Below are 275,003 nucleotides of genomic sequence, written 5' to 3'. Positions count from 1 at the left end.
CTTTCCACCCTAAATGCTTGCGCTGGTTTTCACGTGAATCTGTCCCCCCCACGCCTGCAGGTATTAAATCCTCCTGTGCTTTGAGTCCGTCCTTTTTTTTAGGCTGATACATGAAGGTTAAAGGGGCTGTTGAAAGTGGAGCTTTATGTTAATGCCTTTGTGTCTTGTTTTGCATGACATCTGCATCATACCTGGTTGCAGCTATAACCATTCCTGTGTTTCCTCACTCCTCTGCTTGAGGCCAAGCTTCCCCTGTTACCCCAAAGCTCCTCAGGTGTAGGATGTACACTCCTCTCCTCTCCTCTCCTCTCCTCTCCTCTCCTCTCCTCTCCTCTCCTCTCCTCTCCTCTCCTCTCCTCTCCTCTCCTCTCCTCTCCTCTCCTCTCCTCTCCTCTCCTCTCCTCTCCTCTCCTCTCCTCTCCTCTCCTCTCCTCTCCTCTCCTCTCCTCTCCTCTCCTCTCCTCTCCTCTCCTCTCCTCTCCTCTCCTCTCCTCTCCTCTCCTCTCCTCTCCTCTCCTCTCCTCTCCTCTCCTCTCCTCTCCTCCTGCCCAAGGTTTCTTCCCCAGGTCTTTGTTGGAAGAACGCGTTTCTTCCTGTGGTATTTGTTTGTGTGTCAGGCTGGGCTGACTCCCCCGGAGCAGCAGCAGCTGCTGCCCGGGCACTGCCCTGGGGAATGCTCCCAAGAGGGGGAGGGTGGCAGCAGGCCCTGTTTCCCAAAGCTGCTCCACACAAAGGATTTCAGGAGACTTGAAAATATTTAATATTCTTTTGCCAAGCCCCCTCTCCTTTAATCTGAGGTTTGTGTTGTATTTTAGGTAAATATTGCAATAGCTCAGTGTGCCCTGAGAGGTGTTTTCTCCTCATGAAGAAGGAAAGGATGTGCATGGAAAAATAAGAGCTTGGTGGAAAAATTGAGGTAATTGGAGTAGCTCTTGTGATTTTTGGTGTGCAAAGAGAGATTAGGAGTGTAATATCATTACAGACCATGTGTATCCAGCCCGAATCCATATCCTTCACTACCCACCATACCACTGGTTCTGCCCTGGGAGAGACTGGTGGTACCACACTACTGATGGCTTTTAGCCACTGGGACAAGAGGTAAAGATCATATTCCTGTGGCACAAGAATGCTTGGAGTTGCCCTAATATCTTCCTTTTGCTCTTCCAAGAGCATGTGAGCACTTGAACCCCCAGCACAGCCACACTGACACCACGTGCCCATGCTCCTTCCTCACAGAGTGGGCAAATTAAGCACCATGGACTTGCACACGTGCTGTTAAATTTTGTTGCCTTTTCAGTGCCCCTGCACCTCTGTGATTGTTTCCTGCACAATCTCCAAGACTTCTCCAATGCAAATAAGCCAGCACCATCCTCCCACTGTCTCCTGCACTGGGGAATGGTGGGACCACATCAGGTGACAGCAGCAGGGGAGAGCTGACTGGGTGCTGCATTTATACCATGTCCCATTTGCAAAAACGTGGGATTGGTGAGGTTGGAACAGACCTCCAAGATCATCAAACCCAAGTGTTAACCCAGCACTACCAAACCCACCACGAAACTATGTCCCCAACTGCCACATCTGCACATTTTTTGAACACTTCCAGGGAGGGTGATTTTACCACTTCCCTTGGCAAAAATGCCCCAAATTTGCCAATATGGGCAAAGAAATTCCTGGCTAGAAATAGCAAATCACTAGAAGTACTGAGCATTCTCATTTCAGCTCATCTTTCCACCTCTCCTCTACTTTATGTTCCTTGCAGTTGTAGGAGACTCTACATTTGATAAATTAAAATTATTTCCTTTGTGTCCTTGTCATGTGGGCAGTTGTGGAACACGTTGACAAAATCTTAATGGCCCAACTGCTTTTTTTTTCCCACTACTAAAGTATTGTAGAAATAGAGGTTCCAAAGCAATCCTGGACGTTCGTGATCTGTGATCTCTGCTCTCAGTGATCCCTGTTTTGTTTCCATGTTCTGTACAAGGTAGACTTGGCTCTCCATCACCAAACCCTGCTCTTCCCTAGGTTCAGCAGGAAGAAAGCCATTTTGCAGAGCTCTGCTTCTGCCCTTCACAGCATCTGTGTCCCTGGAAATCCCGAGACCATCAGCTTTGTGAACTGCATGGAGAGCAGCTGGCAGATGTCAGAGGAAAGGGTTAAAGGACCCACATTCCTGTCCCCACTGCCCTGACCAAAGGTCAGGGGTTCCTTAGGTGAAGGAAAGGAGGGAGGTGGTGCAGCCCTGACCAGGTCATTTGAGGAGTAAACCACATCTTAGGGGAGCTAATGAAGCAGCATTTGTCTCTCTCACAGGCTCATACTCCCGGCCTGTGCTGGGCAAGTCGGAATTCCTTCTCTAGTGGGAGTGAAGATGTCGATTGTATTTTTTCCATGATGTGTATTGAGGCATTTGCTAGGTTGTGGGAGTAAACACTTGGGGGAATTCTCCATGAGCTAGCAAGGGCAAGTCTCAAGCCTACTAAATATGGTGAGTGAAGATTACAAAAAAACCCTGGAGAATAAACCTCCCCCTTTCCACCCCATCTCCCCACCACCACCACCCCCGCGGATTTGTTCTCATTATCGTGTGCTGTGTCTCACTGCTGGCTGGGTAAACCTGCTGCCCTTTGTGGGACTAAACACACTGTGCTGATTTAGTTTTGTTTTTTGCACCCAAGGGCAGCGCTGGGGTGGTCCTTCATGGCTCCACCATGCATTGAGACACACAGGACCGTCCTGCTGGAGCAGAGACACCAGATACTCAATGGGGGGGAACAGCAGGAAATGCTCTCAGGTCTGTAAATACTTGAGGGGGTGAGAGATGATGGTCATGTACAAAATATTTGACCAGACACATCCCACTGACCTCCTTTGGTGCTGCTCTTGAAAAGGATTGGCCAGAGTCAAACAGTTGATCTTTAATGCTCCAAAAATACATTCCCTTTCAAAGCTTCTCAAGTGGAGAAGCGTCCAGGCTGTCAAATTCAGTCCCCCACTCCCAACTTCTTGCAACCTGAGTGAGCTCAGCTCTGGGGTGTCCATTTAGGTTCCCCCAAGGCTGTGGGTGACGATAAGGATGAAGGATGCTGGGGCCATGGCTCGGGGGGTGCAGAAGGGTGCAACAAGCTCTGTCCCCACCCTCCCCTGGCTGCTCCACCTCCACTGTCCTTGACTTGCTGGTCTAGCTCATCCTTCTCTGTTCCCTTCCCTGGAGTTGCCCAGCGGCAGCCAAACACTGATTCTTGTGGACCTCACTGGGAGCTTGGAACCAACCTGGGCCCCTCAAAGTCCCACCCCAAAACCACAGGCCATATGTGTGTTGACTGGAGCTCAAGGGATCCCTGTGCCCTGCTAACACCACTGTCCTCCTTCAATAAAAGATCTCTACTTTCCTTTCTCTCGGCTTGGGCTCTTCTCAGAGTTGTTTCCTGCTGTATTTTTCATCAGAGTGCTCTGGTACTTCATCCCTTCCCAGGTTTCCTCCTATCCCAGGTATGGATCAGGAGCAGCTCACTGCTGTGCTCTTTGGACAGTGCTCTTTAACCAGGTCTCCCCCTTCTGCAGCTTTTTGCTGACTGTTCACCTCTACATCTGGGAAATGTCAGTGCTTGGGCCAGGTTTTGTCCTAATGTCAACAGCAAAGTGTCAGCACGTTCAGAATAAATTTTGATTCTTCCTCCTGCACTATCACTCTCCCTTACTCCTGCAGCCGTTCCTGGTCATTATCAGGGATTCACAGCATTCCTTTAGAAACAGACAAACTCATTTTCAGGAGACAGAAGCAGGGACCCCCATGGTCCTACATCCTTCAAAGTCTGATTTGTCTCTCAGTCAAGCCCAACCTTCTTTACTACAATACCTACAAGCCCACTGTTTAAGAGAAATTTTGCTGAAATAGATCCCTCGGTTTGCAAAGATTTGGTTTTTTTCAGAACCCAAGGAAATTGCAGGGCTGCATGTGAGTCCTTCGCTCAGTGTGAACCATGAAAGCCAAGCGTGTCATGGAGCTGTGCTGGCAACAGGCAGAGGCAACATTTAAAATATATATATATATATAAATATATATATAACTCCTGGAGTTTGGGAAATGTGGTTTGGGGTTTCGGCAGGCAATTGCTGGTTCTCCTAACAACTCAGGCCACAGTCAGGGTTTAGCTGGGTTAAACACTGAGTCAAAATTTGCTCTAGTTGATGTGGAGCTTGGGATGACACTTCACTCTGGGAACGTTAACTATTCCCACCTCCACTCCCAACCTCCTCAACTCAAAGGGTGTGGAGAGCTTGTTTTTCTTTTGTTCCTGCCCTGATGCTTCCTTTTGATTTTACCTCCAGTGTCCTGAATTTGCTCAGACAGCTCCAATTTCAGGGTTCCCTGCAGGGCTGTGCTGGAGCTGAGCTGCAGGGTGTGGGGAGCAGCACATCTCTGGCTGCTTCCCATTCTAAAATAATAACAAGAAAAATCAGGAGTACTCTGGCAAAACATTCACAAAATGCTCTTAAATAAATAAGAAGCATTTTGCAAGATATTTGAATTTATATTAAATTGCTTGTCAGGAGGAGCGATGAGCCTGTCAATAATTAGTTTATATTTGGAGCTGTTCAAAGGCTGTTAATGGCATTTTGCACCCTTCTGTGAACACCCACCTGGTTCCTGAACACCTGGGTCATGCCAGTGGCCGTGCATCACACTGGTCAGCATCTTCCTGCTGTGATGCCCTCTCCTCCCGCCATTCCCAATGGGCAAGTGGCTCATTTAAGTGCCAAAGCCCTCTTGTTGTAAATGGCACATTTAGGTGATTGGTGTCCACCATGGGCACTTCATGGTGGTCTCCGTGCCCTTCCCTGGGTTTCTCCTGGCTCATCCCAGCTTTTCCCAGAGAAGCCTGGCTGGCTGATGTGACCCGTAGGCGAAATCCCAGTGCTGCCAAGCCCTGGGGAGAACTCGGCCGCTGTTCCCAGGCTTCAGTTCCCGCAGGATTTCCTATCTGGGCAGAGCCGGGGTCAGCAGGGAGGGGTCCGGCCAAGCACCCCGCAGCCCCCAGCCCTCGCCCTGCTGCAGGAAGCTCTGCCGGGAGTGCGGGGTGGAGTGGGGGAAAGGAGGGGAGAGGAGGAAAATGGGGAGTCACAGGGGGAACCGGCAGATAAGGCAGGGCTGGAAACGCTGGGCGGATGCAGCTCCGGGCCGGGGCTCGGACCTGCGCCCCGGTCACTTCCCTCGTGCCGCCCAGCCAGAGCTGTTACAGGAGCCCAGGGATGAAATTACAGCCAGGGAGATCCAGCACCTGAGCTGGCTCCAGCAGCACGTGGCCAAGAGGCAGCGGAAAATCCCTCCCGGAGCCAGGCGCAGTTTCCTCTTCTCCGGTCAGGCAGGGCAGAGCTCAGCATCGCCCGGGGCCGTGGCGGGGGGATCGCCCGGAGGGTCTGGGGGTCCAGGGCAGGCAGGGCCCCTGTCACCCAGTGTCTGGTGAGCCCTGGAGCCTGTTCCAACTGGAGCTGTGCCGGCAGGGCCAGTGCCCACAACCCAGGCTCAGGGGGGCTCCCAAGCAGAGGCAGAACCACTGCTGGCCCCAAAGCCCAGGAGAGCCCTTGTTCTCTGGGAAGTAGCACAGGGATGTGGGCAAAGAAGACAAAGAAGACAGATGCTTTCTTTATTTTCTTTCCCCCTGGATTTAATAGTTCCAACCCCCTCCAAAAATGTCTGTGCTCTCTTCTCAGCTCTTTTCCAAATCCAACCCACTCATTTTTATTATCCCTCCAGGAGTTTGTTCCCTGTGAAACATTATCTGCTCCCTCATTGTCACACCAGCCCTGAGCTCCACATTCTCCTGGACCCAGCATCAGTTTGAGCAGCCCCATTGTGATTCCCCTTTGCCTCATTCACATCCCACTCCATCCTTGCTTTTCCCAGAGAAAGCAGTGCTGGAGCTGCCAGTGTAACCTCCCCTAGCACCTGTAGCCACATCCTGACACCACATCCCTTCATTTCCAACCTCCAAGGGTATTTTGGGGTGAGGGGAGCAGAGCTGCCCCCAGAGATGGCTCTTGACCCCATCGGCGTCACACAAACACCCAGGTAGTGTGGGAACAATGTGATCCTGAAAACCCCTGACATCTCACAGACAGGACTGAGGGTTGTGGGGAGTTGGGGGACCTGGAGGGGTCCTGTCTGTGCCAGACTGGAACTCCAAACTCCAATCCCGCTCTTTTCCTAGCCCAGGCTTGGCTCCGTGAGCACCAGAGCAGTGTGGGTTGGGTTTAATCTGCAGAGAGATCTTCACACCTTCCTTTGCTCTTTTCCTCGCCAGCCCCTCCGCCTGCCAGTGCAGCACCTTAGTGGGGGCAGTGCCCATCTGCTGGCAATTGCGGGTTTTAAAAAAATGTTTTCCCTCCCTCCCTCCCTCTCCCTCATCCACCCTCTGCTCCTCCTCTTCTCACTCTTTGCTTTCTCCATGCGTTTCTTGCTGGTGCAGCATGGGTACAGCTCAGTGGGATGAGGGAGGACAGGGAGGTGCTGTGCCCAGTGCCAGTGAGTGCAGGTGACAGGGAGAGCAGGTCCCAGCCTTGCACACACGTGTGCAGTCCCTGCTGTGCTGCCTGGGGCTGGAGGTGTCCCTCCAACGGACGGGGTTATGGCAGCAGAGGCTGCCTGGGCTCTGCGGGGTTAGCAGGGGTACAGCCTGCATCCGTGCAGATGCAGCGTGTTTATTCTCACTAGATAGTTTGATGGCTTTATCTGATCACAGGTTTTCCTGAGGAAGGAAGGGTGAGTCTGAGTCACTTGAAAATGGGGGCCCTTCATCTCTGGGTATGACTGGTGGGGCCATGGATCTCAGCAGAGCCCCAGGGCAAGACAAGTGCCCAGTGCTGGGGTTGCTCCAGGTTCACTCTGTGGTTCTGCTGGGTGGGCAGTGTCATGGTCAGTAATGGGTGTAAATCCAGTATGAGCACCCATGGGTGTCAGAGAAAGCACCCAGGACTCAATACCACAAAGGGCAGAGCAAGATCATTTACTGTGTCTGTGGTGAGAAAGGAGGGAGCTGCTGACATGGTGCCCCCGGTGCAGAAAACACCATCACAAGCAAATTGAAAGCAAGAGATAAAATCTGGCAGCAATTGATAAATTCAAGGGAGAGACAGGTTCATGCCCTCCTGGAAGAAAACCCAGGTAATTAAACTCCCTTGTTCTGTTAATGCCTTCTGTGAGGAGCTGGAAGAACCAACCATGGGAGAGCCATGGCTACTGCTGGAGAGCTGGGAGGCAAAGGTGTGCTGGGAGAGTGCTGGGAGATGGGGACGCAGAGTGGGTGGAAACAGCTCCAGCTCCTTAAAACCAGGGAGCTGGGATGGGGGCTGCAGTAAGCTGGAGCTGTCCTCTGCTGCCCGACCCACCCACACACCAGCATCCTTCCCAGCTGCCTCTGTGCCTGAGAAAACAAATGGATTTTCCATAAAGTGCTCTCAGAGCACTCACACTTGGCATTTTGTGGAAACGGGGAGTTTCAAGCCTTCCTGAGCGCAGCCAGGCTCCGGAGAGAGGAGCGGAGCAGGCGATGCTGAGCTGCTGAATGCACACAGAGCCAGGCCCCTGGGGTCCAGAATTAATAGGACAGAGCAGGGGCTGTTCCCTGCATGTTTTATTTATGGGAATCAGGCCAGTGAAGTTCCCTCAGCTCACCGAAATAGTCACATCGCCTCTGCTTTGCACTGCCCACAGCCGTGACCTTGATAAATGGGTCAGTGCCCGGCCCCCTCTGGGTGCCTGGGGGGATGTTTGCTGCATGGGGGGTGGTTGGGCTCCCTCCTCAGACCCCAAAACTCAGCCTTGATGTGTCCAAGGGTGCTCTTGCCATGGGCAGGATGCCTGTACTGCCTGTGCTGCCTGCAGTGCTGGCTCTGCCTGCAGCAGGAGCAACCCGTGAGAAAGGACCCACGGGAACTCCACCGAAAATCCCCCAAACACCAAGTGAGCTCTGGGCACCCCCCTTCCGAGAACGGTGCATGCCCGGAGCCGTGTCCCCAGCACGGAGGTGACATCAGCCTCTTGCAGCAAACTGGGGCCCTGGGGCTGTGGCTGGTGGCAGAGATGGAGACCCCAAAACAGGAAGCAAAAGTGGGGCTCTGCTTAGTTTCTGTATTTTTTCTTAACCTGAGTTTTTTAGCCGTTTTCCGATGCCAGATCACAGTTGTAGCCTCACCATGCTCATCACCACGATGGCATCTCTACTAGTCCCATTTGGCAGCGTCGAGGCCACCAGAGCATCCCTGAAGTGGTACCCAGGAGGGAGGGATGCTGATCCCGGGATCCGATTGCTCGGGTGTGATTGCCAAAGGGCGTTATCAATGTCTGTGTTTGGTAACCATGGAGTGATGTGGCTTTTCCCAGGGCTTTTCCCGCTGGTGAGTCAGTGGCAGAGCTGGGAGCAGCCTGGTTGCTCTCCCCACCCTCGGCCCCAGCACAGCATCTCCCTCCCCACTTCCTTCCCTTGCCGATAATTAGCCCTTGGCTTTGCAGTTCCCGGTGATTTCTCCCAGTGTGGCATTTCCCCATTTGGGTGCTGGGAGGGAGATGTGAGCCCCACGCCCACTCCATTTCCCACCACGGGAAATGACAATGGGTGGCCCCAGGAGTGGGGAGCTTGGGAGGCGTTTCCCAAAAAATCCCATGGCCAAGAACAATCCAGGGCAAGGGACAGCGGTGCCCTTTGCCGGCAGGAAATCCTCCCCAGTGTTTAAAGCCCAGGGGGCCTGTGGAGCATCTCAGCAGCTCCAGGCTCAGTCCAGGGCAGCAATGGTGGGTGCAGGCAGGGAATCCTATGCCACATCCTGCTCCAGTGGGATCAGCAGTCGGGGGAAGCTGCACACCCACCCCATGTTTGTTGTGAAAGAAGGGCAGCTGCCAGCACAGCCGGTCCCTGGGGAGGGCGTGTGGGGACAGGGCTGTGTGGAGCCCATCAAGGACCTTTGTGTGGCTGCCACCGTCCAAGGCTGATAAAAAGGGTCCAGACGCTCTTCCTGCTGCTTCCAAACCCACGGCCCCACCCTGACCCTGACCTTTGCTGCTCCAGGTCCTTCACTTCCAGGTTCAGGGTCCCTTGTGGCTCCAGGACCCCAGGGCTTGGCTGAGGCTGGGGCAGGGTGGCAGGATGATATTTTGTTAATGGCTGACTCAGATCACTTGCCCTAGCCCCAATGTGTGGGTTTGCCATACAACCCCTTTTCCATCCCAAGGAGAGGTTTGCTGTCCTGCTTTGTGTGTGGAGTTTGCTTTTGGAAGGGCACAAACCTGGAAGCATTGCAGAGATGTCTGTCCACAGGGGAGGGATTTCTCCTTCTCTGCATATTCTCCCCCACTACCTCCCCAAGGATTCAAGAGGCTTTACCCAGAGGTCCGTGTCCTCCAGCAGCATCTCAGGGACTGGCAGTGAAATCAATAATAAAAATGATGCTCAGCTCCTGTACAGAGCATTACATCTTCAAAGCCCTTTGCTGGCATAAACTCATTAACGGCGAGGAATCGAATTCCTCATCACACAGGTCCCAGGGATGCAGATCTGGGGGCGATGGACCGGAACATATTTGTAATAAGAAATCGCTGCTGTCGGTGGCCCCGTGCAGGAGGGCCCTGAGGAGCTGGCAGAAGCAGATGGAGAAGGGAGGGCTGCAATGGAAACAGTGCCCAGGGCGGGCTGGCAGCATCCTGGCAGAGGAGCTGCTTCCCCTCCTCATGGCAGCCGGTGGGCTGGGGTCAGGGAGCTGGTCTCCTGTGCTCCCCACAGCCCCCCTGGGCCTCCCAATGCAAGGGGAAATGAATCCTGCATCTCTGCAGCTCTGCTTCTCTCTGGGAGCATCCCACCCCTGCTGAGCCCCTTTGTGTCATTCCCAGTGGAGCATCCCAGTCTTCTCCAGCCCTGGCTGTCTACCTTGGAAGACTTGTTTAACACAAGGCAGGATTAATGGAAAATTGGGGATGTTCATCCTGGTTGGACTGCAGGGATGGGGTGGGCAGGGGGACGGTGGGGAGGTGAGTGGGGGGCTGCAGTGCCAGTCTGTGCTGAATGGCTCAGTGCTGCCATACTGGCCTGGGGCACAGCGGGGGTTGGAGGGACAAGGTGACTCCCTGGAATACATCCAAACTGGCTTTTTTGAGCCACTGGGCAGCCCAGGCCAGCTCCCAGCCTGGCCAGGTCTCCTCCCAGCATGTCCCAACTGGGACAGCACCCACCTGTCTCTCACCCCATCCCCCACCTCCCTAGATTGGGACCCCCAGGGACCCCTGCACCCACTGCACTGCCCACTCAGCCCATCCCACATGCACAGGAGATGCCTGGGGAGAGACTTCATCCAGGGTATCCTGTGGGACTCGGGGCACACTCCCACCCGTGGCCATGGCCCCTTGCCCAGGGCAGGGTGGGGAACCACAGATTCTATTTCTGGGTTTCTCCCTGGGAGGTGCTCCAGCAGGGAGGACGGGAACACCCTGACCTGGTCCCCGAGGTCCTTGAGGTCCTGTCTTTGGAATCGGTCATACACACCCATGCCCAGGGGATGGCTGTGCTGGGAACAGGGAGGGGAGGGATGTCCTGTACCTCTCCACTTCCCTACCCCTTCTCCCTGTGGTCGGTACCCTCCCCATCCCTGGAGGGACCAAGCCCCTACCACACTGAGTGGGAGGCTCCTCGGTGCGGGGGACTGCGGGATGCAGGGGCACAGAGGGATGCGGGGACATGGAGGGATGCGGAGGCCGAGCTCATCCAGGGTTACCTTGGAAACGGCGCCCGAGTCACACATCCCTGTCACCACTGAGGGACTGAGCCACTGCGGTGGCGAGGCCAAACCCCACTCGCCGGCTCAGGGTGACAGCAGGGGTGCTGGGAAGTGCATTCCCCAATCCCTCTCGATGGCTGATGCCAGACGGGGGGAGAGGGGGCTGCAAAGGGGGCTGTGTCCTCCCCCTGGGCAGGGGGCATCGCCCAGCCCTGGGCAGAGAGAGAAGCCCCTGCAAGGGTGGCTGTCGGCCAGCGTTCCTCCTGGCAGCTGGATCCCTCCCCGGCAGCCGGATCCCTCCCTGGCGGCCGAATCCTTCCCTGACAGCCGGGCCCCTCCTGCAGGACAGGCACTCCCCGCAAAGATGGAGCTTTAAATAAATAACGAACTGCCGACATCTCCCGGCTCGGCTGGCAGCGCCACGCTGGGAACCCTCCCTGGCAGCCCCCGCACTCCGGAACACGACGGGAATGGGGACAGTGCTGCTGGGAGCTCGGCCCGGGGGGTGGTAATGATCGAGGGAAAAGGGCTGCGGGGCCCTGGGACGTCCCTGGCGGGGTCAGCGCTGGCTAATGGCTCTGCCAACCCTCTCCTTAAAGCTTCTTGTGATGGAGCACCACAGCCTTGCTTTGGGAATGGGATTTAATCACTGAGGGTCGGCTGGGGGAGAAGCTTGGGTGCTTCCTGGGACGCTGTGATGGATGCGGGGATGTGGCGATGCAGGAAAGATGCAGGAATGCGGGCAGGGTGTGGGGATGAGGGAGGGATGCGGGAATGCAGGCAGGGCGCAGGCGGGTCAGCGGGGATGTGACCCAGCGGTTTTTCCCTGATGGAAGATGCTTCCTTGCAAACCGGTTTGCAGGGTGGAGCGTTCCAGAAGGCGCTGCCGGCCGGGGGAGGCAGGCCGGGCGCGGGCAGAGCCCGCAGGCAGGGTTCAGGCAGAGGCCAGGCAGCGCAGGCAGCGCGGGGAGGGACCGGCCGGCGAGCCAGGGAGCCTGGCAGGGCAGCGCAGGCTGCAATTAGCCGAGGAGAGACGGCAGGATCCTGCCTCAATTAGAGCCTCCATCCCCGGCCGGCGGGCAGGGAACTGTGCCCATGGGCAGCACGTCCTGGCACCCCGTGCTGCCGGCACCCGGCATCGCCCCGCTCCGGCTGTGGAGGGGACACTGGGGGGGCGGCGGGCAGGGGGTGGTGTGGCCGTGCTGGGGGCTGCCAGAGGGGAGCGGGAACGGACTCTGCTCCCAAAGCAACTGAGAGGAAGGAAGAAGCAGCTAAAATAAGCAGGTGGGTGGACAGGGAGGAAATGATAGTGAGGCTGATAACGAATGGCTGGGGAAGGGGGACAAGAACCAAAAGGTCCCCAGGAAACGGGAACTGGTCCCTCTGAGAAGCAGAGGGAGGTCACGGCACAGGAGGGGGCCCTGCGCTCCCGGAGAGTGGGTGTGCAGGCAAGGAATGGACAGAATGCTTCAGCAACATGGGAAGTGCCAACGAGGAGTGCAGGCAGCCCCATCCCCCCATCCTGTTTTAGGCAGGGGGACAACAGGAGGCAGACGCAGGCAGAGGCACTCTGAGCATCCTCGGAGGGTGTGTGGGAACCCCTGGAGTGAAATGCCGGGAGGAGGAGAGCAACACAGAGCTCTGTGTGCAGACAGCTGCCACCTCCACTCCAGGCATGGCCGTGTGGGGTCATGGAGGTGGACAGAGACCAAACCAAGTGCCCAGCACTCTAGGAGTGGTTTGGGATGGACCCAAGGGGGTGCGGGGCAGGGAGTGGTGGCAAGCAAAGTGCTCCCTCAGCATGGCACTTCCCTGCCCTCCCTGCCTGCCAGCATCCCAGGGCTCCTGCAGCATCCTGGGGACTTCCACAGCATCCCATTTCCCCTCTGTATGGCACAGGTGGGAAGGATGGCATCAGGAAAGGTGTGAGGACATGGGGCTGGGGTTAAGACAAACCCAGGGATTTGGGCAGGGGGACTGAGGTGCTGGGGACAGTCCAGAGGGGCTGTAGCCATGCTGTATAATTATGGAATGGTTTGGGTTGGAAGGGGCCTAAAGCTCATCTCGTTCCAACCCTCTGCCATGGGCAGGGACACCTTCCACTAGGCCAGGTTGTTCCCAGCCCTGTCCGACCTTGGCCATGGGGAGCAGGCGAGGCAGTTGGCCGGAGAACAGGATGCTCAGGGCCGGGGCCATGGCTGCTGTCCTGGGAGTTTCCACAAGAACCACACACTGTTCACATCTGAGCCTTCTCCCCGTCCAGGGCAGCCGCTGCCGGGGGTTATTTCCTGCCCTTCGCGCTCTCCCCCCGCCGCCCCTGCCTGCCCCAGCCCGGCTGCTTCCTCTCGGCTGCCCCGGGGGCTTTCCATGCTGCCAGAAAATAAATCTCAGGCTATTTTTAACAGAGGGGAAAACGCCAAGGTCTCCTTCAGCCTGGGCTGCTGAGGAGCCGAGCACGGACGGGCACCCCCGGAGAGATGAAGGAGGGAGAGGAATGTGCGGGAAGGATGTGGGTAGGCAGGGCAGCATGACCCCACTTTCATCTCCCTGCCTTCGGGCGGGATTTTGGGGAAGGCAGGGAGAAGGGCGCCAGGAAGGGGGCACCAGCTGGGTGCTGTGGTGCCCCCTTGCCCCCCTTTGCAGAAGACAAACGGCCCCCACCACAGCGCCCCCAGCACCCTCATTAATGTCACCCATCATCTGTCTGCCTGTGCAGGCAGGGAGAGAGTGATGGGGGGGTCACCCCATGTGTGCTGCCACCACCTCAGCTGGGATGGGGTGACCAGGAGGTGTCCTGGAATGGGACACACATACACACACACACACACACACACACACACACACACACACACAGAGTGCCTACCCTGCATCGGGTCAGTGCCAGCAGCAAGAGAGCTGGGGACTCGGAGGGTCCCCTGGGGTCAGGGCTGGGCCAGTTGCTGTTTTTAACCCCTGTAAGTGCCTTAGGGAGGCTGCGAGCGGGATCAGATAGATAATGCTGGCGGGGGCAGAGGGGGGCTGCGGAACGGATGGAGCTGATGATAATGGGGGGGCAGGGATAGGCCACCCCACCCCGTTGCTCCCCGAGGGTGGCTGTCCCCGCTCCAGACTGGGACACTGCCATTCCCTGCCAGCTGTCCCCACTGTCACTCCGCACGCATCTTTCTGGCTGAAGCGACACGATCCAAGGACTCGCCCTTTCCTGGGACTCCAGGGACTAAGGATTTATTCCTTGCAAGGCTTCTGCTAAAATCTCTCCACCTGAGAGACTCCCACCAGCCCCAGCACACCCGGGGCTCCCATCGGAGTGGGAGGAGGTCTCCGCTCTCTTTCTCCAACCGGGAGATGTTGTGTAAAGCCCACAGCCAGCGGAAATGCGGGAAGAAAAGCAGGGAGAGAAAGAGCAGCCGTTTCCAAGCGCTGGGTGGGAGGAGAGCAGAAAACAGGAGGTGGAGGTGAAAATGTCAAACCTCCCAGGACTGGCTGTGCAGGCACAGAGTGCTCGCTGGTGGCTTTTGGTCCTTGTTCCTCAAAGAATCACTGAGACCACCTTTGCCTCTGGTCCCCAACGGGGTGGTGATACTGCAGCCACCTCCCTGCCAGTGCTGTGGCACCCAGGGCTCAGCCCGTGCTGCAGTTTTCAGGGAAAACCTGAGCTCTACATTCCCAGCCCAGGAACTGCTGACCACCTTTGATGCCACTTTCCTGTGACACAGGGGAAAAACCCCCGGGGCTGGCTGGGATTTGGGGTGCCTGGCCATGTCCCAGCATCACCCCAGACTGGGGGTTTCCAGTGCCAGGGATGTGGGGCAGTCCCCATGTCGTGGGACACCCACAGAACTCTGAGCTGGACTTCACCTGCCCCTGCCCCATCCAACCCACAGGGAAACCCCTGCTCTGTGCCCTAGGACAGCCTAGAACATCCCTGGGGACTTCACAGAATGGGCTGGATTGGAAGGGAATATCCCAAGCTCATCTTTAGGTACTGGAAGGGGCTCTAAGGTCTCCCCAGAGCCTTCTCTTTTTCAGGCTGAATGCCCACAGCTCTCTCAACCTGCCTCCAGAGGTGCTCCAGCTTTTGGAACATCTCTATAACTCCTCTGGACAGCACAAGCTCACTTCTCCCGCCTGTCCAGGTTCCTCTGGATACCATCCCTTCCCTCCAGCATGTCAACTGCACCACATGGCTTGTCCGGAAAGGGGAATAACCAGGATTTGGGGACCATCCCCACCATGGGGCTCACAGGATCACCTGGAGGGGCCTGACCCTGCTGCAGGGACGGTGCCGAGGGGCTCTGCCTGTGACCAGATGGCTCCGAGCAGCCCTAAGCTCTCCATAATGCCCCTAATTGTCCCCCGGCGCAGGAACGGGTGGCCCGGCCCAGCTGGTGCCTGTGTCCCCCTGCAGCCACGGCTCCGGGACCTCTGGCTATTTTTAATCCCAGGAAGCTATTTTTGAAGGGAGAGGCTATTTTCCCTGCCCGCGGCTAATCCTGTCTTGCTGTTCAACCTTACCCAGCTATTTGCCGGGGCCGCGCCATGGGCAGCTCCCTGCCCTGGACTGGGGGGGATCCAGAGGGATTTGGGGCAGGAGGGATGGGGGTGGGAAGTGCCGGCCGAGATGGGGTGGGCCTGCACCCCCTGCCCTGCTCTGCTGGGGCCGGGGCTGCTGGACACCCGGGCTTGATCTGGGCAAGGGCACCACGGTGCCACGGCGGGGAACGCGCCCCATTTGCGGACACGCACTGATCGTTCCCCCCAGCCCGCCCCGCGGGAGCCTGGAAGGCCATCAGAGGATGGGGATGCCAAAGGTGACGGGGCCGCGTGTCCCCTGGGCGTTGCGGGGACCGCCGGGTCCTGGGAGAGCCGGCGAACTGGGACTGAACTGGAAGCAGGTGTTGGGCACGTCCCGGCGGGGAGGAAGGGTGGGGGTGCGGGGCCGGGGGGAGCGGGGTGCACATCTGGCAGCGGAGGGGTGGCAGGAAGCGTCGCGCTGGCCCGGCCCCCCCGGGCTCGGCTGCCTCGGGGTCCCGGGGGGCCGCGCCGCTGCCAGATGTTGTGCAGCTGTCTCCGGCGCTTCCTCTCCCTCCATGCCCCGCATCCTCCGGGAAGCTCTTCCCCGCTCTTCCTCGGCAGGGAGAGCGGGGGAGACCTCCCCAGCCCCCCGCTCCTCCGGCCCCGGCTTCCTGAGCCGGCGGGTCTGTCCTCTCCAGCGTTGGGCTCTTTCACCCTTGGGCTCACCGCCCCCCACCCTCCTCCCACCTCTCCGCGGCCCCTCGCTCCTTTTCTTCTCCTGCCAGCTGCCCCTCAGCTCCCGATCCCGGGGGATCTCTCCCCTCTCTCGCCTCCCGATGCCTCCTGCGTTCCTGGCTCAGAGCTCGCCTTGCTCCCAGGGCAAAGGAAGGCAGGAGGCAGCAGCGTCGAGCATCACTTATCGCTTTTCTTCCCTTGCCTCTCCCAGCATTTCCTATTTTCCCGCAGAGCAGGGACCGCTCAGAGCCCGACCAGCCCCATCACCACGGGCAGGGAAAAGCCGGGAGAGCCGCAGGGAAGCGTGGCCGTGGGCTGCGGGAGCGTGGGCTGCGGAAGGCGAGGAGATGCTCGTAGCCGGCAGCTCACACCGACTGCGGGGCGCAGATAGGATTCAGGGATTAGAGCAGCTTAGGGAACAGGGCTCTTCCAAGCGGCAGATGGTGCTGGATGGATCCCAGGGCAGGGCGAGCGGGGTGGGAAACAGGTCCCAGAGCAACCCTGGGCAGGGTAGGGGAAATCAGGCAGAAGCGGGGAGGAGGAGGGTTTTTGCCCTGCCCGTTTCCGGGGCGCGAGGGAGGAACGGATCCTTGCCCCAGCTCCCAGGAATGGCAGCTGACGCCCAGAGCCGGTCGCAGCTGCAGTGACAGCAGCGTGGTTTTTGCACGCCATGTCCCCGGGAAGTTTCCCTAGTACCCCAGCCAGGCTGCGGGGTTCAAGGTCCCGGCTGTGGGACATGGCTCCGTCACCCACCGGGTCCTTCAGCTGCACATGTCCCTTGTCCCCATGTGTGCGAGTGTCCCCACAGGAGTGCACGCTCCCGAGTGTGCTCATCATTCTGGGGGTGCGTGGGAAACCCCAAGAGCAGAGGCTTCATCCCACATCCCTCCATGTCCCTTGCATCCCCCTGAGGTGTTCTTGGCCACATGAATGCCTTTTTGGGCTACCTAAAAATTAAGGGAATAAAAAATGGTTATATTCATTGAAGGACTTTCAGGTACATTTTGGGCAGACAAAGCCCCCCCAGGGGCTACACCCATAATGGATGATGGGTCATGGCATTTCACACTTTTATAAGTTTGATTCCTTTGCAAATTGGGGGTTAATCTTCCAATTACAGCTTCAAGTAATGAAGTAATTTACCCCAAGTTTGCCCCCTCAAACTCACTTTTGTTTACATTTCTCAGGGCCTGAGACAGTGAGGTGTCCTTGATTCCCAGGCCTAAAGAGGAATTGTTGTGTCTCACCAAAATGGGAAAGCAGTAGCTAACACTCTATATGGAGTTTAGAGTTGTACACTCAAGAATTGCAGGATTACAAATATATGAAAAATATAAAAGCTAAAATCCTAAGGCATCAACAGCAGTGCATGCTCTCGGGTGTGCACATCATTTGAGGGGTGCATGGGAAGCCCTGAGACCGGAGGCTTCACCCCACATCCCTCCATGTCCCCTGCATCCCCCTGAGATGTTCTTGGGCATGGGGATGGGTTTGTGGGCAGCAGGGTGCTGCCATGGGGCTGGAGTGGGACAGCCCCTCCTGCCTCATGATGCTGGTGGCTCCCTGAACTCTGCTGCAACTGTGGAGATGAGTAACTTCACCCCAAATGCTGCTGGGGGAATTCCCAGTGATGAGGGTGGAAACAAGAGATGACGAGGCAGGGCCCAGAGAGAAACCCCACAGTCGGGGCAGCACTGGTGCCTGACACAGAGTTCCTGGGTGCCCCCAGAAGCTGTTTCGGAGCTGAGAGCAGCCAAATGAGCCGGGATAACAAAGCAGAAATTAAGGGATCCATTTCCAGGCAGAGGGGTGTGATCTTCAAAAGTGGCCTCAGAGAAAAGTCTGACTTGCTCCAGCTGAGATTGCTTCCATGGCTCCTGAGGGCGTTTGTGGTGGGAACAGGGGGGCTTCAGCTGTCAGTGGGAAAGCTCAGCCACCAGTCAGGGAGTCACTGACATTTTCTGGGAAAGAGAAGGACATGAACAGGAACCCCTTGGGCACCCTGTGGGTGCAGCTTTCTGCTTGGGGTGGAGAGCTGAGAACAGGAAACCCCTGGGGATGACAGGACCCCAGCCCATCACAGACTGCTCCATGGGATGCACCCACATGGTCCGGGTGCTCACACCAACCCCCACACTGGCAGGGAGGTGGCAAAGTGGAGGAAGTTGGGGTGGCCCAGGAAAGGGGCTGGGCATCCAGAGGATGCTCCGGATCCATGTCTGATATCGGCCTCAGCAGCTGTGCCCACGTCCCCTCAGCTCATCCCCACTTGAGAGTCCCTGTACCTTCCCCAGCAGCCACGGTGGAGTCTCAGAAAGAGGAAGTGTCACCCCCGGCATCCCCCCCACCATCATCCGGGGCTATTTTGGGTCTGCAGGAAAGCGGAAGGCAGCACCGGGCCAGCAATGCCCTGTAGCACGCAGGGGCCAGTGGTGGATGAAAGAGGAACCCCAACATTGCTCTGCACCCCTGTTCCCACCTGTGGGATGAGGAAAGAGGATCTGTCTCACCTGAGGCATAAAAGGTTTTTGGGGGCCACAAAAGGGGGGCTTGGGCAGTTCCCAGGGTGATTGCAGGGATTCTCTAATGCATCCAGCTCCAAATTCCTGCCTTTGTGACCCAGGGGCAGGGTGCTGGTGCACATGCCATTTTTCAATGCTGGTTTTTGCTCTTAAACGTGTGTTTTGCCACCAGTGCCCAGGTAAATGTTAGTCTGTGTGGCCGCATGTGTGGGTGACCCAAGGAAAGGTCAGGGATATAACCATGAGTGGGGGTTGACTCTGATGGGGAGATATAGGTGGATGGATGGATGGATGGATGGATGGATGGATGGATGGAAGGAAGGAAGGAAGGAAGGAAGGAAGGAAGGAAGGAAGGAAGGAAGGAAGGAAGGAAGGACAAATGGATGGGCAGATGGACACAGGGATGGACAGACAGGGTCCTGTTGCACTCCCACTCTGCAGGAGGCCATCCAGCTGTGCTCCCTCCCCATTGCACCCCCCGGCTGGTGTTGTCCCCAGTGTCAGCCCGAGGGGTGGGACATGCCCGGGACCCAGTGGGAACAGGGGCACTGCCATGGGAGGAGAACAAACAGAGCCACAGGCTGGCCGTGGGCCATCACCGCTGCCTCTGGGCGGTGATATCTCTGCCGAGCAGAGGTAGCCCCACCGACTGCCCCTCCTGCTCGGGGGATGCTCCGTTAACACCTCGCGCCTGGGAATCGCGCCGGGCCGGGAATGGGCGATAGGGGCTGTATCCGCCTGGACAGGCTCGCTCCCCGCTCCTCCGGGGCGGATGCCACTGGCATACGGAGCAGGAGCCCGGCCCGCTCCGCTGGGCCCCTTCCAGCCGCGGGGAGGAGCGGCGGGAGAGCAGAGCCCGGCGGCTGTGCACGGGCAGGGAGGGAATCTAGGTCAGAGCTTGCTTTAAAAGGGGCACAGAGCCCAGAACGCGGCGGCTTCCAGCGAAGCCACGGAGCAGCGGCGCCTGCCCGAGCCCGGCGCAGACACCGGGAACTGGCAGCTGAGGAGTGTCGGTGCTCACCCGGCGCATCCTCATCCCTGGAGCTGCGGTGGCCGAGGACGCCCACGGGTGCAGCTTCTCGTGTGCCTGGCCGTTCACGCAATTCCTTGCTTTGCTGAGAAACTGTGGTTTGTTTCTGCCTTTACTACCCCTGTAGTTCAGGGCTGGAAAACAACGTGGTGCCTGGCGACAACGCGCTTTCCAGAGACACGTGTGCCTGGGCACAGGGAGATGCCACTCACATCCCAAACGAGACCGTCAAATGGCCCCCTCCTTCCCGTCCGCCTCCACGCGGTTGGAAGAGCGTCAGCGAAGGGAACTTGCCCCAGGCCTGACATTTCTGCATTCGCCAGCAAACGGCCAAAAGAAAAAAAAAAAAAAAAAAAAAAAAAGCCCCAACCAAGCAAAAATCCCGGTGGCAGCAAAAAGGGAACCGGGGAGACGTGGAGGGTGCAGAGCTGTGGCTGCCAGGGCAAAGAAATGCCTCCACAGACATTTTGCCCCCTAAATAACTGCCCAGCCCCGGCAGAGCCCCAGCAGATCCAAAACCACAAAAGGCATTTTGTTTTTTCCTTCTCTCCAAATTTAGGAGATTTTGCTCTGCACTTCTCAACACCCTTCAAGGTCTTGGCATTGGGGAATTATTAAGTTGGCACCACAATGCATTTAATTAAAAGCCAGTGCCTGAAGGTAGAGGGAAATCAGCTGCTAGAGCAGGGGATTTTTGGAGGGCAATCCCGTGAGGCACAGCCTGATCCTTGGCTGTTCAGGGAGGCTGGACTTGGCAGTGGGCTTTGTGCCTGGCAGAGCTGGCAGAGGCCACGACAGTCCCTGTGAGCTGCAGCCCTCCCTGCTCCTCCTGCCGCAGCCACCTCTCAGGGCCAGATTTTCAGGAACTCAGGCTCTGGTGATCTTGGAAAAATCCAGATTTTTCTCATGGGCTCAGCATTCGGCCACTCCCTGGATTTCCACTGAGCTCAGCATCGAAATGAGGTGTGCACCAAGGCTCCAAACTTCACAATAACCCCTCAAAAAAATCCCCCAATAAAAAGTTAAGCTATTAAAGTGCTCTCTGTGTTTCCAAGGCAAAGCAGGAAGATGGGGGTCATGTGCTGTGCTCCAGGAAGGGCATTTCCAGGAGCTCTTGTGGGTGCGAAGCCTCTGCTCGGGTGGCCAAGGTGCTGATGGAAAGGGCTCTGACAAATTCCATTTCCCCATCTATATTCACTTCCCTTTTCATGCCTCATCCTGGGGAACCCGAAGAGACAGGGAAATAGGCTCTGAAAATGCAACGAGGTGCCAACCCAGTGGGATTTTCAATGAAGGGGTTGCAAAAGAGTTGGAAGTGGAGCAGCCCAGGGCTTCCCTGTGCCCTGACACAGGTCTCAAACCCAGGTGAAATTGGAGGCTGTGCAGCCGGCCGGTTTGGGCTCCCACTCCACTCGCGGCCTCTCCAAAGGGAACTGCAGATTGTCACCACAGCCGAGCTCTGCCCGCAGCGGGCACGGGCCAGACCTCCCTCCCCTGCTACCGCTTCACCTTTGATGGCACTGCAGGTGGCACCGCGAGGGAATCCGGTTTGTGAGGCACATTTGGAGCGGGCAGTGGCCTGATGCCTGCAGCTGCACACCGGGAGCGGGCTGGGGGTGCCGGGAAGGCTCCGGGCACCGCAGCCACCGCCGGACCTAACGGGAGCCCCAAACCCCGAAGGCGGGATGAGGGGACGGGCAGCGCGGCTCGTTACCGTGCTGGATGATCAGCGCTAATTAACGAGCCCGGTGGGAGGCTGGGGCCGGGAACGAAGCACGGGGGTCCTACAGAGCGGCCGGGCCGTGGCAGGCTGGGAAGTCCCCGGTGCCCTGTGCTGGTAGCGCCCGGTGTCCCGGGCCGTGCCCGCTGTCCCGGTGCCCGCTGTCCCGGTGTCCCGGTGTGTCGGGCCGTGCCCGCTGCCCCCGTGCCCCGTGCCGCTGCTGCCCCCTGCCCTCCGCCCGCGCTCACGGCACCGCCCGGCCCCGCCCGGCCGCGCTGACCGCTCCATGACGTCACGCCCGTGTCCGGCGCCGCCGGGGTGTGACACACGTGTCACCGTCACCGTGGCGACGCGGCGGTGACGCGCTGTGCCCGCGACCCTCCCCGGAACGGGCGGGCGGCGCGCGCTGAGCGCGTCACCGGGGGCGGCGGCGGCGGCGGCGGCGGCGGCTGGACGGGCCCGGGGCGCCGCCATGGAGAGCGCGAACCAGGGTACGGGCCGGGGGCTGCGCTCCGGGCATGGGGCGCCTGGCGGCGGCGGGTCCCGGGCACGGGGGGAGCCCGGGGACGGCGGTGCGGGAGCTGCCGCTGCCGTCATGGGGGACGCGGCCCCGGGGATGGGGAGCGGCCCCGGGGGTCGCTCCTCGGCGCCGCTTCCCTGGCCGGGCCCCGTCCCCACCCACGGTGCCGGGCACCGGAGCTGTACGGCCGCGGAATGCCCGGTGCTGCCGCCGGTTCGGATCGATGCTGGTGCGGGAAACTCCAGCGGAGGTTTCTCTTCCCCTCGCCGGCGCAGCCCCTTCCCGCAGCTCTGCCGCCCCCCCGCCCTGCTTTGCATAACGCTCCTCGCCTGCCGCTTGCTTATTCAGTGCCCTCTGCTCCTTGTCTGCGACAGATATCAACCTTAACTCTCCCAACAAAGGTCTGCTGGCGGATGCCATGACAGATGTTCCCGTGGATAACGCGGCCCGGGGCGCTGCGCCCGAGGGATTGACTCTGGCCGAGGAGGAGGAACTGAGAGCCGAGCTCGCCAAGGTGAGGGGAGCCCGGTTTGGCAGCGTGTGCCCCCGTTGTGTTCTGCTGGGAAGGAACAAACAGGAGCCACAGGGGCAGGACTGCGTGTTTTGTTGTTGGGGTTTGTTTTTTTTTGGGTTTTTTTTTGGTTTTTAATTTTGCAGTGTTACCTTTGGGTCTCTCAGCTAATTGTTAAAATGCACAAAGCTGGCAGATACTTCAAACGCTGCGGTGTGTTGTTTGCTCTTTCCCAGAGCAGCCTCATTTAGAGCTCTAAGGAAATAAGTAGCTTTTGATGCCATGAGCACAGTGTAGGATTTTAGTTCCATGTGAAGTGAGAAAACACTTCAGGCAAATACTAAGTAAAAGAAAGCCATTTTTCTGTAGGAAACTGAAACCATGGAGCACTTAATGAGCTTTTCTTCCTACCTTTTTCCCTTACATATTTATTACACTTTACAGGCAACTCCTTCTGATGCCTATATGCTTTCAAATAGATGAGGGTTTGTAATGTAACTTCCTAAAGTTTGAGCACCTTTTGGGGTTTAAAGATCAGGTTATCATTTCTGTCTGAAACGTGGCTGAAGATAATTGCAGCTGTTTCTCCGTTGTCCTTTCCTTCCTGTGGGAATCATGTGGTGGTTCTTGGACTTGCTGGTTGTGGCAGGGGAGGACTTTGCTGCTCTGGGTGGTCATGCAGGGCTTGCTGAGCTGCAGCTAAGGTAGAAATGAACCCACGCTGCCTGGAGACAGCTCCAAAGTACTTTGAAAGTGTTGTAAGAAAAGATTACTTGAGGAAAAACTCTTTGCTTTAAAGACATCAGAGGAAAAGAAACATAAGATAAAATCATAGTTCATAAGGTTTGGTGACTGAATTGTGTCTCCTGTTGAAATTACAATACAAGGAATGGGTTCTATTCATCTCAGTGTCACTAAGTCACCAGTCCAGTGACTTGTATGGAGGTGAAGTCTCAGTGGTTCTTCCATTCCAACACGATTTATGTTGAGTTGAGTAATTAATCTGATGTTCTTCCCAATTTTTAAAATTAATGTTAATGAAACATTGCTAGTTTTGAGGGAGGTAAAAATCCGTTTTCATTTACAGTTTTTAACTAAACTCTGATTTGAGACAAACCTCTGCCTTTCTCTAAGGTTGAAGAAGAAATTGGTACTCTCAGACAAGTTCTGGCTGCCAAAGAGAGGCACTGTGGAGAGCTGAAGAGGAAGCTGGGTCTGACTCCCTTGGATGGGCTAAAGCAAAACCTGTCCAAAAGCTGGCATGATGTCCAAGTCTCCAACGCGTAAGTTTTTAACTGGGACTCTGTGTGACACTTCCCGGCAGGGTATTTCAGAACTCTTTTGGGTGGCTGAAGGCTTCTCTTCTGGTGGGTTTACGGAGTAAAAGACACCTAAAAAATCCTTTTTGTGCCTGCGTAAACTGGACTTTCATATGTGTGATCAGGATAAATTGTTGCTAGCTGCTCTTACCCATGGTGTTAGAATTCTGGATCACACTGGTTCAGTTTTCTTATTTCTGCCCGTTCTTTGAGGCACAGGCTACCTTGTTCTGAACTCAGGCTCAAAGAGAAGTGCAGGCAGTTTCACAGCTTGTGCCAGTTCAGAAGCATTCCCTGGGTTGTATAACCTGAATTAAAAGCCTGCACTTCCTAGGGAAAAAATCTGTTATATTAGTGGGCTTCACGAGAGTCATCTTGTCCTAAATATGTGAAGTGAGACTGTTCCTGAAAAGGTGTTAAGGGTATGGTCCCTGATGTGCTTGACAGTGCCAAAAGGAGGGTCCATAAGGTAAGTTTGTCCCTGCACTGGGTGTCAGGGGCTCTGGGTGCCCATGGAGGCATCACTCAGGTTAAGAAGTCTCCTGTAACTTAACTGGAGTTTGGAGTTACACTGCAGAGCAGATCGTTGAGCTGTTCATCTTGCTGTTTGTTCTTTTCCTCGTCCTCCCTTCTCTGTCCCTGCCCCATTTCTGTTACTCCTTTATCACTGGAATCTGTGTCATTGTCTTCTAAAAAAATGAATATTAAAGTTATATTCATTAACACTTTCTGTTTCTAGTTATGTGAAAACATCTGAGAAACTTGGAGAGTGGAATGACAAAGTGACACAGTCTGACTTGTGAGTGCCTCGGGCTCCTCAGCATCACCTCCCTGCTCCTTGCTGCCTTCCCTGATCTGTGCTGCTCCTTGTTCTCCCCGGCATCAGGGCTTGCTTGGGAGCTGGAGGCAGGCTGAAGCAGGACTGTTACTTCCAGCATGCCTGGGTTCCAGCTAGAAACATCTCTCAGTTGCAGGAGGAGATGAGTAAATGTTTCTGCTGTCATCTCTGTCATGGTCTTGCTATTGCAGAAGAAAAATTCCAATCAGTTACCAGACCACATTTTGTATATCTATTAAAAAAAGAAGGAGGGGACAAAAATTTAACCACAATTTCCCTTCAGCTGGTAATTGGTAGGTTAGTCTGTTGTTTCAGGTGTCTTACTAGTGAACCTCTAGTGTGAAACTATTCTCATCATGAATGTGGGAGGAATCTGTTGCCTTTCTGTATGGCCTCCTGGGAGAGGAGCGGCTGGAGGTGCTTCCCCATAGCTGGAATTAAGGGCTGTGCAATTTCCAGTGTGTTAATGAGCTTCTGAATATGCTGTGTTGGTGTGTGACCCTTTTCCCAGTGTCAGCACTAGAAATCCACGAATTTTACTCTTTGCTGTGGATCCAAGCAGGTGACAAATGCAGACAAAGAGCATCTGGCTACTTTTGCTTCTGGAATGTGTTCTTTATTTATATTAGAGCTCCGCTGATATTAGACACAAATCATTGATTCCTGCTGCATAGCTGAACCTAAGGAGCCCTTGAGTGCTTTCTGTGCTGAAGTTTCTCTCCCTTTGTCTTGTTTTGAAGGAGATTATTTAGCTAAGAGGAAAATGTGGATTGGGAGCATCACATCATTAGGCAAGGTGGCACTGATCTAATTGGGGCAAGTGAATTCTGGGTGATACATCCCCTCCTTTGAGCAGCTCTGTATTCTGTCTGAGGTGGGAGCAGCCACTTTCTGTAGTGTGTGTGTTCTGTACCTCCAGTGTTAGTTGTCACACCCCTTAAGGTACTGTTTTTATATAGAGAAACATGATTTCTACAGATCAGAAAAACACAATTTTAATTGTTTATCTGGTTCCTGCTGTATTGGTTATATACATCTTTGGGTGTGGCAGCTTGATTTTTTTTTGCCTTAAGAGTTCACTGCTCTGTGCTTTTAATACAGATCAGCAACAGAACATGTAGGAAGGGAGCAGAAGATGGAAAGTTTTTCATTTCCTGACACCTTTTGAACTTCAGAGTTTGTTTCTTTGTGCTCAGTGTTTGAACATGCTTAAACAAAAGAAACTGGGGCTTAGGTGTCTCCCTGCCTCTCAAACAGTTCTTTCTCTTCTGGCTGTACCAGAGAGGCTGAAACTGTTGTCAGAGAAATAAAACCTCTGATACTATAGGTGTAATGAGTCATTATAATGTGGAAAGTGTGAGAAGAAGCATCTGTAGCGAATCTTGGAGCTGTCTCTAACCTCAGTTGTGTTTGTAGATATCTTTCAGCCAGCAGCACACTGGAGGACTGGAATGAAAAATTAACTCAATCAGAAGCGTGAGTGTCTTAACCTTCAGCTTTAACAAATGCTTTCCTCAGCCAGTCTGCTGCCTCTAACTGTGCTGTGCCCCTGCTCCCAGTCCTCTACTTTCACTAGATCTACCTGGACATTTATCTTTCCTAGCTTTTACTTTTTTAACTCAATAAATGCCTCTGCTGGGAGAGGGAGCTTTTCCTCAGGTCAGTATCCAAGTGATACTCTGTAAATGCCTGCCTGGTCAGGAACTGGCCGAAACCCCTGGGTAGCTGAGACCTGTGTGCCACACATTACAGCTTCAGCTGAGAAGCTGTAAAATAGCTAGACTGGCTTTCTTGTTAGCCCAACAAGATCTGCAGGGAGCAGGAGCTTTGCTTTCTGCTGTGGTACCTGATGAGAACAGAACTGTCGTGTCCAGGGCAGTTTCCTGTCATGTTGGGGCAACAAATAGACTCAAACAGCTTAAACCTCACAGCTGTTCTGCTCCACTTGTTGAATGCAAATCTCTCTTAGATGTGCTTTTACTAAATGCCTGAAATTAAATTCTCATCTGTACTAAATTATGGAAGGATATTATGGAAGTTGGCCTTTGTCCTTCTCACTGTGCCTTTCCCACAGTATGTAGGGCAATCCCTTACAGTGCTGCAGGGGGAGGAGGTAGGTTTTGTCATTATTTTCTGAGCTGATTTAAACTGAGGAGGTTGGTCTTAGATGCGAGCCAGATCTTCCTGCTCTCTGGAGTGGGGATAAAATGCAGTCCTTAGAGCGGGCTGGTTATCAGCAGCATGTGTGAATGCACAGTTTTCTTCCTAACACGGGTGAAAGAGGAGCAGAGATAAAATGTAGGAGTAGCAGAAAAAAACCTCGAAGTATGCAGGTCCGCTTTCAACTGTGTTTTCAAGATTAAGAAGCTGTAAACTGTCACCATTTCACTTGCCAAATAGAATGACCTTGGGTTTTGTGCTTGCTGTCAGCGGCTGTCTCCAGCGGTGTTCAGAGTCCCTCCCTGGGTGTGTCTGCTGGAATAGAAAACTTCTGGTTATGTCTGTTTCCTTGCACTTCATAAGCACCAGAAATGTGGCGGAAATGTGCTTTTGTGGAGCACTTAGGGCCTGAAGAGCTGTGGCACCTCAGCTTTCCTGCTGGCTTTGGCACTGGACAGAGTGGTGCTGGCAAGGCAGAGACTGAAACGGAGATGTGAGGGGGTTGAAAGATTCCAGCAACGTTTCAGAAATCAATCAGAATTTCTCTTTCTCTGAAGTTCAGTGACTGCAAAAAGGCAAGTTCAAGAAGTCCAAGGGTGAGGTTTTGTTCATATGTTTTGGGGTTTTTTATGCAAGTGGATCATCTTTCCTGTTTCAGTGCTGCTCTGCTCTGTAACTAACAGGGCTCTTGAGTGAACTGGGAATGGACTTGACTCCTGACCTTAGGGTGCTTTTGTGTGCTGTGCAGTTTCCTGGTGTTTGCCATTCCTGGCCACAGACTTTCCCTCTGCAAACAGTACATGAACAGGGAAAACCCGCCCCAGTCTGTTCCTAGATTCAATTTCACTGTAACCAGAATGTGAGGTGACTTACACAGTTTGTGTCTTTAGCCAGACAGCTCAAATGGTGTTTGCTGGTTAAAAGCAAGTGAGAGGAAGCTGGTGTTAATGGATAAAGGAGGATTTGCGGGGGCAGATTTCATTCCTTCCTGTCAGAGTTTATAGGAGAGGGGTGCGGTGAAATGTTGCAATACCACAGGATGAACAGCACAAGGCAGAGATCATCCCTGCAGCTTCTGCTGCAGCCAGTTGCCTGTGAATAAAGCAGGGTATTAGCCAGGGCTTATATTTATTACTCCCAGATTTGGATTATTCCATTGTGCTTTGTGCTGGGGCTAAGGGAAGAAAGTGAGTGCTTGTGAATTTACACCCGTGGAAAACCAGGCTGTGGCACTTGCAGGAGAAGAGTTGCAACTTCTAGGTCAGGACTGGGTGTAGTTAAGTTGCATTAAAGCCTTGTATAAGCTGATCCCTGCCTGTCACAGCTGCAGCTCCACATGTGTGTCTGGTGGCAGTTCTGGGTTACAGAGCTGCTCATCTCCCTGTGCTTCCTTGGCTCTGCCTCTGGCAGCAGTGAGGTGTGTACGTGTGTGTGGGAGCTGTGGATGCAGGACTAGGCTGGCCATCTGATCCAGCTGCTGCTTTTTTGTGCTTCCAAGTTCATATTTAATCCAGATTGTTGCCCTGATCTAGATTGCTGTGCCAGCACAAGCAGTTGTGCTGGAAGAAGGAGCACACTCGGGCAGAAGCAGCAGCACCCAAGTGCTTGTTCTTCGGTTATATTAAAAACTCTGCTGTCAGATGTGGAAAACATGATTGGAAAATCTCTGGCCTTTATCTGCTGAAGCTGGGCATAATACCTGGAATTTTGCAGTGTGAATGGCACGATGGTGTGCTGTAAACCGTTCTTCAGTGCTGAGCTCTGAGTACCAAGCAGACCTAGAGTCAGCACTGCATACTTTGGTGAGCACGAGGTCTTCAATATTTGTTAGGCAGCTGTAAATCAAATCCCATGACAGGGCTCAGCCAGGGAGGAGCCTGGCTGCTGAAGGCAGGGATTGAAATCCTCCTCAAACACAGTGGTTGCAATAGGAAGGCAATCCCTATATGAGATCAAGCAGCCTTGGTGTTGATCAGTTCACTTCTAAACTGTGCTGAGGTGCAGAAAATTGTGCTGTGCAGAGGCAGTGTTGAGGCCTTGCTGTTGGGGCACATTCCCTTCTGGAGTTGTTGACTTCAAGAAAAATTGGTCTCAAAAATGTCTAGGTTATAGGAATTCTCTCTGAGAAGCAGAAGGAAGGAAAAGCAGATGCAGTTTTGCCCTGTTCTGCCTAAGTCTTATGTATATTGGTGATTCAGAAATACTTGGCTGTGATATTAAAAAAAATCAACCAACAAACCAGCATGTTGTAATTGGAATTGCTCAAATCCAGTTCTGGTGCTGTGGCGCTGTCCATGCACTTCTGCCTAGAGAGAAGGAGATGTGAGTAAGTCATCTGTCACCGTGGTGTTTGTGGCCAGGGGAGCTCAGGCGTGAGAGGGGATAGGCTGTTTATAATGTCTTTCTCCTAAATGTCCTCACCAGGCAAAAAAATAATCTGAAGCTGAAATACTTGGAATAAGAAAAGCTTAAAATGTTGAACTTGTTTTCCAGCCTGAGTCTTTTCTTTGTAGTCTGAAGAATGACATAAATCTCGATGTTAATCATCAACTGTAGAATAGTTTAGAGAGAATGAATTAATCAAAGTGACACAAAGAATCTTTGTTCCTGAGATTAGTCTCATCTGAAGGAAACAAAGATTCTCGAGTGTCTCCAGCTCAGGTATAAATTCAAATAATCAGCTGACAAATAAAAGCTGTCAGACTTCTTACCTATTGTGGTTAATGGTAACTGATAGGAAACTTCTTTACCAATTTATTTCTAAACTGCTGCTGTAGAGCTAATGCTGATTCCTGTATTTCTTTTCCGTATGGTGGTGATGGTCTTGCTTCTTGCCTCTTTCCTCCAAAACATAATGCCACAACAAGTGCTATGGCTTTCTCAAGGCTGGAAGGATAGTATGGGATAGGTTCCTGGATTTATTTTCTTCAGGACACAAAAAGATGGTTGCAGAGCAATTAGGCTACAGTGCTGTGGTGTTAGAGCTTCCATGTGGAAAATTGGTTTTGCTTTTTTTTTTTTTTTTTAGCAAATATTTGTTAGATTTAAGAACGTAATGGTCAAAAATATAAGGTGAGCATATGGAAAGGTTAATCCTACACTTGCTGCTTTTGTAAAACTTCAAGTATTTGAATATATGCAAATCTGGAAGTGGCTCTTTCAGTGAAGTCAGTGCAGCTCACTAACCCAGCTTCTTTCCTTTAATATGGGTTCCTTTTTCAAAATGGGGGGGACTCTTTTGGATCCAATCTATTAGCTCAATCTATGATTCTTGTTTTTCTCCTTGTAGTTATAAGAAGACCCAGGAAACCCTTTCCCAGGCTGGACAGAAGACTTCAGCAGCCCTTTCCAATGTAGGATCTGTTATCAGCAGGAAGCTTGGTGACATGAGGTAAGATTTCTGCTTTGCACTCCAGGCTTTGATCTTGGTTTCAAACAGGAATAGGACTTTAGACAATAACTAGGCTTTCTTCCATTTTTCTGCTTAGTTGGCAGCACGTTGCTGTTGATGGACTGCCACCTTCTGTGTGGTCCTGTGCATTGTAGTTTAGGACAGATTGAACTCTTATTGAAGACTTTCTGAGGGGATAAGCCTGTTCTAAGGCATTGAAGTTTGGTTTGGTTTAGGAGAACTGGACAAACGTTTTTAGCATCCTTCCCCCTTTTACCGTCATGCGGATTCACTGCAACTTTTATATCATATGTAAGAAATTAGAATTAAAATTTCCCTTTCCCATTTCTTACTGGGTTATGGAGGTGTGTTTTCTCAGTGTACTGCTTTGGATTAGAGAGGGGTCATCCCTCCTGTGCTCTGTTATGGTGAAAAACAAAAAGGGAAAATTCTGTTTGCTGCATTCCATGTGGTTTCAAGCCCCAGGTGTTGACATTCCATGGAGAAGGGCAGCATGTCTTCTAGGCACAGTTATGTCTTCTTGGTTAGAAACCATCAGTTGATTCAGAAGATTATGACAACATTAAAAATTTGTTCTGTGGTTGAGGTTTATCTCCATTCCTTAACCAGATGACCACTGAAATAATTGCAAATTTGTACCTCTCCAAACTGGCAAGAGGGACAGGTTCTCCTGGCTGAGGTTCTTGCTCTGTGAGTTTCTCAGCTGTACAAAGCTCAAGGTTAGAATTGGTGATTTACTTGCTTCTCAGAAGCTTAAGCTAAAGATTTCTTCCCCACTAGTGGTAATATCCACATTTTTCATGCAGAATCCCTTGACCATGTTTTTCTTGGATTTGAGAGCTAATTCTGGATGTGCAGCCTGTCTAGGTTACTAAGAAAGGATTTTTAGTGCTTGTATTTAACATGCTGTCTCAAACCTTGGATTGAATAGGTAGCTGTCATTCTTTGTAGGGAATTTCCTATTCCACTGTGGCTGGGAGTATCCGAGTGGTAAGAACTTGTTGGCCTCTGATCACATAGTACTGATTTATTCTGGTTCTGTCCTCAGTGAGTTAGTTACTGTGTTCCTGGGGGGTATTTTTTGGTGTTTTCAGTAGCTCTCATCTCTGAATTTGGCAGAGGACTAGCTGGCTTCCTACCCTTTCCAGCATTCAAGTTGTAACTTCTTTCCTGGAAACTCCCTACTCTGCTGGAAAAAGAGACTCATGTAATCACAGCAGATTACGGATACTGGCACAAGAAGTGGTGGGAACACGTTTTGCCAAACCGATAAGTGAATCTGGGGCCTGGTTTCTGCAATCTGGCCAGGCTATTGCAGCAAAGGAATGGGAACTGTGATTTTTTGGGACCACACGGGGAACTCCTGAACCAGGGTTGCCACAGGCAGCTGTTTTGGCAGGCTTGGTCCTGCCTGTTGCTTTTGAGTTGGGAGAATGCAGGTCATGCAGCTGCTGAAATGTTTGTGCCATCCCAGGAGCAGGTGATGGAGAGAGGGGATACTGGGATGCTCTCCTGGTGGCAGAGCTTGCCAGGCACAGTCACTGTCACAACTGGCCTTGTAATCAGCTGCCCAGGCATGAGCCAGGCCTTTGCAACAATGGTTTTTCCTCAGCTTCAACATCTGCATTCCTTTTCGTAGCTAATAACCTGGGTGAGGTGTTATGAAATAGAGGCCGCTTCTGCCTTACCACTGGGAGTCCCTGCCAAAGTTATTTCAGCAGGATATGTGTATGTGGCCCTGCGGGGGAACACAGTAATAATTTTTTTTTTAAGACTTTCAGTTTTTCTCTGCATATATAAACAGACTTCTATCTCCTGTGCTGCATCCAAGTCTTCCTATTTCTGATACTGAAGAAGGTTTAACTCTGAGCATAAGGTTTTGCAGGAACTGTCCCACTTTTCACCCTTGCCAGGTGAACTCTGGTGTTCTGATATGTGATCAGAGCTGACGAGGAGTGAAGTCTGTTGTATTGCTGTGATCACTGCTCTGAGCGAGTGGGATGATCTCTGTTCCCAGAGAATCTCTCTTACAGGCCTTGTAGCCTACACTGACCTCCATTACTGTACTCTGGTTTTTTTCCTTCTTGCACTACAAATTCACTTGTAAAGCGAGTTTATTTTCCAGCACTGGAAGTGTTGAGATAACAGAGGGGATTTCCTTGTTTAGTCAGCCTTCACCGGTTGATAAATGCAAGGAAGGCCTGATGAATGGGCACGGAGCCTCCGATGCACCAAGGGTGTGGGCCTGAGTCTATTAAAAATGCTTGCACCAAATTGTTTTTAAATACAAGTAACATGTTCAATCTTTAGACTTGCCATATTCTGGTGAAAATAATTTTGCTGTGTGGATTGTAACCTTGGGAAGTTAATGCTGTAACCGTGTGCTCGCTGCATTAGTGCTCTACTGGATGGCTCTGAGGGGAGGAAATGTACCTCAGTGGGTGGGATTTTTTCAAATCTTGGCCTGTTCAGATGTCTCTGTTATCTCCACCTACAGTTAAAAAGTAAATTGGCTTTTAGACATTCTGTTCCTGCATTTTACTGATTCCAGTAAACAGCAAAATTGGAAGTGGTTGTTTTTTTTTTGTTGTTGTTGTTGCTTTGTGGGTTTGTGTCCACCTGTGCACTTCATGGTGTCTGATGAAGTTTGCTGCTGTACATAATGCTACAAGCAAATTCATTATGAAATGTAAGCCTGAACCCAAAGTGCCTGCAGATTCTAGAATTTATGTAAATTTTCCATCCATATGGAAGGAGGAAAAGGGTTACTGCTTGGTCCAGGCCAAGATACTGAACAAGGAACCAGTGCTTGTGGTATTCCGTATGGAGCAGCATGGTGCATGGATGTGTTATCTGTGTTGTTTTCCTTTAAGCAAGAGTAAGTAGAAAGTTAATTTATTTCACATGCAAAGGCAGCATTTCAAGGCATCTGCCCTGCCAAAGAGCTGACTTGGATATATGGGGAAATGAAACCACAGAGTCCAACATCTTCGCTCTGGCTGTCAGGAAAAGCCCTTGTACTCGTTGCCAAGTACTTCACATCCAGCTTGCCATGACTGCTTCCTACTGCAGAGACAAAAATTATATTTAACTGGAATAAAACACTGCTCTGGCAGGAAAAGCTCCTTTAGAGCATCCTGGTAATCTTCCTAATAGAAGTGGGAAACCTCAGTCCATTGTTTCAGACTGCTTAGATGCTACTGCATTGCAAAACCCCATCCTAAAAATGGGTAACCAAGTTACAGGGTAAACATGATACAGTGCATTTGTTCTCTGAACTGTAACTTTGAGATTTGCAGGCTTGGCAAGATAACATGCAGGTATCCATTGCAGATTGCCCTTACTCAAGTCCTCAGCAGAAGTCTGAGCAATGCTGTCTTTGTGTGAGAGACCACAGAGGGAAATGGGGGAAGGAGGTATCTCTACCAGTATAGCTGGTGCTTGATAAAGCCTTCAGTTTAGAAAAATGCTTAAAAAGCATGTGAAAGCAATGGATGGGGGTAGGTAAAATGTTTTGGTTTGCTGCTGCACATCTACTCCTTCCCCTCCCCAGCTGGGTTTTAAGTTGATGTAGGTGCTGTTATTGCTCTTTGAGAAACATCTTAGATTGTCTGGAGTTAATGAAAAGCATTTTTTTTGTTTGCTCCTGTGATTTATTTTGAGAGGCTTCCTCCTGGGTAGTTGACTTTGCTGTCCCATGATTCTGTGACCGTGTCCCTGCATTTGGTTTTTAGCTCTGCTCAAGTTTCTGACCATTCCTTCCTTTTTCTCTCTGCTGCCCATGGCCTCTCCCAGGGCTCACTCCATCTCACATTCCCTTAGGTAAGATATTCTTCAAGGCTCTAAAAGAGCATTTGTTTCTGTGCCAGGCCCTTGCAGTCCTTAAAGGGGAAGCTGGTTATTTAAGCTTTGCCTAAACTTTTGACACAGATTGAGAAATCTACCACAAACGAATGCCCTGGGATTGACTTTTGTATCACAGTTCCAGTTAAACACTGGCTATCCTGTGTCTGGAAAACTAAACTTGGGGCTGCAGCTGTTAAATAAGGGGAGAGAGGGCTGGCTCCTACTACTTGGGTTGTCCACAGCAGCCTGTGTGTGGACAGTGAGTGCTTCAGACCCGGGGTTAGGCTGCTTTTGCACGGTGTCAAATTGTCATTAACTTTTTCCTCCTTGTCCCGAATGCTTCCGAGCAGCGGCTACTCCATCCGCCACTCGATAAGTATGCCAGCCATGAGGTAATGTAGCACCTGTGTCTCCTGAGTGGGGCTGGGGGGAGGACAGCTGCCTCCTTCACTGCTGGGGGGTTTGTTCTGACTTGGACAACCAGCTCCCTTCTCGAGCAGGCCCTTCTCTGAGCATGGATTAACCACAGCCTGCAGTTTGACTATTTAAAGGGTTTTTTAATATCTCTTAAGGTCATTAGCACCTGTCTTTTCTTGGACTGAATGCAGTGTTGCACCTGTACCAAGGTCTGGTTGAAGCTTGCAGCTTTCAGAGGTCCTTGAAAAGGGCAGGATTACAGTTCTGTCACAGTGTATGGCACAGCCACTGCTGATACCGAGGTGAATCCTAATGGGAACCCTCTCCTCAGCCTTCCCTTACTGTGCCTTAGGTGGTGACCTCCTTGCAGGAGAAATGACTGCCAGGGCTGGACAAGGCCCACAAGACTCTCTGTTCATCCTCTTTCCAAATCAACAGAGGTTGTTTTATGGCTGCAAATCTAAAGCAATTCCTTGGAACAAAAATAACTGAGATGAGGCGAGTCATCTCCCAGTGCTCCCGCAGCCTGGCCCGGGGGAGCAGCTCTATGAGTAATTGCCTGGTCTGGAAGCTCAGTACAGAGCACTCCCTGAAATCCTTCGCCAGTGAAGCAGCTTGTTGGGCTGTCAAACAACTGACCTGGTTTTCTTTGCTAGAAATATGAAATGCTCTGATTAATTTATTACACTGTGATTTTTGTGAGCATTTCCTGATGCAAATGATCACCCCTGTAGAAATAAAACTGCTGATAGGTGCAAGTACATGGCCCTTCCCCTTCCTTCCCATGGGATGTGATACAGGAAACTGAAGCCTTTGTTTCAAACCTTTCTCAGCTTTCCCTTTCCACTATTTAAAACAAAATGTTTTTAGTTGGAAGTTTTTTAAAGCTAAGAGCTGTTTTCTTCTCTGCTTAACTGTGCCTTGATTCCCCAGTGAACTAAGACTTGTTTCCCTCAACATTTTAGCTTGAGCAATTGAGTGGACTGCATGTGGTATAAATGTTTTCCTTCAGAGTTTGGATGTGGTGTTCTTGCCTGGTGTGCCTGAGAGATTTGTGCCAAAGGCTGTGAGGAGCTGGAAGTGTTCTGGGTGATGGTGTCATTGCAGGGGAATGGCCACAGAGCCCAGTCACACTGTGCCATTTGATATGGGTAAACACTAACTTGTCTTGATTTGTTGTTTTTTTCTCCCCTCTTCTTTCTTCAAGGAATTCTGCAACCTTCAAGTCCTTTGAAGATAGAGTTGGGACCATAAAGGTAACAGTCAGCTTTGTCTTGTAAACACAGAGTGTGAAGCCTTGTGCAGAAACTTTAATTTCTGCAATGTTTTTCTTGTAGACTAGTATTCGGGCAAATGGCCTCTCAGATATGTGAAGTCTTGGCTACAGTAGGTGACCTCGACAAGGGGGAATTGACTTGGTATTCCCAGTGCTGCTTTCTTGTTGTCCTCACTCTCTTCTCTCCTTCCAGTCCAGAGTGGTGGGCAGCAGGGAAAACAGCACTGACGGCCTCCACTCCCCCTCTGGAGCTGGGGACAAGCCTCCACAAGACAACGCTCCCTTCTAGACCTGGATGTGGCTTTGCACAGCTGTGCACAACTGGAAGAGCCCCCTCCCTCCCAAACCTTCACCACAGCAACAACATGCAAATCCAAGAAGGGGCTGAGAGCCAGTCTGGAGAGATCCATCCTTCATAGACACTGCTGCTGGATCCAAGTCAAATAAAGAGAATGCAAAGTTTTGTACACAAATAATATTTTACACTAAAGTTTGTAGATTAAATGTATCACTGCTGTCCTTTTGGGAGAGCGTGTAAGCTGGAGTTTCCTTAAAGTAGCTCAGAAATGCCACTGCTGCGGATGAAAACAGTTTTCCCTTGTCTGACATATCTTGGAGCAGATACATGGCCCTGAGCAGCATGAGGAGGGCAGTAACTGGAGAAGCCAAGTGCATGGGCACCTTAGCTTCAGCTTCTGGCTCTGTTCTCTGTGTGGGCTACTCTGGGAGCTCCCAGGCTTCTCCTGTTACTGTTTTCTCTGGCTCTCATTGGAGCTGTTGGGTTAAATGGTGTAAACAGTTGGGGTTTTTTTCTGGGCTCCTAAAAGGTAAACTTCACTTAGCAGCTGCCTCGTTGTTACACTAATGCTCTAGCTTTAACAAAACTAAGAATCTTTATTTTTAAATGCAATGAACTTTAAAGAAATAAAGCTTAAAAACAAGCAACAACAACAACAAAAAGCTTTGGCATATTAGGGCAATGCTCCCTTGGACTCTGAAGCTGAGTTGCAAGCCTTACATCACTTATGCTTTACTTGTTTATGATTTATTTTCTGTAGAGGAGACTGCAAGGGTTCTAAAGTTGGTTGTTGAGCACTGGAGTTTTGCATCATGCAGTCATAGCAGCATGTTTATAGAGCCAGTTCTTGTGTTAAATTCAGTGGTGCACTCTGTTTCCCGAGTGTATGAAACTTGCTTCTCCCTTCTCAGCTTATCCCTTCGTTCTTGGAGGAGGAATTTCTGAAGGCTGGAATATGGATACCATTGGAGGGACTCTGCTCTGCTCTCCGAGGGCTCCTCCAGCTGGTACATCTGGCTGTGACTGGATGGGTTTCTCAGTTGAAAGCCCCAGCTCTAATTTTGGTTTACAAAACTGGCAGAGAGTCATGGAGCTCACCCAGTCCCTCCAGGGGCTGGATATTTTTCTCTTTTGATGTCCGGCTTCATTGCTCAGGAGCTGACAAATTCCAAGTTTTCTCCTAGAGGCCTGATCTTATTCTAGGCAAGGTGCCTCCACGTAGAAATACCTAGAGTGAGCAATTCTGTGCCTTAGAGGCGAAGTGGGACTTACTCAGGTCTTTAAACTTATGTACATATCTGGGTAGTTTTAGTGGTTTATCACCTCGGAGGAACTGAACTGCCTCTGACCCTTTAGAGAAGCAAGTTTTGACACTGATTTGATTAATCTCCGTTTCCCCCACCCTTGCTCCCCTCCCTCTGCAGACCTGGGGATGTGGGATGAGATGTTAGTGGGCAGATGTACTAGGCCATTGGTGGAGTGTAGAGTGTCGTTCACAGGCACTCCTCGTTTGACTGGAACTGGCCTCCCTGTGAGGACCAGAGCCAGTGGAATGGGGACTGCAGGAGCTTGGGTATGGAACTGTTTCTCTTTAAGATAAAGACTGAGGAAACTTGTCAATAAAGAATTCCTTTGGGAGAAAATGGGGTGAATGTCTCTGTCTTGCTCTAACAGCACTGAAATCTCTTGAGTGCATGTTATGAACTCATCAGGTAAATACCAACTGCCTGCAGCAGCCTGAGGTGAGAGGCAAGTGAAATATTCCATCCTATCCCTCTGGCTTGTCTGCTGGCTCTGTGGATGCTCTCTCATGAAAGAATGTATTAAATAATATTTACAGTCTGATATTTCCTTTCCAAGATACTGGACAGTGTTCCCAAGCTGTTTCCTGGCCTGTGCCTGTGCTCTGGGCTGGGGAGCTACAAACTCCTCCGCTGGTGCTGCAGGTGAATTCCAAACTTCCTCACGCCATTTTCCTGAGCTGGGAGTGTGAGACTGCAGTCCAGCGGTAACCTTGGCAGTGGGAGCTGAGGCTGGGGAAATTTCTAATGTGGAAAAACTGCAGCTGTGGGGCTGGCGTGGCTTGACAGCGTGATACCCCAGGGAATCAGTTGCCTCCATGGAAGCTCTGGCAGTCAAACAGCGCAGCACAGGGGGAGTTGTGGATGGATGGCTGGAGCTGGGAGCTGCTTGTCTCCAAGTTTAAAAGGGCAGTGCAGAGCAGGCAAATAGGTTGTGGAGAGGCCAGCAGAGATCATCAGCTGTTTTCAGAGGAAGGATGCCCAGCTAGGCTTGAGGCATCTGCTTGGTGATGAGGATTTGGTTTTGGTTTTGTGGGGTTTGGGTGTTGGTTTTGAAGGTTGGGAGTATTTTTTCTACATCACTTCATGAGGTAAAACTACATTTTTCCAAGTGGGGTTCAGGACAGGGGTTGGTATGAGACCTGATCCTGGAGGAGAGACGTTGGTGGGAGCACTCAGGCTGGGGTGAGGGGAGGGCAGATGGCTCCATCCCACAAAGCAGATAAAGAGCAGAATCGACTGCAGAAAGCAGGAAGGAGCCACTTTCCCCTGCTGGCACCATGTCCCAAACCTCAGCCAAAACCACAGCAAGTGTTTCTTTAGGAATTTGACATTTATGGTCTGAGAGGGGTTGCACAACCACTCCAGCAGTGGGAGCCTGTGCTCATCCTGGCCGAGCGGGCAGTGTCCAGAGCCAAGTGCTGACCAGGGGCTGCCAGCCTGGGCCCACTTGCTGCACCCCTGTGGGTGCTGGGGTGGGCTCAGCATCTCTTCTTGGGTACAGACTCTGTGCAAGATCCAAGGTCAGTGCTGGGGAGCCCTGCAAATAGCTGATGTTTTGGACAGGGAAAGCTGGGCTGGGTAGGAGCTGGGCTGGGGATGGAGCTGGAGCAAGGAGAAGGTGTGGGTGTGTGATTCATGGTGATGACTCTGTTGGCAAATAGGATCCGTCATCATTCATCTCTTTAGAACGTGAGTCAGAAGCAGCAGACGGGAAAGGCCATTAGAGCCTCACTGAGAAGCCACACGCCAGCAGGGCCTTGTCATAGTGATGGGGGGATAACTGGAGGCAGTGTTCCTGAGGTCACCATTCCAGGATCACCTGCTCCGCGGTGCACTGGATGGGTGGAAGTTGTGCTTTTACCCAGCACTGGGAAATAGCCGTGTTTCCCAGGGAACAGACAGGAGTGCATGGGAGCATTCCCAGTTGAGCAACTGGGAAAAACAGACTCATAAGCTTAAAAACATCTCTTTTGCTTTAATTGTAAGCACTCGTTTTCGTGAAAGGGAGCTGGCTCTGCACTAAGCTCCTGAGGACCCCGAGGGCCGGTGTGAGGCTGGGTGGGTGGGATGGCAGGATGGGATTCTCAGAACAGAGGCGACGGGGAATGCAGTGCCCAAAGCATACCTAGAACTGAGGGTCGGTGTGCGGGCAGCGGGCGGGGTGCCCGCACAGCGACCTAAAGGCAGTGAACCCTCAGGCCTGCAGCACACGGGTGATGTCCTGGGGTGTTCCGTGTGCTGCTGCAGCCCAAGCCTCCAGCCCCTCCACTGTCCCGCCCTGACTGCAGCCCCTGTTACCTCTGCCCCCAGCCCCACAGATCCCCGTGTCACAGCCCTCAGTCCTCCCTGTGCCACGGTCACCAACTCCTGTGGGGAGCTGGAGCCCCAGGCCTCACTGATCCTTGTGCCGCAGCCGCCAATCCCACTGCAGATCCCGGTCCCCGTACCACAGCCACCGCTTCCTGTGATGGATGGCAGCCCCCGCCCCCTGTACCGCAGTCCCCGCTCCCACCGCAGCCCCGGCTCCGGTGTCACCGTCCTTGGCCGACCGCGGAGGCACTGCGTCAAATAGCACGAGCCAAACTCCCCAGCATCGCTCCCTGGTGGTCTAGTGGTTAGGATTCGGCGCTCTCACCGCCGCGGCCCGGGTTCGATTCCCGGTCAGGGAAGTTCCGTTTTTGCCGCGCTCTCCCGCTTTTCCCTCTTCCTTCCCCCGCCCCCTCCATTCCCGTCGGGATCCCCCGCGCGCTCCCGGCGCTGCGGCCGCGTGCCCGCGCGCGCGGCGGGGGCGCTGCGTGTCGGGGACGCGCATGCGCAGTGCGCCGGCGCCGCCCCCTCCCGTGGCCGGGTCCCGGTCGGTGTCTGGCGGCGGCGGCGGCGGCACCGGCGCTGAGGGCGGAGCGCGCGCGCCGCCGCGACCGGGCCCCCGCGCGAGGCCCCGAGGAGCCGCCCCCGCCCCGCGGGGCCGCCCCCTCCCGCCCGGGGCTGTGCGGCCCCCGCCCGCGGGCCGCAGGTGAGCGCGGCGGGGCCGGGCCGCGGGCGGAGGCCAAGATGGAGCTGGTGGCGGTGGCAGTGGCGGGGGGGGGCGCGGCGAGGCGAGGCGAGGCGAGAGGACCGGGGGAGGGTGGGTTGTGCCCGGGATGTGCCCGCCGGTATCTTCCTGCCCGCCGGCATCTCTCTGCCCCGGGGCATCGCCCGCCGAGCATCCCCGACCCAGGGACCCTCCGCACCGGGAGCCCCCGCCCTGGTCCCCGCTGGCGGTGCGGGGCCCGCGCTCCTCGGAGCAGGGGGGAAAAACCCCGAACAAAAGGCCTGGGAAGGTGAATTCCAAATGAAAGTCATCTGTGTGTGTGGGAGCCGTGAATCACTCCGGCTCGCTCCAGAAGCCGGGGTGATTTTCCCTTCTCTTCCCTTACATTATCCTGCTTAATTTTTATCGAAATAATTAGTAGCCGCTCGGCTGATGAGGTGCTTAATGAATGACGTACCGGCAGCGGGAAGCAAATCCAGCCTTTATAACGTGAAACTTGCAAAGGCAGCATATTTCTGTTTATTCGTGCAGTGTCTTCTGGCTCTCAAATTAAGAATTCCGGTCAGGTAATTCTGGACGTACGGAATGCAACTGGACCGAATGGAGACAGCGGATTCCCTGATAGTGCCTCGCTCCTGCTTTTGTGCTGTCTCAATACCTGACTGTTCCACACCACTGAATCAAAGCCTTGAGTTTATTAGTGGAGTGTGGGCACTGATGGAGCCGGTGCTCCCTGGGGAGCAAGGTGAAGGCCATCCTATCTGATGTAAGAGGGAAAAAACCAAAGGGTTTTATCTTTTCCAGGTTTGTTTTTATCGGGATGTTAATTTTCATGCACTGTGAGACATTGCTGTTGAGCTGTCTGTGCTGCGGTAAGGCTTAAAAAAAAAGGGGGGCATAAATTTGGTACATCATCTCAGACCGGTGTGAAATAATCTAATTCTCCCTGCTGATGTTTGCCTCGTGCCAGCTTATCGTCAGGAAAGGGAAATGATGTGTGTGTGCTTAAATACTGTGCTAGTTTGCTGCTTTTGAAGCAAAAACTTGCAGGCCGCAGTCACCCAGTGGCTGAGCAGTGGTGGTTCACCCATTTCTCTGGGTAAATTAAGCTCTCCAAAGTATGCAGAGCTGCAAGGATTTCCTTTGGAAATGCGTCAGGATTGGACCTATTTAAATTCTTGAATTGTAGCAGCCTCCTTGAAGTGGAATTTATTCTTTTGACTGCAATTTCATTAGAGACGTTTTCAGCTTCTCAGGCTTCTGTTGGTTTCAGGTTGCTTAGGATCAGTGTTTGCATTTTTTGTTTTCTTTTGATAGAATATGGTAAAATCCCAATCTGACTAAGGGATCCTGAGAAATAGATGCCAAATTCATTTGCTTTAATGAATAAGCTCTAATAAATCAAGTGTGCTGTACCGTGGGAGGCAGAAAAGAAGGGAAACAGTAGCTGGAGTGGAAGAGAAATTGACATTAATATATAGAGTGTAAGATGAAAAGAAGTTTATTTTTATTGAGCAGCTTCCTGTGGTTTTCTCGCCATGCTCTAAGGGCTTTGGAGAAATTCGTCATGTTGCTGGCAGTGCAGAATCTGCTTTGTGGAGAACTCGGGCTTTGGAGATGGGATTTTCAGCCAAACAGCTTTTTGTAAGCATAAATAAATACTTCTCTCCCTCCCTCATTTATTTCATCTTAGGGATTGTCCACAGCGTTTAAATGAAAAGGGAGATGCTGCAACATGTTCATGTTCCTCCTAAATTTTGGATGTGTTGCATTGATAAACTGCAGGCTGGAGGCTCAAGTGGAAGATTCCCCTCCTTCCCAGGGTGGCTGTGTGCTATATTTAACCATCTTTTATCAGTGGGTGCCTGAAAAAAGTAATGTTTTATTGCACATTTTGTCTCCTAGTGTAAACCGTAGTCGGTGGTGATTATTCCCAGGAAGTATAAACACTGTTTCAGTCTTTCCCAGTGCCCAGGGATCCTACTCTGTTGGTAGCCTGTCCCAGTCTGCAGTGGGTTGTAGGCAGTTGATTTGGTTTGTGGCTGAGGTGGCACCACCACCGACCTGGCTGCACCAGGGAAGTTGCCCAGGAGAGTGGATCCTGCCAGAGGCTTGTTTGCAGCAGGTGATGGGAACGGGGGTTGGAATGCAGCTGTGGTGTGGAGAAGCTTCTCACACCATTCTCACCGTGCCTCGTGAAGACATCCATGGAGTCACTGAGGGAGTTTGGGTCCTCGTACTTTGGAAAACATGGAGCAGTACCAGAGTGTGAATTAAGAACTTTAAGGCTGGAAGAAGTTCAGCGGAGGGCATGAAGATGTTCCCAGGGCTGGAGCAGCTCTGCTGTGGAGACAGACTGAGACAGTTGGGGTTGTACAGCATGGAGAAGAGAAGGCTCCAGGGAGACCTTAGAGCCCCTTCCAGTACCTAAGTGACTCCAGCCCCTGGAGTGACAGGACAAGAGGGAATGGCTTCAGTGACAGAGGACGGGTTTGGATTGGATACTTGGGAAGAATTCTTCCCTGTGAGGATGGCGAGGCCCTGGCACAGGATGCCCAGAGAAGGTGTGGCTGCTCCATCCCTGAAGTGTTCTAGGCCAGGCTGGATTGGAGCAGCCTGGTCTCATGCAAGGTGCTCCTGCCTGTGGCAGGGGAGTGGAACTAAATTATCTGCAAGGTCCCTTCCAAACCAAGGCAGTTTGGGATTCCAAGAGCCTGACACGAGTGTTGATGTGGAGACCCCTTGCCCTCACAGGTTCTGTGTTTGGCAGGTGGTGGTTGTCAGCACTGGTGCTGTTATTCATTTTAGTTCCTCTCATGGTGAGCTTCAAAAAGGATTTTTGTCTGTGTTAAACAGTGTGATAGGGAGTATGAATGGAAGCCTAACTGGATTACTTAAGAAATCATGTTTTAGGTTAAATATAAAAGTTGCTGTTCTGGCTCTATTTTTTGAAGTTATGAACTCAGTTGCCAGAATATCCTCTCTGGGAAAGCAGACTGAAGGCTGGAAGGGCCTTCAACAAATCCTGTCTGTCCGCTGAATGACTTGACCTAGAACAATAATGCTGTAACTGGCCTCTGATATTTGCCATATTTCCCACTTTTACCGGTTTGCCAGTTTGTAATCTTTTTAAAAGTATCGTTAATGTTAGTAACCAAATCAAAATATTTTTCAGTATGTCTGGAAATGGGTTGCCAGAACTTTTCTGCAGAGCTTATACCCAGACTGAGCACTCCAGTACTTTCCCAGAGCATGCAAGCTGTCATCTGCAGGCAACTTCACTGCTCTCCTGTCAAACCACAAACAGGGATTCATTTAAGGTAGTTTTAATACATTAACTGGTTGCTCTCGAGCTGTGCAAGTCCTCTTTGTTTGGCTTTGCCTCTGCCTGGGAAGATGAGGATCTTCTGTTGCTCTCCACTGGCCTGAGGAAGTTCTGTGAGGTGACCCCCCCCCCCCCTTCCGAGCAGGTGGCACAGAGCCCTGCCGTGAGCCTGTCCCCTGTCTCAGGTGTGGCCACCTGGGCCTTGGGGCAGTTGGGTCATGGCAGAATCCAGAGTGAGGGATGAGGAGCATCGCCAAATGTTCAGGACCAAAGCAAAGGGTTGTGCTGGTTTTTTTAACCTGAAGAAGTTGTTTTCCAGGTGCTCTGATAATTGAAGTAGAATTAAGCAGTACTGGTGCTCAGTGGTGATGGTGGTTGGTTAGCCAGTGGCTGCTTTCAATCTTGAAAGAAAAGGGTTTGAATGTTGTGATATCTTAGGATTTCCTTAGAAACTCAGTTGAAATATTGTCTTAATCAATAACAATATGCAAAGCACAGTTGTTGGAAAGTGCATGTTTTACCTTCAGAGGCACTTTGCTTCCTATTTCAGGCCATGCTTACTGATGATAGAAAGGCCTGTGTTCCAGAAAGTGCCTCAAAAGATTGCATAAATGTTTTTAATAAAGTAGTGGTAGCCAATAAAAAGGGTTACCTTTTTTTTTTCTGCATAGAATAGTTAATTCTAGTTAGTGGCATTAATTGTGGGGTTTTAATGCATTGGTGATACATTATTTTTTATTTGGGAAACATGAATAAGATTGTTTTAGTATATGTTAAAGTTTCTTATGTCCTGGCAACTCCTCCTAATTCCACTTATCTTGTATCTGCATTGCACTGAAATGTGCCTTTTTAGGGCCTTTTTCTGCCTCTTTCATTAATGGTGTAGTGTTTTCAGTGCCATTGTGTTGTAGGGCCAAATGCAGTAAAATTTAAGTGCCTCTTTCCTCTGGGTGCAAGCTTCTCATCTTCTTGTGCAAGTATTGAAAGGAGAAAATTGAAGGTTTGTGGTGCACAGGGGTGCAAACAGAACAGGTCCTCTAGGCCCAAGTTAAATTGGCAGCTGCCATCTCCTCTTTCATAATCTGCTCGAGGGTTTTGTAAATGAGAATAGAACTTCTCAATGAAAGATTGGGGCTCTTTATTGGTTTTTCTTTTTAGTATACTTCAGTGTCATCATGTAAACTTTGTTGGGCAAATGGTTGAGCAAACAAAAAACCTGGCAGCATTTGGTTATCTGTTACCAAAGCATCACTAAGGAACCTTTTTTCTGTTTTGTGACATAAGTCTGTGTTCATTAACTGGTATTTTTGTGGTGATGGCTTCTGACCAATGGATGATGCAAGTAAACAGTTCAGTGGATCTGGTTGCAATGACAGGCATTATCTAAGACCAGCAGAAAAGCATGAACCAGAGATCCACCAGCTCCCCACATTTCCCCCTCCTGCATTCAGGGCTTCCTCTTCCCTCTGAGAATATTTATTTATATATCTGTCCGGAACTGTTTTTAACAGCTTTCTCTAGGAGCACTTACACCATCCTGCTTCTGCTTTGGTCACAGGGAACTTCACAGTCCTTCCTTGGTTTCATCTGGGTCTTACTAAAGTTGTGTTCCATGTCAGGGATTCTGGAATCACTGCGACTTTAAGGAACAATCTGTAGAAAAAGTGAATGTACAGAACCTGGATTGCTCGTGTTTTGCAGTGGGGAAAGGAGAAGCCCAGAGTTCTCTGATGTCATTACAGACCTGTTACGCAGTTCCAAAAAGCAGAAACTCACAGAGGTCTTCTCTTTGCATTTCCCCTTTTATGTCTTTAATTTTTTGGCTGTACTTCAAATGAAAATATTCTTTTCCATTCCATCTGCCATTGCTTATTTTATATTCTAGCAGGTTTTTCTGTTGCTGTGCAGTTTTATTTATGTAGGCCTTTGCCTGGGTCAGTTGTCAAGAGAATTTTCTTTATGAATCTGCTTCTCATGTCTTGAGGATTTAGGGACATTTACTGGAAATGCATAATTAGGTTTGAAGCTGCTTGTAGAGAGGAGGGAAGCTTGGGATCCAAACTCCAGATATTGTGGGCAATTTCTAGTGGTAATATCTGCTGTAATCTTGAATGTGTCAGGTGCAGGAAATTCCTTCTACCAAGGCTAGGCCCTATCAAATGAGATATTTGTGATTTCAGGTTCCTTCCGGAGTTCCTGAGGGTAATCAATTAAATGGTTGTTGTTAAAAATATTTTAAGTAATGTCTTAACTTTTCTTCTCTGTAGTTTGAAGGTCATCATGGAAGCTGATGCTCTTGCCTCTGATAGAAGTGCAGGAGTGGGGATGAGCAGACAAAATGGGATGTGTGAGATCCTGTTCAGAGTCTGGACTGCAGTCTGCCTTTGGGAGACATGTGATATTGTGATAAAAGCAGGTGGAAGGGGAATGAAATTAATAAGTGTTCATGTGCTTTCACAAAGGCCATATGGGATCCCTGTGAAATCATCTGGACAGGGAATCGAAGCAGTGCTGGGTTTGGTATTTTTACGATCTGCTCTAGTCCATATCCACCAGGGCCTGGAGTTATCCCAGTGCAGTTCCAGGTCAGACTGGTGACAGTTTTGATCTGATACATTGGACCCATCTGATACACCTCACCTGACTTGATCTCTGTGCCATTCTGGGCAGGAGCCCTTGGTGGGTACAGTGAGCTGGGGAAGAGATTTGGAGTGGTTGGTGGGACCTTGGTTGGAGGTCCTGGATCCTACACCCTCCCTGGCATCTCCTCACCTGCTGTTCTTGAGGAGGAGGGAAGGGACCATGAAATCCACTGAAATCTGAGGTGACCTGTTTCTGGGAAGCTATAACCAGAAATATTCCTGTTTTAAATTGAATTTGAAAGCCAGATTCAGTTACTGTTCAGAGCAGTGAATATTTTCCAGGTCCATTCTGAGTTGCTGATCTTTGAGAACTTGAGGAATATTTTCCATGTGATGCCTACCGAGCTCTGTCACACAGGGACCCTGCTTTCTCCACGTGCACAGTTCTGAGGTGTGTCTTGAAGTTCTTTTGGTCTGAGTGGTGAGGGGAAAAATAGGGTCTGAAGCATGTCTTTTCTTTAGAAAACCTTTTATTGTTTTGAGGTTTGGTTTGACACATCACTGGCCAGTCAGTCCTTCTTCTGAGGGCACTAATGATAATGCTGGGAAATAACATTCTTGCTTGCGGTAGACCATGTTTATCACAAAATAAATGCATGTTCCATAGAAGTATTTTTGTCTGGACAGTAACTAGTGAAAAATTTTATTTTGCTTCATAAATTCTCACTTTTTCTTTTCCTATAAAGTTCTCCTCCCTCCCTCACTTCATTCTTGTTGCACTTTTAAGTTGTCGCAGCATTGGCCCTTCATGATTGACTTGAGAAAACCAGGCAGTCAGAATTAATCAGGAGGTGTTTGGAAGGTGCACAGGGTAATTTCCCAAGCCTACCTTACTGTTTCCGTGAGTGCTTTGGAAAACAGGGCCAGCAGCCAACATGACTTTGTTATTGGGCCTGGCGTGGAATATACGTTGGATGCAACATCCTGGATGATGAAAACCCAGCAGCTCCTATGGTTGTCCTGTAATGCACAACTCCTTACCCTGGTTTCCTGCAGCTTATCTTAAAACCACATTTCTTCCTGTGACTTGTTTTTTTGATGTTTTCTGTATAAAGGCCAGAGAGTCCCTCTTGCTGGTAAAAAGAATCTGTGACCACTTTCACTCTTCTTGCTGTTTTGAGGCTGTTTAAATGCATAGATGTATAAAACATTGTTTTTAAATAACCCTAAATGAGGAAAGGTGCTATTTTACAACTAATTTTGTTCCTGTTAAGGATCTCCAGGACTACATACCCTTGATTTGGGGAATAGATGTAGGAATGGACCTGGTTTAACATTGCACTGATGGCATCACATCAGGGGTACAGGCAAAGTGAGGAGATATGTCACGCTCCGGTGTTAGTGAAAATCAGAGGGAGGAATAAAAACATCAGTCAAAAACTATGCATAGGGTTTTCTGACTTTATTATCAGTTATTTAGGTGGAAAAAAGACTAAATGTGATAATTCCATACTTTGTGCTGAAACTGAAAGGCCTTGGGAATGGCAGTGATTAAATTATGCCCCAGTATAATAGTGGCCTTTTGGTTCTAAGCCCACTGAAATGTGACTCCTGTCTGAAAACCTAGTGAATAAAATCTATATGTGTTCTAATTCTTACCCAATTACAGTGTTAGAAAACTCAGTTACAAATAAAGTCTGAACATGGTTTTTCCTGAAGTGTCAGGTTTTCAAGCTAAGTCTGTGGTCTGAAATTCAAGCTGTGTCTTTTCTTATTAAATCACCAGTGAGTTAGTGGGAAATTCAGTAGGACAAATACATTCTTTGTTGCCTTATTATTTCTAAATTATGGACTGGCTTTTTTTTTTCTTTTCTTTTCTTTTTAAGCAGCCATGAAATACTGTTGCTAGACTGAGTGGTGGAACTGAGGACATCCTTCATCAGGCAGTCTGCAGATTAAATGAATGCAGAGTGAGAGAACAGGGGAAATAAATATCGTTACGGTTTGTGGGGGAGTAGTATAAAATAAATCTTTTTGTTGGTGAAACCACACTGTATGGTTAGAAAATACCAAAGAGTTTGTCTCCTGTAAGAGAATGCCAGTTAAAATTAAAGCTGTTTTTAATCCAGCCCTGTGATTTGTTAGGGTATCTGTAGCTGAAAGAGCTGACTCCAACGTGCAGGGGGTGTGCTGGGTATCATTCTGGGGATATTAGAGGAGTATTGTGACATTAGCATTGTATTCATAGGGATGAATTTGGGATCACTAGGAAATAAATTTGTTCTCTGCCCCAAGGTGCTTTCTCCTGTGGTTTACTGTGTGTTTGCCCCTGGACATGGGCTCTGGTTTAATTCACCTGAGAAGAAACAGAAATATTTGCAGTGAAGGCATCACCTCTGGCATCACCCAGCCTTCAAAAGGAATTTGGTCGTATTTTCCTGCCAAAACAACAAGTACAAGTTCTGAGTAATGCAAGCCATGCTGGCCAGTTCAGATTTTATCATGGAATTCTGTGGTTTTAACTCCTTTCGTGCTTCTGAATGTCCATGTGCTGGGGCTTTGAATGGGATAGATATGAAACTCATCTCGTTATGGCTTTTAGACCATTTTCTCTAACCCTGACACCACCCAGAGGGGAGAGATCTGTGGCATGAAGTGGAGAATGTCTTCCATGACATATACGTCTGTATATATCTGTATCCTGGAGAATGTCTCTGGGGTTATTGGTTTGTTTGGGTTTGTGCTCACCCCTCACAGTGATCAGAGGCGTTTTACCTACAGCCTGTACCCCACTTCTAATCAGAGCACCCCTTGCTCCTGGTGATGTTTTATTCATTTTGTTTTTGTTTGGGTTTTTTGTTGTTTTTTTCAAGACTAAAATATCTTTTACAACACCAATGGCTCTGTTTCTGTGAGGAAGTGAAATAATCAAATAGTCTCCTCCCCACCCTCCACAAAAAACTGGGGAAATCCAGTTGAGCAATTAGGAGAAGAGAGGTTCTTTAGATATAGCTAATATTTTAACTTTGCAGAAGAAATAATCTCTGGAACTAAAGCCTTTGGAACTTAACTGAGTGGATGCATGTGCTGCTTGAATAATTATGCGTCACCTTAGGCTGGAGGACCTGATTGGATACAAGAGGTAAAAGTGAATGGGGGGTGGGGGGAGAAGTTTACTTCCTGCCTGTATTATTAAATAAATTAAGCTTAATTTTTCAAATAAAACCTAATATCCTGTGAAATAGAAGGGCTCTGACAGAGGCAGTGATGTTGGGTTTCTTGTAATCATATAAAGACATTTTGGATTTTCTGTTCCTGAGCTGACTGGGTGGTTGTTTCTGGAAAATATAAATTCTATGTAAGTTCTGCTGTTCAGTTCTTCTTATTTTGCCTTTTTATTAATAACTTTTTAAGTGGAAAATTTGTGTGCTTGGTGGGAGACAACCATTAAAGGGCAGAGATTAATAATCTGAAAATCGGTGAAGTTTCTGAAAAGGAAAGCACCAGAGTGGATCATTTTAGATCAGGGTGAAGATAGAAGTAATGCCTTCAGTTGTTGCTATAAACTGGTCTTCTTCCTTTTTGCTTTTTTTTACTTATTAAAATAAAGTCTTCATTTCAAAGTCTTTAACAAAAACTGCTCATGATTGGAACTGCCAGGAGTGTTTATAGTGTTTATTTGATGACAAAGTAATTCTAACACCAAATTAGGTGTTAAATAATTTTGGTATATGTTTTGCAGTTTGTAAGGCCATACTTTTACAATATTTAAATTGTATGTATGGGGAAACCCTCATTTACCTTCTCATCTGCCTCACAATCGATAGGAAAAGAAAATAGGAATGAACTTTTTTCTCCTCCATCTCCTACTGCTGCTGCTGAGCACAGAGGGGAGCCACTTTTCCCTGCCCTTCCAAGTTAATTTCGGATAAATGTTTTTCTTGCCCTTTGCCAACTAAGTTGTAATTTGAAAGATGTGTTCCTTTCTGTTCCCTTTGTGTCTCAAACTGCTTATTTGGCTTTTTTTGCTGTACTTTGTAATCTACTTTGTTCCTTCTTTTTGACCAGGCAAAAGCCTCCTGTGCCGTAAAGAGGGGCTGCTTGGATCGACGTTGTCTCCTTAAATTCTCTTTTTGTAACAGTCTGTCAAGGGGTTCATGTTTTGACAACTGGTGTGATTTTCTCAGCCTTTTCTTACACAAGACAAATAGACTTCTCTTTTTCTTTTATTCCTATTTAAAAGCATTTAGTTGTCTTACCTACAGATGTGACATAATAGCGTCTCATTTTTATGTGAGTAGACCCATCTGTTCCAAGAGTTCTTTTATATTTTAAAGGTTAGGCTATATCGATATAGTCATTAACAGTATGAGGGGTTTTTTATTGATGTAGTTTATACAACCCACTTAGCAGAAATGGGGCTTTATGTCTTTGAAGAAGTTTAAGATATTTCTTCTCCACAAGAAGTGGCATCAGCATCGCTCTACCCACAGCAGGGAATGTTGTGGGTTGGCTGATTTGTTCTAGTGAACTTGCAGTGAGTAGTCACAGTGATTCAAATACTATTTATAGGGAGGAAAAATTGAGAGTAATAATGAACAAAGCAAACAGAGCTGCTGATTTTTCAGAGATTTTTAACTAACTGAGTAAGCAGGTGTGGAGTTTTTTATAGCCAAGTTTGTGATACTTGCACTCTGCACATAAAGCACTGTGATGTCATAAACAATAATTCAATATTGCTGAAAGATTAAATAGCAGCAATGAAATCCTAAGTAGGGAATCCACTAACCTCCCCCCCCCCCTCAGGTTTTTAGAGTAATTATTTTAATTGAGGAGAGAGGATAGAAAATGCAAATCCAATACTTCATATTTTATCCCCTAATATGGGAATCCACCTTTAGTAGGTCTGAATCTTACTCTTGTGTAGGGTACAAGGTCACAAGTCTTTATAACAGGTTGGTCAATCAGACTTAAATGGTTACATTTTAATCTGCTAAGCTCATTAGAGAAACAACACTGTGTCGCTGTAGTTAAGTTTGTCACAAGTTTGTCACAAATTTCAGTGTAACCTGTCTTGCAGTCGGCAGTGGTGGGTATTATGTCGGTTCAGACTTGAATTTAGCAGAAAAATGGTATTGTTCCAGATTCCAGTTATTTAAAAGCTGTGTGTTTCTGTTTTGTTTTTTTTTTAAGAACTCAAGAGAATTTAATGAAGTTTTTAGTGTCATAGTCTTTCAGTGTAGGAGACCTGTCCTCTGTTCCCAAGGCAGATGGATTTGGACACAGTAAAGTTCTTTTTTTCTGAGAGATGTATGCATTTACATTAATTCCCTGGATACTTTCCATCAGGGCTTATATGTTAAAACAGAATGTTTTTATGGATATGAGATCTCTCACATGATCTTTATCGAAAGGTCACAAACTGAATAGCAAAATTCAGCTGAAAGGCTTTTGTGCTGTGATATAAAAAAATAAGCAACGCCAAAACACACTCTTGGATGTTTTAATGAAATAAGAAATGTTAGTGCTCTGATTAATAGGTTAAAAATCTTTATCTCAAGACAGGGTGAAGAAGAATGCTTTAAAATAGTAGTGTCCTTCTGCAAGCACGTTAGCCAGATTCCATTCCCTTCAGCTTCTTCACATTGTTTTTCCAGTAATGATTCATTTTGCAAGTCATGTAAGCAAAAAGGGGTGTAAAAATAAAGACTTGGGTGTTTCTGTTTTGTGGCTTGATTTACTTCATTTTATTTGCCTTAATTGCAGCCTTATTTCTTTAAATACTTGCTAACCATGATACAGCTCCTGTACGTGGTGGAGATGGGTTATGGAGCAATGTATGCTGCAGATAATTCCCCCTTTCTGTTAACAGCATATGGAGCAGGATGAGGACAATTCTGTCAGTAGAATTATTCAGTAAAAAGGGTTCTTCTGCATCTCTCAGAGGAGGTTTCAGTTCTTAAGAAACACATATGCTTTTTGTCCAGTAGAGCTGAAAACATGTCTGATTGCTGGAAGGAGAAGGCAGTGTCTGTCTCTTAGTTAGAGGAGGAAAGGGTGATGAGCATGTTTATGGTTCCAGTATATGGGGAAGATACAACAGTACATAAATTGGATTCCAATTTGCAGGAGAAATAAGGCTGGAAGGGCTGGTTTTGCTATGAGCAAAATGGTTGCAAGAGCATGCAACCTCCCCAAGCGAATTTCTTCCTTCATGTTACAAAATTTAGCACAGTTTTAATGTGTGGCTGAATGCAGTTTGCATTCGTGTAGCTTTGCTTGTTTTTATCTCCATCACTCTTTAATCTTTTTTTCTTCTAATTTTCATACTCATTTCTGTATTTTCTGATTCTTAAACAGTTATATATTCCTCTCCCCAGACTTCTTTCTTGTGTGTGTTGCTGAACCGGGTGTCATGCACTCATGTGGATTTTGAATTCTCTCTTTCCTTTTCCAGCATCTGTCCTTTCATCTCTGGTTTTGTTTGGATTGTGAATATCATGTAGTAAGGAGGGGAGATATTTACAAGTAATTACAAGCAGGGTATTATGTAGAGCTTTGGGTCAGTGGATCTGGCCTGCTGAATAATGAGATTGGATGGGGAGATCAAAACATTCCTGAGTCACTAAATTGGAATTGCCAGTTGCAACAGAAAGTGAGGGAGCGAACCCCTGGTAAGTGCTGGGCTGGCTCAGTGCTGGCAGGGAGGAGGCACTGGGGAAGGGAGGATGCGAAGTAGCTGGCATGGGTTTCTCATATACTTTGATTTTTACAAGAAGCAGTTTCCTTGGGAATTTATTTTTGTCTTGTTTGGTTATTTTCAGCTGTAAATCAGGCTGCCTGCTTTAATGAAACTTGGTATTGGCATAGCTGTGAGACTGAAGGAAATATTGCTACTTGCATCCATATTAAGACAACACTTCACTGTGTGTTTTGAGTTTCTACATGGCTGGTTATTATATTTATAAGTGCTGTAAAAAATACTGACTTTTTCTGCTGATGGAGTTTTAATGAGACCTGGGCCAGGATCTTGTATTTGAACCCTCTATCCACACATCATTGTATGATATTTGTATCATTATATGCCCAATACTGACCTTAGCAGGGTAGCTCATTTTTTCAAAGTAAATTTGTCTCCAAATTACGTTTGTACTTTGCTTTTTTTCCCCCTGTTCTACTCATATTATTTCCATAAATTGAACATAGTTTGACTGTCAACATACTTGGATCTGGGCTTGCTGTCTGAATCAGAATCAGTGGCATAATTAAGAGGTGATCTTCATCTGGGTAGGAAGCCATAATTCTGGTTGCCAACACCATTAGCAATCTGCAGCTTTCTATAAATGCTTAAAGAATGTTCTTATGGATTACTTTTTGATGAAGAAACTTTGGGCAGAAAACCTGGGAGCTTCTATAGCTTCACAAAATAGGACATTTTTCCTTGGGGAGTTAGTCCACCTCCTAGTATTGCACAAGCTCTGAGTGGGAAAGTTTAACTCCCTGCCTTTCACTATTGAGGAAAAGTCCTTTGCTGGTTCCTATCAAAGGAACTAAACAGATCCATTAACAATAAGCTGATTATTGAGTTGTTGGTTGGTTCATTCATGCCCACTTAGGGATGTGTTGCAGGATCAAGCAGCTTCTTACAGATGGCACCAAGCAACTGCTGTGGGCAGCACTGCCAGCAGCTCCCTGGGTGCATTCCCTGCATCTCTGTTTGCCATGCTGGAACCTTCCAGCCCATGAAAGGCCTAATTATTAATTCAATGGGTAGTTTATTTCTCAAGTACATTCAGAGCTTGTTCTCTGAAAGCTGTTGAAAGGGTTTGTATGACAATTAAGTGATGACTTGCCAGGTAAAAGCTGCTCTGAAGTTCCACTCATGAGGTTTATTGTTCAGTCATGTAATGCATAAGTGACTTTGTGTTTGGTAATGTGGGTTGGATGTATCCTGTACCTGCTTAATCAGAAAGGTATTTTAATCTCTTGCAGTGATTTTCCCTGATCTTTTCCTTAGCACCAGGTAGCATTTCCCAGGCTGCTCTTGCCCTTTCGTTCTGTCATTTCCACGTGATGGCTGATCTGGAGCCTTGAGTGCTGAATGACCAAGTGTGTGCTGCTGGGTCATCTCAGGTTCTCTCCCTCTTTGTACACCAAAATGAGACTGGTTCTTTCCTTTGGGTGATCTGCTTCAGCATGAGGGAATGCAAATTGGATGACACCAGGGTTTTCTTGATGGAAATCTGTCCTGGCAAGAGGAGCTGGTGTTGCTTCCCAGAGCAGGCTGTGCCTGCTGCTCCAGTGCCAGAGCTTGGGGTCTGCTGTGATACCTAAGCTGCTTTACAGTCTCTCTCTAATAGCACAACAGATTACCAAGACTTGAAAAACATGCTTCTCGTGTTCTCAGTACACAAATATTCACAAAGGCGTGAGTTGAAAAAGTCCAGAGTCTTAAGCAGATAATGGTTATTAGAGTTTCTGTGCAACTGGGTAGGTGTGTGTCTTTCCCATGACAAAAGTTGGGGAAAAGAGACTGAAGCTCTGATTCAAACCATAGAGGCCTTGACTCTATGTTTCTAAATATTTGTCATTTATTTTGACAGTTTATCAGCTCTAAAGGCAAGTATTTACATTGTGGGGACTTACTTTGTACTTGCGGTACAAATATTTATAAATCACCTCTTTGTTTTTACTGTCCAATAATGTGATGATAATTTATCAGTGAATTCTCAACTTCAGAATTGGTGAACAACTAATTTGTTTTGTTTTGTCTTTAGGAGAATCAGTTTTAGAAGTGTGTGAAGGTTGTTATCACTTACCTTAGAATATTCAAAGTAGACACCAGGTGAGTTCTGGATTTTTTTATTTCTTGTAGCTTCTCATTTAAATGCAAAATATTGCTGAGGAAACAAAGTTTCCTATAAGAATCTCTTCCTACCTCAGGAAGCCAAGGCTATAACACCTCAATTTTTTTGTGGTAACACAACCTTGTGTATGCTTCTCTCATCTCCCCTTTAAAAATGGTGGGGTTTTTTCTCCCTTGAAAAATACCAGATTGTGAGGACAACTCTAAGGGACTCTGAGACAGATGGACAGGATGTGGAGGCCAGTGGTGCTTTTTCCTTTCTGTGACAAATCGATATTTACTGAAGTTCTTTCAGGCTTGGTGTTTTTATTTAGACTTTTACTGGTAAATATTGCCTGGGATAGAATAATTCAGTTCTAGATTAACACCTGTAGTTAATTTTCTGCGTTGGAAATCTTTGCAAAGCTGGAATCTTAGCTTTAACCAACATTATCTTTTACCACTTAGCAGCAATGCTTTGTGGAATCAAAATCTTTCCTAAAATACTCAAGTGCTTCCTAAAGTCGTATAATAAAGTATCAACTAGACATTATTTTTGTAAGAGCTGGCAAAACATTTCCAAGCTGGACTATAATCACCTTTTAATATGCTCTTAAAACTTAAATTGTAGAGGGCTTGACAGCATTCCTGATCGTTTGTGTTACAGACGTGTGCAGGGTTGGGCTGAGCTGGAACAGCAGCAGCCTCCTCCTGTCCTGCACTCCCAGCTCTTCCCGGAGTCTGTCTGGGTCATTCCTTCTGGTTCTTCTTTTCCCTTTTGCGGATTCCTCTATTCTCTGGTGATATTTTGGAAGGCTGGGAGGATGTTGTGTGCTGGTTTTAACCAAACTCCTTTGCAGACCATATCCATTAAGGTTAATAACCTCCCATTATCCTGTGTCTAGTGGGTAGCATTCACTGTGTCAGGAGGAGGTGGATTCGCTCCTTTACAGTGGGATTTCACTTTCTGGAACAGCTGTTTCCAACCAGACTCCCCACACTGTGTGCAGACAGTTCACTGTAATGCTGTAGACAGCACCTGTGTACAGGTCTGTGTGTTGGCATGTGCCTTCAGGGAGTGATTTTATTATTTAATTCTTAGGAATTTAATCTGATGAGTATACAGGCATTGAGAAAACTAGAATTCTAGAGACTGTGCCCCAGCATTCTGCTGTAATAATATCTTTAAACCTAACCTTGCTTGGTGTCCTGTGCCCTTCTTGATTTTGATCAGTGGAGCTGAACAGCCACAACTCCTTCATGGAGCAGCCTTTCTTCCAACAAGGAAATTCAAGGGACAGCAATGCCTGAGTGGTAGTTGAGTATTATAGTTTGTTCTTGAATAAATACTCAGTGCTTTGGCCCTGGAGGGAGATGAGAAGTACTGCTGTTAGCCTGCTTCCAGAGGCTAGTGACACCAACATATGTGGGTATTGTCCATGGAATTAGCCTTCCATCCCTTTATTTCAGGGTAGCCCTTCTTAGATCCAACAGTGGTGGTTCAGTGTTGTCCCAAGCATCTGCTGTCTGTGTGAGCAGTGTCAGTACCTCCACCCTCCATTCTGCCACACAGCTCAGGATGTTTTCTTGGAAAAATTTATCCCCCTCACTGCCAACTTCCACTGAAATACTTTGCAGCATCTTGCAGTGGATCAGATGGAGTTTAATTCCTCCTTCCCTGCTTCTGGCCACCACATCTGCTGTCACCCTTTTCAGTGCAGGCATTCTTTGGGATGTTCTGTGAGTATTTAATTCCCTAAACTGGCTGAGAACTATTGATTTTTTTTTTTCTTAGCTGTAATAACACATTTCCATTTTAATGAGTTAAATGCATCTTCCAAAAGGCTCAGCAGACCTGGCAGAAACTAAGGTATCACCAGTTTGATGAAACTTGATGGGATTCTTTTGGGAAGCTGAAAAGCAAATTAGTGTTTCTGAGGTTGAATTTTCCATGGATGTATTTAGAACATTAAGGCTGACTTCCATAAATAACCTGCCAGGTTTAATCTGAGTCTTTTCAGCGAGGTGGTGCTGAAAGCAGTTGCCTGTTGTGGTGGAGCTGACTGAGGCAGGATGTTGCGGTACCCAGATGGTTAAACACTCTGCTGCTTAATCCAGGAGATTACCTTTCTCCAGAGCCTTCCCAGAGAAACCTCTTCAGGGCATCCTGCTTGGTTAAAAAAGGGAGCAGATGGCTTGTTGCTGCTGAACACAACAGTTTTTAAAAATACAGGGCAGCTTTCAGGATTGTGAATTAGAGCCACGTGTGAAAACAGCAGGAGAAATGTTACCCGAGTTTAGGAAAACGTGGAACTTTAATAACTTGCACCTTTACTGTCTGTTTCATATTTAAAAAGCCAAAGGTTGCATTCCTAGTAATAATACTCCTCTGTTCCCTTAAGTAAAAAGCTTCCCAGATGAATTCCCATCACTGCCTTGTCCTCCACTCTTCTGCCAAGGCCAATGTGTCCATTTCATACCAGTTTGGAGAAATAAATGCCAACATCCCATTACACCAAGCTGTGGATCCCCGGCACTGTTCAGATGGAAGTAATTAAGGATGCAGCAGTGTGGAATTGTATCCCTGTGCCTGCAGACTGATAGATGCTGCCTGGGTCAAACTGAATTCATTTTTATTAAACAAATTTGCCCTAATTTAGCAGTGCAGATTTTGTTAAGCAGAACATGGTGTATGGCTGTGGTCTGCAGCATCTGTCACCAAGGCCACGTTGGATTGATGTTACAAGAAGCTTGTTATGCTTAAATGGAGCTGGAGCTTTTAGCAAAAATGTCCATAATGCCCTGGAAGCTCCTGTTTGAAGCAGTATCTTCTTCACAAAGGCTAAATCAACATGTAAAATTCCAATCAGGATGCTTTTTTTTCCCCCTGCCTGACTTCTCAGGTCCCTGTCCAAGAGCAGCAGTGACAGACACTCCTTGGCAGGGAGCTGCTGGCAGGGACTGGTGTGCAGGAGCTGCAGGGAGGTTCCTGGGAGGGTGGGAGGAAGTGGTGATGGGCACAGAGCAGGAGGAGCTGAGCAGGGAGCCTGGGAAGCAGCAGGAGCAGGCTGGTGTGATTAGGTAGATTATCAGAGACACGTCAGGATCATCAGTCTTTGACCTCAGCTCCTGGCCAGAGGGGGCTGGGAGGCTGCCTTTGGGAAAGGCTGGCCCAGAGGGTTGTGTCTGCTGTGTGCCTGGGTGGAGGATTTCTTTCCTGAAATATGGTTTTCCTTTCTCTCAATCCTGTTATGCCCAAATACGTGAGTTTGTGTTGTGTCTCGCAGCGCTCAGTACTTTTCCTCCCATACAGAAAGCTTTTGGTACTGAACAGTGTCCTTAAAAAGAAAATATTTTCTCTCCCTACCCACTCATTCACCTTCCAGATTTGGGGTGTAATTTGAATTTTTAGCCAAAGAATTGAAGTTTAGACAATTTATTAGTAATAGTAATAAATTTTAGCCTCCTATAGGAAGCTTTAAATTAAACTGGGTCGAATTGCCAAAGGCTTCTTGTAGGTGGTTAGATGAGAGGCTGAGCCAGTGTATTCCAGTTAAAACAACTGGACCTGGTGCCTGGTGTTAACTGGATGTAAAGTCAGAGGCGCCAAGTGAGGGAGAGAATCATCAGCAGGGTCGGAGCTGAGCAAGGCAGTGGTGATGTGTCTGTCCACATCCGTGTCACTTGGCCCCCCTGGTGTGGGTGTGACAATTCCCATGTGTTGGGAGAAGCAGAGGTGTGGTCACAGCTCCTCCCAGGCAGTGCAGGGGGTGAGGGCTGAGGGTGTTGCTTTCAGCCAGCCTTGTAAAAGCTGAGGTTATTAATTTGTTATACAAGACATAGGGTTAAATTAGAAAAGTCTGGTGCTTTAAATATCTTTTTCAAAGGCTGCATAATCTGCTGTGGGCTAATTGTAATGACATAATCCAAAAATAGCCAATAGTCTTTTCTTGGATGCTCATCCTGGCTGCAGTTCTGCAGCTAAAGAACAGCAAAGCTGATCTCCTCAGGATGGGAGGGGGCAGAACCACATCTGGTCCTGGCATGGCACAGGGGACTCCTCTGGGGTCTGTCACATTTGGATGTGGAGCAGGAGGTTAATCCATGTTCAAGTAGCATGATTTTAACTAGAATGCATGTTAAATGTTGGATCCACAACTTTAAATTATGAGAGAGGGAATCTCCTCTCTGGGCAGACATTCCCTCTTTCCTTTTAGAATGCACAGGCTTGGGTCACACTGGATTTGTCTAAGGATTCTGTTTGATCTGGTGTTGCTGATAAGATGGAGGACTGGGATTTGGGAGTTGTGGGGAAGGTTGGTTTTTTTGGTGGTTTTTTTTTTGAGGTTTTTTTTTTAATGTAATTTCTGAAATAGAAAACACAAATAAAGTCAGTTACTCCTGTGCCAGTGTGGTGTAAAAAGGCAGCCTCAACAGCAACTTCTCTGTTGCCATATTGTTTTCATGGGTATTATCACAAATATAGTATCTTAATATTAAGACTGAGAAAGGAGATGAAGTGATTTGAGAGATGTGTAATGCAGTACATAGCTACAGCTGCACCTCAGCTCTTGATTTGGGGTTTTTGGAAAGAAGAGTCGAGTATATACAGTGGGGATTCAGGGTGGCTGATGTGCCAACAATGTAATAGTTATTTTCACTGATAATTCACTGAATTTTCCAACTTTTTACCTTCCTGTGTAAAGAACCTTTTCAAAGCACATTTTATAAAAGCTGAGTTTTGACGCGTAGACTCCGTTTTTGAGGATGATTTGCTTCCAGAGGTCTGTTATTTCCTTTGCTTAAGCATTTCTTAATCTTTCTTTTTTTTGCAGGGGCCAGTTCTCTCCTCAGGTTAGCTCAAGATGGCAGACCAGAGGCAACGCTCGCTCTCTACCTCTGGGGAGTCGTTATACCACGTGCTGGGGCTGGACAAAAATGCCACTTCAGATGATATCAAAAAGTCTTACAGGTAAAGCTTTGAGTTGTACACCTGTCCCAGTAGCACAGACGGCTTCTATTCAGTGTTCAACAAATGGTCTGTTGATGTAGGAGCCTCAGTTGGTTTATTTAGACTTTTTGCAAGGAAAATATGTGGGAAAAACAGGTGAAAACGTGGTTGCTTCTTGCAGAACGGGGTGTGAAAACATGCCTAGGCTTTAAATGTTTCCATCTCATGTCTAGTAAGTTGAATTCTCAAATGTGCAGTCTTTGAAAGGTCCTTTCCTAAATTTGAGCAGAATTTTAAGACTGTCATCAGAGTTAAGCTCCTCCTGTTATGCAGCCTTGTCTCTGTCTTTGGGGCACCACAGAGGTGCAGAACTGCCCTGCTGTCCATCATTTTCACTTCTGGCACAGGGAGAGAGATTAAAGATACAAATGAGGATGAAAACAGAGCATCAGTGATTACTCTTTCCTGGAATTCTGTTCAAGATTTCTTATTCTTTGTGGAGTTATTCGTTTAAAAGAAGTTTTTTTTCTTTTTTTTGTATCTTTTTCTTAAGAGTTGGACACAAGAAATTCATATTAACCAAATAAAAACTACAAAAAAAGAATCTTGTGACATCTTCCTTTCCACATTCCCCATAAATCTGCTTAAAGGCAGTTGCTGCTGTGACCAGTGGCAATGTGTTTGGATTACACTAGGGGTCAGCATCATCTTTCCATTGAGATACTCATTGTCAAAATTGTTTTCCTTTGGTCTTTAACTTTTACCAAAGCTTTTTCCCTGCCAAAGTTACATACTGATGGCAACTACCTGGTGAAGTCTAGGAATAAACCAGATCCACAGGTACTCAAAATTTAGCTTTATCTTCCTAAAAGCTTTAAGTGGAAGTTTGAATAGTTTATCTTCAAGCAACTGGAAAATAATTTTACTTTTCTGGGGGAAATACTGTGCGTTTTTCCTTTGGAGGAACAGCCCCATGAGATCCTGGGGTGAAATGTAGCTGCTTCCCATTTATGTGAACCTTGAGCTCATCTTGTTTCCTCTGCTGCTCCTTTATCACGTTCAGTCTGAACATCCTTTGCTGGCCTGGGGATTCTGGGGTTTGTGTATGTGCAGGAAATGGGAAATAAAAATATTTAATTATTGCAGCCTGACTAAGCCCTTTCCAGGTTTATAAAACTTCCCTGTGATTTTTCAGCCCTCGCTGAGGCTGGGGCACAAGTGGCAGCCGTGGACATGATTTACTGGAGCAGCATCATGCACAGTGGAGTGTCCCAAGGGCACACTCAGGCTGGTTTTTAAACGCTCTGAGATACTTGCAGGCACATCCAAGTGCTTGCACATGTCTTTGTTTTATGTTTGTCTAAACATTTCCCCACTGCAAAGCTGACATGTAATTGTCTGCAGACTCCTCCTGTCTTATATACGTGACTTTGTGGTCATTTTCTCTAGGAGGACAAGTACCTTTTGTGGTGAGGGTGAACTGCCAGCATGTGGCTCTGTGTCATTTTTCTACTTTGGAGCACGTATTTTCTCTTCATAAGGAGGTGTTTAGCCAGTTATTTCTACTGATGTCTGTAAATAACCTGGGCCATGTGAGAACTAGCACATTTATCAATGCTTTATCTGATTTTTTTATTTTTGTTAGTTGTAAGAGATCTGGCCTGATTAGGGGAGGTACGTTGTGATTTCCTGATATCTCGAAACTCAGAGGTGTTTTCTATTCTAGCAAAACTTGAACTGAAAAGTACTTTGTTCCTCCACAGGAATTGGTGAATTAACCACAAGTGATTGTCTGTTCTATTTTTGTGTTCAGACACTGCAGAAGCAGCAGTTCAGACACACTTCAAGCAGCTGTGGCAACTTGCTTTTATTTGTTCTTTGGTGCTATACCTTAGACTTGTGGTGTGTCTTTGCTGTAGCAGGAGCAAAACTTACTGGTGGAAATTGCTGGAGCTGAGGATAAAAAAACCCCAAACCTATTTTTATTCAATGTCTCTTATTTTTTTTCCAGTGGATTTCTGAGGGTCAAATCCAACAGTCTGAAGTCAATCCTGTGAACTAAGCTAGACACTGCTGTAGCCTTTTATTATCATCTAAGGAGGAATCATCAGGGAAATTGAATCACAGATGAAGGAAAACAGTTGGAACTTGAAAGTCTCCCTTGAGTAGCAGGCTACGGAATTAGAAAAAAAAATAAATCAAAAAACAGGAAGCCAAACCCCAGGTTTTATTCTCTTTTTTCTTTCTGCAGGAAACTGGCATTGAAATATCATCCTGATAAAAACCCTGATAATCCAGAGGCAGCAGAAAAATTTAAAGAGATCAATAATGCCCACGCAATATTGACCGATGCCACAAAGCGGAACATTTACGATAAGTATGGGTCTCTGGGGCTCTATGTAGCAGAGCAGTTTGGTGAAGAAAATGTGAACACATACTTCGTGCTGTCCAGCTGGTGGGCAAAGGTAAATAAAAGGGCACAAGTGTTATTCTGGATTGGTATTGGAAACTCTTAGAGAGCTCCATTTGATAACTGTTCTTGGTTTTACCTTTGGAAATTGCTGAATTTCTGACATCGGGTTAATTAACCTTCTCTTACTGTGTTGTGATCTTGAGTTCAGAAGTGTTTTTCTAGGAACTTCCAGTGATACAGGTCTAATAAGCAAGACCTGGGTTAGTAATTGAAGTTCGGACTCTTCTAGTGGATGTAGAAGGGATGAGAATTTGGGGGGTGTTCTCTGGTAATATCTGGGCAGTAATTTTGCAGAATGAGTCCTGACTGTGAACTTGGGCTCACAGAAAATCTCCTTACATTTCATTGCATGGGTTCATTTTTCTACCCTTTGCCAGCATTACCTCCATGTCTTGATTCCCCTAAGGAAGACAATAATTATATCATCGTGCTGGTTTGCTATCCGTAAAATTATTTTTTTCAAACAATTGCACAGTGATCTATAGGAAGACTTTAATTTAGCCCATTGTCACTGTGATAAGCACCTGGCAGACCTGGCTTGGACCATGGAGACATCATGGAGCTGCTGTGCTCACATCCTGGGAGCATCAGTCCTCAGCCATGCCCACAGCCTTGGGCTGCTCCAAGTCCCTGCTGTAGGTACATCACGGCCTGTGCATCAGCTGGTACAGCTTAGTCTTTTCCAGGGTTATTTATGCAAGTTACAGCCTGTCCTCAACTGTTGTATCCCTGGATTTTAGTACAGATGTGCTTATTAGACCTGTACCTTCTTCCAGATGCAGCAAAATAGTCCACTTAACTTAAATTGTAGAAATTACTCAAGCAAACCAGGCTGGCAGCATTCACCTCAGTGTAAAATGTGGAGAACCATGGCCACTTTTGCACATAATTGGAGGTATTTCTCAGTGGTAAAGTACAAAGCTGTAGCTACTAAGTTCTGCCTCTGCACTGCTGTGGTTTTGCTCTCTGATTCTGTATCCAAGTCTCACAAACTCTGTGGTCATGGCACAGCCGACAGAGGTTATGACTATTTCTGTGTTTTCTGTCCTCTGCAGGCCTTGTTTGTGTTCTGTGGGCTCATCACAGGCTGCTACTGCTGCTGCTGTCTGTGCTGCTGCTGTAATTGTTGCTGTGGGAAGTGTAAACCGAAACCTCCTGAAGGCGAAGAGCAGGAATTCTACGTCTCTCCAGAGGACTTGGAGGCACAGTTGCAGTCAGATGAAAGGGGTAGGTGAAAACACTGTGAGCTGTCTAGGATGAATAGCAGTCCCTGCTGGAGTGCTCAGTGAGAAATCAGGTCCTGGGATGTGGATGATGAGCAGGGTATGTTTGTGCCACGAGTTACATGGGTGATGCTGACACCAGAGATAAAGTTGCTAAAAACACCCGGAGGGTCTTCACTGAACCAGCCTCAGGTGGCATCAGCTTCACAGCAGTCAGTGACCATCATTATGTTCCTTCCACATCCTGGGGCAACATATGGACCAGCCATGTAGGATTGCAGAAAGGGGCTCTTGTACCCAAAGGTTGGGGGTGTCAAGACAGCCTTAATTGCATCAGGGGTAGAGGAACTGCCATTACTACCCTTGTAGCTCTAATACAGTTTGTGAAGCTATTTCTGTAGGATTAAACCAATCATCGTAGAGCCTTGTGTATGCTCTGATGACATTTTTAATGGGCACTGCTGAATGGTGGGTGAGGATCAGATGCTTTTACAGGAAGAAGGAAATATAATAAACATTCCACATGTAGAGTTGAGGTGAATGCTGTTGTGTGCACACTGAAAATCAGGGAATTAATTAATATCATGCTCCTAAAGGAGTGTAAAATGGTTTTATCAGAGGGTTGTAGGGAGATGTGACTTGTGCTTACCAAAACCTACAGTGCTGTGTTTTTCTCTTGGTGTGCTAAGCCTTTTGTCTTCGCTTTTCAGAGGCCTCAGACGCACCTATTGTGATACAGCCAGCATCAGCCACAGAGACAACCCAGCTCACAGCTGACTCTCACCCCAGCTACCACACTGATGGATTTAATTAAGTTAAGGAAACACTGTCATTAGAATGGATTTAAAAAAAAAAAATACATGGCCAACTCAACACTAGAATCATGAACATTAGAAGTAGAGAACGGGGAGGGGGAGTAATTCTGCCACAGTAAGAAGGCAGCTTTCCAACCTGCCGAAAATATTTTGTAATCCCTTCAGCCTTTTGTCACCTTTCAGTGTCGTATCTCGACGATACGTGAAGTGCTGTAGCATGCAGTATTTAAAGCAGTTTAGCTACGGTCTTATTTGTTTCTTTTCTTTGTTTGTTTTTTTTTTTTTTCTTCTGTTTTGTTTTGGTTGTTTTTTTTTTTTTTTAGCATGTATGGAGTTATGTTAAATGTCTGTGGTGTAACGTATTGAGTTGTCACAATATCAGTGCGATGGAGACATTCTGCATTTTAAGCAGCAGTATTGGTCTAAAAATGAGATTTAGAAAGTGTCACAGAAGCCACAGTTCTTCTGTACAGCTGAGCTGTTGAAGACCTTTAGAAGTTGAGGATTTTCATTTGAGTGCAACAAACAAATTCTTTCATTCCTCCTTCTATTCCTTCATTATTATCTAAGCAAGTTTACAAAGCCAAGAACCAAAAAATGCCAGTCCTGTAGAGCTGGAGTCCTCTCTAATGCTGGTTTTCAGCTTAAATAAATCTACCTTGAAAAATAAAAAGGGAGAGTTGCCAATCTTTGAACAGTAAATTGAACAGCTCATTGTGTATGAGGCGATCTTCAGTGACAATGGAACCAAAACCAACTGGGAATGGGCTCCTGTGGTAGTGGCAGCGGGATTTAAACTCCAAGCACAATTCTGTTTTGATTTGAGTTCAGTTGTTTTCCTGTAATGCTAAAGACCAAATAGTGCAGCTTTGTTTCTGAATGCATGAGAATCTTAAAGTGAAACTGGTTAACTGGCTCTCACTGAGCAAATGAGTCAAATGCAGACAGTAGGCAACAGCAGAAATGTTTAAAAACAATTGGTGTTTAAAAATTTGTTCTGATAATTTGAGACTTTTAATAGGCAAATGGGGTATTATTACATGTCTTTTTTTAAAGCTTTTATAATACACTAACCCTTTAATTTTCTCATGAACATCTTTGTGGAGTACTTAAATGGATTTTTAAGAACAAACCACCTTTCTTTGTGTTTATATTGTATAATTTGCACATTGTTTTGCATTTAGATTTGTTTACACCAGTGTTTCTCTTTTCCTTGGAACAACTGTGTGGAAACCACTGAAAAGTTTCCTGTACTATTTTGAAACCAAATCAAGTCTGAATTTTGTTCTAGAAACTGTGGTTTACTGAGGTTTAACTGTTAAAAAGGCATTTTAGGCAGCTGCTGAATTGCTGGTGTATTTTGTTGTCAATAGTCCAGCTTTAGGTGATCCAGAGTCAGACCTAGAACAGCTCCAGACAACCCACACTTGGCACTTTCAGTGGGTAATTACGGCCTCCCTAATTTTGTTCATTACGGTTTTATATCACAATGCCTCTACTCCCCCTTATACCCCCATCTCCCTTATCTGTTTTTCCTCTCTGTGGAGGAGCTCTTGGCACCTTCCCCCTGATGCTGCTGTTCCCTCACCAGCTCCAGGTGGTGCTTTGGAGCAGGGTAAAGATCCATTGGTCTGCACAAAGACCACCAGGCAAGGGCAGGGACCCAGAGAACTATTCTGAATATATTTTCCTGCTGTGTTTGCATGAGCAACAAGGATGGAGCACGTGAATTCTGCCATGAAACCATGTTAAACGTGCTGGGTAGGAGAACATGTTCTCCCCACGGTCTCAGTGCTCAGTGAGAAGTGTTTGCACACCCAGACTTTGCTGTGGCTGTTGGTACAAGCACATATCTGCCTGCATGGGAGCTTGCTGCAGATCAGCATGATTTTAGTACCACATCTGGTCCCCAAAATTCCCTCAAAATCTGTTACTTTTAATGAATGGTTCAATTTCAGCAGCACACTCCTTAAGTCATTTCTTCTTTGCCCATAGTCCTTACAGACCTGAAATGTGGTGGTTTAGTGCAAGATACTTTTGACTTTCCTTGAATTGGATGGCCTTGAGGACATTTGTGTATGTATAATTTGGCTTGAGGTCCTTATTTAGTTAATGTCTTTCTTTGACCCCTTGGAACAAAAAGCCATTTTTAGGCTTAAACCCAAAATCATTTTGCCTGTCCCTGTAGATTTTGCCTGAAGTCTGTTCTTGGTGTAGAATTGCACTCTGGATTATGGTGGGGCATGTGCAGGCTTTGTCCTCTCCACGTTCACTGGTTAAAATTGCCTGTATCTACAAATTGTGTTCTTGGTTTAAAAAAAAAAAAAAAAAAAAAAAAAAAAAAAAAAAAAGTTTTATTGAGGTTTTTTGGCTTTGCAAATGAGCGTGACTAATTGGAGCAAGTCAGTGAATGAGGAGGGGGCTGTTCCCTGGGAAATGTTCCATTCCCTGTCCCTATGTTCATCTCAGTGGATAACACAGAGATGGTTGTTGAGTGTTGCTCTGCTGCAGAGCAGCTTTGCCTCCAGTGCTGGGGGCTGGTTGTCACTGTTAATTTGGAATAATACCCTTATTTCTTAACCTCTCTGGGCTGTTTCCACAGTAGTAGAGAGGCTGGTGGGAAGTTATGGCTCCTGGGAGGTGTGTGGCACACCTGGAGTCACTCCGCAGGCTCCTGACAAGGGAACTGAAATATGGGCAGCACATGAGGACCAGAGGCAGAACAGCTATCTGTGGGGAAAGATTACATCCAGGATAAGTTTGCAGTTTTAGTTCTTTGCTTAGCAAGGGATGAGTTTGGAGAGAGACTGCTTTCCTGTCGGTTCTGTCTGTGGGTGGTGTGCAAACAGGAAATTAGTCTGCTACGTGCCAGAGTGATGTTAGATGCTCCAAGGGAAACCGTTCCGAGATCTCAGTTACAGGGAATGATGGGAAAACATAATTCTAGAGGAATATTCATGTTTTTCGAAGCTGTTTCAAGTTTGCCCATGTTACTGCCTAATCTCTGAGTTTAGGATTGTTGTGTATTAGTGAAGTTCTTCTTGAATTATATAAGGAAGTGATTTAAACATTCCTTCTTTAAAGCCAAAACCGTGTCATGGCACATAAGTACATTAATGCCCACTTTTGCCCTCTTGGAGGAAAGGTACAAGAGTACCCCGGGCTCTAACACAAGTTGCACTTCATAATGGCCAAGTAGAATCGTAGCAAATGCAAAGTTCTATTGGGAATAATGGCTTAAAATCTGGTGGAGAAGCTCAGGCAGGAATTCTGAGCTTGAGCAAGGGGAGCTGCATCCCAGTGCTGCAGCCTGACCTGGCTTAGTGCTGAATGTTTCCCTCCAAAATCCAACCTGAGCACTGTCCATCTCTGTCCAGCGTGTTGCCAGAATTAAAACTTGAACTTGGATTTTATTTATTTATTTGTTTCTTTAAAGCTGTATCATTTGTACAAGTTGCCTGAGTCCTCCATTCCAGTTGTTCGGCCACCTCCACCCAGCTCCTCCAACCTCTCCAGCACTGATTTCCTTAGCACTTGTAGCTCCATTGGGGTGTATCCCATCTGGAGAGTTTGTGTTCAGGATACTTACTCATCCTTGTGTTGCATGGAGAGCCATTCCTAGCTCAGGTGAGGAGGGAAAGCTGCTGCCAAGAGTGCTCAGGTGCCAGCTGTCCTTCCTGGCACATGGAGCTGCTGGAAAAGGAGGTGCTGGATCTGTCCAGCCCATCCTCTCTAGGGATGGGAACATCCTGAACACACTGTACTGAAGGGGCATTGCACCCCTTAAATGCCAGTCTTATTTTGTTAGTGATTTTTGTAGGAAATTCTTAAATATTTATCTGTATATAAATTCATGTAAGACCTCAGTGGCGTCCCATAGGGTGTCGGTTTTTGCTGGTTCAATGCAGTGATATTTTAGAGCCATGTTCCCTTTTTAGTCTTCTTTTTAGATTTGTAATCTTTTTAAACTGCTTTAGATATTAGCACTCCTAGTGTTCTTAAAGTGGGATCCTCTTGGAGGCTTGGAGGGGCAGAACTGAGGAGGAGGGCTTGGGCATGGCACAGAAACACTCAATCCTGCAGCAGAGCTGCCGTCGGGGGAGTGCAGCTTCCTGTCAGCCTGTAAACACCTCACACAGGTGTAACCAGGGCAGGAGCCTGGCAGAAAGACTATTCCTGTCCCATCTGTGAGGCAGTTTAGTGGTGTGGGGGGACACCAGTGCACTCTGAGGGGTTCCAGAGCATTTGTACCACGCACGCTCCTTGAGAGAGGCACCTGCTTCTCTCAACTTCTTTGTGCCCTTCCTCTGGTGCCCTTTGATCTTTTTGCCAGTTCTGGATAATTTAGGCAATTCATGCTGCAGGTTTTTTTGTACCCAGTGCACCTGTATCTTGGCATCATGTTTAACAGGTCACTCTGGCAGGGTGGTCAGGGCGTTTTGCTGCCCCCACCTTGTGTCAGTAATTCCAAATGGTGTTTAAATGCATTAGTCTTGGAGCACAGAACCGTAACCCCCCAGTTATAGTTTGTAGTGTCAGGTCAATATAAACACATGCTTCAGCATCTGGTGCTGCTTCTCTGTATTCTAGTGGAGATCTTCTAGTTTGTAGTGTCTCATTGCACCAACAGCTGCTTAAAATCTCTCGAAAGAATCGTAGCCAGTGGCTCACCAGGTGGCAGGAAATTTGTCGGTGTTCAGCTCCCGCCAGATCCATGGTCCCCTCCACGAGCTGCCTTTGGAGGCTTTCTGGGACTGTCTGGGACTCAGCAAGACTGCACTTCCCGTGTTCTTCCAGGAGGACGCTTCCTTTACGAGGAGAAGCCGCGGGAGGGAAGCTGGCTGTCTGATGTTTGCACAAGCCAAATGCCACAAATCTGGAAGACGAACTTTCATTATGCCAATGTTACATGCACAGTTCATTTTGGTGTTAAAAGGATAGATGCTGGGAATTTCTGGTGGTTATATATATATATATGTATGTATATGTATAGAGGAAGCTCTTATATAAACTGGCTGTTCATTCCCGAGTGCCATTGTCTTCTCTGCTCCCTCTCCCAGCCCTGTGGGTGTTCTCTTGCAGTCTGTGAGCGGTTGCTTGTCAAACCATTCCAAAAATTGAACAATCTACTTGAATTCCATGAGCTGCCCCTTGTCCCAGCTCCTCAGGCTGGAACGGGGCTCTGCCTGCCCCAGCTTTCCTTAGGGGAGAAGGGGGACCCAGAGAGGGCACAGGGGCAGCTCTGGAGTGACAGGAACTTGTGCAGCTGGCATGTGGGGTGTTCAGATGTGGTTAATGTGCTCATCACTGAAGCTGTGATAGAACGCATAGATTTGGGTTTTTCCCCTAGTTTTCACCACATTGGACTCCCTGGAGTGGGGCTGGGTGAGCTCACAGAGCAAGGTCCACCCCGTGCTCAGGGCGTGGGCTGCAGCATCACGTGTGTGTATGTATGTATATATGCACATATGTATATATTTATACAACAGGTGTGCACCTTGGGTTTTTCTTTGGTGGTAAAAAGTGAGATTTGGCTCCAAGTAGTGCTCTGAACTCAGCCAGACAGGGGGAAGGTGTGAGTTTTGTGTGGCCACAATTGTGCTTCTTTGCTCTCAGCTGCAGGAAAACCCAAACCCGACCTGTGGGGTTGAGGGACTGGTGAGGACATTGTGAGGGAGCCTGTTGTATAAGTAAATGGGTCCTAGGAGTGGGAGAAGCAGCTCCTGCTCAGGGAGTTCCCACATGAGCAGCGTGGTGTTTGCACGGCCGGGCGCTGTCCCTCCCTTGCAGGTTGGTTCCATAAGGACTTGGAGTTACTGAAATTCCTACACCTGAAGCTGGCAGTGATCCATATGAAGGCACAATGGCTGTGGCTGATGCACATGTGAGTCCCACCGTGTCCCCTCTAGCCATGCTGGATAGAGTCACCACCACCCTCCTCCTCAGGCTGTTCTGCCAGGGGCTGTTCCTGACACAGCACACCAGGGGTTCCTGCTTCACGGCAGAAATGGGGGAATATTGGGGAGATTTTTACTGCTGACACTGCTGAAGTTCTGTTTGTGACCATCACGGTTGATGAACTCCAAGTTTGCTGATTCCAAACGCGCTGTTTCCTCGCTGGATGCTGAGCTGATCGCTGTCATTCCTTCCTCCCTCTCATCCCACCGTTGCCTGCCTTGCTGGGGCGGGGTGTGGATGGGTCGGTTGGTGTCACTGCTGACATCCCAGGCGGTTTATGTTCATTTTGCATGTGAGCAAGGCCCTGAACTGTGTAATTCCTCGTGGGGTTTGGTTTCCTGGCCCCTTTATGGAGCCAGAGGGAGCTGAGGATGCCGGGAGAGACGCGCCTGCATTTGTACTGCACTTCAACTCGGGCAGGGGTGGAGGAGAGGGGGAGCCCATCTTTAAAAAAGAAAAAAAAAGTAAAAAAACCAAACCAAACTCACCACAATCGAAGTATAAATGCATCTGAGAAGCAATTATAATATAGACATATATCTATTTTGTTATGTTACTAAAGGACCATACTTTGAGTTGTCTGTAAGTAGACGTGGCTGTCTGAACTTTGTGGATTGTAACACTCGATACTACTGAGCTCCTGTACATACCCGCGGCGACGGCAGAAAGAATTATTTTCTGTTTTAGCATGGTAATTTGTGTCTTGTATGTCCGAATATAAACTAAAATAAAGATTGCTAAGTTATCGGAAACCACTGTTGTAAAATAAATGTTTTCAATGCAGAAATGCCCATCAGGTTTTTCTTTCTTTATTTGCACGCTGGAACTCAGCAGAGCAGGGAGGGGCTGTGGGACAGGGTCGGGCTGGCTGGGAAGTGGGAGGTGGGAGAGGTCACCCATCCCTGGGATGGGCACTGGGTGCAGGATCCCTGGGGCAAGAACTTCAGCCACTCCCCTGTTGCCCTCCTGCACCCACCGTGGGGTGTGGGCTGGTTTTGAGCCTTAAAGTCCAAAGATCTTCATGTGAGCCTGGACCCTGGCAGGTATTTGGGGTGTAAATGCAGGTTAGAGTTGTTGGTGGGGTGGGTATTGTATGCAGGGCTGAGGGAGGCAACAGAGGCTGGCTCTGCAGTAAAAATACCTTTTTCTGGAGAAACTCAGGTTATTGACACTGGGTTTGCTCCTGGTGTTGCTGGTGAAGAGAACAAAGATGGGTGGAAGATGTGCTGAAGGTGCTATGAGATTGATCCAAGCCAAGGTGGGGACCAAGGCAGGACAAATCTGTCCTGCCCCCAGGCCCATGGTGACTGTGGGGCTGTCCCTGCTGCAGCCACCAGCGACAGTTGTGACCCTGGGATCGTTCATTTTGGAAAGGTGAGTTCCGCATTTGATGGAGGTGGGCACAAAATTGTATTTTAACTTGGGGTTGTCGGGTTGGACAGGGCTTTGAGCAACCTGATCTAGAGGGAGGTGTCCCTGCCCAGGAAAGGCAGGAGTGGGGTGCAGGGTCAGGCCAGATTGGGTTCAAAGCTGAGACCAAGCTCAACTCGGGCACGTGCTCCTCACCACTTCCCTGCACTCCTGTCTTGGCACGGTCTGATCTTTACTGGGATTTCTGTCCCAACCCCACAAGTCTCTGCTCCCTCACTGTGCCCTCTCTGATGTCCCCAGGGTGCCAGAGGTCCTGTCCAGCCCTATGCCCACCCCAGTCAGTCACCCAAGGCTGGGATGGGTTGGCCGAGCTGACCTGGGGGAAGGATGTTGACCCCTTCCCTGATCTGCAGAGTGCAGGCCCCTGGGACAATTTTCTTCCTTCCACCACGACTGTCAGTGCCTAGGAGCCTTCCCAAACCCAGTTCAGCCCCATCAAGCCTGGCAGTGGACTGTGCACACCTTGGGGTGGTTATAGCTGCTCCGAGCTCGGGGCTGTGATTGCAGGAGGGGGATTGAGGTGAGGGGTGCTCAATACCCCAGAGAGGACACAGCCTGGGGAGGGAGGGGACCTCTGGGGGGGCTGCAATGCTCTTGCTGCCAATGTTACACGGATGCTTATCTTCCTCCAAGAACCGGCAAGCTCAGGTGTCACTAAACCTTGTCCCAAATCTCCAGCTGTGACACAAAAAAGTGCAGACTTGCTGCAAAGTTGGGAAGCAGCAGCCTTTGGAGCCATTCAATGGGATACTGGAGAAGCCCTGGTTGGGTCTCAGGGTGCAGCTTCCAGCCGGGGTGGCACTACCTGCGTCATTCAGAGCTCTTTATGCAGATGTTTTTCACGCAAGAAAGCATCTGGGATTGCTCCGGTGTTTTTGGGGTGACCTGGTTCGGGTCCACAAGTTTATGACAGTGGGGAAGCATAAGAGCACAGCAGCAGGGCAGGTACGACTGTGACTTTAATGCACAACAGTGACATGCGGGACGCAGTGACAGGAACACTGCCAGGCAAGGTGGGGACTCCCTGGGCACGGCTGCAGCCCACAGCATCCCCCCCGTTCTCCGCTCTGCCGTGGTGTCTTGTTACAGGGTCGGTCTCCTTCATTCCCCCACCTCCAACGACCCTCCCTCATTTCCCTATACTCTGCAGCAAGAGCTTATTGCTGAGCGCCTTCTGGGCCAGTCTCTCCTCCCGGGACATTTCCAGGAATTCGCGCAGGAGGTGGAAGGTGAGATCCAACGAGTTGGGTTTTCCGTCTCGCCTCTTGCCGGTTTGCAGCGCCCGCCGGGCTCGGGCCGGGGTGGGCTCTGCCCCATGGAACTGGCACAGTCTTTGGGACAGGGGATCGGCGGCGGGGACCGGGGGTCTCGGGGCTCCCATCCAGGGCTCCCAGGTGAGTTGGGGCGCCAGGGTCAGCCTGCGGGACGGACCCCGCGGCCACTGCAGCGGGGAGCAGGTCTCCGAGGGCAGGAAGAGCAGGACGAGGACGGAGGCAGCTGAAATCATCCTGACCCGCATCGCAGCCACTCCGGGGCCAGAAGCCTGCAAGAGCAGCCCCCCCCCACCCCGGACCCCCACATCCCCCCCGCTGCGGTCAGGGGTCACTCGAGGGGCTTCACCCCTTTGGGGACCCCCACCCCAGGGATGAAATTCCCTGGGGATGAAGCCCCCCGGGACGGGATCCCCCACCCCCGCCGATGGGAATCCCACCCCCCATCCCTGGGACAGGACCCTTCTGAGGACAGGAAGTCCTGCGGGCTGGGATCTCCCACCCGGGGACGCGACGCCCCTTCTCCCGGGATGGGACCCCCCCCGGGCATGGGACACCCTCGGCAGCCAGGACGGGACCCCCCAGCACCTGGGACCCCCTGCGAGGGGACACCCGCCCCACCCGGGGATAGGACCCTCCTCTCGCCGGGACCGGACGCCGCCGGGCTCGGGAACCCCCTCCTTGTGCCGGGGCTCCCGGGGGGTGGTGGGGGCCGTCCCGGTCCCCGTGCGCGTCTCACCGCTCTCGGGCGCTCCGCTGGCTCCGCTCCTCCCGCTGGACGCGCCGCTCCGCGCCCCGCGCTATATAGGGGCGGTGGGAGCCACGTGATGGGAGCGGGGCAGGGATCTGTCCGCGGTGCTGAACGGGGGGAGACTCGGGGGGACCGGGGGGTGGGAGGGGACAGCCTGGGGAGCACGGCGGGGGGGAGAGCCCGGGGGAACACGGGGCTGTGTGGAGTGGGGGAGAGTCTGGGAGAGGGACACGGATTCGTGGGCATGTGAGTCCGGTGGGTACATGGGGTGGGGTGGGACGAGTGTTTTGGGGGCCCTGGGGATGTGTGGGGCGTGCAGTGGTGTGTGTGCCGGCGGGCACAAATGTCTTGAGGGGCGCTTCTCTCTGTGTTGCGGGTTTGGGGGTTCGAGAGGTGGGGGGAGCTGGGAGGGTGGGAGATGTGTGTGTGAGTTCATGAGTGTGCCCGACAGACCCTCTGTGTGTGACTGGGTGCCTGGGGGTGCAGCAGGAGCCGTCAGCCAAGCCCTACACTCCTGCATTACTCCGGGTGGTGTTTCCTGGCACCTGGGCCCTGGACATTCTCATCGAGCCCCCCGATTCTCTCGGGGCCAGGTGTGCCCATGGCAGAGGCGCACGCCGGGGCACACACTCGTGTGCAGGCTCGGGCCTGAACTGTGCCGCGTTTCGCGGCGCTGGGAAAGTTTTCTCGATGGCTCCTTTGGCAGTTTGGTGAACGCAACCACGGCTGCTTCCCGGCTCCTCCCAGTGCTCCCTCTCCTGCGATCACACAGATGAAAACTTCACTGCAGAAGCAAAATGCGCCTTTCCCTGCCTACCTGCAGGAGCCTCCATTGCCTGGCCCTCAGAGCTCAGCAATTACTTCCTTCACCTTGCAGAAGCACTGCTGTCTCTAAAATTAAAATTCCCTCCTGAGGAACACACTAAAGAGAAAGGGAAGAAACAAACCAGCCCAGGGGCAAGAACCCCTCCCATCCTCCATGGCAAGAACCGCATGAAAAACAAGAGCTTTGCAGAGTTCTGAGGGTCATTGGAAAGGGCTTGAGAGGTCTCTAGGGGTGACAAACCGTGGGGGGCCTAACGTCCCCAGCTGCAGAATAACTCCCAGCAGCAGCAGAGCAAGCACTGGGTGGGCAGGAAGGGGGAGCAGCTGCCTCCTGCTGGCTTTGTGAGGTTTTAAAGTCCTTTTCTTCACTGAATCATCGAGAGCCTCTCTCATTTCCAGTGTTTCACCCGAGCCTGGTTTTCTCCCTGTCCCCCATGCCTGACCCAATGCTGTCCCCTACTCCAATACCAGTGCTGAACGTGACCCTGCTGCACTGCCAGGAGGGCTGCCTGCAGCTCCCAGGTCATCCCCACACCTGCTGGCGGCTGAGGGCAAATGAGACCCTAAAATCCCATGAGGAGATGAAAGCAGCTCCGCCAGTGACTGGAGCTCACCATGGGGAATGGAGCTGCCTCCCCTGTGCTGTCTGGCTGCTCATGGGGACTCCCAGCATGGTTTTAAATCTTCTTGAAGCCGTGCTAGGATTTGGCGGGCCCAGCTCAGCGATTTTGGCCGTTCCCCTGCACGTGGGGCTGGCCTCTCTCTGAAAAACTCTTTCTACCACATCTCCTGGGACTGCTCTGCAGAAGCAGCACTTGGAGGGGCCAGGAACTGTGACAGGGAGAGATACAGCAGGGGAGGCTGGTGCCCAGAGCATCACTCAGGGGGCTTTGGGGGCCACCTTGTCTCAGAAGAGTGAGCCTGGGCCCTGGGCAGAGATTTCTGCTCCTGTACTGCCACTGGCACGGCCGGGACCAGGCACAGAGAGAGGCAGGTCAGTTCACCCCTTGCCCCTGTGGCCTGCATTGTAACTGGTAATGTTTTACACCGTTTATCTTTAGGATTAGTCATTTAATTGAAGGAAAGACAGTGATTCTGACAAGAATATCTTGGACTTGTGTTTTATTTAGGAAGCTCAACTTGAAAGATTAAACAAACCCTCTTTTTTTCCCCTGCTCCCTTCAGAAATTACTGACAAATCCAGCACTGATGGGCCCTGTGCACTGCCTGGGGATTCATTACCATCACTTTTAGGGCTGTCACTCTCTCCTCCTCTAGTCAGGAATGTGAGGAGCGACGTGTTAATGATGCTTTCAGGGATGCCAAACTCACCCCTGGGCTGCGCTCACTGCACACAGAGGCTCAGATCCGGGTGGGAGTCGGTTCCTAATTAGGTGCTTTTGATACTCGGAGCCTCCTGTCACATGAGCAGCAGCTCACACGCGGCAGCTGCTGCACCGCCGACCGTGGCAACTTCAGCACTAAGGTGTGGCCGAGCTTCCAGCAGCTTCTCCTGAGGAACAGGCGGGATTTGCCGGCCACTTTCCTCCCTTTGCTCCTTGGGGGCTGACACCCACTTTGGTCCATCCGCATCCTCACAAACAGCCTTGCCAGGGTGCAGACGAAGCTCTGGTGCCCCCCTGCTCCCTGCTGTGCTTCTCCATGTGCTGGGTGGAGGCAGCCTTGGGGTTGTTGGGGGTCGGTGCTGCCCGTCCTGCTCTGGAGAAGGCATCTCATGGGCTGACGAACCTGAGATTGACCCTGATGTTTCACCATTCTCAGGTTAGACAGTCCTTGAGGTGCCCCTCGCTGGGGCAGCTACCGAACCCCCGCCACGTGCCTTGTGCCTCACACCATCTACTTGCTCAGATCTCCCAACCTCTGAAAAATTTGGAGGAGACAACAAAGAAGCAGCCCCTTGGCTCTGTTTTTATGGTGGGGTTGTCTGTGGGACCCACCCAAACCTCCTCATGTTGCTCTGCATGCTCCCAGGGGATCAAGGAGTCACAGAACTACTTGGGTTGGAAAACCCCTCTAAGATCACCAAGCCCAACCATTCCCTCAGCATCACCAAACGCGTCACTAAACCTTGTCCCCATGTTCCACATCCACACTTCTTTTAAATCCCTTCAGGGGTGGCGACCCCACTGCTGCCCTGTGCAGCCTGTTCCAGTGCTGGACAAGGCTTTTGATGAAGAAGTCTTCCCTAATATCCAACGTAAGCCCTTCCCAGGTGCAATTTGAGGCTGTTTCCACTCATCCTGTCACTTTTTACCTGGGAGAAGAGACCACCCCACCTCGCTACACTCTCCTTTCAGGGAGCTGAAGGAAAAATGAACGTTAAAAACTTATCAGTCAAAATGAATGAACCTGGTATGAAATTGAAGGGAAGGGTTTCCCCACTGACAAGCTCCATGCAAGAAGGGAGCGAGCCTGGAAAGCTGTCACAAACATCACAGTGAATGGAATCTGTGATCTTTTTTCAGCCCCTTTCTGGATTTCTTACTCTGTTTGGGTCCAAACACCCTCCCACTTCTGTGGTGGGGACTGAGCCAGATGCATCTCTGAGTACTCCACACACAGCCAGGACTATTCAGTGGAGGGACTCTGGATTTCCTTCAGAGAAAAGGAAGAAAAATCTTTTTGGTAGGAGCAAGGGAATTGCGGAACCACTGCCCAGCTTTACCTTCTTCAATACCTCCGTTGGAAATCTGAGCAGCTTTGAGGGATTTTAAGGTTTGGACTACGGGCTTGCAAAGATGAAAAAGAAGAGGGAAAAGCCAGTTAGAATTAGTTTTTCCTAGCAAGGGGAAGTTTTAATAAGTTTGGTACAGAGAATAAACTATGGCAGAATCCTCTCAATTGGCCCCAAGAATAACAGTGGAAAATACTTCCAAAAATAATCAGGAATAATTTGCAGAAGGAAGAAAAAGAAGACGCAGGGCAGTGCCTGCCTTACCTGTGAATGCAGGACCGGCTCCCCTGCACCACTGCCAGCCCCAGCCCCTCTGGCCTGCTCTCCTCCCCCTGCCACCCCCATGCTGTCTTTTATGGCCTTTCTTGTCACCCGGCTGAGCCGAGCCGGGCCACAGCGAGCTGCCACGTTCTCTGCTGGCTTCCTGTTTGCTCATCGAGCGGCTGCGGTAAAATTTCCATTACACGCTGGACAGGCAGGGTGGTGGAGACAAGTGAGGCAAAAAATGAAACCCCAACACAATTCTGTGTTTTAGTGGTTCTCTCAACTCTTTTGAAAATGAGAAAGTGCTGTTAGATGGAGACAGAGGTGAGAAGGGGTGCCCTGGCTGTGGGAACTGCAGACCAACCTCCAGTCTCGGTCCAGCTGGGTTCTGGGTTCCCCCTCCCTGTCCCCAAGGGGATAGAGAAGTGCTGCTCCTCAGTTCAACAAGATCTTTCTTTCCACCCCCCACCCCCAAAAAATGTCTCCCAAATGCTGCCTCACTGAATGGAGCCACAAGACAAAGCTCTGTCCTGCTCTGACCAGAGGATGTGGGGTTGTCTGCATCCCCCTTCACTCTGTCTCAGCCAGCAGATCCTCCAGTGATGCACAACCCTGAGAGGAAAGACCTGGAGGAGAGCAATTTATTTCAATCTTTCATTTATCCTCAGTGTGTGCAGAAGAGCTGTTTCGGCTGTAAAATAGAGGAGGGCAAAGGGAAAGGAGGAAAACTGCCTGCCATGAAAATATGGAACCTGTCAAAGGATCCAGGCCCATTTTGAGCAGCGTCTCTTGGCCAGGAGGGGAAAGACCCCACGGCTGGAATGAGATGAGTTTTAAAGTCCCTTCCAACTCCTTGTGGGATTCTATGATTCAACAAACGTAAACTGAAGATTCACTGCAATGAGCAGGGACACCTTTCCACTATCCCAGGTTCCTTCAAGCTCTGCCCAGCCTGGCCATAAACATTTCCAGGTATGGGGCAGCTACATCTTCTCTAGGCAACCTGTGCCAGGGCTTTGCCACTCTGACAAGGAAGAATTTCTTCCCGATGTCCAATCTAACTAAACCTGCCCTCTGTCATTTTGGAGCCATTCTCACTTGTCCTGTAATCTCATGCCATTGTTCAAAGGCACTGAGGTCAGATAAAGTATTTTAAAAACCTTTGATATTTCTAAATGCCTCTGTGGTGAATGAGTTTGGCCAGGGATCAGTCTAGGCAGAAGATGGCTTAGATGAGTTTGTTTTAAGGTGCTGCCAAAAAGTTTCCAGTGACGCCGGGTAAACACCTTCATGCGTGGCCTGTCTGATATACTGGCCGATCACTGTGCACAGCACTGCTCGTTCAACAGCTTCAAAATACCCCATTTTTCACCACTGTCTTGATATTGACTTCTGAAAACCTGCCTCTGCTAACCGAGTATTTGATGCTAGCCCCGAGAAATCTCCATGAAAATTATAAACATAATCCACGTTTATAATGCATGGAAAATCAGCATTTTTTTAACAATTGGCCAAGACTGCGCCCTGCAGAGCCATGGGCTGGACATGCCAGGTCTTGAAGGTTTGGAGGGCTGTGGCACACTGCTCACCCAGAGCAGTCCAGGAGGTGACCCTGACAGCACAACCCACTCCTGCAATGAATGGCCAAGTTCTCAGATGAGGACTAGGACCAGCACACAGGTTTCAGCCCACAAGATCTGTGTCTTTCTGTACAAATAGGAATCAAATGGGTAACAAGTTCAAAAGGAAATTGAATTTTTTTTCTGAGCCATTGTTCCCTTGGCTCATTTCCAGCCTCATGAAGCCCACTAGAGGGGCAGCCCCCAGCACTGGAACTCTGCATACTTCAGGCAAGGAGACATTCCATCTATTTCAGAGAAAATCGAGCCCATCTGCTGCGGAAAGAGAAAACACAACCTGAAAGTCCTCGTCTCAGGTGTTCCTGCCTCGAAATGACTGTGGTTGCTCTTTGATGGTCAAGCAGGCATTGTTCGCCTTCTTTTTCTGTTGGCTTTTTTTTTTTTTTTTCTGTTGGCTTTTTTTTTTCTGTTGGCTTTTTTTTTTTTTTAACCGCTCGGATCTATTTTTAGTGCTGAGGGGATAGTGCTCAAGAGGCTCTGCCATGGGTCAGATCAGTGGGGGTTTGGGTCACTCTGGATGCCAGGCAGGAAGTGAAGCACAGCCAGTCCTGGTGGTCCTGCCATGGGCAGTGGGACCCCAGGGATGGTGGGGGGCTGCAGACACTGCTGAGAGCGGGGGTCCTACATAGGGGGTTTGGGATTGTGGTGATGGCAGGAGGATGAAGACACTGCCAGAAGCGGGGATCCTCCCATGGGAGGTGGAACCCCAGCGATAGTGGGGGCTGCAGCTAAACCCACGGGCACCTTGTGATAGCAATAAATCAAATACTTTTTTTTTTTTTTTTTTTTGGTTGGGTCTGATTTAATGGGACACCTGAAAGTGTGGTTTGCAATGAGAAAAAAAAAAAAAAAGATCTCTTTTCCTTTTTCAGTCCTTTTCTCCCGTGTCTCCATGTTGGGGAGGAGGCATTAGGGAGTGCCGTCATGTGCCACATGCTCCTGGCTGGGCTGGTCAACAGCAGGTGGGAGCTGGAGCAGTGCCTGTCCTAGTCAGGGTCTGCACAGCGCTGGGCTCAACCATGCTCAAACTCCACCACTTTTACCCTTTTCTCAGCTTGAAAACGTGGCGTGACCCAGGCGGGGTGGTTTGGGCTGGTGAAGAGACCTGCTGCATCCCCCACCCTGCAGTGACACAGCCTGGTGGCCGGGACTGCTCAGAAAGCCTTAGATCGATATCTTGGCAAAAAAAGAGTGGTTTTTGTTTTGTTCCACCACCCCAGCCCATGGCCAGCCTGGCCTCAGAGCCTCTTGCTGAGGGGGCAGTGAGGCACAGGCAGAGGGGAGGGAAGGAGCCGACTGCCGCCCACGCAGTGTTTCCGACGTGGTGTTTGCTACCAGCACTTTGTCACAAACAAAAGAAATTCTGTCTTGCAGCCCTGAAACTAAATTTGGTCTGATAGGGCTGGTAATGGCGGCGTGAGGGAGAGGAACGTGGCGGGCGGACAGGGCGGGTGAAGGATCCAAGATGGCGCTGTGGCGTGAGGGCAATGGCGGCAGTGGGGGTGGAAGTCACCAGAAACAGCATCTGAGGATGAATCAGCCATGGTTGCCTCAAGCAGGATCAGTGTGGGAGGAGAGAGCATGGCTCCATATATTCCAGTGGCAGGAGCAGCCCACAGGGTGGGAAGAGAGGTGATGGCTCCGTGTTTGCCAGTGACAGGAGTGGCTGCCCAGTGGGAGCTGCTGGCATGGGCACAGGGATCGTTTGCTGAAGCAAAATAATCACAGAAGCATAGAATCTGCTGGATTGACCCACAGAATATGCTGAAGGGACCCATCCGGATCATTGAGTCCAACTCCTGGCCATGCACAGGACACAAAGTCACACCATGTGCACAAGAGCCTTATCCAAACCCTTCTCAAATTTGGACAGGCTGGATAGTGCAGATTCTGAGTAAAAATGTGGCTCTTTTGGGGAAAGTGTGGACCTGAGGCAAAACAGGGATCTGCTAAGGAAAAATGGTGACTCTGCCACTGTCCTGGGCTGCGTGTTTCTATGTCTGAGCATCCTTTCAGTGAAGAAATTTTCCCTAATATCCATTCTAAACCTCCCCTGGCACAATTATTTCCCCTTGTCCTGTCGCATGTTACCTGAAGGCAGACACCACCAATGCTGGGGGAGAGGAGGTGCTTTGCCTCCCAGAGTAAGTGACGTGGATATCTTATCCCCGAAAGCATTCAAGGCTGGGTTGGATGGGGCTTGGAGCAACCTGGTCTAGTGAAGATGTCCCTGTCCATGTCACACACCTCCATGGACCCAGTGACCCACCGCTGCTGACCTGCTGCTCCAGCCTAAACCCCCCACACCTGCCTGTCCTCCCGTGTTCGTGCTCATGAGCTCTCCTTCCACCCACACAGGGAACTATTTTTAGCAGACACTGATCAAGCATCAGTGTTGGCTCTGAGCGTGGCTTTCAATGGAGGGCTCCTTCTTTCACCAAGTGCTGGCAGGAACTCGGGTGTGTGTTTTCTTTGAAATCTAGGCAAGAATTTGCACAATGTGCTGCAGAGCAGTGGTGGTTATTTTGGGCTCGTCACACCCAAGCCCACACTGAGTGATCACCAGGTGACTCTCCATTTTGGTGAGGGCTTGGCAGACCATCCCCCTCCCAATCCCGCGCTGCCAGCAGCACCTGCTTGCCTTGCCTGACCCCTCAGGAGCCGGCTCCAGGCCAGGGATACCCAGACAAGAGGTAGGTTTGCTCCTCTTGGGATGTTTATCTCCTGCACAAAGGTGTTGGGTTGATACTTTGAATCCTGCAGGAAAGGAAAATGCTCCGTGTTCAGCCCTGGAGGTCACAGCCTTCTCTGGCTGAACCCCCCTCATGTGGGGCCAGCTCCCCTTCCAGAGAGGTCACCCTGCTCTGTTCACTGTGTCCTGGGTCAGACAGGGGACCTGCTCTCACCATGTCTCGAGCAGCTCTGATTCAGCAAGAGCTGGGATTTTGGTGAGCTCTGTTTCACTTTGGCTGCTGAACTCGAAACAGACACATGGTGGTTCAGCTGAGGTTTGATATGATCCAAGCTGAACTTCACAGAACTGCCTCAGTTAGAAGATGTTATCCTTGTTATCCACAAGGATCATTGAGCCCAACTCCTGGCCCTGCACAGGACACCCCAACAGTCCCATCATGTGCGTGAGAGTGCTGTCCAAATATTCCTTGAGCTCTGGCAGCCTTGGGAATCTGACCACTGCCCTGCGGAGCTTGTTTCAGTGCCCAACTACCGTCTGGGAGAACCTTTTCCTAATATCCAACCCAAAACACCCCATGCATGACCCAGCTCCAGATGTTCCCTCAGGTCCCGTCCCTGGTCATACACAGAGACCAGTGCCTGCCCCTCCACCTCCCTCAGAAGGAAGCTGCAGACGCCGACATTTTCTCCCCTCAGCCTCCTCCAGCCTGAGCAAACCAAGTGACCTCAGCAGCTCCTTGTATGGCTTTCCCTTGTGTAGCCATCCTTGTGTAGCCATCCCTGTGTAGCTCCTTTGGAAGCTCTATAATAGCTTTGGTTTCCTTTCAGGCAGGAGGAACTGCCTCTACTCTGGCACCAAGTCTTTGGATTGAGGGTGTGGTATTCTTGATCTCCCACAACTGCTCATGGCATCTCCCCTCCCAGGACGGTAGTCTTGAATGGTCAAGAATCCTTCTAGGCACCCATGGAAAGTGACAGGAAAAGGAAATGCTCCGTTCAAGAAAACCAGAGAAAAAATTTATTATTGTCCTTTATAAAATATCTCCAATAAGTTATATAGGCAAATATTTAAATTAAAATAAATTAACTCCACTCTATGCTGGGACACGCGACTGTCCATAAAGTCAAACTAGGATTTATGTTTCTCTGAAAAAATATGCCTTAGATCTCCAATGTAAGATTTGAAAAAAATATCTATGCTTGGTGAGAGGAAGGAGAAATCTGCACTGGACAGAGGGGTTAAGGTGCGGTGCTGAAGCTGCCTGGTGCCAGTGGCACCTCCACATCCAGCTAAGTGCTCAGAGCATCCTCATCATCGCTCCAGTCAGGAGGAGCGTCCGTCCCGAAGTACCGATCACCAAAATTCCCTGTGGGGAGAGAGAGAGTCAGAGTGCAGCACTGTGGGAGCCTTGGGACCCATCCTCCTGCCTGTCCTCATCACAGCAGGCAAGGGGAGCTGAGCAGGTTTATCTGACAGCTTGAACAGCAGGAACACTTGAGTGGCAACAAAACTGGAGCAGCCCGTAGGCTGGTTTAACACCCGGTGGAAGGTGTTTCCTGGCACAGTAGAGGTGAAGACAGAACACAGTGAGCTTATTTTGGGTGAACTTGGGGAAGGTGGCATTTTAGGGAAGGAGGTGGGGCACAGGGCTGCTCCAACTGTCCCAGCCTGACTTCTCTGCCTGGGGCTGGAGGAGGCTCATGGCATGTGGAATGGCTCCTGTTGCTGACAAGGCGATGGCTGCCCCGCAGCCCTCAGAGTCAGCACGGTGATCCCGACACCCACCCGGCAGCAGGACCTAGGAGAGGCACTGGGGCTCTGGGTAATGTAAGGCCAGACCTAAACTGCTGCTGACAACCAGGGCTTCGTGTCCTCTCCCCACCAGAAGCACTAAAAATCCCCTCACCACAAGTCACTCCTACCAAGACACTCACCGATGCCGGGGATTATCCGAAAGAGGTCATTCACCTTCTTGTCCACAGCCGTGGTGATGATCTTCACCCGGGGGAACGCATAGGCAACCGAGTGGACACCCATCTCTGCCATGAGCAGGGAAAGCAGGAAGATCTTGTCCTCCGGGACATCATGATCCTACAGGAAACACAGGGAAAGCTCAGAGTGAGTTACCCCAGGGCCCTGACACCCTCCTTCCCGCAGAGGAGCCAGTTCCAGGCACATCCCCTCAGCATGGCTGTGGCTGGTGCTTTGCAGGTTGCTCCGGAGCCAACCCCCTGCCCAACCCATCCGTACCAGCAGCACCCTCACTGCCATCATGGCTGCAGCACCCGTGGAGACCGTGCAGTCCATCAGGATGACGTGGTCTTCGCTAATGTCCTTCGGCAGCCGCAGGTAGTGGAGCTGGGTGGAGGAAAGAGAGAGCAGCTCAGAGACTGCAGGCAAATGGAGCAACCTGAGCCCTTCACTTTGAGGACTGAAGGATCCCTGCTGCCTCCCTGTCCCTGGGACCCTGGCTGTCAGCTCAGAGCCAGCACAAACACTCAGCAGCAAACCACCCGTGTGCATGCACAAGCCCACTGGCAAAACCCACTTGAGCAGCTTTCAAAGCACTCAAGACCTGCCAAGACAAACTCGTGGGTCGCTGAAGGGCAGTCAGGAAACACCTGAGCCACACCCCCTCCCTTTGTGCGGGTTAACACCAGGAGATGTCCTCAGCGCCCCGGGCTTTACCTCCGGCTCGCCGGTGTTGCAGTTGGTCTGGATGAGGATGGTGCCGATGCGGACGTCCTTGCACACCGCGCGCAGCGCCGGCTCCATGGTCTCTCCCGCTCGCAGGATGGACACCCCGGTGATCTGCAGCACACAGCCACGGGGGGTGCATGGTTTAGGAGCTGCCTCCACCCCACACTGGAGTCTCAGCAGCAGGGGACTCTAACGGGCAACCCAAAAGCACATCCCTTCCAAGAGGGCTGCACCACTCCCAGTCCACCCTCAGTGAGAGGGCACTGTGACACTGCTGATGGCAAACTTGGTCACCGACCTGCCTTTCCTGGTGGTACAGGGTGTCATACTCATGATAGCAGGCACCAAACCCAGCCTGACGGCAGCCAGGGCTTCCAGTGCACCCCCACGGGGCAGGTCTCAGTAGTGCTTTGGCTTCCACTTACTTGCTTCCCGCTGTATGTCCTCCCTTCGTAGTCGTGTCCCTGAGGGGTCTGGACTGTGCAACTCTACAAAAAACATGTGAGAAGAGTTACCAGCGGCTCTGATGTGGCTCTCACAGGAGCCCTGGAGGCAGCCAGCTGTGGGGGCTAGACCCCTGGACACTAAGGTTGGACAAAGAGTTGTCACCCAGGGCCACAGCATTGCTCCACAGCCTTGGGGAGTCCTGGCGCCTTTTAATCCAAGGGCTGGAAGGACTGGTCCTTTCCCTGGCGGGGAAGGTTGGAGGAGCAGCACCAGGACTGTCCTGGCTCCCCAGCAGTTGAGGGTGAGGAATCAGAGGGGAAACCCAGCATCTACAGCCTTGAACTCACCTGGAATGGGAGCAGGGAGAGCGCATGCTCAATCAGCAACCGCATCAACCTTTTGGAGTAGAAAATGAACTCGTCTCTACTGGTCTCCTTGTTTCTAGAGGGGAGGGAAAGGCAACATCAGCTCTGGACCAAAATGTGTCCCAGGAGATGCTGGCAGATGTCTGGCAGTCCCTGCCCCTTCCTGGTTCTTGTTTGCACCATCTAAGCCTAAAACTGTGGTGTCTGTTTCACGGTAGAAAGCAGAACAATTCTTGGCAAGATCACTGCACAGTAACTGCACAGCTCCTCTATGCAGGGGCCACCACCATCTGCCCTGTCTCGTGTCTCCAAGCCATACAGACAGGCAAAAGTGGGATTGGGAAGCCCAAAGACAGGCCAGCCCATCCCAGCAGCATCTGAGCCCCATCCCACCCCAGGAGCCACAGCAGGGGCTTTACCTGATGATGGTGTGCATGCCCCTCACCTGAGGGGTGCTCTTCAGCACACTGAGGGTCTGAGGAAGGGGGTGGCACTGGTGGGCAGACGCCAGGGCAGCCCTGAAAACCAAATACATGGTCAGAAGGTCTGGGGAAGGTTGCCTGAGGGCTGGAGCACAGCACATGGCCAGAGCCATCCTCCCAGATGTCATCTCACACTGTAAACACACAGGCCATCCAGCTGAACTGCGTGAACAGCCAGCCCTGCCTGGTCCCTGCCACGGCAAAGGGACCTGCATCCACAAACCAGGGTCACTGGAGTTAGGGAGACCTTGCAGCCCAAGGATCTGCCCTTCCTCCTGGGCAACTGACCCAGGTTCATAGAATGGTTTGGGTTGGAAAGGACTTTAAAGACCATCTTGTTCCAGCTCTGTGCCATAGGCAGGGACCCCTTCCACTAGACCAGGTTAATCCAAGCCTCATCCAACCTGGCCTTGAACACTTCCAGGGATGGGACAGCCACAGCTTCTCTGAAGGCGGCTGGCCCATCTTGGTTTCCACTGTTTGGGAAGAAAGTAGAAAATAAAATCAAAACCTTCTCCTATCGCAGAGTCTTATCTGTTGATGGATCTTGGACTCATGGGGTGAGGAGGGGCTGTTGTGGTTGTCTGTGACCTACCAGTGCCAGATGTCACCAGGAATTGCAGAGGCAGCCAGGTTGGCAGCGCTGGCACATACCTGGAATGTGACTATTTTAGAGACCACCTGGCCCATTCCAAATTAAGAACAGCTTCAAGACTTAATGGCTGGACAGGACTGGCTCTGTGTGACTCATTCCATCTAACGAATAGGGCTGGGAGCTATTCTGGGATCAAGGGAACACCATTCACGGGGAAGTGCACAATGGAGCCCCATTAGTCACTTCTCCCTGTGAGTGTGGCAGTAATGAGAAGAAGGTCACATCTGGCTTCCACAAGGCTGGGCAGGATGGACAAGCAACTTTGTCTGGGAGGAGGGCTGGGGTTGGAAAGCCACACGTCAGATCACACACGTGCCAGCGCTGCATCCAGCAAAAAACACAGAGATGTTGGGGAGGCAGAGAAGAGAGCAAATGAAAGCACTGCATGATTAAGATTTCAAATCAAGCAGAAACCTGGATTAATGGCAGACAGAGGCACGCAAGCAGAGAGGAAGACAGAGAAGATGGATAGGCATGGAGGAGGGCAGAGCTTGAGGCCTCCATCCACATAGCCATCTCCTGGTCTTGGCCAACCAACACCAAACGAGACATTCCCAAGGCCTGTGGGTACTTAAGGGCTCCTTCTTGCTTCACCAGCTCCAGTCCTGTGTAGCAGCCAAGAGTCCCCACACAGGGAAGGCTCCAGAGAGCCAGGACAGCTGGCAGCTATGCAGAGAGCATGGATGGGCTGTGGTTCCCTCGTGGGCTTGCCCGCTGTGTGCAGACCCCATTGTTGGTTTGGGACAAGCAGCCCTCAAGGCCCCAGCCCTGCTGTCAGTGAAGCAAGCTCACTCTGTTAGTTGCTGTCCCGCAGGTTAGAAGCCCTCAGAGATGCTCCCATGCCAGGGCTGTGCTGCTGGCAGCACCCACAGCTCTGTCCCCACAGCCCTCCCTTCCCTCCTCCTGCCAGAGCTGGCCTGGGGACAGATCCTGGGGGCACAGCCCTGCCTAAACCCCTCTCAGCCCCTAGGATGCCAACACGTGGTGGGGAGGGCATGAGCCCTGCCTTGGGCAGATGCTGGTGCTGGCATGGGAGCTGCCAGCTCACCTGCTTTATCTCTGCCCCCAACACAGAGCCACGCACATGGCCTTGGATGGGTCTGCCCAGGTGACAAACTGCTGTAGCCTAAACCAGAGGAGCTGTTTGCGTCATCTCCCATCACCACAGCTCACGGAGGAGCACAGGACTGAGCTTGCCACTGGCATTTTCCCCTCCATCGCTGCCAGGTCCATGTCACAGCATCCCACCAAGCCAGTGGAATGGGCGGCCCCTCTCCTGTCATGATGTGACCTGACTCCTGCTCCCTGCCACTGATGCCAAGGGTTTTCCAACCTCCATGAGCAGTGGGAACACCTCCCCAGCATCCCGAGCTGTCAACAGACCCCCAAGAAATGCTGTTAGGATTCTGTCACCAAGTTTTCCACACCTTCCTTTGACACCCACACAGTATGGGGACTGGGAGGTCTGGATACCACCCTGCTTGGAAGCCACTCAGTGTTATGGGGGTCTTCCCATGGTGCTTTCTGGGAAAACAGGTCCCATTTTTGGGATGAAGCTTCTCTTTCAAGTACTCCCACCTCTGTCTGGCCCCCACAGCCCCAGCAAAGCAGGGCCCTATGAGCTGTCTGTCCCAAGATGCCCTGGCTGGGTTAGTGAGGCAGCTCACCCTGCACAGCCCTCGCCCACTCCCCGCCGTTAGTGTCACAACCAAAACACTGCCATAAGCATTTGTCTCCTCACATATCCCAGCGCAGCTTCCTCTGGTCACCCGGTGGGAGGGATGTTCAGGGGAGACAAGACAGGAGACACGAGAGTTTAAGAGGAGAGGGACAAACATGACATGAAACAGAGGAGAAAGCACTGTCATTAGTCAGAGGGGGGAAAAAATCCCCCAGTTGATCAATGGCTCTTGGTGCCTGGTGCCTGGGCCATCACTGTGCACACCCAAAACTCCTCCCTTGGTGACCAAGTCATGTCACCACTGCTCTCCACGGCACTGGCTCCACTCCTGGCTCCATGAGGGAAAAGAACTGTCTGCTTTGACTGGCCTGGAGACACAGCAGGGACACTGTCCCATCTCCGTCCTAGGTAGTGCCACACTGCAATGGTGGCTCTTGGGAGATTGGAGGAACATAGAACCATAGAATGCTAGAATGGTTTGGATGAAAAGGAACCTTAAAGATCAGGTCATTCCACCCTCCCACCTTCCACTAGCCCAGGTTGCTCCAACCTCCATTCAACCTGGATGGAGGTTGGAGCACTCAACACTTCCAGGGCTCATACTGAGCCCTCACCCAGGGCCCCATTGCAATCTCAGAGCAAGTGTAGGCACTCAAGGCCAAAAACCTTTGCCCAGCCTAAAAACCCTTCATCCAACCTGTCCCGCTCCCAGGCAAACTGCTTGTGGGCTCATAGGGGTGTTCCCCTTCTGCATGATGATGATCTGTTCAAGCCTTGGAGAACATGGAAAGCCAAGAGGATTGGAAATATGGAGAGGAAACTGGCTCTGAACAGAACATCACCTGCAGGGAAGACTTTCCTTCCCCTGGGCTCACCTGGACCTGCCCTGGGCTCACTACGACTGGAGAGGGAACTCAGCCCTTCCAGAAGTCATCCACCATATCACCCCTGCCCATCCTGGAGGGGAAGCAGGGAGCATGATGCCTCCTGTCCCTCCCTGCCAAGACAGGACTGTGACGGAACATCCAGACAGGCAGCCATGAGCACGTCAAGAAAACGTCTTATTTTGGAAACTTATTTTTTCCCCCTGAGAACAAAGGCTTTAAAGGGAAAAAAAAATGGAAAGAAGAAGAGAGAGAGAGAGAGAAAGGGGTGACCATCTCCCAGGAAGGCTTCAGGGAGCATCCTTGGCTCTTTGTGGAACATGCTATCGAGCAGGAAGCAGACAAGAGACATCCAGCTACAAAGGAGATGATGCAGTCAAGGCATTTCAAACACGTACACGGCTGCCTTTCAGGGCTGACATTTCAAACAAGGGCTATTAAACTGCGCCACGGGTTGGTATTTAAAGACACAATTGGCAAAGGGCACGCCAAGCTGATCAGGACCTTGGGGGTGGGGAATATTGATTGGAGAGGGGAATCAGTTGGAAAGAGCACTGGCTCCAGGAGCGGGGCTGGATGCTGAGAGCGTGGCAGGAGGGATGGAGAACAGGCTGGGCTGGGAGAACTGTGCCTCAGCACGGGCTGGCTGCTCCAGCTCCTGCGGCCAGGCTCCAGGAGGAATACCCACCTGGGAGTGCTGGTATGGAACCACATCTCCAGGAGGAGCACAGTCAAACATGGGGGAAGCTGGACAAGAAATATCCTAAGAATGCTAAGGTCCAACCTGTGCTCTGAGGGAATAACTGGGAAGGCAAGCATGGTCCTCAGAGCCAGTGGTTTCAGAACGAAAACAAGCCTTGCATGTCCAAGGAAGGCACCACTTTGCTTTAAACCCCCCAGAATTCACCCATCTGGGTGGGGAAAGGCACTCCCTACCTGTCCTAGCCAGTCACCTGGCCAGGAGAGGCAGCCCTGGAGCACAAGGACCACAGAGACGCCTCAGACTGGGCCAGATCTGAGCACTCAGGTTTCATCCTACCAGCACAAAGCCCTCCCTGTGTCCCCACCATGGCCAAACAGCAGTGACTTCAGAACAACCGTGACATTTAGATGAAGCCATTCCAGACAAGAGGATGGGGAATTGTTTGCCATGAAAAGCCCATATTTGCCAGGCACATCTCACTCGATGTGGCTCTCCACCCACCCCACTCCTCTTGCAGAGAGGCAGCAGGACTGGGGGAAACCACAGCAGCAGTAAAGCACTAGGGCTCCAGCAGTGGCAACAGATTTGGGTTTTTGCAGGAATTCTTTTCCAGATTTTCTGTCAAAGGCAAAAATGGAAGCCTTAAACAGAACATAAAACCACCTGTGGTTGTGGTGATCATGGAGGTGTTTCCAGAAGACAGAGTTAACTTACCAAACTTGCTATCATAAAAATTCTAATACTTTATGGATATATTAAATACCCATTTTTTAAGTGCAGAATAAGATCACTGAGCAACCCTTTGATTAAGGAGGAGAAAAGAAATTTTATGTGTGTATAAGTACCTATCCATCTCCATATACACATACATATTTGCACATATATTAGTCTTCTCTCTAATGTTATTCCTGCCATTTTTAATGCAACAGATTTCTCTTCATACTAAAGAGCATTTTCCCACCTGGACCTCCAGACACGGAGGGAAACTTACGTGTCTGTATGGAAATGTCAGGCCCCAGGGTGTTAAACAAGCAAAGGGAAATAAAACATCTACTTGTCTAGTCTAGGAAGTGACTGGCTGAGGCAGAAATAAGTAAGGTAGAGCCTTTTCCCTGTTCATCTCAGTTATTTTAAAAGCTCATTGTATGCCAAATGTAAATCTTAAGGTTACTTGAGTTGAGTATCTCCATGCAATGATGGAGATCTAAATGGAAACCCATCTTCAGTAATGCACTCCCTGTGCTCCCTACAAGAATACCTGAAAGCTTAGGTGGCTTCTTAATGGAAGCAAGAGAGCTGAAGTCCCATCTGGGGCCCCATGCTGAAGAGGTTAAGTAAATCAATATATATGTGATAGCATCCACCTGCAGATACCAAGAAATTAGAAATCCTGCTGCACTTAGGCAGCAGGATTTTCTTAGACCTCCAGAAATGGTTCTGCATTCTTCAGAAGCTGTGGGCAAGTTGGTACCTCTGGCCACGTGAAGCTGCTACACTCCCTTGGATGCCACCAGGCAGATCCCTGCATGCAGCGAGGGGCCCAGGGCTCCCACCACCCTCAAGATCACAGACTGGCTTGGGCTGGGAGAGACCTTAAAGACCATCCTATTCCAACCCTCTGCCATGGGCAGGGACACCTTCCCCTATTCCAGGGTGCTCCAAGCCACGTCCAACCTGGCCTTGAACACCTCCAGGGATAGGACAGCCACAGCTTCTCTGGGCAACCTGTGCCAGGGTCTCAGCACCCTCACAGGGAAGAATTTCTTCCCATTACCCAATCTAAATTTCTCCTCCTTTAGTTTAAAACTGTTCCCCCTCATCCTTTCACTATCTGCCCATTTAAAAAATCCCTCTCCACCCTTTTTTCAAGATGCTTTGACCAATCTAATAATTGATGATTAATCAACTAGATTAATTTGACTAATCTAATAATTTAACGATCTTTAATTATCAGGGATGGAGAGCGGCTCTGAAAATCGTTCATTTTAGAGGATGAAGAGAAATAAAAAAGAATCTCAGGATGCAAAGCCTCCCCTCCTGCAGAGACCTGGGATCCCCAGGTACCAACCTGGCCCTGTGCCAGCTTCAGGGGTCTGTGCTCAAGCTGGCAGTACCTTCCTGGGGAGCAACCCTGTCCCTGCCACCCCGAAGCCAAGGGCAAGGTGGCCTTTTGTCACCATGGAGGTGACAGGGCCGTGCACTACGCCAGCTGCCGGTCCCGCCGTGGGTCGGGGTGAGGCCAAGCAGTGCCTGGCATTGGAAATGCCTCAGCTGCACAGACAGGACAGAGTGAGGGCTCTTACCTGACACTGAGTTCACGCTGCGGCAGCAACACAAAGACACAACGCAACCGGTATTAAGCATTGTCAACACCAGGGTCGTTTCAAGATAAAAAAAAAGGAAAAATAGGAGTATTTTCCTGAATTCACATGCAGCCTTTTGCCCTTCTTCCCCTCCCCAGGTCAATGAAAGCCCTCCCCAAGCCAACCCCTTGCCTGGCTCACAGTGGCACCCTGGTGGTGCTGGGTTTGCTGTGATATTCCCTGGCTGGATCCCAGGAGCTGGGGGAAACAGCCATTCCCCTTTCCTGGACCCTGCCTCAGGACTGGGTGCCCTTCTCAGCCTGGCACTAGCAGAGATGCTGGGGCTTTGATCCTTCCTCCTGTGACCGAGGGTTTAGAAACTACCTTCCCAACCAGAGTTTAGTGCTGGGAATTCAGGCAGCCAGGTACTCCAGGAGGAGGAACCTGCCAAGACACCTTTGCCAAGAGCAGTCCCTCCTGAGCAGGCACGGGAAGCTGGATGTCAAGGCATGCCAGCTCCCATCCCAGGGCTGAGCAGCTCCTGCCACCTGGGAGCTCCAAAAGAGACTTGAAAGAATCAAGCCCTTTACCTTCCAGTGCATCTAACTCCAGGTCACATCCCCTGCACTTCCCAGGACATCACTCTGAGCACTTCCACGACTGAAACATCACCAAAGCTACAACAGTGGGGTGGGAGGAGACTGTGCTGCTCTGGGACAGCAACACAAAATGCCATCAATTCATCGCAGGGTCCCAAACCACTGGTCAGGACTGGCTCAGAACAAACAGGAGAAGACTTAAAGCCAGTGGTGGGGAAGTGATGGAGCACGTGCCTGGATCGGGGCTCAAACTTAACAAGACTTTGAGTTTTGAAACCCAGGAGCTGCACGCAGCACACAAGTGGAAAAGAGGGCTCCTGACTGGAAAGACTGTGCAGCAGTGTCTGCATGGGAGGGAAGAGGAGAAGCCCAAGAGCAGTGGAGTATTTGGGGCAACGCTGGCCTCAGGAGGGCAGGGGGACACATCCCTCAGATCACGGGAGGGTGGCTGGTTTGTCCCCTCATGACTTGCCGTCCCAGTGAGGGAAGGAAGCTGCTGCTGGACCACAGCTGGCAGAGGTGCCAGGACCAACCACAGCACAGGGAGACGGCAGTTTCCTTCACTGGACTGAGGGAGAGGGCTGGGAGGAGTTCACAGGAACTCCCACACCTGGAGCACAGGAGAAGCCAGGCCATTCCCACCTGGGCACCCAGAGCACCGCTCCCTGCCAGGCAAGGCTGTGAAGCCCCCTCACCACCCAAGGACCAGGCAGCTCTTACCTCTTCCAGCTGGCTGTGGACATGCTGAACAATCAGGTCAATGGCCACAGTGTTTCCACTCCCTGGAGTGACCCAAAAGCAAAAAAATCACAGAATCAGAATTGTAAAGGTTGGAAAAGCCCTCTAGGATCATTGAGTCCAACTATTAAAACAGCACTGCCAGGCCCACCACTAAACCATGTCCCCAAGTGCCACATCCACACACCTTTTTAATCTCTCCAGGGATGGTGACTCCACCACTGCCCTGGGAAGCCTATGCCAGGGCTTGACAGCCCTTTTGGTGAAGAAATTTTCCCTGACATTCAATCTGAACCTCCCCTGGTGCAACTTGAGGCCATTTCCTCTTGTCCTGCTACTTCATACCAGGGAAAGAAGAGTCACCCTGGTCAGGATCACGGGGTTTTTCCATGTTTCTTCTCTAAATTCCCCACTATGTTCAAAACCACACTGCTTCCCCAAACAGCCCTTTCCTTGCAGAGCAGGAAACATTCCTGCTTTTATTAAATCTTTATTCAATAATCTGTTACTGGATATCTCCAAGTCACTTTCAGCTCTTAAATCACTGTGCTGCAGGAGCTGGTAGGGCAGGAGACTGGCTGAGGAAAACGAACAGATTTTCCCATGCTCTTGGGCAGTGTTTGGAGACCTTCAGCTGGAAGGACCTTTGCTTTGGCATGGGACAGCCACTCTGTGTCCTTGCCAGCCAGAGAGAGCTCCAGGGACTCTGAGGCTACAAAAGGCATGCCAAGGGGAGCACAGGACTGCCACAACACAGCTCCCTCCACACCCTTCTGCTTGGCACCAGCCTCACATCCATGTGGCTTTTTCTGCTCTGCCTAAGGTTAGGGTTACACTTGGGGTGAGGGATCAGAAAACCACAAAGCCCAGAGCTGAGGGCAGAGGGTCGGGGTCTCTGAGGGGTCACTGAGGACAGCCCTGGGCAGGTACCTCGGGGGACAACGATGTCTGCCAGTCTCATGGTGGGCTGGATGTACTGGTCGAAGGCGGGCTTGACAAACTTGTTGTACTGCTTGATGACCCCCTCGATGTCCCGGCCGCGCTCGCTGATGTCCCTGCGCAGGCGGCGCACCAGGCGGATGTCCGAGTCCGTGTCCACGAATATCTTTAGGTCCAAGAGCTGAAAGAAGAGTGGAGGGGACAAATCCCACCTGGTCAGGTGTGGGACTCAACCCACCTTCCCTTGCTGCCCCAAGCGGGGCTGAGCCCAGCTCAGCACCCGTTTAACAGGGCCTGGCTCTGCTCTGGCCTGCACGGAGCTTTTCCCTGGAACCTGGCTGGTGCTGCTGTGAGCCCCTTGCTGCCACCGTGTCCCCTGAGACCTATTCTGCTCCAAACTCTGTCCCTACTGCTAACCAGCTCCAACACTTTGGCCGGATGTCATTTAAGAGGGAGAAGGAGACAAAAGGAGTTACTGTCCGTGACACACACCAAGCACTGGCTTCCTAATCAAAGAATCCTTGGATGGTTTGAATTGGAAGGAACTTTAAAGATCATCTTATTCCAAGCCTCTCCCACAGGGAGGGAATTAACGCTGGAAAGGAGCCCAGCAGAGCAGGGCAGCTCATGGCTCTGTCCTTAATTGCAAGAGGCAGGACTGGGGATGCTGAGTGGAGTCTCCTGAGGGATTCACCCAGCTGTCCACTGGAGGTCATCCTTGCTCCAGAAAAGTGCAACCCAAGTGCTCGCTGGGCAGGGGAGGAAACTTTTTAGACAGAGCTTGGGTGAGTCTGTGTATGGTTCACTGCCTGCTGCAGCATTTGTCAGGGCTGCAAAAATGCTCCGAGGGATGGAGACGGGCTGAGAGAGCTGGGGTTGTTCAGCCTGGAGAAGAGAAGGTTCTGGGGGGACCTTAGAGCTCCTTTCAGTATCCAAAGAAGCTTCAAGAGACCTGGAGAGGGACTTTGGACAAGGGCCTGGAGTGACAGAGCAAGGGAGTGTGGCTTCAAAAGGCCACAGGGAAGGGTTAGATGGGACACTGAGAGGAAATTTGTCCCTGTGAGGGTGGTGGGGCCCTGGCACAGGGTACCCAGGGAAGCTGTGGTTGCCCCAGCCTGGAAGTACTCCAGGCCAGGTTGGATGGGGCTTGGAGCAACCTGTTTTTGTGGAAGGTGTCCCTGCCCATGGCAAGGCGTGGAACAAGATGAGCTTTAAGGTCCTTTCCAACCTAAACCATTCTGTGATTCTATGATATATCCAAATAATCCCCAAGACAGCCTGACGTGCTGGATCATTCCATGCTGGGAACACCAGGCTCTGTGCAGTAGAAGTTCAGCAGACTTTGCCTCTGGCTGTGCAAGCTGCAGCATGCAGTGTGGAGGTGGGATATTTCTAGCTGTGTTTATGCACCAGCACTGCCAGGAACCAGGTCACCACTCAGCTCCCATTTCCTGGGCACAAATGGCTGAGATCGAGGTATTTGCTGAAACACTTGACCTCTGCCAGGGGCTCTTCCCCGGCTGCTGAGAGTCAAAGCCTATTTCCCTACTCAAAGAAGTGCTGCAGCATCTAGTGTAACCTGGAAGAGAAGGTCACCTCCCCGCTGCAGGACCTCAGGAGAGAGCATCCTCCCACCATCTCACCCCGGAACTGCTTAAAACCCTTCCTCACCTTCAGGAGCTCCTTGTCTGCGAATGCCATGATGCCTTCAAAGATAATCACGTTGGCACCATACAGGGTTTTCTGTGGAGTCATCATGGATGTGGTTAGGCACAGAACATCTGTTCAGAGGTTCCCTGTCCCAGAGAATCCCTCTGGGTTGTGACTGTGACAGCTCACCCAAAACATGCACCCTGAGCGAGGCACAGAGCAGAGGGTGACAGCACCAACCGGGCTGCCAAGGCCAGGGGCTGGAGGGGTCCAGTTGGCTCCCCCTCTGTCCTGCCTTGGCCATGCCCCACCTTGTCCCACCCCCCTCAGTGCCCCATGGTGTCCCATACCCATTCCTTCTTCCGGCTGTGGGTGGTGAAGTCATAGATGGGGATCTTGACACTCTTGCCTTGCTTCAGCTTCTTCAGGGTGGCGATGATGAGGTCAAAGTCAAAGGCGTCGGGGTGGTCAAAGTTGAAGTCATTGCTGGCTGCCTGCTCCTGCTGCTGCTTGGTCAGCACCTGCCACAGAGCAGAGCTTAGGGCACATGGCTGGGCACTTCCCTCCCCACTGCTGTGCCCAGTCACCTCTTCCCTGCCCCACAAGAGCCACTGGAAGGGAAAACCGCATGGCTGTCCCTAAATCTAGAACATGTTTCCTTACCAGGGGTTACCACACAATCCCAGATTGGTATGAGTTGGAAGGGACCTTAAAACTCACCTCATTTCAACCCTCTGCCATAGACAGGGACACCTTTCACTAGAACATGTTGCTCTAAGCCCTGTCCAACGTGGCCTTGAACACTTCCAGGAATGGTGCAATCACAGCTTCTCTGGGAAATGGCAGATTGAGAAGCCTGGCCAGGCCAACAGGGGTGCAGCCTCACCTTGTAGAAGGAGTCCATGGACAGCAGAACCACCCATGGGACATCAAGAGCTTCAATGATCATGGTGGCCACCGTGGTCTTCCCAGAGGCACTGCCTCCTCCCAGACCTGCCAGGGAAAAGGTGATGAAGCCACCAACCCCAGGCACAGCCCTTCCCACCACAGGCTGGAGCCCAGGTCCTGCACTGTTCCACTAAGCCAGAGGAGCCTCCAAAGAGGGAAGTCACAGGCACTCCAAGAGATTATCCTGGAAAATGTCAAATGGCATGTACTGGAACGGCCAGCAACATGCCCAGCAAAAGCTGGGAAACCCATTGTTAGATGGTTATGTAACACGGGAGTGCTGGCATGGGAACCAGTCCAGACTGAATCCCTAGGAACTCGTGACAGACCAGGCAACAGGAGCTGAGGGAACAAGAAGCAGAGTGTGGTCTCCTACAAGCCATCACCCCCATCACTGCACACTCTCGGGCTCAGCCCAGCCAGTCAATGCAGGACTAACCACAGGGACTCCCCCTGCTCCTGTCCAGGCTGGAGCCAACCTCAAATTTCCAAGGAGGTGGTGGGGCAGGACTCCCCACCAAGATCTCCTGGGGAGCCATGGGGCACCGATGCTGCCTGGGCAGCGCAGAGGTGACCCACCTATGACAAAGGCCTCCTTGGACTGTGTGCCATGCTCGTTGTACCAGGGTGGCCGGCCCGCCGTGTAGATGGTCCTTTTGCTGGTGCGCAGCAGCGGGGGCTCCGACTTGCACTGGCTGGTGGTCCGCTTGCGGGGGGGCTTGGTGGAGCCCACGGCGGGGTACAGCCGGTCCAGGGACTCAGCACTGCTGTTACTGGGTGGGGACAGGAAGGGGCACAATTACTGCTGCTGGGGAGGTGTTGTTGGGGGGCACGAAAAGAACTACACTCGCGCGTTAGGGATGTGAGATGAGAAAGAAAGGAAGTTTACTTGGGGATTTTGACTTATATAGTCTATAGAATTTGATCAAGGATTGGGGGACGAGAGTAACACCTCCCTGACCCCAGTGGTCAACTTAGAAGTTCATCAATTTGTCCGTCCCCCTGGAAGGGATGTATTATTTACCAAACATTAGTTTTTGTTTTTCTTACAATTCCTAAGAAAGCTCCAGTTCAAGAATAAAAACATCAGAAGGCTGAAAAATCAAGGTGACAGGGAGGGACACACGTGCCTGGTGTGTGCATGGAGCAGGGTCTTGGGGGATCCCATGTTGTACAGGTGAGGGATGCAATGGAAGGGTGGGACAGCCAAGCACAGCCCCGCTGCAGCACTGCCAGCAGCCACATCTCTGTGACCCACGGCCACAGACAACACCGAGGAATTCTCACACAGAAGCAATTTGAACCTGGAAAAGGCACCATGCAAACATCTCTCCCTAAAGTCCTGCTGTCTGAGGAATGTCAGCGTGGAATAAATCCCCCAGTGAACTCTCAAAGCATTGAGGGGTGTGCCACAGGGGGCAACAACCCACCCTGGTGTGCCAGGGGACCTTTCTTGGGGATAGCAGTCCATGGGCTAGAGCACAACCATCCTTATCCCTCAATCCCCAAACCCCTTCCTCTCCCCACTCTGAGTGCTCCACTCACACCCAAGGCCAACCTTTTGTCCTGAAGTCCCCAGGGACAAGCCTGCAAGCTGGGCAGAGCCAGGCAATGCTGGGCAGAGCCATCAGCTTTGCCTTGGGAGCTGAGAGAGAGCTCTGAGCTCACCCAAAGCCCTGGAGCTGCTGAACACTCTCCCTTCTCTTCCCTGCTGAAGAGGGAGAGGAACAAGGCACCCTCCAGAGCCCTTTCCAGCTTGGCAGGAGGACAGCTGTGGCCGGGAGGTGATAAGTGGCCTCTGGCCAGGAGATAAGTCGCAGCCGCTGCCTGGCCAGCTAAGGAACAGGGAGGATTATTTATGCCAGTGCCTGCTCCTCCCTGCTCCTGTTCTGCTGCCCCAGAGGGATGTCTGCTCCCTGGGGGAAAGTGCAAAGGGCTCTCCCTGCTCATGCTGCTTTTCTCCCCAGCCATGACTGGGCTGGAAGGGAAACCAAGAGATCTGGGCAGCACTGGCTCCAAGCTGTCACTGTTTGGTACAGCCCGGCCGAGCCAGCAGGGCTTTGCTGCTGCTCTGTTATGGCTTGCTCTTGGAAGGGCTTAAACTGCAGGGCTTTACAGATTTTGGGTTGATTTTAAGCTGTTTTGGTATGAAGATTAATTCCCTTCCCTCCCCCAGCCCTTTCTAGAACAATTTTAGACAAAGATCAAAATTTCAGAAGGGCCATCTGTGTGTGAAGTGACCCTGCATGTCAAACAAACCCCCTGGGCATGGCGGGATCCCCCTGGCAAACCCCCTGGGCATGGCAGGATGTCCACAGCTCACCATCCCTGCCCCCAGCACTGGCACATCCCTGGGGAGCAGACAAGGAGACCGGGATTTGCCTGCCTTTGCTGAACTCCTGCTAACAAAAGGCAGGCTGCAGCTCCTGCCCCTGTGAGAGCACCTCTCCCACTGATGTCCACCCTAAGCTGTGCACTCATGGAATTCCTCACAAGAGCTCAGGACACCAACACCCCATCCCTTGCCAGAGCCCATCAGCACATACAGCCAGTTCCAAGCACTGCCAGGCTCGGGCTCAACCAGGAGCCCAAAACACCCCAACTACAAGTCTTAAAAAGCAACCTCAGGAGATGACACCCATCGGGAAACCTTCTGGGGTGCCTTCCTGTGAAGAAATGGCTCCTTCCATGAGGAGAAGCAAACCCAGGTGGGATGTTTGGGTCTCCTCTCCCTCTGGCGACGCTGCAGCAGCCGCTACCCACCGGTGCTACTCCCAGAGGGGGGCTGACAGCAGCCGGTGGTGCTGGGGCATAAACAACGTCACTTTGGCTCGATAAAAGCAGAGGTGACATAAACAGTGTTGTTTACCACAGAAGAAAGCGGATCCTTTCATCCACATCCCAGCCCCTCTCCTGGGACCGCGGGTACTCCGGAGCCGTGCTGCTGGCGCCGTGCCAGGGGCTGCTCCGCTGCTTTTCCTCCGGGACCGCACGTCAGTCTCCAGGAGACAGACCAGCCTGTCAGCACGCTCTGCTCCTTGGGGTCACACAGCACTAAGCTCTGCTGTGCCAGCCTGCAGATCCTGACCCAGGCCACCATTCCCAAAGTGACTCTGAGCTGGACAAAGATCTGTTTTTTGGAGCTGAAGCAGAGCTGGAGCAAGGCTGAGCTCTGCTCCTACTGCCTCCAACCAGCATCAGCATCACCCAGATCCTGGCAGGGAGGAAGAGGCTTGGACTCCAACGGCTCCACCGGTGCCCAGAATTACAGCCACAGCCCCACCCTGCTTTCCCAAGTGCCATGTCTCCACTCTGCTCTCCAGGGTGCCTGCAGCACACCCAGGCTGTTGGGACAGAGGGGACATTGCTGCAGGATGCAGGGACCCTGGGAGAGGAGTGGAGCCATCCTCCCCCTGCACACTCTGGGATGCAGCAACTGAATCCCATCCCAAGAGCTGGTGTTCTGCCTTATCTCATCCAAGTAATTCTGGACCTTCACCAAAATTCTACACATTTTTATCAGTACCATCTAAACCTGTACCTCTACTCCTCATCTATGCCTCATCTACGCCTGTATCCTCTACGGGCAGATGATATTCTACACCTATCAAATCCACAATTCCCATGATTTATTTGGGAGAAGCATGGCTGTGGGGCTGCAGGGCTGTCCAGGAGTTCTCAAAGGTCATGCCTTTTCTCCTAATGTTACACTTCAAGATTTGTAGATGTTTTCCATGGCTGCCTTTGCCAGGAAGGGGCTCTTCTTGCTCCAAAGGGTCTGCTGATCTCAGCCAACTCCATTGGCCATTTCTCCCTACTCCTTTTCAGAAATTCCCTGCAGCAGTGCTGAAGGCCCCAGAGAATGGGACTCTGTTTAGAGCTGGAGTCAATGCCATTGCTCTGCCCAGAGGAGGGTCCTTGTCCCACATGGACCCTCCCCAGCAGAGCAAAGCCCTGGGGTGCCAAAGCCACACAAATAGGAAAGGAAACATCACCTGGGCTTGGTAACCCCTCTCCTGCGGAGCCTTCCTGGAGGGCTTGGCTGCCACCAGCTCTCTCCAGGCCATCCCCAGCTTTTGGGGATGCTATGCCTTCCCTGTGGCTACTGCATCCTTGCTGGAGTGTCCCAGAGGAAGCCTGGGGGGGGGGGGGGTCCTGCTCCTGGACTCTCCAGCTCTGCTGTTGTGCCAGCACAAATGGAGGAAGCATTTTGCTCCTGCTTAGTCCAAGCACGGATTTACTGAGGCGCAAGGGACATCCCTCTCCTTCCCCACTGTGCTCCCATTGCCATCCCTGTGCCCTGTGCTCTGGCTCTCTGCATCCCTTCAGAGACCCCCAGTCACCCTGGATCCATGCTGGGCTGGGAGGGCAGAGGCAGCAGGTCCCAAAAGCAGGTCCCACAGCAGCAAGGAAAGATGGCACAGCCCCAAACCCGAACTTGGCAGCAGACAGGAGAGCATGTCCTGGGCTCTGCGCCCCATAAACAACCCACAGACTGAGCCCCCAGCCCTGTGGACCCCCCAGCAGCCCCCCACAGCCTGCCAAGGTGCCTGACTGGCTGCAGTCATGTCCCGTGGGAAGTCGATCTCAGCCCCAAATTGGGACTGAGGGACAGGGACAGGAGCCACCGAGAGTTCACTCCAGCACACAAACAGAGGAAAACCAGAAAATCCCACCCAAAACCGAGGCAAAACTCACCCGCCATCTGGCCCAAGGGCCCAGCAGCCAGAGATGCGGACGCTGGAGAAGGCTGGGGGGCTGCTCATCTCCCCCTGCCGCCGACCCAGGGGTGATCCTGCACTGAGGGTGTCGCCCCCTGTCCCTGCCCACACTTCGGCTCCTGTCCCACAACCTCTGGCACTACCAGGGTGAGGGAAGGGCTATGCCAGCCGGGCTCCCAGGGTGATCCTTGGGGCACGGGGCCATGCATGGAGTGTCCCCCTGGAATGGGCACAGAGGCGTCCCGAGAGGCCGGGGTGAGGCAGAGCCCCAGCAGATCCCGCGGGCTGGAAGATGGAGGCAGGAGAAGGGAGCAGAGCAGGAGCAGCGTCTGTGCTGGGGAGCTGCGAGGCGGTCAGCAGCATAAGAGGATAGCTTAACCTCCAGATTACGTTCATTACCTGATATTAATAGCACTGGCTTGATTAAAGAAAAAGAGGGGGGTTGGGGGTGAGGTGACACCTCCTCTGACCGCCCCCAGCACAGGCAATAAACACCGGCCCCGGCGCCTTTGCTCCCGGGACTGGGGGTGCTCGGCTGTCCTGGACGTGTGGGCTCAGCGGGGAGGGCACCTGCAAACTGACATCCACATCCACCGGAGCTGGTGAGTTCCCAGGGACTTCTTGACACTGCTGGGGAGGGGGCTGCAGGAGGGGATGGCCCCAGGGCAGGGGGGACCCAGCCAGCACCCCTCATGCAGCTGGTGGAGCAGCTGGGGCTCAGGGCCAGGGGCTACTTTTTGGTCCAGGGCTCACAGCCCTCTCCCTTGGCTCCCGTTGGTGGGGGGTCTGGCTGAGGGTCCCCCTTGGTCACTCAGCTTCCCCAAGAGCTGCCCCCTCACCGTCCCCTCAGCCCTGGAGTAAACAAGTGGGTGAAACTCAACACCCCAGGGCTGTGGGTGGCTAAGAATAACATCCTGCTGGCTGCTGTGCCCGGCCACCCGCTCCCTCAGCACCCCCTGCCAGCTGCCCTTGCCCCCCCGGGCCAGCCGGCTCCTCTTCCAGCATCAGCCTCTCCAGGGAGGGCACGGAGCCTGGGCATTGAGGGAAGCCCAGGGAGCCAGGCAGTGCTGAAGGGTGGGACACGTGGCAAGGGTGGGAGATGTTTGGCACCATGGGAGGGGGGTCCAGGGCAGCCCTGGAGCAGAGACTGGGGCAGAGCAGCCCTCAGCCCACAGCCTCCGGCTGCCAAGGAAAGGAGGAGGTGGCACAGGACACACCGGAGGGCAGTCAGGTTCTGCCAGGGACACAGAGCATCCTGACAAAGTCCCACGGCCACCAAGTGAGACCCCAGTACAGCCCAGCACGGTGAGACAGGAGCCTGGCCTCTGCACACTCACTGCCGAGGGATTCCAGGGAGGGGGCTCCCTCCTGCTTAGCACCAACACCTGGAGATGGGGCCAGAAATGGAAAAAGACCCTTTCCTCCTCGTCCTCGAGCCATCAGGGTTATTCCCGAGGCAGGGGAAACACACTGCCTCCCAGAGTTGGCAAGAAACACCCCCTGCCCTTGCTCACCAATGAGACCTGCAGAGCATCATCTCAAAAGACAGAAACTTGATGGGAACCAGAGATGAGGGGCTGGTCCTGAGGCAGGGGACAGGGACAGGAGGGTTTTGGGGTAACCTGTCCCCAGCATGAGCTGCAGCTGCTGCCCGGACATCAGGGAAGTGAGCGATGATCAAAGGAACTTTTCCATCCCTGATCTCTGCCCGGACTCCCCTCTTGCTGCAAAAGCTCTCTCAGAAGTTTAAAAATAAAATTCTGTTCCGGAGCCACTTCTGTTCCTTCTCATTAAAGAAGCCAAAAAGCAAAGGGATGCGGGACACAGCATGAGGAGCCCTCGCCCAGGGATATTGTTCCTTATCGCATGCTCCTGCTGCCACTTTTCCTGCCTTTGTTAAATGTCCAGGCAACAGGAGCAAGTCTCCCGGCATCCCACCCGACATTCCCACTGGCTCCCAGGTGGGATACACCGCCTCCAAAGGCCAGCTGTGACTGAGCCTTCCTGCTGGCACGAATCTCCTCTGCTTCCCAAACCCCTTCCCAGCTTCTGAGCTCTCGCACAAGTTGAAGTTCCTGAGTTTTGGACTCTTTTCTTCCAGGTGATTTTTAAGCAAATCCCTCCTCTAATGGCAGACTTAAAATATGGAGAAAGAGGAAAGCAGGCATGAAGGCCTTCTGCTCCTTCTGGCGCTGGAAGCTCCTGGGTGGGTTTCCCCTGGGATTTAAGGATGGAAGCTGGACTGCTTCCTCATTAGGTCACAAATACTGTCACTGGATTGGCGTAAGAGCTGCAGGCACATGAAGCCCCCAGTGGAACAATGCCTGTTCCCAGGAGAGGGTCCTGTTCCCAGGTCCCATCCTGTGAGCAGCACCCACAGGAGGTTAAACCTGCTTACTCCATCACTGGACTTTCTTGGGCTGGATCTGTGTGAGCTGGCTCTTGGCAGGGCCTTCCCTGTCCTAGAAACCATCCCAAGGGATGGAGGAACACAGCCAAGGAATGGAGGAACATGTCCAAGGGATCAAGGAACCGCGGGATGGATGAACCTGCTTGAGGAATGAAGGAACCTGCCTGAGGGATGGAGGAGCCCAGACACGCGATGAATGACCCTGCCCAAGGGACAGAGGGACCCACACAAGAAATGGAGGGACCTGGCTGCCATCCCACTGTCACACGTGATGCCCAAGCCCATCTGGAACCCACGGAACATCACTCCTGGTTTACCCAGTCATGTACCAAGCTCTGTCCTGGCCAGAGCCACCTGGAGCTGGATGGTTCATCTCAGCAGCTCCACGCACAGGCGCTCCCTCCCAGCTCTATTATGGTCTCTGCTCCCTCACCACAAAAGGACAAACATTTCCCTCTGCAAAGCCAATTATCTGTTGCTATTTATACCGAATGGGAGCCACGGTGGAAGGGGCTCTGTTACACAACCCAGTTACTCATCCCTCGCTCAACCGGCACAACTCGGGGAGACTCCTTCCTCTCATCCTCATCCTCATCCTCATCCTCATCCTCATCCTCATCCTCCCTGCTATCCACCGCTGACAGGAAGGGCACAGGCAGCTGCCAGCAACGGGCTTAGCTGCTGGAACATGCAGGATGGGAACATGAGGGATGGGAACAGGCAGGATGCTCTGGCACTGACTCCAAGGTTGGTTGCTCGGCACTGTGGGTACCCTACAACCAGGGGATTCAGGGATGCTCCATCCCTATAAGCCTCGCCACATCCCCAGAGCACCAGTGATGCTCCAAATGCAATTCCTAGATATGTGATATTTGGGAACAGTCAGTCCCCTGAGGATTGCACAGGAAAAGGAGGTGGAAAATAGAGGGGAACATGAGTGTGTGTCGGGGGGGCAGGGCGCTGGGGGCAATCACCATGTATGGGGGTTTTGGGCGGAAAAGTTCAGGTGGTCCCACTCTTCATCTTGATGGAGTGGGTGCATGTGCGAGCAAGCTTGGAAAATGAGAGGCTGTGTTTTATCTGCTGGGATATCAACAGCAAAACCCATAAAATAAGGTAAACAAGTGAAAAGGTAACAACATGAAAGGGAAAGAAAAGGGACTAAAATAAACAAGGGACCAAGCGGGGGCGGGAAGAAACGGTTGGTGGGAAAAGCGAAGGGATTTCATGGAGCTCGGGGCTCGGGGAGGCCCCACTCGCGGAAGTGGCATCGTGGGGGGACGGGACGGGCACCGCAACCCCCCCGGAGCCGGCGGGAAACGGGAACCGGCGGCTCCGGGGCACCGCGGTGTCGGCCCCGTCCCGGAGGGATTATCCCGGGGAAAAGAAAGCGGGGTCTTACCTGTCGAGCTGTTCCACCGGAGCCCCCTCGGGCACCGGGGCCGCGGCCATGGTGCTGCGGGGAGAGGCGGGAGCGGGCGGGGAGCGGCGGGGGCGGCGCTGCCGCGGGGATCCCCGGGACTTGTAGTGCGGGGTGGGGAGGGAGCGGGAACGGCGGGAACCGGCTTCGGGGTGATTGGATGGCTGCCCTGGGGGGCACATGGCTGAAGGGGCACACAGGGCTGCTGTGGTCATGGGTAAAAGCTGTGCGGGGAGATGGGTCTATGTGGGCACGCCTGGGTGCTGCAGGGCACAAGGGGGGGTTGTGGGGTGCGGGTGGGTGTTTGGAGGTATAGGTGGGTGTTTTGGGCATGGGTGGGTGCTGCGGGGCTCAGAGTGATGCTGTGGGTACCTGTGGGCGCTATGGGGCGGCCGCGTATTAGCATCCCTGCCCAGGACGCTGAGGGGTGCAACACACAGCACCCCCCACCACCCTGCAGCTCGGGGGAAGCTCGATTTGGGTGATCCCGGGCTCCGACAATGTCTCTGGGTACTGGGGAAGGCTGGGAGGACCCCGGCCCCGTGGGGGTCCCGGGGAGCTGGGTGTGATCTGGTTTTACTCGGCACTCGGCTCCCATCACGGCCGGCTAGCCCCGGGGCTGAGGTTTATGGTACCACATGTTTGGGGGGGACAAGGCGAGCATCGCTCCCGGGGTCCCCACCCCTCTTTGGGGCGGCGATGGGGCCCGTGGGGAAAGGCTGCGTTCTCAGCCAGCAGCGAGATCAGTCTAAATCTGTCCCTGACTTGGGTTCGGTGCCAAAAAAGCCATTAGGGAGCAGAAGAGGATTTATTCCCACGCTGGGAGTGCCGGGGGGTGGCTCCGGGTCCCGCAGAGCTCCCCAGGGAGGAGAGGTCCTGGGCTGGATGTGGGCCCTGGGGCCAGGACACGCTGGATGCTGCTGATGGGATGGGTGGATTTGGTGGATTTGGATTTGGAGCAGCTTTAGGGGGATTTCTACCGTGGGAGTGGGGGGCAGCTGGGCTTTGGGCTTTGGGATCCTCCCGGCACCAGGAGTGCTGGCTGTGCCGAGTGCTGATGCAGCAAACATCACCAGTCCTCACCTTCCCCATCCCAGTTTTGGGGGCACCCCTGGGTTGGTGACCATATGCTCCATCCCCAGCAGCTGGGGGGAATCCTCTCAGCCACTGCCGGGAAGGACAAATCCAAACCCCCTGGATCCCATGTCCAACCCTCCCACCCAACTGCCCAATAACGGTGACGACGGTGCTAATAAAAAATCAATAACCATTTATTCGATACAGCTGTTTCATACATACAGTACAGGGAGCGCCTCGGCGCTGCTCGGAGCTGCTCGGACAGTACTCTCCAATTGAGGATTTGTCAATGATTAACAAAAGAACAGATCATCACAAATCGGGAGTTTATTATAAGATAGTTTACCGTTAAAACAATTTTATTTTTTGCAAATAAACACTTTTTAATATATATATTTATATATTTATATATATGGTTACAAGTGATAAATTGAAATTTTTTTTTTCCTTTTTTTTTTTTCTGTTTTAATTTTTTCCCCAAAATACACTTATGCACTAATAACTGGCATCGACGAGAAACATTCGGATATGCCGTGGGATGGGTGTCACGAGGAGAGAAAGAAAAGAACAAAATGCTCCCAGGGTTCCTGGGGGTGAGAGATGCTCCAGGCCTGGGCAGCTCCATCCACCATGGCTGGAGCTGGTGTGACACAGCCAACCTGGCCAGGGCGTGGTGTTGGTGCCGAGGGTTCCCCAGTTCCCCGCAATCCAAGCTTTCCATGAGGTCTTCCCACAGGCTTGCAGTCCATGCCTGCTCCCATGGAGGTTTAGCCCTTTCCTTGGAGACATGGGTGATGGGATGGTGGGGTTCCTCAAGAGTGGAGGTGCGGGACCACAGCATCACTGCACCCGGGGTGACAAAATCCCCAAATCCCGTGGGTGATGGGATGGAAGGGGACAGGACACCTCATCCCCCATCTGGTCCTGCAGCCTTTGCCTGTCCCTCTGGATCAAGGTGATTTTCCCTCCAGCACTGCCTTGCTGGGAGCACCTGAAGGGGAACAACCTACTGGCCCCCAGCAATGCCACTATGGTGTCACTTGGCCCTGCCTGCTCACCTGACATAGCACTGGCAGGTGCTGGTGATCCCAGCATTGCTCTGGAACCTTCCCTGGACAAGCAGAAGAGTAAAGGGTGTCTCATGGAGAAGGTAGGGGCAGGACATGTTCCTCTCCGAATGATGACTAGTGGGGAAAACCCCTTTTTGGGGAGAAAAAAACCCTGAAGATTTCACTTTCTCATTGAAATTCCCGCCTGACCATGATGCTGCCCTCACTGGGGCCTTGAGTGCTTTGAGGGTGACAGGGACAGCCCCAGAACCAGGACCGCTGCTCCCACTGCCTGCCCTGAGACCCCACATGGTCCCTGGGGTCCGCTCCAGGCTGGTGTCACTCTGTGAGGCCACTGGAGTTGTCTCTTCTCCTGCCAGACACTGTCATTATGGAAGCAGAAGTGGGTTTTGATCCAGACCCCATGATGACCCCCTGAGTCAGCCCTTTCCCATGTCTACCCCACCCTGAGCAGCTCCCAGGGCTCCCCCTCCGTGAAGCACAGCACTGCCTGTTAATTTAATCGATGAGAAGCCAATTAATTGCATGTTAATGAGAACAGAGTCCTAGGCCATGCCCAAGGGGAGACAGTGAGGATTGTGTGGTGACCATCCAAGCCAGCAGCCCAGGCTACCCAGATCTCTCTTTCCCTAGGCCAGGGCATGGAGCTTTCCTGGGGACTTCCCTCCATGGCAGGATATGATTCTGGGATCCAGAGGCTCCCTCTGCACCCTCCCAGAGATTTCAGTACCAGGCCCACAGCTCTGCCAGCACTCCCTTGCTGCTGCCTGTGAGCTGTTCCAAGCCGCCCTACAGCTCCCAAAGCTCTGCCCCTTCCCCAGGGAGGCGGGATCTACCCCAGTGACACCATCCAAACACAGATCCGATGAAGTGCAAGCAGCGACCAAGCTGAGCTGCAGTGACTAATTAAGCTTTCTCACTGATTGCCTCGAGGCCCGGCACAGCCAGCAATGCTCAGGCAGTTCCCTCAGCGGCTCGCTGGGCAATCCAGGTGCCTGACCCATGGACAGAGCAGGAGCCCTGGCTCCCTGAGAAGCCACCCTGGCTTCAACTACCACTGTCCCCCTCCCTGGCTGGAATAACCTGCCAGTGGAGGATGTTAATTATCACTGAGCCACTGCTCAGAACAGGGAATGGTACCGAGCCTCTGGCGGGCGACAAGCAGCGAAGGAAAGCGAGGACTGAAGTTTGAATTGATTAAAGCAAAAGCACAAGCTCCCCCTCTGATGCCTCTTTCCTGGCTCTGCATAGGGGAAAAATCGAATTAAGGTTTTCTGTTGTGTTACTGAGAGGAAACGTGCCCGTTTCCCAAGGACCGAGGTAGCCTGGTTTTGTCTGGAGACGGGCACATCCTGGTCCAGGGATGGCTCCCCCCGGGCTGGAGCGAGGTGTGATGACAGTGTTAGCACAGGAGCAAAGAAGAGCTCAGGGGAAGAGCACAAGCAGGGATGGCACCACAGGGACCTGCCACCCCGAGGCGGGTGGTCAGGGGCTCAGATGCATCTTTGGAAGCAGAGACTCCTCCTATGGTGGGTCCCAGCCCGAAAGGACAAGGGGAGTGTGAGGTGCCTGGGCAGCAACTGGGCTCATCCTACAGCAGGACCCATGATTGTCTCTCGATGCTGCCCCCGTCCCTGTTAAACACCTCCTGTGGCCACAGCTGGGGAAGCGAGACTCCATTCCTCCTTCCTGGGTGATCAGCACCTTCGGGATGGAGCACGGTGGGACCTTGAATCACCCTTGGATGTGCCCAGGCCAAGGGACAGCTCGTTGGTTGCCATCTCCCCGTGACCCTGGCACTGGCACCATGTCTCTGCCATCACAGCACTCCAGGCCCGGCAAACACAACCCAAGCACCGAGGCACAGCTCCCTCACTGCACCCCCTCCATGGCTGCACTGCCACTCTCCACGGTGCCCACAGCATTCCTACAACTTTCCAATAAACCCTCTAGCCTGAGCAGTCCCAGAGCAGCCCCTCTCCTGCTCACACCTCCCGCACCGCCAGCGTGTGTCACGCTCCCTGCTCCCTCCTCTGCCTGTGCCCCGCACCACGCACACACACCCTGACGCCCCACAGAGCCGCTCCCTGCCGAACACGTTCTCCCTCGTGCTGCAGGGAAAGAAAGCGCTGCCAACCCTCCCTCACCGCAGCAGCCTCTGCCCGACCGGGTCAAACATCTTTGGAAACATCACCCTGGAGCTGGGAGGCCGCCGGACAGGTGGGCAGCTCCCCGGCCCGGCACGGAGCCGCCGGGGGAGGGTCCCCGGCCACGGGACCCCGCTGCTATTGCACTTCTCTTTCGCTCAAGCGTCACCAGGTTGGCGCAGGGGAGGGGAATCACGGGCCGGGGGAGGCAGCGGGGCCCCACCGAGGGGTATGTACATGGGCAGGGGGTGGAGAACGTTCCAGCTTCCTTGATCCTGTTTGTTTTCCAGTGTGAAACAAGGTCCGTGATTTGTTTAAAGTGGTTAATTGGTATTTTCTGTCTTTTTTTTTTTTTTTTCCTTTCTTTTTGTAAAAAGAGGGTGAGAGGAGGGTGGGGCAAAGGGAGGTGGGATGGGGAGGAGGGGACATAAAACTGGGAGAGACCCCCACCCTGTTACCCTGGGCTGTAAACGAATCCTTGGAGACGAGTCTCTGAGCTGCTCATTTCTCGGGCATCTTGCTGGCTCCCCCCTTCCGCTGGCTCGGGGGCTTGAGGACGAGCTCGTCCCCCTCGGGGCTGCCCCGGGAGCCTTCCCAGTGCTCGAGGGTTTTCTTGTGATTAGTCTTTGCTGCCACGCTCTCTCTGCCCTTCGGGGACATTTCCGGAGGCCTCTCCTTGGGTTTTCTCCCCCTCTTCTTCCCGTTTGTGCTTTTCTTTTTCTCTTCTTTGCTGGAAGAAAGCTGTTCCCTGTTTTTCTTTTTCCGGCTGGCCTCTGAGGAGGTTCGGAACCAGTTCTGTGTCCGTGGGGTGACACGGGGGTTAGTGACAGTCCTGGGGACAGGCACTGGCACCGATACTGGCACCAGTACCGGCACACACAACCCGAGCCTGGCCCACCCCTAACCCCGCTGGCATCACCTCCCTGAGGTCAAACTGCTCAGTGCTGAGCTGCTGCACTGAGCCTGGGGACATCAGGGACACCAAGGGGGATAGGGAAGAACCCTCCAGGCTGATTGGGAGCTGTTACTCAGCTGTGTTCTTAACAGACATGGATGGATGGATGGATGGATGGATGGATGGATGGATGGATGGATGGAAAGGGACAGTCCAAGGATGCATGTGTTGGAGCAGGGACCAGCCCAGCCCAGCTCCAGCAGCTTCCTTACCTCCGAGTGAGCCTTGATGATGTGGTACTTGACGCCACTCTCGGAGCTGAACTCCTTCTGGCACAGGAGGCAGCGGTACTTGCCCACTGAGTGGTCCCCCTGCAAGACACAGCAGGCCCTGCAGAGCCCAAAGCGCCCCAAGGGGTGGCCCTCCCCTGGCCCTGACCCTCCTGTGACCTTAAAGTGACACAAAATAAACATTCATGTCTGAACCACCAGAACTCTGCCAGCCTCCGTGCGGAGCCAGGAGCTCACAGCCACATCCTCTTTCTGAGTTTCAGTCCGCGCCACTTGTGCTGCTGCCTGTGTGTCCCCAACATCACGCGGTGGGGCCATCGCCCTGTGTCCTCGCTGTCAGCAGATCTGTGATCCCCTGGGACTGAACCACCATCAAATTTATGTCCAACACTCACCTAATTTTCTTGTTCCATTGTCAAAGAGCCAGGGTGACTGCTGGATTCCTGTCACCAGCGCCCTGGTGGGATGACAGATCTCCTGGCTATGCTGCAGGTCACAGCACGTGGGAGATAATGTGCTCTCTATTGATGAGGGGGTTATGGATGGGCCCCTCTGGGCCATATATTTCCTCCCTGGGAATTTCTCCATAGCTGTAAATCTTGAGGTAGACAGGTCTCTCATTTCAGGAGAGGACAGGCCTGGCTTCAGGAATCCTTGTGCAAAATTGTCCTGGTGTATCAATCCCCACTGAGGATGGGGTGCTGCCTGGGAGCAGCCTTGCTAAGGTTTTATGTATTGCAACCAGTTCTGCAGGATTTTACAGTGGGAATCACAGACCAGTTCTGGAGGGGCTGTGATTTATTTATGCCAAATTTGTTGGCACATGTATTCAAAGTAAATCCTCTCCCCTAAGGGGGAGAATCCTGCTGATGGCAGTGTGGGGGTTGCAGAGCAACTCCCCATTGCTGACTCCCAATACCGGCCCCAGCTGTGCCAGATCCAGAGGGTGCAGCTCTGTGGTTCATGGAAATGTTCATGCAGATCCTGGCTGCTCCCCAAGCATGGAACCAACCAGAAATCAGCTCCATTTTCTCTCAGAGAAGGAGCTGTCCTAGTCTTCTGTGTTTGCTCTTTTATCCTGCACAAATCCAGCTTCTCCTGCCGGATCTCTGCAGCCCATTTTCTAAATGATCTCATTAAGGGCTGCTGTTCCAGCTAGCGCTGGAGGAGTGCGGGAGTTGGTGTTTTTAATAACCACGGGGTATGTATTGGAGCTGTCTCCTGGAAGCTCCATTCAATGGAAGCTGCAGCTGGAAATGTTTCAGGGTATAAAGATTTAGCAGCTCTTACTTGGTTCCAATTTGAGGGACCTACACAGAGCTCCTGATCCCTCCCCTGGGGCAGCTGCAGGGCACCGGAGCTCAGGGCTGCTCCATCCATCCACTGGGAGGGCACTGGGCTCTGCACAGACCAGCTGCCTCTTCCAGACTCAGCTTATCCCAGGAGGCATCACATCAGCATCCCTCCAGCTGAGCCTCCAGAGGGGCTGTAGGGCTGCCCAAATTGATGGAAGAAGACTCCCGATTCCCACTCGCCTCAGGAAACATTCAGTTTCCAGCACCCAGCTCCTTGGCTCTGAGCTGCTGTGGCTGATGTGTGGTTGTGTGACATGCTGGCCATGCTGCTCAGCCAGGGGCTTGTGGCTGCAGGGACCAGCTGGGCAGGGGCTGCTGTGGGACAGGAGGACAGGAGGACTTAGACTCACTGCTATGTCCCTGTGACACTTTGTGTGTCAGAGGTCTGGGCTTGCGTGAGAAGTCTGTGTTATGGGACCTTTTTCTTTATAACTGGGATGGCAGCTACATCCCCTTCATCCCATCTGCCCAGATCGAGCCTCTCTGCCTCCATCTGCCTGGTGACAACTCACTTGGAGCAGCACTGCCAGCCAGACCTCTAGCAGCCACCACCCTTTAACCTGTGTCTTTGTCCCTTGGCTTGTTCCTTCCAAACCAGCTTGGGGGGGAAGAGAAAACCTAACACCAAAGCCACCTCTGAGAAAAGGGTGTAAAAGGCAGGACCTACCTTGTTGCAGTTGGCCAGGTGAGCTTTCAGCCCCGAGACACTGGAGTAAATGGCTTCACAGCACTGCAGGAAAAAACAAAGCAGGGTTAGACACGATCCCCCTCATCCCCTGCCTTCCTCTGAGCCATGTCGAGGAGCCTGCAGAGCCAACACAGCCACCGGTCCAGGCCGAGCAGTGTGAGGTTAATGCTCTGCGAGGCGCCGAGGGCTCTGGTCACACGTTTCCCATTAGTGCTAATGGGAGTCATGTGGCCATATCCCTCTGCAACGGGCTGAAAAACGTTTGCCCTAAACGTCTCCGTGGAAAACCTACATTTGTGAGCTGTCAGGAGGTCCTGCTGGGCTACAGGAGTTCTTGGAGCCACAGCAGAGGCTTAACGGAGAGGAGAAATCACCCAGGCAGCAGCATGACCAGTTTCTGAGCAACGTCTTTTCCAAGTGCCTGTGTATGACATTAATTAGCCAGCCCGGCTCCCCTGGCCTCGTGGGAACTGCCTCCTTCAGAACTCCCATTAGCAAGGCTTTGTTTGGGACGATAAATCCAGGCTCAGCACCAGGGTGGGGTTCACCTCTCTGTCAGCTCAGGCCAAGGCTGTGTTTCACAGCAAGATGAGGCACACGCACCATGCCCTGAGGCCTGTGTTTGTCACAGGCCTTTGAAAAGATTGCCTTAAATCTATCTTTGCTTAACTCTGGGGAAAGCAGGTCCTCTGCATCAAAAGGCTGTGCAGGATGTGCAGCCTTCACCCCACTGGATCTTGGGAGCTTCCCAAAGGCAGCTCCAGAGCTCAAATTGGGCAATGCTGCACTGTCAGCCCAATGGTGGCCCTGTCCCCAAGCCTGATGGCTTGAGCACACAAGGAGGATCACAAAAGTGGGACATGCTTTAACCAGACACAGCAGCAAGCTCAGGGGAAGGAGGGGAAAGGAGGTGAAACGAGTGTCTGAGCATCACTGTGATCAGAGGCTCAATAAGAGCCATTTTTGACGGGTTTCTGCCCCAAAAAACTCCCCCTTCCTCCTGCAGATGGAGATCAGCCAGCCCACAGAAGAACAGACAATCCTTACGTTGTTAGGACAGTTGATGCGGCCCTTCTCCTTCACTTCATTCTTCCAGTTTTCCAGCAGCCTGGGATTGAGCTTTGGAAGCCCTGGTCGGGTGTAATTGAGCTGTGAACAATAGCAGTTGATGAGCAGAGCTGCACACCCCAGCCCGGTCCTCGGTCCTGCCTCTTCACATGGGTCTTGCCCTTGCTCCCAAGTGAATGGGAGCTGAAAACTACTTGGGAGGCTTCCCCCAGAGATGCCATTTTCCTCCCAGGCACTGCAGAGCAGGGAGGTGGCTCTGCCACTGCCCTGCCACTGGCGAGGAGTCCCTGGCAAACAGGAGAGGAGAGGCTCATTCTCCTGGGTCCATGCCCACAGGGCCAAGACTGGACCCGGCCTTTTTGGTGCATGGTGTAGGCACACCCCTTCTGCTGAGTTTTATAACCAGGGGAATAAACAACCCTGCACACTGGGCAGAGGGGCCAGGAGCCTCCATGGCTGCCTTCCACGGATGAATGGGCACAGCCCGTTAAACAATGAAAGGCTCTTGTGTCTCTGCCTCTCCTTCTGGCAGGGCTGCTCCTTCCAAGTGCTTTTAATTAGCGCTTTATTAGCGACTTTGAGGGTTAGCATAGCGGGCTGGCCTTCCCAACTCCAGTTCTGCATGTTCAGCACAAGCCAAGGCAGCTGTGGCGGCTCCAGGCATCTCCGGGCCTCCCAGCCACTGTGCCTGGCCCTACCTGCAGGGTTGGTCCTGGCCTGACACTGAGCCACTGTGCCAAGGTCTGCAGGGGACAGCGGGCTGCACAACCACACCAGCACAGCTCCCAGCCCAGCCTGGGGAGCTCTGCTACAGCCAGTGGATGTTGTTTGGGTCCTGAGCCCCAAGCTTGCCCTGGGTGGGAGCAGTGCTGGGTGAGCCCACAGATAGCGTGATGCACGTGCCACTCTCCATGGGCACATCTGAGCATGGGATGCAGCTGCATCCCTGCATCCATGCTGGATGGAGAGGATGCATGGCCAAAAGGTGCTTGCAGAGGTGCAAACCCGGGCCAAACAGTCCCCAGGGTCCTGGAGCTGGTGGTTTGGAGGCAGCAGGAAGCTGGCTGGATTTCTTTTCCAGCTGTGACTTTTCCTGAACATACTGATAAAGCTGCGAATCTGCCTTTGGCCAGCTCCCCCCAGCTGTTCCCAAACCTCCCCGCAAAGGGAAGCTTGGGATGTTGAAGGCTCAAATGCCAGCCCTTCCTTTCCACTCAAACTGAAGCGATCCATGTGGCCCTGCAGCCTTCCCCTTGGCACGTGGCAGGGCATGGCTGGGTCAGGGAGCACCGGGCTCCATGTGAGGGGCAGGGGCACAGGGCCTTGCGAAACGGCGCCGTGAGCACTGCTACGGATGTGGATGTGGAAAACTCCCCCGAGCCGCAGCGTGCTGCAATTCTGTCGTGCTTTGCGGCTGGGGGAGATGCCAGCAGAGCTCTTTGAAGCTCTGGGATGGTGCATCTACCAAGAGCTTGGTCCCAAATCCGGGGAAGGCAATGGCACCTCCAGGGGAGAACACAGGAGTCCCTTTTAGCCATCGATACTGAGAGCCAGGATGCCAAGCAGCCTCCATAATTAAAACCCAATCAATCCCATGAATGAGCAAACATTAACAGTAACCGCACACAGCCCCAGCAACAACCTCTCCCTCTGCATGTCCCCGGGGAGGAGGCGAGGGGGGATGTTCAGAGATGTGGACTCTGCTGCTCTGCTTTCCCACTCCAGAGAAAAATCCCTCCCTGCTCTCCTTCAACGGCCCTGCACAATAACATGCAAATCCCATGTTTTCCCAGAGCAGTGTGGTTCTGGGAATGTCAAAGTCATCTTTATGTCTCTATTAAGAGGGAGCCCCAGGCATGGAATATTTTATATTTCTTTTTCTTTTCCATTTATTTTCCTCAAACAGCCTGTAAGTGAAAATTTTCATGGCCAAATCATTAAACGACTACAACTGGTTTTGGCTACAGCCCATCCCTTCTGAACAGTTGAAGGATGCTGGGCTGGGAAGGTTTGTTTCCTTTGACTGATGGTTTTATTTAATTAACTTTCATATTTCAATCCTCTCTGCTCCCTAGACAGCTCTCCCCTTCCCCAAAATATATCACAGTAAATGAGAATCATGTGGGATGTCTCAGCCGACGAGCACCTCTGAAGCCTCACCCAGGTCCCCAGCGCAAGGCACCGTTCTCCCTTCATCCTGTGAAGTTGTGGATGATGCTGTGAAGGCAAAATGCACCCAGGGGTGCTGGCCAGGTCCCACAGAAGGCTCATACCATACCAGCTCTGCCAAGCAAGGGGAGGAAGGATGGACTCGGCCCCGCAGCTGGAGCTGGGATCTGGTTTGGCCCACAGTGCTGTGAGTCTGCAGGGCTCAGCCTGGCTCCTGCCTGGATCGCAGGGCCATTGTTTTGGGGGACAAACCCAAGCCAGCCTCTTCTGCTCTGGAATTTATCCTGGTTCCAGTATAAAACCTCAAGCCTGGAGACGACTTTTCCCCTTTAGCTTTATGACTGGCCTCCGGCTGCCCCTTGCTCCAGATCTCTGGCACCCCACAGCACCACAATCCACAGGGATGTGCAGACTCCACGGCTGCCCCTACTGACGCTGAGACACCGAGCCATGGGGAGGCAGATGGAGTTTCCATGTATCCCACAGTGGAGCTCTGCATCCCTCCCTGTGCAGCACAGCTCCTGCCTGGGCTGCAGGAGCCCATCACAACCTCCAGCACCTTGAAGCAAGGAACCCCACCTCAAGCTCTACCAAGAAAGCATCACACTCTGAAACAGTGGCACTTTCACAGCATTTTCTCCCCTTCTGCCTCTTAGATGCCTCTTCCCTCTGTTCAAGGAGGTTTTTTTCTCATCCCAGAGCCCACTGCCATGAGTTGGGAACCTGCAGACTCAAGGCTGCTCACGGGCAGGCGACAGTCCCGGCAAAGGCCAGAGGAGGGTCGGCATCATCTTCACGGACCTTCTGGAGAGGGGATCTTTCCCAGAAAAGCAGCAGGGGTGTGCCCTTCCCCATCTGACATCCCCAGCAAGCGGCTGTTGTGAAACACCCCATCTGTTTCAGCTTATCTAGAGGCAAATAAAGATCGGAGCGAGAAAATAAGACTCCAGTGTATATTTAGAAATGCTGGATTTGGTTAGCGGAGACCGAAGGCAGCGCAGGGCCTGGGATCAAGCAGCAATCGTTTATTCTGATGCCATTGCTTTGGTGTGAAGGAATCCATCCTCCCGGGGAAAGGCGAACGCATCCCACCACGGGCCACCAACGGGATCCAAACCCAGCATCCCTCTCCCCGGCTGGGACCGGCTGCCACGTGGCCACAGAGCAGGGGCTGCAGTGGGGCTGCTCCTGCCCTGAGGCTGAGAACCCCTGTATCCCATTGGCTTGATGAGGAGCTGTGCCTTCCCCTGGGAAAAGGTTTTGCTGCCTGGAAAAGGGAAGGAGAGGGGTGGCTTTCTTCGTCAGCTCCCTTGAAATCCACACTGATTGCTGGGACCATGGTAGGGAACTGGAGAGTTCAGGAATGGAGCTTGTCCTGTGCTGCAGCAAGTTTGGGTGTATCCATTCACCACGGGCTACAGACCAGAGCTAGGAAGCATCTGTCCCTCTGGAATCCTGGAAATCCCTAGGGCTTGCTGAAAAGGTGAAGGAGCAGCTGCAATCTGCTGCTGATCTCCGACATCCCACTGCTCTCCATGTCCAGTACAGGGTCTGCATGCCCAGCAGCACGCTCCCAATGGCTGGGCATGACTCAGGGGGAAGAGGAGGTGGTGGTGTGGTGGCTCTTCTGGGAATTCCGTCAGTTCCCACCAGTCCCAGTGCCCTGGCCAAGGTGAACTGGTGTTTATCTTCCTGCTGCTCCAGTGGCTATGGGCTGTCGGTTCTCTCAGGGAGGGCCACCACATGCACTCAGTGGGGTGGTGGCATGGGGACATGGGGATGCTGCTGGCTGCTCTGAGCCTCCCGTGTGGCACAAGGCTGTCCCACAGGCAGTTCTGAGGGCAGTTCTGTTTTGAGGCTGTAATGAGGTCAAATTGGGCACTTGCTGGGAGGTTTCTTTCTACACCCTGAACTGAACCAACTTGTAAAGGCAGAGCAGTCCTGAGCAATGCAAACCGTGGCTGAGCAGAGCAGCTCAGAGTGTGCTGAAGTCAGCAAGCTCCCACCAGCCTGCCTGGGCAGAACCTGCCTCCCACCTCCTCCCAGCATCGCTCGTCAAGAAAAAATGTCATAGACTGAACAGATTATAAAGTGTTGTCAAGGGAACGTGACAGTCACTGCAAGACGTACCCACAGGCACACGCACGGCTATGTACGGATTCACCCACTACACTGACTTCCACAAAATCCATGTGGGATTTCATGCAGGGCCTGAGGTCTCTTGATCCTCCAACTCAAGAGCCTTGTTTTGCCATCTGGGAGCTGATCCAATTCCCCCCTTTCCCATCTTTAAAATGCAAAACTGCTTCTGCCAGCCTCACAGCAATTCTTTGCTTTTTAGCATTGAGACGGGGCTCAGTTAAACAATCAGACTCTGAACACAAGAAATGTCTCATTAAAAAAACGCACCAGCACTTCACAGAGAAATTACGCCAGTGCTGAGACCTTTACGATGCCTTTGTCAGCCTGAGCATGTGCCCCTTGTCCAGGCCTGGGGTCCTGGCTGCTCCCTCAATTCCAAAAGAAAATACCCAAAGTCATGAGTAAAGGGAACAATTCCAAGAGGAAAGAGAAGAATGTAAGACCTGAGACAGAAGAGGGGAAAAGAGAGCAGCACACCTCTTCTCTCACAGTATCTGAAATGAAACAGCTACTTTGGGCTTGGCTTTTTAAAGTTATTAATGCATTACAGCTGAAGTCATCTAGAAACCAACAATGGCAACACCAAGCACTGGGGAAATAAAACATTTGCAAGCAGTTGTGGCCCCGAAATGCCCAGCTCTGCCCCAAGGTGGATGGCAGTGCTGCAGCTGGATCCCCTTCTGTGGCAGTGCCTCACTGGGATGCCAAGGGGGGTAAAGAAGCTGCTGGTTTGTTTCTGTGCTGGTTTTCCAGCTGCCCACCACATGCAGACCAGAGCTGAGCCAGGCTGAGCTTCTCTGGGTCCCTGCAGGACCATGGTGGCACTTCTGCTGGGCACACACAGGTGCCAGGACAGCATGGCACAGTCTGTGGAAGCAGGAAGGCATTTTGGTGCAGGCTCTGCTCTCTTGCCACCCCTTTTCCCTTTTTCCATCACTTCTCCAAGTGGGCTCTGAGACTTGTGCTGTTCTCATGGCTTGGGGTAGGTCCTCCTGGGCTGGGACTATTCACATTCTCCTGATGCCCTCTGATCCTCACTTCCATCTTTGCAACATGCCCAATATCTTGCTAGGGTGAATTTCAGAGCACTGGACAAGAGAAGCCCAGCTCTTCAGAGCAAGGAACAGGCCTGGGACCTAACTGCAGTCACCTGCTCAGGAAGCAGGCTGCAGCTCATGCAGAGACTTGAAGGAGAGCTCTGCATTGAGTCCTGGCAAACAAAAAGAACTCCTATTTTCCCTCTCTTTTTTCCCCTTTACACTGAAAAGGTTTATGCTTTACTGCTGCTTCATTCCTTTTACAGTCCAGAAGGAGCATACCTGGAGGGAATTTCAGCTTTAGTACACTCCCAGGAATAATCACTTCCTCCCACAGCCAGAAGGAAGGTTTGGTTTAACGTGTACTCACTCCAATGCCTACAAAAAGCTCAAGCCTGCCGGGGCCTTGTGCAAACCCCAGAGCACTGGGCCACGAGTGCACTGCCGCTGGAGCTTGCAGGGCTCAGTCTTGTCTCCCTTCTCTGCCTTCCTCTGCTCCCAGCAGCACTGCTCTGGGATGCTGCAGGCCTTTTACCTCCAGGAAAGCATCTCCCAGAAGTTTAGGAGATGTGGAAGGGAGGGAATTCTGCCTGGGGCATCTTTGCTCTCTGACAGTGCAAGGGAGATAGTTTCAGATCTGATCTGCTCTTTTCACATGCTCCTCTTGGCCGCCAGCCTCTACTTCCCTGCTCAGCACGGACCAGAAACGACCTCCTGCCCCAACACTCTCGGGGCCAGACCTTGATCTCTTCCCAATGCACCACCTCTTCCTCCAAAGGGCACAGCTGCCTGCTGCTGGGAGCCTCCAGACCACAGCAGCTCAGCCTGTGCTGGGTGGGCTCTTCAGCAATAAATCTGCCATCACAGCTAATTAATTTAAGGCACAGCAAGTGAGACATGTGAGCCCTCAACCAGCTGGGGCCAGGCTGGAGTCCTGGAATCTCCGCTTACAGCTGGAGCCAGGCTAGAATCCTGGGATCTATGTGTACAGCTAGTGCAAAACCAAAAGGAGAACGAAAGGCTGCTCACCCGCTTTGTTTCAGGCACCAGGTCATCCTTCATCCTCCGCTTGGTCCAGTCCCTGGCCAGCTCATCCTCTGCTATCTCCTGGAGGTGGAAGACGGCTACTTGCGCCGACGTCCGACGGATGCGGCCGCTCGGGGTCCTCTCAAAATCTTCTACAGGACCAGGCTCTGGCTTCACTTCTGGCTCATCCGGAGGCTGCAAGAGAGACAGAGTCAGGAAGGGCAAGACAAGAGAACAAGCAAGCTCTCGGGATGGGGATGCTGGGGTTTGGGCTGTGTGTTTCCAGACTTGCTTTGTGCCTCTGCACTGGGGCATGGGAGCAAGGGGAGCACCCGCCTCCCTCAGCCCAGCAGCAGCCATAGACTGTGTCCCTCCATGCTCCCACGTGTATAAATGTCTCCAGTTATTAGTTAGGGAGTGATTAGTGTTGGATGCACTGTCAGTAGGGATCAACAGAACAGAAAGGGATGCTCCCCAGGGACAGATCCTGCCACCACAGCACTGACAAGCAGCCTGTGCCTGTGAGGGAGCAGCCTGAGGTCTTTTTTTTTTTTTCCTGCAGAGCATGGATGCAGGGTGGGCTGGAGCACAGCCCCGTGGGCACTGGGGAAAGGGAATGCTGCTGACCACTCCCATAAAAAGCATTTCTGGAGGGGTGGAGGAGGGTGTACCCTGTTCCCCCCGACACTGCACGGTACAACAAACGTGCATGGTGATGTGAGGGAGAAAACAACACCGGCCCGACGCCTGCACCTGCCTTGCCTGGCCCGGCCCTGCCCGGCTCTGTCCTGCCCACGGACTCCACAGCTCTGCAGTCCCCCCCAGGGGGGGATGGCCCCACTCCTCGGATTGCGGAGGCGTCCGGGGGGCTCACCGAGGCCGTGTGTTCTGACCGCACATGATAGTCGTGGCCAGCCTTGGATTTGTACTTCTTGCCACAGTGTGGGCAGCTGAACACGGGCTTGTCGGCCTCGGCAAGCTGCTTGCCACACCGCTTCTGGTGGTACTGGTAGCCCATCAGGCTGGAGAAGTTGGCCACGCAACCCTATGGAGATGGGGAGAAGGAGAGGGTTTTTTAAGGAGGGCTGGGGCTTCACGTGGCCACACTAAAAAGATTGGGGGGCTGTTTCTCCAGGGAGGAACAGTCCTGAGAAGCCCACTGCGAAGAGCAGCTCTGCCAACCCATCCCGTCCAAGTGTTGGGGAATTTGACAGTTCCCAAAGAGCCAGGCACAGACATGACAGACAATGCCCTGAAGGGATGGGAGGAGCTGTCCCTGCCCTTGGCACTCCCTGCCCCAACACACAGACAAAGCTCTCTGGACAGACACACAGCAGGCAGCGGGAGGGGAAGGCACTGGGGAGGTGCTGCCTGCACGGACAGCAAAGCACCCGCGGGACAAACCTCTGCCACATGCCTCCGTTACCTGTTCGTGACTTGTCTGCAACCCGCTCAGCTCTGGTTTTGGTGTGGTTTGGTTTTACACTGTGCCCAGGACAGGCTGTGCCCCTTGCTGAGCTCAGGAGGCGGAACCTGCCCTCCAGCACTCCTCAGTCTGCCCTGTGCCCACCCTCCTGCCGGGCTGTCCTGTTGCTGGAGTGCACAGAGCGAGTGGGACAGGGATTGGGATGGCTGAGCTAAGGTGGAAATGTCGAGTACATGCCAAGGGATGCCTGGAGAGTACATGTCCCCTTCTGCATGGGACTCACACCTTCCACCTTTTCACAGAACGAGAAACAAGAATTGTTCTTGTACCTCATTGGGGCATTTCAGTTTTCCCATCTGCTTTAGCACTTTCCTCAGCCTTTCCCGCTCTTCCTGTTCACCAAGTCCAGCGATATCCACAGGAACAGGCTGGAAACAAGGAAGTAACAGAAGCGACAGAGTCAACCATTTACTCATGTCCTCTGTGCCAGGAGTGGATGGTAAAGCCCTGCCTTGCAGGGAGCTGCCCTGGGCTGGAGGAAACCTCTCATTAGGAGAGCTGGATCTCCCATGCTTCGTTGTTATGTGCTGGATCTGCTCATGCCTTTCTTGTGATTATACCTAAAGGGCCAGCTGAGAAACTCAGGAGCAGTTCCTGCACAGAGGATTCACCTGCAAGACTGAAGAGCAGGAGATTAAGGCACAGGTAAAAGACAAGTCACAACTGGTAAGCACAGGACACGTAGAAATGTAGTTATGCCTTGCCCTGGTATCTCAGAGATGTACAAAACCAGACTTTTAAAACAGCATCTAAACTAGTGCCTGCAAAATTTATTCATGATAAATTTTGTGGCTGCTTCTCCCATGCATGGTGGAGAGTTAAAGACCAGATTTTGAGATTCATGCAAGGCAGAACCCATCAGTCCCGGATTTGCAGGCACAGTTTCGGAGGCAGAGCTTTGCCACTCAAAATCCACCTCACCATACTCACTGGATCTTCCCCCACGTTGAGATCTGAAACCCTCTTTTATTTTTTCAGGCCTCTGCTCTACTTATCAGGATCAACATGAGCCTAACTCATGACCTGAGAAGGAAATGCTTTCCTTGACAGGAAGGGGGAAGGCCACCATTCGGGCTGAGCAGTGTGTGAAATGCTCCAAAGCTGGATCCCTCCTTTACAAAGATCCTGGACAGAGGACTTTTGATGGATGGCTTCATCACCTGTATGGAGAAAGGAGGCACAAGACAAGCACAGCCCAGCTCCCTTACCTTGCTGACGTGTTCAGCCATGGTGTGGTAATTCAGCCCGGCTTTGGACTTGAACTGCTTTTTGCAGTGCTGACACTTCAAGGCATCCTGCAGCTGAAGGAATTAAAGGCAAGTCACCAGACAGGCCACATCCTTCCAAGGGCTGCTGCTCAATAACCCAGTGGGTGGTTGTTGCTGCAGCAGTACCCAGTGGTGGGACCCAGCAGGCAACACAGCGTCCCTGCTTCCCATCCCAGGCCTTGCCTGCAGCTCACAGCTTTCTCTCTGTTGTCCTGGATAGTGTTATCAAACCCACATGCCCCAGTTTTTGGAAAACATTCAATTTTGGATTTAGATTTAAAGCTTCATTGGCTGAAAACATCTGGATCTGGTGTCTTACTCTTCCTGTTAAAGGGGTAGAGAGAGAAGCAGCTTTGATCTACCAATGGCCAGTGGACTGTGCTCTGCAGTCCTGTTAAGTAAGACAGATGCTGGCGTACAGTGCAATTTCTGGGTGCCTGGGCTGTGTGAAATTAAGGACACAATCACAAGGGGATATTTTCTGCCTCTTATTGCTCTGCTATTTGATCCAGCTTGACCTCCTGAATGTGTGAGGAGATGCATTAACTGCATACCCTGAGTTACAAGGGGTATTTGTACCCCTTGTACAAGATCTTGACTTTTGCTGGGGCAGGGACCGGAATTCACTGACTCAGGAGGTTCATGCTCTGGGCACCTAGAGACAGAGGATCTCGACAGGGAGCCAGTGCCTGGCCAGCCGTGGTCATTCCTTCTTCTCCTGCCAGATGATTGAAGGGAGAATGGGGAAGGTGAAGCAAGGCTGAGCTAAAAGCTGGAGAGGCAATGAAGATGGATCTGCAAATCTCTCCTCATTATGGAACTCCCGGAAAATGAAGAATAGACTCACTGCAGTAAGTTGGGAGTGACTCATGGTACCTGTGCTCCCATCAGTTAATCTTGTCCCAGACTCAAGCACTTGATCCTAACAAGGTGGATGCTAACAGCTCCTTGACTCATTATACGCCACTAGCAGATAATTGGGGATTTACTCCTCTGGTCAACACTTAAAAACATACCATGTCCACATTCCAACAAGCCTTCCTATCCTGGGATACCATGAGGTTATAACTGCCCTTGCCTCCTTCAGGCCCAAACATGTAGCAACCTTCTCCATCCCTTACTTCCTTTCCAAAACCAAAGGAAACAGGTGCAGACTGCCTAGTGACAAGCATGGAACAGAGAAACCAATTTCCATTTTTTAAATAAGAGTTTTGGGAGCCTACACATCCTTTTTCTGTTGTCCAGCTAAGGAATATATCAGTCATTAAAGAAGAGGGAGCGCCTCAACCACAGGGTGGCTTCTGATAGGGATCCCATGTGGCTGTAGCAGCAGAGTCTCACTAAGATTGTGCCATGGGTTCATCTCAGAGATGGAATGCTGAAAGTTCGACCTCTGGACACACACCTGGAGCTTGCCAGAGCAGCACAGCCAGCTCTGGCAAGGACTCTGCCTCTCAGGAAGTGAGACAGAACAGCCACTCCAAGGGCTGGAGCCCCAAATCTTTGGCTGAATATGGGGCTGGCGTATTTCCAGCAGGGTATACACCACTGACTGCTCCAGCAGAGCCCTGCTCAGCAGGTCATCTGGCTGTGCAGCCTGCACAGAGCCAGCTTGGCTTGGGAGATGCTCCAAAGTGGAGGAAATACGACCAGTGATGGCCAGGATCTTCACTCCTCTGAGGCCAGGAGGATAGTGAAGGCGGCAGGATTCTGCCCAGTGTTGCTGTAGGACAGGGTTTGGGAGGGAGAGCAGCCTCCCACTGCTGCACAAACAGCAAGCCAATGGCTGGGGAAGCATTTACAGAAAATGAATGTGGAATCAAAGCCTAGCCACATATTTTCAAATCAAGAGGCATCGATCCCACGTTGGCTTTCTGTGGCGACGGCTCCGCCAGGTGACGGATGAAGACGTAATCCTGCACTCTGATGGATGGTGGTGTGGCAGAGAGACAATTTTTCATTGCACCATTACTGAACTCCTGCATCCTGACAGCCTGCCTGAGCACATCCAGGCTCGGAGTCTCCCTGAGACACGCTCTCATGCAACCAGTTTATCTGGTCTGATACAAGGCACAGCACACACTGAAACTCCATAGCCAGGGCTCCACAGGAGGCCAGATTAGAGACAACCCCAACAATCTCTCCAGCCTTAGAGCTATTTGTTTAGCTACTAGAAATATCTACCTCTGTTGAGACACTGGGGCAAGGGGCCCAGACCACAAAGGGATTCAGAATTGCTCAGAATTAGTGTCCAAATCCCTCCGGGTCAATGCAAGTCGGTCATCCTCAGCTTGCTGGCTAACATGTGTTCTACCAAACACAGTCCAGGAAGGTTTTAGAGCACCACTGCACATTTATGAGAAGCATATGTACACATCCATTCCCCTCCAAAATCCATGTGTTTGACTGAATAACGCAAGGCCTTACTTTCTGGCAGACATCCATGTGCTTTTTGAGTCCCACAATAGTTTTCCTGGTTATAACACTGCAGGTTGGACAGGAAACTTCCCCCTTCTCGCTGATCTCCCGTTGCCACTGGTCCTCAGGGTTTGCTGGTGAGTGAGAGGAGAGAGGTGTTACACCCAACCTGTCTCGGCTGCCTGATTTGATAAGTTGAAAAGCAGTGAAGTGGGAAAGTTCCTGATGTTAAAAAAAGAGATACACTCTCCCAGGCAAAGCCAAAACTGGACACGAACCATGCAGCTCTCCCTGCCCCACTCTCTTGCAGCTGGCCAAGCAAACTGGGTCACTGGGCCATTTCACATGGAGCTACCAGACCTGGTGACTTGGGGAAAGACCCAGGTCTTTCCAACCACTCTGGCATCCTGCACACTGGGAGTTAAAAAAGATGATGATGCCCCCAGCCACCTGATCCTGCCCTGCTTGGAATAACTTCCCCCTGCCAAATGAAACAATTAGCGGGAGTGAAACAAAGGTGAGCGTCTCAGCTCCATCCGGACGTGTGCCTGGAAAGCTTCTCTGGCAATCCTCTTCCCGGCAGACACAGAGGAAGCTGGGGGACTGCTGGCTTCCAGGCATCTGTTTATTTGAATGGCTGGGACCAGCCTTTAAAAAACCTAAAATAAGAGATGTGTGGGGCCAAGAGCAGCTCCCAGGCCCAGAGTTCACGCCGTGATCTCAGCAGAGCAGTGCTGGCCTTCCAGCAAGGGAAGCCTGGGCTGAATAAAATCCGCCAAGTCTGTTTATTTGGATGCTCTTGCATGGCTGTGAGATCAGAGAGTCGTTTATTTGAATTTGAAAGCAGTGCAAGGCACTGCAGCTGTGTTTATCTTGCACATCCTGCGTTCCTCCTGCTGTCAGAGCTCTCAGGGAAAGCAAGCAACCTGTGCTGGGTGTAGGCTGCACCTCGAGGCTCAGGGAAGGCGTAATGACGCCCAGAGTTATGCACTGGTGTCATTCATGGGAATGATGTTAGAAAAACACCATCCTCACATGGGTCACGTGCTAACTCACAATGAAGCCAGGTGGAACTTGGCTCTCAACTCCCAGCACCTTCATCACGTTGACCTGGCAGTGAACTGAAGGTAAGGTGCCCTTCAGGATATCAATTGTGGAGGCACCAACATTTTAGCAGCAGTAGCTGTTCCCACATCTGTGTTATTTCTCAAAAGGGCAGGAGTTGTTTGCTCCTACCTCTGACTTTGTGCTGCTTCTCCTGACAAACCTGCCAGAAAACTCACCCAGTGAACAGCCTGCTGGGCCTGGAGGGGTGTGGGGACCAGGAGCTGCAGGTGAAGGTGGGGATGGTGGCATGGAGGTAGGGACCATGTGGGTTTGGGGTAGCGCACAGAAAAGCAGCTACACTGCACACAGAGCTGCTGCCCGTGCTTTGCCCCCACCAGCCTCACCTGCTGGTGGATGCACAGATGTTTCCTTCTTCACACCAACTCCTGGAGGTTTCTTTTTCAGCTCCTCCATGTTGGCATTTCCCTCCAGCTTCTTGGCTCGATGGGCTTTTGCTTTGTCCTCTGCTTTGACAAGACCTGTAAAGAAAGAGGATTTTTATTCAGTACTTGCTTTAATGCTTCCAGAGCACCTCACATTTAACAGGTAAAAAAAACTCTCCCTCTATGCCAGGGACACTGAGCTGGCTGCATGTCTGCCAAGGCTGTACATGTAGGCTCAGGTCCATAATTATGACAAGCAATATTCTAACAGCTTGTGGTGCTTTACAAACAGCATCATTTCCCCCAACACAAGTTTATGAACTATGGAAACTCCATGGCAAAGTGAGGTAGGATGCCTCCAGCCAGGCAGACAGGCTGGGGAGAAGCGAAATAGGGTGTTTTGCAAGAAACTGAAAGAGGGAATGGGAACAGCAAATTCAGTGTGTAAAAGGGATGTTCCTGCTGATGTTCCTTCACTGGAAATGCTGTTTTACTCCACTGGATCCAATCCCCCAAACGCACGTGCAGTTCAGCCCTGTGCCTGTGCTTCCACAGAAGGTGCTGGAGGCAATGAGGTGAGTACCAGGGTCAGATCCACACCTGTCCCACAGGGGTCCACATCCCTGTGAACTCTTGCAAACCTAGGCTCTGAATGGAGACAGCACCCCATGATATGCTGGGGCACCCTCATCGTTGGGAAGTGACTGCCACGTGGAACTTGGGGAGTGCAGGCAAACACCTGCCCCATCTTCACTTTCCACCTGAGGCACTGGGTCATGGGAACATCTTGTTCCCCAGGAACCCACAGCAGACGCTTCAGCCTCTGGAAGTGCCTCTGTGGGGAAGGTAAGGGAAGCAAGCCCAGACTTCCCAGGAGCCAGAGGAAAGGAAATCACGGAGACCACATCCAGCCGGCTCGTCAGTGTTCAATTCCTTCAAAGCCATTAGTGCCTCTCCCCCGAGTGCCTCATACTGGAAGGTGCTGCCTCCTGCAGTGCCTGGAAACCCGCATTCTATTTCTCTGGCTGAACGTATCTCATAGTCAGCCTGAATCCAGCTGCTCTCATTCCAGGGATGCTCCAGGATTTCCCCCTCCTTCCCAGCCCAGTTGGGTGTATTTATGGAGCATGACCAAAGTCCCACTTGCTCTTGCTTTGTCAGGCTGCGGCAGCCAATTCCTGGGCCTCCTCTCAGCAAACATCCCGGCAACATGTCTCCTCTCCCTTGGATTCACTCTCCTGAATGTGGGCGACCAGCCCTGGAGATGGAGGCTGAGGGATGGGTGCGTCACCAGCCTTTCTACGCAGCAGAACTCCTTCCCGACGCCACTGGAAACGCTGCGACATCCCAGGATGGTGGGATGGTGATGAGATGATGTTTCTCATATCTTGCTGGTGTCAGCAGCTCGTTACTCTTGTGTTACAGATGAACATACCCGGATCCTTTCCCCTCTTGCCTCATTTCCCAGCGCCAGGCTCCAGAACAGAGCAGACAAGGTTGTTATCAGTCCCAGCTCTGCCGCTGCTTCTCAACCCCTTTATGACTCTCTCATGGTAAAAGACGCCAGCTCCTCCAGTGTGAGGTCCTCAGGCTTCATCTGGCTCCACCACAGGGAGGGATCTTGGGGAAGGGGCTTCCCTGCAATGCCCCAAGGAGAAGGTACAACCCTACAGATGACCAGAGTTGTATTACCTTTGAGTCCAAATGTCCCCGAGATGGACGGCTGCTCCCCCGTAAACTTCTTAGGAGTTTTCTGTTTCCTTCCTGACTCAAAAGAGAGAAACAGAGAGAGAGATTTGGTCAAATAACTGTACTGTCAGGGGGATTCATCAGTCCTGAAGCATAGGCTGGGCACACACTCCATGTAAGGAGTGGGTCAAAGGCTGTCAAATGAAGGACCCACCCACTAAACACCAATAGACTGCTGCTTCCCACTCCACAAAACCAGGATAAATCTGTTATTCAAGATTAATTCAATGAGTGAAAGTGGTGGCTCTACCTAGTGCAAAAGCTAAGCAGTTCCCACGTGTGGCTGCGGTGGTTTGCTTTGGTCCTGTAAGCAGTGGAACCCCAAACCATGATGGGGACAACCACTGCCCTACACCAGCTCTGCAGTGGCTATGGACAGCTAGAAGTTCCTCACCCTGTCCCAATCCTTCAGGAAAAAGAGTTTGCCAGAACCATCCTGGTTTAACCTAACACACTCAGAGAGGACAGACAGGCTGACATAGCAGTTTGCTGTGCTGCCAGGAATTCAATCCATTTCCAATCCTATCACAGGAAAATCTCTAAGATCATCAAATCCAACCATCACACAGGTCCTTTAGAAATATTTCTACCACGGCTACAACTGAGTTTTAACTCTAAATGAAGTTGCAAGAAACCGGAGAGCAGGGCAAGTTACTAAGGTCCAGAAACAAGGCTTAGCTTGGATTCTCTGAATCTCTTGGATTCAGAGACTTGCAGCAGTGTTGGCTGCAGCAGAACCCCTCTCCGTGGGACACCTCTCTCTGGGCTCCCGAACCAGTGTAGCCCTGGGCTCTAATCTTACTGTGCTTCATCCTCTCAGGGTCTTCCTCCTGCAGCGAGGCCTGGCTGCCCCGCTGTTGCCCGCTGTCCTTGCCACTGGAGGACTTGGCCGTGGGGGTGGCAGCTGCCATGGCCTCAGCTGCTGCAATCTGGAACTCCTTGCTCTCCCGGCTCTCCGCCAGGCACTCGCCGTTCTCCGCGTGCTCCTGGGCCACGGCTTTTTCCGTCTTTGCCTGTTTGGGATGGATGGTGGGGCAAGCTGAACTCTCAGCAGGTCTAGGGCAAAGCACAGAGGGCTTGTTTAAAGAGGGGTTGTTAGACACGTGTCCTGACACCTCTCCCCCCGTCGCCAGCCCAGGTTGTAGGAATGGAGGCCGGCATGTCCCCCTTCTCCCAGCCACCCCTATGCCACTGCCACGCAGCCTAGCCACCGCCTGGTACCTTTTCTTTCCACTGCTCTTCCCAATGGCCTTGGGCACTTTGTTTTCTGCTTTGCTGGTTGGCACTGGCCGGTCCAAGTGATTCCAGAGCCGATGCTTTTCCAGCTGGGTTTTGGAGGTGAAGGCAGCTTCGCAGTATGAGCATGAGTATGTCAGCTTCTCTGAGATCGCACCCTGTGTGGAGCAGGGAGAGGCAGGTGAGCACAGATGTTGGACCACAAAAGAGAGGCTTTTTCTGACACAGGCATGAACATAAATCATGTGTAATACCCTTCTGCCCTTCCAAACAGTTACCGTAAGTCCATGATCCCCCGGGCTAGACCTCACACTGAGCTGGAGAGACCTCAGTCCCTCTCACACCCGAATTGCTCCTGGCCCATCTATGCCCTCCCCATTTTCACCTCATGTTTTTCCTGGTGTTTAAGGCCTGAGAGCAGCATTACCCTGCAGATGGTAATGGAACTGGAAAGGACAGACAGTTCTCCAGTATCCTTACCCCTTGGCAACGCTGATAGTGGTACTTCAAGCCATAAATGCTGGGGAACTCCAGCCAGCAGCCTGAATTGGGACATTTCACCCTAGAGTGGGCTTTGAATTCGTCCTTCCACTGGTTCATCAGAGGGAGCTGGGAACAGGAGAAACAAGAGATAACTGAGTTAAGAGCACTCTGTGCCTGGGTGTGTGCTGATGCATCCCAAGGGAGCTGGGAGGGCATCGTTTCCATCCATCCTTTCCACCACACAGCCACGAAGTGGACCCCAGGGGTGTGTTTCAGTGTAGTAGTGCTCACTCCAGGGAAAGCTGCTGGGACAGATGCTGCAGGCTCCATAAGCTAATGATTCCTGCTGAGGCTTTACCTTGCCGTGCCTCCAGAGCACACGCACACTCCCTACCACGCTGGGGAATAAATCAGGCCCGAAGTCACCCGGCTGATTTAATCACCCCACACTTCATCTAGTCCGTAAATCATCTCATGCCCCTGCTCTCATGACAAACTGCTCCATGTGTTGTCCATGCCACCAGGCAGGAATTAAACTGCACAACTCTGCAGGGAATAAATCACCCCCTTACCATTGCTGCCGGCTCATTAGCCAAGCCTGACATGGTTGTGACAGGACCCAGTCATCTGGACATGGCCCTGGGAAAGCAAGGCTGGAAAGGGGTCCAGTTCCTTAACCAGGGTTTCGGAAGATGCTGGATGCCTGCATGTAGGGGTTGAGATCTTGCTCAGCCCAAGACAAAGTTGCTCTGAAGATTAAACCCCAGGGAAGGCAGGTTTAACCCTGGAATGGGGCTGGCTGGAGTGCACAGTGCAGGGCATGTGAGACAGAGCGAAGCTGGGAGGGCTCAGGGACTGGAGTGTGTGGGGTCTTACAGGGATGTCTTTAAGCGCCTGGTTCTCAGCCTTGGGTCTTCCTTTCTTCTTGCCTTCGGTTTTGTCACTGGCTGCATTTCCTGCAAACAGACACAGCACACATCACCAGCCATGCCGGAGGAGCCGCTGTCCCAGTAATTCTGCTGCCCCAGCTCCAGCTTCCTGCTGCCTGCCTGGCACCCTCAGCTCTAGGCTGGCCATTCTCTGTCTTAGCAGGGATGGAGACTCCCCTCTGGAAGGCAATGCCAGCTCCCCTGCAAATGAGGTGCTGATAAGATGTGGCACAGGGAAAAACAGTCTCCTGAACACAGGCGTGTTCATATTGTGGACAGCTGGAGTTCATTCCCTTTAGCAATAAGTTATCCTCCTCTGTTAGCAATTATGGCTTCAATCCCCTCAAGGTAACAGTGGCATCTGGGAAACATTTAGGGCACACGCATTTCCCCACAAAGCCACTGATTTTGGAAGCCCCATTTGAGCTACATCACTGGGGTCCAAACTCCTCCTGGGGTGCAGCCACCCCTTGGCATCCAGAGCTTAGCAAGGTAAAGGCTGTGGGAGCCTCTCTCATAGAGGGGATCTGCCCAGCATAAACAGACAGGAGGAAAAATCTCCTTGGGCCTGGAGATTCCTGGATAGAGAAATCAGCCATCCATCAGCGTGACAGCCCTTAGTGTGAGGGTCCCCCAGGGCTCATACGCTCGCAAGCCTCCATCCCGGGGGCCGCGACACGGGAGGCAGCAGATGGCCTGAACTCATTTAAGCCTTTCCATCCTTTGATGTAACACTTAGCTACCGACACGATAAATAGGCAGCGAGACACCCATCTCGTTAAGCCAGACACATGCCTCTCCGTAGGGGGAGACCATCTCCATCCCTCCCCTCCTGCTCCCAGGCAGCAGCTCTTTGCAGCTCCCAGGGCTGGGGCTTTTCGGCCAGCACAGCCCTCACTGGTGAGTCGAAGTGAGGAGCAAAGACACATCGAGACCCAGGCCACTTGTTTCAGCAGCCAGCCCCCAACTCCCGCCACTGGGCTCATCCCCTCCACCCCACCCACCTCCACTGAAAGGACAAATCGGCTCCTTACCCAGCTTGGGCAGCTCTGCCTGAGGGTTTATCCTCGCCTCTGTCCTGCTTTCTTTGCTGGCAGCGGGTTTGTTAGAGCCTGCAGTTTTCCTTCCCCCTTTACAGGTATAGGAATCCGCCATCTCTGAAAGAAGCAGGGGAGGCGTTAAAATTCACTCCTTGCGGCTGGGAACAACACATGGTGAAAGCAAGGAGAGCTGCTGGGGAAGGAGGGAAATGAGAAAACCATCATGCAGCTTCGAGATTCTCACAAAGAGAAGAAACGGGACGTGCTTCCGAGTATTTGTTCTACAGTTGAGGAACGCCACAGACATGGCTGGAAAGCTGCTTTCATTACAGCCTGGCTTCCCCTTCAGATACAATGGCAAAGACTTTATTAAAAATTATGGGCTGACTTTGTCCAGAGAAGTAGTGAATAAATGGCTTTTCCTCTTCGTTTATTTCTCCGCTTTCATTTAAGACACCAAAAGCAAAAAAAACCAGTGAGTTTTAATGAACAGATGTAATGATAAATTTCCAATTTTCCTTATTAATGGGAAACTGTTATAAACTGAGAATTGTTAATGTTATCTGAATTTTCCGTATTAATAATTCAATTTGGCTTCTCTATAAATAATGAACATCAGGAACGATCGCACAAGGCCCACTCTCACTCCTGACGGAAGTGGGCAGTAGGACACCTCTCCATTCAGCAGTGCCAAGAGGAAGCCAATGGCAGGGCTGGCTCTGCCTCTGGCTTCAAGTTCCTTCTTCTCCTCCCAACAGCACAAGCAAAGGCACTGGTAGCCTTTGGGGGATGAGGGATGGGAGATGCCATATATGGATTTGGAGAAAAAAAGTCCTCCACGCCTCCACAACGAGAGCATCAGGCCCTTGGGAAGAGATTCCTTGGACCACCATGACCTTGAGACCTTGGCTGGGATGGGATGCTGATGTTCACCCAGGCATTTTTTAAAACACGGATTTGACACGTCACATGCAATTCCTCCCACGTGTTTAGCATCATTTAACTCAACGGAGCTGACTCCCAAAGCATCCACACTCATCCTGTCTGTCCTCATGCCCAAAGGGATGGAGGAGCATCTCCTGTGTGGCCACATTGCCAGCCACGCCACCAACATGCAGGACACAAGAGTCCAGCAGTTCTTTCTGAGGTGTCCCCAGGGACTTTCTGTGTAGGATCAGGGACTTTCCATGTGGGATGCAGCCCACACGCTCCAAGAACTGGCAAAAGCTTCTAGCATGTGCTTGGCCGGTGACACATATGTGGTTGTTTGCATGGACACAAAGGTCAATCAGATCAAGTGAGAAATTCCAGCCTCGGCAACTGGTTCTGTGGCATTTCGTGCTGAACATGGGGATTGCTGATTCAAATAATTTGGGCTCTTTTGGTGAGAGAGCTGGGTAGGAGTTTGTAGCCTGCCTGACAGCAGCTCCTTTCTGGAGCAGGCACAGAGAGGAGTTCCTGTGGTTCCTTCCTAAATCGCTGCTCCACTTCCATCAGTGTGGACACTGCTACTGTCCCAGTCCTCCAGGGGCAAATGTGCTAGTCCCCTTCCTCCCCATGCTGCCTCCTGGCACCTCTGAGTGAACCTCGCTCATGTTGCTCAAAGAAAAAAAGGGGAAAAAAGAGACTTACAAAAAGCCAATGAAGTGAAAGCTGAAGACAAGTCTCCTGCACTTACAATGGAGTGAAAACAAAGAGGAAATCCACACAACTGACACCTTAATCCAGCCAGGGCTAGCGCCAAAACGCAATGAGGGACAGAGCACAGAACCTCCTTGCCTGCCTCGCTGCCCAGCTCGAGGTGAGACGCAGAGTGACAGCCATGGCAGACCCTGTTGACATCCCTGGTGCTCACCTCCTGCACCTCATGACACTGCACACCACTGAGCAGAAGCCCAACTCTCCCCTCCCAGAACATCCAAAGTGCCCAGCCCTGCTCCAGCAGCTGGACACCTTTCATCCCCCTAAACACATCTGTCCCCTCAAAGGAATCCTCCCTGCCCAGCTTCAGAGGTTCTGAATCTTCTGTTTTTTCACACCAAATACTCCTCTGCATCTTTCCCCTTATTTTTTAACCAAATGAAAAATAAAAACCTCATAAACCAGTCAGCAAGAGCCAAAATCTTCTCCCCGGCCACTGACACAACCCTAGGGATCACAGAGGAATTGTCCTGGAGACACGGAGCAAAAATCAGCCTGTTGTGGGGTTTTTCGGTAACGTTCAACCTTCTCACTCATTTTTGAGTAACACACCCTGCAAACAGGCAACAGCCTGTGCTCTTCCATGCTGTCCTTAAGGTTTTGCTGAAAACTCTTTTGCAACTGGTAATGAGAAGGTATCCAGAGGTTCTGGCCATGAGCCAGGGATGGGATGTGGTGCGGGAAGGCTGGGCCTGATAGTATGAGGGCTCCAGCCCTTTCGAGGTAACATTTTAGAAGTTTGTGGCAACATTTTTGAAGAATCCCACTTCAGCTCCAGGAAAAAAAAAAAAAGCTCTTGTAAACGCAGGCACCAAAATGTGAGGAGTGAAGGCCAAGCTGGCACTGCTGGGAGCAAGGGTAAAGAGGAAACTCACAGCTGTGGGAAGTGATATTTGGGAATGAAAGGCACTGTTCCCAAGCCACTGGCAGTCCTGCACAGCGAGAAACTGGGCATAGAATGGAAAGGGGGAAATAATGCCATGTAGAAATGCCTATCCGTTAATTTGGATCAGGCCTGAAGGAGCATGTACATAGCCAGGGACAGCTGTGACCCTCTCACAACGTCCTTACGGTTACCGGGGGAAAGTCACCTGCAGATCGTGACCCCAAGTTCTCCTGCTGGGATTCCCACCGCAGTCTCATCGCTACGGATGGACTTTGCTGCACGACAACTGCCTGGTCACCTGTCAATCTGCTCCACCTATCATCAGTAATTTACCAACACCTCCAGAGGTACGGAATGCCAAAAGCCAAGGGAGCTGCTTGTCCCAGCACAAGCCGTGCGCCAGCAGCGATGCAATGAGACCAGCAGAGACGATGGACGCCAAAGGGCATTGCCATCCCTGTTGCTGTCAGAGGAGCTGTGCTCCCTCCCATGAACTCCTGGCAGAACCACAGCTGCAGGGAAAAACTTCCAGGAAATAAAAACAAGGAAGAGGAGGGAGAGGCTTCCTCTTGAAGAATCGCCCTCGTTGGAGGTTTCCCCGAGAGGGAAGCACGTGGTGGGTGAAGCCCTTGTGTGAGCTTTTCCCTGGACACGGCTGGCGGCCGGGCGGCTCCGGAGGGACACGGCACATCCCCCCGCCGCTATCACCCAAAACGCGTGACACCCTGGAGGCTGCCCAGGAGGGAGAACCTCACCCGAGGCACGCACCCAGCGCTCCCGCCGCACATGGCTCTGACCAGGCGCAGACGAGGCTTTTGAGGGCGTAAAGTTTCTGTTCGAGGCGCGTTATCCCGTGCCTCCCGTCTCTGTCCCCGGGCACTGACATGAAGGGAAGAGCGCCCGCACATGCCGGGCAGACAATGAGTCCTCACCGCGCCGCGGGGTCTGGGGTGTCCCCCGTCCCGGGGGTCACCGGGTGCGGGGAGCTCTGCCCGGCGCCGCTGTCACCTCCAGGGCGCGGGGAGCTCTGCCCTGCCCGGTGCCGCTGTCACCTCCCGGGCGCAGAGACCTCTGCCCTGTCACCTCCCGGCCCGGCCGTGCCACCCGCGTCCCCTGACTGCTCCTCCCCGCTGTCACCCCGCGGGCAGCGCCGCCCGGGCCTCTCACCCCCCGGGCCCGCGCCCCATCCCCGGGAGGCGGCCGGGGCTCCCCCGCGGGCCGGGCCCGGCACGGAGGGGACGGAGGGCCCGGCCCGGCCCGGCCGCGCTCCGGGAGGGGAAGAGCGAGCGGCAAAATGGCGACGCGGCGGCGGGCGGAGCGGAGCGGAGCGGAGCGGGGCGCGGGGGTCCCCGCCGCGGGGCCGGGCGGGCCGGGGGCCGCTCGGTGCTTACCTCGGCGGGCCGGGCCGCGGTGCGGGGCGCGCAGGGCCGGCACCCCCCGGCCGGCCAGGCGGTGCCGCCCGCCGCCCCCGGGCCGCCGTGCGGGGCTCCCGGCGCGCCCACACCCGCGGCGGCGCCGCGCTCCGCTGCCGCGCTCCCGCCCGCCCCTCGCCGCCGCCGCCGCCGCCGCTGCCGCGGCTCATGCGCGCTCCCCGCCCCGCCCGGCCCGGCCCGGCCCTCCCCGCGCCCCTCACCGCCGCCACCGGGCCGCTCCGGCCTCGCCTGGCTCCGGGACCGGCACCGCGATCGGCACCGGGAGGACGGGCGGGGGCGCCGCCCCGGGAGGGCGGGACGGGGCAGCGCCCCCCGGGCCGGGCTGACCTGGGCAGGTGCGGCCGGACCCCGGCGCGGGCAGGGCTGCGCTGCCTCTGCGGGATGCGGGCAGGGTGCCGAGCTGCCACCCGCACCTCCGGGGTGTTTGGCCTCCGTCACACCCTCCGGGGTGCAGGCAGCCTGTTCTGCCCGTCGTCCTGCCTGAGTGTCCTGTCATTTTCCCCTTCAGGGTGTCCTCCCTGATGTCCTGCCCTCCAGGTCGTAGGCAGGACACCTTCCCCCTTGCCCTGTTCTCCAAGTTGACCTCCTTGTCGTTCTGCCCGGCAAGGTGCCCTGCCCGATATCCTTTCCTCCAGGGTGTCCTGCCCATTGCCCTACCTTCCAAGGTGTTGGCAGTGTCCTGTATGTCACTGTTCTCTCCAGGGTATCCCGTTCATCATCCTGCCTGAAAAGGTGCAGGTAGGATGCCCTCCCCATCCATCCATCTAAACCCAGGGGGCTCCAGATCCCCTTGTAAAGTCATCCCAACCCCTGGGAACGATGCTGGCTGTGAGCCTGTTAAAATGTCCATGGGGCAGTTTCCCAGCTCCCAGGCTTGGGATGTCACCCCTGCAGAGCTGGTGGCACCTGGGAAGGTGCCGCAGGGCAGAGCCAGCATTGGTCACTGGCTGCGGGAATACACAGCCACACCAGGATCCAGCAGTAGCCCAGAAATGAGGGAAAATCACATTAATTTTGCCAGGTGAGAGCAGAACCCAGAGCAAGCATTGCTGTCAGGGCCACCGTGCCTGCCATTACCGGCGTGTGGCTCCAGCGGTGCTGCCGGGAACTGGGAGGCCCTGTGGCACAGTCGTGCAAAAAAAAAAGCCCAACCCAAGCCGGGAGTTTCCCCGCGGTTTTCCCCTCTTTGTCTCCACTGCGGGGAAAAGAGCTTAATTAACGTCTGCAGAGAGCAGGGAAAGCTCGGTGTAATTGCTAGGTATGATTATCGGTGGAGCGGAGGGTGCTCAGCAGGGTGGGAGGGACAGGCACAACCCACCTTCTTTGTATAAAACGAGGCATAGCCGAGGCGGCCTCGCTTCCCAGCCTGGGAGCTGCCTCCGGGGAGAGCTCGGCTGCCTCGGGGTGGCTGTCGGGCAGCTCCACGTGCTGGCTGAGACCAGGCAGCACCTTCAGCACCTTCGAGGTTCCCTCCTCGCTGTAAACCGTGCCCGTCGCTCATCCTGACAGCTGCTCCACGTGTGCTGAATTGCCACCATGCCCATTTTCTGCATCCACAAAGCACAGTTTTGCATCTCTGGGAATGGCATGAAGGTGAGGGGAGGTAGGGGAACTTGGCCACCCTGGGGTTAGACAGGGGCAGGGAGAGCAGCTATAGGCTGGGTCAGGCGCAAACCTTTGAAATTATGCAATATAAAGGCACCCACGTTGTTATTTTCAGGCTCTACTGAGCAGAGGGAGCCAAGGAATGGATTTGAAAAGAACAGCAAATGTTAAGCAGATGCTGAGGAGTGCTTTGTTTCATAGGCAGAGCTGTGCAGGGAAAGGCAGGAGGATGAGGAGGAGGAAGAGCACTAGGGGCAGTGGTACTGCTTTCCTCCATGTGGTCACGGGAAACCATCACATCTCCTCTTGCACCATGGCTTTGTTGCAAAGGTGGGTTGTGGATGAGAGCTCATCCTTGCAAGCCAGCACGATGCTGTGGAGGGGCCACGTGGTGATTCCCCAGTGCTCTGGCCCCCTGGTCACTGTTCCCACTGTCCCTACTGTTCCCACCACACGAGGCAGGAGGAGGCCAAGGAGCAACACCCACTGCAACTGTAAATGCTGGAGAAGGTGATTGGCAGCAGGGATGAAGCAGTCCAAGCCACTGAGCATGTAAATTAAATTGATACGGACCCCAGGAAAAGGAGATGAGGGGAAAAAACAATTATATAGCCTGTATCAGTGAGGTGCTGCCACACTCCATGCAGTCCTGACCTTGCTTCTCCAGCCTCTCATGCTGGTGCTGAGCAGATCTCCCTGGAGCTGCCCTGTGCCTGCCAGGATGCAGCCAACATAGTGACCTCCACCCCAGCCCAGCAGCAATTTGAGTATCCCTGACAAGGGTCAGTTCTGGCTTATAAAGACACCTGGCCAAGAGTTTAAAATTCCACAAATGTAAAAACCACCCCCTGAGCAAAGGCGGGAGATAATGTGGTTTTCTGGATGCAGATCCTCTTGGGATGTTGGGATCTGGAGGCAGGACAATGCCCCTTGCTCAGAATAGGGCTGGCTGATGGGGCATTTACACTTGAAAAAGTAACATAAAAGCACATTTTAGAATCGCAGTTAGACACCTTCCCTACACCAGGCTACTCCAAGCCCTGTCCAACCTCGCCTTGAATGCTTCCAGGGGTGGGGCAGCCACAGCTTCTCTGGGCAGCCTCTGCCAGTGTCTGAGAAATGGGCTGCGGCAGCCCCCTTCAGACCCTTAAGTCTCTCAAAATAAAATGAGTGCTGTGTCTGCAGAGCCTCTTCCCCATGTCGCTGCTTTGGAGACATCCCAAAATTCCCACGAACTGCTGTGCATATGGGGCTGTGCAGGGCCAGCCTCTCCACTGGTGGGATGGTGAGATGCTTATTGCGCGGGATTGGGAGGACTGGGAGAACTTACACTGGGAGCCCAGACTCCAGTCCTTCAGTCCTTGTGCACCAGGCACAGAGACAGGTGAAGGAAAGGGCATGACTGATGTCCAGATCCAGGATGGGAGACTCGGCATTCCCTGTCTCCCAAGGCTTTATCCTGGGATAAAGGATGGCAGCCAGCTGCTGCATCTCCTTTATCCTTGGAGTGGCAGGGGGACAAAGCCCCTTGGAGCAGCCACATGCTCACACATCGGCAGGACGGGCTGTGCAGAGGCCGGTCGGGCTGAAGGAGAGTGATTCCCGAACAAAGAGGGATTTGCAGCTGGTTTGTGCGGCAGCATCCGGGCCAGCCCCAGCCTCCTCCCGCACGCTGCTCCACAGCCCGGGCCGCTGATTGGAAACCGGAGCCTGCTATCACTCCGACAGCCAGGAATTATGCTGATGGATTTTTTTATTATTTCCCCCCCCCCCCCCACCCCCCGTGCTTGAATGCACTCAGAAAATACAAGCAAAAGAGAGAGAAAAAAAAAAGAAGAGCGAGAGAAAATCCAAACAGATTCAATTTTAGATATGGCGACAAAGCAAAACGGATGCAGCGCAAAGAGGGAAGGCTAAGGGGGGAAAAGCTCCTGCCTCAAGGAGGAGCTGGAGCTGTAAAGCTCCCAGCAGCCCTGAGGCTGCTGTTTATGATTTACAGGGTTGTAGCGACATGGGGGCATGTCCCATAGGGACCCATCCCAAGCCTGCGGCACCAACAACCCCATGGAGGACAGTGGGAGCTGCAGAGATGCAGGGCAGGACTGGTGATGAAGTTATGTGGCTTCATCAAACCCTTCCTAGTTTTAGAAAATGCATCGTCTGATAGGAAGTGAAGAGGCTCATTTTCTGTGGGGGTGTGAAGGATTTTCCTGGAGGCCTCAGGAACAGCCTGTGCAAATGTGCTGCTTGGGAATGTTGTGTCAAAACCAAACCCCAAACCTGCCTTTCCAAAAAAAGGCACAAGTGAAATGCTGTGGATGTTCAACTTGGCTTTGTAGCAAAGCTACTGGTGCATCCAGGCTGGGGAGCAGCTCTGGTCAACCCAAATGATCCTTGTTTTGGATCAATTATTTATCTCAGTCCTGCTGCCTTCCCTGGGCTGCCTGATTCCCACCACTTGCTGCCTTCTCTCTGGTGGCTTCCAGCCTGTGGATGCTGCCTCCCCCTTACTCCAGCCTTGTCAGGTGGTTCCATGTGCCACCAACCCCAGTGCAAACAGGCAGGTATCTGCTCTGACCCTGCCCAGGTGCTGCCAGCACCTGGCACTGCTGCAAACCTGGCACCACCCTGGTGAAAGCAGCAGCACTGCAGCTGCTTCTGCACCCACCCCTCTCCATCCTTGCCCTAGTGAAAGCACCACAGCCATACCCACACTCACTTCTCTCCATCTTTTCAGTCTCTGTGTCATGCCCTCTGTCCCTGGGAGTGTTTCTGGCTCTGAGGAGGGAGAGCATTCAGAGGGCATCCAGCAGCTGAGGATGAGGACCAAAAATGAAGGAAGTAATATCGGGAAACAAAATGAAATAAAGCAATTATCCCTGCTCTGATACTTTCTAATTAAAGAAAGTGTCACCCTTATTAAGAGGCCATTAATTCATTGTCATAAGTCACCACCAGAGTGCAAGTACCAAAAACGTGCCTGTGCCATGGGGAGTGGAGCAGCTTCTCCTCCTCCTCGCACCACAGGCTCCAGCCCTGGTGAGAGCTGCTGCTTGAGGCCACAGGGCTGCTCATGGATTTCTGCAGGAAATGCCCTTTCCCCACACCCTGAGCTGTGCTTTGGTGTGCTCTGCCACGATGCTCAGCCTATCCCAAACAGGGATGAGCCCATCCACCTGCGTCCCTGTGACTGCACACTCTGCCCTGTGGGCTCCAAATGGATTTGTGCAAAGCGTGTGCTGAGTTCTCAGTAGAGATCAGCTCTTTACTGCTCTGGGGAACCAAGCCACCAAAGAGCTGTCCAAATATCTCCAGTCCTGTGGTCAAGGCCAGCATTTCTCCCTGCACCACCTCCCATTAACAGCCAGCTCTGTCTTGGCAGCCTCTCATTATGTATTCTGCATGGAGGGCCCCACATCAGCTTAATTAACAAGGTAAGAAAAACGGGACCTTTGAGGAAATCTTAATTATATTATCCATCTCACCCTGAGTGGCACCTGATCCATCCCAACACTGTTTTCAAGTTCATTAGCAATAAATCAAGATTGATTAGTCCTGGATGTGCAGCAAGAACATACTGGAGCAGAAGACTTCTGCCATCATCGCTGTGAGACTCTGTGTGTGTGTTCCTGTCTTGTCCTCCAGCACCAGGCAGTGGGATGGGGACCAGGGCTATGAGATGAGGCAGAGGGAGATGTGCCAGAGCTGGGGTGTGGCTGTTGGAGCATCTCAGAAGTGGCTGTTTTGCTGTGCCCCTGCCATATGCTGGCACCTCACTCTTCCCTGGGATGCTCTGACTTGAAGCAGCACCCAGGCAGCCCTTCCAGGCTGCCCCACCCTTCCCAGGATGAGGAAGCCACAGCTACTCTGAGCAGCTTGTGCCAGTGCCTCACCACTGTCACAGGGAAGAATTTCTTCCTAATATCCAATCTAACCCTGTCTTCTGCTGGTTTAAAGCCATTCCCCCTTGTCCTGTCACTTCATGCTCTTGTTCAAAGACGCTCATCTCCTTTAGGCACTGAAAGTGGCTCTAAGATCTCACCTGAACCTTCTGTTTTCCAGGTTTACCCACCCCGGATTTCTCAGCCTGCCTTCATTGCAGCAGTGCTCCAGCCCTTGGAGCATCTCTGGGTTCGTACTCTGGACTCACTCCAGCAGCTCCACAACCTTCTGATGTTGGGATCCCCAGAACCTGAGACAGCTCTGCAAGTGGGGTCCCTCCTGAGCAGAGCAGAGGGGGACAAGCCCCCCTCCCTGCTGCCATGCTGCTGGGGATGCAGCCCAGGACAGGGTTGGCTTACTGGGCTGCCAGCACATGTTGCTCATGTCAGGCTTCCCATCCAATGACTTGGGGTGGTTTGTAATCCTCCCCGTGCACCTGATGGGATGACAGGGTCCTAATTAGATCGAGCATGCAATCCACTGGGGACAGTCATTCCAATTTAAACTGGCTCCAACTCAGCAGAGCCAGGGTCAGGTGCTGCCACCCCTGTGCCCAGCACACCGTGTCCTCCCTCCCCACTCAGCCAGGGACAGCGCAGGCTGCCTTCAGCACCCAATGTGAATTTCAGGGTCGGAGGAATGGGGAGCATTCCCTGCCACAATCAGCAGTGCTTCAGAGCTAGAGGAGTTTACATCATCAAGCCAGGCTCAGTAATTACTCAGACAAATTTGCATGCATTTTCTATGGGCATCTCTGCTGGCTTTTTTATTTTCTGCTTGAAAACCTTGCTGGAATCTGCAAACTGCCTCTGCCACTGGGAAGGGATTGCTGGATTGTTCCTGTCCAAGAAGATGCTGAACATAACTCCTGATGCCAGTGACACTTTGGCCCTCTTATTCAAAACAATTTCCACCAAATAAAGTGGCAACAAAATTTATGAGAGACAGGAGGTTTGGGGCCATTGCCTGCCCCTGTGCCCTGGTGCTGCTGCCTGCATCCTCCTGCCTGCTGCAGGGGACTGACTGGGACTTGCTGGTGTTTTCTGTTTACTTTAATTGTTGTCTGGTTTTAATATTGCATGAAGTGATTCATCTGTGTTTCATTGTCGGCACTGTTTGCTTTGGGGCAGTGCCTGGAATATCACTGGCAGATAAGTGCTGGACAAGTAGAAGGTATTTTTCTTGCTCAGCAAAAGATGAGGAGTGACCAAGCTGTGCCTCAGTCCAAGAGGATCCGGAGCAGCATCTGCCTCCAGTTCCCAGGGGCCTGGTGCAATACTCACCACCCCAAGTTCTCACCCGTGAGGAGAATTGTCCTTCCTTGGATCCACCATGCAAATGCATTTCGCTGTATGCCCAGGGCTACCCAAGTCAAAACCATGTCAGGGCTGCTCTGGATGCATCCCTGCTGCCTTGGGCAGAGTCCTGGGTGTCCCTTGGACAAGCCATGGGCATTAGGTGGCACCAGACACTGCCAGAGCAGTAGTTCAGAGCCAGCCTGGAAAGATGCTCTGCTCTCCACATTACCATCCTCATCAGGGCAAAGACACAGAGCAGGGACTGGGGGCAGGACAGCATCCTCCTGCAAGCCCTGGGAACATTTTTCACTCTGCTCCTCCACCTCATCCTGTGCTGGTGGGTCTCAGAAAGAAATCCAAACAGGGGCCATGGTTGGGGCTCTGGCCGAGTGTAATTGGTCTGGTTTCTGCTTTCTTCTGTGCCTCCTTTCTTCCATGCTGAGGAGCTGGAGGGAGCCAGAGCATCCTCAGGAGCACAGCAGGGGGCAGCTGGGCTTTGGGGCAGGATCTGGGGGGAACCCTGCCTTTTCCAGAGGTTCCGGGGCAACCCCAGCACTGCCCTTTGTACCCCAGCTGCATTCCAAGCCAAATCTCCACCAACTTACTGCAGGAGCCCAGCTGTAGTCTGGAGAAGACATTTCTCCCTGTGCAGTTCCCAGGCTCTGGAGAGAAGCTCAGCGTCTCCCTCTAACGATGTGCAGACACCTGCAGCCCTGATCTGTTTGGGCTTCTGGCCCCCTCATCACCCCACAGCTCCCTGTGCCTGCCCACCACTGCCCCCCTGGCTCCCCACAGGACAGAAACAAACCCCACCGTGGGGAAGATGGGCTTTTTCCTGGCTTCTTTTCCCTTTTCTTAAAACTCAAGAAATTCTGCCAGCTCTGTTACTCCTGAGTCTCCAGTGAGGTGAGAAGAGCAAATTTTGTTGCATATTTGAAAAGGTCAGTATGGAAACAGGAGGAAATTCTAATTCTTGTGTCCTGGGGTACTGGGGACTACACACAGCAAAGCCCTGGAGCTGCTTCCCTGCAGATGGAGCTGAGGGTCACAGACCCCTGACCCCCAGGCAGAGAGGGAAGATGTTCAGCCTAGTATGGAGGGATTTAGGGCTGTAGACATCCCCTGAGCATATCCAGGAAGGACTGGACAGACCAAACTCACAGGTTCAGGTGTGGGAAGAGTCAGAAGAGCAGTGAGTTAAAATAACAGTCTAATTTATTACCAGCAGAGAAGTGATGCCTTAAGTTTTAGCTTTCATATTTTCCAGATTCTGTACTGCATTGGTATATAACTCTGAAATTCATATAAAGTGTTGGCAAGTTCTCTTCACAGTGTAGTAAGACAAAACAATCCTTTTCCAGCCCCAGAACCAAGGACAGCGTTGCAGCTTTGGGCCCAAAAAGTATAAATTACAGCAAACTGAGGAGAGCAATCTGGGAGGATGGAACTTCATAACCTGAAGCTGTGATTGGAAAATTAACCCCAACATGTAAATGGATCAAAACTTATAAAAGTGTGAAAATGTGTGACCCGCTGTCCATCTTGGGTGGAGCTTTGGCCAGGCTCTTGTGCTGCCCAAGGTGCGTCCTTTGAAGGCCTTTTAAAATAAATACCTACTTTATTCCTTTAACACTGTCTAGTCTCTGTTCCAGGTAGTCTCTCAAGGTATCAGAAGCAGGCAGGAGGGTGCTGGCTGGGGGGCACTGTGACCTGCCTCCACATCCCAATGCCCCAGGGGTTTTGGGGTGCTGATGTTTTTGGACCCCCATGAACCACAGACCTACCCTCATCACCTGAGGTGGAATGTGGGGAGGTGAGAGCACCCACCCTGGCCAAAAATCCTGATTTACACATGGATTTTCCTCCTCTGCCCAAGGGCAGTCTGTAGCTCTGTATGAGAGAGTTTGGCAGGTGGGGGTCTAACAGCAAACACTTTCACTGCAGTGATGGTGAAGGTCATCAGGAAGGTGCCTGGCTTTGGTGACACCATCGCCAGCACTTGGGCAGGGGGTCAGGACAAGAACCTGAAAATGCCTGGATAAGCAGAGCTCTGCAGAACTGGTAGGAGTGTGGAGCAGAGCAGGACCAGGCATGGGGGCCGGGGAGGACCTGGCACCCAGTTATCCCCCAGCCCCACCCAGGGCAGCACCCATCACCACCTGACAGCATCCCCCCAGCCCCCGCACGGGCTCCCCTGTCTCCCTGTGGATGAAAGACGAGCTCCTGGCACAGCCTCCTCCAGGCCACAGCACCCTCCCGGTGCATCCACTCTGCTTTTACTCCCAGATTTTCCAGCTCTGATGACTCAGCTCCCTTTTTAACTCACCAAGCGGAGCTGGGTGCTCGGGTCTTGGCCCCGCTTTGAATTTTTTGGCTGGTTGTATCATCTTATTTGCTACTGATAACGTCACCTCCCCGGACACTGGAAGACAGCCCAGTCTGATGAGGAAACCAAATCTCCCTAAATAAGCTCCGAAGAATGGACATGAGTTGCCGGGTGCTGGGATTTTGCCCAAGTGCATAATGCTTCAGCGTCCTGCACATGGCTCCGAGCTGTCCCTGGAATCACTGCATTCCCGCTCTCCACAGTGCTGAGCCCTGCCTTTTGCCATCTCCTTTTTTCCATCTCTTTCCCTGTGAATTGTCAGGCTCAGGTGGATGGAAGTTCATCATCTGTCCCAGCAGCTGGTTTGCTGATTTTCCTCCAGCCAAGAGCCATGTCTGCTGGAAGAAACCTTCCATCCCTGCACAGGAACATATTCCTTTAAAAGAAAGAGAAGGAAGAAGCAGAAGAAGAGCCCTGGAGTGCCTGGGAAGCTTGGAGTGTCTCTTCTTAGTCCAAGCGTGTGGCTCAGGTCTCATATCGGCGGTGCACAGCCCGTCCCAGAGGAGCTTGGTTCACAGTGTTGGTGCAATCTGCCAAACAGACGGATCAGCTAGGAGACATTTCCAAAAGAAGCTGGAACAAGGTGGGAGAGGAAGGAATAAACAGCCTGCAGGGTGGCACATCACAGCTCACCCACTGCCAGCCCCGGAGAATCACTTCCCTTCCGTGCAAAAGGCCACTGATGGAATTTGGGCTGCGTGTGGCAGCCTGGCCCTGTGCATCACAACTCACCCCTGTGCTCCCTGAGCAGTCACAACCCAGCCCAGCCCCGGAGCCTCCCCCTGCCCGGCTGCCCCGCTGGCCCTACCTTGGCTGAGCAGCTGCAGGTTCCGGACCTCCTCGCGCACCTGGAGCTGCAGGACCTGCTGCAGGACCTCCTGGCGCTGCGCCTCCAGCGCGATCCCCATGCGCTGCAGCTTCTCCCCGTTCAGGCGCAGCAGCGCCCGGCCTGCAAACACAGGATCATTCGGTGCCTGACCAGCCCCACAGAGGGGGGGAATGACTCCAGGAAAGGGCAACACAAAGGGGAGCCCATCAGTGTGGAGGAATGAGGAGGGAGTGCTCTCTCACTGCCTGGAGTAGTGCGTGGAGTGACAGGATGAGAAGGGATGACTGGCAGAGGACAGGGTTAAACTGGATATTGAGAAGAAATTCATCCCCGTGAGGGTAGTGAGGCCGTGCCACAGGTTACCCAGAGAAGCTGTGTCTGCCCCAGCCCTGGAAGTGTTCAAGACCAGGCTGGACAAGGCTTGAAGAAACCCAGCCGAGCAGAAGGTGTCCCTGCCCATGGCAAGGGGGTGGAATGAGACGAGCTTTAAGATCCTTTCCAACCCAAACCATCCTGGTTCGTGACCTCACTTTGAGAGAGCGCCGGGTGGCAGCTCATGTCCCCAGCCTCTGACAGGTACCGGCACTGCAATCGTGTAACCCATCCCCGCAGGCAGCAGCTTTTCATTTCTCCGCTCCACCTCCCACATGAGGAGATGTTTTCCGAGTGCAGGGTCCCCACACGGGCCGGTCATCCCCAGGGAATGGGGGTGCCCATCACAACGCATTAGCGCTCCTGTCCCCACCGAGCCACTTCCCTCCAGTCTGGGGCTATTAGAGAAGGGATTTTAAACCTGCTTTTGTCCTTGCTTCCCAGCGTACACTCACTAATGCTGCCTTTGTTGCCTGAGCAAGGGCTGCCTGAGCTCTTGCATTAGGATTTTGCATCCCCCCCAGGCAGCTCCTGCCCTCACTTCCCTGCCACCATCCCCTGGCCCTGGCAGAGTTCAATCTGGCCTTGCATATATTGAAGTTGGACTGGAATGATGCTCTTACACAGAGGTCAAACCACTGTCCCCAGGGAGCAAAGGGGAGGGAGCTGATCCTAGAGGTAAGTCTCCTTGAAGGACTTGACTGGGAGTTGGATTTGGATCTTGGACTCCAACTGGGCAGAGATTTTCCTCTTCTGCAAAAATTTTCAATATTTAAAAAACTTTAAAATTATTATTATTATTATTATTATTATTATTATTATCATTTAAAGCTAGGTGATGAGAAGACTCTTTCCTGTCTTATAAGCCAATTTAATCATTTTAAAGAGCCTTCAGCCTGTCCTGGAACTCACCCTGGTGGCAGATGCCTCCTGCCCAGACTGGGTTAGTGTTGCTGTGTCTTCTGCTCTCACCCTGGCTGCATCTCACGGGGAGAGGGGACAGAAATGGGGGGCATGTCCATCTTCTGAACCACCAATGTCCAAACAGCCTTTCCCAGGAGCATGTGCTAATGGCAAATAGTCTGGAGGGCACACTGTACCTGTGATGGCGTGGTGGGAGAATGCCTCAACGTAGATGAGATAGTTGTGTGGGCAGTGCTTCTTCAGCCATTTGCACACATCCTGCTGGGTCCACAGCACCACTGGCTTGACCAGGCTGCCCAGTGTGGGGCTGGTGTGGTAGATGCCATAGTGGTCACAGCCACGGACCTGAGGGGAGTGGGAGGGGAGATTAGTTAATTAGAATAGGGAGTTAGTGGGATTCAGCCCTGCAAGGATGAAAATGAAAATCAGTCCATGGGGATGGGGGAGATGCTGGTTGGCTGCGTAGGATTATGGTGATGCTGGCAGATTTAGGCTTCACACCCTCTGGCATCTCTGGGCTCACCCTGAAATCAGAGGATCCAGTAAGGAAGGCAGGGAGAATGGGGATGGGAGGTCGAACTAGTTGTCCTGCCGTATATAGACCCAATACTTTAAACTTCCCAGCCCTCCTGCTGCAGACAAGAGACCCAGCTCCCCTCCCCTACGCATCTCCCAGCCCAGCAGAGCATTGCACAGGCTCAGGAGATGTCCTGGGGGGTCCTCAGGGTCCCCACCTCACCAGGCAGAGATGGGCATTTGCTGGAAGCTGTCAGTGGGGATGAAGCCAGTGAGATCCTGGAGGACAGTGGGAACTGGTGCAAAGCCATCCCCAGCAGATGTTGGTACTGGTGCAAACTCACTCCCATCAGAAGTCCCCAGGAAAGCAGCCAGCAGCCAGCTGGTACCCTGGAGCAGGAATGACTCTCCCTTTCTCTCCCTCTCAATCACCTTCAACCCTGAGTTGACTGGTCACAACAACGTCCTGCAGCCTTGCAGGTATCTTAGGCCACCTCTGAATCCTACAGCCTGTTCCTGGGGCAGTGCTATGCTCAGAGACACCCAGGACAAAGCAGGGTCACCATCCCCAGCACCCCAGTGTGCCCTGGCCACCCTGCACCACCTGCTGAGCAATGCCATGCACAGTACTGAGTGATGCCCACAGAGAGACGGGGCTTATCTGACAGCATCCCTCCATCCCACATTCCCTCCCTCCACATGTCTGCTGCAGTGGCCAGTCTCACTCTGAGCCACCCAGTCTCACCCTGAGCTGCTTGGCAGCTCCATTTTCTCTCCCCCATCACAGCTACTCTGGCCTCACAAGGTTGTTGCAGCCTGGACTTGTCTTGTACAGAGCAAATCACACACCTTGAGCTGTGACTGCACAGGGGAGCAAGCGTGCTTCTCCTAGGGAGCCCTCCAGGTTGGCTAGGAAATAGGGCTGGAGGATGCAGGAATCTCCCTTTCCCTGCTTTTAGCACCTAGGGGAGATTGGTGAGCTCTCCACTGCTGCTGATGCTGAGACTTCATCCTTGAGCAGCGCCAGCAAACATCATCGCTCCAAAACATCCACGTGTGCCCAAGCTGCTGGCACTGTCCTGGGCTGGATCACAGGCAAATTGGGGTGGGAACGGCATCCCTGCTTCCCACAACACAAAGGGATGGGACTGCCAGGGCTCACCCATGCCCCCGACACGGCAGGGACAGAGCAGGAACAACAGCTCATGCGCGACACACCGGCATGGGGAAGGTCGACAGCGTGTGGCCTGCGGTGTGCCAACATCGACCTCTGCGTGTGAACGTTGGCTAATTAAGCATGTCTAATAGAGGAGCAGGGATAATTAGTGTAAGAGGGACTCCAGACACCCTGCAGTTACTGAAACTAATGATGCATTCCTGAGAGATGCTGCAGAGGAGGCAGTGGAGGGCAGCTGGGCTGGAATGTGCTCCCTGTCCCGTGCCAGGCATTGCCATGGAGCCCGGCCAGCCTGGCGGGGCTGCTGCCTGTGCCCAGGGGAGCGTTTGAGCTTGGAAAGGAACTGTTGTTCCTCAAGCAGAGCTCGTTGGGAACCTTCAAGCAAGAGGGAAGAAGGTGAAGTTGGGAGGCTGTACATCAGTAAGTAAGGAGTCCGTCTCCAAAGCAGATAGAAAATCCAATAGATAATGCACAGGATGTAGTTTCCGAACCAAACCCTCACCCTTGGGGGAGGCCCCGGCAGCTGCCCGGCTCCACCAGACGCATCCCGGGAGTCGCCTGCCTGCGGGAGCAGCCCCAGCCCACGCCGGCTGCGCGGCTCCTTCACACTCGGCTGAGCGCGCCGGAGAGTGTGCCGTGGGGAGGAGGAGGAGGAGGCGGCGATTTGCTCTCTGGATTCACTAACGAGTGATGATGAGAAGCGGAGGGGCTGGGGGGGAATAACAACCAGCTTCCCAGGAGCTTACCGCGAGCTTCCCACAGCTATTATCCAAATAACCCTCCGAGGCACGGGGGAAGAGGTGACAAACAATTGACAATTTCCCTGGGCACGCACACGGCTGCACGCACATCACTCATGAGCCACAACCCTGCACCGGGACCATCCCGGCATCCCTAAACCCCGCACTGCCTGCTCGGCGTGCACTCCCCGCTCCTCGTGGAGGGTCCCCAAGTGAGTCCCTGCGCTCCCCAGAGGGGCAGGGGAGGTGTAAGGGATCATGGGTTTGTTTTCCAGCCGGCTGAGCCGCGCTGTCTCTCTGATAAACTCTCAGCCGTGAATATCAAGCTCCGGTGCGGAGGAGAGCAGGCAGGAAGGCTGGGAGGCTGCTCTGGCAGCAAGGCAGGAGGTGGCTGGGGGAACCGGGGGGTGGGAGCCATCCCTGGGCACTGCAAGGAGCGACTTGCATCACCTCCCTTTGCTCTGGCATTTTTCTTTGTTTATGGCAAATTAAGAATCTTTCACTAAATCCTTCTGGGCAGCACATAGAGGTAGAGGAGGGAGAACCATGATAAGCCACAGCTGGCAGCTGGAGAGCAGCTGGTGTGTCCCCATGCAGGTGTGTCCCCATGTCCACCTGGAGGTGATGGGACAGTGCCACCAGCACATGGGACATTGTGTCCCGTGGTACTGCTGCTCCTGAGAGCATCACGACCATATCCATCCCTGTGGGGTCCCTGCTCTCTTCTGAAACCAAACCAGACAGGCCCTGTGATACAAAAGCATCTCCACGTTGGCAGCTGGAAGCCGGGCAGTTGGATGTCCCCTGTTTTCTTTCCAGCATTCACTGTGTGGATGTGCCACCTCTGAACCCGACTCCCAGGGTATTAAGGAGGGGCTGGAAAGCACCAGGAGCCACCTGCAAAGTTGATATTTGTTCCTGTGTCTGTGCAGCAGTGAATGGATGGAAACCTTTGGCTCACAGTCTCCATAGTACAATAAAGTTTCAAATTTTAGGACGACAATGGTCCAAACCTGGCTAAGGGACACACACAAGTGCTCAGCAATTTTAAGGCATTATAAGGAATTTGGTCCTGGCATACTTAATGCAAAATGGTATTAAGTGCCAGCTCCAGGTGGGAGGCCATGTGATGCACAGAGGGGAGGTGACACAGAGAACTCACCCCAGCACAGCCCGAGGCCTGATGAAAACACTAACGTTAAGATGTTTATTTATGTTACTATAAACTAAAGGCCCAACAATCATGAAGACTTTCAGCAAAACAAGATCTGAAGGCCTGATCCTGCAGGCAAAGAGGAGCTGCTCCCGTGGGGATCTGGCAGACACGAGGAGCTGTGTCCCCTTGGCATGGCCGGGGTGGGGTGTGCGGTACCTGCGAGCCCTCGGTGCCCGGCTGCCGCAGGAGTTTGACGGTGCGGCCGCCGTCGGGGCGCTGGCTGCGGCCGTCGTGCCAGGTGAGGCTGCTGCCCGGGTTGCGCTGCAGGCGGTAGCTGAGGTTTTCGGCCGACACCGTGTGCTCCAGGAGGCTGCGGCAGAAGCTGAAGTGAGCAGAGGCGGCAGTGGCGGCTGCAGAGGGAAGGGGGGTGAGAGACGGCTGTGGTGCCCATCCACCCCCTGCTTGGGCACCCAAAAATGCCTTTTTAACCCCACGGGAGGTGCTGAACTCAAACTGTGGGCCCCTGTCTCAAAAAACTCCCCATTCCTGCCTTCCTTTCCCATTGCCAAGAAGAAAATCCACCAGCCCAGGAACCGCCAGCTGGCGCTGGGATCCAGCAGGCACCCGACAAGATGTTTGCCCACACAAACCCCTCACGAGCGACGTTTGTTTTGACACCCGCCAGCCGAGCACCCGGCACGTGGTGAGAACCTCCTGCTTGTCACTGCCACTCTGCTGGGACAGGAACCGGGAGAAGGCCCAGGGAAGCTGCTTCCCATGGTCCAGCCTAACTGCCACCACCGAGGGAAGAGGAGCAGAGAAACTATCCTTGGGCAGCGTGGTGGAGAAGGGAATGCAGGCTGGTCCCCCAGCACAGACTGTGTGTGCTTGAGGACAGCTACTGTGCACTCCAGTGGTGGCTGAACACACACCAGCCCTTCAATAATGACCAGGAAGAGACATTCACCCACAATGAGTGCTTTTTGTCCCTTATTCATAGAATCATAGGATATCCTGAGTTGGAAGGGACACACAAAGGTCATTGCAGTCCAATTTCTCCTGTTTTAACAAGCTGGGGTTGTTGGGGTTGCAACGAGGTTGTAAAGCTTTCCTTTGAGGGGGGCTGAAGGGCCCCAGCTGCCATAGGAGGAGAGTGAGTGGGTATTAGGGGCTCACGCTCTGTCTGCTCCGGATAAAAGCCAGACAGCTTGACATAAGCAGCTCAGATCCGTGGAAGCAAAGACCGGAGCATCCCCCATCTCACCTGCTCCCACCACGGGGAGCCAGGCACGTCAGGAACCACCTCCAAGAGCAGAGCAGCACCCAAAGGAGATCCACTTCCAGTACAAACCACCCTGGGAGAGCAGGAGAGCTGGAGAAATCCTGATGCAACTCGTTTTCCTAATTTGTGGGTTTTAGGAGGGAAGAGGTTTCAAAGAGACCACTCAAGTACACCTCTATGCAATAGGAGAACAACTGGCCAAAAAAAGTCAAGGTAGAGCAGAAAAGGGTTGTCCCAAGATACCCAGACCACATCACAGAGAGTTGTTTCTTAAATACACCCAGCAGGAAGCATTGCCATGGGGAAACTGAGGCAGGGGACCTATCTGATGGCTAGGGAAGTGATTTTAGAGAAAACCAGGTGGAGGGAGATCCCTGGAGAGGGTCAGTGGGCAGCAGAGGCAGGAGTGGCAGGGGTGGTCTCTGCACCTGTCCCAGGAGATGGGGATGTCTCTGATGACTTTCAACAGTCTCAGACACCCTGAACCTGTCGGGTGAGGACCAGAGTGGGCTGTGCTCCCTCCAGCCAAGGATGTCTGAGATGTCACTGTCCTGTCCTTGGCACCCTGAGCACTGTAGCTGTGCTGGGATACCTCCGAGCTGGAAACTGCCCATCCCACTGGGTGCTGCGGCAGATATCAACCTGGCAGCTCTGGAGGGGCTGGTGCCAGAGCTGTGCCCTTCAGCTGTGCCAGGGCTTCCCCGGGACTTACTACAGAGAGTAGAGGGAAGGGGGCTCTGGCCATCAGCAGGACCCATATCCATAGGGAGCTGTGGGTGTATCTGCTCCTCAGGAGTGGGAGCAGATGGGAAAGAGGGGTGAAAGTCGAAGGGAAAAATGAGCAGGGAAGAAAGGCAGGTCCAGGAGCTTTGGGGGCATGGCTACCCATGGGAGAAGGCAGTGGCTGCCCTGCAACCCAGAGGCCCTGGCTCCAGCAGCTCCTCCACAGTCTGTTTCCCCAGTCCACCCTTTGGTTCCCAACTTTCCAATCACCTGGCAACACTCGACATGGGACGGTAGGGAGGGTACTGAGCAGGGCATGTGGGAGCATTTTGGAGCAAGGAAAGGACAGGTATAGAGGAGCTCTGTGTCAGGGCAGCCCTGGGCTGGCTCCACGCAGGGGCATAGGGTGACATCCAACACGGGCTCTCCTCTCCATTCCATGCCCTGCACAGAGAGTAGCTACGGCATCCCCAGGGGCAACCAGCCGCCCTCCACTCCCTCCGCCCCTCTCTGCTAAGCCGGAGGCTGTGCCCTCCGGCCAGGAATGTACATGCAGCATCTCTCCCCAGGCCCGCTGGCCCCACCTCCCCCCGGCCATGCCCTGAAGACCCCTCACCTGGCTCGGGTGGTCCCTGCGAGCTGCGGATGGTGGAGACGCAGCAGAGGGATGGCCGGCCCTGCTGCATCTCGGCGGGAGGAGGGATGCGCGTGAGCGCTCGGCACCGCTGTCACGAGTGCGGCTCCATCCCTGCCTCCCCTCATACCTCGTCCACACCTGACTGATTCCCTCGAACGCCTCCCTCCCACTGCCTCAGAGGACCGGCTGCACGCTCATCCCAGCTCCGGGCGGCCCCGAGCCGCTCTCATATGGAGAGGGGGGTGAATTACACCCCCTCCCCGCTGCCCCGTGGGCGTTTGATCCGGAGAGACGCTCGGTGCTTTCCTCCCGTGCTCCCGCCTAATCCGGCGGCAGGGCCAGCTGGCACTGGAAGGACAGGAAGCCTCGGGGGACTGCTGCAGGGGACACCGGACCCAGCGGGCATCAAAGTGCCCCGGGGCCGAGCGCAGCCATGGCACGAGCGTGGCAGCACCGGGGTCACCGGTGGCTAAGGGCAGTCGGGTGCAGGAGGAAAAGCGAAGAAGGAGCGTGGTGATGAGCAGCCTTAACAGGGAGGGGTCGCCGAGCTCAGTGTGGGCTGCACCTGCTCCCGGCCAAAGCTCTCATGGCTATGGTCGTGTTGGGGTCCGGGCAGAAGTGGGGTTCCCCCAGAGCAGAGCCTGTGCTGAATCCTGAAAGGGGAATGCAGGAACCTCCAGGCTGGCTGAGCCCGAGCTGGAGTGGGGAGGGGAGAGCTCAGCTCGGGTCCCCAAACAGCCACTGTGACCCCACTATTCCAAGTCCCTGCCAGCTGGTCTAGGGTCCCTGTGGCACGTCTGCCTGCCTCCTGTGAGCGACACCCCACTGCCTGCTTGCCGCCGGGGAATCGCTGCCGGCTTGTTTCCATGGCTCTTTGATCCATTTTGGGCATTTCTCCAGCCACGCAGGAGGGGGAGGCCAGGTCCGGGTCACCGCAGGGAGACCAGCAGCGGTGGGACAGGGTCTGCTGCAGTGGCAGGGACAGACGCCGCTCCCTCCCCTCACCGGGCACAACGCTGCTTCCACTCCCGTTCTCTCTCCAGACACTTTTATGGCTGGTGAAACGTGAGTGCTGGAGAGGCTCAGAGCAGCAGCAGCTGCTGGTGGGGAGAGGGACGGGAAACCTCCCGTGGCTGGGCACCTCGGGGCAGGATGTGGCAGCATTCCCCGACAAAAGCATTTCCATGTGGGTGCAGAGTCGGCCCGGGCTGATCACTACCAGCAAACCGGCTGCCAGGGGACTTTCCGCGGATGCTTCCTGCTCGCAGGTGACCAGAACCTGCCCGGGGGACACGGTGGCAGGCAGCCAAGCTGCAGGAGGAGCAGGCAGGGGCACAGCGAGGGGAGCCAAATGCCTGGATGGGCAAAGACTGCCCGACTCCTGCTCTGTCCTCTGCCACCACTTCTCAGCATGGCCTCAGGAACATCTCTGTGCCTTTGATGCCATCGCGCCTGTGGTTGTCCCACAGATTTGCCCTCCAGATGGGGCCATGTCTGCAGGCAGCTGCAGTGGGGGCAGTCAGGCTTCCCGGGGTCAGACAGGCTTCCCGGGATTAATGGGAGAAGCTTGAAACAAGCTTCACAAGGAATGAAATCACTTTGCTGGTTTGCCTGGCTGCCCGTGTGTGACGACCCTTAAGGGTGGGTCGTCACACCGCATTTGGGAGGGAAAGAGACATTTAGCACCAAATTTGCGAGGGATTTGCCTATAATCGGAGGTGGATTCGGCGAGCTGGTCGTCTCTCTTGAGTTCCTGCTGGCAGGTGAAGGGGTGGATGGGACCAGAAGTCTCTGAGGACTCCTAGGACAGGGAATTTGCTCAGTTCAGGGAGCAGCTCTGTGAAGAACTCATCCTGCTTTAATCTGCATGAGCCATGAGCTCAGCTGGCATTGCCATTGCCCTGGTCCCCTCTGTGCCTTCCATGTGGCTTCACCCTGGTGCAGGGCAGAGCTGTTGCTTGTGCTGTGGAGCCTCCGGGGATGATCCCAGTGATGATCTCTGGGATCCCCCAACACATCCCATCTTTGAAGCTGTGTCTATAGGATGGACCAGATCCTGCCCTGAGCTATTCCCTAAGATCTGAGGAAGATGAAACCAGATTCAAAGAGGACTGACACTCCCTCCAGCCTCTCCAGATTCCCCCGGACTGTACTTGGGCTCAGGCCCTGGGTGCGATGAGTGTCACCCCAGCGCTTCCCTCTGAATTCTCTGCTTGCAGAGATGAGATGGGAGCCCCACACAGGGATGGAGCTCAGGCTGGTGGCTGCCCACTGCTGGTGCCTCCCGAGGACGGAGGAGGAAGGGAACAAAAGGCAGATGTCCTTTCCGTCCTCCCTGTGCAGCATGATGGGTGCCCTGGGCACATGTTGAAGGAGTGGGCACAGTGTCTGGGGGGAATGTGCATGCCTTTGGAATATCTATGCTCCTGAGACTCCCATGGGTACTGCCAGGAGGTCCCTGAGCATCAGTCTCTGTGACAGAGGACTTCTGTACAGCATGAGAGTGTGGGGTGAGGGCAGTGGACAGGAATCCAGTGGACAGGTGGCTCTGGGCAGGTTCCCCTGGCAGGAGGCAGGTGTAGGAGTCCATAGGCACAGGCACCCCTGCCTGCAGTGAGCTCCCTTCCACCTTGACATGCTCTTCCCAGGGGTTGTGCCCTGCTCCAGCACTCCCAGGCCTGCCTGCCCTGTCCTCACACCTGCATCCCTTTGCTCTAGCCAAATTTCGCAGCCCATTTTATTGGTACACCATAATACCAAGGGTAGGGCACAGGGACAGACTCTCCCCGGAATGGGGGAGTAAAGGGGAAGGTGGAGAGACTAACTCCCGGGATGGAGAGGACAGCACTGGAGATGGAGGGCAGGCAGACCCCTAGAACAGAGGGAGTAGCACCGGGGGAGGGATGAAGAACAGACCCCCGGCATGGAGGGGGCAGCCCCGGGGGATGGAGGACTGACAGACCCCCGAGATGGAGGGGACAGCATCGGGGAGATATGGAAGGCAGCCCCTCGGATGGAGTGGATCCCCAGGTCCGCGCCCGTCGCGTTCGCGGCTGGGAGAAGCGCGTCCCGCCGCGCACCTGAGCCCCCCCGCCCGCGCCCGGTACCTTCCATGTCCTTGGGCCGGCCGCAGCTCATCCTTCGGCAGCGGCGCCGCGCTCGGGCGGGGACGGAGCCCCGCGCCCCCCGCGCCGCCGCCGGCACCGGGCGCTCCCGCCCGCCCCGCCCCGGTGTCCGCGCCGGGGGCGGCGCCGCCATCCGCCACCCCCGGGGGCTCCGCCCGCCGCCGACCCGCGCTGCCGCCCGCCCCGAGGATGCCGGAGCATCCCCCGATCCCTGCCGGGGCTGCGGGCATCACCCCTCGATCCGTGCCCGGGGCATCATCCCCGCTCGGTCTCTGCAGCTGGGGGAACAGGTCCTTGTGGACACCAGGGTGCAGTGGGCACCATGGACACGTTTTTGGTCATCTTTGCAGTGGGAACAGAGCGGAAAACACCTGGTTGCTCCCTCCACCCCAAATATCTCTCCTCTCCCCTGTGCGGGGAAGGCAGAGGAGGGTGCTCACCCCCGTGGGTGCTGCTTGGGCTCTGGTGGGTGGTCTCAGCAGGAGTGGGTACCCACCGAACCTCACTGGTGCTCGGTACACCAGCATGGAGCAGAACAGTGACAGCGGCACCTGTCACTACCCCGAGGTGACAATCCCACAGGTATTTTTGTAGGTGCCTGCATTCAGCTGTCACACCTGATCCAGACAGGGACTGTCACTGCCAGCCCCTGCAGCCACCAAGGGACCGGGGTCTTCTTTGCACCCTGTGCTCATCCTGCACCAGGCTGGGAGAGAGGTGGGGGACAAGGACAAGCAGATGCCTGTGCTGTGATACTCCACCTTTGCAAGGGTTCCCTGTCACACACAGGGAACTGCAGCACAGGGCAGCACCCTCACCCTTGTTTTAAGAGGAAGAACACTCAGCTTAAGCACACTGTGTGATGATCACTGCCCTGTGGGCTGGGAAAGTGCAGCAGGTGGCAGTGACCTTGCACAGCCTTGTGCAGGGTTTATGTGGCTGTTCATCGGCCTTACACAGATATGGCATAAAACCCTCTTGGATCCGGGCTGTGCAGCTGTGTGTGTGAGAGTGAAGCACTTGCCAAGACTAAATTCAGCTCCCCAAATCAATAGGAGCTTTCCAAAATTTTGGATGCTCAATCAGGAGCTGCTCTGGATGAGGCTCAAGCCCCTGAAAAGGCTGGATGCTGGCTCAGCTCTGCGCTGGGAGCTGGCCAGGGCTGACACATTCAAAGAGCCAACCATGCTGCCAGGCAGGGAGTGGGGACATCGAGTCACAAACCATGTGAGTAGTGGGGACATCAGGCCCCAAACCCTGTATGTAGGCTGCAAAGAGTCTCCTGCTAAAGGATCCCTTGGGAATTCCTGGGGGGAGTTGGCATTCCTCCTCCTGCTTCAAGAGAGTGGACAGGGCAATGTAGCTTGTTGCAGGCAGATAAAGAAAGAACGGGTTCTCCATCCCTTTGAATTTCCCATTTCTCCCTCAGCCTTTGTCTACACACAGAGCTTTTGAACCATGCAGAAATTTTCCAAGAGAAATATGGTTAAAGAGGGGCCTTGGCAGGAAAAGGCTGATGTCGCTTGAGAAATGTGTGCAGATTACACCAAGCTGTTATTAAAAATAAGTGCTGCGCTGTTCCCAGCCTTTGCTTTCTGAGATTTTTCTGGTAGTAATTGCACTTCTCCGGTAAAGGGTTCACGTGTCCAGGGGATGGAATTTGTTTCCTCCTCATCTGCAAATGAGTCTCGTGCCAGCCCAGCATCCCAATGGCCTGGGGATACTGTGGTGGGATTTGGCTGCCTGGGGAAGTTCAGACTGCTTGCTCATTTGAAATTCCAAAGGATTTTCAGAAAAACCTTGAGCCTGGGGCTTTGTGAGGAGGGCTGGGGAGGTGGTGTGGTCCCCACACCTGCTCCATGCTCCAGCCATCCTTGGTTTTACAGCATCCAACATCACTCTTGGGCTGTCACTCAATCCCTCCCATGGTGGGGCATCTTTTAGACAACACCAGCAACTCTGTCTTCGGTGTTGGTCTGACTTTGGGTCTTTTAATGTCTGGTTGAGGACTTTACATAGTTAAACAGGAGTTAAATGGCAGGGAGGGAAAGCCCTAAACCAAGACACAGCTTGGGACACTCAAAGCATGCACCAGGGCTCCTTTTCCCAAGGCAGTGATGGTGTGGGAAGGAGAGAAGCTGGCGACAGCGGCTCCAGTGAGCTCTACACCAACAGGCTTCCCCTCCACATGCATATGGATTTGGGTAGGGAGAGCACCAGTGTTCCCGTGGCTCCCATCCCTCCTCAACACCGGGCTCTGGAGAGGGTGCAAGGCTGGGATGATTCAGCACGTTCGTTTTTCAGAGAATAAAGGAAGTAATTAAACATCAGCTTTTCTCCCGCCGCGCCCCGCGAGGATGAGAGGGAGGAGATGAAAAGCCTTCAGACGGAAGTTATTTGTCCAAGGAGAAAAGTGGCTAATTTCTCTGGTGCTTTACTTGTCTGCTCGTTAATGAAAACCGCTCGTCAGCAGGAAAAGAGTGCACCCAGCGAGGGGGAGGAACCAGAATCACACATCCAGCAGTGGCTGGGCACGTGGTCGTGGTGGCCTTGGGACATCCCGTCCTGTTGGGATGTCACCTCCACAAAGCCCCCCGTGGCACCCAACCACAGGCCTGTTTGGGGACACCCCCACTGCATCCCCATGGGATGGGAAGAGAGACTCCCAAGCTAAACATCATGTAAGGGTTTTCCCAAATCCCCTCCCCCCCCCCCCCCCCCCCCCCCCCCGATTTTTTTGTGCAAAAACTTCAAAATGAATTTGTTGAGGCACTTGCAGGGAGATAGAATCGAAAACAGCTTCGTGCTGAAGCCTCCTGCCTGGTGCGGGCTGATGGATGGTGCTTATCTCAACCAGGCATGGAAATATTTAGTGTTATAAAAATCTCTCCCTGAAAAGAATTTATTTTCATGCTGATAATAAAAGAACCCAAGCTCAGTGCTGCAGAGTGGGGCTGCTGCAGGTCACCTCGGAGCTCTGGCTTACGGAGCCCAGGAGGTACCTGTGCTGTCCTCTGGCCCCTGGCTGGGCAGGTAACTCTCTTGTCACTCAGAGTGACATCTGCACCTTCCCAAGGTTCATGATTTACTGGTAGAGGACATCGAAGGCATTGCTCCCTCTTTGCTGCTCTCTGGGACACAGAGAAGGGTTGAAACAGTGGAAGCTCTTCCATTTGGAGGTTTACATAGATGTATTTCTAATTGGATTTTGGCACGTCACGGTTATTTTCAAGGCAATTATTTGAGAGCCTGATCACCTCCTTTCCCTCAGAACAGAGGGCTGGCTTTTTTCTTTTTAATATTGCTTCCCCAAATGAAATTGTGAATTTGCAACTTAATCCAATGAGAAGACACACATGATGTAATTTCAAGGGCATGGCAGGATGGCAGAATCCACCTCTGCCAGGTTCCTAGTCAATGCCCAGCAAGGACAAAAAACATAAGAACAGTATTTTAATTCTCTTTTGTATTAAAAAAAAGAAAGTATTTTAAGAAGGTGTTCACAGGTACTTGAAAGGGTAGGAAGGTTTTGCTGGTCCTGTAGTAGCTCAGCCCACTCTGTGCTGAGACTGCCCTGTGTCCAGCTGAACACTGCTCTCTGGCTTTTTCTGTCCCAACTGAAACCTGATGAAATTCCCACTAATTACAGGGTTTTATTTTCACAAGTGTTGTAATTTTTTGGGGCCAAAATAATTTCATCCAGCTCCATCTGCTCTCCATTAGGGAACTGAAGCTCGAGCAGGACAAATCCTGCCATCCTCACCAGGGTTCTCCCCAGGCTGGGCATTGCCACCATCACAGTGCTGCATTTGTTATTCCAGTGCCCAGAATGGGCACAAATGAAAACCATTATCCAAGCAGAGTTTTCCAGTATCTCACAGCTAATGACCATATACCACCCTGCTGCATCTTAACAGCCTCAAGTTCTTATTTTCTCCAAGCCCAATTTCAGGGCTCTGGGCTGCATTCAGTTTCTTCTGAATCCGATTTATTATTTACATTGCAAGGTACAGCCTGGCATGAATTGATTTGCCGTGCTCTGATTGCCACTGCACACTGCTCTGGGATCTGGGAGCTGGTTGCTCATGCAGCCAGGCTGCAAAATCAGAAGTTAGAAAATGCCAGAGTTCAAACTGCCCGGACATCCCAGTGCTCTGTGTTCTGCTCTCAGGTTTGGTTGCATCTCTCAGGATGCAGGGAGTGCTGGTCCCAGTGGGGATGGTGGGATGGATTAACTGGTGTCCCCCAAGGGTTGTCACACCGGTGTTGCAAAGATCAGAGGATTTTAATGTCATCCCTTACTGAAGAAGAGAGGTTTGGGGAATTGGAGAGGGCAAGTGACACTGGTTTTTTAGGATGGGGTCATGGATGGAAGTGCAGAACAGATGGGGAGAGCAGAAAGGATGGGGAATAACAGAATTGGGAAGCAAATGTGAGACCTGGTGTTGTGGGAGATTTAGCAGGCTTTTACCTTCATCACTGCTTCACCTTTACTTTCATCATCACCTTCGCCTTCACCTTCATCCTCACCTTCACCTTCACTCCTTATCCTGCCCATGGTTGGAGCTTGCCCTATCTTGGGTGGCAGGAATGAGTGAAAATCCCCCAAACCCAAGCCTGTAACTCCAGGGCAATGATGACCAGAGGCAGCAGCTTTGCTGATGGCTCAGCTGTTGGAGATGAACCTGCAACAATGGGCTGGAGGGCAGGACCATGGACATGCTGCCCTTGGCACAGGGACCCTCCTCCCCCAACTCATCCAGCAGCCCAAATCACCAGGCACCTTGGGAAACATTGGTCCATCTGCCAGAGCACTTGACTTTGGACACCCCTGGATGAAAAGACAATTTTAAGGAATGCCATTTGGACAGCATCATTAGCATTCTGCTGGCAAGGCACTGTGCCCTTGAGCTCTTTCCCACGTGGGGATTCTTCCCAGCAAACCTGCGGCTGATGCCAGCTCCGCTCACTGGATTGCTGAGGGTGCAAGCCTTGTGTTGAAGACCCTTTAGGAATCTCTGCTAATTGTCACTGAGACCTCCAACGGCTTTGGAGGAGACTCTCAAAGGCACCTCGCTCCCTCCCAGCTGCTGTGGGATCTTGGCACCTGCTGCTGCCGGCTCTGGCAAAATTCCCACCACACACCAGAGCTCGGCTTGGGGTGCAGAGGGGAGCAGATGCTGCAGATGAGTCCTCAGGGCACCTCTGTATCGTAGCATGGGACTAATTAAAACTCCAAAATGTATATTTACCTAATACGGAGTTGATTTGTTAAGTAGGACATCCTGTCTTCAGAGGATTTCACGGCATCGGGTGATAATCAAGTGAGAACAGGCTCCAAAAGTGTTAATTTAGAAACTGAGACAACAGGGATTAAAAATAAGCCCCTGTTTTAGTCTTCTCTTGCACTTCCACATCTGAAATCCAAGTAATCATCCCATTTGGGAGTGCAAAGCAAAGGCACCACCACCCAGCAAGCACCACTCTGGCTGAGGGTGCAAATGTGGGGCTTCAGTGGCTGAATTTGGGTTCTTCGCCCTCTCAGGGTTCAGCTGAGGAGCTCACACTGCTCCAGCTATTCCTGGCACCTCTGGGATGTCCTGTCCCTGTGCCTGGCATGGCTGCACAGGAAGGGGCTGGATTTCTGCTCAGGGCTTGCAGGCAGGTGTTTTGCAATGGGGATTTTCATAGAATCATTGAATAGTTTGGGTTGGAATGAACTTTTAAAGCCCATTCTATCTCATTCCAACCTCCTGGCTTTTGCAGGGACACCTTCCACCAGACCAGGTTGATCCAAACCCTGTCCAGCCTAACCTTGAACACTTGCAGGGATGGGGCATCCACAGCTTCCTGAGCAAGTGCTTTACCATCCCTGCTGTAAAAAAGTTTTCATTCTGTTTGACCTAAATCTCCTCCCTTTTAGTTTAAAGCCATCTCCCCTTCTATTGCCACAGGCAAGCAGCAGGAAACAGTGCTTGGGATGAGCCCCAGTGCTGATCCTGCCCTGCGGATGCATTCTTGCAGTGCTATGTGATATTTAAAAACACGAATTCCCAGCCTCGGGAGAGCCCCGGGGTTTGTTTTCCCGTTGTCCCGGGAGAAGCTGCCGCCGCCTCTGCTCTCCCCGGGGACACAGAAGCGGCTTTGTGTGAGCCAGGGGCCGCAGTGACCCGGCCGTGGGCTGGGCTGCTCCTTGCTGGGCTTTGGGCAGGACCCTGATCCCAGTCCCTGGCAGGATCCGCCTTGGTGAGCTCGTCCTTGTGCTCATCAAGTGATTTTTTTTTAAACTTTCAAACCTTTGTCAGCGATTCTGGACGTTGATGTGCCCAGCATCCCCTCCCACCTCGCTTTCCTCAGCCACACAAACTGAGCTTGGGAAGTCCCAAACCAGAAATGGGATGGCTCTGCATCCAGGAGAGAGGAGTGACCTGCTGTGGGTGGTCTCAGCCCTCTGGAGTTTTACTCCCATCCCCAAAAACGCTGTCCAGGGTGGTAAGAAGCACTGTGCCAACACGCAGACCCAGCAGCAGCTCCCTGCAGGTAGAAGTGCAGCTTATTTGCAGCTTTAACAAGAGTTGCTGCCCCTTCATCCCTTCAGATTTTGTTGCACCAGGGAGAAAACACCTTTTCTTCCTGCTTCACACCCTGCTTTAAGGTGTTTAGGGAGGGCAGAACAATGCACAGGGCAGATGCCCCACTCCTTCCCACCACGGGGATGGGCCACCTCCTAATCCTGATGATCCCAGGAGCAGCTCACGGATTTCTCCCCACCTCGCTTCCCACCCCACCACCCCCCAGTTGCATTAATCTGAATAATCACTGATTAATTACGCCGTTGGGCTTTTGGCCATGTTCCTGCAGCTGCCCAGTGCCAGGCTTGGATAGCAAAAGGAAACCCAAGGAGAAACCCCTGGAGTGCCGAGAAAGTAGAGCTGGGCTGGAGAGGATGTCTGAGGACTCATCCCTGTGGTGCTCCAGCACCGTGGGAAGATCAACCCAGAGCTCCCAGTGCCTCTGCTGCCCAGGCTCAGTGGGATACACAGCCAGTGCTCTTCCCTCACATACCAAACATGGGGTCCAGCCTCAGAGATGATTTAAACTCATTTATGGTTGATTTTACTTAACTTATCAATTATTCTGAGTTTTCTTGTTATGTAAGGGTTGTTGTGTAAAGAGAGAAGATTTAGAGCCCTAATACCAGCCCCGTTCCGGGGTGACTCTGCTGTCATTCCTCACCTTAGCTCTGTTTTTCAGGAGATCAGCCCAAAAGTGAAATTCCTGCAGCTTTCAGGGCCTCAGCAGAGGCTGGGCACTTCCTTGCTCTCCCCATCCATCCATGAGTCTGGGAGGCTCCTGATGGGTTCCCCTTAGTCCTTCATCCTCTGGCAGGATGGGAGAACCCAATTTAGCTCCAAAACCCCCAAAGTCACCACATCCAGCCTACAGGGAAGACCCACTGGTGCTCCATGACGCTGGATGTGCTAGACAATGGATGCAGCTCTGGGTATTCAGAAGGGTCCAGGCTCACTGGGACAGGCTGGGGAGTCAGGGGGTCCCACACCCCTCCCTGGTGCTCCCATGGGCTCTGCCCTCACCCCAGGGTGGCCAGGAGAGCTGGGATACTGCAGCCTCCCTCCCTCTCTGCCACCCCAACTGTTTGGCAAAAGGGATTTTATATTTTTATTTTTTTTATTTTTTTTTCCTCTCCAGCGAAACCCAAAAATAGATTGATGGGAAAGCGGCTGGGGGTTGGGATGCCATTAGCATGCAAAATGGGGCTATTTATCTTCCCCGCAGCTGGGTTCTGCTCCCAGACCTGGCAGGGGCTGGCAGCGGGAGGCGGGGCTGGTGCTGGGAGGGGGCTGCGGGACAGGGACAGTCCCCAAAACAGCCCCGTCCCCTCCTCAGCCCTCTCGCTGCCCTTGTCCTTGTGCTCTGTGACCCCGAGCCTCTCCCGAGGGACCAGCACCGTTCAGTTCTCTGGAACGGCTGGACACGGTGTCAGGGTCACCTGGAGATGTCACAGGTGGCAGCTGATCAATCCTGAGCCCGGGTGTGGGTGGGCAAGGGAAGCCTGTCCAGGGCCCCGGCTGGGGAAACTGAGGCAGGAGCTCCCGGGACATCCCCGGGAAGGGTGGATGAGCACAGCCGCTCTCTCCGTGCACTCTGTACCCCTGGGGGACACCTTGGTCCCTTGGCGTCTGCTGTCACCACGCAGCAGAGTTGGAAGTGAGAGATGCTCGGAAGGAATGAGCAGAAAACCAGCTTCTGCTCCCTGAGATAATTTGTCTTGGAAATTTTTAGCAGGAGAGAAGCAGAGGGAAGTGGGGAAGCAAGGCTCACACCCCGCAGCTCTGCAGGCAAGGGCTGGGGGAAACAAGGGTGAGCAGCACCGAGGCTTTGTCCGGCTCCAGGCCCTCCTGGGATGCTCCAGGCCCTTTTCGTCCCCTTTTCCATTCTGGCTGGGGCTTGTTAAACGCAGGGTGTCATTTTTGCTCCCTGCAGGGCCGCTCACCGCCTGGGAGGCTCCTTAGCAGTTACTCATTTCCTAATAACAATAAAAATAATAAATTGCTATAAATGTTAAATTTCATGAGAGCACAGCTCAACATCCCCACCATCCCCATTCCCTCTTTCCCCATTCCCGTCACCCCCACACGCCTCAGGACCTCCCGGTCCCCAGGGGGCGCGCTGCTCCCCGGCGGCAGCGGAAGTGCCGCTCTGCCCTCGCGGGCAGCTCCGCCCGCTCCCGCCGCAGCTTCCGCCGCCGCCGCCGCCGCTTTCCCGGCCGCTTCTCCCGGCTCTGCTCCGGTTCCTGCTCCGGTCCCGCTTCGGTCTCGCCTCGCCGCCACCGTCATCATGAACAAGAAGAAGAAGCCGTTCCTGGGCATGCCCGCGCCCCTGGGCTACGTGCCGGGGCTGGGCCGCGGGTAAGACGCCGCTAGGCCTGGCCCGGTCCCCCGCCCCGGTCCCTTCACAGCCGGGTCTCGGCGCCCTTTCGCTGCCCGGCTGGGCTCACACCTCTCTCCCACTCATCCTCGTCCCCTCGGGGTGGCCCCGCGCGGGTTTTCAATGTTGTCCCTTCCTAATGGTTCGCGTTCGGTCTTTAGCTGGGCGGGTTTGTATCTAAAGGAGAGGCTGGCTCCGAGGATGAGTTCCCGGGGGCTTCAGTCCGGCAAAGCATTGTGTCCCTCCTGATTCTGTGTCTGTGTGCGTGCGATCGTCTGAAAATGATCAGACTGGGAGTTTTTGTTGAGGGAACATGGAGGGGGTTTGGTGGCGGCTGAGACTACTTTTGGGGTGGCCTTTGATGGCTGTGAGTTGTTTTTGCGCCCCACTGATTTGCTACTACTTTCTCTGGGGAGATCCTGCTGGCTGTGCCCCACGAGGTGCTGCCAGGCGAGTGTGGGGGGTCAGAAGAGCTCCAGCTTCCCCATCCCTTTGCCCAGACCCCCAGGCCCTGCTGCTCCACAGCCTGCAGGGTCAGCTGAGAGACCCAGAGACAGAGTTTAGGAAGGAGCCCATGCACTGGGTGTGTGGCAGAGCCATGAGCTGGGTGGTTGCCGTGGAGTTGTGGAAAAAGTTCTTCCTATAAAAGGTTGCCCAGAGAAGCTGTGGCTGCCCCATCCCTGGAAATGTCTGGGACCAGACTGGATGGGGCTTGGAGCAGCCTGGGATAGTGGAAGGTGTCCCTGCCCGTGGCAGGAGGTTGGAGTGGGATGAGCTCAGAGGTCCGTTGCAACCCAAGCTATTCCATGAATCTAAGGCCATTTTCCCCCGAATGCTGGCCACGGGGAGTGTCTGATGCCATTCTCCCAAAAGAACGGTATTTTCCCTGCCTGACTGTGGCAGGCTGGGGTGCAGTGAGCTGACAGCCCCTGGTTTGTCCCTGCAGGGCCACGGGTTTCACCACCCGCTCTGACATCGGCCCCGCCCGTGATGCCAACGACCCCGTGGATGATCGGCACGCCCCGCCCGGCAAGAGGACCGTGGGCGACCAGATGAAGAAGAACCAGACAGCAGATGATGACGATGAGGATTTGAACGACACCAACTACGATGAGGTGAGGAGGTTTTCATCATCCTGCAGATGTTTTTCCCCCAGGTGGAGCAAAAATTCCTGAGTTCCCTGCTCTAGCTATGAGCCCTGCTCTTGAAGCTCTTGAAGCTGAGGCTTCAAACCCAGAATTTCCTGTAGTTTGCAGGCAGCATTTCCTTTTTTACTTCTTGATTGAGACCTCAGGATGCACCAGGACATGGTGCTTACAGATTTTTATTGTGGCCTTCCTCCAGGGATTGTGGTTTAATCACTGATACAGAGCCCTGAGAGTCTTGGGAAAATATCTATAAATAAAAATTAGTTGAAGTATTTCAGGGCTTGTATTTTTTTTTTCTTGATTCTCCACAAATGAAAGCTTGTGTACTATGGCAAGATTGGACTTGATGATCTTGGAGGTCTTTTCCAACCTAAGTGACTCTGATTCGGTGCCATATGTTGTCCTTAAGTGGCCTGTGTAGTCTCTTGTGTTTAAGTCCCACTTTGGTTGGTTGAATGTTATGATATTCTTTCTGCTTGCTTTCACTGGTGTTAAAAGAAAAAGTGGTTAATGGAAGAGAATGGCTTTTCTATCTTGGGATCTCATTTATTGCTGTAGAGGAGTGATTTAGGGAGAGAAGCAATTTTGAAAGAAGCAATTTTGAAGCAGTTTTGCTTGAAATGGCGTGGGAGAATAAACACCACCATGGGATGGTAGGAGGAGGAGGATGCTTTTATTTAGGGATGTGTTAGTCTGATGCAATGTTGTCAGAAACAGCCTGTGAATACATTTTCAGGTGATTGTTTGCTGTAGCAGGAGCATAACAGGCACATAACAGAAACTTCAAACACTGCCTTTTTCTTCTTTTTTTTTTTCCCCCTTTCTGTCCAATTTCCCAGTTCAATGGCTACGCTGGGAGCCTGTTCTCAAGTGGCCCTTATGAAAAAGATGATGAAGAAGCAGATGCTATTTATGCAGCTTTGGATAAGAGGATGGATGAACGCAGGAAGGAAAGGAGGTAGGATAAGCTACAGCACTGGCAGGGGGTGTTTTCTGGTTAATTGAGCATGACAGGTATTTTGTACCACTTGCTTTGATAGTGGATGTGGTTAAATTACTTCACTGTAGTTAATTTAGAGTCACTGTAGTTCATTAAGGTGGTGTGGGGAGACTCTGAGCAACTGTTATTGTCGCATCACAGACTGCACAGTAGACTGGAAATTGTTACAAAAGCCATCTCATGCTTGTAAACAGTCTGTGACTTGTTAAATTCACTGTTCATTAAAAGGAGGTTGAAGACTGAAGTTCACTTGGAGATGTCTGTTTTTACACTATATACTGTCTTATTAGATAAAGGATCTCTTGTTCTAATATTGATAATCTAAGCTTGGAAAAAATGCCTTTTTTATGCCCTAACTCTTATCAAACACATTTTTCTGTTATGTCAACACGTGAATTCAAGACTTACCAAGTGTTACTTTAGGCATAACCTCAGTATTCCTTTTCCTAAGGGAACAACGAGAAAAAGAGGAAATAGAAAAGTACCGTATGGAACGACCCAAAATTCAACAGCAGTTCTCGGACTTGAAAGTAAGGAAAAAAAAGTCTGAAATGTGACTTTTTATGACATGCAAGAAGTGGCTGTGTGTTCTTTTGTGTGTGTTTGTTTCTTTGCTTGGATTTTGTGTGTTGACAAACAAGTACTTTGATATTTTCCAGATTAGAATTACTTTCTGTTGGAAGAATAAACACTGTTCATGTGGGTACACAAGGCAGTGAAATTTCTGCAAATTTTGATATTGGTCGTTTTTGTTTTGTTCTTTATGGAAGGTGCTACACTTCTGTCTTTGAGGGAAAGTGATAACTTTTGGCCTAGCAAGAGTGGCTGAGCAGAATCTCCTGACTCTAAATCTTCTTTTAAATAAAATGTATTGTTTAAGCTGTTATGTAATGATTAGTAATAAACCACTCAATGCTCCAGGCACTAGGATTAATCTGAATGTTTGTAGCACTGAATCTAATAACGAAATTGATTTGGAATCTCAGTCTGGACTAAAACCAAATTCTAATTAAATGCATCCAATTCTTTTGTACATTGGATTAGGAAAAAAGTCTGACCCCTAAGTGTTTAATTGATCTTGAATTATTTCAAGAAAATAAATCTATTAAGGAGTTAGAGCACTTAAAAAGCCATTTCTGCAGCAAGTACTGATGACAACCCCTGTCTGAACAGAGGAAATTAGCCGAGGTTACCGAGGAGGAGTGGCTGAGCATTCCCGAGGTTGGCGATGCCAGGAACAAGCGGCAGAGGAATCCTCGTTATGAGAAGCTGACTCCTGTCCCCGACAGCTTCTTTGCCAAGCATTTGCAGTCAGGGGAGAATCACACTTCTGTGGACCCACGCCAGACAGTGAGTACACAGCAAACCTGGGCAAACTGAATTAGAGATGAGCGTTAAACTGGTGTTTGGGGAAAAGATACTTGACCAAAAACTTGGTGTGGTTTGTGAGTCTGACAAAGGAATTCTGGGTGTTGAACTTGTGTGCTTGCTGGAGACTTTCAGTGCACAGCCACTACCACAGAAAACGTGGGGATAAGCAGAGAAAACCTGGTTCTTGTTTTAAAGATGGAAGAAAGTGTTTCTTTTTCTGTTTGCTGAATGCAGGGTGGTGAAAGTTTTGGTGAGCATAACCATTTCTGTTACAATAACATCTTGCAAAAAGGGAACAGAAAATAAAGTTTGCTTTCACCTAGTGGTTTGCCTAGTTCTGGGGTGATTGTGTTAAAAATTGTTTGCCTTTCAGTCAACTAAAATTGAAGTAATTTAGCTTGTTGCTCTGTGGCCGGAGTTTACTGTGGTTACAGTGTAGGAGCAGCTGACTGGCTCTGGACTGGCTCCGGGTGTCCATGGGACTTCTTTGCAGATATTCTTGTTTAAATGTGCCAGGTTCAGATACCTGTACTTAAATTTTTCACTTTCTTGTTGCTTATTTCACTGACTGGACTAAACTTTAGTTATTACCTATAGACTTGCAAATCCTGTATGAGAAGTGTTTTGGGTTCTAGGGAAGCTTTATCAGAAGAACCTGTGGGGGTTCAGCATCCATATCCGGCCAGCTTCTGGGGATGTGCAAATCAGCCAATAGTCTGAATAATTTTTGAAGTCTCAGAAGAGGTTTTAGGAATGACTTTCTCACTTTTTTTTTTTTTTAGCAATTTGGTGGGCTTAATACTCCGTATCCAGGGGGTTTGAATACTCCATATCCAGGAGGAATGACACCAGGCTTGATGACACCTGGGACAGGTGAATTGGATATGAGGAAGATTGGCCAAGCCAGGAACACCTTGATGGATATGAGGCTAAGCCAGGTAAGGATGCGGGAAGGCAGGACATGTCTCAGGTATACCTGGGGTTGATGTTGTGCTGCTGTTTAAGTCCTGGTTTTAGAAAAGTGTTAAATTCTCTTGGGTTTTAGAAAATCCAAGAACAGCAGAGCTGTGAAATAATTTTGTAGTCCCTCTCCCCAAATCTCATGCCCTGAAAATGAATAGAATTTCCTGAAGAAATACCAGTTTGTCCTTGGAATTCTTGGTCATTATGAGAGAACAGACTATCTGGTTATAGCAGAGGTACCCTTGAGGCAAACAGCACAGGTAGCGCTGCCAAGGGAAGCATCTGTAAGGACAAACAGCACAAACTGCTGAAAAATACTGATTTTTGACTTGTTTTTCATTGGTTTTCTCATCTAAATCTGGTTTGTTCTAAAAAGGATGCCTTTAGCTGGCAGGGCTGCAAGACCTTTGGGTGACTGCTTATCACCAAGCTGCTTCTTGTCTGGATTTTAATGTTGTGTATTTTAGAAACAGAAGAAGCTAAATAAGCAAGGCTTTGTGTTTTCCTCCTTCCTTGCTTTTGGGAACAGATGAATATCTAGGATTTTTGTAGAGCCACAGTGTCTTTTTAGGCGTTCAGGGGCTGTGAGTGGTCATTTCAGTAACTGTGACTTGACTTCCTCAGGTGTCGGACTCTGTGAGTGGCCAGACTGTGGTGGACCCTAAAGGATATTTGACAGACTTGAATTCCATGATTCCCACACACGGAGGAGATATCAAGTAAGTTTAAGAAGGATTAACAGATTTATCCTCTTAGCAGCGGCACTGATCCTACATGTAAATGGAAATCTGTCTGAGTGGGTGCTTTCAGCTGGCATTTAGTTTGTAAGAAATGCCAGGTGAGTTTTTGAGGATGAATTCTTTTAACATGAGTTCTGGTCTAGTCTTTCAGCTGAGGTATTAGCATCTGACCTGGATGCATCAATTGTGGAGACTGTTTCCATTCCATCCCTGTTTCCATGCCAGAGTGATGGCAGTGTGTGGCTGCCTGCCAGCCAGGAAATAACATGGTTAATTGTAGCTGTGTGCTGCTAATTTGAGCTTGATTGACGACCTCTGAGAACCTCTTTAGCCTGGAGTTTGACATCTGTTTCATAAAGAATTGCTCTTTAAGTCAGAGCAATGCGTGCAAATATTGATGCTAATTCTTGATTTACATCAGTGCTTGAGCTTATCAGCTTCTGGCTGCAAGTGCCCAGCTGTAATTCCCAAAAATCTTGCTTAAATACTTAACTGGTTTTCACTGATCTTGCTGTGTTGGTGTATATTTGTAAGCTTGTTTCAATAGAATGTAGTTTGTGTCTCCAATATGGAAAATTTTGAGGTCACAGTCATTGTGCATCTGAGCACATCCTGGTTCAGGAGAAATGTTTCCCAGTGTGCTGAAAATTTTCCTTCCTGTTTTTCCTCCTCCTCTAGTGATATCAAAAAAGCCCGTTTGCTCCTGAAATCTGTCCGAGAGACCAATCCTCATCATCCACCAGCCTGGATAGCATCAGCCCGACTGGAGGAGGTCACTGGCAAACTCCAGGTGGCTCGAAACCTCATCATGAAAGGAACAGAGATGTGCCCTAAGGTCAGAATTGCTTTGCTTCCCTGCTGATTTTGTGAAATGGTAGGAAAAAGTTGCGGTTCGTGAGCGGCAGAATCTCTGTTAAACTTGATTGAGGCTCTGCCTGGTACAGCTTCACTCCCTACTGTATTACAAAACAACTGCTTAGCCAGAAACTCTGACTTTATATTGACTTTGTATTCTTGTGCTGTAAAGGAAGATGGGTTGTTTTTCCTGACAGAGTGAAGATGTTTGGTTGGAAGCTGCTCGGCTTCAGCCTGGAGATACAGCCAAGGCCGTGGTGGCCCAGGCTGTGCGGCACCTGCCGCAGTCTGTGCGGATCTATATCAGAGCAGCAGAGCTGGAGACAGACATCCGTGCCAAGAAACGTGTCCTTAGGAAAGGTGAGAGCTCCTGGGGGCTCAGGGAATGAGGGCATTGCACTCTTTGTATTGTGATGTGAATTGTTCAAGATGTGGCCATAAGTTCAGATGCTTTTTTTTCCTTCCTTGTTGAAAGTACAGTTGTCATTTTGTCTACTAATGGTGGAACTTGTTGCTGTTGAGCCAAAGAGCAAAGGTGTTGAAGTGTTTGTAAAACATCCTTCAGCAGAAGGCTGCTGGTACCCAACAATCCTAAAATGGTATTTCACTTACTAAAGCAGATTCCAGCTTGATCACAATTAGATAAGTAGATGAAAGCAGTTGAAAGATGTCCTAAGGGTAGAAAGGTGCTCTGGATGTCACCTTGTGATACTTTTTGGAAAAGATGCCGAAATTCACTGTTCCTACTTGCTTGTAGCCTGTTAGACACCACAGTGGCTGCTGCTGGAGGAGCTTTAGAAGTCTTGGGACTCTCATATTACTGAGCCTGTTGAGCTGTGGGATTTGCTGTAGTGTAGGAAGTTTTGTCCTTGACAAACAGCCTTTCTCTGTAGTGCTTACCCAAAACCTTACATCTTCTTGGGTTGCATTGCACTTGGAGGTTTTCCTCTTTCATGGAATTACTGTCTTTGTCTTTCCCAAACAATGATCTCTTTAACAGCAGTTTGTTGTGTTTTTCTGAACCCAGGTCTTCCTCAGAAGTTCAAAATATGAATTCTTTGATTACTTTAAGTAGCTGGGCCTGTATCAATAGAGATTAGTTCTTTCATGACTACTGAATTGTATTAACTACATCTCCTGACTTTAATCTAGACAGGGAACAGGGTCTGGATTTAATACATTTAGTGAATCATTGTAAAGCAGTCTGCAGTATTGAATGGTTTAGGTTCAAAGGAATTACTTGCCTCCCGTCTCTTACCTCTTGCATGTAAAATTGCAAATCTCTAGTGAAATGACCTCTTACTACACCTGGATGGAAGGCACTTCAGAGTTGCTGGATTTGAAGTTCTAAAGAGTTCAGATATTAACTATTCAGTAGCTTTTTAAATTTCCATTGGCTCTGCAGTGCAGCATGGTGTGAAGTGCTGCTCCTGTGACACCGTGTGTCCTTCTCAGGAACAGTCACAGATGTTGAACAGAAAAACACTTTTAAAGGAGCAGAAATAGATCTGTGAGTCCAGCTTGGGTAGGGGAGGGTCTTGTGTGAGAGCAGTGACTTACCCACTAAGTACTGAGCTTTGCTTCAAACAGTCTATTTATGAAGAGAAAAACATTCAGTTTTTGGAACCACCTACCTAATCTCTTGATATGAAGCTGTTAGTGGAATGGAACTGGGTTTATCATTCTCTTCCCAGTTTCTGTGTGTTAACAGCTTCACAGTGCTCCTTTGCTGCCTAGGGAGCATCAGTAATGGGGAGTTGGAGCCTTAAGTGGCAGCACAACCCATTATTTCTCCCAAAATAAAAAAGACTGAGTGCCAGGTAATGTCACTGAAGTGTGACCTTTCATAATGTGTTTCTCCTCTCTGCCTGCTGTGTGCATTCCTGCCATCCAGCAGAACCTCTGGAGTTTTTAAAGCCTCAGTCTGACTGGAGACCCAGCAAGCTGAGTAGCTAAAATACAGCTTGAGGTTTAAAAATCAAATTCTGTATTTATGAAAACATGTTCTGTCCTGCAGAGTGATGCTTTCAGCTCTTGGAGGCTGACATTATTCACTTAAATTCTTCAGGAAAATCTCCTGCAGCTGCAGACTTGAGACAAATGGTTAATGTCTGTTGTAAATCTCAGTGTTTGTGTTGGGGTGGGATGTGCTCTGAGTTGAGGCTCAGCACTGTGCCTCTGCAGCAGTGCCTCAAGGAGCAGTCTTGTCTGGAAGCCCAGCTAGTTCTGAAGTGGGTTTAGATGCCTTTTCCCACTCATTTTTGTGTCCCTGTGATTGTGCTTGCTTTATTGAAGAGGGATGAGCTCAGTCCTCTGTTACTATGGCACATTTGTGTACAGTCACCATGGAAGCAGTGGAAGTAATGCTGCAATGCAGCTGATTCCAGCAGTCTGGGGTGCAAATTGTAGTGACAAAAGGCTAAAAAACCCCTTTGGTTTCTCAATCTCTCTTAATGAGATGGGCTGAGGAAAGTTGTTGTTTAGCATTTAATGTTTCAGACAGCACATGTAGGAAAGGCTGCAGAGAATGCAGTTCTACCAGCAGCAGCTAACTCTTGGACAAGATTAAGGAAGCCTTGGAGAATCCTAATTAGATGGAGTCCGTATTGGGTTGCTGGAAGCACACTTGGTACTCAGGCTTAGTGTCAGCGAGGCCTTTAAGTTTTTATGCATCCGTGTTTTATATTTGCATAGCAAGACAACAGCCTTTTGGGAAGTTAAGATGGGGTTCATTGAGCTGTCAGGAGAGGCTTACAGGAAAACTGCATTGAGAGGGGGCAGTTTCAGCATGTAAGGAACAAGGCTGTATTATTAGTGTTTATAGAAAAGAAGCTTCTTTTCTATAGAGGCAGACCCAGCCTGATTTAAGCTGCCCAGTTTTGAAGATCTTCATCTGCTCATTTGCTGAGACTGGAGGCTTTGTTCAGCCAGGTGTTTTACTGAGGAGGATGCAATTACAGCTGTACAGCTTGTACAGCAAAAAAGCCCTTGGCTCTCTGAAACCTGTTTCCAATTAAAATGATTAAGTGTTTTATTTTCTGATTTTAAATTCTCATTGTTGAAGCAAGAGCCCAAATAAGTAAATTCCCTCCCTTCCCTCCTTCAGGACATTTTCTTGGAATAGCACAAATCCTTTATTATATCATGTTTAAAAAATACAGATCTCATTGGTAAACTGCTTTATCATTATTGACATAATTGTTTTGCCTCTCTAGCCCTTGAGCACGTTCCAAACTCAGTGCGTTTGTGGAAAGCAGCCGTGGAGCTGGAGGAACCTGAGGATGCCAGGATCATGCTGAGCCGGGCTGTGGAATGCTGTCCAACCAGTGTTGAAGTGAGTTAAAAAAAAAAGTGAATTTAAAAAACCCCTACACCCCACTTCAGGCTGACAGTAGAGCTTTGCAGCAAAAGGCAGGGTGAGCAGCTTTTCTCCACACAAGGTTTTCTCCCACATGCTTCATGCCACAGTGGGAAGGATGTAATGAGTAGTGGAATGTGTTTTTTCTCTTTGGAGTTAATTGTCTGGTGGTCATTACATGCCTCATTTTGGTGTGTAATTGTTAGGTTAGTCATGGCAGTGCACAGCTGTGCCTGCTGTGGGCACTGAGCCATGTTTGTGTCCATGTGTGGTGCCATGACAGTTGGGAAAACAAGTGAACCTTTAAGCTGGTGAATCTAAAAGTTACTCATTTCCGAAACACCAAACCAGAGTGTTCAATTCAGCTGTTTGAGAGGTGATGTGGACAGAAAATAGGAGTGTAACAGCCCAGCAGACGGGGATGATACCCGGGGACGATCAGGACTGAGCTTCAGGGGCAGTAGCAGGCTGTTTCTTGGTATTCCACAGCCTGCTTGCAGTGCTTGAGGACAGTTGCCAACCAGTAGCAAGCAGCGTGAAGCTGCTTATCTCTGTGGGCTGACACTGCTATACAGCAGCCTTGTCATCTCCTTGTTCTCATCTCAAATCCATCTTTTGTTGCTCTGCAGCTGTGGCTGGCTCTGGCAAGGCTGGAGACATACGAGAACGCTCGTAAAGTCCTTAACAAAGCCCGGGAGAATATCCCGACGGATCGTCACATCTGGATTACTGCTGCCAAACTGGAGGAAGCCAATGGAAACACCCAGATGGTGGAGAAAATCATTGACAGAGCCATCACATCTCTTAGGGCTAACGGGGTGGAAATCAACAGGGAGCAGTGGATACAGGTATGAGCTCGGGCTTGAAGGCCCGGAGGGACTGTTCAGGTTCTGCTCTGAAGGCTGCTGATGGTGGGTGTTATGGGGCAGAGAAATTTTGCACCTGGCTTATCAGTGGAGATCCCTGTGAAGGGACAAGAGATGAAACTAAAAAGCTCAGTAGGGTCAAGGCCATGAGTGATACCCTGGGGTAACGTCACATGTGTTTTGCTGAGAAGTGACTGGTTTGGTTCTGTCATGAAAGATAAGTAGCTTCAAGTTGAAGCAGCTGCTGCCTTAAGTAGGACAGAGGCTTAAAGCCTTCAGTGAAGGATTTACGTACTTTTTGCATGTGTCTCTTTTGGCTTGACAGGTATTTGTTTGCCCCACAAGTCTTTGTCAAATGGAATTATGAGAAATCGATACAAATACTGCACTTGCTACATGTAGGAAATACTCTGTTAGTCCTCTACTGAAGCTCGTTCCTGAACGAGCATACTGAATATGTTCTGTGCTTTGTTTGATCAGAAGTCTTTAAAGCAGTTTCCTATTAAAATAATTTACAGTGGGTCAAGGCAGCAAAATCTTGTACTGCTTAAGAGCATTGATATTGAATGAAGTATTTAATACTGAATGGATATCCTTGTTAATATCTGAAAGAATTCTAACTTTCTTTGCAGCAGTAAATCAGTTAAAGGTTAATTTCAACTTCTCTTTAAAAAATCCACAAGCACAGCCTCTGCATCGTTGTGTTCTCGAGTTCCTTCTCAGTACTAGAACTGCTCCATTTCTGTTACCTGATCAGAGGGCTTTTCAACAAGTTTAAGCAAGACATGCTTGGCTTTCTGAAAGCTTTGTGTGTCAGGAAACTCCACTTTTCCACACATGCTCTTGTGAGAGAGTCTTTGCACCTTTGACTTTACACTGCTTGATGGGGTATTCTTAAATTTAGTTATTGTTAAGCCCTTATTGAGACTTATTCATCTCAAAGGTGAAAGAAAGTCAGTAGTTTTGATGTTGCAGTTCTTCCTTGTAAAAGTTTTGCATTTTTTATTGGCCAGGTCCCTGCTTGGATCAGCCCAGGGTTGTGGAGGTGTAGGATTAGACTTCTGGATCTGGAAAGATCACACATTATCACCTTTTCAATGATGGAATTGATGTGATCTGTTTCTTAACCAACTTTTGAATGATTCTGTGTACATCTCTAGCACCTTCCTTGTGGGTGCAGGCTCCTGCTCAGTGTCAGGGTGCGTTTGAGCAGTGACATGTTTGTGCTGTGCCAGTGACCACAATGTCTCTGTGTTTGTGCATGAGGGGTTGCCATTGCAGACTTTAACCTCTTGTGCTGAGCTCTCAAAATGAGCAGGGCTTTCCTCTTGTTTCTAGGATGCCGAGGAATGTGATAAAGCTGGAAGTGTGGCCACGTGCCAGGCCATCATGAGAGCTGTGATTGGGATTGGGATCGAGGAAGAAGATCGGAAACACACCTGGATGGAAGATGCAGACAGTGTATGTCCAGCTGTGATGCTGCTTTTTGATGGTTTTGTTTCATTGTGGGTTGGTGTTTTTTAATTAGAGGAAATTGAACTGGTGCCTGGGAAATGGCTTTGTCAGTGAAAGGGGATGTGGTTCCCCCACCACCTGCCTGCCTTTGGCCAGTCTCTGCCTCAGGAGGTTATTATAGAGCTTTATTCAGATTTGAACTTTTACTAAACAAAAAGTTGACTTTGGTATAGCTTGTCTGCTAGTTTGGTGTGGATTTTTTTTTGGCGAGTGTGAGACATCAACAGAGATTAAGGTATGTGTAAAGGAGCTGGGAGTTGAGTTTCAAGGCATAACCATTGTAGCTCAGGAGTTAATGTAAGACTGGTCAAGGGAGTGGGTAAAAGTTTTACCAGGCTTTTTTTTTTTTTTTTTTTTTTTTTTTTTTTTTTTTTTTTTGCTTTAGGGGAATAGTTTGAACATGTGCTAAGAGCTAAATCATATTTCAGCATGAGAAATGTCCAACTTCACTGGCCTTGAATTGGGCTCAGAGCAGTGGGGGGCACATGCTGTGGTGCTTAGGGTTTTGCCTGTGAAATAACAAAATGAAGTGCTAACATGAGAGCCTTTCCAATGCCTTACTAATGTTTCAAGCTGGCCTGTGAGTGTCAGTCCCACTGAAAGACCAAGGATACTTGTGCTCTATAGAGAGATACTTGGAAATTCCTTCCCTGCTTCCTTTTAAAAAGCTGATTGTAAGTGTTCTGTTCTCTATTAATGCCTCAATTCATGGATTATACCGAATTACTGAGTTCTGAGTTGAATTGTGCATGTGTAATTCCTGCTTGCTCTCGATTCCAGTGCTCCCCTGAGCTGACTTAGTCCTGATCTGTCTTCCCTCAGTGTGTTGCTCATAATGCCCTGGAGTGTGCCCGAGCCATTTATGCCTATGCCTTGCAAGTCTTCCCAAGCAAGAAGAGTGTGTGGCTGCGAGCAGCCTACTTTGAAAAGAACCACGGAACCAGGTACGTGTGCTGCACAATCCCTGCCTGGAGGGCTTCATCCCTGTGACAGAGGGACAGGCTGGGGAGGAAGGAAAACTACAGGATGGTCCCTGGTGTGGGGCAAATGCAGAGTTAGTGCAACTGGATGAAACTCGCTGGCATTCTTTGCAGGTCTGACCTTCTTTGTTATTGTTGTGCTCAGAACATCCTTAAGTTTTATGAAGTCATAAAATGGTTTATGGCAGTAGGGATTACATGGTAAAAATAGCTGTGAAGAGATGAGGTCGGAACAATTGTCTTTGAGAAGGCATCTTTGGAAAAATATGGGGGTACAAATCACCTAAAATGTGTTTTATTTAGTTTTCATAGATAAACCTCTTCATAGCTGAATGTGTCCAAGCATCTCTGGTATTTTCTGATTAAACACTGTGAATGTGTATCACATTCTGAATTAAGATTGGTGTTATACTTTTACAGCTCAGGCTCTTTTTAAAGTTTATTCACAAAGCTTTACATGTCAAAAACTTTCTGCCTACAGCTTAGACTAAAGCAAACAATCTCTGCAGTAGGCCACTTATACATGTGGAATCATCCTTATTAAAGCCAACAAGGCTACGTTGTGGAAGTGACTGCAGATGCTGAGTTCTTCCTCATTAGAGCCTTTTTTTTTACTGGGAGCAAGTTTATCTTTGCTTTTGATGTTGTTTTTGCATGTTTCCCAGTGGTGGCTGGCTTTTAAGCCCCGTGTTTTACCTGAAAAGTATGTTTGCCAGAGGAGAAAAAAATAAATTGCCTGAGATCAAGCCAACCTCATCTAATAATTCTGAAAACCTTCCTGTCTCAGTTTCTACTTAGGTTTGTTAAGCAGAATAACTCTTTCCAAGAGAAAGGAGCTGTTTGTGTGAGGGCTCTTTCCTCAGAAGTTATCAAAGGTGTCTGAACAATGAGCCGTTTGTGGAGTGCTGATTTCAGAACCCTTGTGAAAAAGGACCCCACCCTTTCCTTGTTATGAAACATCTTATCAAGGTTTACAACACTGGACTTTGCAACAATATTTATAACACTGAGTGATAGTGGAAATGGTGTGAGAGAGCTCGCCTTTGGCAGTACCTTGAGGGATTTTAACTTGCCGTTTCTTGTCTTCAGAGAATCCTTGGAGGCTCTTTTGCAGAGAGCTGTTGCTCACTGTCCCAAAGCAGAGGTGCTGTGGCTCATGGGAGCCAAATCCAAGTGGCTGGCAGGAGATGTGCCAGCAGCCAGAAGCATCTTGGCCCTTGCTTTCCAGGTGGGTCTGTTACACTTGTCAGAGGGTGTTAAATGTGACAGGTAAAGAATACATGGCAGGCTTTTTCTGTCAACACCTGATTCCTGCTGCCTTTTAAAGTGATGGAGACTTCCGCTGTTCTTTGGTTGCTTTGTGTGGCAAAACGTTCTCCTGTAAAATAGCAGCAGGTTGGAAGCAAAGCTGTGGGACTGCCCTTTTAGCAGTTCTACACCAGGTTCTGACCTGGAGCAAGTTGTCCAGAGAGGCTGTGGCTGCCCCGTCCCTGGAATTGTTGAAAGCCAGGTTGGATGGGGCTCTGAGCAACCTGGTCTGGTGCATGGCATCCCTACCCATGGGATTGGGATGAGATGATCTTTAAGGTCCCTTCCAACCCAAGCCAGCCTGTGATTCTGTGAGTTTGCAAACCATCAGTTTTACTAGCATGGCTCCCACCAACCCCAGTCATGGATCAAAGTCCTGTTGTCTTGGGTCACCTCAGGGAAAGGGTTGTGGCCTGCCCTAATGAGGTCACGGCATTACTTATGTCTTGGATCAAACCTGCTAATGAAGGGAATCGCCTGCTGGGTGCTGTAGCGAAGATAGGCAGACTGTTTTTAACACTGGACGTTAGGCTTAAAAGCTAAGTGGGAAAAAAGATAGGTCCTGAAATGGAAAGGTAAAAGGTACTTCCTTAATCTGTTCTCAGTGCTCTTTGTTACTAGGCTGAAAAGTTCTTGACATGGTTGCCACTGAAATGACTTTTATTGGAAGAGTTTTCACAGACCTCAGTGGGGAATTCAAGCTGCAGCTTTTTTGCTTGAGGGTAATAAAATGAGGGTCTCATTGTGGCAGACCCTGTGATGTTTTCAGTATTTAAACTGGAAGTTCAGAGGATCAAGCATTACTGCTTTTCAACAATTGAGAAGCATCCAACTTCTAAACTGGCAAATATCTTTGTGTTTCCCATCTGTTTTGGAGGATTTCTATAAACTTCAAAGGTCAAAGAAGACTGGGAGGAGCTTGCACTGAAAAAAATCCTACTGCGGATTGACAAAGCTCTGATTTCAATTTTAATCTGGATCAAACAGAGGATTAAATCTGCTGTTGATTCACTGTGTGCATTTGTCTGTCACTTTGTGTTCTTGCAGGCCAACCCCAACAGTGAGGAGATCTGGCTGGCTGCCGTGAAGCTCGAGTCGGAGAACAATGAGTATGAAAGAGCGAGGCGGCTGCTGGCAAAGGCTCGCAGCAGTGCCCCCACAGCAAGGGTAAGGATGTGTGGAGGGTGGAGAGGCTCAGGCCTCTTGGCCACGGGGGATTTGGGACGGAAGGAGGAGTTCCTCCAGTTCTGTGGCCATAGGGATTGACCATATGGCTCCCTGCCATTGCCTTCCGGGCCTTGTGGCCGCTCTGCCGAGCGCTCCTCCAGCCAGTTGCGACACAAAGTCGTGGCATGATGGGAAGAAAAGGCTAGGATCAAGTGAAGGGTTTCAATTGGTTTTTTACACAAATGGCAAAAGTCAGGAAATTCCCAGTTTACAGCTGTTTGTGTAATGTTTGTTTTGCATAAAAGCACGTCTTGGAAAAAAGAGAAAATACTTTCACAGAAGACTCACTTATGCTTCTACTAAAGACAGCTCTGGGTGGTTTGGTGCTTAAAGCTACACTCCTGTGTTTATCTCCAGTTATCTCTGGTATGATAAACTGTCGATTTTCAGCTCTTCGTACAAAAGCATTTCAACTTGTCCAAGGAAACAAAAAGTTAGTTTCATCTTTGTACTCTGTTCCTCCCCCTCAGTTGTTGTTACATCCTACATGTTTTTAACTGTCCTCTTCCTCCCTGAGCCAGGGAGCTTCTGCAGCTGGGGCTGAAGCTCTGCTCTCAGACTTGATGCCTCTCTTTTGAGGTCACAGTGGGGGGAGGTTGAGAATGGGGAGGATGGGGATCAAAGAGCAGTGAGAAAGCCTTTGGTCTATAATATGTTTCTCATAGCTGTGACTTCCCTGCGTAGCCAGAAGGAAGGATTTGGGGGGCAGAAAAGTACGTGTTTGTAACAAGCAGGACAACAGAGCCTGAAGCCATAAGTAAGAAAAGGTGGTCTTGCTAGCTTGGATCTGAGGAGATCAGATTGTGCTGGTGAAGGAGGCTCAGGTTTGTTAATTGGTTGTGCTGTTAAAGCTGTGCTCTTTATACAAATACTACTTTTCCAACCCAAGCCATTCTATGATTCTGTGATAAGGCAAATGCCAGCTCTTTGTTAATAATTATGTAAATAGGTGAGATACAGGTTGATGATGCTGTCCTAACTCCTTTAGTATTTGCCTTTACCTTTCTCATTGTTACTTGTTCCTGCTGTTATTTAACTCTGATATTTTAATTTTTATTTGACTTCAAAGTGTAGCTCATCAATAACATTCTAATGGATGCATGAAAGTGGGAACCTGCTGCTTTGGCAGATTAAGGGTTTCCCAGTGGCTGCTGGTGGTAAACAGCTCTGGTTTGTTCCCAGGTCTTCATGAAGTCTGTGAAGTTGGAATGGGTGCTTGGGAACATTGCTGCAGCCCAAGAGCTCTGTGAGGAAGCCCTGAAGCACTATGAAGACTTCCCCAAACTGTGGATGATGAAAGGACAAATTGAGGAACAAAAAGAGTTGGTAGAGAAAGCACGGGAGGCTTATAATCAAGGGGTAAGATGGATGTTATTGCAGGTTTGCTTTGTCCTGCTGGCATGGAGAGATGTCTGTCTCTGAATCAATATGGGGAGCCAAAGACCTGATTTCTGTCATTGGTTAAAACAGTAAAAGAAAAAAAAATGAAATAAGCAAGAATTTCTCTTACCCATTACCCATATGCAAGATTGACTTTCTTGCTTGAGAGAAGTCTCTGTATGCCTGACTCCTCACAGGCAGGAAAAAAGGCTTTGCACAGTTAATTCTCAAAGACCTGTAAAGATTAAAACCAGAACTCTTAAAAGAAAATCGTTCTCAGCAGCTCTTAGATACACACTGTGAAAGGAGGTGGCCTACAGAACACTCCTTTCTCTTTTAAATGGTAATTGGTGTCCTTGGGTATGAATGCTCAAAGTCAACAGCCATCAAAGTAATTTGGCCCCAGGTTTCTGCCTGTGTCCATATCCTAATGACTCCCTGCGCACTCTGCTGTGGTTTGGGGATGTATGAGAGCCCTCCATCTGCAAAAGGAGCACAAATTGTAGCTGTGTTAAGGGAGGTGTGTTCTTTCTCTTACTGCTGGGATAGCTCAGTCATACCTGATGTACCTGATTATTTTGGATGCAGGAAAAAAAATCGCTTTTGTGCTGTAAGACTAACTGGAGGAATTTGAGAGACATAATCAACTTGGTCTCTCTTCTTCTAAACTCTCCAGGACGATATAGGGAGTGAAATTCTCTTCTATAGGAAGAACAAGATTTTTTTTCAAATTTACCTATAAGCATACTTTTTTTAAAAAAACAGTTGAAGAAGTGCCCCCATTCCATACCCCTGTGGCTTTTGCTGTCCAGGCTGGAGGAGAAAGTCGGGCAGCTGACTAGAGCTAGAGCCATCTTGGAAAAGTCTCGCCTGAAGAATCCAAAGAATCCAGATCTCTGGTGAGTTGTGTGGAGTTGAACTGAATTTGGGTTACCAATTCAATCCGTTCTACAGGCCAGCTATTTCACATCATCTCAGCCATTTGAGCCTGGGACTTAGAACCACACCCATCCTGGAGTTTCTTCTGGACTAATAACTCCCCTGAATAGCAGAAATGCTTTGGTGATCCTGGACTAGCTACTCTAAGGATCTGGGAACTAGTTATTTCTTTACTGATAGTTGTAGTACACAGAGCATGCAGAGTGCATGGGGCTTTCTCCTTTCTGTTACAATCTCGTTTTCAGATTGTTTTTTATCTGGGCCATTAGGGAATAGAAGTCACATTTATTTTTAGATGGAGGGGAATGGGAAGATGTCAGTCACCTACACATATTCAGAATATGGGCAGATGTTTGCAGTTTCCAATGACCCTCGTATGACTCACTGTTTTTTCAGCCTAGTGAATGTTGTCATAAATGTCATCAGAGTCTCTTCCTTACCAGGTTGGAATCCGTGCGCTTGGAGTACCGAGCTGGGCTGAAGAACATTGCAAACACACTGATGGCCAAGGCACTGCAAGAGTGCCCCAATTCAGGTGAGCTGGATCTCAGTTCTACCTTAAACATAATTGTTTTGCCCAGTTGATAGAAACACATTTTTTCCCCAAGATGTCCTTTCTGGCCAGGTCTCAGAGTATGGTGTTTTGGAGAGTTGTCAGTCATCCTTCAGCAGAGGAAATGTTGAGGGTCTTTGAGAACAATCCCAGTTACTTTGTGTTCTCTCACGCCTGAGGAGTTGGTGTTGTTCCATTTTTCTGCAGTACCCAGTATATTATTGGGTCCATGGTCCACAGTTTGTCCTCAGGCTTCCTGCAAAAACGTCTTGGATATGGGTGGGCTTTTCTTGGAAGCTGGTAGAAGTCTGCCAAGTTTTAAAATGAAAGAAAGACACTTCAGTGTTTGTAGTTAGGAAGTTTAGTGGAAAAAGAGTGGTGCTTTCCCTGTCCCTCTGGAATACAGCTGGCCTTAGGAGATTCCCAGTTGCTGATTTGCCTGCACTGGTTGCTCCACTGTGAGTTTAATAACTTGTGCTGTCAGCGAATTTCCACCACGGTCATGGTTAGGGGATCATGAAACATAAATGTTCAGTCCTAATTTTTGATTATTTTAGTTCATGTAAGAGAAGGCTAAGAAGTCATATGATGTAAGTCAGTTAGTTCTAACCAGCAGTGGAAACATTAGCTCTTGGGATGGGAGGATAAAGTACCTAACACATCCCTATTTGGGGGCACAATTGCAGGAAGACTTAGTTATTTAAACATGTTGACATCTTTGGGGAGACGATGCCACATAACTACAGATTGTAGTAACTTACTGCAAGGCAAGGCTTGGCTGGCCTTCAGGCTGAGTTTTGAAAGGTGTTTAATTGGTGGCTGCTTAAGTCTCAGTAAAATAATTGGGAAATAAGTGACTTTTATGACATGATAAACTCATTGCAAGGTACTCTCCATGTGAGTGGGTCACCAAAGCAGCACCACCCCAAATCCTGCTTTGTTCTGTGAATGACCTAATGAGTGTTTGCCACCACAGGCTGTTTTACAGATCTGCCTGTTGCTATGGAAATGGGCAGCAGGATCTCAGTTTTTGTTTAAACAATTGCTTCCAACTTTATCTTAGACCTCAACAAACCATAATCAAAGCCCGCAGGACTTGGCTCGTTGGCCACCTACGGTCATGTAAACCAGAGGTTTGGGTCCATTGATTGCTGAATTGATTCCTGCTGGGTGGCAGGCTGCACAAAGAAAAAAATAGAAATATTGTGGTGTTTGTGATCCTATATATAAAGAGGAAGAAGAAGAGAGTCTCTCTCCTGTCTGTCACTGCAGTTATCAAAGCTCATGTGTGTTCCCGTGGTGCTGTTTATGGGAAGTGGGAGCTCTTTGATGGAGTCCTGGCAGACACCAGCTCTCAGGCTTTGCTTTGAAGTGATCAGGTGTGCCTGGCTGACATGAGAAACTGCAGATTTCATGCTCCCCTGAGCATATTTCCTTCCTTGCTTTTGGCAGTGAGAGAAGCTAGGGATTAAACCCAGCTTTCCTGGATCTACTCTGTCCTTCATCAGAGTGTGTGGAGCCAGCATCACTAAGACTGTGGTGCTCTCCAGCACCCTTGAAACTGCTCCCAGACTGTACTTCGCACTTTTGAGACTTTTGCCACTGCAGTCGCCTGTTCAAACAGACAGAGACCTTTCCCTTTGGAAATGCTGATTTGCCCTCTCTGTCTCAGAGTTTGCAGTGTCTCATTTGAAAAGCCTGAGCGCTTGGTTAGACAGTGCTGGAGCTGCAGGAATTGTGGTACAGAAACCCCCAGACTTGAAGCTCCAGCATGGTGGTCCCAGTATCTAAAAATTCAGAGTACTGAATGAAAGATCCATGTGGAAAGAGTGATCTGGGATGAGGTTGGGGGTGAATAACCACCAGGGTTGGGGCTCTACTGCTGCTTGTGTTGCAGAGCACTGGCCTGATGTCAGGGTGGGGAAGGTTAACCTCAAAATAACACTAAACAATCTTCCTACTTGGTTTGATTTAGGAATCCTGTGGTCAGAAGCAATTTTCCTTGAAGCACGACCGCAACGAAAGACCAAAAGTGTGGATGCTCTCAAGAAGTGTGAACATGACCCACATGTCCTGCTGGCTGTGGCCAAGTGAGTTCCTGTGCTTGATGCAGTAAAAATATCCGTGTCTGTGTGTGGCTGCTTCCAGGATGGAACACTGCACTCCAGCACAGCCATGAGATTCTGGCTGCAGCAGCTCTGATAAGTCCCAAAGCAAGGAACAGCTCTCCAGCTGTCTCCTAGTAACTGTACAAATCTCTCCCTTGATTCCAAGTGGGGAATGTCAGCCTGCCCTCGAGCTGGTGGGTCTGGGACTGGCACAGGCAGCAATACACTCACACAAAGCCCTTTGCCAGTGCTGGGTATTGGCACCCTGCAAGCTGCTTTCTTTCTGTCCCTTGAAGAGGATTTCACTGTGCTGTCAGGTGAATTGGGCTTTATTAAGTGGTTCAGGATGTGTTTAAAGTATCTGTGAAAATAGGGACTTTTTTTGTTGGTTATTTTTCAAGTTTTATGTGGCTGACTATGTAGTTTTCATCTTTTCTCTCTATCCTAGATTCTGTCAGGTGTCTTTTTAAATTCTGAGCTAGATATTCTGCTCTTGAATGTTTCCTCTGTCAGTGTTCTTCAGGTGTGCCCTTTCACAGAATGCAAACCACCAGCCATTCTGTAGTTTGCTTCTCTGAAATGGGAAGATAATCTACTAGGAGTTGTTTTCTTGTCCAGGTTGAGGATTCTGGTGCTGAAAACCTGCTGTTAGAATTGACTGGTGCTACATCCTGCGCTGATGTGTGAACAGCCTTACAGCAGCTGTGATGGAAACAAACTTACTTTTCTCCCTTTGTGACTGACAGAAGAGGTTAATATAGGAGACATTTTGTTCGAAGTTGCCCAATTCTTTCACAACTCTACTTTATAAGCCAAAGAAAACTGTAGGATACACTCCAGTGACTGCAACACTGGGTTCTGCCAGATCCTGACAGCTGACTTGTTCAGCTTTAGCAGCAAGTGAGAAAAATGTTAACTTCTGCTTTATGGCAACTGCTCCCAGGCCCCTTCTGGTGCAACCTCAGGCTGTTTAACAGCTAATCCCAACATAAACAGCTTCCACCACCCATCAGGACTTGCCTCTGTAGGTACAGAGTGTCACACATCTGTGACAAACTTTTGTTAAATGTGTTGCTGAAAATGGCCACTGCTTGCAGGTGTTAAACCTCTGCTATCATTGTTTGTGTTCTTGTAAATCACAGTTTATTTAACATAGAACAATCAAGAGTATTATAGGGCTTAAAACCAATCACATAAGCTGTATAATTTTATGACAGGCTAAGCTCTTTATGAGGGGTGGCTGATTTGATAAAGACCTTATAGCTCAAATGAACTCTTTAATGCAGAGAAGTGAAACCAAGAGACTCTTGACTCAGCTGGTACATTACTGGGGAGAAATTTCAGCATTGATCAGTGCCTGGATGAAATGGCTGCAGTGGGGCTGTGCCAGGCTGAGGTTTGAGTGCAGAAGCTTCCATGCTTGTTTTTCCTTGGAAAATGGGGCTGACAAGGCAGGTCTGCTCCACTCCACTTCAGCAGGCTTTACAGGTGTGAGCATGTGACCACACAGCAGCCAGTTACCAGCTTTTAGAAGTTATTTTATTGTTAGATGCTAAAATTGACTTGAAACATAAAGAAATTGAAGGAGTGAGAATAGATGTAGGCATGTAATCCTGTGTCTTCCGCACCAAATCTGAAACAGCAAAATTAAGGCAATTGGAGGCAGCAAAAGTTGAGCCCAGTAATGCTTCCCTTCTCAGCAGAGTCCGTCTGTGCCTGGGGCTAAGTTATCCTCTGAGTTATCCTGCCTCACTGTGGAGCAGTGAAGAGGAAGTGCTGGATGTTCTTTTCAGTCCTCTCACTCCCTTCCCTTCCCAGGGGCAGGATGGTCTGCAACTTGCCTAAAAATCTGCTGTTTACTTCCTGGGAGAGCAAAGAATTGGAACACCTGCAGAGCCTTTAAGTGTTGGAGCTCTTGTGGGTTGGCTTCTTCCTCTAAAGTGAGGCTGTTTGTGAACTGCCCTCTGCTTTTCCCAACAGGCTGTTCTGGAGCGAGCGTAAAATAACCAAGGCGCGAGAGTGGTTCCACCGCACGGTGAAGATAGACTCTGACCTGGGGGATGCCTGGGCCTTCTTTTACAAATTTGAGCTCCAGCACGGCACAGAGGTGAGTGTGTGCCTGGAACAGGGGAGGCAGCAGCAATCCCTGGCTGCCAGGGCTTGCCCAGTCCTGGGGTTGCTGCAGTGCTGGGCTGAGCACGCTGCTATTGCTCCTGCCTGTGTGGTCACAGGGGGAGGCTGGCTGTCACGCCTGGTCACGAATGAGCATGAACAGGCCTGTGTGGTGGCTTTTAAAAGGTGCTGTCATTAGCTGAGCTGCGTTTCAGGCCGCTTTGCTGTTCAGAGTCCTGCTGGTTCATGCAAAAATCTCTGAAATCAATCTTCCTCCTGTAAAACTCAAGCTTGCTCAGAGGGAATTGTGCTGGAATTGTGGTGCTGGGTTTGTGTAACTGGGGTTGTTTCTTCCCAAGTGTCAAGTACAGGCTGCGCATGAACACAGCCAGAGGAACAGCCAGCTCTAATCTCTTAGAGCAGTTTCTACTGCTGATACCACTGAAATGATGGGGGTGTTTATCTTCTGACTTCAGAGAGACCTTTCACTTGACACAGCTCCTGCAGGTGGTAATGCACAGGAAGTTCCTGCTGCAGTTTCTCTGCCATAGTCAAATTTTCCTTACCTGCAGCTCAGCCAGTTTGTTCAACCAGGCAGGAGACTTGCTGCTTCTGAATTTTTACTTTGTCTTCCTTTGAAAATAACAGACCCCAAACCCAACTATAATTCGTAAGAATGTTTGAATCAGGGAGGTTTCAGTTTTTGGCTGTGTTCTGGAACAAACCAGGACAAACTGTCATTTCTCTTCCCTGTAGGAACAACAGGAAGAGGTGAGGAAGCGCTGTGAGAATGCCGAACCTCGCCACGGAGAGCTCTGGTGTGATGTCTCCAAGGACATAGAGAATTGGCAGAAAAAGATTGGAGAGATTCTCGTGCTTGTGGCAGCCAAGCTGAAAAATACCTTCTAGAGTGTGCTGGCCTCAGCTGCCGTAGAGATCCCTGTAGGACTTAACCTGCTCATGGTGTATTTGCCCTTTCAGTGGCACGGATTTCGAAGGACAGGACATGGATGATGAAAGATCTTTCTCCCAAAAGGAAAAGCGGCTTCCTTCTTTCCCCAGCATGGCCATCAGCTTCTGCAGCACACGGGAACATTGTAGCTGGTGTCACATAGGAGACAGGAGCAGTCTTGTGAGACTCTGTTGGCATTTCTATGTTGATTTCTGATTCCCCCCTGCAAACACAAGCTTTAGTTAGTGCTTGTATGGATTCTGACATGCGGCAGTCCCTCTGTTCTTGGCCCTGGCATGTGTTTCCTGCCCACCTTTACTGTTTGGCCCATCTGATGTTGGTTCCTTGTTAGCAGATCTGGGTTGTTGCTGTTGGAATGCACTGAGTGTCCTTGAAGGAGGTGGGTGGAGTTTTGGGAGCAGCCCAGGAGCACCGGGAAAGGTCTGGGCTGGCTCCTCTTATTTAGGTGCTTTAGTTTGGTCTCTGCTAACAAGCTGCTGCACAGCTTGGAGGTGTTCCTCCTACCTGAGCAGCAGGAGCATTTTGTCAAATTCAAAAGCATATTTTTAGAGAACTTTTTCTCACTTTTTAAATGTATATAGTAAAGCTTATTCTTTTAGGTGTCTGAGTTCATTAAGCACAGTGGTGGTTTAAAGTAACAAGGCAAAACTCAGCAATCCCTTGAAAGCCCTTTTGAAGGAAGAACATTTATTTAGAGTTTTTGGGAGACTGTGCTGTTACACAGCTGTGACTGCCTGTGGCTGGGAGGTTTGGTTTCTATCTCCAAGTGCAGATAGAAAAAAGCAAACTCAAGAGAGGGAAAGCTTTGTGTTTGGGACCCTTTGTACGCTGTCTTCAATTTTCGACACTTGTGATGTGTACTATTTTTACCCCAACCTCCTGACTTTCTTGTGATCATAGAATGAGAAGCTCTACTCTCACACCTGAGGCTATAGCAGCTGTATCCAGGTCTGTGGATGTGCATTATCACATGTATTTAGTTGGAGGAGAAACTCCCTTATTACTTGTTGGAGAATATGTATAAAATACAGCTTCTTTTTTTTTTTCTGTTTCCTTGTGTTGTCTTCAAGCGTGGTCTTGCCCTTTGATTCTGACTGGGAAGAGTGGGTCTGATAGCAGAAACCTTTGGACTTATCAGGCTCCCACCACTCTGGGAAGGTGCCTGCCAGTGGTGGCTGCACCAAGCTGGGCTACGGCCTCTTGCCAAAACGGATGAGAAACCTAAAACGGTTGGTCTGGAAGCAAAAGCCTTTTTTTCTTTGGGGTCATAATGGAAACACCTGAGCATTCTCTGGAATAGCTGATGAAAAGGTGTAGATCACAGATGTCCTGTGGAATTGTAGTTTCCCAAAGGTGAGTGACAGGCATTGGGAGTTGAGAGGCTCTTGCTTAGGGATTTTGTGCCATTGCTGGCATCCTTCAGGTGGGTGGGTTAGAGAGAGTGGAAGAGTTTGGGAAGGGGAATGGAGATAATGTTTGAAGGAGAGGGTAGAACATGGCAAGGGAACCTGGCTGGACAGGGATTCAAGACTGAGGCAGAAACTGCAGGATAAAAACAAGTTTAAAAGTAGTTTTCAATGTGTGCTGTCCTTCAGCCTCTTGTGCTCACATGGGGGCTATATCCTGCTTTTCTGGGCAGGGTATTCTGATTCCTGGTGTAGTGATGGGCTGGGGAAAGCTGGGTGCCTGTGGTGCATAAATCCCTCTGCCCAGCAGTGCTGTGATGTTGGTGGCTGCAGAATTGGGATGGGATAGGGAAGTGGGAATTGCAGTGGTGTGGCTTTTCCTGCTGGAGAGATTCCTGACTTGTGTTGGGAGCATCTCCCTTGAGCCAGATAACATGGGTGCAACCCACTGATGGGATCCTCATGCTACCCCTGTCCTTTGCTTAGGTGGCAACACCACATCTTGCAAGGAATTTTTGGGATGTGAAAGCCCCAAGGAAGGGACCCTGTGCTGGATGCTGTGCCACCTTCTCACAGCATCAGGCTCCTTTGGCCACCTGCTCCTGGTACCTGCAGCTTCCCTTTCCTTTGGGCTGCATTCCTTAGCTTGGGGATTATTTTTTCTTACTTAAAGGGATCATCAATCTTAGAGCCTTTCAATGTTTGTAGTTGTCTTGGAGGTTTTTAAAATGGATTATGGCAGCCATGAATTTTAGCTATATATAGAGCTCAATAAAGAAGTTTTACGGGTCCTGTCCCAATGGAATGTTGCAGTGTGCTGTGGGTCCCACTTCCTGGGGAGGAACGTTCTCACCAAGCTGAGCAGAGCTGGATTATTCACCATTTGTTCTATTTCTTACTCAATCACCCACATTCAGCTCCTCAGCGGAGCCTTGTTGCTGTCAGTTCAGTTTTCCCAAAATTGATACTAATTGAGTCAGGGCAATTTCTGTGCCTGGGCTGGGGGTGAGGTACAAAATGCAGAGGGGAAGGAGGAGAGGGCTTTGGTTGGAAGCACGAGGACACTCCTCGTGACGATATTTTGGGGGTCTCACCCTGGACAGTCTCTTTTGCTATGGGTTGGTGCCGTTGTCAGTGTTCACCCACTGCCGTCTGTGAATCCAGAGTGAAACAATCACCCCACGCCAACAGAAATCGAAACTGCGGGGGTTTGCAGCAAAGCGTGCAGCTCCAGGACGGGGACACGCGTGGGTTGGGATCCCCGGGTGGGTGCGAGCAGGGGAGTACTGCCCCGCCGGCCCCTCCTGGCAGGGGGACCCTGTCCCACCCTGCCCCGCTGTCCCCGGGAGCGGGACCGGCCCCGCAGCCCCGGCACGACGCGCTCGCTCCCCTCTGCGCTCCGGCGGGGCCGGGGGGGCCGGGGCGGCCTCCCCCGCGGGGGCCGGGGCTGGGCCGGCGGCAGTGCCGTGTCCCGTCCCCCCCGCGGCCGCCGGGCCCGTCCCCTCCCACCGTGGAGCCAAGTTCAAACCGCGGGCCCCGGCGCAGCGGGACGGGGCCGGACCGGGCTCCCCGGGGCCGCCGCAGGGGCCGCGCCCGCGGGGCTCCATGGTGAGTGCGCCGGGACAACCCCTTCTCCCCGGGATCCCCTTCCCCTTCTCCGGGACACCCCTCCCTGCAGCCCAGGGATAGACCGGAGCCCGCCGCACTGCCCGGATGGGGTCGGCTCGGCCGGGCTGGGACTTGCAGCACCTGCGGTGGGGTTTGGGACCTGTCGGGAGGTGACCCGTTCTCCTGAAATGAGGCTTGGACCGACCGGGAGAGGGGTCGGTCCGTCCGGGAAGGGGCTCGGACTGGTCGGGATGGGGCCAGACCACTTGGGAAAGGGCTTGGAGCAGTTGGAATGGGGCTGGGCTGGGTCCAGATGGGACTTGGATCCTTACAAGGGTCGCGATGGGACAAAGCTGGGAGTCCGTGAGGAAGGGGCTCTGGTCTGGCCGGGGAAGCTGGTCCAGCTGGGATCAGGCTGCTGTGTCTGGGATGAGGCTTAGACCTCGCTGGGATGGGGCTTGGATGTGGCTGGCCCTGGGGGGAGAGAACGGAGGGTCTGTCCCTGCCTAGGGGCTCTGGGTGGTGACAGGGTCCCACTGGGTAGGAGGGAGTCAGGGACAGAGTCCGTCTGGCTGGAAGGACCTGGTGACCTCGATGGCGTTCCCAGGCTGGCGGCAGGAATTGCCCCTTGCTGCCCTACTGGCTGGGACTGGCGGGAGTGCCAGCAGGAGCTGCTCTATCAACAATGGTGATTCCGCTTATCTCCTCGTATTTGCTGGAGGATTAGAGAGAGGATGAGATTAGCTGTGCCTCTTCTGCACCCGCGCTTCCCGAGGCTGCTCCTTCACTGTCAGCTCTCCCCTAGGAAGGGATGTGCCACCTTCCTGTATCTTGTTGCTGTGGGATGGGGGCGAAGGCAGAAGGAATAACCCTAAATCAGCTGCTGACCTTGTTCTCCTCCATCCTGAAGGGGGAGAAGTCAGGAGCAGGATTTGTCACCTCAGTCTCCCTGCATCCCTCTCTGTCACTGCTGCTTCCCTACTTTCCGTGGTGGGGGGAAAGCACCTAGAGCACCTGCTGACCTCCTGCCCTGGCTGTTCCCTGGACTACTCTGCACTTCCTTCCAGGCTGAGCACTGAGCCCAGGCTTGGCTGTCTTGGAATGCTGGAAATGGTGTGCTTTCCCCTGAAACCGGGTCCCAATTGTTTAATAAATCACTTCAGGGAAGTCATTCCCATTTTCATGGTAAAATTGCACAGCCTTGCCTTCCTGGCAGAGGAGACTTCTGGAGAGTAACCCTTAGACTTTGGTCAGGGTGTCTGCATGGAAGCAGTGCTCTCCTTTGATGTCCCTGGGGATTATACCCTCGGCTCTCTGCTCAGTCACCTCTGGGGCAAGATCTCTCACTGGTTTGCAGGGAGTAAAGCCAGCAGCACAAGGAGGCTCTTCCCAACCCTTCCCACCTCCCAGGCAGAGCTCAGCACTGCTCTACTGGGAGGTGTGTGGTGATGAGGGACGCTGAGGAGCCGGGTGGGATTTCTGCTGGTTATACCTGGATTTGCTCCTCTCTTTTCATGTGCCTGTGCTCCGAGGTGACGGTTGTGTCTGTGTGTTCCCAGAACTGAGCTGTGTTGAATTTTGCCTCATGTTAAGCCTCCATCACTCTCATTGAGCTGCAAGAGGATGGGAAAAGGTTTCCTCACCCTTTTGGAGCCAGGTCCAGTTCAGGATTGAGTAGGGAGCACAGAGCAGGTGCAGATTTTGCGAACAAACCTCCCAGGTTCTCACCAAAGAGAAGAGGTGGAGTGTGCCTGGGCTTAGAAATCAGTGAGGGCAATTCTTCCTTCTGGCTTCTTGAAGCAGACGAGCAAGTGCAGGTGCTGGGGAAGGTAGTGACCCCTGAGCTGAGGCGTGGAGCAGCAGGCACAGGCTGCAGGCAGAGCTGTGGCCCCTTCCCCCTCGCTCCTGCTTTGGCTGCAGTGCAGGGGTTGCATAGTTGGAAGGAGCTGAGCTACTTTCTGCCTGCCCAGACCTGACACCTGCAGCATGAGAGTTGTTTGGGTGGAGGTTGTGTTTGGGGGGGCCTTTTCCTGAAAATGTGAAATGAAAGAAATGCCAGGATGGGGCCCCAGGGCTCTGCCATCGCTCAGCAATGCAGGGAGGTATTGAACTGTTGGGTTCCTTTTCTGGCAAATTTTGAGCTCCTCATCCTCACTCTTCTGCTGCTGGGCTGCTCAAATATCCCCAGTCCTGGTCACTTGAGCTTGTGCTGGCTTTTCTTCAAAGCTGTGGGATTCATCCCTGCCTTGGAGGGTCCATCCACCCCCTCCCTGTGCCCCTCTGCCAGCTCAGGTGTCAGCACTTGGGGTTCCCCGCTCTGCAGGGGCTGGTGTGGGGCCGTTGGGAAGGTTTGGAGCCAGGAGGTTCAGCAGCAGCTGAGATGTGCTGGTGAGAGCAGATGCTTTGTGCTGCTTCTGTCTGGCTTGTGGTGAGGGCCTCTGAGCCTGGGATGAGCATGAGCTGTGGGGAAGCTGGAAAAATGTTGTCTTAGTTCCATCCATGCAGCAGAGGTGTGGGAGCATCCTTTTGAGGGTGTTTGGATCTGTTTGGGCTCAGGTGTGGATGTTGCTGGTGGGGACCAGGCAGCTCCTGCCTCCAGCTCCTCTCCAAGGAGCCCAACACCTCCCTCTCTGCTCCCCTTGCGTTTTGGCACTTGAGGTTCTCCAGCCTTGAAATGCCACAAAGTGGGGATCTAGTGGAACCATGTTGGGGCAGAGAGCTCAGGGATGAGCCCCAGAGACTGACACAGGTCCCTGGCATAGCTCTGTGACTAGAACCCACGTGCTGGCATGAGAGAGAGCTCTGTGTGTGCCATGGGCAGCGCTGTGGGGCTGAAGCTGGAGCAGTTTCCCAAGGGCTTTGCTCCAAGGGGAGCTGGCCCATCTGGGAGGATGTTTTTTGGGAGAGGAGACAGCTGAGGCTCTTCCATCACATGTTGCATCTTCAGGTACAGGTCCAATGGAGCTTCTGACTGGGGGTTGAAGGCAGAGCCCAGGACATTCCTTAATCCCCAGCTGACTCTGAGCCCTTCCCTGGCAGATTTTCCCCCGGGTGCTGTCCTGTGCTGTTCTGCTGCTCCTGCTCGTGGCCGTGCTGAGTAGAGGCAGGAGGTGTAGCATCGCCAAAATCCTCCGGCAGTACCGCGCCGTCATCTTCCATGAGATCCAGAACCTGGTGAGCCGAGACAGGGCTCTGCCTGGGGGCCAGCCCTGGCTCTGGGGGTGCTGCTGGCCTGGATGCAGCCCTGCTGTGGGATGTGGGGAGGGAAGCTTCATATGGAGCTGGCTGTTTTGCCAGCAGTGTTGAGGAGGGGATTGTGTTTAAATATGGGATCCTTGCTCCAAGTGGGAGGCACCGATTGTGCGAGGTGCTGGATCTTCTTGCTTTATTTCTCCAGAGGAACCTGACTGGGTCTGTGTACAGGAGCGGGAGGGCTGGGCCCGCTTGTCGTTCAGACAAGGTGAGCACAGAGGGACCTGGGGCTGGGGCGTGGCGTGGGCTGAGCCCCCAGGCAGCCACGGAGCCTCCCTCCCTGCCCGGGGCCCTGTGCTTCTCCTCCCTAGGACCAGAGGATCCTGCTGTCCATCTACAACATCAGCATGTCCCTGCAGGAGGTGGGGGCTGGCACCCTGCAGGGCCCTGAGGAGCTGGCAGTCTGGAGGGTGGCCAGGACCACCAACTTTGTGTTCCGGGAGAACTGCAGGAAAATCAGCAAGGTAGGAATCCCTCTACTTCCCAGCCACATCAGTGGCTCCCAGGGCTGTGGGCAGACCTTGCCTTGTTTTGTGCTCTCCTGGCTGCCTGTGAGGAGTCTCCAGGCTCTGCCTGCTTCATTCTGGGAGCTGGGGAATGCTGATCACACATCCATCCCTGGGAGTTTCAGAATAACCAAGGGAGGGAAGTTCAGTTGTGGCAGTGTGCACCAGGCTGGTGGGGTTTTACCACTGGCTCCCAGGTGGGTTTTTCCACATGTGCCACAATGCCGTGGCTGAGGGGAACACAGGGCTTTGTCCTGGTGGGATGCTCACCCTGTGGGTGCATTTACCCTGTCCTGCTCTTGCTCCTGACTGCTCATAGGCAAGAATTGGGATTTCTCCTCTAAGGGGTGGTCTGGATTCCTCTGCTGGGGAAACCCTATCTAGGAGGACCCCTATGGCAGCACAGGAATTCATCAACCATCAGGGAAAACCAAGGGCAGTGGAGTGCCAGCTCCCAGCTCTGCCTGACCCTGGCACAGTGCTGGGGCTGTCCTCCCTGCCACTGCTGGGGACATTGGCTGGGGACAACCCTGCCTGGGGTCTCCTCATGTGGGCTGGAGCTGCTGCTGCTCTGGAGATCTGATCTGGTGTCTGTGGGGTGCACACCGCCAGCTCAGACAGGGACAGCCACCTTTAGGGACTCTTGGGGACCTGAGACCCTGTCATGGCCATGGGCAGTTTGGCCACCTCAGCCGAGCAGAGCCTGCGTGTGGTGGCTTTTGTCCCCGGACTAACGTGTCTGTGGTGTGGGGGGGGATTTCTGCTCCCTCCCTCGCACAGGGCCCGCAGAGCCCCCCGCGCAGCGCCCCGGCACAGCCCCGGCAAGGGGCGCCCGGCCGCAGGAGGAAGCAGCTGCGGGAGATCGGCAGGAGGGCGGAGAGGCTGGCGACCTGCTGGGAGAAGCTCAACACCCTGCACGCCCCCCGCCAAGCGCCCTGGGACTCGTAGGGACGCCGCACGCCCGGGGGGATGTGCTGCTCCAGCGCCGCGGCTGCCAGTGGCTTGTTTGGGAACCTGGGACAAACTCAGCCCTGAGGGCAGAAGGGTTGCTGCCAGCAGATGCCCAAGCTGAATTCATCCTCCTGCTCGAAGCGGTGCCCAGGGACTGGATCCACCACCTGTGGCTGGGGCTGGCAGGTTGGTTTGCTGTGGGATGGCTGTGGCACAAACCTGGAACACCAGAACCCGGGGAAGAAGAAGGGAAAGAACCAAAAATAAAAGGTGAGGTGTGGATTCTTAGTTGCTCCTGGCCCTGCAGCACCTGCTGCTCTCTTGAGGACAATAGATGTGTTTTGGGGTAGGAGGAGGGGCCGTGGCTCTGGGGGCTCTGCTGGAAGTGAGGCCACAGTGCATCTGCAAGGCTCTGAGGTTGTTAGGGCTGTGGATGGGGACAGATGTCCCTGAGGCACTGCTGGGACATGTAGAGCAGCCAGGCACCCACAGTGGAGAAAGAAGTAAAAGTGCATCACTGGGCACCTGGGGAAGTCTGGGGAGTTCTGATATCCAAAAATCCCTGGCAGGTGTGGGGGCTTGAGCCAAGGCTCAGCCTCGGTGACAGGCAGCACTGTGGGGGGACCCGGCTGCTTGGCACAGTGGGTGCCCCAGCAGGGAGGGAATGGGGGGGTGTGGGGTGAGGTGAAGTGAAGGGCATCCTCCCTTGTCACTGTGCACTGTCAGCACCCTGTCTGTGGCCTCCACTGCTCTGCTGGGCGGCAAACAGCCTCTGGGGAGCCAGAAATAAAACCTCTCCTTCCCTGGAAGTACTTTGGGTGCTTTATCTGGTGATCCAGGGGCTCTCCTGCTGTGGATGGAGCTGGCACAGTGCAGGGTCTGGCCATGGTGCTGGGCCCGTGGAGGCCCAGGCAGAAGCCCACAGCAGTGGAGGGCTCAGTGGCATCCTGCCTCTGCCCACTCCGCCTGCATCCCTGGTGTGTGGCGATGGAAACCAGGAGCTGCTTTTTTTGGAAGGACATTTTCCCTGGAGCAACAGCCAGGAGGGCCTGCAGCGTGTCCCTGCCTCCGTTTCCCCAGCCCGTCTCCACCCGTGTGGATGCTGTCCCAGCCCAGGGATGGCTGTGGAGGACACGAGATGGCAGCAGCGGGCTGTGCGTGCCGAGCGAGCCGGGCGCTGCCCGCACTGCCGTGTGCTCCCGTGGCCACACCGGCATCGCCGGCCCTCGTCCCCACTGAGCCTCGGCCAGGGGGACAATGAGCGCTGCCAGTGAGCGGGAGACCCCCCATGCCCTGGAGGAGGTGGGGGGCGGCTTTCCCTGGGGCTTTCTGAGAGTTCAAACTGGGAAGGGGGGATTCAGGGAGGGGACGGCAAGGGATGCTCAGGGGTCCTTGCCCACCCCCTGCCTCTGGGAATTGGGCTGGGAGGAGCTGGAAGGACTTCAGAAGCAGGGGTGGGTGGGAGAGAGCCCTCCCTGCCCTGGGCACATCGAAGTCCCTGGGGTATAGCAGGATGCGGCAGGACCGGGTGAGTTGATGGGGCAGGACAGGGACTCTGCTTCTGGGGTCAGAGCAGGGGATGCAGCCTGGGAATGCTGCTCTTGTGGGGTCCCTGGAAGATGCTGTCCGCCTGGCACGGGGCAGGCTGGCACCAGGGCCCATCCAGGGGGCCACAGCTCAGCACATCCCAGTGCCAGAGCCCTCCTGGTGCCATGCTCCTCCCTGGCTTGCCCCTTAATGCCTGGCCTCCTTCCTCTCAGCTCCATCCTCTTCCTCGGGAGCGAGCATTGCCCTTTCTTATGCCCCCACAGGAGGTTTTGCACTGGTTTAGTTCCTAGGATTTTTCCTTTTTCCTCCTCATCCCAACTACTGTCCCTCCACAAACCACTAGCATCCCAAAATAGCCCTAGTGATGCTAGATATCCCATGGATGGGGCTGGGGGACACAGCAGGACCTGGTAGCTCAAGCACCAACATGCTCAGGGTGGTGGCTGGGGACAGGGTCACTCCCAGCCTTTTCCTTTATCAAGGCTGGAGCAAAGTCCCCCCTTCCAGTGACCAGTCAGCACCTTCCTAGATAAACCAGAGCAAAAACCACCTCCCTTTACTACCCTTCCCTCACAGGCAGCTGCTGCTGAGCTGGGAACCTGGTGCAGCAGTGGGAATGAGTGCATGGAAAGGAAGGAAAGAGTGAAGGAAGAAGCAACAGGGAGGGAGGGGAAAAAACGAGGTCGAAGTGATGGTGGAATCACAGCGAAAACAGCCGGAAAAAGGAAACAGGCCCTGAAAAGTCAAATAAAAATAGCAGGGAGGCGAACCCAAGTGTGCAGCACATGGGAGTGAGTGCATTTCCTTCGAGGGCAGCACCGCACGCTCCTGCCTGCTCCGGGGGGGTGGCTCTGATGTGGCTCCAGCTGCTGCCGTGGCCCCCCCAGTCCCCCCGTGCTGTGCCAGGCACTTGGCAGCAGCTCAGCGCCCAGCCAGCCCCGGCCTCGCCCGGGGTCCCCGTGTGCCCTTGTGCAAGCCCCTCTGCCCTGGGGCTGCAGGGATGTGGAAAGGCTGCACACGGGTGTCAGAGCTGAGGGGCGCAGGGGCTGGGGGCTCCTGGCCGTGCCCACAGCCCCGCCTGTGCCCTGTGCCGCCGGCGCCGCTCTGACAGATGCATCCGAGCACTGTGCGAGCAGCACAATCTCAGCTTCCTCCCCTCCCTCCCCGCTTGTTTTGCAATCACAGCAGGGTCCCGCTGGGAGATGGAGGTTGGTGGAGGGGCTGCGGGGACAGGGACAGAGGAGAGGACCAGTGGGCTGCCTCACAACCCAGCTCGGGGCTAAGCTCAGAGGCAGCAGCAGAACCCAGGGTGCAGGGCACTGTTCTGGGGGACAGTGATGGGGGGCCAGAGTGGGGTACCCCACACAGGGGTGCAATGCCCAGGTGCTGTGCTGTGGGTCCACATCAGCGTACCGTGCCCAGGAATGGTGCATGGGGAACTTTGCCAGGGGTCTACACTGGGGCACCATGCTGGGGAGCAGGGGCTGCTGTGCTTCCACAGAGGCACATTTCAGCCCTCCTCACCACCACTGCTCCACCAAAATGCAGCTGTCCCGAGCCATCACCGTCTTGGGGTGCCAGCAGCCCCTCTTGGCTCCAGGGGACCCTTGCCCACATAAGCCCTCTACTTCAATCCTCACTCCCTTTGCAGCGGGGCTGGGGGCACAACCCCTGGCAGCCCTGGCACATGCAGGCTGCGTCTGATGGAGCAGAGCAGCATTTTGTTGTCTCCCATCTCTCTGCAGCTTCATGAAGCTGCTGAAAGCCAAGATTTACAGTGTGATAAACGCTAGAGGCTCTGCAAAATATCTGACTGCTCCATCCTTTGGAGAGTGACTGGTTTGGAGGAGCAGGGAGCTCTGGGCAGCACACCCAGAGGCAGAACAGGGGGTTTCAGGGACGAGGGGTGGCCAGGACTGAGGCTGATGGAGCTGTGCCGTGACCCAGGTGGGTCCCAGTACCCCTGGCCGTGGGTCATCAGGCACCTAAGCTCCCCTGGGCAGCAGGAAAGCTCCGACCTCCCATCATTTCTGGGGCCTCTTGCTGGTTTTTGGAGCATCTGCAGACCAGATTGTTCTGCGGCGTGCCGGGGTGCCCGTGCCAGGACATGCCAGCCGGGAGGTGGGGTGTGCCCGGGCCCAGCTCCGGGTTTGCTCCCTCCTTGCGTCCTCATCGCTCGCTCCCCTACTGGGTGCCGCGGGCTGCTCAGCGGGAGGGAGCCTGCGTCCTCATCCTCGCTGGGAAGGGCTGGGAGATGCTGGAAAACGGCTGCTCCACTGTCTCCAGCAGCAAGAGGTTGGCAGCCTCGGGGCTGTGCCTGCATGTGGGTGTGAGTGAGTGCTGGGATGTGTGTGCACAGATGTGTCTGTACCTGTGTGTGCACGTGTGTGTGTGTGTACGTGTGTCTGGGCGCACGCCTGGGGTTGTTGTGAGCGTGTGCAGGGCTGTGAACACACGCGTGTGTGATTCCAGGTGTGTACACGCCTGTGTGTGCGGCTCCTCTCCACGGCTGCTTCCCAACCTGCAGCCCCTGGTGCCGCTGACCCCGTGCCTGCTCCTCCCCGTGCTGGCGCTGCCACTGGAACCAGCAGGCCTGGACGCGGGGCAGCCACCGGGCCTGGGGTGCCGGGCCGAGCGGGAGCTCTCCCGGAGGCCGGGTGCTGCCGGTGCCATGGTATCGATGGTATCCCCGGGCGGTGCCGGTCCCGGCGGCTCCCGGCACCCAGCGGGGGCCGGGCACTGCTGGGCGGCCGGGCCGGTCCCCGCTCCGATGGCTCCACAGTCATGGGGCACACCCACGCCGAGCTGCCAAGAAGATGGGGGGCTTCTGGGGCTCGTCCGGGGAAGGGGGAACCGAGCTGCCTCCCGCTCCCGAGGCCCCTGGCCCCACTGCTCAGCCCGCAGCATCCTGCGCCGGGGCCCATTGTTCGGCCGCGCCGGGCTGCGGGGCAGGATTTCTTTGTCAGAGCTCGGCAATATTTTATTCTAACAATTAACCAAACACGCCCGGGCCCCCAAGCCTGTTTGTGATTATTGGAGGGCGAATTCCCCAGCCTCTCTCCCTCTTGGTGTTGGCTCCGCCTGGGGCTTCACCGGGTGGAAGGGATCCAGCCCCTCTCCCACCCGCTCAGGGTTGGGGACCCCCAACCGCGCCGGCAGCCCCCCACTCCTGCAGCCAGCGCTGGGGGGCTCGGTGGCCTCGACCCCCTCGGGAGCCCGCGAGCATCGCCCGCATTGTCTCGGCAGCAGCGGGATCCGTGGGGGCGCAGGGGCAGCGGTGATTCATGGCAAGGGGGATGTGAATCACAGCCCTCGCTCTCCGGGCAGGATGCGGCCCCGCGCTCCCAGCTTGCCGCATGCCAGCCATGGACCGCAGGCTTTGTCCTCCGCAGGGTGGAAGCGGCTCGCTGCCCGTGGTGGGATGGGATGGGGCCACTGCTCTTCCTGGGATGCTGGCGCAGATTCCCCAGCTCCAGCTTCGGGGTGGGATGAGGGTGCTGCGGGCTGCGGGTGCCTCCTGCATCCTGGCTCTCTCCGAGGCTCCTTGCCGTGCTTGGGCTGCATCCTCATTTCTGCGCCAGTGGTAAAAAAAGCTGGCGCTTCCCTTTGCGAACTCTCCTGGAGGGTGAATTGCCCAGCTCAGGTCATCAGACCCCTATGAAGTCCTTTGCTTGGGGCCATCTCCCTGCTGCTGCTCGCTCGACTCCGGGAAGTGGATAAAGAGTTTCTTTCCTGTAGTTGTGGCCTGAGCTGGCAGCCTCCTCCAGGTGCTGCCCGTTGTGGGCAGGGGAATCTGGAGCTGAGGGTCGGGTGAGCACTGAGGGTGATGCTGCTCACTGAGAGCAAAGCAGCTGAAGCCAGTGCCCAGCAGTCTGGGTTCGCCGGGGACTATTAACCCTCCTGGGAGAGACACCCTGAGCAGGTCGTTTCTCTGGCTGCTGCCGGGAGTGAACGAATGCTGGGAGCCACCGGGACACGGGAGGGGAGTTGCAGCTGCAGGGTGGGTGGAAGGAGAGGTGACCAGCGCTGTGGTGCTGACCCAGCTATGCCAGCATCCTCGACAGCCCGAACCAGGCATAGGGCAGGAGCGACTGCAGGCAGCATGTCCTGCCTGCTGATCCTGCCGCTAACATTCCCTGGCCCTCCCTGCTGCTGCACGCACGCCACTGCCTAACCCTGCTCCTTCAGAGCCAGGGCTCCTTCCTCAGCGCTGCTGTCTGGCTCCGCGCTCTCAGCCTGATCCTGGATCTTAAAATACAGCGAGTCATCGAAGCAGAGCCGCTCGGGCGGCCGGGCCAGGCAGGGCAGCCGGAGGGCAGCCCCGGTGAGCAGCCCGGCGAGCAGCGAGGCACCGACGGCCACCGCCAGCCCCGCCGCCTGGCACAGCGCCTGCCCGCCCGCCCCGCGGCCCCCCCACTGTCCCTCCACCACCTCGCTGGCATTGCCCCCAACGGGGGACAGCTGAGAGGGTTGGGAGCCGGAGGTGTCCTTGGATGCCACCAGGACGGCCAGGACGCTGGCTGCGGCGCCGAGGATGCCGGGCAAGCCGTGGAGGTTGTGGATGCCGCACTGGTCGTGGAGTTTGAGCTTCCTCCCCAGGAGCGGAGTGAGGAACCCGAAGCCGAGGACACACAGCACGGCTGAGAGGCTGCCCAGGGCAAGAGCGGCCACTGGCGGCACGGCCATGTCAGCCACCACGCCGATGGCCACCCCGCCGGCCAGGCTGCCGTTCTGCAGGTGGCCGGGGCTGAGCTTGCCGTCCCTCTGCAGCAGGCTGGAGGCCACCACGGTGGTTATGGCGCTGGCACTCATGGCCAGGAGGGTGTTCAGGATGGCGCAGTGCTGGGCATCGCCTGGCTGGCAGAGGACAGCCACGAAGCTGGGCCAGAAAACCCAGAGGATGAGTGTCCCCACCAGGGACATGAGGTCAGAGCTGGGTGTTGGGGTCTCCTTGGGGTGCAGTGGCTGCTGTGTTGCCCTGAACAGAGCCTTGGACACGCCAAGGCCGAAGTAGCAGGAGAAGATGTGGATCGTGATGGTGCCGCCCACATCCAGAACGCCCAGACAAGTGACAATGACCCACTCACTGGTGAGGTAGATGGGGATTTCACAGGTGGCCATGACGAGCAGCTGGCAGGGGCTGGCCCTCCCCAGGATGGCCCCCACGGAGATGAGCACTGTCACAGCAGCAAACTCAGAGATGAGGAGTTTGTGGAGGTCCAGGTGGATCTGGCCATGGTGGAAGTGGTGGAGCAGGCCCTGCAGCACCAGTGCCCACTGCATGGAGAAGTTGAGCAGGAGGAAGTTGTGGGTGAGGGAGCTGAACCCGTAGCGGGGCAGGAAGGTCAGCAGGAGTCCCAGCCCCACCACCAGCATCACCTGGATGTCCTGGAAGAAGGGGAAGGTGCTGTAGACCTGGTTGGCCACCAAGCTGGTATCCTCCGCCTGCGCTGAGGGCTCATCATAGGTGACGAAGAGGGCAAAGAAGAGGAGCAGGGCAGCCTGGAAAAGCCCCAGGAAGATGGGCAGGAGGCGATGGGGATAGGTGGAGGGTGGCACAGCCATTCTGGAGTGGACAGGAGGGGATGGTGGTCAGTGGTCAGCAGGGCACTGGTGTGAGGTGACAGCCCAGCAGCGCATCCGAGGTGAGCTCTGCTTGCTCCCACATCAGGGGTTTTATGGCCACGGTTAATTATTAACCAAAGATCTAAGTTTATGTTCCAGAAGAGGAGGGGTTTGCCCCTCCCTTCTTTAAACACAACACCCATAAAATAACCACATGTTCTTGTTTGGCCGCCATAAAAGTGGACATGAGGGGCATTATGATTTTGAAGGGAAACAAGAAAAACCTGCGGTGGGGCAGATGAGGGAGCTGGAGTTTGGTGAGCCAGGGATGGGGATGCCATAGCACTCACCCCTGTTGAACTTATCCCCATCCAGGAATGGGGGCCTCCCTGCTGCAACCCTGGAGTGATGCTGGCAGCTCAGACAAGCCCAGCTCCCGCTCTGGCTCTGCCACATCACACTCCAGGTTGGCTCTGGCCCTGCTGCCACCCCATTCTCTGGGATGATGCACGTTTTCCTTATCCACCACTTGGACTTTGTGAAGTGCCATAAAGCTCCAAAGTCAGGGCTGAAAAGATCATTTTCTCACAGGTTTGCATTGGCTTAAATGGCTGAAAATTCATTAACAATTAGAGCGCGAGAAAAACAAAACCCAGAACAGCCAAGCAGCTACCCCGAAGTTTCTGGGTTGCTGCTTAGTGTGACATTTTGCCAGTGAATGTCTGGAAAAAAAAATTAAAAAAAAATATATGAGAACCACAAGAACAAAAGGCAGAAGGGTTGGTAAATATTTGTTCCAGAGAGGAGATATTTTTGTGCTGTCCCTGATCTCAACACCCCTGCCGCGGGCGCTGGCTCCGCGCCGCTCTTCGTCATTGTTACTGGAGGATGAGGCAGGCGAGGGCGCAAAATGGGAAACAATTGTTGAATAATCTGCACGAGGGTCCTCTGCCAAACCCTCCTCGGCCATTTTTCAACCCAAAGATGCTGGAAATGGGGGCAAGAGAGAGGAGGAAGTGGTGCTTTGAAGGCAGTGCCTTTGATGGGTGAGGAGGGGTTGTGTTGTGCCCAAGCCATGGCCACCAGCAATAGAAGGCTGGTGGGAGCAGTGGGGGTTTTGGGATGGGAGTCGGGATGCTTTGTCTGCCCCTAACATGCCCCTGCTGCATGGCTGGTGGTGCTAACGGCAGTGGATGCTCCTATGGGGATCCCTCACACAAGGAAATGTGGGACTGGGGTCTTCATGGTGCCATTTGACTCTTTGCTGTCCCTGAGGTGGCCTGGGATGGGATGGGATGGGGTGAATAGGCAGGATCCTCCCATTGCTCCTGCCTCTGCCTGCACAGGGGCACAGCCCAACCCACATCCCGTGGCTGCTGCCAGCTCCCAGCTCCACCAGGCAGTGGCATGAAGGACAAAGGGATACAGGCAAAGCCTCCCCCACCTGTTGCTGGTATAAAAAAGGCAAAGAAAGGGGATTTCAGTCCCCAACTCCTCACCTGGGACCCTTCGCACACCACACCAGCACATCAAGGGGCTTTTCAAGGAGCCAGTCTGGTACAGTGAAACCTCTGGTTGATTGTGGGTGAGATACAAACCCAGGGTGATGCTTGGAGCATCCTGTGATGGAGGAGCTGGGTTGCTCTTACAGAGCTGAGGAAGCATTTTGCCTCTGGGTCAGCAGGGGTTGGGCTCCTCTCAGTGTGGCTAGAAGTGGGTGCTGCCTGCTTGCTCCTCTCCTGCTCCCCACAACATCTCAGTGTGCCTCTTCCTACTTTGGTTTGGGGCTTTTTTAAGGTGTGGTTAAATCAAATACTGAAAAGAAAAGCTATGGATCAGGTCTTTTAAGAAACAGAATGCTTGGAAGACTTCAAGGTTATGGCTCAGTGCCTCCTGCAAGGAGGAGGAGGAACATGCCGGAGGGATGCATCCTTCTGGAGCATCCCAGTACTGCCAGATCTGCTGGAGAGGACAAAGAGCACATTGGGAAATTTGGGATGTAAATGCTCTCCTGGATCTGGCCATCATCTCTGGCAAGAGGCAGAGGTGTGGGGCACCAGGAGGTCGGGGTCCCTTGCTGGACTCTGCTGGGTCAGGAGATGCTGGGGACACGCAGGGAAGCTCCTGTGCAGGGCTGGGCTGCCAGACTCCGTGCTTGGGGACAGGGTGTTTGAGGGGGTGGCACGGCTCTGTCACTGGGCAATAGGGAGTTGCAGGGTCAGCAGGATGTCCTTGGACACACAGTATTTTTCCACTGGGAAATCTTGCTCTGGCAGCACTTGGGGATGTTTCTCTGAGCTCCTGGGATTCCCTGTGACCCACAGCCCCTCACATCCCTACCAGCAGCACCCTCAGCTCTGCCACATCCATGGGGCCAACCAACACCACATTCCTTTGATGAGCTGGGTTTCCACCATCCCCTTTCCTTGGGAAAAGGTTATCCCGTGAGTCTTTCCACTTCCCAAACCAGATGAGGCACAAAAAGCAGTGATGCCCAAGTGCTCCCCGGACCAAAGACCCCGCAGCTGAGAGAGGGGAAACCCTGTCAGCTTGCAGATTAAAAAATAACCTTTATGGCACCTATAAAAGAAGGTCGAAATTCCAAGAGGTCACTGGGAAGGTGAAAGTCCCCCCCAGCCCTGGAGCACCCCTGAAGGCGGCGAATGATTAACCCCACAGTGCAGGGTGCACCATTGGGATGCCATGGCCCCTGTGGGGAGAAGGTCCAATCCCTCCAATAACATTTTCCAGGCACACCGAGTTTTCTCTTGGCACCAAAGGAGAAGGGATGGAGGAAGCATCTGGCGAGGGCCTGGGCAGCAGGGAGGGAGGGGAGCATTGAATTCCACCCCCCACATCCCCTTTCACTTGAGGGGGGGCAGTTGTTTTATGGCAGGAGGACTGGGGGAACCATTTTAGCAGGATCCATGCTGGGACTGCTGGAGGAGTTCCCCGCTGAGGGCTGGATACAAAGAAAAGCTGAATTAACCGAGGGTCATATAAGGCAACAGGATCTGACAGATCCGAGCCAATATATGCTGGCAGCAGCCAGTCCATGGCACTGTGAGAAACACTCCTGCAAATTTAACAAATCCCCACGGTCTAGAAAGTCATGTACAAGAAATTAATAATGAAGGGATCTAGTCATATCTGGATTTCCAGACGTTGGTCATGCTCCCACCGCGTTCTGCAGGCCATATAAGTACATGGATCTGAATCCCGTGTGCTGGAGACCAGGAGGATTGTTACGATCATCTTGCCCGACCTCCTGCGTCAGACGAGGGCTCCCGGCGAGGAGGGGATACCAGGGGATACCGGGCGGGGGCGGCTGCATCCTGCGGCCGTGCCGGGCTGGGGATGGATGGAGAGAGAAGCCTGAAGGGGAGCGAGGTTTGGGAATGCCGCTGTGGAAATGGAGTGGGTGCTCCCATCACCCAGCGGTGATGCACTGACACCCAGATGGGTTCTGGGGACGCGCTGCTGCTGGGCAGGAGGGAGCATCAGCTCCAAATTCATCCCGGCAGGGCAGCACCGTGTGATGGGAAGAAACTGCTGATAACATCCCCAACCTGGGCATCACTCTTTAACCCGCTGTTCCCTCCAGCATGGAGCACCCCCAAATTCCTCATCCCTAAAGACGCCGCCAGAAAGCCGGGCTACCTGCGCAGCTCCGGCTCAGCTCCATCCCCTCCGGAGGTCCTACAACAACCACCCTCCTGCTGCCTTAACGAGCCTGGAGTGATCACCGGGAATGTTTTCAGAGCTCCGGACCAGCTGTGACCCCTCGAGCCCCGGTGCCGGCTGTCAGGCGGCGGGCAGGGGGCCAGCCCCCTCCTCCCCAGCCCCTCGCAGCCGGGTCCTGCCGGGTGGGGGGGACACAAAGCCCAACAGACGTCACCCCGGCATCACGCGGTCCGAGTGGCCCTCTCCATCTTGTTAGCACATTGTGTAACACAACATGTGGAGGCGCTGGGACCGCACACGCATGCACTCCCCGACAGCCCAACCGGGGGGCAAAAGAGGGAGGGAAAAAAAAAAAAAAAAAAAGGAAAAAAAAAAAAAAAGAAAAACCCAAGAAAAAGAAAAAAAAAAAAAAAGGAAGCAATTTAAGCTTTGAATCTTTCTCTTCAAAATGTTCTCATGGCTTCATTAGAATTTGCAGCCACAGAGGCTTTGAAGAACATGGTATAAGGAGTGAAACATCTGGAAAAATTAGGATTAATGAAAACATAATTCCCAAGACTAAAGGAAAGATTAATCCTGCGTTACCACTTGTGTGTTCCACAGCTTTTCCCCAGCTCGTAACACTGAACTTATTAAATTGCCCTGAGCTGAGTTTTCCTTTTCTCTCTCCCTCCCCTATGGAGCCCAATGGAAGCAGCTGATGCCAAATGTAAGGATAACCAACTGTGCTGGCCAGCGCTGGCATGAGCACACCCAGCCCTCTGCCCAGGTGGGCACCCACTGCCCAGCAGACCTGGGGGGTCCCGGGGTGGTGGTGGGGGTTTTTGGGTGGTCTGTACTGGACTGGTGGGTGCTGTACCCCATTGGGGCTGCACCTGCTTCTGCCTGGGGTCCCGAGCAGGGTGGGGACTGACCAGCTCGTGGGATGGGGGATGCTGGGGAATTAAAGATAAATTAATGTGTGTTTAAATTAAAGCAGCCCCCTTCTCTGCTGCTGGATGCTTGGCCAGGGTGAGACTGAAGCGGCCCTGAGGTGCTGGTGTCTCTGGGTGGTATTTCTGTGAGAGCAAGGGTAGCCCTGGTGATGCACCAGGCCGTGCCATGCTGTGCCATTCTGTGCCATGCTTGCCATGCCACACCACCCCACACTGTGCTGTGTCATGCCATACCAAGCTGTACCACACCATTCCGTGCTGTGCCATTCCATGCTGTGCCATGCCATGCTCCGGCATCACCCCTGCTCCAGGATCCAGGCTGTGACCAGAGGGTTGGGACATGCCAGCCCTGTGCCAGCTGGCAGTGTTCAGCTTTGCCACTGCGGTGTTGGAGGGTACTGGGGGCTCACAGTGGCTGTGCCAGCCGCAGTTCAAGCCCCCTGGACAGAGCTGGCCTGAGGTCTTAGGCAGCTCCCGGTGGAGCTCAGCCACACTGAAGGACCTTCTGGGGAAGATCCTCTGGGGTGACAGACCCTTTTCCCTGTAAAATTCTGCAGCAATTCCTTTGCCACCAGAAAGTACCACTGGTGGGTGCCAGCGCTGGTTTGGGGTCACATCAGATGTTTGTCCCTGCAGCTTTATCACTACAGACACTGATCTGCACAAACGGGTGGGGCCAGGGTCGGAGTGTGCCCCTCCCCAGACCAAGGCTGTGGAATTGTGGTGCTTCTTGGCAAGAAGGAAAACAAGGAGACCTCACTCCATTATGTCTTCATCCACCCCGCCCTGGGCACTGCCAGCTCCACACCTGGGCTGGCTCTGTTGATCAGCCCAGCCCAGCAATCCCGGCAGCTGGAGCCTGCAAGGATCGGGATGCTCCGAACGATGGGGACAGAGAGCAGCACCCGTTCTGCGAGTGTCTGCTGGGGTTTGGGTGGGCTCTTGCCTGCTGGGCGCTCCCCACCACGTCAGGGCGAGGGAACCAGTGTTTGCTGCACCCCTTCCTTGCCTTCTGCCCCGGATTATGCCAGGACTGCATCTGGATGGGGACAAAGGTGTGTTTGACCCGTGAACGAGAGAACAGGGCTCATTTGCCCCAGGCCTTGTTGAAAAAGGCTGCTTCACCCCACACAGCGAGTGAAGGAGGAGGCAGCGTGCCCAGGCCACTCCCCAAGCAGGGGAAACTCCCAAAGGACTCAACGGGACCCCTCTCTCCCTCCTTCCCACGCTGCTGTCCCACTCAGCTCCAGCTTGTTTTCCAGAGAGGAAACCGGCAACCTTGCTATTATTTTTTTCTATATATATGTATTTTTTTTTTCCTTTTTCTCCCGGTGTGAGCGGCGGGGCCCAGCTGAGGGGCAGCGGTGCCGGGTGCCGGCGGGCGCCAGGTGCCGGCGGGGCGGCGCGGGAGGTGCCCGCCGGCCGCGGGGGGACAAAGCCGGCGACGGCCCGCGGCGCTCGCGGCCGTATTGTGTGAGCGAGGAGGAGATGGATGAAGGTCACATCCTGCCACTCTTCCGATGCCCGGCACCAGGAAAAAGCTGCGCTTTGTAAATATAAAATAAACAACAAACTCTTCCCCCCATTTACCACCTTCCCCCCGCCCCAAAGAAAACAACAACAGCCCCCGCGGTATCGCAGCCACCTGCTCGGGGAAGTGATTTTTCATATAGGCAGGAAACGGGGGTCTAATTAAATCTGGGGTCAAGAACATAAAGGGAGAACGAAGTTTATTTAGGAGTCCTCGAGGAGGGCGGGAAGGGAGATGCTCAGCAGGGCTGTGGGGGAACCATAGGACGGTGTTTTGGTGGAGCTGGGGGGGGGGAACCTGAGGGTGCTTTGGCCCCAGAGTGGGTGGCAGGGCATCACCTTCCTCCTGCCAGCGGGTCCAGCGTCCCTCACCAGGGCAGGGATGCTCTGGGGAACTCCCCACTCTCCCTTGTCCCCCGGCGGGTAGAGAGAAAGAAGCCCGGGGAGCATCACGCTCAGACCTACAAGAGTGTCCCCAAGCCTTCAGCGAGATCATATGAGGTTCCTGTTTCACAAGACGGAGGATGGCATTTCCATTGTGCTCGCCGGGGATGTGTTGCAACGGGGCAGCCGCTTCCATCCTTTGTCCTCCTCCCCGCAGAGGAGGAGTCTCAGCCTCTGCCAGGGTGACCCGTCACACCCTGCCCGCCCCCCCCCCCCCCCCCCCCCCCCAAATTTGGCTCCACTGGCCGCGGCAGCCCTCCTCGGCGGGTTCCGTCCGCAGGCATCGCCACCGCCAGCGCTCTCGGGCTCCAAAGGCGCTGGGTGCCCTTGGCCGGGGGTCCCCACCGGGTTAGTGACACTCCAGGAAGGTGATACCCACCTCGAGCCGCTCCCAGCGCTGACCCTGGGGTGTTCCAGCTGCCTTCCCCCGCCCGCTGCGGGTCTCCTGCCTGATTTTCACCACCAATTAAGAAACGAGGGAGTGACCCCACCAAAGCCCAACTGGGGAGCCCTGGATGCTGGCAGCAGCCCCAGCTCCCCGGGATGATGCCACCACCCCGGCCCCTCTCCCATGCCCACAGCAGGCAGCTTCCAGCTTTTAGGAAGCACTGCAGAGACCTTTGCCTTTGGGTCGGGTGCTCCCAAGCCCGGACCCGCTTTCTGTTCCCCAGCTGGGGTGTGCCGAATATAAAGTATCACAGCATTGTTATGAAAAATAATTCAAACCCACCAAAAAGGCCAGCAGCAGATGGAAGGGCGAAATCGGAGCAATCCAGGCTGGCTGTAACCCTTCGTGGGCAGGGCAGGCAGGGGATCAGCATCCACAGCCCAGCCCTGCCGCTGGTGCTCGCGAAAGGGAAGGTGATGGGCTGAAAGTGTCCCAGTGCAGACTGCGGGCAGGACAGGGAATTGTTTCCCATGGGAAAGGGGGAACTCATGCCTAGGGGTTCATAAAACAGCCGAATTTTTTGACAAGCTTTAGGGATGCTGGAGAGTGCCCTCACCCCCAAATTCCTGCTGAAAGATGTGACATGCAACCTGGGGGCTGCTCATCCCCACACTGCAGCGCGGTCCCTTCTGTGACCACTGACGGGACGAAGGTGCCACCCACCACACTGGAAGTGTGTCCCCTCCCTGCCACCAGCATCCCGCCGCCGAGCCGGGTACCAAGGGTGGCGCTGGGGACGAGGACGCGTCCCCAGCCGCGGGCCTCGCTCCAGCTGGGCGCTGTTTTGTAAGGACTCCTGGGCCTCTGCGGCGCAGAGATAAGCCCAAGAATTCGCCGTCAGTTCCAAATATCCCGTCCGCTTCCTCCCGCCGTCCTCGCCGCCGCTCCAGCCCGCTTGTCTCATTTCCGCAGCAGCGTGCTGGGGAGCGCTTCCTGTTTTCCCCCCGGCCCCGGGGCGGCGGCGGGGGGCTGAGGGGCGCGGGGAGGAAGGGCAGGACAATGGGCACAGGTCGGGACGGGCAGCTGCCCATCGCCCGGGATGGGGGCTCCTCGGTGGCCCGGGATGGGGCTGGGAGGGCGGGGGAAGGCGGATGGCAGGTGGCAGCAGCGGGGACGTAAATTCTGGGCTCCGCTGAGATTGCGGATGAGGTTTCTTTCCTTTCCTGATTTCTTTTTTTTTCTTGTTTTCAAGGGCTTTGCTGTAAATCAACCCAAGCTCCCTAGAGAGCGTCGTCTCTGTGCCGCAGAGGGAGCCCCTGCTCCAGCTGGGCATGAGGACGGGAATGAAGCCGGGTGGAGCACAGCCCTGGGTGGGGGGACCTTGCCCTCTATGGGGCAGTGAGTTTCCCCCCCGCTAATCGCATTTTAGGGTCCCTCCAGTCAAACCACCCACCACAACCCTCTCCTCCCCAGCCACAGCACGGGAGAGCAGCATCCCCACGGGGCTGCCACCTCCCAGGGGCAGTGTCACGGGGCAGAAGGTTAGGATGTGACTACCCCATCCCAAACTGCACCTTTGAGACAAGAGGGATCCATTTCGGAGCTCTGCTTACAGCAACCTCCTGCCACAGGTAGGACCAGCCAGTGGGCAGCCCTGTGTCCCCCTGTTTTCGGGCTCCTGGGCTGAGTGTGAGTGTTTACTCGGTGCCTTTCTCACCGCTCGCAGCGTGGCAGGAGTTATTCAAAGGCGGGCGGAAGCGAGCGCAGCAACTGAAACAACAATGAAAAGGAAACAGAGCTCGAAAAATTCTCCGTTCATAAATCAACTGAACTGCAGGTGATCCCTGGGCAGGAGCGAGCTGAGGAAGAGACAAGGCTCGGCTCGGCATGGCCAGCAGCCAGGCAGGCTCCGGCCCCCCAGGCAGGGATGGGGGAGGCTGGGATTTCCCAGGGTGGTCCTGAATGATGCTGGGGTCCTTGTCCCTGTCCCCAGGGCTGCACATCAGGGACTTTGAGGCAGGTGAGGTACAAGCATTGCTGGGTTGATTTTTATTACAAATTTTTATTATACATCTGGGTGAGAAAGGTGAAGCTGTGCTGGGTGGAGTGGGTTTGTGGGGTCAGGATTGCATGAATGCACAGGCACACGCCTCCTTTCCAAGCCAGAGGAATGCAAAAAGCTCAAGGATGTGATGGAGTGCAGGGACTCTGCCACAGCCCCTTGTGGCCAGCAGAGTGGGGGGCTATGGTAATTTTGGTGCTTGAGGGGTCGCAGAGCAGCCCTATGCTTTTTATTCATCTCCACGCCTGACTTTTTGGGTTGAAATTTATCACTTTGGAAGCAGAGAAGGCAAAAAGGTGTGGGGGAGCATGGCTCCAGTCTGTGGCTGTGCCATGGGAGATGTTGGGGTTAATGGGAGATGATCCAGGGTTCTCGGCAGCATCAGGCCATGGCTCCTTGCTGGGATCTCATAAAGGCTTTTTCCTCCTTAGGAAACAGAGCTGCTGGATTGGGATGGGCTCCTCAGTGCTGGCAGCATCTCTGCACGGGCAGGGGATGGGCATGGTTGGAAAAAATCTCCCCCTCCTGCCTCCAGTTGTGTCCTGCAGCATCTTGCTGTGGGCAGGATGGGGGCCAGTTTGGACAAACTTAGCTGTCCCCTCCTAGCTGTCCCCTCTGCCAGCTCCTGTAAGCTGAGACCCAGTCCTGGGGACACCAAAAAGAGCTTGTGCTTTTGGGACCAGTGGATGGCCCCAAGGGCCAGGCTGGTGGCAGTGGGCTGACCTTACAGCAGAGGAAATGATCCAGTCGTGTTCCCCACACTGGGAAAGCCAGGAGAGATTGCATGTCCCCCTCTGCTGCTATCTGTCCTCCCTCCTGTGAATTCCCTGTCATCTTGTCTTTTGGCAGAGCTGAAAAACTGGGAGACCACCGTAAATAAATCCTGTGTCTTTAAGCTGTTTTGTACAGTACAAGAAAATGCACTCGTTGAATTACAGCTTTTTAATCAAATACATGTAACCATGTCACTTAAAGTGCTCGCGAAAAGCAAGGAAAAAAAAACCCCAACACAATTGGAAGAGCACGATATTAAAACCAGCTGCCTGCTTACCCCCACCACAGTTAATAGTTTTTGAATGTTCTGAATGAGAGAGAAACCAGAGCCAAGCTCCACTTTCATGTCCATCTTTCTGATCAAGCCCTGTCAGACGGGGGGAGCCGGGCAGCCTGGCACAGAGGCAGGGGATGCGGGAGGGCTGCACTCTCTTGTCCTGCAGCTTTGCCCATCCCTCCAGGCTTTCTCCCTGTGGTGATGGGATGTGGGAGCCCACGGTCTTCCCGCAGGCAAAGCAGCACTGCATAACTGGGACCAAGCCTGGAGATGGGAGCACAGGTCGCCCAAAACATGCCGAGGTGAGGGATGCTGCTCCGGGATATCACCACCATGTTGTGTGTCCCTTCCTGACCAAATTTAACCCTATTCTACCTTTTGATGCTTCTTCCTGCAAGTTAGCATCACTGCTTGTTCCTCTGAGGCACTGTGCTGCCCACAGCATCCCTTCCTCCGAGCATACCAGTGCAGTCCATGGTGTCACATCCCTGTGCCCCATCCCCTCGGGACACACATGCCAGGACCACCTCAACGCTTGCCTCCGGCCTCGCTGGCCACCGACCCCCCGCCCAGCACAGCCTGCCAACCACCCGAGCTGTGCAGTTCCCCCGCAACGTGGACCAATGCTCATTAAGCATGAGGCAGAGACCACCAAATATGTCAAAACACACTTAAAATTTATTGTTTCATACCATACGTTTGAGTCTCTTGAACGCCGGCCAGTGTTTCTCCCTCTCCGCGATGGGGCCTATCTGCTGTCACCGACGCTTCGCGTATATGTATAGCCCGCTTGCTCGCTGGCTTTTTCTTTTCCCTCCCCCTTCTTTCTTTAAATGCAAAATACAAACAATTGATGGAAAATGTACATTTGTTCCATATGGGACGGTCGGAGTGTGGAGAGGAGCCAGCAGAGGCATTTTTAGGCAGACTCCTCTCTCCAGCGGATGGCTGGATGGCTTCCCAGAACGGCCCCGCGCGGCCTGGCCTGACTCTCCTGACGAGCTTCAGACGCTCTGTGACGCTCCCACGATGGTGGGGGGACGTGATTCAGTTCCCTGAAGTGATCAACCCCCCTGGGCTGCGCTGCCGAGCACAGGAGGAGGGAGAGGCTTCCACCAAACCGCTGCAACATCCCGGAAGGGTTGAGCTGGGCTGCACAGGAGAAGATGGGTGAGACTTGCTTTAGGACTTGCATAGGAAGTTGAGCTAGGCTGGTTGTGTTGTGTTGGGTTAGGTAGGCTCAGCTGGGTTGGTTGGGTTGTGTCGGGTTATGTTGGCATGGGTTGATTGGGCCCTTGGGATAGGTTACATTGGATTGAGATTGGTTAGGATGGGTTGAGCTGGGCTGGGTTGGGTTGGGCTGGGTTGGATTCGGCTGTGTTGCATTAGGTAGTTTGGGTGGGTTGGGCTAGGTCATGCTGTTTGGGTGTGTTGGGTCGTGTTGTGTTGGATTGGACTAGGTGACCTCTGGAGAACACTCCCAACCCCTCCTCGACCCTTTGGCCTCCCGGTACATCACAGCATTGCTGAATCACCTCAGAAGAGAAGCACAAAGTAGTTCTGACAGATGTTGTGGGGCTCAGTCGGCTCAGAGCCAGTGAGGAGAAGAAGCCCCCAAAATCCCTCATGTTTACACAATGAGGCCCAAACCTACCTCCTTCACAGGGACCTGTCCTCCTCATGGGGACCCCAGCACGGTGCTGGGTGAGCAGATGTTGGTGTGGGGGCTGGGGACTGGGGTTCCAGGGGCTTGTGGTGGCCCTAAGGCAGGGGAAGGAATGTGAGGGCTGGTGGGGGCAATGCTGGGAGCTGAGGGGAGACAACCAAAGATCCACAAGGGATGTAGACGCTGAACTTCACAGCGAGAAAAGTGCTAAAATGTTTCAGACTTCCCAGGGCACATTAATGACTCCTTGCTGGCTTCTTCTCTTTTCTCTTGCTAAACCTGTAATATTTATGACACCCCAACTCCTGCTCCCTGCAGGCAGCTGCCCTCCCCTGCCTGCAGAGAATTCCTGCAGCCTCACCCGAGTGCTCCTGCTGCCCGGCAGCTCTGGGCATGGCGCAGAGGAAACAGGGCCTTTCCTGTCTGCAAGGAGCATTGAGATTTCCAAACATTTCCTTTCCCAAACTGAGCTGCAAAGAAGAAAGTTGGGGAAGGCTTGGGAACTTTGCTTCTGCTTGACCAGGAAAGGTTGCTCTGGGAACATTTGAAATCTTTCTTTGCATTTCAACCTTTTCCCTTCGGTTAACCTCTCACCACAGAATGCTGTTACCTCTCCAAAGGTTTTGCCTTCCATCTAAAAAAACCTGGAAACTTTTTTTTTTTTCCAGTGCACTTTTTCTCGAGTCAGGAAATGTTTTGGAGCTGTTTCTCACAAACAGGTTTGGTTTTGATAATTTTTTTTTTTTTTTTTCAGGAAGAGAGGGCAAAATATAAATCCCATCACTTGGTCTAGAGCAGCTGCCTGCTGCCGCAGTGGGGAACCAGCCCCGCCAGCACGTTCATATTCCCAGAGATGCTCCCATGCCGAACACCCAAAATACAAGGATCAAGAGGCTCTAATTCCCTGTTCATCCAGACAGGATGACTTCATCAAGGCTGTGGTGTCAGTGTTCCCACCCCGACGGTGAGCTCTGGGCTGGGATGGCTGGGGCTGCCCTGGAGCTGCCACTTGCCACCCTGCACATCCCACTTGCCCCTGGCTGTGCCACAGCCTCAGCCTTGGGAACAGTGAGCCCGGAGCCAAACACTGTCAGGCTGGGCTGGCTGGCACATGAGGTTTTAATATTTGGGTGGGTGATGTCATCGAGCGCTCCGTAACGCTGTAAAAAATCCAGAACGTCTATAAAGCTGATCTGTGAACCTCCAGCAGAACACACACACACACACACACACACACACACACACACACGGGTGTGTGCACATGGATATGCACATGGACACATGGATGTGGACAAACACACGTGCACATGGAGGGATGCATGCATGGAAGATGCACACATGGATGCACCTACAGGTGTATGCGCAGACACATCCACAGAGAGATGCACACATGCAGGAACACGTGGATGTTTGTGCAGGCTCAGACACACAAAGGGACAACAAAAAAGATGCACAAAAAGGAGCAGAGGTGCACACGCATGGCTACACACATGCACACACACAACCCACCCAGGTGCAGGCACACAGATATCCAGGGATGTGCACACACACACACACAGATGTCTGCACACTGGGATAATGCACACAGGGATGGATGTGAGCAGGGGTGCATGCAGTGATGCAGGTACACACGGGTGCTTGCACACCCATTCACATAGCTCACACCAATGCTTGCACACGTACAGGTTTGCACACGGATGTGTTGGGATGCACGCCTAGCTGCACACGGGTAGAATCCACTGCCCTGCACCCCCAGGGGACACACAGCAGATGCCACCTGCCCACAAAACCCAGGTAGGACCTGGCATCACCTCCCCCTCTCCCTGCACCCTGGGAAAGCCGGCAGGATGGGCTGTCAGGGTTTCCATTTACCTGTCAAGTACCTTCTCCATATTTCTGCTGTAACGACCTGCTAAAAGCCCCTCGCTCCTCCTCCCCAGCCCTAAACCATCCGGCCTTGAGCTTTGGAGAGATTAAGTCATAAAAATCGGAAGGGGCTGTGCAGTAACAGCCCCAGCCTGAGCCATAACGGCAGTGAAATCATCCCCAAACTATGTCAGCTCCAGCCATTTCCAGTCCCACGTCACACCTGAGCCACCGGCATGCAGTGAAAAAAAAACACTGGGGGATGGTTTCCTGGCCCCAGAGCAGCTGTACAGGGACCGGAGCAGGGGAAAGATAAAAATAATATATATGTTAAAAATATATAAAAGTAACACATAAAATATTGAATAAATAGAAAAATATTAAATATACAAAAATATGAAAATAAAATCAAGTGTTTAAAAACAACACAGATAAACATAGAACTAAGATATAAGATATGAAATAAGATATAAAATTATAAAAATAATATGTAAAACAAGTGGTGTGGTTAAAGCCCATCAAGGAGCCAGCACCCTCCCCAAAGACCCAGCACCTCTCCCAGGTTCAGCTGAGCCCTCTGCCCTCCTGATGGAGATAGATCAGCCCCTGTGCCGCCAGTCTCACCAAACCCTGGATTCGGAGGGGGACAAATCCTTTTCTGGCCATGGCTAAACCATGAGGCTGCAGCAGTGACACTGTGGAGAGCTGCCTGCCCAAACCACTGCTGTACCAGCACAAACCAGGTTGGTTTGTGACACTTCTTGATAAAGCCGATGTCAAAGCAGTGAGTTTAGGTGAAAAAAGCTGTGTGGAACACCGAGTGATGGTAGGAGGTGTCATCTTTTGGAGTCTGGCACTGGTCTTTCTGCCTGCTGATATCTGCTCTGTTTTTTTTCCTCTCTCCTTTCTCTTCTCTTTCATTTCCCTGTGACCTGGGGTGAGGCTGGCCAGCGAGGTAGGGCTTTCACAGCGGCTGTGTCTTCAAGGTGGCATAACCTTGGTGCAGTTATGGTTGGGAATGACCATCCATTGCAGCTTCCAGTACCTGCTGTAGCCCCAGAGCAGCATCCTGGGGCATAAATCACAGGGTGGTTTGGGTTGGAAAGGACCTTAAGGGTCATCAAGTTCTAACCCCCTGCTGTGGGCAGGGACACTTTCCATTAGATCAGGTTGCTCCAAGCCCAATCCAACCTGGCCTTGGACACTTCCAGGAATGGGGCATCCACAGCTTCTCCAGGAATCTGTGCATCACCACCCTCATTCTAAAGACTCATACCTAATCTAAACGGACCCTCCTTCAACATAAAAATCATGGTGAGATGACACAGCCTGAACCATGGGGAAAGAAGGGAATTTCTGCTGCAGAAAAGTGACTTCACGTTTGCTCCACGATGTGATGGACAGCGGCTCTCCCCAGCTGGGCGAGGACTGGCCTGCTCACTGCTGCTTTGAACCGCAGGAAGTGACCGCATCCATGCCTGGAAGGTACCTGGAAGCTGGGGGCTGGAAAATAACTCAGGGCTTTCTTCTTCTCCCCCCCTCCCTCATCTCCTTCCTCCCAGGCCACTTCAGGGAGCGGAGCGGGATGGAGCCCATAGCCGGCTGCTTCCTTTCATAGTCATCGGCGGCAGCACAGGATGCTTCTCATTTGGTGTTGTGTTTGTTTGCTGCAGCGCGGGTTCTGGCACCCGCCGGGCGCCCGCCAGCCCTCCCGTGTAGGTAGTGAGGTCATTTTTCCATGTATTCCCCCTTTTTACATACTGTATATGGAAAGACAATGAAGCGCCTTTGTGGCGTTCCATGGGAACGCGTCGCCAGCCCCCGGAGTGGTCCCGTTTATTAGCACTTCACATTCAACAACAACAACAAAAAAGTGAGTCAGGATTGAGTCCTGTTAACACTAATGTGAATTTAATTTAGGAGAAGCTTGAAAATTAATGTCATTTGTTAAATATCCATTTCCCCTAAAAGGCAATTCTTTGCCAACAACAACAAAAACCCTCTTCTTCTATTCAATTTTTTCGATTTTTTTTTTTTTAACAGCCTTTTTTGGTGATATCAGCCTGGTTTAAATCACTTGGTGCTCAAGGAACGGATGCCACCGGGTTTTAAGCAACAGATTGTTGTTCCTCCTTTTCAAATTGAACAAAAAAGCTCCCTGTAAATCATACAGTGATTCACAGGAGGGGGATGAAGCTCCGGCAAAGCACCAGCAGCTCCGAGCAGGATCCGGCTGGGCATGGTGACGGCTCGGCAAGACCCGCTGCTGCTGGAGCCGGGAAGGAGCCAATGAAGGCCAGGAGGAGGAAAGGCTCCAGTACATGGAGTTTTCTTCCAGCTCCGAGGACTAGAGAAAGCATTGAAGCAGCCGGGCTCTATTTTTGAGGGGGTTTCATGGGAAAACAGGGTGAGCCATGGGGACCTCTCATCGATGCGCTGCCAGCCTGCCAAAACAATGACCACACCAAGGCTTGTTTCGGAGGAGGATATCACATGTTTTATTATATTTTAATCTGAGAACAGCTGCTTTTCCTGCTGGGAACATCTCTGGGCGGCGCGGTGCTGAGGGGCTGCCACCAGAACCCCATCCCATCCCATCCCATCCCATCCCATCCCAAGCCACCGTCCCGTGCTGAGCTGAGCAGAGCCGCGATCATGGAGCCCGAGGAGGCTGACGGGGCGGGCGGGCGGCAGCTTGGAAATTAATACATTTGCCAGGTTGTCAAAACATTAATCAACGGATACAAAAATCTGGAAATGGTTGGGACAACATGTATTTGCGGAAAATATGTGTTCACACAACAAGCACACAAGATGGGAACAATTATATGAAGATGTTTTAATAATTAACCAGAATAAAACAGTTTGCTCTCCATACAGTTCTAGACAATAAAAGTGTTTGCAGTCATATTTTTCTTTTGTACAAAATTCCAGTCAGTTGTTCCTCAATATTTACATTATCATTCCCTTTTCACAAAATATCTCCTTTTTTCCCCCATTCCTTGTTTTTTTTTTTTTTCTTTAAATCCAGCTTTGCTACATAAATGCTTTAGATCTCATGGATATCCTTTGATTTCTTTTTAAAAAGTCTAATAAAAAAACCCCAAAAGACATTAAATACCATTTTATATATAAAAATGCTTAGTAAAAATATAGTTTTGTTGCCCAATTAAAATATATTGCTGAGAATACAGTAAAAACTGTCCTAAAGCCCACCCCTAATGGGCGCCGACTCTTTAACAGCCCCGGCAAAGTCTTTCTAAAAGGTTTTTCCCCCTAAAAGTTCGCCTGTCCTTGGGTTAAATACTGGGGACAGGTCACACTTTGACTCATCCTGGTGTGATTTTTTCAGGCAGGATTTACTGGAATTGGCTTGAAAATGCCCCTTGGAGCTGGCGGGAGCTGGAGAGGTGCCCTGCCGAGGGCTGGAGCGGGGAGCACGGCGGGGAAAGGCGTCTATCTGTGTTATATAGTTATACGGTATATCAGTGAGTTCAGCATGGTCTGTCTCTAAAAAAAAAAAAAAAAAAAAAATCAAAATAAAAAAGAACAAACAAGAAAGCGATGCATTTAATGAGATACTCTAAATATGATGGAGCTCGTGGTTAAAGGAGGATGGCTTTTTGTTTTTAGAGGAGAGTCGGGGCTCTCCTGGTGCGCGCATTGGATGGTGGGGTCAACCTAACCAGTGATGCAGGGGCTATAGTAAACAGCACTGCTGGCATCGGACAGGGCTGATATCAAACTGCTCTCCTCGCAGGAGATGCTTCTAGGAGTCACTTTGGACAGGGAGACATGGTAAGGGAGGCCCGAGGCTTCGGGACGAGTCCTGCTCATGTTCAAATACTGGTCAAACTCGTTGCGGTCAACATCTGTCCAGAGCTCGGTTTGGTTCAAGTGATCCACGCTCTCCATGTGGTGGGCTTCAGGCGGGGGCGACAGCTGGCCCAGGTGGGCGGAAAGCCCGTTCTGAGTTCCCGAGCACATCTGGTTGTAGTAAAGGCTGGAGGGATGGGGAGTCCTCATGGCGTCGGCCAAGTGTGAGGGGGTCTGCGTGTAGGGCACGGCCACGTCCCGCCCCATGCACTTCTCCTGGGGAAACTCCATCTGGTGATGATGGTGGTAGCCGCGAAAGGGCATCATGTTGCAGTCATCCTGCATGTGCGGAGGGAAAAACGCCGGCTCGGTCTGTTCCAAGACATCCAAGGGAGACATCTCAGGAGTTGGCAAGCCATAGTTTTCAATATCCGACCCCATGGAGTGGAGTTCTCTGAAGTGGTTAAGTGGGGGAGGCTGGGGGTGGCCCGGCTGGCTGCCGCCATGGTGACTCATGCTGAAGTTGTCACTGCAAGGCTGGGAAAGGTTATGCAGGAGGATATTGGGTTCCATCCTCTTGATTTTCTTGGCTTGCTTCTTTCTCCTTGGGCGGTATTTGTAGTTGGGGTGATCCTGGAGATGCTGGATTCGCAGTCGCTCTGCCTCTTCCACGAAGGGACGCTTGTCGCTGGCGCTCAGCGCTTTCCACGACTGGCCTGGAAGAGGAAAGAGAAGCTCTGTGAGAGTGGCTCAGCCACCCAGCACTGGCCACGGCATGGGGACACCCAGGGAGAGGCAGCCCAGGGTTGAAGGGCTCCTGCAGATGGCTTGGCACCTGAGTGGAGACTCACTGCTGGCACCAGGAAGGGCTGGGAATGGGTTCCCAACCAGGTTGTTCCCTTGTCCCAGAAGAAGGCTCGGGCAGTGCCCAGCACTTTGGTGCTGTGGGAGAATGAGGGCACATGGAATGGAAACCCCTTTGGCAGGGCTGGGGATTCTGCCTCCCACTGCTCTTTGGTACAGACCACAGACTCTGCTTCCCTGCATCTCGCATCCATAGCCTGCACCTCTGAAGACCAAATCACCCATCCCAAAAACTCACAGCACCATATCCTGAATCCCACATCCCCACACCCCGCAGCCCCATGTCTCTGCATCCTGCTGCTCTGTCTGTCCATATCCTGCTTCCCGTAGTCCCGCATCCTGCAGCTCCATTTACCCATATCCTGCTTCCCGTGTTCCCACATCCCGCATCCTATAGTCGTGCATCCCGCATCCTGCAGCCTGTATTCCCATATCCTGCATCCCTGCAGCTGTGTACCCCTCAGCCCTGTATCTCTGCATCCCACAGCCCTGTTTCCCTGCATCTTGTGTACATGCAGCTCTGTGTCTTCACATCCTCACAGCCCACAGCCCCATATTCCCATATCCTGTAACACCACATCTCACAGCCCTTGATCCTACAGTCCTGCATCCTTTCAGCTTGCATCTCTGCAGCCCTGCATCCTTGCAACCTTCAACTGGTAGCTCTTCATCCCACATCCCTAAAGCTTGTGTCCTGCAGCTTTTTAACCTTGCAGTGCATAGCCCTGTATCCCCCAACTCTGTATCCTGCAGCACCCCATCCTTGTACCCCAGCTCCTGCAAACCATATTCTTGCAGTCTGCATCCCGCAGTCCTGTACCTTTGGACCGTGGCTAGCAGAGCCCTACATCCTTGCATCCTACAGCCCACTGCCTTGTATCTGTGCAGTCTGCATCCCACAGCCCTGGACTCTCACAGCGCACATCCCAAATCCCTGTACTGCTTCATCCCACACTCCCAGCCCTGAATCCTTGTACCCCAGCAGTTCGCATCTCCAGCTCTGTATCCCTGCATCCCACTGCCTCAGACTATCAGAACCAAACCCACCTATCCCTACACCCCCAGCCCTGTATCCCTACATTCTGAGCTCTATACCTCTGCATCCTGCAGCCCTGCACTCTTGCAGCCCACATCCCCAGACTTGTACCTCTGTATTCCTGTATTCGCAGCCTTGTACTCCCACATCTCTGTTTCCCTAGCTCGATATCCTCCCCATCCCACAGCCCTGTACTCTTGCAGCCGGGATCCCCAACCCCACACCCCCATGTCCCTAGCTCTGCAAGCCTGCATCCCACAGCCCTGTACTCTCGCAGCCCGCACCCCCAGCCCGCCCCCCCCGCATCCCCAGCCCCGTAACGCAGCATTCCCGCATCCTTGGCTCCACACTCTCGCATCCCCCAGCCCCGCACCCGGCATCCCCGCGCCCCCCAGCCCTCCTCCCGCTCCGCTCCCGCTCACCCAGCATCTTGCTGAGCACGGCGTTGTGGAGGTCGGGGTTCTGCTGCGCCAGCCGCTTGCGCTCATCCTTCGCCCAGACCATGAAGGCGTTCATGGGCCGGCGGATGCGGGAATCCTCGGCGGCCTTGCCCTCGGGGCGGCCGGCCGGGGGGCTGTATCCATAGCCCGGCTCGGGGCTGGGCGTGCGGCTGGGGGCCGCGCCGGGGGCCGCGCCGCCGGGGCCGGGGCCGAAGGCGAAGCCGGGCTCGGGGCTGGGCGTGCGGCTGGCGGGGGAGGCGGCTCCCGGGGGGCGCGGGAAGGCGAGCCCGGGCTCAGCGGCCGGCACGGCGGCGGTGACCCATGAACAGTCGCCCCGGGGTTGCGATATCTCCTCTCGGCAGTAGTTAGACTCAGATATATTCATTCCAGCTGGACAGCACTTTGTGTCCGACCCGACCGGGTGCCGGAGAGAGAATCGGGATTCCTGCCGCGTCCCACCGGGTCCAGCACCGCCGAGCAGCCGCCCGCAGTTCGCCTCGCTCGCCTGCCTTCGGGGGACTCGGGCTCGCCTGCGTTTGTTTTGGTTTCTTTTCTTTTTTTTTTTTTTTTTCCTATCTTTTTTTATTTTTTTCCCCCTTTCCCCCCAAAAAAAACTTTTGGGATGATGCTGGGCTGGAAGGGGCAAAATATAGCCGGGCTGGACCAATCAGCGGGGCGAGGGGAGGAGGAGAGGGAGAGGAGGAGGAGATGAGGGGGAGGAGGAGAAGGAGGAGATGAGGGGGAGGAGGAGGAGGGAAGGGGGGCGTCCCCAGGCACCAGCAGGAAGAGCCACCCGGGGAGGGCCGAGCTGGGACCGGTGTGGAAGCTGCTGCTCCATTCCTTTCTGTCCAAGGAGAAGGGTTGATAAATTTTTCTTTTTATTTTTCTTTTTCTCTTTCTTTTTCTCTTTCTCTCTCTTTTTCTCTCTTCCTTTCTTTCCTTTCTTTCCTTTCTTTCCTATCTTCCCTTTCTTTCTCTCTCTCTCCTTCTCTTTGCAAGCCCCTTTTCTGCTCCCTGTGCCCTGCCCTCGCCCCTCACCACCCGCGGTGCGGAGGCCGGGAAGCGTTCTGCTTTGCCTGCCAGGCTGTGTGCAGGAGCACAGGGATGTTCAGGGCTCGGCGTTTATTTTTCTTACGACTGACTCCGTGTGTGTGTTTTGGCCAGCAATCCCCATCCGGGGCTGGGAGCAGCCCTGGGGTGAAGGCAGGGGTGAGCCTTCTCCCCGCGGCAATTTTCTGTGGGAATTTCAGTGTCAGGCAAAGAAACCGCTCCTTGAGTTTAAGTGCCGCTGACATGAAAAGCGTTGTGTTTTCTAGGGACTGTTGAGGAATGGGGGGTTCAGTGTCAGCCAGGTGATCGTAGCTAAGCCCAGCCCGCAGGGCTGCTGGGGCTGGCACAGCTGTGCCATCACTGCACGCCTTGGGCAGTGCCAGGTACCCACAGCATGCTGCCATCGACAGCACATCCCCTGCCACCAGGTCACTGCTCCGCTCAACTGGCTGCCATCCAGCAGGGATTTGCAGTGCCAAGGGCCAGGCTAGGTGGTCTGAAGGTCCTTCCTGCCCTTGGCACTGGGAGTTATGAGTTCTGCGGGATCCATTTGCAATCAAGGAGATTGACCAGGGCACTGTGCCTGCCCCTGAAACCCCCGGGGCAATCGAGCTGACCTGAAAGAAATGTCCCAGCTCCGGGTCCCTGCCCCCAGGCCCTCTCTGGCTGCGGACATGCCCTAGACCCCAGCCTGAAATGTGAACCTCAGCGTTAGGAAGACTTGGGGCACTGGGTTGCGCAAGAGTCCAGCTCCAGCCTCTCACAGCCGTGGGGTATTGCATGCCATGCTTTCTGTGTGTCTGGAAGTGATTTGGACAAGCCGATCTGCTGTTAACCCTAAACAAAACAAAGGCCTCTAAAAAAAAAAAAGAATTTAAAAAAATCGTGTCTCACTTGTTCTTCAATCATCAACCAGGAGCAACAGAGGTTTCGGGTGAGATTTCCTTCACATTTCTGGAGCTCCTTATTAAAAATTTGAAAGTGCAAATCAGCACCAGCCCACAGGAGAGCCCACACAGCTGCAAGGAGTCTCCTCTCCTCTCTCCCCCATCCAGAGGGAGCTGGAGCACTGCTTTGCAGGAGAAGCAGTCCCTGCTGCCATCCAGAGCAGAGGCCCTGGAGGCTTTGGCTCTTTGCCCCTGCCCTGGGAGAAGCAATGTGGGTGCTGGGGGATCTGGGGACTCTCAAGCCAGGACCTGTGGCTGCCTGTGAAATGAGCAGCCTTCAGGGCAGTCAGTCTGGGCAGCTGGTGGGGATATCTCCCTTCTCCCAGGCTTCAGCCAAGCATGTGGTGCATTCTCTCATGACATCCTCTCTGTGGCCTCCTCCATGGCCCTGGCAGAATCCTTGGCCTCCAGGTGTGCTCAGAGCTGCCCTGGAGCAGGGGTTGGACCTGGTGGCATCAGTTGGCATTTGGAATGTGGTGACATTCAGCGACAGCAGGGTGGGCGTTGGGACAGCTCTGATTTTCCTAGCCCTGGAATGATGTTAAGAGCTGGGGCAAAATGTCCCCAGGGGCAGCAGAGCCTCATGTCCTCCACACTTGCTCTGTACAGCCACTCCAGGCCTGAGTTTCTTCCACACAGGATGGCCAGGGGCTCAGGATGCTCTCCCTGTTGCAGAGGGCAGAGATCAGGGTGGTGCGGCTGTCCCTGCTACAAGGGATAGTTTGAGAATTCCTGACCATGGAGCAAAGCCAGGCACTTTGACCCTCAAGCTCGTATGAAACCCAGTCTCACACTGGGTTTGCAAACCTTGTCTTGCAGTGCATTTGCTGTTGGTTCTGCATCATTAGGAAATCATTAAGGAAAAAAAAAAAAGGAAAAAAATGAAAAAAAATTGCATAAAAGGAAACAAATAGAGAGGAAAAAAAGGAATGGTATGAAGAGTCCTGGAGTGTGGCATGGTTTTGGAGGAGGTAAAGCACAGAGAGAGGGGAAGGAGAGCTGCAACATGCAAAGCACACAAAAATGCCCAGATGCAGAAATGCCCAGGTACAAAGCACCCAAAATATCCAAAATATCCCTGAGCCAGCCCGGGAGAAGCCTACCTTCAAGGGCAATGCCACCCCTTTCCTCCCCTCCCTCTCCCCACAGCCAGAACCACAGAGCTTCACTCCATGCAGTGAAAGCCCCCTCAGCCAGGTGTGGGGTGAAGCTGCAGGGTCTGTGCCCGGCTCAGCTTTCCTGGGAGGGGGATAAAGCCTTCCTTTCATCCTGCTGCCCACAGGGCTGGAACGTGGGGTGCTGGAGACCCACGGGCTCCTCACCAGCCACATCTGCAGCCACACACAGGGAGGAAGCTCTGGGCATCCCTGGGCAGAGCCAGGATTAGTGCGTGCCAGGTGAGGGACCTCTCCCCATGCCCTCCTCACTGGCCTTGAAATCAGGCAAGCTGGACCCGAGTCCAGCACACAGCCTCGGGAGTTGTGTATTTTTTAATTTTTTTTTTTATTCCCTCCCCAGTTTTATTGAGCTGGCAGCTGGCTGACCCCACCCCGGCCCCTGGCTTCCCTTCCTAGCATCCCGCGCAGCCCAGCACCACACCTAGCAGAGGAAGCGTGGCGGGACGGCCGCCTCTGCTCCCCAGCCCAGAGGCATTTGCCCTCCCTGCCCCCAACCCGCCCGCTCCCGATTATTTCTCCCAGCCGGGTCCAATGTCGAGCTCCCACCCGGCTAAAAACAGATACGGCACCACCTGGATCATCCCAAGAGGCGTCGGGGATTTGAGGGCTCAAAGAGGGGCTGGTGGGGATGGCAAGAAGGGAAGAGCCTGTTGCCAGCTGAGCCTGGTGGTTATTTCTGCTGCTGCTACTGCCTGTGGGTTGGTGCAGGAGCCCCAGGCTGAAGCTCTGCGACCAAATCCACGGGACTTGTCCCCAAAATTTGCATCCAGGTAACAGAGGTGGAAGGTGGATGCTGGCAGGATCTTGTGGCACAGCAGTAGCCAGGCTCCAAGTTGTGGTGGGAAAATGACTTTTTATCCTCATTGTGCAGAGGGTGCAGGGCAGGGCCAGGGGCAGGATGGGTCCTTGGGTCTGGGTGCAAGCGCTGCACCCTCCTCTGGTGCCCAGAACTGCCCTCGCTCACACAGACCAGCCTTGCCTCTAGATGTGTTCACACCACTAATTGATCAATTACCATGCAATTACCAGCAGTGTGTGGCTGGTACCATTGTATGTCCAATTGGATGAATGAGACATTTCACAGGAAGATATTTGTTATTAATTATAGTGGATAATTATCATTAGGCCACACCAGACGTACCTGGAGCAGTGCAGCCACGTGGGATGGATGTGACCTCCACCCACACCTGCCAAGGGAAATGGGGATCCTGGGGGTGGCCACGGGGAGTAGGGATGTTCCTCACACAGTCTGGGGGGACCTGTGCAGCATGGCTCAGGCTGGCAGCTCCCCCAGTGCCCTGAGAGGTGCCCCTGTGCCAGCAGGTCCCGTGGGCTCCCCTGGGGCTGGGGCTGCTCCAGCCTTGCTGGAACAAAGGCTTCCCAAAGAAAGGCGCTTCCTGGAGAGCAAAGGACTCAGGGCTGGGGCTGTCTGTGAGCCCTGCTGGGAGGCTGAAGTCATCCGCTGGGAAATGCTGTGTTCACTGGAGCCTCCCTTTCTGCAAGGCCCAGCTCAGCGTCCCGTTTCCTCAAGCACAAATAGTTCAGTGGGTCAGGCGGAGCTGGAAAGTGCCGAGCAAGGCAGCTGGGGTTCAGCATCCATGTCAGGAGCATCCTGGCTGCAGCCATGTGCCTGTACAAGGGTGACAAATCCCCCATGTCCCCAGCCAAGGACCAGAGTCCCACCCAAGTGGGGGAAAGTGGGCGGTTGTGCCACTCCCAGTACAGGGAATGCCCGGCTCAGCAGTTTTCTGCTCATGTGCTCTTTTTTTTTGGCTGCCAGTTCCCTCTGACAAGTGAAGGGCATAAGGGACAGCAGGAAGGTGTCCTGGGCCACAGTGGCTCTCTGCCTGGGTGCTCACTGCCACTGCCCTGCTGCCAACCGCGCCACAGGTTCCCAACAGCTGCAGGAGCTGAGCTGGGAGCATGGTGTGGGCTGTGTCAGCCAGGCCTGGCAATCAGACACAGCATCTGAGGAAGCAGAGAAAGTTGTCTTTATTTTCAGCTCTTTTCAATAACCAGAGGTCAGCCTTGTTTATCCAGGATTATAACTGGAACGACAACAGCGATATCCATTGTGCGAGCAGAGAAACCCACAGCTAACCTGAAAAAGCTGTTTGCTCTGCATGGGTGCAGCCACTGCACCTCCTGGGTGATGGCCAGAGACCTTGGGCCTCCCCAGGGCTGCCCTGCTTCCCCTTCCCCTGCTTTTGCTTTGCCACAGTCCCTTCTGTCACAGCCCACCATGAGCTTGGAGTGCTGCACTTCCAGCCACATCACCCTATGTTTGCTCCCCAAGCTTCTCTCTGTGAAACCTGGGGTGACATCCCCACACCTCAAGCACAAGCAGAACTGTTGCAAATCCCACCCAAGGTGCTTCTGGACACTAAATCCCGGGAAAGGCTTCGGCACAAAGAGATCAGAGCATGCCAGAATGCGCAGGGCACACACTGCCTGGAGTTGCCTCCCTGGCAGCTGATTGCAGCAGCACTCGTTGCTTTAATACCCAGTTCCCATCACAGAGAGAGCTTTTAGGAAGGAAAGTCTTACACTTCTACCAACTATTTCAAGACTTCCATAAACACATTTTTGGTTGAGCATTAATGAATTACCTCAATGCAGAGCTACTCATGCCAAATACATGAATACAGAGTGTAGAAAAGCCGCCGAGAAGCAGATTTGGCTGCCATTCAGCTGCTCCGATCCGCACAATTTCTTCTCTTGATTATAGCAAGAAAATGCTCCCTGCCTGTGGCACTGCATCCTCCCAGGAACAGGCAGCTGGCCGACAGTTGGGCTGTGCAGAGCCTGGGCATGCCGGGGTTATTCGCTGCTGCCATCGCTTGAGTTGGCAGAAAACGCTGCTTGCTGGTGTCTGTGCAGGAGATGCAGCCAAGAACTGGGATCCTGCTCCCTCTGCATGCCCAGGCTGGCTGCCTCGGGATGCCTGACCTCTTTTTGGGTGCTGAGGAAAGGAAAACTGCAATTAGAAGGATTTCTGAGCCTGGATTTTTTGGGGGGTAGGTTGGAGCTGCCCATCTGTGGCCCTGCATCCACACATGCCCATGAGAACCACGGCCATTTGCAGCTCCAGCGTGGCCCGTCTCCATGGCCTTAGCCTTGGGGACTCCCAGGAGATGATATGATCCCCAGGAAAAGTGCAGTCTCCCCTCTGAGTACACCTTTCTCACAGGGCTCTGTTCTGTGTGTTCCCAACCTCTGCACCCACATGAGGGAGTGGGTGGTGGCACCACTGTGGGCATCAAGACCCCAGCTGGCAGCAGAAGGGTCACCCGTCCTCTCTCTCACTGGGACGGCTGATCCAGCAGCACAGAACATCTCCATCTAGAAAAGGTTTGCTGTTCTCAGGACCTGCTGTGGCTCCTGCCATGGTTTAACTTAGCATGAGACATGCCCTCACCGGGCAGCAGTAGATGGCAGATGGCTGCTGGCTGTGCCATCCTCCCCTCTTCCCTTTCTCCTCTTTCCTCTCCCCTCCCTTCTCTCTCCACTTCCCCTGCAGCCCCCAATCCAGTGCTTTCTGCTTGGGTTTTCTATGCACTGGATGGTTTTTGCTCATGGGAAGGTGACTGCCTGGTTTCTGAGCATCACCACAACCAGGCCTGGAGGAGGAGGAGACCTTTGCAGCACCCCTGAGAGAAGAGGAACACTACACCATCCCAGGAAGAAGGAGAGCCCTTTGCAACATCCCTGGAAGTGATAACGTTTGCTAAAGCTTGCGGCCTGCCCCACTGCACACAGGATCTCGTGGCCACCTCTGTGCTTCACCAAGGCTTTGGCCACTTAGCAGAAAAAATGAGGATGTTGCTGAGAGGACCTCGCCTCACACAGACAGGGAAATGCAGGTGGAAGAGAGGAATTTTGGCTCAGGGTGGTGTAGATGCTGCTGTGGCTCTGTGCCTCAGTTTCTCCATGTCTTGTACAGGGCATGGGCCTCAGGCCCTTTAGAGAGAACAATCTCCTCAGCAAATGGCAGGGTGTATCTCTGACAGAGTGCTTCTATCCTCAGAGAGAATAATAATAATAATAATAATAATAATAATAATAATAATAACAACAATAATAACACTAAGAATAAAGAGAAGGACCTGCGAGCATTCCCTCCTTGCCAGCAGAGGAGCAACTTTTGCTTTTAGGTGCTACATTGGGGATATTAAGGGAAGGAAAAGGGAATGTGCTGCATTTGCAGCTCAAAACCCCAAGAACTGTGACATCCCTCCCATAAGCTGGCCTAAAAATGAGGTTCTAAAGCTTGCCACAGGCAGCATAATTTTCTTTCTTTTTCTGATTTCAAAGCATCCTTCGTGCTGCAGCTCGGAAAGCAGCAGTGAAATCCCCCAGCAGCAGAGCTGGAGCTCAGGGATGCTGGGAGCACTCGTGGAGGGATTTGGCACAGGGATGCAGGGTGGGGTGAGGAGGGTGCTGTGGACCCCCAGGGCTGTGCCGATGCCGGGGATCCCCGCGGCTGGCGGAGCGCAGGGGGCCGGGGCAGGAGGGAGGCGGCAGGGAAGGGCTCCAAGGGAAAGGCTTTGTTCACGGGCCAGCCGGGAGCGTGCGAGGGCCTCCGGGCTCCAGCGTTTCTCCTCCACTTCGCTCCTGCTGTGTGCGGGAGCCGAGCCAAGGTGGAGCACGGCGGGGTGGAGCGGGTCCCTGAGGAAGGCAGGGGACAAGGGACGGCCGTGCATTTGGCCCTTAAATTGCCTGGGAAAGCAGCTCTGTCTTTCCATCTCCCCCCAAGGCTCTTCTCTCACCCAAGCTGAGGCTGTTTCCCAGGCTGCTTGCCCTGAACACCTCCACCTCTGCCCTTCGCCAGCGACCCCTCTTCTTGGCCCATGGAGCCCGTGGATCTGCAGGCTCAGGGGAAGGATAAGGAAAGGCTCACGACAGAATGGCCCTTCGTGGAGCGCTCGAGCTGGAGAAATAAGGTTAAAGGCTCTTATCTGATGGAGCTGCAGCCTTGCCAAAGCCTGTTGCTATCAGCTCGGGACACATGTGCTATTGGCAAAGCTTCGGGGACACAATAATACAAACAGTTTTCATTGTCGAGTCAACAATGATGGGAGAAGGAGCCTGGTGCTATTACCGGTATAAAAGGCACTGTAGGAAAGCTCAGGACAGGAGGATGCAGTCGGGATCAACAGCAGGGTTTAGCAGATTACAGTTATATTTGTATTCGGGAAAGAGAAACCTTCCATCCCCAGTGGGTTGGAGCCAGAAGGATGGAGCCAGCAGTGGGGGTTTAGGCTGCAAGGAAAAACTCTTAGAGCAGCACTGGAAGCAGCTGCAGCAAAGTGCTGACGGCAGCGGGTTTGGACAAGGGCAGGTTTGCAGCATGTCAGCCCAAGGTTGTGCTCTGCTCATGAGGAGTCACTCAGGGAAAAACTCATGGTGCAAGGCAAGAGAGGCTGTGCAGCAACAGCCCGAGGCTTGCACAATCCTCCACATGTTCACTAAAAATTCTGTTTATTTGGAAAAGCCAGTGTTTGCAGGATGGATGGGTGATGTAGCACATACCGTACCCAGACCCTGCCATCACCTGGGCAGATTTGAGGATGATGGGGAGAAGGTGGGTACCTCCACAGGGCTGGTGCATGGAGGCCAGGCAGTACCTGCATGTTTCACAGGCATCCTTCTAACACCCACATTGCTTACCCCCACATTCCTTCTGCTCAGCCTTCCTGGCCCCTGTCAATCTGAACGGGATATTTTTGGAGAACACACATTCCCATGCCATCCCATGCCATCCCATCTCCTCAGATGTGGATAGTGAGGTGATGGGAAGCATCCCCTCTATTATGGCAGTGAGGAAGAGGATGCAGATTTGCCAGCTGTTGTGCCATGGTGGCAGGAGTCAAGCATCTATCTATCTATCTATCTATCTATCTATCTATCTATCTACCTATCTATCTATCTATCATCACCGCAGGCACAAAAACCTCCCACCATGGGGGGCCGTGGGAGGCTGAAAAGCCGGACAGGAGGTCAGGAAATTGTTGGCTAATGTCAGGGACCGAGTGGGGCCAGGGTGGCCATTCCCACCGGGAGCGATGATGTCAGGCGGCAGCCGGGGCCAGGAGGCAGGAAGCCCAACGCAGCCAGCGAGTCTGTCCTCCTTGGACTTCCCCATGTGTTTTCATGAACAATGCACCTTGTCTCAGGGACACTGGGGGGCAGGTCCTCCTTCACTTGGAATACTGCAAGGCTCATCCTCCTGCACTGGGAACACCATTGTGCCATTCCAGGTGCTGCACTTTGCTCACGTGGGCTCTGGGATGGTGCTGGCGCTGCACGTTTTGCATGGGGCTTTGGTGTCTGCTGCTTTGCTGTGAGGTCTGGAGGTGACAGCTCTGCTGCTGTACTGTGCTGCTTCCCTGGGTGGCACATCTGGCCCTGTGTGAGGAGAAGACAGGCTGATGAGCTCCAGAGGAAGTGCATGGAGAAAGAACGGCCATGCTAGCTGCTGGTCCTCTCCCACTCCCAGGCTGGGACAGGGTAAATACATGCTTCAAGCATCCAGCCATGCCTGCTTTAGTGTCTAGATATTCCATCTGGAAGTGGAAACAGCAATTACTCAAATGTGACAGGAAAGGCTCTGGTGGACTGAGACACTTAGGGAAGCTGTGAGATGTGGAAAATCTTCTCCAGGCTGCAGGTCCCCACTGAGATGAGGAGCGTTCATGGCCCTGCCTCTATCCTCCCAGCCCAGACAGTTGGGGCTTAGTTTTGCATCTTGGCCCTTTCGTGAACTGGGCCAGCATTCAGAGCGGTCAGGGGCTGCAAACGAAGTGGCTGGAACCAGGCAAGACACCTGGTCACAAACAGCAAGAGGGAGAAGGACTTGGTGAGGCCAGCGAGCCCATGGGTGGCCCCAAGGACGGGAGCTCGGCCTCTCCCTCCACCCCACCCAGCACACCCTTGTTTTTGCAGAGGTGCCTCCGCAGGCTGCGTTTGCCAGCGGCTGGCAGCGATGGCTGTGCTGGTGCCGACAGGCCGGCTGGCATGCTTTCCCCCAGGGAGGCTTTAGCAGGAGGCTGTGCATTTCTGGGAATTGTGTTGGTTATTGTTCGAGCTGCAAGTGTGCGGCGCGCTGATGAGATCAGGGCTCGGTGCTCGGTGCTCGGTGCTGGGGCAGCGGAGCCGCTGCAGAGCCGCTGATGGGGCGATAAGCCCGACAAGGTTCTTATCTCTGCTCCCATCGCTGCCGGGAGCAGAGGGCACGGCACAGCCGTGGTGACCTGGCTCTGCTCGAAGAGGGCGGTGAGGAGGGAACACGCTGCCTTTGCCCTCCGGCAAACCACGGCTGAACTGCTTGAGGTTATTTCAGAGATAAGGCCCCAGCCCTCCTCACTGAGCCTCTCCTTCCTCCCTCTGTGCTAGTCAATCCCTGTCTCCAGCCCCTCTGAGGTCTCAACCCCAATCCTGTCTGCTCTGCCACATGCTTGCTCCTTTGCTGACAGAACACAGGTCCGGTTGATCCCAAACTCTGTGGGAGACAATACCAGAGCTTTGCTTGCAAAAGCACTGAGAGAAAGGGGCTGGGGTGTTTAAGCCCTTTGCAATCCTTTGCTGTGGCTGAACTGAGAGGTGCCATGTCACCCCATGAGAAGTCAATCATTTTCCTCCTCCTCCTCCTTCTTAGGAGGGTGCCTCCTTCCACACACTCTGGCTGTTGACACAGAGCAAGTCATGAGATCCTGAGGTCAGACCTGCTGCCACGGAGGGGGCACTGCCATCCAGAGAGCTTCCCACTGCCCGGGTCTGGAGATCACACGGGTGAGCAGGGACAGCATAGGAAATGCTACATGGGAAAGCCCTGTGTGGGAGCCCAGGAGCCCCTGCCTTCCCACAGCAGACTTATCAAGGCACCAGTTCAGAGTGGTGCTTTCCATGGGCCAAAAGGGAAGTGCATACACACCAGACTTCTCGGGGTCAAGGATGCTGGGCAAGCAGTGAGAGGAGAGGCTGCAGGGGGCAAGGGAGGGAACCAGGGTGTGGGGAAGGAGACACAAATAGCAAAATGAATGGCTTGAACTTCCTATGTTTTATGGAGGTGAATAAAAGGAGACAGAGAGGGGGAGAGAAAGGAGACCTTAGTGGCTGCACAGGCTCCCACGCTCACACAGGCCAGCCCAGACCCCAGAAGCTCCTGGTGGCTGATGCAGGGTGGCAGCCTGCACCCACTTGGCTGGCATGGCTCTGGGCTGGCTGCTTGTCTAGCCCAGTGTCCCCTGGGGGTATCTCACGAAGCGTGACAGGCTGCTGCTTAGCATTTATTCCTCTCCCTGTCATTATTATTTTGAACAGCAGCCAGTATAATTAAAATCGTTAGGAGGAAGAGGTTTAGGGAAAATCCAAAGTGTCTCAGAAGAGCATTTGCAAAGCTGGAGGTCCAAACTCCACCCTGGCACTCATGATGAGCAGGGCCCATGGGAGCCATCGTCTCCTCTGCATCCTCCCTTCCATGCTCCCCATTTCTCAGGGTGGCAGAGGCTGGGCTAACACACAGGGTGGTCCTGGCCACATTCCCCTTGCAGCAGCTGCCCACTGTAGCCATATCCCGCAGCTTTTCCTGGTGTAGGATTTGTCCCAAGAGGTCCAGATGGCTGTGTCCCCAGGCATGGGTGCTCACTTGCAGCTCCAGGACAGGTGTAGTGGGGGGATGTAGGGAGTGGAGGACATGGAACCTCTGTGGGCTGCTCTTCCAGAATGGCATGGATGGATCCTAAAATATCTTGTGGGAACCATGATGCTTTCTGTTGTATTAGGGGGTCTGTGCCACAAGACGAGGTGTGGAGAGGTCCCTTGGGTCCTCGGCGAAAACAGGATGGTCTGTAAGACAGAAATGGAAGTCACCATTCATGCCACATTCTCCAGGTTTCCTAAGTGTTTAAATGGAAGATTTGACTGCTCCAGGGTCAAATGTCCCCAGTGCCAGGTCTAGGAGATTAAGGACATCAGACAGCTGCAGCAAGGAGAGGAAGAAAAGGCAGATCCCTGCCTCCATTCCAGGGCTGCCACAAGCGCATGGTTAGAGGATCAGAGTCAGGAGCCCTCCAGCCAAGACAGGCCCATGAGGGTGAAAAGGAGGGTAGATACATTAAAACCCCTCCCCAAAATAAGTGCTGCTCTGGCAAAGCCTATGGCAGCTGCTCCCATCTCTCGCCTCAGCATCTACCAGCTACTGATTGTCTGTTGTTGTCTGGATGGGGTCACTCATTACCAGCTCAGAGCCCAGTGTGTCACCTGGGACAGGCAGTCCTCCAAGCAGTGACCCAAGGCTGAGGTCCTGGAGACCTGAGCACCCCAGAAGTTAGGGGGTTTCTCAGGACAGAGCTTCCCTGTGGGTTTTGTGGTGGGTGGATGGACAAGGCAGGCCCAGGAGTGCCTCTCATCTCTGCTTTTTCCAAAAGTGGACCAGACCAAGCCTCTGGTGGCTGGGAGCAGAGAAAGGGTGGGGTTTGATGGCTGATCTCCAAATGACTTGAACTTGCTGGGGATAGTGGAAGCAGGGAGAGCTCATCCAACTTGATCCAGGCAATTCGCTGTGTTCAAATCTGCTGAGAGCTGCTTGGGAAATACAGTAGCCAAGTGGAAAAAACAGGTGAGATTTTGTGGGGTTTTATTTTGCAGGAAACTTCTCTTGGCTCTCTCAGATCTGCCTGCCAAGGGCAGCTGCCAGCGAGGCACCACAGACAGAGACTTTCGGGGAGTCTCTTGGTGTGCAAGGATCAGCAAAAGCCCCCTCCCAGCCTCTCCCTGGCAGACTCGCCCCTGCTCTGTTTTTAGCACATTTAAGTAGCTGCTTTCACAAGAGGTAAAGGAAAGTTCATGGATCCGTTGACAGATCACCCCAAGCGGGAATTTCTCTGGGAATTCCTGCAATAGCAGGTTGGCTCCCGTGGAGGTGGAGTTTCCTCTGGATCTACCCCCACCCAGGCTTGGGGAGCGCTCCGGCCACCGGCTCCACGCTTGGGGGGCTGGGCTGAGCGACGCCACCGCTGCTTCCCAGCCAAGGTCAGCCAGAAACCCTCCCCGCTCTGCGAATGCCTGGGCTGCTGCGTCCTGTTAACCCTTGGGAAGAGTGGAGCTGCAGGCCAGCAGGGTTGGGCTGCAGAGCTGGCCCGTGCCCACGGGCACACAGGGGCAGGGGACATGCCTGGCAGGCACATAGGGCTGCAGGCATGAAGATTTCGTGCCATTCTGCCCCTTAGGGACCCACTGCCAAGCAGTGGTGGGCCCTGGATGAGGCTGGTTGCCCCTGCAGGAGGCCAGCACTGGCAGGGTGATGGCTCCCGCTCGAGGCAGGGAGCGACGGGGTGATGGCGCTCAGCATCAGTGACTGTGTGCTCTGGAATCCGAGACATGTCCCCGGCCATACTTGTGGTCAGGAACCATCTCTGCGTTGCAGCGACACAAACCACACTCACAGTGGCAGCAGTGCCGCTCGAGCGTGTCTCTGACGCCAAGGACCGGCATGACCTGACCCCACACACGGGACAGGCAGCTGCCCATTTCCAAGGACCTACAGAAGGTCTCCTTGTCGGGACTTGTTTCCTCCTCCCTAACAGAGGTGGGCTTCTCCAAAATGGCACCCCCTGACTCCACAGCCAGACCCTGCCAAGGGTTGGAGGATTTCCAGGTACTGCACAGGCTCCAGACTGTGGGGTGGAAGGAACTCGTGTTCGCAAACATGCGGCCAAGCCAAGAAGTTTCAAGTCATCCAGCCAGGGAGAGGGTCCGGGGCTCACATTTAGTCTGGGGCCACCTTTGCTGATTTAGGGATGAACTGACACGTGTCTCACACATCCAGGGAGCACCTCTTGCTCAAGGGGATCCCAGAGCTCTGTTGTATTGCTATAGATCTCCATGGTATTGCTATAAAGGACAGCAAGCTGCCAGCTTGCTAGTGGGCAGATTTGGGGGTCAGCCACCTATCAGAGCTTTAGCACTGATCCATTCAATACTTCTCTTTCTGGAGGTATTCAAAACCCATCTGGACAAGTTCCTGTCACCTGCTTTAGGTGACCCTGACTTTGAAGGGGGTTGGATGATCTCCAAGCCCTTGAACCCTACCAATTCTCCGTGCCCTCAGTGACTCAGCTGGCCCAGGACAGAGTGCAGTTGGTGATGAGTGCTGGGAATTCTGGTTCCCGATACCTGACTGTGCCACACGTAGCAATATCCCTGTGCTTCCACATGATCTGCAGCTCCATCGCGGCAGGACACGGCCGCTCTTCACCAGCACAGTCAGAGCCCTCTCTGAAACATCGGAGCTTGGCGAGGGCTGTGCATGGAAGTTCTCCCTCTGCCAGGAACCAGCTGGAGGGAGCGACAGCGCTCAGCAGCAGCTCCCGGGGGATGCGCTGCCCTCGCACAGTGTGCGAGTGCCATCTACAGGGGGTCCAGCCTGGCCCCCCCAAAACACCCGTCCTCTCGCCACTGGGAACTGCTGTCCAGTCCCCAAGGCGGTGTGAGGGGCACAGCCTTGGTTTATCCAGGGAGCGGGCTCAGCACTGCTCCGAGGGCTCAGCACAGCCACGGACAACAGTCACAGTCACAGAACGGCTTGGGGTGGAAGGGGCCTGTAAAGCTCATCTTGTTCCAACCCTCTGCCATGGGCAGGGACACCTTACCCTATCCCAGGCTGCTCCAAGAGCCATCCAGCCTAGCCATGAACACTTCCAGGGACCGAGGGGCAGCCACAGCTTCTCTGGGCACCCTGCGTCAGTGCTGTCACCACCCGCACAGGGAAGAATTTCCTTCCAATACGCCATCTAACCCTACCCTCAGTCCGCGTAAAGCCGTTCCCCCTTGCTCTGTCACTTCAATCCCCTGTCCAAAGCCTCCCTCCATCTCTCTACGAGCCCCTGTAGGCACGGGAAAGGGCTTTAAAGGTCTCCTCGGAACCTTCTTTCTCCAGGCTGGACCCCGCAGCTCTCAGCCTGTCTCCACTGCAGAGGTGCTCATTATCTCTGTGGCCTCCTCCGGACCCGCTGCAGCATTTTGGGACACGGCTCCTCTTGCCGTGTCGTGGCACAGCCCCGCGGGCGGGGACCGGGGGTCCCTCAGCCCCGGGGGTCCCTCAGCCCCGGGGGTCCCTCAGCCCCGGCTCCGCCCCGAGCCCCCTCCCCGGGGCGAACCGCAGCCCCCACAGCGCCCCCGGCGGCCGGCGGCACCGGGCGGCACGGGCGCGGGGCACGCTGGGAGATGAAGTCCCGCCCGCGGGCCGCTCTCCGGCAGGCAGCGGGTGGAGCTGGCGTCCCGAGGACTACAACTCCCGTCGTGCCCCGCGAGCGCCCGCCCTGACTGCGGCACCGGGGGCTGAGGTGGGCACCGGGCATCGACCGCAGCTCCCCCCGCCCGGACCCCCGTCCGGCCCCGGCACCGACCCCGGGGAGCGGCGCGATGGGCGGGGAGGACGAGATCGTGCGCATTGCCAGGCGCCTGGACAAGATGGTGGCCAAGAAGAACGCGGTGAGTGGCGGCGACAGGGCCCCCGCAGCCCGGTTGGGGTGGGGGGCCGCCCCCTGCCCCGGGCTCTTGTCTGGCGGGCGCGCCCCCTCCTCTCCCTTTCCGCAGGATCCCCTCCTCGCTGCCGCGCTGGTGGACCCCCACCTCTCCCTCGGTGCCCATTGCGAGGGGCGTCCCCCTCCCCAGACCTCATTTCGGGGGGCTCTCTTTCAGTGCCGCCCGGGTCATTACATCTGCTGGAGCAGAGGCTCCCCCATTAAAGTGGGGTTCCCTCGCCCTCGCCCTCTCCCTTCGCCATTCTTTGCGGAGGTATGGGATCCACCCACTGCCAGTTATTGGGCGGGCAGCCCTATGTGCCCCCTTGGGTGCTGTGGGAGCCTCCAGTCCCCATACTGAGCCCCCCCCACCCCAGTCTCAGGCATCGCCAGACCTCATCTCAGCACTCCGGGGCTCACCCTGTGCTGCCTGCCCGGCGTTCTCCTCCTGGAGAGCATCCTCAGCCCTTCTCCCCTGTCCCATTGGGAGGCCTTTGGAAGGGGAGTCCCCACCAGCACTGGCCTGGGGCTCTAGTTTGCCCTCGGGGAAAACCCCGGTGCTGATGGATTTGCTTCCTGCATCTCCATCCCACACCGGCACTACTGCTCACTCCCGTGGCCCCTGGAGTGCGGGGGGCTGGCCAAGCTGCTGTCTGCACTCGGGGAGTCTCACAGGGTGTGCTGTGACCCGTGTGACAGCCTGCGGGGAAAGGAGCCGGTATTTTCCAGCTTAATGGGATATATCAGTGCTTGTAGGAACACACTGTCATGCAAGTGCTAAGGCAGAAAGCTGACGAGGGTTAGTGACGGTGGTAGGCTGTACATCTGTGTTTGGGGTGGGGGAGAAGGGTTTTGGGGCTGGGTAGGGCTGTGAGGAGTGGGAGATGATGGATGAGGAGAGGAAGGGATTAGAGGAGTGTGATATTCGTGTGGTGGGATGCTGGGTGCTATTATCAAATGAACTTTTGGATGTTGGACTGACCCTGCCAGCTGTGGGTAGGGCGACCACTGTCACTTGTGTCGCTGTTGGAACAACACAGGGAAGTGTGTTTGGGATAAAGCACAGCCTGTGATGTCCGTTCTCAGTGGTGGCGGGTTTTCAACATCAGTGTTGAAATAGGAAAGGAGCAACTTTGCAGAATTTGCTTCCAGCTTCATTGGGAAAGAGGCAGCTTCTTACGGGAGCGGTATGCAACATTTCCTCTTGGCTGGCACTTGAGATAGTGCTGAACTGCAGCATGTTGTGTGTTGGTTAATCTTAGAACTCTTCCTGCTGGACGGTTTTCTGGAGTACCTGTTTGTTGCTCTAGTTTTTCTGGGGATTCTCATTTACTGGCATTTTGCTGCGTGGCTCCATTTGGATTCAGGAGTCACCGGGTCACTTTGGGTGTTCAGGGCTGGAGGAACGGGAAAGTGTCAAACTGCCCGAGGGGGAAGTCAGTCCTTCTGGGTACAGTAGATGTGCATGGTTTATGCTAGTGTGAGTTGCTTGTGTGCACACTGGAAGCTTTGACTCTGCTTTGATTTTGGCATCTGTTCTGTAGGGTGGATTGCAGCTGGATTGCTTCCTGGGATGAGTTGGAAGCAGCTCTTCTGCATAGGGAGGACGGGATGTGAGGACAGGGCTGGCAGTGCAGGCAGCTTTGCCTCCCTACAATGGTGGCTGTGCAGGCCTTGTGCTGTAACTGGGTTTGGAGTGGTCGGTGTTGTAAATGAGCTGCTAAATGTGAACACTGGAAGCCTTGTTTGAGGGAAGGGGGTTGGGAGGAAAGAGCCAGCTGAATGGAGACAGGCCCACGCCAGGCTGGGATGTGCTAGAGGGAGACAAGTGATTTCCATTTCTCTGAGTGACTGCCAGTTTAGGTATCTACAGATTCCTAGTCAGATTTTTCCTGGTCCTGGGTTCTGGGATGTAGAGATGATGTAAGGAGACTTCAGAGAACAAGTTTCAAGTGACCAGCTCTTCAGCATCACAGCTTGCTGGCTTTGCTCCTGGTCTCAGCTTTTGTCCTGAGCAGAGTGGGGGCTCTGGAATATGAAAACTAGGAGACAGCTACATGGAGTCACTGACATTTGTAATTCAGAGTGTGTTTTTCAGGCGTTAAAAATGTTCAGCGTGCCAGGTAAGAATAATAAACTAATGCTGCAATTGCACCATACACAAGCAAGGACCTGTAGCACTCCAGTGGTCTTCTGTTTTGCCCATTCCAATTATTCATGTGCCTTCAGGTTGCAGGATCTACTCTCTGCCTGGAACAGCAACCCCAGCAGTGAGCTTGCTGTTGTTTCAGGGAATGCTTGTTGGTGTTTTTCCCTTTGAATTCAACTTTCTGTGTCTATTCCCAAGCTGTTGAATTTCTTTAATAAAAGCTGAGGCTCTCATTCTCTTTCTCTTTTCCTCTCCAGGAAGGTGCAATGGATTTACTGAAAGAACTGAAAACTATGCCTATGACTTTGGATTTACTGCAGGTGAGTTGCACAGTTATGGTAAAAAACTGAAGTTTGCATTTGGATGAGTTCAAAATGTTGTCTAAATAAACTTAATAGATTTCCTCACACTTCCTGCCTCATGCAAAGAATCAAAATGAACATTAAATCCAAGAAAATAGTGCAGAAGTTGGGTTTTGGGTTGGCAATTAAAGAGCTCTGGGCTGCAAAAAGAGGAAAGACTGAGTTTAAAGTAGCAAACACAGAGGGCAGTCTTGGGAGAAGTTCTTTGTAATGTTGATATTTAGGACTTAGGGGAGGAGTGAGCAGAATTACAATTTGGAAGTTGTGATGCATCTTGGAGTTTTTCACTCTAAGCCTGAATGTCACAAGTGTGTAGGGAAGGGATTTGTGGGATGCTGGATGTGTCTTCTGTTCAGCTGTGCAAGCTGGAGAGTGTCACCTCGCTCTTCCAAAGTTGTAAGGGTCATAGAATCATTCTGCAAGCCTTTGGATACTCCTGTCTTGGTCATGGCTTTGACTTTGTTGTGGTTATTTGAGATTTCAGTTAATAACTAATAATGGATCTGTTCTGGAGTGGTTCATGGGGGTGTTCCCTTGCAGTCCACCCGCATTGGGATGTCAGTGAATGCACTGAGAAAGCAGAGCACAGATGAAGAAGTGATATCACTTGCCAAATCCCTCATCAAATCTTGGAAGAAACTTCTAGGTAAGGAAATCAGCATGTTCCTGTCAGATTCAGCTTGTGAACAATCTGCCTTCAGTGGGAGGTTGAGTTTTTTGGGAGAGCTTATCTCTTGATCTGAATAAACATTCTAGCAAATCAGCCTTTACAATTCCACCCTCTCTGTCTTTCAAGTTTTGTGTCCTATCATGCATCCCCCTAGATTTAGCTCCTGTTTAGCCAGCTCATCATTGGAAGAGCATTGAAAGCTTCAGGACTATTAACTTATACCTCCTCACATAATAATTAGCAAGGTTATTTGTAGAAACAATATCTGTGCTCTGAACTCTCTTCTCCCACTTGTGCTCTGCGTGGCATTAACACCATGTGTGCTGTCAGCCTCGTGCAACAGCTCAGGAAGGGAAGTGCTGGAATGCATTTTGGGTGGTGAGTTGGAGAAGGATCTCAGTTCACCATCTCGTAGATAAACTCACACGGACGGTTTCCAGCTGGGGAGGCTTTCCTGGTTACGGGCTTCCATTTCTTGCTCGGCTGGGTGAGAGTTAAAAGGGCTCTTTTCCCGTCCTGCCCCTGGATTGTTACCTCCTCATTAGACTGGGTGTGTTTTGGCTAGACTCAGACAATTTACCTCTGGGTCAAACTTTCTCTACAGTGTCATGAAAGTCCTCACCAGGGTTGTGCTGTCGGCTTTCAGCAGCACTTGGGAGTCAGAAGAAGCTGTACTCCCACAAGGACCAGCCTGTCCTGGCCCTTCAGCTGGTGTTGGCTGGAAATTCTGCTTTTAGTTGTGCTTGAGGGAACTTGATCTAATCCCTGCTCAGCAGCCTCTGAAAGGAACTTCTGTGAAGAGGCATGTCTCCTGGGGAAGCTTATCTCCCAGGCAGGCTGATTGCTCTCTAGTTTGGTGAAGAAAGCTTTTGCTTGAATTAGTTTCTACTTGGAGGCAAGGAAAAGGTCGGTTGGGAAGCAGGAAGGCCATAAAGGCATTTTCTCCTGATTCTTTTTTGGGAGGATAATAACTTGCTTTAGGCCAACAGTGGGTAGTGTGAAAACATTGAGGAGTATAGGCAGGGCTGTAGCATAAAGACCAGTTCAGAACTGATTTCTATTTTGAACACAGATGCTTCTGAGGAAAAAAATGAGGAGAAAAAGAAAAGCCTGTCTTTGCCAACATCTTCCTCCAGGGAGAGTGGTAACTCAAGAGACCAAAGGTAATACTTCCCTTTTACAAAAGATGACACTCTTAGACAACTTAAATTTTCTTATGGCACCTTACTTTAATTTTTATTTTTAAGTGTCTGAGTCAGGAATTTTGTGTAGTCAAATTTCTGGTCAGAGACGCTGGAAGTGTTTCTTCTTCAAGGTTGATATATGTGGTGTTATTAACCAACTGTAATGCAGAAATACACGTCTGAAAAAGCAGTGGCTTTAGTGAGTTTTTAAATTTTATTCATATTTTATTTAATGTTTTTTACTCTTGGTAATGTGTTGTTTTTGCTAGTAGTAAAACATTCCCCTATTCTTTTTTATGTTGCATTTTTATGCATTTTTGTTTATTTCTAACTTCTAACTACTTAGAATTAAGATTATTTTTGGCCTTTTCAGTTTCAAGTGATGGATGGGATTGATTGATACATTACTAAAGTAAAACTTCCATTTCTTTGTCCTTGACAAATCCTAGCAGAAGTCCCCTTTTCCCTGTGGCTGATGTCTTCCAGCTGGCAGGTCAGCTGCATGCTTGCCCCTTGCCATGCCTTGAATGCTGCATCCTGTTTCCACTGCCTGTGACTGCAGTTGTGGAGTGCAGGCAGTGATCAGAGGGGAGGGGGAAAATGGGATTTAAAGCTTTGTTCTAGAAATTTCTCCCAGCCTCAGATCCCAAGAGGGTGTGTGCTTCCTAGATTTGGCTCTTAAGTGATTTAGCCAATTTCCCAAATTTGACAGAAGATTTAGAGTATTCAGGCTGTAGTACTGCTGGCTTGCAGGATTTTCCATGTTTGCAGCCTTTGTTGGTCACTTTCTTGTCACTTCTTTGTTTTTGCTCAGCTCTCTCAAGGCTTGGCACTTCAGGATGAGCCTTTGCAGCTCGATACAGAGCTGCTGATGGAGAGAAGGCTGCTGATGCTGAGCTCCATGGCTTTAAATGATTGGTATCTTTGGTTATCTTGCTTCCATAGAATGGAAAAAAGGATTTGCTAAGTATTGCAATGGTAGGACTTGGGAGACTTCACAGCCAGGATGGAGTTCAGTGATGCAGTGCAGAATGGGAGCCAGGGCTGTCCAGATCTGTGTGTCTGTGTGGGATTTCACTCAGAACGAGATCTTGGCTCTAGGCACAAACCCCTCCTTGCTGCCTCCTTGCTTTGTCACTTATCATGGGGTCTGTGCAGTGGAGCTGTCTGACTTGTGCTTCTGAGGTTCCCTTGTGCCTTACTGTGCTGTAGATACTGCAGTTTTATGGGGTTTTTTAATCTTTGATGTTTTTAATGTGTATTCAGCCTCCATCTTCTGCCTAGCAAAGCATCCCCTTGGCTGTGAAGGATGAACAGAAGCCAGTGGATTAGTGTAGCCTAGACCAGGAGCAGGGGCCAGCTCCTGGTGTCAGTCTGTTGAGCCAGGCTCTCTTCCAGAGACGGGAATGTTTTTCCTCCAGTCCTGCAAAATAAACTACTAATCTGCCTTAAAAAAATAATAATTTGTTGGCAGAGGAGAGTCTCTGTTCTTTGAAGCAAAGACTGCAGTGGAGTCAGACTGGTTGCTCAGTGTGTGTGATAGCTGGTTCAGATGAGGCTGCTGTCAAGACACCAAAGAGATCAGTTTGTATTCAGATATCTCAGCCTCTTAGTCTGTTAGATTTTGGCTATGCCTTCCATTTTTGTCAGGGAAAAATACTTGACTAACTCTTAGCCTGAAACTCATCTTGCTTTCTGGAGCACAGATGTAGAAATCTCTGTGTAGTGACTGGAGCTATCACTGCAAGACCTGAAGGCTCTGAGCCAGCCAGTGTGGAGCTGGCACCTGTGAATTTCGATGCTGCATTACTCTAATCCAAAGCATATTCTGTTGTGCTGTAGAGTTTCAGATCCATGGTGTAGTACATTTTAATGGGCTGTGTCTAATGTTTCTGTCTCTGGCAGCATGAGGTTTTTCTTTTCCAGGATTCTCTAAACTGCCTTTATTAGGAGGTTTTGTATCTGTGGCCTGAATTTAGCTCTTCTGTGGGATTTTCTTCCAGCGCAGCCCTGAGTTCTGCTTGCAGTCCCTGGCTGCTGCTTTGTCACCATTTTGTTCCAGCATAGCCTTGTTTTATGTATAAACTTTTGCTGCCGGTGTAGATTTACAAGCTCTTTCTCCTGTTTAACAGGAACAGTGTGAACCACAAGGATTTCCTGAAATAAGTCTTCTAGGTGTGTTTGAGCTCTATTTCCCAACTATTCTATTTATAAACTAACCTCTAAACCTTAATAAATAATTTTCTGTCTTTGGAATGGCTGAGAAGTCTGTTTCATCTAATTCTTGAGGGAACAACTCTCATCTCAGTGCATGGATGATGGGTGTGTGGAGGCAAATGTATCTTTCCTCCTCCGCCAACAGAAGTGGGACTACCATGCATCTTGTTGAGCTTTTTTCCACCCCCAAGAAATACACATCTAAATATTCAAGTCGATAGCATTTGCAGATAGAACTTTCCTGAAAATCAAGTATTACCTCTGCAAATGGAGGTTTGAAGTCCTGTGTTTGAGGACTAGTTGTAGTGAAGGTCACTGTTCTGAGTTCACACTGAGGTCACTGAGTTCATACACCGGGTTTTGCTTTGGGAAACCTTTGTTTGTTTCTTGCAAAATGATACAAAATTTAAATCTGGAAGAGCTCTCAGGGAAAAGCCTCCTGCAGCCCCTTCTCAGCACAGCACAACCGCTTCCCAAGCTGTCCCGGACAGGCTTTTTTCAAGCTATTTGACAACCCAAGAAAACCTCAGGGCAAGGCATTTCCACAGCTGCCCTTGGCAGTATTTCCAATTCACAACTCACCTTTACAGTTGAAAACTTACTCTCAATCAAAAACTATCTTACTAAACCCATTTCTACACCCTCTGTGGATTTTTTCCTGCAATCTTCCTGTGTAAGGAGTTTCAGGACTTGTCTCCTTTAAGTTTTCCTTGCCACAAACCACCCATATTCCTTCAGCCCTTCCTTTTACTGTAAGTATGTTTTGCCTTTGTCCTTTGGGGAAGTCTAATTTTTCCAAACTATTTTATGTAACATGAGAAGCTGTGATTTTTTTAGATGGGTTATTCCTGAATTATGGGTTATTCCTTAGTGTATGCTCTGGTATATACACCCCCATGAGTGCTGCCTGTGATTTGTGTGTAGCTTCTTAAGCACAAAAGTACCTGATGGCAGTTTCTACATTCCAGATGGGAGAAAATCATCATCTAATGGATTATTTACAGGCTAAGATGTTTCTCCTTTTTGTAACATGTGCAGTGTAAATCCTATTGAATATTTTGAGCTGTTTGGACACAAATCTGTTCTTTAATAAGCTCCTGCAGTGCCGACCAGTAAGACCAGCTGGTAAAAAGAGGTTTTATTTTAGCTACTGGTCAGAGAGAAACACAGTGAGCTCACAGTGTGAGCTCACAATCTCCCTCTCAGAGTGCATTGTCTCCTTCCTATGAGGAAGAAATCAAAGTTCTGCTTTGGTTTGACCTGAACAATTTGCTGAAGGTTCACTGGTGGATGCTTCTGAAAAGGGCTTGGCAAGGCTCTGAACTGCGAAAATCCAGGAGCTCCAATGGTGATCTGTGGGATTTGAACCAGACTGGATATTACCTTAGTCACAGGAGCTCCCAGGATAAGTCCCTAAAGTCATCTGGCTCAGTTTGTGTGGCAGCAGATTCGGAAGGTTCCCAGCTTAGTGTTTTTTTTTTTTTTTTTTTTTTTTTTTTTTAGTGGGCTGACTAATCTCTTCCAGGACAGTGTAGTGGAAGTGCTTGCTCATAACAAATTTATTTTTGATGGTAAAGAACTGGCAGTAGTGACCCAGCTTCACAAATATTGTCAAGCCACTTGGATCTTCAAGAAGATATTGCCAGCATGGCATGCGTGAAATATTGAGGTTTCTTTTTTTTCCCTTTCTGTCTCTTTGTGCAATAATGGTACCAGGCATTGGCCATAAATACAGAGAATTTTACAGACAAATCACCAAAGCCAGAGCAATCTCTGCTGAAAAAAAAAAAAATTGCTGTTCTGCTGCCTAGATTTAGTGGGGAGAACAAAGCTCTAGAAAATCATCTGTGAATCGTACTAACCCAGATCTTTTACCAGCAGTATTTGCAGGGCTGACTAATGCCATGTGCAGATGTTAGGCTTTCTGGGTGCACAGCCAGCTGAGCTGCTCACTGAGGTTCCTTCTCTGCATGCAGACCCTGCAGCAGTGACTCAGCCTGCCCACAGCATGTGCTGATTGTGCAGGCAGGTCTCCATCCAGCTCCCCTGGCAGGTGACCCGACTGAGTCAGCCACAGCAGGCAGGTGTTTGCATTCCCTTGCCTGTGCCCATGATTGCTCCAGGTGGAAATGGAGTTATTTTTGAGAGTGAAGCAGTGTTTCTTAGTCCTATGCTAGCCTGGCACCTGTATGAGCTGTGTGTGGCTGTGCAGGGGTGCTCTTCTCTGAGATGAGTAATCAGTGTCTTGCTCAGATTACAGGAAAAAGGAAGAACCTTTTATGTGCTACACTTTGTTGGTGGTTTTTAAATCAAAGCTGAAGGAGCCATTTTCTTTCTTTTTCTTTGTTTTCCTCAGCACAGCTCCTTCTTCTGGAGCTTTCTGCTTGCTTTCTGCTGAGAGCAGTTATGGGCCTGGTGTCCTGCAAAGTTAAAGAGGAAAGAAGTACCATGAATCTGCACTGCACTGCCAAACTGAGAGAGTGCTGATGGTCTCAGATATCCTGAGTGTGTTTGGGTTACTGATGGTGTCCAACAGAAATGTTTTCCCATGGTGCCCAGTGGTGCAGCAGCTGATATGTGTTGAATAACACAAGATGGTTGGTAGGGTTGTTCATGGATTAAACCGCTGCTGGTAGCCAGCAGTGTCCACAGGAGAGCTTGTGTCTGGGCTGAGGGCGTTGGCTGCTGTGTTGTGCTCTGTGCTGCTTTGGGACAATAACTTTGCACTGTGTTCTGACTTGTTCTGTATTATGATTAACAGGATGCTTGGCCACATACCTGCTGCTCCCTTCTCTGCTCTCAGTGGCCCAAACTGAGACATTCTGACAGGTGAAGTTTTTCTTTTAGCTCCAACAAAAGGCAGGAGCCTCCAAAGACTCCAACCACCCCCAAAATCACCACCTTCCCTCCGGCCCCCATCACCTGTGATGCTGTGCGCAACAAATGCAGGGAGATGCTAACAGCAGCTCTGCAGGCTGATGGTAAGTGCTGGGGGAAGCCCCACATTGCCTTAAGTGCTTCACAGCTCCTGGACCATTCTGACAGAGACTGTCAGTGCCAGCTCAGCTTAGACACACTGTTCTGGAGCAGCCTTGTCAAAGGATTATAGCCAGCAGCTCAGTCTAACCACTGGTCACCCCTTTGATGAACTAGCTGCTGTTGCAGCATTTTCAGACACTTACACAGGGACCTGGCTTGAGCTGGAGGCAGGACAATGTGCCAAGCAATGGCTGTTAAGAACAAGGGGTTTGTCACACAGGGTTACTTGGGGTCTTCTGCTCTGCAACGTGGAGTGGTCTGTGCAGAAGTTTAATCTTTCAGGTGTGCAGGGATTTGCTTCACTTTCTAGATCTTTTCTGATTGCTGTAAAGTGAAGCTGTCTTCCCTGTCACCCTTGGGGCACAAAGTGAAGCTGTAACTCACTACATGGACTTTGTAAGAATGGTGCTTATGCCAGTCAGAGTCTGCTGTCAGACTCTGATGCCCTTGCAGACAGGAGCTCCTTAAATATTGTGGTCCTCTGGATCTGGGGTGGAACAGATCCCTCTTGCATTCATACTGTGCCATCTCAAGTGAGAGGCAACTGCAGGTGCTCAGCATGTCTGGAAGTTTGAGCATCTGGTTGTGTCCACATTGCAGATCCCTTTAAAAAATTGGGGTCTAACACTGCAGGGTCTTATTAATTTGGAGCCAAGGAATGTAGGTGACAGATGGAGAAGTTCATAAGGTCTTTGTTTCTAGACTTCCTGTGCATGTGTTTGTATGCTGCATTAAATGTTTTGCATAGCTCTTAGAAAATCCCTTTCCATATGAAATCTTGGAGAGAAGTCCCTTGAGCCTTTCCCTAAGCTCAGTTGTGCCCTACCTTCCCTGCTTCCCTTTTTATCATACTGGCTGTCCAAGTCCATGGCAGTTATGCACTCTGTATGATGCTGTTTAACTGGTTTGTGGGAGAAGAGGGGAAGAGCAGACAGTCCTGAGGTGAGATGAGAAAGGAAGGCTTGATCCTGATGCTGCACATCTCCAGGCCCTCCCAGATGGCTGGTCCTGAGTAGAGTTACTTCTCACTGAGGTGAATATCTGATGAAACTCAATTCATGCCTAAATAAGTTCGATTTCAATGATACGAAAAATATATTGGAAAACTTAAGTTCTTGGACCAAGGCTGTTGTTAGCTTTGTCTCATGCAGTCCACATCCTAGAGAGGCACTGGGCACAGACTGGCTAGATTAATCTGTTTCCATCACCGCCCTTTTCCAAAGGCTCAGAGAGTAGCAAGAGCAAAGGCCAAGATGCCATTTGATGGGAAGAGCATGTGAATCAAACCGGCAAACTGTCTAGATTTGTAGCTCAGAAACACTGAGCCCAGGGAGCCCTGGCTTGGTTGGAAGGCACTGAGCTCATGTTTCTGCTGTCTTACAGATGACTACATCGCCATCGGTGCCGACTGCGAGCACATAGCAGCCCAGATTGAAGAGTATATCCTTGCTGTACGGTGCTGCCTCAAGGGCCTGCATGCCTCCAGCAGTGAAATCCGTGTGCTCAAAGGAAAAACGGGACTGTCTGTGCATGAATGTTCTGCTGCAGCTGGTCAGGGTTCTGGGTTTGGTTCCAGCTCCTGCTTGGCTGAGTCCTGGGTCACTAAGGAGCTACCAGTGTGGAGTTGGGAGCTCAGAGACTGTAATCCCTAGTTTGTCCTTCCCATCAGAGTGCTGTTTCCTGCTTTTGATTCTACTTTCAAATATATGCAACTTCTCCGTGCTCCCTGTTGAGTCGAGTGTGCTGATCTAGGCAAAAGCAATGGAAAGGATGGAGTAATGAGGATCGAGTTCCATGTTGATGTGAGATGTGCCTGATGTGAGGAGTATGCTTGGTTTGGGAACTGTGGGGTTGGACGTGCAGCTGAGCTCTCTTAGTGGAGGGGTTTGTGGCTGCCTTGCTGAGAGAAAGGGGAGGTTGTAGAACCTGAGCATAGCTGAATATTTCCAGCACAGTGAAAAAGCCAAAGCTGGAAACCCCTGGACTTTGGGATTGTATAAAGCTGCTCTCAAATCCAGCACTGACCTCGCAGAGCAGATGCTGCTGTTGGGTCCCAGCACCTCCATCCTGGCAGTGGGTGACACTCCCTGCTCTTCACGGGTGGCTGGGAAGTGCTTGATGCCTCTGGGTTGGTTGCAGGCTCCTTGACTGCCCTTACGCATCTACCAGGATGTCAAGAACACCGACATGAAATACAAAAACCGTGTGAGGAGCCGCATCTCCAACCTGAAGGACTCCAAAAATCCTGAGCTGAAAAAGAACGTGCTGTGTGGGGCCATCACCCCCGAGCAGATCGCTGTGATGACCTCGGAGGTGAGGGAGCCTGAGAAGCAGGGTTTGCTTCTCACAGGGCATGTGTCCTGAGGCTTAGCTGGGCTGCTGCCAGGGTTGCAGTTTTCTCAGTAGCTGCTGCCAGAGTGCATGGAGTGAGCTTGCAATGGAGTTTGCAATGTGGACAGTGGTTTGTTGGGCCTTCACATCATCCCAGGGCCCTGGGTATGAACCAGAAACCAGAATTGCAACAGGCTTTCTGTCTTAATGCCCATCTGTCCGGCTGCCTTGTCCTCCTGTTGGCTGTTTCCACTGTAGTGGGTGTGGTGGTAAAACTGGGCAGATGTGGTTTTATTGCCTTTTTTTTTTTTTTGAAAAGGAAATGGCCAGTAATGAGCTGAAAGAGATCAGGAAAGCCATGACAAAAGAAGCAATCCGGGAGCATCAGATGGCCAAGACAGGAGGGACGCAGACTGACCTCTTCACCTGTGGGAAGTGCAAGAAGAAGAACTGCACCTACACCCAGGTTGGTTTTCCTGCTCCTGTCCTGGCCTCTGCACAGGACATGATCTGTCATGGTCACGAGCTTGCACTGCTCCATGACAGGCCCTGCAGCACAGCCCAAATTTTGCTACTGGTGGATAGAAAATACTTGAGGCCAAAATTTACTTTTGCAAGTGTTTCTGTGAGCTTGTGTAGCTTTTTGGCTCACTTGTACTAGAGCAGGAGTTGTGCAGCACTGAGGAAGCTTTCAAAAGTTCAGCAGTGCTCTACACTGAAAGCAGGTGCTGGGAATGCTGGGATTCAGACAATAAAGGAGTGGTTAGTGTAGAGGAGAGGCTGCAGAAACTGAGTCAGATATGTTGATGGTATTAAAAGTACAAATTAAGAATATAGATAACCTGCAGCTGGGTAAGTCCCAACTTACTTAAAATCAAATAACATGAAATGGGTGAAACAAAAGGAATAAATGAAACTGTAATGTGAGCAGACAGGATTTTTCTTCCCCGTGACCAGCTGCTGGAAGCCTTGTGCATTACCAGTGCTTTTTAGCTCCCATGTTCGTGCCAGGCATCTGCAGATAAATGTGCCTTTGCTGTGAGTCAGTGGTTTAGAATGTGCAGATACCCAAAAATGCACCAGCAGCCACCAGATTGCTGCTGAGTGACTGCGCACAAACTGCGTGTGCAAGTGCCGGCTGAGACTCCTGCATCTGCTTGGACTTGACATACAAACACATGGGAAAGAGAAGGAGATCCAGGAATCTGACCAGGGAGTTTCCTTTGGCACAGCAGCAGCCTTGCATCCCACAGGCTGGCTCAGGCAAGAGGCCTCACTCTTCCAGTGCTCCCAGTAAGCATTCCTGGGCTGTCCCAGCACATGGCACTGTCTCCACCTGTGGAGGACTGGAGTTTGACTGCCTGGAATTTAAGCAGGAGACAGCAGTGTCTTCTGAATAGAAATATCCGGAGGTTTTCTGTATTTTGATTTGTTTTCTAGTGAAATCACTAGTGGGTGATGAGATGTAAAGTCTCAAGTAGATGAACTGGCATTTATGAGCATGTTGGAAGCAGACAGTAAAAGGGGAGGATTACAGAATTTAGCTATCCAGCATTCTTGCAAAAATGGTTAATTTACATAACACAAATACCGTGACTCTTGCACATTGGCTAATTACACACGTAGATCACCATAATCACCCCTCAGCACAGCTCTGCCTGACTAGTGTGGGGAGTACCAGTATTTTCAGTCTAGATCTGCCTTGTGGTATTCAAATGCCACGAAAATCTGGTTTCTAGTAAAGTATGTGTTTCTGGCAAGAGCCAGTCAGAGGCAGCAATCACATCTGGGTTAAATATCAGAGTTCCTTAATGGCTCAAACACAAACCAGACTGGAACTGTGCAGAACCTGGTAACCCAGAGTGTGTTCCTATGAGGCCAGGATGTAGGACTGCTCTGTAAGTGGGAATGGCTTGAGTGCTTTTTTATGCTCTTTTGTGTGGGACTGAGGGGTTTGTCATGGCAGTGCTGGCCACATCCCTTCTTGGGGGACAGTTTGGGGAGGGATTTGCTGTGAGAATGTCCACCTCCAGAGTCACCTGCAAGAAATGGGCAGCAGATTGGCTGAGGAGGGAAATACACTGTCCCAAAACTTGTCACTGAGGTAATGTCAGGCTGAAGAGGGTCATGATGTGTGGACTGTGTGTAACACAACCACCAGACCTGCTGTACTGGAAAGCTCCTTTTGCCATCCCATTGATTTTGTGAGCCCAGCACGAATCCCTGGAGGCCGGGGGACAGGGCCATGTGTGATGCTCAGCTCTCACCTCCCTTCTGTCCCCCCCAGGTGCAGACCCGCAGCTCCGACGAGCCCATGACCACCTTCGTCGTGTGCAATGAGTGTGGGAATCGCTGGAAGGTAGCGCACCAGGGCTATTACTGGCACTGAGGGGTGTGGGGGTGGCTGCACCCGCCATGCTGCAGGCACTTGGCTGCTGCTCAGAGGTGCTTGCCAAACCCTCACTGGCTCTAGAGAGTGACCTTCCCCCCCAGCACAGAGGCAGGAGCTTCTGGGTTCATCCCTGCAGACCAGCTGTGGTCAAGTCTCACTTCCACATTCCCACATTCCCTTCTCTCTCCTCAAATATCCCTTCTTCCACAACCTGCTTTACAGTGCTTTCCATGCTGCCTCTGCCCTCTGAGGGACAGTGGTGATGATGTTCAGGATTTCAAAACTGCTCTTTCACGCTGAGCACAGAGCTCAGGGGTGAGCAGAAATCTCCTGGTCAGTGGCAAGCAGAAATGATGCCACTACAAAGTGCCAAAGAGCCTCAGCAAGAGACTCACATGGGAGCTCCCTTTGGGCCCTGCTTCTGAGAACCCCTAAGCTCTTGCCAGCTTCTGAAACACCCACACCTGGATCCTTACCTTCTTCTGCAGCTCCCCTTGGCAGTGAGGTTTCTAATTGGGGTTTAAACTCCCTTCTCTTGCAGTTCTGCTGACATGTGCCATGGCCTGAGAGCGGCAGCCAAACGCAGACCCGAGCGCAGCCTCCACACGCCGGCTCCCACGGCAGTTGTGTTTTGTGTCCCAGTGAGTTTGCATTGTCACACGCTGAGAGCAGCAGCGGGGAGGCCTGGGCCTCGCAGAGAGCCACAGCCCTGGGCTGACAGGTTGGCAGGAGAGCTCACTAAACACACCCAGTCATTACTTTCTCATCTAAGCGAATACGGTCACTTTCTCTTCAAGACTAATATTAAACATTTTTGTCAGTTTCTGACTTTTATTCCAACTGTGTGTGCAGCACTCTGTTTTTCCAGCATGGGAACTTGACAGGCAGTCCATGTCCAGGTGGCTGAGGACTGAATAATGCCTGGAGCAGCAGAAAGTGACATATGACTTGCAGGCACACCCTTGGTGTGTGAAGGCTTGTTTCTGTCACCTCATGGAATCTCAACCAGTGGGCCAAGGCCTGGGGCAGCTGAGTGGGCAGTACTGGTGATGGGACACAGCTTTTGGGGCAGAGATCAGATGTTGCTTTCCATCTTGGCAGCATTCACTGGATTTTGCACTGATTCCTTGGCATCTTGAGCCTTTAAATGACAGTATCATTGGCTGCTGCAAAGATGAGAATGTACTGCCCAGATTGTAACAGACTGAAAGCAGGGTGCCACCAGCCATAGAAAATCCCAACCCAAACTGTTCAGAGGGAGTCCCAGGCACTTTCCTGTTTGTGTTCTGCTTGTAGCTTGACAGCTGAAAACCAGCCTGGAGTTTCAGAGGGGCTTGCTGGAGAGGCTCAGGAGAAGGGAAAATGCTGCAAATACAGGAAAATTTTCAGAGGTTTGGATCTGGACAAGGTAAGGGCTAGAGGGATGGGTGGGAGCTGTTAGCTGTAGAAGTGGAGGAGGTTTGAAGCAAGCTCAGAGCTGGTTCTTGGAAGGGGTCGGATAAGGAAAGGATCCTGTAGCAAAGCCAGCCCTAGATGTGCAGATGTGACCCTGTGAAGGAGACCTGCAGAATCAGGCTCCTTCTGGGAGCTAACTAAAACCTGGTGGGGAAATTCCATCTGAGCTCAGAACAGCTTTCAGCCAGACTTAAAATGCCTCTTCTTTCCTTTTCATAGCCTTTGACTGGGGTGATGCAGCATTTGGGGGACCCCAGCAAGCTCTGTGGGTCTGAGGCTGCCCAGGAGCAGTGCTGTGTCCTCCAGCTCATGCTGACGGGCAGGGCAGGAGCATTTGCAGTCACATCTCTCATGGCATCGCTTCCCTCTTCCAGAGTGAAAAACAAGTATTTCCACTGGCTTCCCAGCATGCCAGACAGCAGACATTGAGCAGAGACCTCGGAGATGTTTGGAAAGGAGTAAGCAGCCACATGAAAGCAGCGGAAAACGTGCTCCCAGCCCCTTTGAGGGCTGTGCTGCTCCGGAGGCAGGGATCCCACCAGCATCCTTCGCTCAGGGCTTTCACTTTACAGGGTGCAGCCAAGTCTCCCAAGAAGGAAAATATTCAAAGACGCTGACAACTCCTTTAAGCCTCACGAGCCTTGTGGTGAATGGGATTATTCAAGCCAGGCTTGGGAGGGAGCAGTGTCCTCGCAGTGATGCTGAAAAAAAAAGCTTCAGGATCTGAAACCCACGCTGACCACAGCACTGGCTCGTGCGCTGGGAAAGGGAGCCAGCTCTTTACCAGTGCCTCTTGCCTTTCTTCTTGTGTTCCCGTGAGGAGTGGAGCTGAGCTTGTGTACAGCCTTCTGACAATCCTGAATTAGGTACCAAGAGTCCCAAGCAGGAATTTGGGAAAAGCACCATGTCATTTTACAGTGCCATTTTCTGGGATAACACCAAGGAGAGCCAGGGAGGGGAAGTACACTGGATAAAGAGGTGTTTCAGAAGTAAAGATTTGCCTGTAAGGTGTTTAAAAGGGATTGGGAGCAAGAGGAAAAACTAGATTATCTTGTGGCAGTGGGGTCTTCCCTGTGCTGAATCCTCTGTGGTGTGTGGAGGGGCTCTGACCCCCTGCCCTGCTCTTGGACAGCTTCAGGGATGTTGAACCTCCAACCCTCAGGCTGGGGCCACATTTGAGAGTATTTCCCTTACTCACAGAATAAATCCAGAACTAAAACTTCCCCTGTGCAGGGTGGGGATGCTGTAAGGGTGCAGACTGGGGGAAAACCTGCCAGTAATAACAATACCAGCATTCCTAATAAACCATTACTGGTCTCTCTCAAAAATACATTTTCTTGAACTGTATTTCCAGCTTGGCAAAGAAAACTAAATTTACTGACATGAATTTCCACACAGTCATGCCATGAGGAAGGAAGGAAACAAAAACAAAACAAAACAAAAAGCTGAAAGAATTGTTTTGTTTAAAAAATATGTTCAATAAAAAGCACTTTTTTTTTCTTTTGGAAGGGCTGAAGAGAGGAGGGGAAGGGGTGGATAAATAAGAAACTGCTGTGGTGGATCAGAAAAAGCAAAGACTGGCAGCAAAACCCCTGTGTTGGCTTTGTTTCAGTGTGAAGGGCAGGGACAGACATGTTTTAATCCTGGGTACTGAGCCTTCTGTAAATCATTCCTTGTGCTGTGCAAAAACATGGGAATTCTGTATCCTCCTTACGACACTTCCCATCCCATGCGGAGCCCAGGCCCCTGCTCAGTGAGGGACCAGGACTGAGCCCTGGGCTTATCCCCACTGGCAGGGCAGGGCTGGGCCAGCTGGGAGCTCTCATGCAGGCGTCCTGGTGCCTGTGGGTTCTGCAGGAGGGCAAACAACACCTGCACAGGGGTCTTCTCCCTCTCTGAGGTCCATGAACCAAGGATGGAAGATGGGTTTGGGGTGACAGTGTGTGGTGTCCTGGGGCTGAAGCAGTGCTGATGTCTCATGGGGAGTGGCAGGGGAGGCAGCGGTAAGACACCCCCTGCCCACCCCTCGAGCACATCCCCCCACGGTCCCTTCTGGCACCTCAGAGCTCTGCCCTCTGCTCCATCTGGATCCACTGGGAACACAAACAGCCTCTAGCACCACCCCCGAGCCCTTTGGGCCACCTCAAACAGCTGGAGCGAGGTAAACCTGACAAGTTTTTTTTATGTACAGAGATGCTCGTCAACCCCCCCCCTCCCGCACCTCATGTCCCCCAGTAAAAGCCAACCAAAAGAGCATTTAAAATTAAAAAAGAAACAAACCCAAACCAACAACAGTCGACCTCCCCCCTCACCTCAAAAAACCCCCAACCCACTTGGGATAAAGTGACCTCTTCCAAACAGGGTGTGGGGGGAGCCAGGCCCCGGGTGCTGTCCCGTGCTCCCCCAGCTCGCTCTGGCCAGCGTTAGGGACAGGGCAGGGAAATCAGTAGTATGAGCTGGCCCAAGCTGTGTCCTGGGGACAGTCCTGGAGCGTGGCCCAGACACCGGGGTGACAGTTCATAGGTAAAAAGCTAAAAACTTGGTGAGGTCTGGCAAGGAGGGCGGCAGAGGGGAGGAGGCACCGACCGCCCCTGGCCACCATGTCCCCACTGGTGTCCCCACAGCTAGTGGGTGCCCTTAGGACTCCGAGGAGGAGTGGGATACGGTCTGGAGCAGCGATTTGTAAATGGCAGAGTTCAGGAAGCGGGGGTAGGAGTCTCTGTGCATCAGCGTGTAGATCTGGAGCTGTGCGTCGTCGAAGGTGTGCGAGGACGGCTCCTGCATCTTCCGGTTGATGACCTCCCGCACCCGCGAGTCCAGGCTCACCTGGGAGGCACGGAGAGAAAGTGGGGGCTGGGGGACACCAAGGACAAGCCCCCGGCCCAGCACCCATCCCTCTACCTCCTCTCACGGGAAATTGGGTAACAATGCAGCACCAGATGTGGGGAGACCACAGTGTGCTCCCTCCCAGAAAATATTGACACTGGAGCCCTGGTGGTCGGGGAGGGTTTCAGGGAGGAGTGCGGATCTCTCGGAGTCCCCTCTGTGTCCCCCAGCTGGGCACAGCGAGGTGGGTTGGGGTGGTCCCGCCCTGGGCACCCCCACTCCGGGGATGCTGCAGGCCGGGTTGCAGCATTTTCTCGGCCCGCTGGTGCCCTCGTGAGGTCTCGGCTCCGCAGCACAACCCGGCCCGCCGTCCCACTGCCAGCAGCGTCCCGGAGGTTCTGGGGGGCTGGATATCCCCTTCCCACCGCCATTACCCTGCCAAACTCATCCCCAAACTGTCACAGGGCTCTGGCGGCAGCTGGAACTGAGCCCTCTCCCTAGAAGTCCTCCCCAGCCCCATTTTAGCCTGAGCCCTCCCATCAAAGGCTCTGCCTCCTACCTCCTTGGGAGAGAGGATGGAGATGTAATCCTCGTAGATCATCCTGGCCTTCTCGTCGATGGTGTGCTTGTTGCACTCGGTTTTGAGCTCCTCACAGGCCAGCCAGAAGAGCATGTTCTCCTCGCTGTACTCAGTCCGCAAAAACTCCCGGAAGACGTTGCGCCCCGCCGGGCTCTTCATCAGCTTGTCAAAGGACTGTGCCCAGCCCTGCACCTCCTCCGGCGTGGGTTTGGCACTGACAGGTCCACGGGAAGGCAAGGGGATGGTGTTACAGCCGGCCAGGGATCCCAGTGTGTCCCTCCTGCTCATCCCTGGTTCTGTCCCAGAGGAACTGCCCAACCGCTTCCCCCGTGCTCATAACGAGGCTGTTCCTGCTCAGCCTCCGGTGGCACGGAGCTTTCAGAGGTCACACGTGGGGTCTGTCCTGGCTCTGCTCAGCCAGGCTGGAGCATGGCCTTGCTTTGGGCTAGATTTCCCAAAATGGGTTGTATTTTGGTGCTGGCTCTCCACAAATCCCAAGAAGAGGAAAAGCCCTTTGGTGAAGAGGCAGCTCTGAGCCAAGAGAGACTGACATGGATCCATCATCCCTCTCAGCTGGGAAGGGAGAGGGAGGGAGGGAGGCTGTTGCCCAGCAAATGCTCAGCACCTGCTCAAGCAGGCCAGGTACACTCATTATTCATGGCTAATTACCACATGTAACCTTAACCCGTCTGTGCCAGGCACTGCACAGAGCCCCCGTGGCTGGGTGTCACACTTGTCACTCAGGGAATGGGTGCTTGGTGCTGAGCATTCCTGGAGCGGGGTGCTGGCCTATTCTGCTCCTCCCTGAGTGGACATGGACGCTGCGGCTGCTTCCACTTCAGTGCTGAAACCCCCTGGGAATGGCCTGTCCCCTCCTCTCCCTGTGGTTGCTCTTCTGTCTAAATGGCAGATGCGGTCTGAAATCTGCTGAGGTTCTTCCATGCCTCAGTTTCCCTTTGCAACAAGCCCAAGAGCAGAATCACAATAGGATTCAGCCTGCGGCTGCAGGCTCCCTGATTCTTGGTGAGAACTGGGGATGAGCTGCTGGACACATCGCCAGGAACCCCCGAGCCCCGGTGTCCTGATCCTCTGCCTGCTGTGTACCCCAAGGGCAGAATCCAGATTCCACTCCCCCCCCCCCCCCCCCGACACTGCCTTGCCCCTGCACTCACCACGCTTCACAGTTTGGGATGGTCTCCAGTTTGGTCTCCCGGGATGCCCTCCATGCTCGCTCTCGGTCCTCGTTCCTAACGGGGAGACAGAAAGGTAGTCAGGGGCACTGGGGGCACATGCAGACCCCACCTTGACTCCTGAGCCTCCTCCGCGGGCACCAGCATCCTCCACCCATGCCTTCCTCTCACCCACTGCCCCGGTGGCACCCTGGTTCCCTCATGCAGTTTTGCTGTCACCATGTGAGGGTGTCCCTGTGGTGTCCCTGTGCTCAGGCACTGCTGTGGCCCTGGTCCCGCTCCACCACTCAGGCCGTGTGCCAGGGCCATGTGCCAGGGATGTGTGCCAGGACAGAGCTGAGCTGGAGTGGCCACAGCAGCCGGCAGAGGTCAGTGCTGGATCGGCCCAAGGCGAAGCTGTTCACAACTGTGAGCTGTTGTGTCATGAATGGTCACCAATAAATAAACAAGCGTTTATTGGTGATGTGCCAGCACCGGTCTGGCCCGGAGGCAGATAGTGCGATGGAGGTGTTGGGGCTTGGGGATGTGGTGTTCCCTGTCCCTGTGTCCCCTTATCCCTGGGGGTGCTGGTGGCACAAGTGGAGAGCAGCCATCAGCCAGCTTCCCCTGGGCCCTTGAATTTCCGTGCCCAGCGCTGACCGCAGCCCTTCCTGCTTGCGACACCGTCCCTCGCTGCTCGCGCAGGACTGGCTGTACAAACGTCCTCCCCAGCGTGGGCAGCAGGGGTGGGCAAAGCTGTGGGCACGTCCCTGCCTGTGCCACCCCCAGGGCTCACTGCCTGCCATGCCTGAGCCCCACTCAGCAACCAGCACCGCTTGCTCCAGGAACAGGAGACAGGAGGGATATCTGTCCCATCTCTGGGATTTCTACTCCATCTCTGCTTGCAGGCTCTTGCAGAGAAGAAGGAGAGACACAGGGAATGCCACCAGGCCTAGGGCAGCCACCTCCCTAAGGAGGGAGATGCACGGAGCTCAGCTCCAGGGTTTTTTGCTCCTCCAAGCTTGCTGCTCTTGGTGGCTGTAAAGACCAAAGCTGTTGCAAAGACAGAGGCATCAGCAATCTCTGAACGAGCAGATGCTGAGGAGGAAGAGCAGATGGGCTCTCCAGAATCTGGGCTATCCAGAGAATAAGGAGTTGCAGATCCTCAGTAAGGACAGGAGATGCAGATGGAGGCAAGCAGCTAGTTCCATCCTTGGCTTGGCCAGTGCTGGGAGGGCAGGGCTGGACTCTGTGCCCACTGCTCCAAGGCAGAGCTTCCCAGAGGGCTCATATGGACTGGGGTCATCCTTCCCTGGAGTCCATCAGGGCAGCACTGGGGAGTCTCACTGTTGCTTTCTGCTCTGGGTATCCTAAGAGATTCAGTTCGTGAACAGGAGTCTCAGTGCACCCAGGATTCTACGACCTGCCCTGCCTATGGGATGACGAGGTGGGTGGGTGGTGCTCACTGCCCCTGCAGGAGGCAGGGCCAGGTGGGCAGTGGGACGTACCACGAGCAGCTGCAGCAGCAGCACCAGCAGAAGCAGCAGGCGTTGGGGCGGTGGTTGCTGGCGGGTTGCACCGTTGTCGGAGAAGTCTCATGCCGGGACATCGGAAGGGGTGACTCTGTGGACGCGGGTCCTGCGTACTGAAAGGGTGGAGAGGGTCAGGGAGCTGCCACTGATCATCCCCCACCTCGTGCAAGCACACAGAGATAGAGGAGCAACCCCTGTGCAGTGACCTGCTGTGATTTAGTTTTGGCTCCTGCTTGCCACCCTGGCCCCCGGCCGGTCACCCCTCACCTGCGTCCCAGCCTCATACACGGTGGACGGGGTTGGGCTGTGCTTCAGGGGCTGTTCTGCTGCTCTCAGCTCCTCCCAGCCCGCGGGTGAGCTGTGAGACCCCCCGGCTAAAGTCCCTGCCACCTCCTGGATGGAGCCTGTGGGGAGGGAGAGGAGTGGCACCACGTTACTGCACAGAACCCCTGGCTCCGAGCGGCTCCGGGGGCTGCTTAGTGCTGGGGAAAGCCCTGGGCAGGTGGCAAGCAAGGGCAGGGCAGCAGGCAGAAAGTGCAAGAAAAGGAAGTGAGAAGGAAAGTAGAAGAGGAAATGCATTGGGACATGCTCTGCCAGCCCCCTGTTTTGCCTGGGATCCCATCCCACACTTTGGAGATGCTGTGGGGTTCACTGCAGGCAGCAGAGGGGCTTGATAGGGTGAGGGGCTCAGTGCTGGCCCTGCACACCCCTGGCCATGCCCTGTGCCATGAGGAAGAGTGGCTGAAATCCCTGGTGTCTTCAGGGAAGGGATGGGGAAGTTGGAGCTGCTCCACGACATCATGTGAGTGGAAGGAAACAGGGTGGTGGTGCTGAGTTTTCACATCTCCTGGTGCTAAACCAAACCTCGTCCCATGCCACCTGCCTGTCCCTGCCAGCACCACTGGCTCAGCCTGGAGCAAGGATGCTCCTGGGTAGGAGAGATGCTGGGTGCTGGGCTCAGCATGGGCAGTGGTTGTGTCAGGCCACAGCTGCCTCTACCTCCCTGTGCCTTGCCAAGGGTGATGGGCAGCAATCACCGTCCTTCCCCTGCCAGAAGGAAGGAAGGAATGGGAGCAGAGGCAGCAGGTAGGGAGAGCCACTTGGAGATCTCAGCCTCAGCATCCCCATCTTGAGCAGCCCCAGGTCTCATCATCTCGGGTCTGAGTCTTGCTGTGGACTCAGCAAGAGGGGACAGAGCAAGGGTGTGGGATGCAGCTGGGGACAGAGCTGTCCCCAGAGCCCTCCATGAGCCCTGGGAGTAGAGACCCCTGCTCCTACCACAGCCATAACCCAGCAGTGCTTTCCTGGGCCCCCACAAACCCTCCCACAGTCCCAGTGCTCCCACAGGAACGAAAAAGGAGAGAGTCTGTGTTTCACTCCCAATTGTCCCTATTTATAGCCCCAAGTGCTGGCAGGACAGCCGCGACCTTGTCACCTGGTTCAGCAGCAGCTCTGCTCCCTCTCGCACCATGCTGCCTTCGGGCCCACTGAACCCCCCATTTTTCCCTTTCCTTTGCTTCCTCTGACAATCTTCCACTCCCAGCACCGTTCTTCCCACTGCCCACCCACATCCCACTGCTCATCGCATGGCACCCAGCACTTCTGGGGGCTATGACACCAACAACAGGAACTGGGGTTGAGGCTGTGGGAACAGAGTGAGCAGGAGGACAACCTGAAGGCTGGGCAAACTCTGCTCCCTCCCAGCTCAGCCTGGCTCTGCCACAGCCCTGGGCTATGGAACGCTTGGATGGGGGGTGACTGAGGGACTGGGATGTGGGGACAGCATTTGGCTTTGCTCTGTGGGGACTTCTGTCCAGGTACTTTGCTTTGCTTCTTGGCCAGAGCCGACCTGCAAGTGGCTGAGCCAACACACCCTGGAGAGTCTGCAGGAGGGGGTGGCACCGCCTGGCAGGAGCATCCCCTTCCCATCCCAAGGAGTGTGCTCAGCACCCAGCCAGGAGCAGGGTCAGGTTGCTGCCCTCCCTGGGTGCGGTGGGACACAGCCAGGGCCTTTCTGAAGGAGCATGCTGTGCCATGGGGAACAGGGAGAAAGGAACTGTGGGCCTGCACAGGGACCACAGGGACCTTGTCTGACGGCACCAAAAGGTGATGCTGGTGTGATCCTTGCTGGCCCCAAAAAGCAATGCCAGCACACTCTGATGGGCCCTGAAGGGCACTGCCATCATGGTCTGGATTTGCAGGGATGATTTCCCAGCACTGTGCACCCCTCAATGCCCCTGCCACCCCCACCTTCCCTGGTGGCAGGGGAGGGTGCTGTGGGGCTGTCACCAGCTGCCCCAGTGCCAGGCCCTGCCGTGGGGCTGCTGGGGCTGGCGGATAGGGAAGTGCCGGAGGGAAGGCGAGGGCGTGCGCTCAAGGCTGTAGAAAGAGGAAGGACGACAAAAAGGGGACATTTCCCCACGGAGAGAAGAGATGCTCCAAGAGGCACCCTCCCTGAGCTCCCCAAGCCCCCTGTGAGTCTGGGAGTCCCCATGTGCCGGGTGTCCCTGGGCTGTGCCAGGTGGCATCACATGCCTGTGATGTCCCCATGATGTCTGGCACCACACTGTCCTCTTGCCAAACGGAATGGGGACCCTCCATGCAACCGGACAAGACGAGCTCTCCCCAAAATCACTTTCAAAGGGGAACCTCTCCTTCTACCAGGCCTTGCTGAGATGTTGGCCCCATCCCACATGCCTGCACATGAAGCTCCTTGTGCTCTGCTCGCCCTGGGCAAAGCAGGCCCCCCCAGTTCTGCAGCATGGGGCACAAATCAGCACCCACCTCACTGCAGGGGCCCTCCTAGCACAACCTGTGCTGCTCCCCGACGTGCCCACCGACCCTGTGCCGTGGGTACTGGGAGCACTGGGGGGTGTCGGAGCAGCTCTTGTGGTGTGTCCGTACCTGCAGCCTGGCCATCGTGCCAGCCAGGGTGACCCCGGCCGGCTCAGGGGGTGCGTGGCATCGCCAGGACCGCCGGTTCTGCCGGCAGGGAGGTGGGGGAGAAAAGAAGAGAGAAAGAGAAAAGAAAAGCGGCTGAACACATCCTCTAACAGGAAAGGGAGTGGTAAGGGAAGTGGCAAAGTCAACCGAAGAGTTCAGGCCTTTTTTGGGAAAGCCCCAGCCCGGCCCAGACGCTCTCCCTGCTGCTCCACCGCGGGGCCAGCTGCCCCATCGAGGGGCACAGTGGGTTCCACCAGGGGCTGAGCCAGATCGGCCTCCTCCTTCCAGGAAGGCTGGATCCGGCAGCAGCTGCGAGCACGAGGGCCACCAAGATGGGGCTCCCCAGCCAGGACTGGCACTGATGGCAGCTTCTCAGATATAGCCCCGGGCACGCTGCCGCTGGAGCAACCCCGTGGCCAACGAAGTGGCTCTGCCGAGAGTGACAGGCAGGATATGTCCCCAGGGTGCGTGCAGGCTGCACCGAGGTCCTCGGTGGCCAGCCGAGGCCACTTCAAAGCGACAATACTTTCTGCCATGCTGTGCTTCCGATGTCCCCGGGCTTCCAGCGCTGCCCGCGGCGCACAGACACCGGCAGCGAGGTGGGCAGTGCGGGAAAGGGGCTGTGCTGAGGGTGGGCTGAGTCAGAGCCGCCGGCGGTGCCTCCCGCAGCATCGCCCATTCGAGGTGGGATGTGCCAGCCTGATGCACTGAGCGCAGCCCTGCTCCCTCGGCCAACAGTGACTCACAAACAAACTTGTTTGGTTTTTTTCCTCTTCAGGAAAAAAAAAAAAAAGAAAAAAAAAAAAAAAGAAAGAGAAGAGAGAGAAATCAGCCGCCAACCTCCTTTTTCTTGATTAACTTCACCCTCGGCACTGCTGTGGGTGGAGGAGGCTCCAGCCCACAAGCGACCAACACCGCTTGTGGTCTCTGCTGGCGGCTGCCCCTCGGTGGCACGGTCTCACCGCAGGTGAAAAAGGGCAGCAAGGGGAGAAAGAGGGAGGAGGGATGCTGGCAGCCACCCCCGCTCCCCTGGGGCAGCGCCATGTGCCTGTTATCTGCTCATCCCAGCGCCCGGCTCAGCGCAGCCGCTTCCCTCGCCTTCCCCGGGACACACGAGCTGTTATCTCCTCTCCTCCCGAGCCCGCACACCCGGCGCCCAAAACACAACGCGCTTGTGCTGCTGCTGTCCCCAGCGCCACTCCATCCAGATGGAAACCTTCCTGTCACCCAAAAGTCACCACCGGCTTCGGCAGCTCCTTCCTCTGCCGTCACCCCCTGGCGCTCCCGGGGCTCAGCCGGGATCCGCTTCTCTGGGCACCTGAAACTCATCTATTTCCCAGATGGTTTTCCAGGATTCCCTTTGCTGCCCCAAGGCAGGGAGAGAGCTGGGGCTGTCAGGATACAGCCGCGCTCCCACGGCCTCAGGCACCCCAGCTCACAGGCACCGAGAGTATTTTTATTCTCTGGCCACCTCTCGCCACTCTCCACCCCAGGAAGGACCTTCCCTTCGTATTTTATGGGTCAAAACCGGGACAGCAGCTTTGCTGCTCATCACAGAACCCTGTGATGCAGGGATCATTTGGGTGGGGACAACGAACAAAGCCCCAGTGGCAACGGAGACACCATCCCTGGCCAAGTCCTTGTCACAGCCCCGTGATGCCTCAGCCACGAGCAGCACCGGGCCTGACCCCGCTCCGTGCCTTGGTGGAGCTGCAAACACCCATCACCTGCTAGACCAGCCACGCTGGATCAGCACAAGGAGAGCTTGGCAGCCCCGGCTGCCCGCGTGCTGCTGCATTCTCCAGCGTCTAATAAGGGCTCGGCACAGCCTGCAGCCTCCCCACCCCCTCCCTGGCATTCTCCCAGGAGGTCCCAGCACCTCTGATCTCTGCCAAATTTGGCTGGAACCAGCCACTGAGTGCAACCAGAGGCGAGGCAGCCCAGCCGGCAGCTGGGGTGGGTGACAGGGGACTGGCACCCCCCGGGACCCCTCTGCCGGGGTTACCCCATGGCAACAGCCCAGGCACCACCGCTGAGCCCCACAGCTGCCTCTCGCCCCCGCAGCCTGTCCCAGCCACCTGCCAGCAGCACAGGAAGTTTTAGGAGTTATTTTTAGACTCGGTTTTCAATCCCCCCCCCTTAGCAATCTTTTCGAAAAAGATTAAAGAGGTTGGGGCTTGTGCCCCCCGGCTCTGCGGGATGGGGCTGGGCTGACCCCAATGCCAGCGGCACAGAGGTGCCAATGAGCCCTGGCAGTGGCTGGGTGGGCTCTCCGGGTCCTGCAGGGACGAGGGCGTGGTTCTGCCCGTGTGGCTGCTCCCTGCCGTGTCCTCGCTGCTCTGCCAGCCCGTGGCACTGATAACGCTGCAGATGTGCCCACACACGTGGCTGAGGCGGCGGTGGCCAGCGGGTACCTTCCGGGAGATCCTCTGCCCCGCAGTGATTTCTCTGCCATTCACAGAGGCTGGAAAGGCAAATCCTGCTGATGGGAACTGTGAGATGCTTCAGTGTGTCCAAACACCTCACCAATCCTTTACACCAGGAGAGCTGACAGCCCCTCTCCTGACAGGATGAGGACGATGCTGGGACCCTTCTCCAGACTGCTCTGCTCCCAGTGTATTTCTGCTTGAGCATCCTCCAAGCTAAATCCCACCATAAGCCCACCCAAAAGGACCACATGAACCTCTGTAACACCAGCTGGGAAGAGGAGAACAGACCCAGGGCTCTGTCCTGGCACCACAGCTGCTGGGCAGCACAACAGGCACAGAACTACCAGCACCCAACGCCCTGACCCCAGCTTTTGCACTGATCAGAGTTAATTATTTTATAGCATAAAAATAGCCCCATGGCAGCACAAAACCCCCCAGCTGGGGGATTTAGTAAGGCAAGCCCTGGCAATTATGTTTCTACTACCAGAGGTATCCTGGTGTTAGGGCAGGTGCCTGTTCTGCCTTCCGTAATGATCCATGGGAAAGGAGAGGACAGATCAGTGATCAATACTCAGCAGGGGCTAAATGGATGGAGGAGCCTGGTGGTTGATGGGAGGGAAGATCACAGGAAAGGGTGGGATATGGCATGGCCAGGGTAAGAGCTGAGCTGGGCAGGTGGCAGGGTGCTCCTTGTCCCTAGCAAGCTGCCAGGCCCCTGGGACCACAGGACAGTGGTAATTTGAGGGATGAAAAATGACATCTTTCAAGGAAATGAGGACCCAGACAGAGAACCGAGGCAGGATTGGGATGAAAAGGAAAGACATTGCATCACAGGGCAATGCTGGATCAAAGGGCTGTCTTAGCACAGCTCTGAGAGCTCCCAGCACAGCTAGCTGAGGGACGATTTTTCCCCCAGCCCCAGCACAAGACCAAACCCCACTGGCTGCATCCAGAACCTTGCATAGGAGGCACCAGGAGGTGCATGAGGAGGTTTGGGAGCCTGTGCTGGCACAGGCAGGAGGTGAGTCTGACCATGCCAAGGACAGGTCTGGCCCTGCTCTCCAGCCACACTTCCTGTCCCATGTGGCATTGATGTGGTCAGGGCAGGGCTGAGCCTGGCTCAACCAGTGGTGGGACCAGCCAGGCCAGGGCCACACCAGCAGCACAGCTGGGGACAAAGGGAGCACATCCCAAATGCTGCACCCAGGAGCATTTGCCCACCGTGGTGTATTCAGCTGTGGGTGCTGCTGCCTGCACACTGACAGATGCCTTTGGAGGCCTGGCTTCAGGCAGATGTCACTTTGTGCTGATAGGGACATGTACCAGGGTTGGGACATGTCCCCAACATCAGATCCCTGGACTACAGCTTTCAGAGCTGGGCTGTCACTTGTATCAGCAAAACTTCCTCCCATATCAGACTCTGGTCCTGCATTAAAACACTGAGGGACTGAGGAATGAGCCCCCCAGGAGACCATCCTGCAGGCAAACACCCAGGGAAAGGGGGATCTGATGACTCAACGCCCTGCCCACGTTCTGGAGAATCCCAACGGTCACAGGTGACCCCTGTGGTGTGGTCATGTGCCAGGGCAGCAGTAAGGCTCTGCCCTGCCTCAGCCACCAGAAGGGATCAAGGTGAGCAATTCATGTCCTCTGAATCCAGCTGCCCTGGTGATTTAAACCCCAACCAAAGGGGAAGATTGATGGCGGGGTTCAGCTCCATCACCCCAGGGAGGTGCTGGCAGTGTGGGGAGGAAGGAAGCACTGTCACCCTGTGTGGCCCCATGCCACAGAGGTGGCCCTGGGGCAGTGTCTGGCAGTGCAGCTGCTGCATCCCACTGCTGCCAGACAGGGCAGGCATGGCCGGGGTGCAGCACCCTGGCCACAGTGGGCGCCCATCGCAGTCGTTCTGGGCTCAGATGGTGGGAATGGGCCTTACAGGGGACCTCAGTGAGACCCCTGATTTGACAGGCCATGGTGATGCCTTTTGCTGAGCCCCCAGGGTGCTGCAAGGTGCAGGTCTCATCACAGGACAAGAGTTGCTGCCACAGCAATAGATTTCTGCAGCCCCAAATCTGCTTTGCCAGCTCTCTCCTCCTGGTGAAACCCACACCAGGCTCTTGGGCAGCATCTTCCCTTGGTTTTTGTTGTTTTTTTTTCCAGTCTACCTTGAAGCTTTCTGTTGCTTTTTCAGAGCTCCTGCCCACTAATGCCAATATGTCCCTGTTTGTTCTTCTCCTGCCCTTTGCCCTGGAGTGCTGCTTGGGCATTCGCCTTCTGTCGAGGGAGCTACAGCCCTGCTTGGGTTCAAACCTGCAGGAGGGGGAGCAATTGGAAAACCCAAACCCTTACCCCAAAGCCTTTTGCTGACCCTCTTTAGGCTGAACCAGCAGTGTTTCCAGCACTGAGAGTGGGCTGCCAGTGCACCCACAGCCTGTCCCCTGCACCCAGAGCCAGAGCCATGCACAGGAATGCCGTGAGCTCCGCTCCCACCATGCCCATCCCGTTGTTGCCCTGGAGGCTTTGCAGCATTTCTGCCTCCAGAGTGGGCAAGTGCTGACAAGTGAGTCTGGAGTGTGGCAAACGTGGGCCCCCGAGCCCAGCATGTCTCCGCAGCTGGAGCAAAGAGCCCTCAAAAGGTCAACCAAGGCTGGTTCCAAGTGGTTGGAGAACTGGAAGGGCGGCTTGTTCTAAAACTCGACCATACATTTTCCTGCTGTCAGGAAACCCCCTTTTTTCCATGCCTAAGATGAATGGTGAAGCTGAACCCCAAAGGACTTTGTTGTTGTTTTCATTGCTGCTCCACTCTTCTCCTGGTTAAATTTTGCTTCCACGAAATGGCCAAGGGCAGGAGGTTTTGCAGGATGGGTGAGTGGCAGAGCACTCCGTGCTTCTCCTGGTACACTCAGAATGACTGAGGAGGAGATGATGGGATGGGCTGAGGCATCACCCTCCATTCCCAGCACAATGTCTGGGGAGGGGGAAAATCACAGACAAGAGGTTTCTGTTACTGGTCCACTCTGAAGAAGGAACCCAGTGGATTTCCAGCCAAAAATAACAGAAATAAAATAATTCTCCATGCTCCCAGGGAGCGCTTTCACAGAAGGGTGAAAGGTCAACCAACACTCTAGGGTTGCTGCCTTGTTTTACACGGTGCTTGGGATCTGGATGGGGCCAGAATTCTGCCTTCACTGGTTTTACCCCAAAACCACCAGCTCCTGTGTACCCAGGTCCTGAGGAAGGCTGGGGAGCTGCACAGGGAACTCACCCCAGGGCTTGTGAACCACCACAGCCAATGGCTCCTGCAGAGCATGCACAGCTGGATTTAAGATGTTTGATCCCTGTGAAAAAGTCTGGATGTCCTGAAACACGTGTGAGCAGAGGGGAGAGCTGGCCAGTGGTGTTACCGGAGTTACCATCACACCCACTGGATGGCCAAAGCAATGAGGATTCTGGATTTTCTGCAGGTCACCCTCCCTGTGCTGCATGGGGCAACCCATGGAGAGCCAGCTGGGAAAGGAAATGGGCTGGCTGAACCCAGCAGTGATGGGAATGAGCTGGAGGAGACTCCAGTGGTGCTGGTGCAGGATGGGCAGTGAATAGGGAGGTGCCTGGGGCTGGATGCCGGTTCCCTGAGCCACTAGAGCTGGGGCAGTGATGGCACCACAGAGCTGCTTCCCAGTCTGTGACAGGGTGTTTGGAGACCCTGCGAGTTCAGTTCCTTCCCCTCTCACACCATGGAAGATGTTGGACACTTCCCCTATCCTGTGTTTCCCACAGGTAAAATCCGGGGGGGGGGGGGGGGGGGGGGAGATGCAAGAAAATCACTGATAAGGTCCAGGATCTTTTCTTCTCCCCAGAATAAGAGACAACTATGAAATAATGTATATAAACAGATGGATATAGATCCTTCCCTCTCTGAACAGCTTCTCTAATGGAAATGCAGAGAGAGATGTGCAGATGAATAAGGAACTGAGCAATAGGAAGTCTCAGACGAAGGCCATGGGCACCAGATCACTCTGAACCTGCTGTTATTCCAGGCAAGAGCCCACACTGCTGAGCCCTGAGAACGTGGCATGGCAGGGGTGGTGCCTGCTGGCCTGGCTGTGCCCTGCCTGCTCTTTTTTGGGGTGCTCAGGCACGGCCAGGTGCTGGTGCACAAAATGATCCAAGGAGCAGGAGGAGCTGGGGGGGAAAGGCAGAGTGGCTCTTACCTCCTCCTGAGCTTTCCAAAATTATTTTATCCAGAAGATAAAAATTTGGGGGGAAAAAAAAAAAGAGAGGAAAAGCCCCAGCAGCTCGAGCTCATGCTCTGCGGAGGTTGAGGAGTGACACAGTGGCTGCTTTGCTGCTCCTGACCTGTTGCTCACGGGGAAGAGCTCTGAGCACTGAGCTCACCCACTCACTTCGCATCAGCCCGGCTGAAACCCAAGACGCTGGAGCCCAGGTCCAGCCTAAAAGCAAAGCCTAGAACCAAAGCTCAGCCTAGATGGGAGAGGATGCACTTCAGGAGGTGGCTGAGATGGGCTGCTCCAGCACCTTGGGCAGACTCAGAACTAACTACCCTGTCAAGGTATTTTTCTCCCTTACCTTTTCTGGGTTTCATTTGAATTATCTCCCTTCAGTTCCTTCTCTTTTTAAATAATAATATCAAAACGGGTGCCTGCACCCTGACTGAGATACATTCGTGTCACTAAACTGCTGCTTCTCCACTACAATCCTGTGAGGTGGAGGTTGTTTAATTGCTGAAGAACATGACTGTATTTTGATTAGTGGCTTGAGTCATTTGTGGGGAAGGGCTGACGCGGAGCAGCTAAAATCCTTGTAGGGAAATCTGATGTGGCGCTTTCCCTTGGGAGATACTCTGAAATATGTGCCCACTGGGGCGACCCGTTTTCCCAAAGTAAACGACGTGCACTAGGCCAGCAAATGCCACGGCTCTGCTCACCCAGCGTGACACAGGAGGAGCATCTCCATTGACGGGGATGGAGATGCATCCAGAGGGGAATGAACTCCCCTCGCAGCAGGGGGAATCCCTCCCACTCACTTAACACTTTTTTGTTTAGTTTCTTAAATAAGGCCGTGGATCCGTGCCAGAGCAGCCTCATGGAAGCGGCGGGGAGAGGGAGCTTCCTGGGGAGCCTCTTGGTGCCCAGGGACGCGCGGTGACCCGCACACCGCGGTGGCCGCGCCTGGCCCTCTCCATCCCTCGGCCACGGAGACGCGGCGCCAAGCGGCGGCATCCCGCGACGCCGCCCACGTGATGGGCTCGTGTTGGGCGACCGTCGCTTGTCATGTCCCTTCGGGGGACAGCCGCGTCCCCGACACCACCGAGGCAGGTCCCTCAGCCAACCCTTGGCCGTGCCGCTGCCGGAGAACCCCGCGAGGACCGGAGCTGGAGGCTGCCCTGACCTCAGGCAACCTTCCCGAGCCCCGGCGCTCCCCGAGCCCCGGCCGGCCGGGTCAGGGCTGCCCATCGCCCAGGCGAGGCTCAGCACCCTTTGCACCGTGCCTGGGGAGCTGCACGGGCAGGGAGCTCTGCCCGGCCGAGCCGCTGCCTGGATGCTCCGCCGCCGCCCTGGCACCCACCTGTGGGTGCAGAAGAGCCGGGGAGGCCTCCGGGAGGGGCGATCCTCCCTGCAACCCCCGCCCCGGGCTGGGCAAACCCCGGCGCAGCCGGCCCTGCGGCTAGAGGGTGCCCCCCTCCTTCCCCCTCTCCATCCTCCTCCTCCTCCTCCTGGCAGGAGCCCTGCCCTCCCCTGGGGGGATGCGGCGGGGAGTTCCCCCTCCCTACTCGGGGTCCCCCCGCCCCGCCGGCCGGTCCCTACGGAGCATCTCCCCGCTCTAGCGCTCGCACATGGGGCCGGTGACAGGCAGCACCCGGACACACGGACGCACGGACAGACAAGACAGGCACGGGCAGGGCTCTCCATCCTCCGCGGGGCTCGGCGCGTGTGGGGGGGAGCCGCGCAGGAGGGAGGATGCCCGGGGTCCATGCAGGGGGGGAGCGTGCAAAGGGGCTGGGGGACGGAGAGGGGGTGGGCGAAGCGGGGTCCGCAGGGGGAGCGAGGCTGGGCTGGGCACCGGGCGAGGGAGGGGGGCGATGGGCGCGCGTCCCCCCCATCCGCGGCAGCCCCTGGCCGGGGCGCGGGGTACTCACGGGCCGGGCATCCGCGCCGCCGCCGCCGCCCCCGGCCGCCGCCGCTGCGCTGCCGCCGGGCTGGGCACCGGAGGGAGAGGGAGCGGCAGCGGGAGCCGAGCGGCGGCGGCGGCACTGCGCAGGCTCCGGCCCGGCCCCGCCGGCCACTTCCGAAAAGCGATTGCAGCCCTGGCACTTCCTCACGGCACACACACACGCGCACGCACACACACACACAGACACCCACCCGCACCACCCACGGCCCCAGCCCCCTGCCCCAGCGCCGGCACCCGGCACCCGCTGCTGTGCCCCAGCACCAGCATCACCGAACCGGTGCTGGTACCCACTGCCAGCACCCTGTGCCCTGCACTCACACCCTGCACCAGCACCCGGTGTCAAATATTGGCACACAGGACAAGCCCCATGCACCCCCTATTGATAACCAGAACCGGCACCGTGCACCGGGTGCTGTGCACTGCCAGCACCACGCACCCACTATTGGCACCCAGCATCACATACCCAGTGCCGGCTCCCAGCACCATGCACCCAGTACTACACCCTGCATCAGCAGCACTTACTCAGTGCTGGCTCCGAGTACTCACACCTGCACCCAGTACTTACACCCAGCACCAGCACCCTGCACCCGATAGTGGCACCCTGCACCAACACTGGGGATCCCCTCTGCCCCTCTGGGGTGTTCTCCCATCCCCAGGGGGTGGGGAAGGGCTGTCTGTGAATCTTCCCCCGGACTGCTTCCCACCTACGGCTCCCTGCCCAGAAGTGGCTTTCCCTATGCCAGTGGTTTCTTTGCCTTTTTTTTTTTTTTCTTTCTTTTTTTTTTTTTTTCTTTTTCCCTTAAAAGCAGGGATTATACATCACTAAAAATAAAGGGTGATAAAACTTTGGGAGAGAAAGGAGGCATAAAAATTTCATGATCTTGCCAGCCAGGGAAATTATCCCACTTTATTATTTAAAACCTCATTAAAAACCATTTCCCTGGGAGAGACAATGATCAAACCGCCATCTATTTCAATCCTCGAGACGTGCACTCGGCAACGTGGGGGACGTGTTTAAAATAGGCCCCAAATGTGACTCCTGCAGTGAAAACTCCACCCCGACCCCCACCCATGCGAGCAGCATCTCTGAGCTGAATCGCTCTGCCTCTGCATTGGGGGATCAGACAGACCCGAATGCCTCCCACATTTTCAACCTGCCCTGTCCAGCACTCTGGATTCTCCTCTTTTCACCCATCCAGCTCAGGACAGTGGGATCTGCCCAGCTCTCACCCAGGTGGGACCTGCCCCGGGATCTCTGCAGACAAAGCAGGGTCCTTACTCTGACTGCAACTTTTGCAAATCTTCGGAGCAGCTCCAGTGTGGAGTTGTGACTGCCAGCCTGCTCCCTCCTGCTGTGTGACCGGGCCACCAGCCCTCACGATTTTTCTTTAGCAATTCATTTAACTGGAAGCTCACAAATGCCCATAGAGGCTCCCACGTCTTCAAGAACTGCTTTTTAGTCTGTATTCGGG

At 52.6% G+C, this 275,003-nt stretch overlaps 11 protein-coding genes, 1 long non-coding RNA gene, 1 other non-coding gene and 1 pseudogene across 32 annotated transcripts; 7 read left to right on the top strand and 7 right to left on the bottom strand.

The window, feature by feature from the left end:
- The first annotated feature begins 21,675 nt into the window (after positions 1-21,675).
- On the top strand, positions 21,676-37,523 carry TPD52L2 (TPD52 like 2). 12 transcript variants are annotated; one of them, XM_066198724.1, is made up of 11 exons: positions 21,676-21,774; positions 22,178-22,317; positions 23,449-23,597; positions 24,373-24,432; positions 25,888-25,947; positions 29,921-30,022; positions 33,839-33,865; positions 34,240-34,281; positions 35,514-35,562; positions 35,644-35,692; positions 35,776-35,863. In XM_066198724.1, the coding sequence occupies exons 1-10, from the start codon at positions 21,756-21,758 to the stop codon at positions 35,677-35,679; spliced, it is 684 nt and encodes a 227-aa protein (XP_066054821.1). In that variant the 5' UTR covers positions 21,676-21,755; the 3' UTR covers positions 35,680-35,692; positions 35,776-35,863. The 12 variants fall into 12 exon arrangements, with proteins under 12 accessions (XP_066054821.1, XP_066054816.1, XP_066054820.1 ...); XM_066198719.1 differs by lacking the exon at positions 35,644-35,692 and having other exon boundaries at positions 21,677-21,774; positions 35,776-37,523; XM_066198720.1 differs by lacking the exon at positions 35,644-35,692 and having other exon boundaries at positions 21,683-21,774; positions 22,205-22,317; positions 35,776-37,523.
- A 2,258-nt stretch (positions 37,524-39,781) lies between these two features.
- On the top strand, positions 39,782-39,853 carry TRNAE-CUC (transfer RNA glutamic acid (anticodon CUC)). The gene has a single exon. It is a non-coding gene; the product is annotated as a tRNA-Glu (tRNA).
- Positions 39,854-40,053: 200 nt separating this feature from the next.
- On the top strand, positions 40,054-71,174 carry DNAJC5 (DnaJ heat shock protein family (Hsp40) member C5). 2 transcript variants are annotated; one of them, XM_066199283.1, is made up of 6 exons: positions 40,054-40,197; positions 54,900-54,967; positions 59,803-59,939; positions 62,170-62,383; positions 63,447-63,618; positions 64,325-71,174. In XM_066199283.1, the coding sequence occupies exons 3-6, from the start codon at positions 59,833-59,835 to the stop codon at positions 64,426-64,428; spliced, it is 597 nt and encodes a 198-aa protein (XP_066055380.1). In that variant the 5' UTR covers positions 40,054-40,197; positions 54,900-54,967; positions 59,803-59,832; the 3' UTR covers positions 64,429-71,174. The 2 variants fall into 2 exon arrangements, with proteins under 2 accessions (XP_066055380.1, XP_066055381.1); XM_066199284.1 differs by lacking the exon at positions 40,054-40,197 and adding an exon at positions 49,109-49,264.
- Positions 71,175-72,759: 1,585 nt separating this feature from the next.
- LOC136298280 (corticoliberin-like) lies at positions 72,760-73,844 on the bottom strand. Its single transcript, XM_066198917.1, has 2 exons — positions 73,829-73,844; positions 72,760-73,361 (listed from the first exon to the last, which is right to left on the bottom strand). Exon 2 carries the CDS (start codon positions 73,335-73,337, stop codon positions 72,948-72,950), a length of 390 nt encoding a protein of 129 aa, XP_066055014.1. The 5' UTR covers positions 73,338-73,361; positions 73,829-73,844; the 3' UTR covers positions 72,760-72,947.
- A 9,109-nt stretch (positions 73,845-82,953) lies between these two features.
- Positions 82,954-105,659, bottom strand: UCKL1 (uridine-cytidine kinase 1 like 1). Of its 3 annotated transcripts, none has more exons than XM_066198709.1 (15): positions 105,587-105,659; positions 97,633-97,826; positions 96,992-97,098; positions 96,456-96,626; positions 96,127-96,198; positions 94,447-94,636; positions 93,499-93,560; positions 88,350-88,369; positions 85,891-85,989; positions 85,454-85,547; positions 85,085-85,147; positions 84,648-84,770; positions 84,210-84,317; positions 83,894-84,050; positions 82,954-83,325 (listed from the first exon to the last, which is right to left on the bottom strand). In XM_066198709.1, the coding sequence occupies exons 1-15, from the start codon at positions 105,634-105,636 to the stop codon at positions 83,249-83,251; spliced, it is 1,587 nt and encodes a 528-aa protein (XP_066054806.1). In that variant the 5' UTR covers positions 105,637-105,659; the 3' UTR covers positions 82,954-83,248. The 3 variants fall into 3 exon arrangements, with proteins under 3 accessions (XP_066054806.1, XP_066054804.1, XP_066054805.1); XM_066198707.1 differs by lacking the exon at positions 105,587-105,659 and adding an exon at positions 101,752-101,965; XM_066198708.1 differs by lacking the exons at positions 88,350-88,369; positions 105,587-105,659 and adding exons at positions 92,180-92,196; positions 101,752-101,964.
- Positions 105,660-106,854: 1,195 nt separating this feature from the next.
- ZNF512B (zinc finger protein 512B) lies at positions 106,855-136,938 on the bottom strand. 5 transcript variants are annotated; one of them, XM_066198604.1, is made up of 17 exons: positions 136,888-136,938; positions 132,662-132,784; positions 131,575-131,654; positions 130,696-130,824; positions 130,201-130,373; positions 129,782-130,035; positions 128,923-128,994; positions 127,192-127,326; positions 125,750-125,874; positions 123,263-123,355; positions 122,324-122,422; positions 121,326-121,613; positions 120,572-120,763; positions 114,174-114,275; positions 113,106-113,168; positions 111,066-111,164; positions 106,855-110,693 (listed from the first exon to the last, which is right to left on the bottom strand). In XM_066198604.1, exons 2-17 carry the CDS (start codon positions 132,780-132,782, stop codon positions 110,400-110,402), a joined length of 2,319 nt encoding a protein of 772 aa, XP_066054701.1. In that variant the 5' UTR covers positions 132,783-132,784; positions 136,888-136,938; the 3' UTR covers positions 106,855-110,399. The 5 variants fall into 5 exon arrangements, with proteins under 5 accessions (XP_066054701.1, XP_066054704.1, XP_066054702.1 ...); XM_066198607.1 differs by having other exon boundaries at positions 121,443-121,613; positions 136,888-136,937; XM_066198605.1 differs by lacking the exon at positions 136,888-136,938 and adding an exon at positions 136,646-136,664.
- Positions 136,939-144,763: 7,825 nt separating this feature from the next.
- Positions 144,764-157,411, bottom strand: SAMD10 (sterile alpha motif domain containing 10). Its single transcript, XM_066198924.1, has 5 exons — positions 157,382-157,411; positions 151,849-152,042; positions 148,220-148,388; positions 146,727-146,867; positions 144,764-146,448 (listed from the first exon to the last, which is right to left on the bottom strand). The coding sequence occupies exons 1-5, from the start codon at positions 157,386-157,388 to the stop codon at positions 146,384-146,386; spliced, it is 576 nt and encodes a 191-aa protein (XP_066055021.1). The 5' UTR covers positions 157,389-157,411; the 3' UTR covers positions 144,764-146,383.
- An 8,757-nt stretch (positions 157,412-166,168) lies between these two features.
- Positions 166,169-190,797, top strand: PRPF6 (pre-mRNA processing factor 6). The gene is made up of 21 exons (XM_066198749.1): positions 166,169-166,329; positions 167,295-167,463; positions 168,336-168,454; positions 168,948-169,026; positions 169,670-169,846; positions 170,650-170,805; positions 171,455-171,549; positions 172,249-172,405; positions 172,623-172,785; positions 175,641-175,759; positions 176,413-176,631; positions 177,988-178,110; positions 178,987-179,108; positions 180,234-180,372; positions 181,500-181,619; positions 182,862-183,038; positions 183,825-183,958; positions 184,442-184,533; positions 186,527-186,641; positions 188,640-188,766; positions 189,528-190,797. The coding sequence occupies exons 1-21, from the start codon at positions 166,259-166,261 to the stop codon at positions 189,678-189,680; spliced, it is 2,826 nt and encodes a 941-aa protein (XP_066054846.1). The 5' UTR covers positions 166,169-166,258; the 3' UTR covers positions 189,681-190,797.
- Positions 190,798-194,818: 4,021 nt separating this feature from the next.
- Positions 194,819-198,125, top strand: CUNH20orf204 (chromosome unknown C20orf204 homolog). Its single transcript, XM_066199224.1, has 5 exons — positions 194,819-194,860; positions 195,798-195,932; positions 196,156-196,218; positions 196,322-196,474; positions 197,306-198,125. The coding sequence occupies exons 1-5, from the start codon at positions 194,819-194,821 to the stop codon at positions 197,462-197,464; spliced, it is 552 nt and encodes a 183-aa protein (XP_066055321.1). The 3' UTR covers positions 197,465-198,125.
- A 5,060-nt stretch (positions 198,126-203,185) lies between these two features.
- LOC136298481 (ammonium transporter Rh type B pseudogene) lies at positions 203,186-204,580 on the bottom strand (annotated as a pseudogene).
- A 12,508-nt stretch (positions 204,581-217,088) lies between these two features.
- On the top strand, positions 217,089-221,232 carry LOC136298179 (uncharacterized). Its single transcript, XR_010723274.1, has 4 exons — positions 217,089-217,304; positions 218,026-218,134; positions 219,418-219,691; positions 220,250-221,232. It is a non-coding gene; the product is annotated as an uncharacterized lncRNA (long non-coding RNA).
- Positions 220,678-225,021, bottom strand: SOX18 (SRY-box transcription factor 18). Its single transcript, XM_066198735.1, has 2 exons — positions 224,345-225,021; positions 220,678-222,738 (listed from the first exon to the last, which is right to left on the bottom strand). Exons 1-2 carry the CDS (start codon positions 224,745-224,747, stop codon positions 221,888-221,890), a joined length of 1,254 nt encoding a protein of 417 aa, XP_066054832.1. The 5' UTR covers positions 224,748-225,021; the 3' UTR covers positions 220,678-221,887.
- A 14,835-nt stretch (positions 225,022-239,856) lies between these two features.
- On the top strand, positions 239,857-257,188 carry TCEA2 (transcription elongation factor A2). 2 transcript variants are annotated; one of them, XM_066198616.1, is made up of 10 exons: positions 239,857-240,029; positions 242,468-242,530; positions 243,113-243,218; positions 244,315-244,405; positions 249,491-249,624; positions 251,066-251,122; positions 251,841-251,995; positions 252,333-252,479; positions 254,301-254,372; positions 254,947-257,188. In XM_066198616.1, exons 1-10 carry the CDS (start codon positions 239,961-239,963, stop codon positions 254,953-254,955), a joined length of 903 nt encoding a protein of 300 aa, XP_066054713.1. In that variant the 5' UTR covers positions 239,857-239,960; the 3' UTR covers positions 254,956-257,188. The 2 variants fall into 2 exon arrangements, with proteins under 2 accessions (XP_066054713.1, XP_066054712.1); XM_066198615.1 differs by lacking the exon at positions 254,947-257,188 and having other exon boundaries at positions 254,301-254,417.
- A 1,214-nt stretch (positions 257,189-258,402) lies between these two features.
- Positions 258,403-273,600, bottom strand: RGS19 (regulator of G protein signaling 19). The gene is made up of 6 exons (XM_066198617.1): positions 273,497-273,600; positions 262,235-262,371; positions 261,944-262,080; positions 260,439-260,513; positions 259,246-259,480; positions 258,403-258,686 (listed from the first exon to the last, which is right to left on the bottom strand). The coding sequence occupies exons 3-6, from the start codon at positions 262,042-262,044 to the stop codon at positions 258,498-258,500; spliced, it is 600 nt and encodes a 199-aa protein (XP_066054714.1). The 5' UTR covers positions 262,045-262,080; positions 262,235-262,371; positions 273,497-273,600; the 3' UTR covers positions 258,403-258,497.
- Between the last annotated feature and the right edge of the window lie 1,403 nt (positions 273,601-275,003).

Source organism: Chamaea fasciata, unplaced genomic scaffold (genome assembly GCF_029207755.1).
Source record: "Chamaea fasciata isolate MVZ Bird 193981 ecotype frontalis unplaced genomic scaffold, bChaFas1.0.hap1 SCAF_17, whole genome shotgun sequence".
Lineage (NCBI taxonomy): Eukaryota > Metazoa > Chordata > Aves > Passeriformes > Sylviidae > Chamaea > Chamaea fasciata.
This window is presented reverse-complemented; position numbering and strand designations above follow the sequence as displayed.

Bases quoted from the DNA above. Each gene is read 5' to 3' on its own strand.
- TPD52L2 (XM_066198719.1), top strand. The intron at 23,598-24,372 runs GTAAGTTTTTAA...TTCTGTTTCTAG, and splicing joins GATGTCCAAGTCTCCAACGC to TTATGTGAAAACATCTGAGA. The intron at 24,433-25,887 runs GTGAGTGCCTCG...TTGTGTTTGTAG, and splicing joins AAAGTGACACAGTCTGACTT to ATATCTTTCAGCCAGCAGCA.
- DNAJC5 (XM_066199283.1), top strand. From the start codon at position 59,833: ATGGCAGACCAGAGGCAACGCTCGCTCTCTACCTCTGGGGAGTCGTTA. The intron at 59,940-62,169 runs GTAAAGCTTTGA...TTCTTTCTGCAG, and splicing joins GATATCAAAAAGTCTTACAG to GAAACTGGCATTGAAATATC. The intron at 63,619-64,324 runs GTAGGTGAAAAC...TTCGCTTTTCAG, and splicing joins GTTGCAGTCAGATGAAAGGG to AGGCCTCAGACGCACCTATT.
- LOC136298280 (XM_066198917.1), bottom strand. From the start codon at position 73,337: ATGCGGGTCAGGATGATTTCAGCTGCCTCCGTCCTCGTCCTGCTCTTC.
- UCKL1 (XM_066198707.1), bottom strand. From the start codon at position 101,819: ATGAGCAGCCCCCCAGCCTTCTCCAGCGTCCGCATCTCTGGCTGCTGG. The intron at 94,637-96,126 runs GTGAGGAAGGGT...CTCTTCTTTCAG, and splicing joins CAGACAAGGAGCTCCTGAAG to CTCTTGGACCTAAAGATATT. The intron at 84,771-85,084 runs GTAAGTGGAAGC...TGTGTGCTGCAG, and splicing joins GGACATACAGCGGGAAGCAA to ATCACCGGGGTGTCCATCCT.
- ZNF512B (XM_066198604.1), bottom strand. From the start codon at position 132,782: ATGGCGGATTCCTATACCTGTAAAGGGGGAAGGAAAACTGCAGGCTCT. The intron at 128,995-129,781 runs GTAAGATTAGAG...CTTTTGAGTCAG, and splicing joins CCCTGAGAGGATGAAGCACA to GAAGGAAACAGAAAACTCCT. The intron at 125,875-127,191 runs GTGAGGCTGGTG...CTCACTCACCAG, and splicing joins ATCTGTGCATCCACCAGCAG to CAAACCCTGAGGACCAGTGG.
- SAMD10 (XM_066198924.1), bottom strand. The intron at 148,389-151,848 runs GTACCGCACACC...CACTCCCCTCAG, and splicing joins CGGGCACCGAGGGCTCGCAG to GTCCGTGGCTGTGACCACTA. The intron at 146,449-146,726 runs GTAGGGCCAGCG...TCTGTTTGGCAG, and splicing joins CCTGCAGCTGCTCAGCCAAG to ATTGCACCAACACTGTGAAC.
- PRPF6 (XM_066198749.1), top strand. From the start codon at position 166,259: ATGAACAAGAAGAAGAAGCCGTTCCTGGGCATGCCCGCGCCCCTGGGC. The intron at 170,806-171,454 runs GTAAGGATGCGG...TGACTTCCTCAG, and splicing joins TGGATATGAGGCTAAGCCAG to GTGTCGGACTCTGTGAGTGG. The intron at 180,373-181,499 runs GTGGGTCTGTTA...GTGTTCTTGCAG, and splicing joins TCTTGGCCCTTGCTTTCCAG to GCCAACCCCAACAGTGAGGA.
- CUNH20orf204 (XM_066199224.1), top strand. From the start codon at position 194,819: ATGGGGCCCCAGGGCTCTGCCATCGCTCAGCAATGCAGGGAG. The intron at 194,861-195,797 runs GTATTGAACTGT...CTTCCCTGGCAG, and splicing joins TCGCTCAGCAATGCAGGGAG to ATTTTCCCCCGGGTGCTGTC. The intron at 196,475-197,305 runs GTAGGAATCCCT...CAGGGCCCGCAG, and splicing joins ACTGCAGGAAAATCAGCAAG to AGCCCCCCGCGCAGCGCCCC.
- SOX18 (XM_066198735.1), bottom strand. From the start codon at position 224,747: ATGAATATATCTGAGTCTAACTACTGCCGAGAGGAGATATCGCAACCC. The intron at 222,739-224,344 runs GTGAGCGGGAGC...TTCCTCTTCCAG, and splicing joins CGTGCTCAGCAAGATGCTGG to GCCAGTCGTGGAAAGCGCTG.
- TCEA2 (XM_066198615.1), top strand. From the start codon at position 239,961: ATGGGCGGGGAGGACGAGATCGTGCGCATTGCCAGGCGCCTGGACAAG. The intron at 251,123-251,840 runs ATATCCTTGCTG...GACTGCCCTTAC, and splicing joins AGCAGCCCAGATTGAAGAGT to GCATCTACCAGGATGTCAAG. The intron at 251,996-252,332 runs GTGAGGGAGCCT...TTTTTTGAAAAG, and splicing joins TCGCTGTGATGACCTCGGAG to GAAATGGCCAGTAATGAGCT.
- RGS19 (XM_066198617.1), bottom strand. From the start codon at position 262,044: ATGTCCCGGCATGAGACTTCTCCGACAACGGTGCAACCCGCCAGCAAC. The intron at 260,514-261,943 runs GTACGTCCCACT...TCTCCCCGTTAG, and splicing joins TGCTGCTGCAGCTGCTCGTG to GAACGAGGACCGAGAGCGAG. The intron at 259,481-260,438 runs GTGAGTGCAGGG...TGGACCTGTCAG, and splicing joins ATCCCAAACTGTGAAGCGTG to TGCCAAACCCACGCCGGAGG.